The 244,093-nt window shown below is 47.0% G+C and overlaps 6 protein-coding genes and 1 long non-coding RNA gene across 18 annotated transcripts; 3 read left to right on the forward strand and 4 right to left on the reverse strand.

Moving 5' to 3' along the window:
• Positions 1-9,046: 9,046 nt before the first annotated feature.
• CCHCR1 (coiled-coil alpha-helical rod protein 1) lies at positions 9,047-29,853 on the reverse strand. 7 transcript variants are annotated; one of them, XM_048482727.1, is made up of 18 exons: positions 29,740-29,853; positions 26,934-27,020; positions 25,866-26,097; positions 24,323-24,833; positions 23,616-23,758; positions 23,383-23,503; positions 23,190-23,300; positions 21,012-21,161; positions 20,505-20,615; positions 20,090-20,196; positions 18,681-18,793; positions 16,576-16,654; positions 15,043-15,173; positions 13,893-14,102; positions 12,452-12,553; positions 10,063-10,214; positions 9,879-9,990; positions 9,047-9,266 (listed from the first exon to the last, which is right to left on the reverse strand). In XM_048482727.1, exons 2-18 carry the CDS (start codon positions 27,001-27,003, stop codon positions 9,154-9,156), a joined length of 2,568 nt encoding a protein of 855 aa, XP_048338684.1. In that variant the 5' UTR covers positions 27,004-27,020; positions 29,740-29,853; the 3' UTR covers positions 9,047-9,153. The 7 variants fall into 7 exon arrangements, with proteins under 7 accessions (XP_048338684.1, XP_048338690.1, XP_048338691.1 ...); XM_048482733.1 differs by lacking the exon at positions 29,740-29,853 and adding an exon at positions 27,989-28,016; XM_048482734.1 differs by lacking the exon at positions 29,740-29,853 and adding an exon at positions 27,945-27,964.
• Positions 29,854-32,738: 2,885 nt separating this feature from the next.
• LOC125425168 (oocyte zinc finger protein XlCOF6-like) lies at positions 32,739-40,107 on the forward strand. Its single transcript, XM_048482714.1, has 9 exons — positions 32,739-32,787; positions 33,292-33,406; positions 34,635-34,705; positions 34,918-35,044; positions 36,314-36,436; positions 37,631-38,047; positions 38,237-38,965; positions 39,134-39,563; positions 39,638-40,107. Exons 2-9 carry the CDS (start codon positions 33,298-33,300, stop codon positions 39,780-39,782), a joined length of 2,151 nt encoding a protein of 716 aa, XP_048338671.1. The 5' UTR covers positions 32,739-32,787; positions 33,292-33,297; the 3' UTR covers positions 39,783-40,107.
• Positions 40,108-40,365: 258 nt separating this feature from the next.
• On the reverse strand, positions 40,366-57,069 carry LOC125425170. The gene is made up of 3 exons (XR_007243324.1): positions 57,058-57,069; positions 46,256-46,263; positions 40,366-40,473 (listed from the first exon to the last, which is right to left on the reverse strand). It is a non-coding gene; the product is annotated as an uncharacterized LOC125425170 (long non-coding RNA).
• On the forward strand, positions 48,204-88,334 carry CCDC158 (coiled-coil domain containing 158). 4 transcript variants are annotated; one of them, XR_007243322.1, is made up of 22 exons: positions 48,204-48,208; positions 49,320-49,558; positions 50,059-50,168; positions 51,471-51,798; positions 55,216-55,292; positions 57,496-57,606; positions 59,084-59,198; positions 60,257-60,376; positions 62,656-62,853; positions 63,716-64,198; positions 64,768-64,957; positions 67,623-67,775; positions 68,853-68,965; positions 72,236-72,394; positions 73,253-73,345; positions 73,627-73,749; positions 74,860-75,023; positions 76,198-76,251; positions 77,707-77,766; positions 83,735-83,802; positions 83,910-84,116; positions 84,270-84,409. XR_007243322.1 is itself a non-coding variant. In XM_048482711.1 (22 exons), exons 2-22 carry the CDS (start codon positions 49,337-49,339, stop codon positions 88,219-88,221), a joined length of 3,222 nt encoding a protein of 1,073 aa, XP_048338668.1. In that variant the 5' UTR covers positions 48,204-48,208; positions 49,320-49,336; the 3' UTR covers positions 88,222-88,334. The 4 variants fall into 4 exon arrangements, 2 of the variants coding, with proteins under 2 accessions (XP_048338668.1, XP_048338669.1); XR_007243323.1 differs by having other exon boundaries at positions 83,910-84,106; positions 84,270-84,301; XM_048482711.1 differs by lacking the exon at positions 83,910-84,116 and adding an exon at positions 88,145-88,334 and having other exon boundaries at positions 84,270-84,473.
• A 5,795-nt stretch (positions 88,335-94,129) lies between these two features.
• Positions 94,130-101,426, reverse strand: STBD1 (starch binding domain 1). Of its 3 annotated transcripts, none has more exons than XM_048482717.1 (3): positions 101,120-101,426; positions 94,759-95,549; positions 94,130-94,554 (listed from the first exon to the last, which is right to left on the reverse strand). In XM_048482717.1, exons 1-2 carry the CDS (start codon positions 101,286-101,288, stop codon positions 94,780-94,782), a joined length of 939 nt encoding a protein of 312 aa, XP_048338674.1. In that variant the 5' UTR covers positions 101,289-101,426; the 3' UTR covers positions 94,130-94,554; positions 94,759-94,779. The 3 variants fall into 3 exon arrangements, with proteins under 3 accessions (XP_048338674.1, XP_048338673.1, XP_048338672.1); XM_048482716.1 differs by having other exon boundaries at positions 94,130-94,551; positions 94,756-95,549; XM_048482715.1 differs by having other exon boundaries at positions 94,130-95,549; positions 101,120-101,424.
• An 8,848-nt stretch (positions 101,427-110,274) lies between these two features.
• LOC125425178 (protein FAM47A-like) lies at positions 110,275-153,932 on the reverse strand. Its single transcript, XM_048482726.1, has 8 exons — positions 153,869-153,932; positions 144,118-144,502; positions 140,626-140,777; positions 137,290-137,443; positions 130,955-131,131; positions 125,810-125,956; positions 121,066-121,146; positions 110,275-110,437 (listed from the first exon to the last, which is right to left on the reverse strand). The coding sequence occupies exons 1-8, from the start codon at positions 153,883-153,885 to the stop codon at positions 110,312-110,314; spliced, it is 1,239 nt and encodes a 412-aa protein (XP_048338683.1). The 5' UTR covers positions 153,886-153,932; the 3' UTR covers positions 110,275-110,311.
• Positions 153,933-180,150: 26,218 nt separating this feature from the next.
• Positions 180,151-232,963, forward strand: SCARB2 (scavenger receptor class B member 2). Its single transcript, XM_048482718.1, has 12 exons — positions 180,151-180,443; positions 202,613-202,770; positions 203,873-204,020; positions 210,843-211,031; positions 211,671-211,762; positions 214,597-214,716; positions 217,557-217,735; positions 217,982-218,100; positions 219,497-219,570; positions 221,441-221,492; positions 224,364-224,522; positions 230,966-232,963. Exons 1-12 carry the CDS (start codon positions 180,327-180,329, stop codon positions 231,005-231,007), a joined length of 1,449 nt encoding a protein of 482 aa, XP_048338675.1. The 5' UTR covers positions 180,151-180,326; the 3' UTR covers positions 231,008-232,963.
• Positions 232,964-244,093: the final 11,130 nt, after the last annotated feature.

The raw sequence follows: 244,093 nt of genomic DNA on the forward strand, positions 1-244,093 counted from the left end.
CCCCCCCCACCCCCCCCCCCCCCCACCCCCCCCCCCCCCCACCCCCCCCCCCCCCCACCCCCCCCCCCCCCCACCCCCCCCCCCCCCCACCCCCCCCCCCCCCCACCCCCCCCCCCCCCCACCCCCCCCCCCCCCCACCCCCCCCCCCCCCCACCCCCCCCCCCCCCCACCCCCCCCCCCCCCCACCCCCCCCCCCCCCCACCCCCCCCCCCCCCCACCCCCCCCCCCCCCCACCCCCCCCCCCCCCCACCCCCCCCCCCCCCCACCCCCCCCCCCCCCCACCCCCCCCCCCCCCCACCCCCCCCCCCCCCCACCCCCCCCCCCCCCCACCCCCCCCCCCCCCCACCCCCCCCCCCCCCCACCCCCCCCCCCCCCCACCCCCCCCCCCCCCCACCCCCCCCCCCCCCCACCCCCCCCCCCCCCCACCCCCCCCCCCCCCCACCCCCCCCCCCCCCCACCCCCCCCCCCCCCCACCCCCCCCCCCCCCCACCCCCCCCCCCCCCCACCCCCCCCCCCCCCCACCCCCCCCCCCCCCCACCCCCCCCCCCCCCCACCCCCCCCCCCCCCCACCCCCCCCCCCCCCCACCCCCCCCCCCCCCCACCCCCCCCCCCCCCCACCCCCCCCCCCCCCCACCCCCCCCCCCCCCCACCCCCCCCCCCCCCCACCCCCCCCCCCCCCCACCCCCCCCCCCCCCCACCCCCCCCCCCCCCCACCCCCCCCCCCCCCCACCCCCCCCCCCCCCCACCCCCCCCCCCCCCCACCCCCCCCCCCCCCCACCCCCCCCCCCCCCCACCCCCCCCCCCCCCCACCCCCCCCCCCCCCCACCCCCCCCCCCCCCCACCCCCCCCCCCCCCCACCCCCCCCCCCCCCCACCCCCCCCCCCCCCCACCCCCCCCCCCCCCCACCCCCCCCCCCCCCCACCCCCCCCCCCCCCCACCCCCCCCCCCCCCCACCCCCCCCCCCCCCCACCCCCCCCCCCCCCCACCCCCCCCCCCCCCCACCCCCCCCCCCCCCCACCCCCCCCCCCCCCCACCCCCCCCCCCCCCCACCCCCCCCCCCCCCCACCCCCCCCCCCCCCCACCCCCCCCCCCCCCCACCCCCCCCCCCCCCCACCCCCCCCCCCCCCCACCCCCCCCCCCCCCCACCCCCCCCCCCCCCCACCCCCCCCCCCCCCCACCCCCCCCCCCCCCCACCCCCCCCCCCCCCCACCCCCCCCCCCCCCCACCCCCCCCCCCCCCCACCCCCCCCCCCCCCCACCCCCCCCCCCCCCCACCCCCCCCCCCCCCCACCCCCCCCCCCCCCCACCCCCCCCCCCCCCCACCCCCCCCCCCCCCCACCCCCCCCCCCCCCCACCCCCCCCCCCCCCCACCCCCCCCCCCCCCCACCCCCCCCCCCCCCCACCCCCCCCCCCCCCCACCCCCCCCCCCCCCCACCCCCCCCCCCCCCCACCCCCCCCCCCCCCCACCCCCCCCCCCCCCCACCCCCCCCCCCCCCCACCCCCCCCCCCCCCCACCCCCCCCCCCCCCCACCCCCCCCCCCCCCCACCCCCCCCCCCCCCCACCCCCCCCCCCCCCCACCCCCCCCCCCCCCCACCCCCCCCCCCCCCCACCCCCCCCCCCCCCCACCCCCCCCCCCCCCCACCCCCCCCCCCCCCCACCCCCCCCCCCCCCCACCCCCCCCCCCCCCCACCCCCCCCCCCCCCCACCCCCCCCCCCCCCCACCCCCCCCCCCCCCCACCCCCCCCCCCCCCCACCCCCCCCCCCCCCCACCCCCCCCCCCCCCCACCCCCCCCCCCCCCCACCCCCCCCCCCCCCCACCCCCCCCCCCCCCCACCCCCCCCCCCCCCCACCCCCCCCCCCCCCCACCCCCCCCCCCCCCCACCCCCCCCCCCCCCCACCCCCCCCCCCCCCCACCCCCCCCCCCCCCCACCCCCCCCCCCCCCCACCCCCCCCCCCCCCCACCCCCCCCCCCCCCCACCCCCCCCCCCCCCCACCCCCCCCCCCCCCCACCCCCCCCCCCCCCCACCCCCCCCCCCCCCCACCCCCCCCCCCCCCCACCCCCCCCCCCCCCCACCCCCCCCCCCCCCCACCCCCCCCCCCCCCCACCCCCCCCCCCCCCCACCCCCCCCCCCCCCCACCCCCCCCCCCCCCCACCCCCCCCCCCCCCCACCCCCCCCCCCCCCCACCCCCCCCCCCCCCCACCCCCCCCCCCCCCCACCCCCCCCCCCCCCCACCCCCCCCCCCCCCCACCCCCCCCCCCCCCCACCCCCCCCCCCCCCCACCCCCCCCCCCCCCCACCCCCCCCCCCCCCCACCCCCCCCCCCCCCCACCCCCCCCCCCCCCCACCCCCCCCCCCCCCCACCCCCCCCCCCCCCCACCCCCCCCCCCCCCCACCCCCCCCCCCCCCCACCCCCCCCCCCCCCCACCCCCCCCCCCCCCCACCCCCCCCCCCCCCCACCCCCCCCCCCCCCCACCCCCCCCCCCCCCCACCCCCCCCCCCCCCCACCCCCCCCCCCCCCCACCCCCCCCCCCCCCCACCCCCCCCCCCCCCCACCCCCCCCCCCCCCCACCCCCCCCCCCCCCCACCCCCCCCCCCCCCCACCCCCCCCCCCCCCCACCCCCCCCCCCCCCCACCCCCCCCCCCCCCCACCCCCCCCCCCCCCCACCCCCCCCCCCCCCCACCCCCCCCCCCCCCCACCCCCCCCCCCCCCCACCCCCCCCCCCCCCCACCCCCCCCCCCCCCCACCCCCCCCCCCCCCCACCCCCCCCCCCCCCCACCCCCCCCCCCCCCCACCCCCCCCCCCCCCCACCCCCCCCCCCCCCCACCCCCCCCCCCCCCCACCCCCCCCCCCCCCCACCCCCCCCCCCCCCCACCCCCCCCCCCCCCCACCCCCCCCCCCCCCCACCCCCCCCCCCCCCCACCCCCCCCCCCCCCCACCCCCCCCCCCCCCCACCCCCCCCCCCCCCCACCCCCCCCCCCCCCCACCCCCCCCCCCCCCCACCCCCCCCCCCCCCCACCCCCCCCCCCCCCCACCCCCCCCCCCCCCCACCCCCCCCCCCCCCCACCCCCCCCCCCCCCCACCCCCCCCCCCCCCCACCCCCCCCCCCCCCCACCCCCCCCCCCCCCCACCCCCCCCCCCCCCCACCCCCCCCCCCCCCCACCCCCCCCCCCCCCCACCCCCCCCCCCCCCCACCCCCCCCCCCCCCCACCCCCCCCCCCCCCCACCCCCCCCCCCCCCCACCCCCCCCCCCCCCCACCCCCCCCCCCCCCCACCCCCCCCCCCCCCCACCCCCCCCCCCCCCCACCATCCGGGCTGTATGGCCGTGTTCTAGCAGCATTCTCTCCTGATGTTTCGCCTGCATCTGTGGCTGGCATCTTCAGAGGATCCTCTGAAGATGCCAGCCACAGATGCAGGCGAAACGTCAGGAGAGAATGCTGCTAAAACACTGCCATACAGCCCGGAAACCACACAGCACCCCAGTGATTCCGGCCGTGAAAGCCTTCGACAATACATGTTCCTGATTTCTCCCATTCCGTGGAGATCTTTGCAACTTTGTAAGGCTCTCTTGGTCTCTCCTGTTGGACCTCTGCTGCACAGACTCTAACTTTCAGCTTCTCATTCACCATGATCAGGTAATATTGTTATCTCTAGCCCTTATCCTCCATTCTTAGTTTTGTTTGTGTGCATGTGCTTCAACTTGAGGAATCAGCTCTCAGCTGCTTAGTGGAGATTCTTCAAAGTTTATTCTTTAGTATTCTGTTTTTTATCTAATAAAGTTACAATTGTAATATCTTTCTCTTTATGTTTTATGTGGGGTTCCCCTACAGACATCTACTCTGGTATTTACAGAGTACAATATCCTGCTTTATTCCACTCTGGAATGATTTAAAAGTTAATTTCCCTACTCTGGGTTCATTTTGGGGTAATACACAGAGTGTGGAAAAAGATTCAGTCCAAGTGGCAGTAGTGAGTGGCATTTAAGAACTCAGGGAGGAAAAACCTTTTGAATGTTCAGAGTGTGGAAAGGAATTCATTGTGGCATCTTAGAACCCACACAGGGGAAAAACTTTTTGACTGCTCAGAGTATGGAAAGAGATTCAGTCAGTTGTTCCTGTTGTTCCTATTTTGTTGTTCTTTTTGTATTTCTACACACTGATGATTGTAAGAGTTCTTTTTATTTCTATGTGCCCATAGCTGGAATCCTGTATTTAGGTTTCTAATTCTACTTCTTTCATCTTTTACTTTTGCTTCTCGTTTATCTTTAGCAGTTAGTTTCCTCAGTAAGCAATCAAGGTTTTTAATTTCTTTTGGCTATGTGAATAGTCTTTGTGAATAAATGGCAGTATATTTCAGGATAGGGGAGATAGTCTGGATAAACTGGAACAGCTAGATTGATTAGGCTCCTGACCTACTTCCTCAAACTCAAGCATCAAAATTTTGGCATGGAACCTCGCTGGTTGAAACTCAAAAAATGGAGACAGTGATCTAACAGACTATCTAGTTAGATTTGATTGCATACTACTCCAAGAAACATGGGCAGTAGAAGCTCCAAAACTAAAGGGTTATCTCTCCTTTCATTTACCAGGCTTTAAGGCCACGAGTATGTGTTAAAGATACTCTGTCCCGTGCTAAGTTCTTTAGGGGACTACCCATTCCACTGTCATGCTTCAAACACACAGGCTCCAGAGCACATCTCATCTTCTTCTGAGGATTATGCGGTAAAAGGTGGTCAGTAATTGCATGCACACAGTCAGATGTGTTGGAAGGCCGGAATCAATGGGTTGTTGTGGGTTTTCCAGACTGCGTGGCCGTGGTCTGGTAGTTTTTGCTCCTAACATTTTGTCCACATCTGTAGCTGGCATCACCTCTTGTTACGTTGGGAATTGGTCAGTGCTTTTATTAACATGCACTCTTGAGAGAGGTTGAGTTTGCAGTTTGGGCTTATTTTGATTCAGTAATGGCCATTGTGAAGCAAGTGATGCTGTAGGAAAGTGAAAGGGGGAAAACCAGAGGTGGGATCCAGCAGGTTCTCACAGGTTCCCGAGAGTAGGTTACTAATTATTTGTGTGTGCCGAGAGGGGGTTACTAATTGGTGATTTTGCCACGTGATTTTTGCCTTAGTTATGCCCCTCCTCTCAGCAGTAGTGCGCAGAACTTGAAGCAGTCTAGCAGGAGGTGCACTGGCGTGCGTGGCAGCCTGCGCCTGCGTGCATTCATTTCCCGCCCAAGGACCGGCGCAGTGGCTGCATCCTTGCCACAGCCCCGCCCAGGAATGCCCCGCCCCCAGAATGCCCGCCCATGCCCCCGTCGTGCCCCGCCCAGCCCCATTGGTGCTACGCCACAGTTTGAATCCCACCACCGTGGGAACCTGTTACTAAAATTTTTCGATCCCACCACTGGGGAAAACCCTCCTTCCCTCCCAAAGATGAAGCAACATGACAGAACGCGCCATCAGCAACAAATCTTATTTTCCCCTTCCTCCGCTACAGGAGTCTTTGGTTATTATATCCATCAATCTTCTCGCTGGAGAGTTCCCTTGAGAACAATACATAGCTTATTTTTGATTTCAGAAAAGCACCGTCTGTTGCGAGTGGTTGCTGGAAATAGCAAAAGCAGATGAGCACTTACTTGGGTGCCCAAGAGTCATCCCCTGGAGGATCAGCAGCTATGACATTTTGAAGCAGGGCTTTTTTGAGTGTATTGTTTGCTCTGCCTTGGAAAGTGATGCAGCGGTCCAAAATTCCTGGGGCAGGGGCTGGAGGGCTAAAAATTGTATTTCTACCCTCTTCTTCTGCCTGGCCTAAGGCTATAGGCTGTGGTAATTGGATGCATCTTGCAAGCAAAAACCTCAATGCTGTGAGGAAGAGAAAAGTTCCTTTAGAGAAGGGGCTAGTACGTGCATGACACTAACCAGGTAGATAAACCCCCCCCCCCCCCCGTTTTTGCAGGTGAGAGAAGAAGAAGAGTTTGGATTTATATCCCCCCTTTCTCTCCTGCAGGAGACTCAAAGGAGCTGACAATCTCCTTGCCCTTCCCCCCTCACAACAAACACCCTGTGAGGTATGTGGGGCTGAGAGAGCTCCCAGAAGCTGTGACTAGCCCAAGGTCATCCAGCTAGCGTGTGTGGGAGTGTACAGGCTAATTTGAATCCCCCAGATAAGCCTCCACAGCTCAGGCGGCAGAGCGGGGAATCAAACCTGGTTCCTCCAGATTAGATACACGAGCTCTTAACCTCCTATGCCACTGCTGCTCCTGCTGCTCTCGCTTGGAGGAAAGATTCTCATTGTATTGTGTATGGGGGTGGGGGGAGCTCCCTCAGTTGTTTGCAGTGGGCCTCTGGAAGACTTGCCAAGAGACAAGAAGACTTCTCCTTAGTGATAATTCTGTTGCTATTCCTTGCTTTAGGGCAGGGGTCCCCAAACTACGGCCCGGGGGCCAAATGTGGCCCCCTGAAGGCATTTATCCGGCCCGCCAGGCATGGCGGTGATGGCTCCATTCATGTGCAGTGGGGGCTCGAGGGAGAGGAGGAACCGGCCCCAACAGCTGTTGATTGCAATTACATGATGGCACCCCCAAATCTCCATGAATTTTCTGACCCAGAGTTGGAAACCTTACACAGCGCCTTCTGGCAGCCCTTCCCTCTTGGCTACTCCATGTGTTTCTCTCGGGCTTTCTGTTCCGCCGGACTCCCATTGGCATCAGCCAGGTTGGTGAATGGCTCGCTGGCTGGTCGGGAGGGAAAAGAACCCAGGAAGATACCTGATCCTGGGTTAGATGGAATGCTTCATTGGGAAAGTTCTGCTTTTTTTTTTTACAGGGGACGGTATTCCACAGCCTCCCCAACAATATTTGGAGCCCACCCTGTACTTGACATACTTTGGTCACTGTTCTAAAAATAGACCATGACAGAAAGGCTGAAAGGTGAAATCAAACATTTTACAATCATTTGTGCATAGGAATTTGTTCATAGTTTTTTTTAGTCCGGCCCTCCAACAGTCTGAGGGACAGCGTACTGGCCCCCTGTTTAAAAAGTTTTGGGACCCCTGCTTTAGGGGGAAACATATGAAAGTATGGGGCAGTGGGTAAGCTTATATATGTATTTGTACGTTTCCATCTCCAATCACAGGCTGAAAAGTTCTGGCAAGAATCTGTAGGGGGAAAAACACCCCTGGCAGATCACTTGCGGGGCGAGCATACGTACTTGGCAGCCAACATTCTTAACTGCTTTAGAAAGTCAGTGGCACAGCAATTGCAAAGGCGGATCTGGCAACTTGCTTGTATTTGGACTCTGCCAGAAGAATGACACATAGTCTGGGTTAATTTCATGGCCTGTCAACCGGACTTGTCTGTACACCAGAGGACAGAGTCAACAAATAGCTCCCTATGACGGTCTCTGGTCCATGAAATCTAATGCTGCAATAAACAAACCTGCCCTTAAGGTGCTCTGAGTGTCTGCTGTTGTACTGGAAGTGATCCTTATTTGTGCATCTGCCCCAGGGTGATTTTTACATAAGGAGGGGGTGAGAGAGAGGGCTTGCCCCCTAACTTTTCCTGTCAAGCATCCTACTTGTCCCAGAAGTGAGCCAGTCTGGGAGAAAAATGTCTGGGGTGGGGAGAATCTAATTGGGACCCAATACAGGTCTCACCCAGACAATTATTAAAACCTAAAGGCATCCAGGAAGTGTGGTTGAGTGGATAGAGAGGGATAACGGACAGTTTGGTGTTGGGAAAGCTTCGGAGACCAGTGAATCCAATTGGAAAAGCTCCTGAGACCAGTGAATCCATCAGAACCTAGCCCTTATGTGTGCGCGGGAGATGGGGCACAATTTCACTGCTTGCCCCGGACACCATTTTCCTGACTTGGTCCCTTTGTGCACCCCCTGAATGTGAAAACCATGAAGGCCAGAACATGCATCAGACAGATGGCACCAAACAGCCCAAAATCTATGGTTTTCTCACTTCAATGGAACATCCAAATAAATAGGTGGTCTTAGCGCCCTACACTGATTTTTTTTAAAGCGCAAGCCTATACCTCAAAGGTTCCCAACTTGTGGCTGGGAAAATCCTTAAGATCTGTGAGTACAGATTGGTGAGGACAGGGTTAAGGATGCAGAAGAACCACAGTGGTCTATATTGCTGGGGTCTATCTTCCAAAACGGACAGTTTCCCCAGGAGAGCTGATCCCTGTATTTGTTTAGCCCCGCCCCCAATAAATGTGAACCTACATTCAGATTAATGTATGTTTACACAGCAGGCACCTGTCACTTCAACAGAGCTTACTTTGGGGTAAACAAGCACTGGATCTTATCCCAAATACAAATCTGTCATTCTACTAAACCCAGGTTCCTGCTTTTATACACACACAAGGATAATAGTTTGTTTGAACAGACATGGAATTTTGGAATTCTAAGAACACTTTCCTGGAACTAAGCCCAATTGAATAAAGTGGGACTTACTTCAGAGAAGGCCTCCTTGGGCCTGCTCCCACACCTACCAAGATTGCCCTTCACAATTTAAGCATCACACTCCTAATGGGACATGGTATACACCAGGGGTCTGAAACCTGTGGCGCTCCAGATGTTCATGGACTACAATTCCCATCAGCCCCTGACAGCATAGCCAATTCATGGACTACAATTCCCATCAGCCCCTGACAGCATGGCCAATTCATGGACTACAATTTCCATCAGCCCCTGACAGCATGGCCAATTGGCCATGCTGGCAGAGGCTGATGGGATTTGCAGACCATGAACTTCTGGAGAGCCGCAGGTTGCAGCCCTCTGGTATACACACAGCTTCCCTGCACTCAATCATTCTTCCTCCAGTGTCTAATAGAAATATATACGAGTGTGTTTGTGGGAGAGAGAGACGCAGCAGCCATGGCAGGTGGGAGGGTGCCCAACACTGTTACATTAAGCACATCTGAATGTCATGTGAAGAGACTGCACAGCAAAGGAATGAAACGTCAGGAGGTCGAGACAGCCTCCAAGATCTGAAGTCCTAACGATTTAAAAAGCCGAACCCTTCCAAGAAAAGGTCTGTGGGCCTATTAAAATAATATTTATTACAAAGTACTAATCTTCTATTCAGCCCCAAATGCATACATCTCATCTCCCTCTCCCCGCAGCAAACTCTTCGGTGAGAAAGGCAACTAGGCGTCTCCATCACTGCTTCCATCCTCATCCAACTTTTCTTCTGCTGCCTCCTCATCCAAGATGGCAGCACTCAGGACCTGTAGATCGCTCAGCACAGCCGAGAGGGACTCTGACAGGAAGGAGAGAAAGCAGTGAAACATCATGGGGTGAGAGAGCAGAGGAAGAGGTCCATGATAAAAAGAAGGTGTTTTGCTTGGAGACTATTTCAGGGATGAGGGGAAGTAGACAGCACCTACGGATCTGGAAAGGTCAGAACACAAAACATACCAGCTAAACTGTCAACTATGACAGAGCTAAAAGGACACGGTCTGCATGGCAGGGAATTCAAGCAGCACGGAATTCTGGAAAGGCAATACAATAAAAAAGTAGAGACCTGAAATGGGGGTTTTTCAGTTGTGATTCCGGTACTGTGGAACGATGTCCCCCCCGGAGGTGTGCGAAGCATCTTCTTTATATGCATTTAGAAAACTAGCAAATACGCAACTATTTTCCTTGGCCTTTGGCTGAAGAGATGGCTTCCCCCGTCTGCTAATATGAATTTTAAATAGGTTTTTAATGAATTTTCATAAGCGCTATAATTTTTTAGAGGTTTTCTGGATTTCAAATGAGTTTCATTGTTATATTCAGTAACTGTTTTTAGGTTTATTGTTATTTTATGACCTTTATCGTGTCGTGACCAACCCTGAGACCTTCAGGTACAGGACGGGCGAAACATAAATACCTTTAGATGGAGTTTGAGCTGCTCCCTTCTCAGTCAGTTCTGCTGACGCTTGGACTGCTGCCCGCCTATTCTGCCGACACTGGGTCAGCATCCCTTCCTGTCGTAAAGTGGCCTGCAGGAAGGAGGAGGCAGCTGTTGATACAGTTAGCAAAGGGGCAGCCACACCCCTACCCAGTTACCATACCATCAGCAAGTTCTTGTCCCTCTCGAGCTCCCGCAGACGTGCTTCAAGGCGGGCCGTTTCCTGTTGCGTGGCAGCATCTTGCAGCTTGGCCATCTCTTCACGGCGGGCTTTGTCCCTTGCTGCCTGTCGCTCAACCTGGCGTAGGGCAACCACTGCAGAGAAAGAGAGGGAGAGATTATTATTATTATTATTATTATTATTATTATTATTATTATTATTATTATTATTATTATTATTATTATTATTATTATTATTATTATTATTATAGATTTCCCAGCTGCCAGATCTTTAGCTGGTTGTTGGCCTTCATTACAATTCGAGCCTCACCCAGAAGCCTAGGAAGTTGTAATGTATCGGCGTATTATTTGTGTTGGATCCTAGCAGGGCTGCCTTCTGAATTTGACCAATGTTAATTTTATCAATTCGAAGATGTTTCAAGTGCTGCCCTAGTGTTTTCGGGATGGTGCCCAGCATGCCGATTACCACTGGGATGACCTCAGCTGGTTTACATTACCATAGGCGGCTGAAGCTTTCGATTTTCAAATCGCGGTATCCTGAAGTGACCTTCATAGTGTTCTTTTTCAAATGAAGCCCTGCTGTCACCGGGAACTGCTATGTCTATGATGCTCCCTTTCTTGTCCTCGATCACGGTGATGTCTGGTGTATTGTGTTTCAACACTTTGTCTGTTTGGATTCGAAAGTCCCACAGGATCTTGACCTTCTCATTTTCCATTACTACTACTATTACTATTATTATTATTTATTAAATTTAATAGACTGCCCTACCCCCGAAGGGCTCAGGGTGGTGTACAATAAAACCCAACAACAAACAGTAGAAACATAATATAACAATATAAATCAGAAGGTATGTTAAAATCCATTAAAATCAGTAGCAGCATCATAACTCGCATAAACCTGTTTTTTCAGAGGTGGCATCCAAACCCCAACACTCTGCTCCATACCCCTCCAGGAGAGGATCGCAGATCGCCGCTGATTATATGCCCAGATGATACACAGGGCATCAGAAGGGGGCAGACGATTCGCGGCCAGCCTCCCCAAAGGTCCAGTGGAACAACTCAGTTTTACAGGCCCTGCGAAACCCACCAAGGTCCTGCAGGGCCCTAACAGCTGGAGGAAGAGCGTTCCACCAGGTGGGGTGGATGGCAGATTGCCAGGTGAACAGTAGTAAGACAAACAGCAGAACTGGAAACAGTTGCCATCTGAGGTTCGACCCTTGGTCCATCTAGCTTTGTGCAAACTATTCTAATTAGTGGCAGCTCTTCAACGTCCCAGGCAGGAGTCCAGCCCAGCTCTGGTACTAAAGATGTGAAGATGGGGCAATTCACTGCTCGCTCGCCCACCTACCTATTCATAGTCCTTTGGGACTATTTTCTGCTGGATAAGCATGCACTTCCACTGCATTATTACTAACCACACTTACATCTTTCTGTGGAAAAGGGTATAGTATAGAGTTCAGAGGTTTGCAGTTTCCTCTTTAGTATTGTCTATGTTGGCAATTTTGCTTATGGAAAGCTGACAGCACTCCTGAGTGTGTCTACTTGGAAATTGTTGGGAGTGAGCGATTCAGCCTGCCTGGCCATTAGGGGGCACTAAATCACTAAGTTGCATGTGTTTTCTTGTTCCTCTCTTTGTCTGAACTTGGGGGCTGCCCTCTGGTGTCTCCTCCTCCTCTCTCAGTAGCAATTGCTTCTCTTCCAACATGGACTGCAATGGAGGCAGATGTTTCTGGAGGTCTCTCATGTAGAGTCAATATCTCATACATGCACTTACATGACGCTGAAATAGCTGGGAATTTCTGATAAGGAAAGGTATTCTTCAGATTAGGTTTCTACCTTTCTATCAATTGGAAGTTGAATGTGAACACTATCTACTTGAATAAATGTTTTACTTTTTGCCATGTACTTCTTAGGAGGACTGATTTACTGCGCTCAATTTCACACTTTTCAGACAAAGCAAAACATTGCTATATTAACTGGATATACCCAATAGAAACAAGTCTCGTTTTATTCCCCAGTGCTGACTCCAGGTAAGCACAGCATAGAAATCAAATAGATAAGCATATACTGCATGTATGTCAGTTTCCTCCAAAGTTTCTTCTCCCCATCCTACTATTTCAACATTTCCAGAAATCTTACATCCCTTCCTGCCACCTGAGATCCTTCAACTGTAAGTCATAGAACTCCGGTGGAGATCCTCTGTCTACAAAGCACATGCCCTACCTTCAGGTGGACGGGGACAGAGGCGTCAGCCAGTGTGCCTTGGACCATGTTCATTATTTATTACATTTTAATCACAGTGGAGAAAGTTCCTTGTAAGCTTTCTGCCTCGGGTAACAAAAACAGGCTTAGACCATCACTCTGCTGCTCACCCGCCTTTGTATGCTCCCTCTGTGCTTCATTCAGCTTTTTTCCCATTTCCGACAGATCCTGGCGCAGCTGAGTTTCCACTTCCACCACCTTCTCCTGCAGGGCTGAGAGAAGAAGGCTCTAGTCATGGCTAAGGAAAGAACATTCCCCTCCTCACACACACACACACCCCCACACACACACATGCGAAAACATATTCTTACACCTCGTACATCAGAGTGCAACAGCAGCAACCCAGATACCAAATCTTAAGAACATAAGAACTAACCTGCTGGATCAGACCAGAGTCCATCTAATCCAGCTCTCTGCTTCTTGCAGTGGCCCACCACGTGCCTTTGGGAGCTCACGTGCAGGAGGTGAAAGCAATGGCCTTCTGCTGCTGCTGCTGCTCCCGATCACCTGGTCTGCTAAGGCATTTGCAATCTCAGATCAAGGAGGATCAAGATTGGTAGCCATCGATCGACTTCTCCTCCATAAATCTGTCCAAGCCCCTTTTAAAGCTATCCAGGTTAGTGGCCATCACCACCTCCTGTGGCAGCATATTCCAAACACCAATCACACGTTGCGTGAAGAAGTGTTTCCTTTTATTAGTCCTAATTCTTCCCCCCAGCAGTTTCAATGAATGCCCCCTGGTTCTAGTATTGTGAGAAAGAGAGAAAAATTTATCTCCGTCAACATTTTCTACCCCATGCATAATTTTATAGACTTCAATCATATTCCCGCTCAGACGTCTGCTATCTTGCCTGCTATATGTATCCTTAGACCATGCTCAACTGCACCCCACCTTGAACTCTGGGGCTGGAGTGCAGCTAAGGGGAAGGTGGCGCCATTTTATGAAATTACACCCCTGGGTGGAGAACTGAAGCAGCTGTCTCCCCCAAGTATCTTCATGGGCACAGAGGAAGTACTCAACTCCTTGTGCGAAATGGGGACAAAGTTCAACCCAAAACTGCCTTGCTTTGCTATTCACTGGCTCTTTTTTGGTTGAGACAATAACATTTTTTTAAAAGAAGTCATGTGAACTCCTACCTCCCTCCTAATCAAGAAAGAAGATCCAGAATTCAAAGCTAGGACCTTATACCAGAAACAAGAGTTCAAACAATGAAACGAACAGGCCCTGAACTGAAAATCAGACAAATACCCTAACAGTTACCTTTTTTCAGCCTTTTGTATCTGCCAAAGTCAGCTTTGGCTTCTGAAAGCTTATCCCCTGGAAAATGCTGTTGGTCTTTAAGGCTTTGCTGGATTTGGATTTTGTCCTATTATTACATTCAACTGATTTGAAACTTTTCCCTCCTTGTATGCATGGGCGGGTGAAGCAGACTCAGGCCATATGGCGTAACTCCCTGACTCTCTCATGTGGGAAGTCAAGACGCTTTGGGCTGACAAAGGCAATGGAGAATGCTCTCAGTTCTACCATTTTCAGGGACAAAATGTGCGCACCTTTCTCATATTCCTCTCGTAACTGCCCCAGCTCCTGCCTGGAGCTCTCTGCAGCCTCCTCGGCCTTCCTCAGGTTGCTGCGTGCTTCCTCCAGCTGCCTCTCCAGGGCCTCCTGCTGTTGCCTCAGGGACTGCTCCATCACCACTTTTGCCTCTAGTACCCCCTGCAGGTGCTGTACCGTCTCCCTCATTTCCATGAGATCAGACTCGGCTGTAGAATGGAAAGGGTCCAGGAAAGACACAGAGACAGTGTTTATAAAAGGAAAGAGGACCTCCCACCCTTCCTCCACCCACACACACCACAATACAACTGTCCTGGGCTCCCAAAGCACTTAAGACTCTTTCTACACCTGGCTTCAAGGAGAGTGAGAGGCTTGGAGATAGTCTCATTGAAAGTGATAAGCCTGCTTCCGTGCTGTGCTGCTTCTGACCACAGGGAAGAGTTCATACAGCTAAAGCAGTGGTTCTCAACCTTCCTAATGCCGCGACCCTTTAATACAGCTCCTCATGTTGTGGTGACCCCCAACCCTAACATTTATCCATTTTACAGATGGAGAACACTGAGGCAGAGGTGCACTCTGATCTGGAGGAACCGGGTTTGATTCCCCGCTCTGCCGCTTGAGTTGTGGAGGCTTATCTGGGGAATTCAGATTAGCTTGGGCACTCCCACACACACCAGCTGGGTGACCTTGGGCTAGTCACAGTTCTTCTGAGCTCTCTCAGCCCCACCCACCTCACAGGGTGTTTGTTGTGAGGGGGGAAGGGCAAGGAGATTGTAAGTCCCTTTGAGTCTCCTACAGGAGAGAAAGGAGGGATATAAATCCAAACTCTCTTCTTCTTCTTAGGCGACCCCTGTGAAAGGATCGTTCGACCCGCAAGGGGTCCCGACCCCCAGGTTGAGAACCATTGAGCTAAAGGCTTCTCTAAGTAGAGAAAACAGGTACGCCAGTTAAAAGGCTATGCTATTTATTTACACACTTTCCATTCACTTTTCTCCTGAGAAAAAAGGAAGCCAAACTGGGCTCAGAACCTTTTTCTCTGACACGCCAGATTTCTAAGGATAGGCCCCTTTTCAGCCATGCAATTCCCTGCAGCTTGGAGCTCTTTGGCTCGGACACAACACCTGCGAGAACGAGGCCCGCGCCAGTCACCTTTGTCCTGCACTTCAGCCAGCTTCTTTTCAATAAGTTGCGCCCCCCGTTTAAGCTCCGTTGAGAGCCGGTCCCGTTCCTCGTGCAGCATCTGTAACTCAGTCTGCATGTCTTCGTAAGGTGGATGAAGTCTGAGGGGGAAACCACCACAAGAGGTCAGAAATCCAGCACGCAACCCTGTCCATAGTGGTTTGGTGGTACAGTTTTCAGATGGCGAAGGATTGGTGACCCCCAACCATAAAATTGGTATATATAAAATATAAAAAGACCATTTTCCGATGGTCTTAGGAGAACCCATGAAAGGGTCATTTGACCCCCAAAGGGGTCGCAACCCCCAGGTTGAGAACCACCGCTCTGGGCTGTTGTCTGTCTTTCTCCCAATACAACCCGCAGAGGGTGAAACACTCTACTGGAAACATCCTGCTGGAGATCCCTGGCCCTAGAAGGGTCCAGCTGCCCTCAACCAGGACCTGAGCCTTTCTAGTGGACCTCTGTCAAATGAGCCCTGGGCCCTGCAGGATCTGGTTCAACACTGCTGGGCCTGTAAGACAAAGATGTTCTGCCGGGTCTATGGTTGAGGCAGAAACAGTTAGACCATGGCCGGTCTTCCTACTGATTGACTTAATTATTTGATTCTGCACTTGTTTGCAGTCTGGCTTCTCGTTATACAATTACGTTTCTCCCTCCTGGGCTGGCCACCGTGGGAACTAGAATCTTAACGTAACAAATGTAGTGCCGAATGAGAATTTGAGTGAGGGGATTGTAAAATAATTTACGTATTTTAATTGCTGATATTTTCTGTATTGTTAGACAAGCCCAACCTAGGTCAAGGAGGGTGAGATAGATCGATAAATAAATAAATATTATAGGCATATCGGATTACACAATAATAGAACAAAGGAAGAGAAAGCTTTTCAAATTTATGGTCAGAGTGGCCCATGCAGTAATAGCATTGGGGTGGGAAGACAAAAAATATGGACAATGCAGAAATGGTTGGAATATATATGGGAGCAAATACAACTAGACATTTTCGACATAATGTCAAGAAATCAAATATGGCAAGAAAAACAAAAAGATATGAAGTGGATTTAAATGGAATTCAAAGACTGGCTAAGCGAAATTGGAATTATAGAAGAAAAATGGACAAGAAGATTGAAAAGAATGGACCTGCTGCTGCGCATCTAAAGAAAAGAAGAAGGGGGGGAGGGAAAAAAGGGGGGGAAGGATATGGAGGATGAATACAAAATATACAAATCTGTAATAATTCTGAAATATCAATTAAAAATATTTTTTAAAAGATAAATACATAAATATTATTATTATCATATTTATAAACCTCTCTCTCCCTATTAGGGGGGCTCAGCTGGGTTCCTTTATATAAAATGGAAATCCCAATAATCCATACTTCCCATTGTCCTTGTGGAGACACATTAGTTGGACACAAGGCGTTTTGCCCATTGAAATATCAGTCACAAACAGCTTCTGGACTGTGCTGCCTTTCATCCTGCTTCGAAGTGAGGCCTTCAAACTCACCTGTCCTGGTCTGGTCCAGGAGGGCCAAGTTTCTCTCCTTGCTGAAGCTTAGCTAGTGCTATTTTCTGGCACACCAGCCCTACGAGAAAGATTTTTCTGTTATCCACTGGCAATATAACTATCTTGTTCATACAGATGTAACTCACTTTAGGAATTGACTATATACACAAAGATGTTCTCTTCTGCTGCAAAGCATAAGCATAAGCATTTATTGTCATTGTGCACGCACAACGAAAATTTACAGCAGCATTTCTCGATGCATACAATTTCAAACTCATACATCATCCTCACTTTCCCCTTCCTCCACCCATCACTACACAGCCCCAAACACATCAACACGAAGCCCCAGAGTTCAGCATCGCCACAGCTCTAGAGTAGAAGCTGTCTCTAAGCCTCTTTGTCCTAGTTTTGATAGACCTGTATCGTCTGCCGGATGGTAACAGTTCAAAAAGAGAGTGTGCTGGATGAGACGGGTCTCTCAGAATATTTTGGGCTTTCTTTAGGCTTCGGGAATTATAGAGTTCTTCCAAGGAGGGGAGAGGGTAGCTGATAATCCTCTGTGCAGTAGTGATCACCCTTTGGAGCGTCTTCCTATCCGCCACTGTGCAACTGGAGAACCATACACAGATGCAGTAGGTTAAGACACTCTCTATAGCACAGCGGTAAAAGGACACCAGGAGTTTTCCATTCAGTTGTTGTTTCCTTAACAGTCTTTGCAAAGATACAAACAAGTACTGACAATGACTCAACCATGCCCAGGGGTGGAAGATACATGCTGTGGACCACAACTCTGGATGCATGCGTGCCTGTGACTGTGTGGCAGGGCACAGAATCAAACCATGTCAAAACCAAAAAATAAAGAACCTCAGCTTCTGTTAAAAACACAAAAATACAAGTATCTAGTCCAGGGGTCTGCAACCTACGGCTCTCCAGATGTTCATGAACTACAATTCCCATCAGTCCCTGCCAGCATGTTGGCAGGGGCTGATGGGAATTGTAGTTCACGAATATCTGGAGAGCTGCAGGTTGCAGACCACTGATCTAGTCTTAACGGCCATACAGAGAGAATAAGTCTAAAATATGAACCATTTTAACGGAGATCACAGAAGAGCACTTTTTTTGGACATAGCAGAACAGTGTATTCACTTAGCCCAAAGATCACACCTCCCCCTCGGAGAGGTCGGGTTGGTTTGCAGAATGCCAGCTGTGCCGGACAGAACATTTTGATGTTAACTGAGGTCTGTCCAGCAGTCATGAAAATGAACTTGTTTTTCATTGTCATCAACTGAACACCTCATTGGGACCAAGTTGTTTTTAAATGTCCCTGTCTGCTAAATTTGCAGCGTAGCTGTAAAATTCTATATGCAACAAAAAACTAAAATATTTTAAAAGCTAGCATCCCTGGCCAGGACAACCTTCATAAGGTAATACCTGCACACATTCACACCTTGAGAGCAGAACACTGTACAAAGAGCCAAGATGTTGCTAAAATTGCAAAAAATTATTTGATTGGCTACAGGGAAGAAACTGCATCTGGTTTGGGAGAAGGCTAGATAAGAATGTTGTGTCAGGGTATAGTAAGGAGATGCCATCCTAGCAGCACCATCCTAAACTTACTGTTGACTTCTACTGACTTCTACTCGGTTCAACAAAAAGAACAAAATGCAGTCCTTAGGCAAATGTGCAGGAGCGTTCCTGCTGCTGCAAAAAGTTGGTGTCAAAGAATCGTATTTAAGTGCTGTCTGTGTCAATACCATTATTGTCTGCGGAAAACAAAATGACAGGTGCAACTTTATAAAAAGGGAAGTCTTGCTAATAGCTGGTCGGGGCACTATAAATTATCTTTTGACAAATATCTATGTTTACCTGTGGAGGCAATAATTATTTTGACACATTTTGGCACTTATGATTCTCTGACACGAGCAGATAATCAGAACTGGGGGATGGCAGGCACTAGGAGCCATTGGAGTATTCAACGTAAATAAGATCCAGGAAGGTGGCGGATTTATCCACACATCTCCTTAGTTCTTTATGTTGACAATAGTATAGAAAGGGATAACTCTGCTTAGGATGGCTCTAGGAAGTGCGTAGCCGCTCCCCGTCACCTTGGATGGTGTCAACCCTCTTGGCTGCGAAGGAGATTCTGTTTCCCAATCCCAGAAGGCGTGACAAGACAGCTTTCCAGGCCTTTTCCTGGTCCGTCAGCTGTTGGTGGAGTCTGTGGAGCCAAAGACACAGAGTCTCAGTGTTCAAATGGAAGAACAAACAGTGCTGTTGTGAAGGCTGATCAAAAGAAAGCCTACATATGTCCTGGTTCGACCTCTGCGTTCAGCAGAGGCCAATTTACTGGAGATCCCTGGCCCCTCAATGACGCAGCTGGCCTTCACTCGGGCCAGGGCCTTTACGGCTCTACACTCTTCCACCAGCTGTCCGGGCCCTGCGGGACCTTGGAGAACTCCACAGGGCCTGTAAATCCGAGTTGTTCCACCGGGCCTTTGGAGAGACCGGCCGCTGAGGGTCCCCCCCCCCCCCCAGCTTTACATGGGTCCCTAACATCATCGGGACCTATTATTCTTTTCTGGGAGGGTTGTATACGGGTTTCGTGGGACACTGTTTTAGGACGTAACTGTTTTAGGACATAACGTCCTAGGCTTGTTTTAAATAATTGTTTTAAATTGTATGCATGTTTTTATATGTGATATTTTATATTGTACACCGCCCTGAGCCCTTCGGGGATAGGGCAGTATATTAAATCAAATAAATAATAAATAATAATATAATAATACATAAAAGAGAGAATGTGAAGATAAAAATAAGCCTGATTTCAAAACTGATTTCAAAGTTTTGCGACATCCCCATTCCCTATTAACATAATTTCATCTATTTTCTGGATTTTCCAGATCAAAAAGTCACAAATAGCAGGCAGAAATGGCCTACTTTGCCATTTAGATATCACCCCACAAGCTTCAAGACAACACTTGAAGTAAGCCTGCCTGCCCCTTTGTTACCTGCGAAGAAGACTGATACCAGAATGTGGGATTCTGACAATTAATCTTCTTTCAAAGCTTCTCTTCTGTCCCGTCAGAATTTAACTGCCTGGAATATATTCCAGGAAGTTACCCATTTTGACCCTGGCTCCCGCTTGGTGAGACCAGGGCCCTACGGAACCTGTTGCTGTTCTGAAGGGCCTATAAGACAGAAATGTTCTGCCAGGCCTACGGTTGAAGGCAGCAACAGCATCACATCATAGCTGGCCTTCCCTTCCCCCCTCCTCCTTCTCATTGCTTCCACTCTTCCTTTCATTAATTCCCCCTTAGTTAGTGAGGAACTGGTTTCATAGCGTCTTAAAGACGTGGGTCTTAAAGAAGAACTTAAAAAAGGAACGGGGAAAGCTCTTCTGTACATCAGAACATCATGGCCGAATAGTAGCCAATAGAATAATGACTAACGAGTGACTGAGTGAAGAGGTGGATTCTGCGGGTCCCACCTTTCTTACTTTGTTCCTCCCCGTTACCTGCTGACCACCTCCACCAAGCCCTGAAGGGCATTTTCACCAGCCTCAGCCCTCTGCTGGAGTTTCTGTGCCAGTTCTTTATAGTGTGATGCGTCTGTCATAAGAGTCTGCAAGGAATGAGAAAGTGATAAGATAGTCCGCAACGTCCCTTCCTGGATGAGACAGATCTTAAACATGCTCTCCAGTGGTCTGACCCAGTTCCTAGAGTCAGAGGTCACATAAGAGAAAGATCCTACATTCTGCGGCAAAAGTCTATTTTATGCAGCAGCCATGAAGTGCCTCTTCCGAGTCTAGCAACACATTTATACTAGGGAATTTCGGAGTGTGTGTGTTGGGGAGGAGGACAGCACTCTCCAGCCCCATCTCACAAGGTTTACTTTACCTCCACGTTGTGAGGAGCTTATGAGAACATCACCTTGTTCCTCACTCTTTCCATATCAGCTTCTGCTGTCCTGTCTTCAAGGCTGTGAAGCAGCACAGTCACCTTCTGGTCTTTGGATTCTACATCGTCCTCAAGTTCTTTTACCTATTAACAGGAAAGCGAAGCACTGAGTTCCAGTTTCCCTTGTGCACTAACCCTTGGGATCTCTTTCCATTCAACATTTCACAAGGGTCTCCAGATTCTTGTGAGCTGCTTTAGCCTCCTCTTGCACAACCCAGGACTCCTGGTTCCCAACTTCTCATTCCATGTTTTTTAAAAAAACATGTTTTGGGGTGTTCAGCTTATCTTTAGAACATCACTCCTCTATCTGAGCACATGCCTTAGCAGACCAGATGCTCAGGAGCAGCAGCAGCAGCAGGCCACTGCTTTCACATCCGGCACGTGAGCTCCCAAAGGCACCTGGTGGGCCACTGCGAGTAGTAGAGTGCTGGACTAGATGGACTCTGGTCTGATCCAGCAGGCTAGTTCTTATGTTCTTACCTTCCTCTGTAGCAACCTAGTGGTGTCCACATGGCAAAGCTCCTGACATTTCAGCTGCACCAAGAGCGAAAAGACTTTTTCCCGCCACCGGCTCAGTAGGCACTGAAGTTTCTGAGATGATTCAGTTTGAAGAGGATCCTTGAGGGGGGCCTGAGAGGGTTCAAGAACATTACACCAAAATCATTATGCCTTTTTGGGAGCCATCAAGTCAACTGATGGTGACCTCTATGGGTTTTCAAGGTAAGAGATGTGTTCAGAGGTGGTTTGCCATTGCCTGCTACTACATAGGAGCCCTAGACTTCCTTGGTGGTCTCCCATCCAAGTACTAATTACTAACCCTGCTAAGCTTCTGAAATCTGGTGATCTTGGGCTAACCTGGGCTATCCCGGTCACGGCATGATGCCTAGCTCTCCTAAAAATATAGAGTTGAAGCTTTAATCCTGACTTTCGACTGTTACACATTTCAGAATGCAGGTGAGACCATGTTTTCTGAATACATAAGATTATTTGTGGCTATAGAGGAGACTGGGAAGCAAGAACTCCCGGGGTCCATAAGAAGGGAGGGGGGGAGTTTATTGCTGAAGATGCAAGCTGTCATAGAGCCTTGATCTGAAGTGATACTGTCTAGACAAAGATTTATTACCCAATATATTATTTCTGAGAACTAGGGCCTATACCAGTGATGGTGAACCTTTTCGAGGCTGAGTGCCCAAATTGGAACCCAAAACCCACTTATTCATCGCAAAGTGCCAACGTGGCAATTTAACCTGAATAACTCCCTTGAGCAGGGGCCAGCCTGCTGTAGCCTCTAGCAAGTCACACATGCGCCGCTCTGCGCCTCTCTAGCATCTCTGCCACCTCCCCCCCACCCCCCCGGCAGCAGTCACCTGGAGCACAGGCACCAGGCCTGTCAGCCGAGTCCTCCCTGCTCGCTGAGGTGAACACACATCAAGTTCAGTGGCCCAGGCCAACCTAGATGTGTGTGTGGGGGGGCAATTCCCCCCCACATGACAAACTTTGTGCTTGCATGCACATAGAGGGGGTTCTGAGTGCCACCTCTGGCATCCATGCCATAGGTTTGCCACCACTGGCCTACACTAAAGCACAGCATTACATCATTACCCTGTGGCACTCTGGGAATTGTAGTTCTGCTAAAGAACATTGTCCGCAAAGAAGGCCTGGGGTTTAAAAAACTGTTCAGGCTTGTCGTGTAGACACGCCCTCAGAGATACCGTCTGTTCCAGTTCTCCTTACACAAGAATTGCAGAAAAGAAAGTTATTGCCATTATTAGGTATTAGAATTAACCTTCCAAATAGAGTTCAGAAACAGTGTTGGATCTAAACTGCAACACTGTAATAAGCTTAACAGTTAGCGGAGTGGCGGGGAGATTGTGGTTGCAATCCTACACTCGCTTGCCAGTGAGACCTGGACCCTGTGGGATTTGGAGCAGTTCCGCAGGGCCTGCTAGGACAGAGCTGTTCCGCCAGGCATATGGTTGAGGCAGCAGTGGTTTCCATCAACATGGCATCCCCCACTCCTCCCTTCCCCGCCCCCCCTCCAGTTAGAGTAACTTGATGAACATCATCGCTATCAGGATTTTAGATCTGGCTTTAATAGTATAAGCTTTGATGATTTTAGAACTGTTAAATTGTGGTTATATATTTCACACTTGTTGGAAGCTGCTCTGAGCCCTCCTGGGGATGGGCGGTATACAAAACCAATGAATGAAATCAATCAATCCTAGTGGACTGAATAGGATTCACTTTGGAGTAGACCTACTTAGGATTTCTGTTTTAAACCTAATAAGGGCTAACACACCCAACACTCGAATTCTGGAACTGGAATTTTTGAGTTATTTGGCCCTGACTCCTCCCCAATTTTTTTTTCGAGGGGGCGGGAATGGAAAAGCGACACATACCTATGTTGTCTACTGGAACTTCAGACAGGGGGTGTTTGATCAAGGAAGTAGATGGGATAAATAACCAACCCCTCCCCCCCCCCCCACACACACTTTTAAGGCCAAAACATTAATGTTATCTAGGCACCCAGCTACCCTGTAGTTTTACCCCCAGGAAGATTTTTTTTCAGTAGGATTTGTGACCAATCAGATTAACTACTGCCCACTAATTTTGTATGGAAAGAAAACAGCACCCTCCCGGGTGTCCAAATATTACTACCTTCCTGGCAAGCTCTGTCTCCTGTAGCGTCAGGATATCGCTGAGGGAAGCCAGGCGAACCTGTTGGAGCTCAGCTGTTGTTTTCAGGGCCTCCTTTTCCTCTTCCAGGTGCTGAGGCAGGAGAGAAAGGGTGTCACTGAAGAGCATGAACTCTCCTGCTTGGAGTTTGTGGGAATCCTTTTCGAGAACTCACATGCACTCTGCTGATCAGCTGCTCCTGCTCTGGACAGGGCTTCCTCGACTCCTGCTCTCCAACGTAGGTCTTCAGCTGCATCAGCAAAGCATTCTGGGAAGCCAGCTCTGCCCTGGAACCACTGGAGGAGAGAAACATGAGGCTGTCTTTAGGACAACCTGAGAAATAACCCAAATGGGACCCTGGTGGTAGTGGGGGGGGGGGGGGGAAGAGAGAATAGGAATGGATTGTACCTAAGCTCATTCTGGATAACATCTCTCTCCTCTCGCAGTTGGGTAGCTTCCTTCTGCTGTGCTTCCAGATCCTTCTGGAGTGCTTGTGCTTGATGTTTCAATGAAGACACTTCTGCATTGTGGCCTTCAGAGAGTCTAGACAACTGTGGAAAGAAAGAAATTCTAAAATCTAGATACTTAGGCTCATTTCGCACATGCAGAATAATGCACTTTCAAACTGCTTTCAGTGCTCTTTGAAGCTGTGCGGAATGGCAAAATCCACTTGCAAACAGTTGTGAAAGTGGTTTGAAAATGCATTATTTTGCGTGTGTGGAAGGGGTCTTAGTCTCCCCAGTTCCTATCTAATGAACCACACAAGCTCTAGAAGTGGCATAGTGGTTAAGAGCAGGAGAACTCTAATCTCGTGAGCTGGGTATGATTCCCCACTCCTCCATACAAGTGGTGGACTCTTATCTGGTGAGCTAGATTTGCTTCCACACTCCTACATTCCTGCTGGGTGACCTTGGGCTAGTCACAATTCTAGTGGAACTCTCTCAGCCTCACCTACCTCACAAGGTGTGCGTTGTGGGGAGAGGAAGGGGAAGGAGTTTTAAGCTCCTTTGAGTCTCCTTACAGGGTGGGGGTGTATAAATCCAAAGTCCTCTTCTTCTATTGGCACCCTCCCAGAAAAATCTCATCTCCCAGCATGCTCTTCTTTCAGCACTTACCTCAGCTTCATGTTCCTTGAGCACAGTCTGTAGGCACTCTTGGGCTCTCTCCTCCTGCCTTTTACGCTCAGCTTCTGCCTCTTCAAGCACCCTCTGCAACTCTCCCTGTGCCAATCCAATTTCACGAGTGCATCTCTCCTTGACCAATTCAAGTTCTTCTCTCAAGCCATCGGCTTCTAGGCCAGTCTGGCTCCTCAGTTGGTCTAGTTTTTCCTTCAGGGCCTCAAGGTCCAGTTTCCTGCTCCTGCTGACTTCCTCCAGCTCTGCCTTCAAGGCCGCAGACTCCATCTGGCTTTGCCTTCGGAGCTCTGCCAGTTCCCCTTGGAGGTGGGACAGAGTATTTTCCCGACTGGCTGCTGTTACCTCGTGTTGAAGCGACGCAACTCGCAGGGCAGCAAGTTCAGCCTCCAGCCTCTGGATCTCATGGAGCTGGTGAGAGATGATCTCAGCCTGGTGGGACATGGCCAGAGCATGACGCATGTTTGGGGGCTCAGCTTCTCTGTCCAGGGACCTGGGATGTAGCAAAGCAAATCATGTCACAAAGTCCTCCCTCCTGCAGGGGGCACCTTTCCAGAACCTTCTAGCTTGGGAGCATAAGGAATGGATTTCAGTTCACTTCCCCCACAAAGGGTCACTAATGGAAGAACTATGCCTCAATGAAGCATCAGTGCCTCAGGACAGTCATCCATCTGAACTTCACCAGGCAAACACAGATGAAAATAGGGTTGCCGACTCTGGCTTGGGAAAATTCTGGGAGATTTTGTGATGCAGTCCAAAGAGGCCCGCCACTTTCTCCAGGGAAACTGATCTCTGCAGTCTGGAGATAAACTGTTATTCCAAGAGATCTGTAGGCCCAGATGGAGATTAGCAATCCTAGACAAAACATCTCTTTCTAGCATAAGAACAAGCCAGCTGGATCAGACCAGAGTCCATCTAGTCCAGCTCTCTGCTACTTGCAGTGGCCCACCAGGTGCCTTGGGGAGCTCACATGTAGGATGTGAAAGCAATGGCCTTCTGCGGCTGTTGCTCCCGATCACCTGGTCTGTTGAGGCATTTGCAATCTCAGATCAAGGAGGATCAAGATTGGTAGCCATAAATCGACTTCTCCTCCATAAATCTGTCCAAGCCCCTTTTAAAGCTATCCAGGTTAGTGGCCATCACCACCTCCTGTGGCAGCATATTCCAAACACCAATCATGTGTTGCGTGAAGAAGTGTTTCCTTTTATTAGTCCTAATTCTTCCCCCCAGCATTTTCAATGGATGCCCCCTGGTTCTAGTATTGTGAGAAAGAGAGAAAAATTTCTCTCTGTCAACATTTTCTACCCCATGCATAATTTTGTAGACTTCAATCATATCCGTTAGGGGTGGTGCTGACCGACTCTGGAAATGTGATGGCGGGATCAGTCCCTTAGGGCCTTGGGAAGAAGCAACACTGAATTCCATTTTTTGCTTTCACTCGAGAATCAGAGGGTAATTCTACGCCACTTCCTAATCCAGGGTCAGTTATATCAGATAACAATACATGAGACAGAATGCCTTTCACCTGGTTCTGGATCCTGCGTCTTCTGTGTGGTCTGCGACCCTGCCCCCACTGGCCACATCTCCTGTTGGGGCCCTTCTACAAAGTTCATCCTTCAGTCTCTGATTTTCTTGCCTGAGTTCAAGGGCCTCCCAATTAGGTAAAGTAGCAGCACTCAAGGGTGCTGCAGCAGGAGCAGTTAGGGGTGGTGCTGACCGACTCTGGAAATGTGATGGCGGGATCAGTCCCTTAGGGCCTTGGGAAGAAGCAGAAACAGATAACTAGAGACACAGCATGGTATAGAAGTTCAGAACTCTCTCCGCCCATGCAGAGGCAGGCAATGGCAACCCACCTCTGAACGTCTCTTGCCTTGAAAAACAGCATTTTACATACACACTTACTATGTGTACATAGTGAAAAACAGACATGGTAGGCCTGCATTCATATCCTTCTCTTGAGTTTTACAGGACCCTGTCTAGTACATTTTATGTCTGGTGGAAACTCCTCCTTGGAGTGTTTTCCCATTTGTAGCAAATACCAGCTTGCCCACCTTCCAATTTAGCTGCCATTGCTGTGACCACCAAAGGCTACTGTCAACTTCATTTCAATCCACCTCTAGTGGAAAAGGTTCCTTTCCCCCCAATAAACTCCTCCTTCCATTTCTCTCATTCTTCCCTTATGTCTTTTCATAAACAGGATCAAAGGGCCATAACATACACTAAAATACACATGTATAAAATTCAAATACTATCAATAAAAGGACTATTCACAATAGAAGTAGTTGCCAATTTCCCTAATTTTGCCAACACAGTACAGCTGAGGAATCCCATCCTGAGAGCCCTGAAGGATAAGGATTTATCTTCCTATTTATGCAGTACACTCTAAAGCAGTGGTTCTCAACCTGGGGATCTGGACCCCTTTGGGGGTCGAACGACCCTTTCACAGGGGTCGCCTAAGACTCTCTGCATCAGTGTTCTCCATCTGTAAAATGGATAAATGTTAGGGTTGAGAACCACTGCTTTCTGAGTAGCTCACTATAAACATGAACAAATCCCTATACATGGGAACAAGATCATAAACCTGCTCTTTTACCACCGGGTCTTGGAGCTCTGAAGGCAGCAGGAGGGTCCAGCTGTCTGCTCAAATATCTTCTTCTGTCCATGGTTTCAAGTCCCAGTTCTGAGAAATACACAGAAAAGGTCACATCAGTGAGATGTACACATTCACATTGCCTTGTTTTGGAATACACTTTGGTATGAAAGAACATGTGAGAAATGGGAACAAGTGCGCACTACGTTTTGGGTTATTTGGCTGAATTGTCCTAGAAAACCATACTGTGATTGTCATTCTCGAGTGGCTGTCAATGATCCATGGAATATTTGTGCACTACGCAAAACACTGGAAGCCAGGTACTTTCACTGATCTTTCAAACTTCCACAGAGGTCTATCATGAAAGGCCTTTCCAACAGAATGTCTTAAAAATCCCATACACTGTTGATTCACCCTTTCAATGCTCCCTTATTACTGAACAACATTTATATATTTTAGCCTTCTGTGAATCGTGCTTTCCCTTTAAACCGTATCCAGTTAAAATAATTTTGACTCTCCAAAGCTTAAACCTTGATAATTGTGTTGATCTTTAAGGGGTAATTGGACCCCGATTGCGCTGTTCTACACACCAATATAGCTACCCTCTGAAACTCTCAGTGCACCTCAGAATCCTCCCTGCTTTTTCGTCTGCCTTTCACCAGAAGCCCTGGTTTTAACAGCTGCTTGGAAGATGAAACTTCTAATCTGATCTCAGCAACCATGTAAGAAACATCTCTTGGATATCAGCTGCTTTTCACACAGCTAATGCGTGACAAGGAAGGATAATACCTAGACTCGCAGCAACTTCTGTTTCCTCGTCATTGGCTGTTCCCCGGATCGAACTTTCACTTCATTGGTTGACTTCTAGGTCCGCATTTCCTACCAACCGCTTCTCCCCAAGATCCCTCCTCTCTTTTCTTCTCATTGGTTGCCCTCCCCCGCCCCGGAATTCGCCTTCCCCTTATTGGTTGCCTGTGCAGACTACTTAGAAGCACAAAGAGTGCCGCCCCCCACCTCCGAACCTCCAACCAACGACCGCTCGCATTCTATCCACGAACCTCACTCCACAGTGCTCATGCGCACATCGTCCCCGCGTCCATAAAGGCCGCCTTTCAGATGACGATTAACAGGCACGCCTCCATTGGTACACAGGGCCAATCAGAATCTCACCAGGTGGAGTTTAAAGCGCATAAATTAAGATCGTCGCAAACAGACGCCAGCGGACTGCTTGTTGGTAGATTATCCAATCAGAGAGCGCCCCCAGACCGCGCGACGTTCTTTCCCTATTTCAAAACACTCAGCGAAGGAACCCTTAATGAAGCGGGGTGTGGAGATCTGCAATCTTCGCTTTCGCAATTAGCCAATCAGATACGAGCAGAAGTCCCTCGCGCTCATGAATGGGGCCTCTCAGTGTTGCAAAACTCTTTCCAGCGGTTGCTTTCCCTTTTTTAAAGGGAGATGTAGCGTATTCCCCGTTTTTAGAGGCATCCTGATGGATGGCAAGAATGTTGCCATTTGGTGAACCACAGTCAGATTGATTTCTGCAAGCCCCACCCCCCACCCCCCAAAAAACAGAACCAAATTTCAGGAGTTTCCGAAGAAGCATACGATAGTCTTTTTTTTTTCAATTTTTTGATCTATTTTTTAACGTCCCTTGAAATTATCCGCGTAGCTCATAGCTAATAGTGCAGCCCTCAGATTGCTTTTCCTGGGAGTAAGCTCTCTTGAGCGACTCTCTGGGGACCTGATCCTGAGGCATCAATTGTGACAACTTCCATAGGATTTTGAACTGAGCCGTTTAGGATTGAGCTGTTAAATCACCTGGCCGAGCACAAAAGGAGATTCCAGCCCAGCCAGGCAAAAATCATTTCTGTATGTACATTGCATTATCAAGATTTGAAAATCATCATTGTCTTGGGACAAGTGAATTAGCCTTCTGGGTGTAAAAGTGGATTGACGGTACCTATATAGTGCACCCAACCCCATAATAATATTTTGAATAGGGTGAATTTACAAATTTAAGGCAGCAACTCCAAGGCCCTTTCCGCACACGCAAAATAATGCGTTTTCAAACCACTTTCACAACTGTTTGCAAGTGGATTTTGCCATTCTGCACAGCTTCAAAGAGCACTGAAAGCAGTTTGAAAGTGCATTATTCTGCATGTGCGGAATGAGCCCATGTTCCTAGCCGCATTGTAGCGTCACCGCTGTCTCTTTGCTCTGCTGGGTGTGGCTGGAGCCGTGGGCACCGCAGCTCCCCCCTCTTGCTGGCCCTCATGATTTCATTTTATTAAATTTGCGCCCCGCCCTCTCTGACCAAGGTTAGACTCAGGACGGCGCACATTTTTTTCTATTGAACGGCCCTTCCTGCCCTTTCTCTGCTCCCTGGTGCTGTTCTCAGTCGTCCTCACAAACAGCCCACAAAGAACTGGCAGGCAACACGCATTGGATGGAGTGTTTGAGAACAGGTTTATTTCTGTCCACACCACCTTTAAAAGCCCAAGAGGCCAAACAATCAAATGCAATGGACTGGGGATTTTGGCCAGGTGGCGGCTGATGACCACGTCTGAGAGCTTCTCTGGAAAACTTGCAGCATCAGACTCCGGGGAGGTTTCATTTGGAACGTATTCCCCCTCCCATATAGAAGACCTCTTTGTCCCTTCGGAGCTCTGTTCGCCCTCCGCTCGGGGCTTCGCCCTCCTGGAGGAAGGGATCTCCTGTCTGCAGACTCGGCTGACGAACCCCGCCACCCCCATTTGGGCACGCATTGAATACCCAGAGTAAAAGACTGGGGGTCCCAGCCGCTTACTTGCTCCTTGGGAGGTTGCAAAGAGTGGGGTCGCTGCATTGGAACCACAATGGAGGGGCAATACTTCCAGGGACCTGTCCCTGCCCCCGCTCCCAAACAGGAAAGCCAGAGAGCTCGGACTCCTAGCGAGGCCGCCAGGGAAGGGGGCGGGGAAGCTATTGCCTTCCTCACCCACGTGGGAAAAGTAGCCTTTGCAACGGCCTCGGAGTGAGTGAAGGGGGCTTTGGGGCGGGGAGGCAAAACTGGGAAGTGTGGGGTGTGCGGAAGGGAGGCCCTGATCCAGGCGAGACGACCCACTGCAAAGCCTAGGGGGCTGCTCCCTCTGGTGCCCCGCTTTCCCTCCGCACAAAGTTTCACAAGGGAGGGGGGGATAAGATGCAGACTCTTCCCTGCACTGAGCGATTGAGATTTGCGGGGGGGGGGCGGGGGGCTGGACGAGTCCTCGGTGGGGTAGGGGCTATGAATGGGGAAAAGAAGGGCGAAGAGGGGGCTGTATTGGGGAGGGGGCCTTGTTGAGGGACAGACCCCCGGCGGGTTTGCTCTCAGGGGCAAGAGGCTGGCTCCAGAGGAGGAATCTGGACGGGGGAGCATATGCCCACCCCCAAAGGAGCAAGTAAGCGACTGGGACCCCCAGTCTTTTTCTCCGGGTATTCAATGCGTGCGCAGGGGGGGGGGGGGCATTCGTCAGCCGAGTCTGCAAACAGGAGATCCCTTCATCCAGGAGGGCGAAGCCCCGAGTGGAATGCAAAGAGATCCAAAGGGACAAAGGGGGCTTATGTATGGGAGGGACACAATGCCTCTGGGGTCAGAATCCTCACATTGGGGGTGTGAGTATGGGGTGAAATGTAGGGCCGGGATCTAGACAGAATCCCATGGAAAGGGAGAGCAGTGTTGGGAGACGAGCCCCTTCCCCAGTTCACACTGTCCTCCTTATGCCAGAAAGACCCTCTTTGTGCAAAGCCCCCAAAGGAAAGAGAGTTGGGGAATTAAGATCTCTAAGAGAGGAATAGGAAAAGGAAAGGGATTTTTGGCCTCTTTAGACAGGAGGGGGTTGGTGGGTCTGAGGGTTGAGGTAGCCCTTCTGACTACCCAGACAGCCAGAGACCCACACCCTTGTAACCCTTCCCAGGTCTCAACAAAAAGCCAACCCTGAGAGGCTATACACTCGCAAGGTGAGCCCCCAAAATAAGTGGATTTGGTAGCTGTAGCCAACTTGGGCCAAAACACTGGATTCAGATTGAAGAAGAAGAAGAGTTTGGATTTATATCCCCCCTTTCTCTCCTGCAGGAGACTCAAAGGGGCTGACAATCTCCTTTCCCTTCCCCCCTCACAACAAACACCCTGTGAGGTGGGTGGGGCTGAGAGAGCTCCGAGAAGCTGTGACTAGCCCAAGGTCACCCAGCTGGCGTGTGTGGGAGTGCACAGGCTAATCTGAATTCCCCAGATAAGCCTCCACAGCTCAGGCGGCGGAGCTGGGAATCAAACCCGGTTCCTCCAGATTAGATACACGAGCTCTTAACCTCCTACGCCACTGCTGCTCCTGAACTCTAGAAATCACCCAAGTATAATGCAAGTGGTTTATTAAAAGGATGCTCAGGAACGGAGCCAACTCCCCTCCACCTTAAGAAGCCCCCCAGTGAACCTGTACTTTATGTGTGTAGGGGGGGTAGACAAGTGGGCTGGCTTCTGCTTGGGGAGAGGCAGGCAAGGCAGCATTTCACAGGGCCAGGGATCAGGTAACGCTAGGTGGGGTGTGTCTCCCCTTCCCCAGATGTTTCCAGTCTCACCCAGTCATTCTTTCCCTGTCTCTCATCTGGCCCCTCCCTCCCTCCCTCCCTCCCTCCCTCCCAGCAAATGCAAAGCCTGTTTTTCAAGGGGAGGCGTTTCTGCATTGCACCCACAATGGAGTTGCAACAGTTCCAGGGACCCTGGCCCCCCCACTCTGCCTTCCCCCCCCCCCACAGGAAAACAAAATTCGAAATCCTAGCAAGGCCGTCAGGATGGGGTGGGACTCCCCGATGGGAAAGCGGCCTTTGCAGCTCCTTCTAATTATACAGTCTTGTTGTTTTAATTTATCTGTTGTTATTAACTGCTGTTGTGTTTTAATGGGTTAAGTTTTTATGCTATATTAAATTGCTGTTGTTTTAATGGGTTACGTTTTTATGCTGTATTAAATTGCTGTTGGAAACAGCCATGTTGTGAGCCACCTCGAGCCCTTCGGGAATGAGGAGGCCTATAAATTTTAATAATAATAATAATAATAATAATAATAATAATAATAATAATAATAATAGAGTAAAGGGAATAATAGAGTAAAGGGAATAATAATAATAATAGAGTAAAGGGAACTTTGGGGGCAAGCTGAGAAATGTGGGCTGTGTTGAAGAGAGGCCCCAATCCAGGCGAAATGACCCACTGCAAAGCCTGGGGGGCTGCTCCCTCTGGCGCTTCCCTTTCCCTCTGCACAAGGTTTGCATGGGGGCGGTGCAGGGATGAGATGCAGACTCTTCCCTGCACTGAGTGATTGATATTTGCAGGTTGGGAGGGAGGAAGCAATGGAGAGGGGGCTATGAATGGGGAAAAGAAGGGTGAAGAGGTGGCATCTTTTCAATGTTGCAGGTGACCCAATAGGAAGGGAAGGAGATGGAGGAGCAGGACACTGAAGGACCCGAACCCAGCAGGAGAGCAGGAAAAGGCCCCCATCCCATCCAAGCTGGCAGTGGGGCTGCGCCAGAGCTCTGGAATCAGGAGCCCCCGATGTCAGACGTGTTTTGCCGACGCTTCCGGCAGTTCCGCTACCAAGATGCCAGTGGGCCCCGAGAGGTCTGCAGCCAGCTCCATGGACTTTGCACCCACTGGCTGAAGCCAGAGCGGCACTCCAAGAAGCAGATCCTGGACCTGGTGATCCTGGAGCAGTTCCTGACCATCCTGCCCCAGGAAATGCAGTGCTGGGTCAGAGGATGTGGGCCGGAGACCAGTTCCCAAGCGGTGGCCCTGGCTGAAGGTTTCCTCCTGAATCAGGCAGAGGAGAAGAGGCAGGCAGAACAGGTGAGGGCTTTTCCTTCCAGGTATGTCCAATTCAAGCAATGATACTAGATCTTCTAAAGCAGTGGTTCTCAACCTGGGGGTCGGGACCCCTTTGGGGGTCGAACAACCCTTTCACAGGGGTCGCCTAAGACTCTCTGCATCAGTGTTCTCTACACTACCTGTGAGGGAGGGAAATGTGGAAAATGGATAAATGTTAGGGTTGGGGGTCACCACAACATGAGGAGCTGTATTAAAGGGTCGCGGCATTAGGAAGGTTGAGAACCACTGTTCTAAGGCTTCCCTGCCTGATATTTGCCCAAGTGTTAATCATCCAAAAGGGAGGGTTTAACGACTTGCTTCACCAGCCACTTCTCCTAGGGAATTTCCTATCTTTCCAGAGAACTCCCCAGAGTTGAAAAATAGCCCTGTAGATCTTCTGATAGAAAGGTGCAGAGTCTGGAGGTGGGGCGGGATTCATTCCTTGGTCTCTTCCATTCCACCTCTTACCCATCTCTCTTGATATAGTTTCAGATGTGGGGTCCATCCAGGAAGGTGGCAGCAAAGTTCTCTCAGATGGAAGGAGGTCTCGTGGAGGAAGGGGCGCCGGCCCAGCAGCCTACCCAAGATGCCCTCTCACATGGTAAGGACTCCCTGTGCCTGGATGGGATTGGGACACCCAGTTCATTTGATGGGTGGAGATCGAATGCTTCTTCATCCAACTTACGGCAGCCAGTCTTCAGTAGTTGCAGTCTTCCTCCTTTTTCCATTAGGGGGACTCCAGGTCACTCAAAAGAAAAGGCAGACAATTGTCACCCAAGCTCTTCAATTTTGTCACTAAACAAAGCCTGCCTGTTCTGATCACAGCTCTGAAAACCAATGGCTAGAAGCTGGGAATGGGGTGGGGGGAGAATGTGTTTGGAGGGGGAGGGGGGGAGGAGGAGGAGTTTGGATTTATATCCCCCCTTTCTCTCCTGCAGGAGACTCAAAGGGGTTTACAATCTCTTTGCCCTTCCCCCCTCACAACAAACACCCTGTGAGGTAGGTGGGGCTGAGAGAGCTCCGAGAAGCTGTGACTAGCCCAAGGTCACCCAGCTGGCGCAGGGAGTGTACAGGCTAATCTGAATTCCCCAGATAAGCCTCCACAGCTCAAGTGGCAGAGCTGGGAATCAAACCCGGTTCCTCCAGATCAGAGTGCACCTGCTCTTAGTCACTGCTCTTAGCCACTGCGCCACTGCTGCTCCTGCTACGCCACATGCTTATGCTAATCATGTAGGAAACAGCACTGGATGAGTGATATTAGGCTTAAGGGAGGGTTGATGGGATGCCCTGTTAAAGTTGCCTCTGGCTGAAAATGCAGATGTGATATTAGTGGATCAGTACATGCTATGGACGCTCATTGCTATTACCCTCATTTTCCCAGTGCACTCAATTCAGGTCTGGCATTTGGCCTGATGTGACAATTAAGTTCCACACAGCATAATTTTGGTCCCTGTCTTTTTCTTTCACCAGTCTAGACACAAGGACGTGTGTGAGGGCCATCTGGTGGGAGAATAGCATGTCTGGGTTTTTGGTCTAATCCAACAGAGATGCCATCACATTTTTCAGCTCCACTGTTCACAAAACAAGTTTCACGTATAAGCCTGAAATGTGTCAGTGGCAATTCCAGCCCTCCGAGGCTCATGGGTCCCTTTTGCTTCTCTTCCGCCTCTCCCACTGCTTACTAGAAAGGATTACGGTTCTTTTTGAGTGTACGTAGGGAAAGGTTCCACAGCCCAGGGAATGGGAGTGCATAAAGCATGATTCTTGCAAGCAAACAGAATAGGAAGCGGAGACTAATACTCTTTTTTCCACATTTCCCTCCCTCACAGGTAGTGTAGAGACCGGGTTGATTCGTCCTCTTTGGGGAGTTGTGGAAACACCTGCTGCACTTCCAATCCAGGTAGGGGGGGGGGAGCAGGGGACATCATGGGCCCTGCCCCCTTTCTCAGGTGGGCATTTATCCTGCAGTTGATGCTGAGGGAAGGGGCTCTGAACGCCACTCCTTATACACCAGCCGAACTCTCCATCCTGAACCCTCTCAGAATACCCCTTTCCAGCCTGCTGTCTCTGCCCGGCATGACCTCTGACAAGGAAATTTGCTTTCTCTTTCAGTCTCTGGTGTCCTTCGAGGAGGTGGCCGTGTATTTCAGTGAGGCGGAGTGGGCACTGCTTTGTCCAGACCAAAGAGCTCTCTATGGGGATGTCATGCTGGAGAACTACAAGAGTGTGGTCTCTCTGGGTAAGGAACTTCCATAGATGCCAGAGGTACACATTTCTGCCTTTGAGTTGAGCTATGCCTCAAAATCCTGAGCAGCAGTACTTTGTGTTGAGGCCTGTTCCACTACTTGCTGGCTTGCGGAGGCCTTGAGGTGGCAGAGAAAGCGATACTCAGCGTGGCTGGGTAGAGTGACCCATGCTACCTGGTTTGGTCAGGGCCACTGAGCCAGAGGGGCTGTCCTGACCTGAGGCAAGTGTGGGACTGAGAGGCCTTCACAGTTTCTGGAAGGGGCCACTTCCTAATTCCTCAGTTGACAACCATTAGAACGTACTCGTCCTCCAGATGGGATTACTGTGATCCCCTCTGACTGTGATCTAGAGAGACAGCATGGTGTAGTGTTTGAGAGTGGTGGAATGTGATCTGAAGGAAAGGGTCTGATTACTCCTTCACATGAAGCCTGCTGGAGGATCTTGACCAGTCACCTCACTCAAAACTCTGTGAGTAACAATTGCAACCAGTTGGAAATCTGATAAAGGTCTTCCAGTAGAAAGTTGGGAAGATAAAATTAGAGAATATGCTACTTTGGCTAAATTAACCAGTCTTGTATATCAACATTCAAAACACGCATTCGATAATGGGGTCTTTATTTTTTATACGAATCCAAATTGATTATGTAAAAACAAGGTAACTCAAGGACTGAAAACTGGTAACGACCAAGATATAATAACTGGACTAGTAAAAATGCTTTGGAGCTGGTAAAAAAATGACAAAGTTTCTAAGACCTCATAAGGTCTCTCTAGGAATCTGAAAATGTAATATTTGGGTCCATTATGTAACATGTACTTATTTATTTATTTATTATGAGATTTATAAGCCGCCTCACCTCCAAAGGGCTCGAGGTAATAGTGAGTAGATGTTTCTTAAAGTAATAGTGAGTAGATGTTTCTTATATTGTAATTTCAGTTACTTTCCAATACTTTTTCTTTTTTTCTGATCTGTTTAATATATTTTGAAAAATAATAAAATTATTTTAAATGAATAAAAAAAGAACTCCCTGAGCCCCACCTATCTCACAAGGTGTCTTTTCTGGGGAAAGGAAGGGAAGGCAATTGGAAGCTGCTTTGATACTCCTTGAAGGTAGAGAAAAAGTGGGATATAGAATACAACTCTTCTTGTTACAGTGGTTAAGATTGTGGGTTTTGATCTTGATCTGGTTTCAGACTTTTCTCTTCTTTCGATTTCTGTTTTCCCCATATAAGAACCATCGCTTTCTCTCTTTCTGTGCCAAAGGAGGCAGGAACATAGGAGAGACAATGACGGAGACAGACAAAGGCCATACATCTGAGGAAAGGCTGGAGAGTTTCTCAAGAGGCCCTGAAGACAGTGTTTCCTTCCCAGATGAGCTGGCTGCAAGTGAGGATCCTTTGTGGTTATGTCAAGGGAATAATCAAGGAATACTCTTGAAGGATTTCTGTGTCACTTCTTTGCAAGTCTTAGTTTGGCAGAATCACAAAGCATTCTGGGAAAGAAGGGAGGGAGACCTTCTGGGACCTGAAGTCTGGGATGCTCTGAAACTCCTTCTGGGGCTCTTGTGGGGCTGCTGCACAATTAAATATGGGATATTCCAGGGAATGGTGGGAGGTCACTTAACAAAAGCTAAGCTGGAGGAGGTCCAAGGCCCTTTCCTACAACTGTCACTAAGATGCCTCTGAGCCTTACCTGCACTCCTCACAACTGACACTTTGGGTCTACTTTGAAGTGTTTAATTCACTCTGTGAAGTTCTGGCTTCTCCCTCCCTACAGCAAACACTGAAAAGTAGCTCTTCATGGCCATCATCACAACTAGAAGGATCCTCACCATGTAGTTGCAGGACTGGAGATCATGGTCACTTCTTGAGGAGAGCCAGCATGGTGTAGTGGTTAAGAGCAGTGGAGTCAAATCTGGAGAGAGGGGTTTGAGTCCCTGGTCCTTCAAGTGAAACCTGCTGGATGACCTTGGGCCTGTCACAATTCTCTCAGAACTCTCTCAGCCCCACCTACCTCACAATGTGCCTGTTGTGGGGAGGGAATGTAATTTAAAAGTTGTAACTTGTAAGTGATTTGTAATGTAAGTTGCTTTGGGGCTCTTTAGGGCAGAGAAAAGCCTTTTTTCTCCCTTATTCTCTTTGGCCCCTTCCGCACACGCAAAATAATGCGTTTTCAAACCACTTTCACAACTGTTTGCCAGTGGGTTTTGCCATTCCGCACAGCTTCAAAGAGCACTGAAAACAGTTTGAAAGTGCGTTATTCTGCATGTGCGGAATGAGCCTTTGATTTAATCTACGGTAGAAGAGACTGAAAAGAGCTACGTGACTAGTCAGAATTATGTGAGGGAGGAACAATTCTTTATCACTTTGCTCCCTTAAAGTACATATGGGGAGTTTAGGGAGGTATAGACAGCATATAAAAACCATAGACCTGTTGGGCCAGGCGGGAGATAAGCTATGACCAGCAGCTCAATTGAGGGGAAAGAAGGTCTGATTAAGTGAAAGGTTCACCCCTTAGGAGTGTCTGAAGGGTGGCTTGGTTTCTTGTCTAGGTATTGACTGGAGCTCTTTCTTTCAACAGGAAATGTAAAGGAGCTAGTTGGGGGATTCCAGCAATTCTCCGTAGAACAAACCACGAATGAAGATGCCAAAGAAAGGTTTGCGGACAGAGACGAAGAACAGAAGCAGGAGGGAAGCCATGCGGACAAGACAAGGGATGAGCCCATTCCATCTGAAGGAGGAGACTTCTTTGAAATTCCAGTACGAGAAATAAGATCAATCAAAACAAGAAGGAATGAATGCCTCCGTGCTAAGCACAAAATCTGCTCCAGGCAAAACGAAAATGAAAGTGTGGCCTTTGGAAAGACTTTCAGTAAGAACATCACTTATATTTCTTTGAGGCCAATTCCCTCAGGAGAGAAACCTTATAGTTGCATGAAATGTGGAAAGACCTTCAGTCAGAAACCAGCCCTTTCTTCACATCAAAGAATCCACTCAGGTGAGGAGGTATACGTATCATTAAATTGCAAAATAAGTCTTTCTGATGTAGCAGACTTGAATGTCTTCTTAAAGTGTATATTAATGTCCCTTTTAAATGCTGTTAAATTGTTTTATGTGTGGATGGAGCTTCAAGGAAAGATCAGATCTCCCTGTATGGATGCTAACCAGATCTCTCTTTTTATTCCAGCAGGGGATGAGCAGTGGAATGAGGATGTTGAGAAAGTGCATAAGCTATTGCCAGAGAAAGATCTGATCCACACAGAAGAAGAAGCATATAAGTGCTTCGAGTGTAAAATAAACTTCTCAGATCATAGCCAATATGAGATCCATTTGCAAACGCATAGTGGAAAGAAGGCCCATCAATGCTTGGAGTGTGGCAAAACTTTCCTTTGCAGATCAGAGCTACTTGGGCATCAACGAAAACATGAAGGAGAGAAACCTTATAGCCACTCAGACTGTAACAAGAGCTTCTCACAAAAATTAGATCTTCTCCAACACCAAAGGACTCGTTCAGGAGAGAAGCCATTAATGTGGTTAGAGAAGAGAATGTCCCTCTCTAGTAAAAGAAAATGTAATATACATATTTCAAAGCATATTATGATGAGGCCATATGAATGCTTTCATTGCGGAAAGTTTTTCAGCTTCAGATCAAGGCTCATTGCCCACCAGAGATCCCACACAGGGGAGAAACCTTTTGAATGCTTTGAGTGTGCAAAGAGATTCAGTCACAATGGCACACTTCGAAGGCATCAGAGAACTCACACAATGGAAAAACTGTTTGAATGCTTTGAGTGTGGAAAGAGATTCAGCTGGAGTGGCAGACTTGAAGAGCACCAAAGAACTCACACCAAGGAGAGACCTTTTGAATGCTCAGAGTGTGGAAAGAGATTCAGTCAGAGTGGCAATCTTCAACAGCATAAAAAAATTCACACAAAGGAGAGACCTTTTGAATGCTCAATATGTGGAAAGAGATTCAGTCGCAGTAGCAACCTTCAGCAGCATCAAAGAACTCACACAAAGGAGAGACCTTTTGAATGCTCAGAGTGTGGAAAGAGATTCAAACATAATAGCTCTCTTCAAACACATCTAACAACTCACACAAAGGAGAGACCTTTTGAATGCTCCGAGTGTGGAAAGAGATTCAACCGGAATGGCAATCTTCAAGAGCACCAAAGGACTCACACCAAGGAGAGACCTTTTGAATGCTCAGAGTGTGGAAAGAGATTCAGTCTGAGTGGCAATCTTCAACAGCATCAAAAAATTCACACAAAGGAGAGACCTTTTGAATGCTCAATATGCGGAAAGAGATTCAGTCGCAGTAGCAACCTTCAGCAGCATCAAAGAACTCACACAAAGGAGAGACCTTTTGAATGCTCAGAGTGTGGAAAGAAATTCAGTCACAATGGCACACTTCGAAGGCATCAAAAAGTTCACCCAAAGGAGAGACCTTTTGAATGTTCAGAGTGTGGAAAGAGATTCAGTCGCAGTAGCAGTCTTCAACGGCATCGAAGAACTCACCAACGAGAGACCTTTTGAATGCTCAAAGTGTGGAAAGGGATGCAATTGCAGTCTTCGGCAGCATCAAATATCACACACAGGAGAGACCTTTTGAATGCTCAGAGTGTGGAAAGAGATTCAGTTGGATTGGCAGTCTTCAACAGCGTCAAAGAATTCACACAGGAGAGAGACCTTTTGAATGCTCAAGAGTGTGGAAAGAGATTCACCGAGAATAGCACTCTTCAGCATCAACAGAAAACTCACACAAAGGAGAGACCTTTTGAATGCACACATTGTGGAAAGACATTCAGTCAGTCACTGGTTTTATCTTTAACTGGTTTTATTATTGCATGGTATTCATGATAATTTTATCGTTTAACTGTGTTGTTCATGGCCCTGAGCCCACCGGGGCATTTTATAAATCTAATAAATGAAGGTGCATCAACAACCATATTTCCACTTAAAAAGTGCTTTTTCAAAGCAATACAAGACCATTTCCAGCTTATGGGCCATCACCTCTGAGCCATCAAAGCAGCCAAACCTCCGGTTGACTCATGCTTTGTAAACTTCCCCATCTTGGAAAGTCAGGGAAGTCAAGAAGTTTGCTCTAAAGCTAAACTTCCCACTTCTAGCCTCCTGGGCTTCTCAAAAAGGGTTCTAGTCCAAGCATCCATCTCCCTGTAAGGTAGGCAGGTAGTGTGACAAATGGGTGTGTCAAGTTAGAGCACTGGAGAGCTTAAGTTCAAAGAGTTATTTCAGGCATGAGCCCAACACAAAACAAACACTTAATCCAGGCAAAAAAACCAAAATTTACTAGTCCCATTTTAGGACACTAGGTAAAGACCTTCTCTGGCCACAATACAAATAGCAGACCCAGCTGACAGTTCCATAGCAGCAGTTTTCTGGTCAGGTTCATCAGCTGCGCTCCTTTGTACACAGCATCTGTGTACACACCGAATCTGCAGCACTTTGCCAACCCTCATGTTGTGGCCACATGCAGGTCTGAAATGAACAAAAATGATCCAGGTTCTTTGCCTTTCTCTCAAGTTCCTTAAATAGTCTTTGTTACACAGGCTTATCATTAATAATCTTAAAAGAGTGGCAAGATCAGGACATCCTGAAGTGACAACTGAAGAAGACCTCTTAGCATTGTCCACCAGACAATCACCATGTCAGACAACAGATCTAATGCCAGGCTTGGAGTCAAACCTCCCAGAAAAGGCGCAGGGACAGGTTCTTGTGTTACTTCAACACCTCCCCAAAGTATTCTTCTCTCAACCAGGACATGCAGTGGTCCTAATGCACACCATTCCTACAGTACCCAGGAAAGGATCATGCAGGCCAATCATGAGGAAACAATGGGAGGCAGTAGCTAGGAAGGTGAGGGACGTGTCACACTTGGGTTGTAATTGAACCATCCTTTAGTGCAGTGCATAGAGCCCATAGTCAATTCCGTGAAGATGGAATATCAGGAGCAAATGGAAATCAAGATCAGAAGAGCTAGCTGCATCCAAGACCAATAGAAATCCCACCAAGTCAACAGGAAACGGACATCCTGCAGTTTCTATAGTGGGGCTTCCAAAATACTAGAAGGCAAATCAGGGCTTCCCCGTCCCCAAATTAAACTTTGGAGGTATCCTTCACCCCAAGAAGCAATTAATCCTGCTCAAAGGATCTGAGCCCACATGTCTCTGTTGAACCCAATGCCCCGGCAACCAGCAGAAACGGTGTGGGCAGGAACATGGGGGGGAGAAGTTGTGTTCTTGGTTGTGGCTACATCACTTCCAGTAATAACCCATGGGATGCATTCTTGGGAAAGCTCTGCAGCTACTCCCATTTATGATGTCAAAAAATATTGAGCCAGGAATAGTTATAGCCAAGATAGTGAGAAATATAACCTGCTGCAGTCATTTCGGATTTCAGAACAAGGGCAGTTCAGCCTGTGAGATATTTAATTATATAAGAGCTGCCAAGTCACATCCTAGCAAAGGACTTTGAAGGCAACAACAACAAGAAGTCTTTATTGGCATTTAAAGGTTAAAAAAGGAAGGCCCGCAACACACAAAAACTATAGAAATATAGGGTGTATGTACACATTTTTTTAAAAAAAAGGCTATTACACTTTCATTATTTCTAAAAGAAAATTTGCAACAATCTCACAGAATAGTAAATAGAATAGCTTTGAAGCAAGTGAGAAGCAGAAGCGGAGATCATTGCCTTCCTCTGCAAGATCTTCCTCGATGGACTCTCACTTTACAGAGTTTTAAGGAAATCCTTCTAAAAAGTAGGGATAGGAATTCTTCTCTCACAGACAGTGTTAAATTCTCCTCCTGACAAGTGAATGGTTCCTCTCTGACACTGATGCTCAGGAAGTTCCTCCAGTTCTCTCCACTCGGTTCAGAAGATGAACTAGCCATGGGATGAGAAACTGGGCTAGGAATTCTCTCCCCAAAAGACATTTAATCTCTTTGGCTATTACTGTGGTACAAATGGTATTTGTTTTAAATTGTAACACAGAAAGCCAGGTAACAATGTCTGCTTTGGATTGTAATGCATGATGGTGTCTGTGTTAAATTGTAAAGAAGAATGCCAGGGGCCTTATGTCAGGATTGACAGCTGAGGAATGCTGCCACAGTGTTGGGTGTTTTTTTTTAATCACCCAGACAGGTAAGCTATGTCTTTGAAAGATATAACTGTTGTTCTTTGTTTTATTCAGAACAATCAACTGTTTAATGAGAAACTATTCTGCCTAGCTATAAGGTAACCAATCAGGTTAGCTCAGGGGTCTGCAACCTGCGGCTCTCCAGATATTCATGGACTACAATTCCCATCAGCCCCGCCACCATGGCCAACATCTGGAGAGCCGCAGGTTGCAGACCCCTGGGTTAGCTGGAGAGCGTCTGGAGAGCCGCAGGTTGCAGACCCCAGGGTTAGCTGGAGAGCTTCTGGAGAGCCGCAGGTTGCAGACCCCAGGGTTAGCTGGAGAGCATCTGGAGAGCCGCAGGTTGAAGACCCCAGGGTTAGCTGGAGAGCGTCTGGAGAGCCGCAGGTTGCAGACCCCAGGGTTAGCTGGAGAGCATCTGGAGAGCCGCAGGTTGAAGGCCCCTGGGTTAGCTGGAGAGCGTCTGGAGAGCCGCAGGTTGCAGACCCCAGGGTTAGCTGAAGAGCGTCTGGAGAGCTGCAGGTTGTGGACCCCTGGGTTAGCTGGAAAGACCCCTGAGTTAGCTGCTTCTTTTTAGATAGTAGACCAAACATATAAAGATATGTCTTTGTTCTTCCCCTCTCGGGGCCCACACATGCCTATTCCGGTGTGTATCCCACTTTTTATTGCAATAAATACGTTGGCTAAATGAGACCAATTATTTGTTTAGACTGATTTGTCTACCAGTATATTCCCATGTTCTGTCCCGCCTACCCCTCTGGTCTGCACAGAGATGCTAAAGCCTGTCCAATCTCTCTGCATCTCAAGAGTGCAGCTCCTGGCATTTCTGCAGTCAGGAGCCCCAAAGGCCCTCTTGGCTCCTCCCACTCCCAGCTGTCACTCACACCCTCCTCAGGTCCCCCCAGGCAGGTGCCTCCACCTCCACCTGCTGCTCAGGTCAGCCACGGAAGTACATCATGTAGGACGCCACCTGTGCTGTTCAACGGGGACCTATAGTTTTAACTGTGTGCTTTAATCTATATTACATATTGTAAGATATATATTGTTGGAAGCTGCCCTGAGCCTGCCGTGGCTGGGAAAGGGCAGGGTATAAATAAAACAAGATCCAAAATGTGTCCCTTTGTAGGCGCAGAAGAAAGAGAAAGGAGATAGAAGCAGAAAGTACGAGCAAGTGGTAGAAAGTAAGAGCAAGAGAGAGAGAAAAAGAGGGTTTTAAATTCAGCCAGAAAGGTTATGTCTTCCTTCCTTCCATTATTTTTCCTATAATGGAAAGATGGCAACCATAAAACTGCTGACCAAAGAAATCATGCAGGCCTCAAACCTATCTTTTTCTATTGCTAAGTTAGCCTAATAACTCCAAAAATGTCCCATTGTTCACAGTTATACAAAATGTGCAAACTAAACTGTTTTTAAGATCCTGTTGTACCCAAGAGATACCTTAAAAGTTGCCTTTTCCTGAGAACAATAGGAAGGCCTATGAGAAAGCTCAGGCTCTTTGTCTGAGAAATAGGGCAACTTGAAACACACATGATAAGAGGAACACGGGTTTTTGGTTCATCTAACATCAAAGAGTGAAATGTTGACATCTTCCAATGGGGATTATGGACAACCCCAAAGTGCTGTGGGAACAGGGAAAAGCCTCCACCTTTTGTATGATTGATTGATGATGTGGGCATTTTGGGGTGCATTCTTTGCTGCCATTTTGATATAGCTTGTCATTAATACTATAAAAGTGAGAACACACCGCCATTTTGGTGTGGCTCCCCTGATATTGTCTTGCCTGCAGTTGGCTGAATAAAGATCTCTCTGATTTTATTCTGTATCGGCTTGAGCTTATTTAGTTTAACTCGTTACTCCATTGTAACACCTTTGGACCCCTGAGGAGAACATTGTCCAGCAGACAGCTGACAGCATTCTCGGCTATTTCCAAGCCCTTTCTGACCTTTTCTCTCCCAGCCAACTGTCCATCCTTAACTGCCCAAGTTCTAACCGCCACTCTCAGAATCTTATTCGAACTCCCTGTCAATCACAGGGGTTCCTCGACCAGGACAACTCCCTGGGATGCAGCTGTCCATTAAATGGGGGTTTGGGCAACAGAGATGCACAGCAGTGATGAGAGAGGCAACAGCAGAATACAAGGAACGTATGGCCAGACACATAAGGGGAAATAATAATCATAATAACAAGGATTTCAAATGGGAATATCTCTTGACGGAAATATACAGCTTAGTGTTGGAAGGCAGGACTGGAAGGCAGCCAATGTAACACAGAAATTTGAAAAAGGAATCCAGGGGAACTGCAGACCAGTCAGTCTCACACCTGTTCTTGGTAAGATGATGGAAACTGTCGTGAAAAAGAGGCTTTTCAAGCACCTATACAAAAAGCAGCCTACTGAGGAAGAATCAGCATGGCTATTCTGTAAAGGAGCAGCAGTGGCATAAGAGGTTAAGAGCTCGTGTATCTAATCTGGAGGAACCGGGTTTGATTCCCAGCTCTGCCGCCTGAGCCGTGGAGGCTTATCTGGGGAATTCAGATTAGCCTGTGCACTCCCACACACGCCAGCTGGGTGACCTTGGGCTAGTCACAGCTTCTCGGAGCTCTCTCAGCCCCACCCACCTCACAGGGTGTTTGTTGTGAGGGGGGAAGGGCAAGGAGATTGTAAGCCCCTTTGAGTCTCCTGCAGGAGAGAAAGGGGGGATAAAAATCCAAACTCTTCTTCTTCTTCTTATCTTACAAACCATGCGGGTTCCCTGAGAAGGTGGATAAGGGAGATCCGATAGTCGTCGTATTCCTGGACTTCCCGAAGGCCATTGATAAAGTCCCACACGAAAGGCTCCTGGGAAAGATAGGCAGCCATGGGATAGAAGAGTAGGGCCTTTTATGGACTGGAAACTGGTTAAGCGCAGGAAGCTGAGAGCTGGAGTTAACTGACAGTTTTCACAGTGGGGAGAAATGAGCAGTGGGGTTCCATAGGGTTTGTACTTGGACCAGGGCTGTTTAACCTGTATTCCTCCTGCCAGCAGGGGCTGCTGTGGTTTCTCCGGGTTCCTGCTCAGGTGTCACCATTGCTGTCCTTCGCTTTTCAGGTGAGCCGAGGGAAGAACTTAAAGAGGAGCATCCATAGCAGGTGGGGCAGGCCTTGGGTGGATCAAAAGCAGGCATTTCCACGTAGGCCTAGGCCTAGTCGCTCTCCCATTTCTGTCTCCCAGGCCTAACTGATGAACACACCACCTTTCAGCCCCAGCCTCCCTGTTCCCAAGTAATCTTATGTGGCCTCTCTTAGGATTGTGGCCTCTTGGAATATGTGGCCTCTTAGAATCGTGGCCTCTTTTTAATTTTATTCTGGGGCATTACAGCCCTGCCCGGTAGTCAAGCGACTGCCTTGGCCACAAAGCTTCCCTTATTTTAAAGTATTTGGTGCGGCAACCTGGTGTTTCACTCCATCTGAGCCTGGTTAAGGCAGCTGACGGGGCTGGAGAAAAAGGCCCCATCCCTTTAATGCAGGGGTCTTCAAACTATGGCCCTCCAGATGTTCATGAACTACAATTCCCATCAGTCCTGCCACTTAGCCTTGCTGGCAGGGGCTGATGGGAATTGTAGTCCATGAATTTCCTGGAGGAACCATAGTTTGAACTGAACCCTGCCTTAATCGGATGCTGTTATTTTTATGTGAGTGTGTGAAGAAGCGCCGTCCAGATTACGCCTCCCACTCATGGCTACCCTAATTTATTGGGTGATGTTATTTACCTCCATTCTATACTGCCAAACACTTCAGCTGTCTGTTTCCGCACATCAAACCGCTATTTGTTTGTTTGTTATTTAAACATTTACATCCTGCCTTTCCTCTTGGTTCAAGGCAACTTGCAATGATAGTTAAAACATCCCCACCTTTAGTTAAAAATAAAATAAGAAGCAAACTGCAATTTGCAGGTTGGCATTTAGCATAATAAGTATGATGGGCTGCAGGTAATCTGGCTAAAGTATCATATCGATGAAATATGCCTGACTTCCTTTAGTCTACATTTATTATTTTTATTTGCTTACAACATTCTCCCCTTTTTCCATTTGAATCTCACAACAACCCTGTGAGACAGGTTAGGGTTTGTGACTTTCCACTGGCTGTTGGCTTTTCTGATAATATTTGTATATGTGGAGCAAATTGATACTTGGAAGTTCTGCTTTGGAAACTCATAAATGGTAGTCTGTGTTGTAACGTTCCTGTTTCCTTAGGATCTACATAAGTGCTGTACATCAGGGATTTTTGAATATTGACAAGAGCTCGTCTTTTTCTAAGCTAACCGTAAACCCCTCTAATTTTTTTTAATTGAGCAAATCACTTTTAAAGTATAATATGATTTATTTAATTACTTGTGTGTTACTACTTGTAAGCAGCATGTACATTCCCTAAAGAAACAAATATCAGCTTATCAAGTGCAGTGCATGGTGGTTTGGATCAGAATGAAGATCTGGCGGTGTTTGAGTTGTGGATTTGCAAATCTGGAGAGCGGACATGAGTGCATGGCTGGACGTTTAGTTATTTTGGTTTCATTTGTTTGTTCTGATTATATCTGATAGAACGCTTATGTAACTACCTCTCTGATATTGTAACAGTGTCACACAATTCTAAGTGGAATGGACTTAGAAAGGTGTAAGCCTATTTATACTGCACTGAGAAGGAGCGATGCTAAACAGGGCTACTCAGAAGTTATTCAGTGGGATGAACTCCCAGGAAATTGTCTTCAGGAAGAGTCCAGATGCAATAAATTCTAAGAATCATTTTCTGGTAAAACTTGCCTATTTTACTTGTTGTTTACTGATAGGCTATGGCTTTAGAGTTTTGTTCTTATGATCAGAAATTTGGATTATTTTACCTTTTAAAAGGCAGCAGTAGAAATCAGTAGCATCACATTTAACAGATGTGGATCTAATATAAACTTAACCTCGTCACAACCATAATATAATTCCTAGTGATGCAGCTTTTGTGACATTTATTTGTTCCAGTGTGAACAAGCTAATTCTTGTTTTTTGTAGGTTGTGCAAAATGAGTAAGAATCTTCAAGAGCTGAGGTAAGACCAAAGTTTATGCAATAACAGAAATGCCAGTAACAGACTGCAGATGATATTTTGACCATAGAAATGTCCCCGAGGCTTCATCATTTAGCCTTTATTTGGCATAAACAGTATAAAATCACATCTAAATCGCATCAAAATACAAACTTGCAACATATAACAAATGAAGTTGATTCATGCCTACTGTTGCTTATGGGATATTTCCAGCAGAAAGTTATGAGCCATTTTACAGAATGTAACATCAGAGGTATTTAATAAGGGCAATAGTCTGCTTAGTTCATCCATTTCGCTAGGTATCATAGAAAACAACCTAGAGTATTATTTGACTCTAATACTTGCCGATTTAGGACAGCTGGGAATAATTGGTGAGTTAATGTTTCTAATTGATTTGCACCACATGAACACACCCTTTTGCACATTTCTAGATTGTTATATCTACCTCGTAGTATGGCAGAAGGGAAAACATTGAAGCGAGCGAGGGTCCCCGAGGCATGGTTTTTATGAGAAAATTCAATATTAGTCAATTATTTTCCTCCAATATCATTTCTGTTAACAAGAGAATTCAATATTAGTGAAATATTATTTTCCGCCACTATTAGTTCTGTTAAGACAAGAAAAACTATGGAAGAGTCAGCGCATGTGTTAAGTATATGTGGTGACATTTTCCCTTTATCTCTTTTGCTTGTACTACACAATTAGCAACATGATCACAATGAAGACACTAGACTTACGCTGTGTATGACTTTGTGGAATTGATTCATCAGTGATGTAGGACAATCTTCTTCATATATATTCCTTGATTTCACAGGGAAGCGCTGGAAAGGCAAACCAAAGAGACCTTGAAACTGCAGGAAGAAGCAACCAAGTTCTCAGTAGAGTCTATCTCACGTCGAGAAGAAGGTTCTTCTCCAAACTTTATGACACATTCTAGTATGTATATTTGTATGTGCATGTAAAAAGAATCACTTTTTTTTAGAACATCCCAGATCTGCATTTCTGCTCATGATTTTGATTGGTTTTCTGTCCCTCCAGGTTATCAGGGGAAGTGGCAAGGTTCTTCTAGAAGGGGCCTATGGAATAATTTAACTTGGTCAAGAAGGTATCACAGCAGAAAGTCTATCTGAGTGGTCCCCAACCTAAACATCCTTTTCCCCTCTGCATGTCGCTCTTTTACGCACAGGCTTAAGGTTTCATATCACACTTACGATGCCTCTGTGGTGAATGAGAGAGCTAAGGATGGAAGGAGCAGAGCTTTAACTATATTTTTATATGTGAGCAAGTCCCTATTTCAGCAGATAAATTTTATTCTAATACATCTAAAAAACAAGTACAGAACTGGACGTAGAACAATTCTCCTTAAGACAAAAGAGCTCTGACTGACTTACAAATGATCCTCAGAGCTTTTTTGTCTCAAGGATATTTTTGCAGTAAGAGAGAGCTTTGCAGAGACAAAAAGAAATCTGATGTGGTAATTGCTCTATGTTTGATTCTGTATTTGTTTTTTAGATATATTTAAATACAATTTCTAGCCCTAACCCTACATCAGGGGTAGGGAACCGTTAACACTCAAAGAGCCATTTGGACCCGTTTTCCATGGGAAAAGAAAACACTTGGAGCCGCAAATAATTTTTGACATTTAAAATAAAGATAACACTGTATATATTGGGTTTCTCATTCTGAGAAGTGCATGGATGCGTCCGCCCTGCTGCTTGCAGGGAGGGCAAGGATGGGGCCAGCGGCTCATCCTCAGGAAAGCGCCCGCCTGGCTCCAATGGGGCTCCAATGGGCTCCAATGACCTTGGACAATCACACTGCCTCAGAACCACCTACTGTACAGGGTTGTTGTCAGTGTAAAATGGTGGTGAGCGAAACGATGTAAACTACTTTGGGTCACCAGTTGGGAGCAAATGGGGTACAAACTAATTAAATATACGTTGCTCTCAATTTGCATAGCTATGTAGGAGACCCCCCACATTTGAACCATGGCATCTGTCTGAGCTCTTCTTGGGGTCATTTTAAAAATTCTGTCCTGTTTTATTAGGTGCTTCTGCCCTGTTAATGGGCAGCCCAAAGCGACCGACTTCCAGTGTACACAGCACAGTGATGGCAAATACTTCCTGCACCATCACTCCCAGTAGCCCACCCAAGATTTCGCCCTCTAGACGTGAAGGAGAAGTCGGGAGCCCGAGGAGGAGCAGCACCTCTAGGAAACAGCACACTGATAACATATTGGAAGAATATGCTCAGCAAGTCAGGGATCTGCAGAAGAAGCTAAACGAAGTGAGTGTTAAATGTTGTCCTTGCTGTGGGGTGGTAACTGCCATTTTAACTCCAGTGAGGGGATGTTACAGCCCGTACCGTGCGTTCTCTGGATGAAAGGAAGAAAAATGATCCAGATTGTTTGCCAAAGTAGTCTGCATTCTGTGCAGATCAAAACTCAGATCGGTTACTGGTGTAAATGAGTACAAATGAAGGGATTCTTCTTGATATGCACACTATGCTTTGCTTCCTGTAGTCATGGGGAAGAGGAGGGGATTCCACCCTCTGCCTTTGTAGGTTTCATCCGAAATGGCCCATCCATTGACCGGCCTCCACAGTTAATTGGCTACCGTCCTTCAGGCCAGGCAGTGTCTCCTGCATTGCTCTGCCTGCTGGATGTTTGAATGGGCAGAGAGCCACTGAAGAGCGACAAAAGAGCCGCATGCTGTGGAACCACAGGTTGAAGACCTCCAGTGGAGGAGAAATAGGACTCTTTCATGATTTTCTTTTATCTTCTGCAGGCTACAGAGCAGCACGAGCAACAGAAGCTCACTTTAAGGGAAACGGTCATCGAGTTGCAGACAAGTCTTCGGGAGGCGAAGAGGGAGAAAGACTCCCTTTCTGACCTCAGGTGACCCTCCTCATACTGGGCGTCTAAAGGTCCAACACCTGTTGTTCTTACTGCAGAATGGGGGGAGTTTGACAAATTCTAACTGCTGCACACCCCTCAGTGCAGATTAGTTATTTTTTTCAGTCTAAATTGTTATGCAGCTTCCGTGGCTTTCCCGGAGCAGTGGGGTCTGCTCCTGTTTAGAAGGGCCCACTGGAAATGGGGTCGCCAACCTCCAGGTGGGCTCTGGAGTTCTCCCAAAACCACAACAGATCTCCAGGTGAAAGAGGTAGGTCAGTTCCCCTGGGAAAATGGTTGCTTTGGAGGGTAGGTGCCATGGAGTCATGACCCTTGAAGGTTGGGTTGCCAGCTCTGGGTTGGGAACTACCTGGAAATTCTGGTGGCGGAGCCTGGGGAGGGGCAGGGCCTTGGGAAGGGGAGGGACTTCAGCAGTGTACAATGTGACAGAGGCCATTGTCCGAAGCAGCCATTTTTTCCAGGGGAACAGATCTTGGTTGTCTGCAGATCAGCTGAAATAGTGGGAGATCTCCAGGTTCCACCTGGAGGTTGGCAACACAATGTAAAGGTCCCTCCCCAAACCCTGGCCTCCCCAAGCTCCAACTGCCAAATCTCCAGGAATTTCCTAACTGGGAGTTGGCAACCCTAACTGAAACTTGCAGCATTAGCATAACGCCATCTGATTTACAGATCCAGCGGTTGAGCAAAGAAAGGTAAACAAACACCCAGACAGATGGTGCTTAACCTTGAGAGCTGCATGCATCCTCCCCTGTCTCCATCACCAGAAAACCCCCTGCAAAAAGACCCACCTGGCTCCTTGGGTGAGGACAAGTTGGAGAGATTGAACCTGGGAAAGGGCCTTCTCAGTCATGGCACCAAACTTCTCAAACTCTGTCCAGACAGGTTCATCTGTGTCCTTCTATTGCTATCCTCTGCCAGTGGGTGAAGGCTTCTTGTGTTTCATCTGACATTGCTTGAGTGACCAATGTTTTAATTTCTGTGTCTGTGTGGATTACACACAGTCAACAAAATGGGACATTCAATAACCAATGCATTAGGATTTTAGAAGTCTGGATCCACCATTTATTTTAACTCTTATTTGTTTTAGTTATTTGTGTTGGGCGGGTTTTGATTCTAACACTTTTAAAATGTGATGTTATCATGAATGCTTTAACTTGTTAGCTGTCTTGGTGGCCCTTATGAGGGCAGAAAGGCAGGATAGAAATTTTGTAGGTAAATATAACAGCTGCTCAGTTCCTCCAGACTTCAGCATCTGATTAGGATTATTTCTTTCCTGGTAAACAGAAGAAGAGAATCCCAAACCACTGAGGATGTCTGTGCCCAGCTGCGATCCACGATCAAAGAGCTGGAAACAGCCAATCACCTTCAGGAGGAGATGCTGAAGGAAGCCAACAGCCAAACTGAGCATCTGAAGTCGATGCTACAGGCTCATGAGGATGTGCTCCAGGAACTCCGGAATAGCCTGGTAGAATATGAACAGAACTCCGGCAAGAAGGCCTATGAACAGGAGAGCATCTCCAGTCTCCACTTCCGCAACCTTCCTGCAGCTGTTATTAAAATCCTACGAGATCTCCAGGCGGAGCTGACGCACGTCAAAGGGAAGATTGCCCCAGTAAGTGCCTTTCAGCTAATTTAAAGTGCTGTTTGTCTTGCTTGAGGCCAATGCCAGCACCTGTAGTCACCTGTGCAGGTAGTGCTGCTCCAGCAGTTGCCTCAACAAAGAGTGCCTTGCGGAGCTTCTTCATTGCACCACGTCAGCCAGAGATTGGGGTGATGGAAGGTGGCTGAGGATCAATTATCTGCATAGGCGGGGGGGGGGGGGAGTTGCAGCCCTCCCCCTCCTCTCCACTATTCTAGTCTTTGTCTTCCCTTTTGTTCCAGGGTCCCACTGTATTCCCTTCCGCATTGTTCCCCAGGGCCAAACTCTGACTAACTAACACAGGGAAGTTAAGTGCCCAGCTCCCTGTCTTGCACTGTAACCTAATAGACCCTGAAAGCTTTTTAAGAACACTGCCCCAAGAAAACTAAGGTTTTGCTTTGTCAAAATTCACCTAATCTAACTTTGCTTCAAAGTGCAGTTTTCCTTTTTGTTGGTTTAACAACAATTACCTAGTGGCTTCCTACTCTAGACCCTGTCTAAGGTTAACCTGCAACTATCCTGGAGATGAAATGTCAAAACTTTTTAACAGTAAAAAGTAACTGCAGTAAAAATTTGTCCTGTCTCCTCTACTGCAAGCTTCCCGAATCCAGACAAAGGAATTGAGAAGAACTCCTCTGCAAAATCAAGATACAGTCTGAACTGATGAATTATCTATCTATCTATCTATCTATCTATCTATCTATCTATCTATCTATCTATCTATCTATCTATCTATCTATCTATCTATCTATCTATTTATTTATCTATCTATCTATCTATCTATCTATCTATCTATCTATCTATCTATCTATCTATCTATCTATCTATCTATCTATCTATCTATCTATCTATCTATCTATCTATCTATCTATCTATCTATCTATCTATCATCTACCCTGTTCCCCCGAAAATAAGACATTCCCTGAAAATAAGATGTAGTAGAGGTTTTGCCAAAGTGCTAAATATAAAGCATCCCCCAAAAGTAAGATGTAGCAAAGTTTTTGTTTGGAAGCATGCCCGTTGACCAGAGCATGTAGCTGTAGAGCGGAAAAATAAGACATCCCCTGAAAATAAGACATAGAGCATCTTTGGGAGCAAAAATTAATATAAGACACTGTCTTATTTTCGGGGAAACACGGTATCATCTATCATCTATCACTCACTCACTCACTCACTCACTCACTCACTCACTCACTCACTCACTCACTCACTCACTCACTCACTCACTCACTCACTCACTCACTCACTCACTCACTCACTCACTCACTCACTTATTAAGCTTGTATACCGCCCTCCCCCGGAGGGCAGTTGTTATGAAGCTCAGAGCAGTCACTGAAAAGGTTTACTGTATGCTAATTAACTATTTGGCAAAAAGGATCCTTGACTCTTCCTACACCTAATTAGGAAGGAACTAAAGCCTGACACTTGAGTTAAAATTTGAGGGCTTTTAAACCAGTTCTTAAAGACCTACTGGACTTGAAACAAACTGCTCTTCGGCAGACCAGTGCATCTACTCTCCTGAATAAACTATTATGTACTGTTGACTGGACTCACAGTTGTAGAAGCCGTTATGGTGGCAGACCCTGTATGTCTGAATTCAGGCTTAGTAGCTGCTGAAGGGAATGGGGGAAGGTAGGATTAGCCCCATGTAACTTTTATGATACAAACACACTCTGTCTGAAGATAGTAACATAGTTTGCTTCCCGTGGGTGCCCAAAGCTTGGCTGGTGTCCTCTCTTCTTTCAGCCACCCAGGACTATGGAAACTGAGGTCTCGCACTTAATCTTATGTAGATGGGATTCTCTCACTGGCGTAATGCCCATTGGGCAAGGTGGGCAGCTGCCCAGGGCATCACCTTGTGCGGGGGGGGCATCAAAATGCTGGGTTCGTTATTGGGTATTTTAGTGGTTTTCCCATTTTGGCCTGCAGGGGGCTCCAGTAAGCTTAGGGCTAGTGGCACCAATTTCAGCGTGATCATCAGGAGACTGTCCCATGCTACTCCCCCCCTGTCAGGTGAGCTGCACCAGGGAGTCCAAAGTTATGGACTCCCAAAGGGGGTGCCCCTATCCCCCCATTGTTTCCAATGGGAGTTAATAGGAGATGGGGGCTACAGTTTTGAGGGTCCATAACTTTGGCCCCCCTGAACCAAACTGCACCAAACTTGGGGGGGTATCATTAGGACAGTCTCCTGATGAGACCCTTCGAGTTTTGAGGCTGTGCCGTCAGAAATGTTCCTCAGTTTGCAACCCTCATTGACAGCAATTAGTAAACTCAATGGGATCCACGAGCTTGGGCAAATTTCTAGGATGTTCCTTGGCAGGGGGTGCATTTTTGGATGTATCGGCACCAAAAAATTTCAGGGTATCATCTGGAGATGATGGCACTCTCCTGTTTGGTGCAGTCTGGGGGTTCAGGTGTGCCAAAGTTATGGGCCCCCAAAGGGTAGCCCCCATCCCCTTAGCACTGATAGGGGGATGGGGCCCCCCCTTTGAGGGTCCATAACTTTGGACCCCCTAAACCAAACTGCACTAGTAAACTTTGGGGGGTACCCATAAGGACAGTTTCCAGATGATACCCCAAAATTTTGTTGCCGATACATTCAAAAATGCGCTTCCTGGAGGAACATCCCAGAAATTTGCCCAAGAATCTTTGTTTTGCATTGGGTTTTCTGTATTGCTGTCCATGGGGTTGCAGGTTGGGGGGGGGGGGGACATTTCTGAAGGCACAGTCTCAAAACTTTCAGGGTCTCAATAGGAGACTGCCCTGATGATACCTCTTGTATTTGGTGCAGTTTGGTTCAGGGGGGCCAAAGTTATGGACCCTCAAAACTGTAGCCCCCATCTCCTATTAGCTCCCATTGGAAACAATGGGGGATGGGCACCCCCTTTGGGAGTCCATAACTTTGTACTCTCTGTACCACACCTCATCAAAACTGGGGAGTAGCATAATGACAGTTTCCTGATGATATGCTGAAAATTGTGGTGCTGATATGTCTAAAAATGCACCTCCCCTGCAGGCATCGATGTCCTGGTACAGAAAAAATGGTCGTGGTGGAGTGGTTGCAACATGGGGGGGGGTATCCTAACTCCGGTTTTGCCCAGGGCTACAGTTTGCCCAGGGCTGCCTCGTTACGCCCCTGGATTCTCTGGAATACCCAACAAGCACTGACAGCAGTGCAAGCATAATGAGAAAACCAGTCCTGGCTGAGATACCTTTGCTGGTGTGAAGGAGTAATGATCTACAGCCTTAGCTGTTCCACCTTGCTGTATTCATGCCCAGGCTCCATAAACGGGCATCAAAATCATCTTCATTTTTGAGCAACAATCTTGTGATACTTACATCTAGCAGTAATTGCTTGCCTGGCTGTAAAGTGTAATAATTTGTTAACAGCTGGAAGAACAGCTGGAAGCGATGAAGAAAGAGTCAGAGTCCAACACGCAAATGCTGCTTCAGCAGAATCAAGACAGGTACATTTCTTGTTTTCTCACTGTAAAGAATTGGGTGTGTTGCGCAAATAACATGTATTGATATAGACTATTACTGGTAGAACTAGTGTGGTGTTTTGGTTAGCAGTGGTCGACTCTAATCTGGTGAAACTGGTTTGTTTCCCCACTCCTACACATGAAGCCTGTTGGGTGAACTCAGGCTAGTCACAGTTCTTTTAGAACTCTCTCAGCCTACCTACCTCACAAGGTGCTTGTTGTGGGGAGAGGGAGGGAATGTTATTGTAAACCACTTTGAGATGCCTTTCAGTAGAGAAAAGCAGGGTGTAAAAGCCAACTCTTCTACTTCTTGTATGTTGTGCTTTTGTTTACCAGAAATGTGGTTGGAAGGTGCTGCCAAGTCATAGCTCACTTACCACCCTACATGGCTTTCAAGGCAAATGACATTTAAAGGTGGTTTGCCATTGCCTGCCTCTGTATTGGCTGAGAGAGTTCTGAGAGAATATCTTGGACATGATAAATTGTCATCTATGATCAATCAAAAATCTATCGATAAATATTTAAAAGATTGGGATCCACTGCTGAAATACATGACAAAAGAGAAAAATGATGATGTAGTTCCAAGTTTATGTCAAAGTTAAAGTGTATATAAGTATAATAAGAAATTTGTCTTTCAGCTTTGAATGAAGTAAAGAAAAATGGTTATACAAAATTGGGAATTAATTTGAGATTTAAGTTAAAGATTGTAACAATGAGGAAGCAAAATACGTTAATATCTGTTACATTAGAACATGGATGAAATGAAAACTATGTAATTTATGTTTTTTATGTTTTTATAATTTTGAAACTAATAAAGATTTATACTGAAAAAAGAGAGAGAGAGTTCTGAAAGAACTGAGACTGGCTCAAAGTCACCCAGTAGGCTTTTCATGGAGCTGCGGGGATTAGAGTCTGCTGTTCTTGACCACTGTACCATGCTCGCTGTGGCAGAAATAATCTACATAAAAACTTTTTCTTAAATTTACCCCACCGCCACCACTTACACTCACGCGCACACATGAACCTCCTCATCCACTCCAGTCATTGTCGGAGGCCCTGCTTTGGTTGCTTCCGCCATCTGAGGCTAGACAGGTGGCAACCTGAGAAATTGTCTTCTCGGTTGTGGGGCCAAACTTCGACACTCCCTCCTGAGACAGATTCATTCGTTTTCTGCCAATGGATGACGGCTTTTGTTTGTTTGTTTCATTTGGTATAACCCAAGAGCCGTGATAGGGTCTCCACACTGGTCTCTGTGTTATATGTTATGTCTGAATATGTTTTTATTATTATTTTGTGTGTATTTTATTATCTTAAGTACTGCTTTAATGCTGAAGTATTTACGTGTTTATTGCCTCGGAAATGTTCAGGATATGGCAGAGAGGAGGAGAGTTGCTTGCTAAATCTTCAATTTTTCTCCTTTTCTTTCCTTGTTTATATCGGCATTTTTCATATCTACTGCTTGGAGTGCCCCGTCCTTTCTGCTGATGTTGGTGACTTTGTCATAAGAACGATACCAGAGGCCATGGGCCACATAATATCAGTTGTTGGGGAGCCCAGGCAGTAGAATGCTGCTGCCGTCAGCCAACTTCGTGGGCTTCCTTGAAGCAGCTAGTTGGCCACTGAGTGGAACAGAATGCTGGACTTGGAGGGTTTTTGGTCTGATCCAGCAGAGCTCTTCCTATGTTCTGATGACAGGTGGAGTAGTGTCAAGCAAATATGGAGCACCCATTAATCTTTCAACTTTGGCTACTGCCAGGAGTTTGCTACAGGGTGCCAGGACTTGGCGCTTCCTGCCCCTGTCATCACCATGGCAACCATAAGTGCTACTATGAGTGACTGCTGCATTAGCATGTGACCAAATTTTAAATGCTGTTTCTATGAACTTGGGCAAATCAGAAGAAGCAGAGCATGAAGGGATGAGTTCGTTCTCAACTCTCGTGATCCTTTCTTAAACGCCCAGGGTAACGGCAATCACCACTGTGGAGTCAGATTGGCCAGAGATCCTGGAGGTTTTTGCCTTCTCCTGGGCACAAAGCAGAGATCATTGGGGGAGTGGGGAAGGTGAATTTCCTGTGTTGTGCAGTGGGTTGGACTAGATGACCCTTAAGATCCCTTCCAGCCCTATGTTTGTATGTTTAAACCAGTTTTTTGATGTTTTACTATCATTTGTCTCTCTCTTTTAAAAAAGCCTTGAAAGACTGATAAGTGATCACCAAACGGAGCTGGAGGTGCTGAACGAAAAAGCGAACGCTGCGCACAGTCATGCTTCTAATATCCAAAGCCATTTGGAAATAATTCAGTAGGTTTCTTGAGAATACGGTTCTAAGGCCTCACTGCAAGGAGCCTAAAGCAAACAGCTCCTCATATCTATTCTGTCAATAATTCTGTCTGCCTTTGCTGTCTTGCTAAATCAGCCTCATTAAGTGAATAACGTTTGGAGTGAGAAGTAAGAAATGAATGTGGTATGGGAGGGGCCATGAGTCTGTGTCAGAGCCTCTGCTTTGCACGCATAGGGTCCCAGGTTCAATCCCAGACATTTCCATTTAAAAAAGGATCAGATAGCAGGTGGCATAAAATGAATGGATTCTCCTCCGTTCACAGAGAGCGGCTGCCCATCAGTATAGACCCTTCAGGGCTTGATAAACCAGGACTGTGACTCAGCCTCTCTCTCTCTCTCTCTCCCTCTCTCTCTCTCTCTCTCTGTGTGTGTGTGTGTGTGTGTGTGTGTGTGTGTGTGTGTGTGTGTGTGTGTGTGTGTGTGTGTGTGTGTGTGTGTGTGTGTGTGTGTGTGTCAGTCATAGCAGGCCAAAACTCAGCAACCCTATGCCAAATTTGGAGATTTGTGCACAAGAAAATCAGGTACTGGAACTGGAAATGATTGTAATTATGATCATATATTTTATATATTTCTATTTCTGGCCTACTCCATACCAAAGGCTCTAGGGCAGTGGTGGCGAACCTATGGCACGGGTGCCAGAGGTGGCACTCAGATCCCTCTCTGTGGGCACGCATGCACAGAGTTCGTCATGTGGGGGCATGATAGGTAACCCTGTTAAATGCTGTTAAACCCCACTGATTTTCATGCAAAGAACTAAAGCGCAATCCTTTACCTGGGAGTAAGCTCGGTTGCTGGCAATAGGACTTGCATCTGAGTAAATCGTCCTAGGGTCGTGATTCATCCATTGGAAGAGTTGCATGGTTGCTTCAAAGCAAAGCCACTGACTACCACCAAGCTTACTCCCAAGTAATGCATGCCTTGGAGCCAACCGTTTTTTCTAAACTAAAACCTTAGTATTCGGGTTAAATTGCCGTGTTGGCACTTTGCGATAAATAAGTGGGTTTTGGGTTGCAGTTTGGGCACTTGGTCTCGAAAAGGTTTGCCATCACTGCTCTAGGGGTAATCTCTGATTTAAAGCACCTGGAGATCTCCTGCTATTACAGTGGATCTCCAGACAACCATGATCAGTTCCCCTGGAGAAAATGGCTGCTTGCTAGTGTGGAATCTATGGGATTATAACATGCCGAGGTCCCTCCCCAACCCACGCCCTCCCCAGATTCCACCATCAAAATGTCCAGGTGTTTCCCAACCCAAAGCTGGCAACCCCAGTCTCAGGGGTCTAAACTTGATCTGACCGCATCCTTGAGTCCGACTTAGCCTCTGAGATCTGACTAGATCAGAGAATATCATGCCCCCTTCCCTCCCCTGAATGACATGTTATCCTTCCCTTTTAAAAACCCGGTTGTTCCTTGTCTTTTCCTTCCATTTCCCCTCTTAGTGATCAAGCAAGAAACCAGAGTTCACTGTACATGAGACAGATCAATCAGCTGGAAGCCACAATTTCTCAGCTGAGTTCTGAGCTTCGAGAATCAAGGAGAATGTATGAAGACAAGGTGAGTGCAGAATGTGGGTGGGGACATCTAAGATGGAACTGTGTGAGTGTTGTATATTCTTTTTGATCCAAGTCCTCGGTGGTCTTGGAGGGTGGGCCCTTGTTCAGGCACAGAATGGCGTTTGCTCTAACCCAAGGGTCCCCAACCTTTTTGAGCACGTGGTCACCTTTGTGGAATTCTGACGCAGTGTGGTGGGCACAACCATAAAATGGTTGCCATGGCTTACCTTCAGTCACACAGCAAAGAGTCTTGTGCTATGGTGGCAGCTCCTGCCAAAGTAAAGTTTCTACAGACTGCACAGACAGTCCACTCTCTGGTCACCAATCAGAAGCGTTGCTGGGCAAAAACCTCATCTAGCCCTGCTTGTTTTCTAAGAGCGCTTGGGGGCCCCAGGAAAGTTGTCAGTCGGCCCCGTGGCATTCATGGAGGGCGGCAAACTCCCATTTGGAGGACTCCCTGCTCTCACAAGTGCAAAATGGGAGTCCTCCTTTTCCCACTCATTCCTCTTTCTGGGATGTCTTGAGAGAGGTTACCTTTCAGGGTTTAAAACTGATGGATATTTAATTGCTGGTTCCTTTTAGGCTACACAGCCTTTCCAAAAGCCTCTTTTAATGGGTGGGCTCAGAAAAACAACAGCTATGCTGATAACTTGTACTGCAACCGGAATAAATTAGAAAAAATCCTGCACAGCTTCTCTTATTTGAGATTTGATTCATCATCAGGGTGGGGAAGGGCTAGACAGGCTGGGATGCTGGAGTATCCTCCCCCTTTCCTCTAGCTCCTGAGTAGTTGGCAGACTTTCCCACCCCTTCTCCAGCACAGTCTTGATGCCCCGGGGCCTATACACTTTTATGTGTGTGTGGGCGGGGAGGGCGGGGGAGAAGGTTCTATTTTGCTTCTTGCAGAAAATCAAAGCCAGGAAACTGGAACCCCATACCACATCCTTCAATTTTTTTTGTAATGCCTTAGAAATTGAGCTGTAGAGCCCTGCCGCTCCCAGTAGAAAGGCTGCTGAGAGCCCAGACTTTTTGGCAAATGTATGTTTATCAATATCTTAGATTGAAGATCTGGAAAAACAGCTCCTTCTGGCTCATTCTGAGATGTCCGAGGCTCAAAGCAAAAGAGATCAGTCCAAGCATGATACAGGAAGTCTGGATGACCAGGTTCAGCAGTTAATGGTAGGAAGCAGATAGAGGGGTGGTTGAAATGTACACGTTGCTTTCAGGTTTTCAGAGCTCTTTAAAGTAACCCTTATAGCATGTTTGAATCCTTATAGTGCAGATGGGCAGGATGGGGAGTTGAGGCTGACCTGCTTGGGGGGCCATGTATTTATCTGATCGCTCATGGCTGAGATGAGATTTGAATGAGGCACTTCCTGGATAGCAGCTCCATCTGTTGTCCACAACATCTACTGTAGTTCAATCCAGATTTAAAAATTGGGGATTGCAGTTCAATACAGATTTAGAACTCAGAGATGGATCTTTTATATTGGGGGGGGGGAGCTAACAGAGAAATGAATACTATGTTGTTGAATACTGTGTTTAATTTGACCAGTTTTCTTATCTTTTTTTCAGTATGGCAAAATATTTAGGTAGGCATGCAGACTTCCTAAGCAAAAGGAAAGGCCGTGTATGTAATTGTAGGATGTATTAAAATCTGAGTTCAACTTGGCAGTTATATGGGGCTCCAAAATATTGAAAGACATAATTCTATTACCTTGGATGCCGAATAATATTTTCTTGTTCCATAGTTGTATGGAACATGCTAAAATCATTTTGAATATATGTATATGGAACAAAACAAAGAAGTTATTGCTTTCATGTCGAAACAGCAGTGTGAGATGGCAGTTATTTATTTTTCATGTTTTCAGGATATTTCTATTTCGTTTCTTCAGAGTTGAACTTGAGGCAGCTTGCTATTCAAAACCACAGTGGAAACACAAGCCTTTAAAAACTCAAACCATTGGACACAAGCAGCATAAATCTATTCACAAAACAAAACAGGAGGTTAAAAAACTTATATGATAAACTCCTGGATAAAAATAGGACTACCAATTTCCAGCCAGTGTCTGGAGTTCTAATGACAACTGTCTCTCCAGACTATAGAGATCAATTCCCTTGAAGGAAATGGCAGCTTTGGAAGGCAAACGCTATATGGCATCATGATCTCCGCTGAGCTGAAACCCATCTCCGAATCCTGCCTTCCCCAGGCTGTGTCCAAATCTCCAGAAATTTCCTAACCCAGATTTGCCAACCCTAGTTAAAAAGATGTGGCAAGCAGCACCCCCCCCCCCCCAGTGGTGGGATTCAAACAATTTAACCACTGGTTCTGGTGGTGGGATTCAAATAATTTAACAACTGGTTGTTTACAAGCACCATTTTAACAATCGAGTCCGCCGAAGTGGTGCGAACCTGCTGAATCCCCCCACTGCCCCCCCACCCCCTTCTGGTGTGCAAGCCAACTCTAAGCTAATATTCTCAGGGGCTGCCTTCCTTCCAGTTAACACCTTCTCTTTCTGCTTCGTTGTCCACATAAGGCTTGCTATTTGGAAAAGAAATGAAAGTATGGATCAGGAGCTACATATTGGGATAAAGAATAATCATTTTAGGTATCTGTCTAGCGTAGTTTGGAGAGGTATAGTAGAGAACACCTCTTGCCCTCATGATGATTAGACAAAGAAGCAGGAAGAGGGAGTTAGCTGGAAAGAAGAAAATCCACAAGAGTAGTGATCTTGTTAAAAACAAGGAAACAGGACCAGCGTAGACAATGGCCCCTTCCGCACATACAGATTAGTACACTTTCAATACACTTTCAATGCACTTTGCAGCTGGATTTTACTATGCAGAATAGCAAAATCCACTTTTAAACGATTGTGAAAGTGGATTGAAAGTGCATTGTTCTGCATGTGCGGAAGGGGCCAATATAAGGGTACAGACGAACCTGATCTAATATAAGGATACAGAAGAACTTGCCCCCCTAGGGTATTGGTGTGTTCTTCTGTACAAACAGACATTGTACAGTTCTTCACTTCCAACATTTAGAAGATGGCCTTGGGACTTTTGCTTTTGAGCCTGGGCCAGGTTTTAGGGGTCCATGGGCAAAGAGTACTTAGAGCCCACCCCTGCAACCCTCCCTGTTGCACCCCTCCTCATCCATCTACTCACATGTCTGTGTGTCCATCCATCACTGCCTACCAGTCCCTCCATCACTGCCTTCCATTCCCCATGAGCCTTCCCACCATCCATATTCTAGCCACATAATCCTTTATATGCACGAGGTACTTTTCAGCAAGAACATCCAGGTGGCAAATTAGTCCCATGTTGGTGTATGCTGATGACGACTCTGGTCCTGGCCTTCAGTTGCCTGTCAAATTTTAACAATCCCTCGTTGAAGATACATTTATTTTAATGCACTTTTAATGTTTTTTTTCTGGCTACAAGTACATATTGCCTTGCAGGCTGAGTTGCATAAGAAAGATGTGGAACTGAAACTGGAGAAGGAGCAAAACAAGCGGCTGTGGGATCGGGACACCGGCAGCAGCATCACTGTTGACCATTTGCGGAGAGAACTGGACAACAAGAACATGGAGCTGCAGCGCATGGAGTCCATTGTCAACTCCATGAAGATGGAGTATCAGGATCAAATGGAACGCCAGGTCAGGAGAACCGGCTGAAGCCGAGAGCAATAGAAATCATGCCAAGTCAACAGGAAATGGATATCCTGCAGGTTTCAGAGTGGGGCTTCCAAAATGCTAGAAGCCATATCAGGGTTCCCTCCCTGTCCCAATTAAACTTTGGAGGCATCCTTTCACTTTCCATTTTCTCTGCGGCAAGCAAATCCATTTATAGCACGATTTTAATTTTGCTTTGCTTCCAGAGTGGGACAGATTTGCCAGTGGGCACATCTTTGCCCTGAACCCCTTCCCTCCACACACAACCTGCCCACCCAGTCTTACCCTCCACTCCCTCGCACTGCTTTGCACGCTCCCCCCTCGCTCTCTTCCCTGTTGCCGACTACTTCCAGCTCCTTGTCCTGCCATATCACTTCTGTTGCCTGTGGCCTCCTTGCTCCTGCATATCTTTAGATCTTTTTTTTTAAAAAAAATAACTATATCAGTAGATTGATAAATTGGCAGTAATATTTTAAAAAGTAAAAATAAATTGACACTAATATTAAAAAAATGTAAAAATAATAATAATCTTGCTTTTTCCGTAAAAGCAAGACCTGCCGAGGAAGAGTCAGCATGGCTTTTGCAGAGGCAAGTCCTGCTTTACAAATTTACTAGAGTTCTTTGTGGGTGTAAACAGGCATGTGGATAAGGGGGAACCAGTGGACATTGTCTACTTAGATTTCCAAAAGACTTTCCTCACCAGAGACTACTGAGAAAACTTGAAGTGGCACCAGGCAGCGGGAGCCCTAGATGGGAGATCCTTTATACATAGGCCAGAGGGTTGGGAGGCCTAATATGAACCTACTGTGACAGTGTGAAAGTAATTGGAAAATAATTTTCACTTTAGATGTCTTTGGCTAAAGAGAAGAATGAAAGCCTTGAGAAGGTAGCTAGCATGACATCCCAGCAAGAGTCCACTAAAGAAATGCTCCGTAGAGTTGTCGAAGAGCTGACGGAAAAGAAGATAAACCTGGAGTCTGCAGAGAGGCAAGTGGCCGACCTGACGAAGTGTCTGCAAGAGAAAGAGAGAGTGATCAAGATGACCAACGATGAAATCCAGAAGCTCCAAGGACGGGTAGACAGCAACCAACGTGAGCTCCAGCAGCTGAAGAGCGAAGGTGATCACCTCCAGAGTGTGCAAGCCGATTGCGAGGCCTTTAAGATGCAGGCGAAAGAGAAAGAGAAGATAATCGAGATCCTGAGGAAGCAGATTGACAACATGACCCAAATGGTGGGCCAGCATGGACGGACTGCTGGTGCCATGGAGTCAGAAAAATCTCAGCTTTTGAAGGAAATCAATGACAAGAGACAGGAGCTCCAAGAACTTAAGGTTTGCATATTTTGAATTCCTGGCTGCTGGTGTAAGGCAGCTAATGGCCAGAGGGAAGCTGACTAACGTGAGTTCCTCCCCTGGCCATGCCCCCGGCCCTCCCCCACTACACCAGTGGTAGGGGCGCTGGGATGCTGGCACTGTGTACTTGCACCAGGGAGAGCCATGGTAGCCACATGCCAAAAAATTCACCCCTCTGCTGGGGTAAGTGCCCCAGGGAGGGTAAATCTGCTTATGTGGCCACACGCCACTCCTACAGGTCAGTTCGGCTCCTTCCCTTTGGATGGGGCTGTAAATCATCGCGCGGCCCATCAAGTAACATGTCTTTTCCCATTCTAATTTCTGCCATTTGTCGGTTGCTTTTGGCAAGAATAATTTCCAATTAATTATGTTCGGAGAAGCTGTGAAGTTCTTTTTTCTTTCAGGCCACGAATGACTTGACAACAGATACATGCGGTCAGACAATAGATATATGCTGAAAATGCCTGAATTAATTACAAGACATCCGGTTTTATTTCTGTGATATAAAATGCAAAGTACCAACGTGAGAATGGGTTTCCTTTTCGTAGCTTTCTCTGGACAAGAAAGACAGTTGGATTCGTGAACTAGAGGCCAGCCTGAGTGAGATGGAACTGGAAAAGGTTAAACTGGCAAACATGAACGCCGAGCGGCTTCGAAGCATGAAAGAGTTGATGCTGGAACGAGACAACCTAATGATTGAAGTAAAATCCAGCCGTCTTGAGCTGGCTGCACTTGCAGGTAAAGAGCAACAGATGGCCTGTTCTCCATCTTCTTGTTTGTCCTCACATTATTGACTTTCTTTATGACTTAAGGATGCCGGGCACCAGCTCAACGTCCCCAGGAGCTTTAGAGGCATGGCAAGGTTATGGAAATGATGTTGGGCTATGTACAAATGTCATGTATGGGCAAAGATTTGGACGTGATGTCCGCTTGTCAGTGGATTCTCTGAAAGCTGGGGTACCACCATCGAGTTTCTGGAGAGTCATCTGACATCATATCCAGGTTTTTACCCAGATGGGATGTCAGTGTCTACCGTGTTTCCCCGAATATAAGACAGTGTCTTATATTAATTTTTGCTCCCAAAGATGTGCTATGTCTTATTTTCAGGGGATGTCTTATTTTTCTGTGTTCTGTTCGTCAGGCATGCTTCCAAACAAAAAAACTTTGCTACGTCTTACTTCCGGGGGATGCCTTCTATTTCGCACTTCAGCAAAACCTCTACTACGTCTTATTTTTAGGGGATGTCTTATATTCGGGGAAACAGGGTAGCTAGATGTCATTTCTTCCCCCTGCTATTTCTCCTGGCAGCCTGAAGTGGAGGTGGGTGGAAAGGCTGTTCTGTGGCAGATTGCACACCAGTAGCAGACATCCGAAATCCCTTCTACGGTCCCTCTCATCTGTTTCTATGGATGGATGGATGGATGGATGGATGGATGGATGGATGGATGGATGGATGGATGGATGGATGGATGGATGGATGGATGGATGGATGGATGGATGGATGGATGGATGGATGGATGGATGGATGGATGGATGGATGGATGGATGGATGGATGGATGGATGGATGGATGGATGGATGGATGGATCCATCCATCCATCCATCCATCCATCCATCCATCCATCCATCCATCCATCCATCCATCCATCCATCCATCCATCCATCCATCCATCCATCCATCCATCCATCCATACATCCATACATCCATACATCCATACATGCATGTTAGAAAATTATATTGCTTTTTCTTCAGATTTGATTTCTGTCTTCATTTTTCTGTGCTCATTGTGATGGACCAGGATTCCAGTTGGCATAGGCACAGCCCTAACTACCACTGGGTTAACTGAGCTGCGGCCACCATCTTTATGCTCAAGTTAGTTCTGTCTTTCCTGGGCAGACAAAAGTGTTAAAAGGGTTTGGTATACTTTCTTAGGAAGGTGATTCTTCTGGTTTTAGCTTGCTCAGCCTCTACTGGCCTGTAGTCTTTATGGACCTCCTCAATCTCTCTCCCTTGAGCCTTGTGGTATCATGAATGAATAGCCTGTCATGTTGGAAGAAGATGTCTGTTGTGGAGAGAGGAAGGGAAAGGAGTTTGTAAGCCACCTTGAGTCGCCTTCCAGGAGAGAAAGGTGGGGTATAAATCCAAACTCTTCTTCTTCTTCTTTTTGAAGTTATGCCATAGAGTCCATTTCCAGAGCAGTCATTTTCTCCAGGTGAACTGATCTCTGTTGCCTGGAGGTAAGTTGTAATCCCAAGAGATCTCCAGCCACTATTTCAGTGATGGTGAACCTTTTCGAGACCGAGTGCCCAAACTGCAACCCAAATCCCACTTATTTATCACAAAGTGCCAACACAGCAATTTAACCTGAATACTGAGGTTTTAGTTTAGAAAAAACAGTTGACTCCAAGGCATGCATTACTGGGAGTAAGCTTGGTGGTAGTCGGTGGCTTTGCTTTGAAGCCAACCCGTGCAACACTTGAATGGGTGAATCACTGCAATTCTAGGAGGGTTTAGAAGCAAGTCTCCATTACTCACAACTGAGCTTACTCCCCAGGTAAAGGATTGGCGCTTTAGTTCTTCCCTTTGAAAATCAGTGGGTTTAACAGCACTTAACTTTATGGGTCACCTACACATTGTGCCCAGTGGCTCCGGTCGGGGCCTAGATGTGTGTGTGTGGGCGCATTCAAAAACAACAACAACCCATGATGAACTTCTGTGCATGCTGCGCTGCTTACAGAGAGGGTTTCTGAGTGCCACCTCTGGCACCCGTGCCATAGGTTCACCACCACTGCATTATTTACAGTTGGCAACCCTATCTACAGAGGTGGGATCCAGCAGGTTCTCACAGGTTCCTGAGAGTAGGTTACTAATTATTTGTGTGTGCCGAGAGGGGGTTACTAATTGGTGATTTTGCCGCGATTTTGTGATTTTTGCCTTTAGTTGGCGCCCTCCTCTCTCAGCAGTAGCGCCGCAGAACTTGAAGCAGTCCTAGCAGGAGGAGGTGCACCGTGCAGGCGTGGCAGCCTGGCGCTTCGCGCAGGCATTCGCTTCTCGGCCTGCTAAGGACTCCAGGCATGAGCGGCTGTATCACTTTTGCCACAGCTCCATCGCCTACAATCCCCACCTCGAGATGCTCGGCCCCGCCTGGCCAGGTTCCCCTCGCGCCCAGCCCCATTGGCGCTACGCCACAGTTTGAATCCCACCACCATGGGAACCTGTTACTGTTATCTACCTTATTCTCAGTACTACTCTATCTTAGTGCTCTGCTTTTGGTGCTCCGGGTACCGCTGCCTCCCCAACTGGGTCATGAGAGATACGTATTGACAGCATGCTATTTATACCAAAGGCATGTAATATTCAGCCCATGGCTGAAGGAGTTAATTCTGTGTCTGACACCTTGCAGAGCAGTCTGATGTTGCGAATAATGATTACCGAATAAAAACTGAAGAGCTGGAAACCACCGTGACCAAGCTGAAAGTGCAATTGAAATCTGCACAGATTGAACTGGAGCAAACCAGATCCACATTAAAGACTATGGAAGGGTCCGATGGCCACGGTAATCCCATGAGCATTCGTTTTGGTAGAGGCTGAGTTTGTTTGCCCGAGGAGATTGCATATGTTGGGTTTTTTTTTAAAAAAAAACGTAGTTCTTTTCTAATTTTCTTATGGGAACATACCATAGAGAATTCTGAATTAGACCTCAGTGTTCCATTTAAAGTCAAAATGTTGCTGGGACTGAATGTGTTTGGGGGCACATTGGCATTCTTTCTACAGCACCTTTCTGTAACCAGAGGAAGCAGAACAAATCGTAAGTGAAAATTCAGCAGATATGATTCATTTCCCTAATTTATGCAGGCTAAGAATTAAGGATGTAGGAAAGGGGACCCAATAGTACAAGGCTCTTGAATAGCAGGGCTGGGAAAGTCCCGGACCTTGGAGAGCCACAGCCAGTCACAGAAGAGAATACTAGGCTAAATGGACCAATGGTCTAACTCGATATAAGGCAGCCTCATAGGTTACTAGTTTTTCATGTCACTAAATTTTATTTTTTTAAAATAATAGGTTGCTGCATTTTTAATGCTTTGCAGCAATCTACTTTGTCTTTGGTAGGAGAAAAACTGATTTTAAAAGACTTATATTAATATTTTTAGGAATGAGTATACTTAGTCCTGACAGTAGGATGCATCTGTAGAAAATGCAGGTGTTCTAAATAGAATCCGTGCCAGATATAGCAAGTCTTGTTTCTTGTCTGCATCTTTCCTGTTGGCTCACTGAATAGATGCATTTATCCATGGATGCAAAAAGGTTGCCAAAGTCCCATGGTTAGAAAATGGAAACGGCAAAACCTCGCCTTATTCAGTTACAGATCTCCAGTGGGTTTTCTCCAAAATTTCATAGGGCTGCAGTAGAACAGCTACATGAAGGTCTAGTAGCGCTTTAGAGACCAGCAAGATTTTCAGGGCATGAGTTTTCGAGAGTCAAATTTCCCTTTGTCAGATATGCTTTGACTTTCAAAGACTCCTAGCCTGGAAATTTTGTTGGTCTCTAAAGTGCTACCAGGCTCAAATCTAGTTGTTCTTATGAAAACAAGATGCCAGTAACACATGGGGAATTGTGTCTTTTTTTTTTACAGCCATGAAGGTTGCCATGGGGATGCAGAAGCAAATCACAGCCAAGCGAGGACAGATAGACACTTTGCACAGCAAGATTAAGTTCTTGGAGGAAGCAATGACCAACGCGACTAAGGTCAAAATGGCTAAAATGCTCGGTTCAGATCCATTTTCCGTGGAGATTTTGCTCCAGTTTGGATGCCAAACGGGATTTTTTTCCAGCATCCGCATGATATCAACCCTTGTTTGCTGTCCTTCTTTTCCCCTGCTTTGCTTCAGTCTTTCAAAAGTTGGTTTGATATGGTGTTTTGGGAAAGATCGCAGTAAGTTTTGTTTGCACAGCATGTGGACAGGAAAGCATGCATTTTTGAAGGCCACCGTTCCTCCCCTACCCTGGCGCTGTATGTTTTTTATGTTTTGTACATATTTTAACTCTGTTTTGAATACATTTTAACTTTGTTTTTAATTGTTTTAATGGTGTGCTTTTTGAAGGGGGGCTGATTTTAATGGTTTTAAAACATTGTATATAAAAAGCAGTCACCATTTCATTCAGAGTTCCCCAAAAGTCTGCTGGTGGTATGGGGAATAGTGGTTGTGGAGGGGTCTGTCAGGGGAAATTGTGAGTGAAACATGCTGTGTGGATGTTGTGTGTGCAAACGCCTCAACAGGAGTTCTGTGAAGAATGGTGAAAGTAACCTTAATTATTAAGAAGGAGAGGAAGAAGAAGAAGAAGAGGAAGAAGAAGAGGAAGAAGAAGAGGAAGAAGAAGAAGAAGAAGAAGAGGAAGAAGAAGAAGAAGAAGAAGAAGAAGAAGAAGAAGAAGAAGAAGAAGAAGAAGAAGAAGAAGAAGAAGAAGAGGAGGAGGAGGAGGAGGAGGAGGAGGAGGAGGAGGAGGAGTTTGGATTTATATCCCCCTTTTCTCTCCTATAGAAGACTCAAAGGGGTTTACAATCTCCTTGCCCTTCCCCCCTCACAACAAACACCCTGTGAGGTAGGTGGGGCTGAGAGAGCTCCGAGAAGCTGTGACTAGCCCAAGGTCACCCAGCTGGCGTGTGTGGGAGTGCACAGGCTAATCTGAATTCCCCAGATAAGCCTCCACAACTCAGGCGGCAGAGCTGGGAATCAAACCCGGTTCCTCCAGATCAGAGTGCACCTGCTCTTAGCCACTACGCCACTGCTGCTCCTGTCCTAATTGTCATGGATTGCAAATCCCATCATCTCCTGTCCTAATTGTCCTAATTGAAGAAGCAAGCCTTTATTGGCATAGACAGCAGTAAAACAATAATAAAAACAGATTAAAAAGCATATACAACATAGGATATACATGTTAGGACAAAGGAAATCTACTGGCATTTAGTAATTTCCAGGAGAAAGTCTGCCACTATCATACAGAGAGAAGGATCAGGGTTGTCCAACAAGTAGTGTAATCTAAATAAATCGGGGAGGTCGGGTAAATGTAAGGGAGTGAGATTCACATACTTGGATCTGATTTCCTTGAATCTGAGACAGTGAAGTAATTGGTGGGCCAGAGATTCAACTGAGCCATCGTTACATGGGCACAATCTTTTAGCCTTTTCTTGCTTATTAAATCTGCCATGTAACAAAGGCAGAAGGCATAACATTGAACCTGGTGAGCATTATGGCTCTCCTTTGAACAGGGTTTATTAAACAATACAGGTAGTGTGCCAAGTGGCCCCGTTCAAATGGGAGAGAGAAATACAGGGGGGAGCACGTTTTCTTGGCTGCAGTGATTAAGGTGGAGAACTCTATCCAATCAACTATCCAATAGTTGACCTTTTAATTTCCTATAAGCTTCTGAATAGGACAAAGGGCAAAGTGAATCCACTGACAGTCCGATAGAGGCAATTTTTTCTTCAATTATGGAAAACCAGGGGTTGGAATGGGTGTCAGAGAGCAGACGGTGGACCAGGGAGTTACGGTCCGAGAGAAAATGAATTCGCAGCCAGAATCTAAAAGTCCTCAGCCAAGCGGCTGATTCCAAGGAGTTTTGACCTAACTCCAGACAGAGGGCTGCATAGGGCACGCAATTTGGGAATCCAGTTATCTTGTGAAAAAATTTGGATTGAAGAGAATTCAAGGAGTAGTTAATAGCTTGAATCCAAATTGGGACTCCGTAAGCAATCTCGAGGCGACTTTGGCATTGAAAAATTTGACGGCAGGAGGGATAAAGGAGTGGCCACTGCTGTAAATTGTCCTAATTGTCCTAACATCTCCTGTCCTAATTGTCATGGATGCCTCAGGCTGGCCTGATTTCATCAGATCTCAGAAGACAAGTAGGATGCACCCTGGTTAATATTAATACTTGAGTAGGAGACCATCAAGGAATACCAGGGTCACTTTGCAGAAAAAGGCAGTGGCAAACCATGTCTGTCAGCCTCTTGCCTTGGAAACCTTACTTGGGTTGCCATAAGTCGCTGTGATTTGACGGCACTTTACACACACACACAATGGAACAGTGGGCGTGGAAGGAGGATTGTTGAGGTAAATCCATCTCCAGCATGTGCTGGGTGAACTGATTATTTTTTGAGAGCTGCAGGGTGGCAACCAGGGAGTTTTTCTGTAGATGAAGAAAAGGTGGAGAGATCCTTGTTCACCACCAGAAAAGGCTACGACTGGGAATCATGGAATCTGCATGGATGTGAGACAGGAGCTGAATTACAGAGGGAGGAATAGGAGGGAAAGTGGGATTTAAGCCATCAAATGGAGGCTTATCTGGGGAATTCAGATTAGCCTGTGCACTCCAACACACGCCAGCTGGGTGACCTTGGGCTAGTCCAGTGGTTCTCAACCTTCCAAATGCCGCGACCTTTTAATATAGTTCCTAATGTTGTGGTGACCCCCAACCCTAACTTTTATCCATTTTACAGATGGAGAACACTGATGCAGAGAGTCTTAGGCAACCCTTGTGAAAGGGTCCTTTGACCCCCAAAGGGGTCCTGACCCCCAGGTTGAGAACCACTGGGCTAGTCACAGTTCTTCTGAGCTCTCTCAGCCCCACCTACCTCACAGGGTGTTTGTTGTATGGGGGCAGGGAGGAAAAGGAGAATGTAAGCCCCTTTGAGTCTCCTTACAGGAGAGAAAGAGGGGATATAAATCCAACTCTTCTTCTTCTAGAACAGTGACCAATTGGTCATGCTGGCAGGGGCTGATGGGATTTGTAGTCCATGAACATCTGGAGGGCCGCAGGTTGCAGACCCCTGTTCTAAAACCACCAGACCATGGCCACACAGCCAGGAAAACTCATAATAACCATACATAATATGCCAGCTGAATTGTATATTTTTTCTTGGGGAACTGGGTCATCATCAAAAGTTATTTTTTGTGCAGCTTCTTCAGAAACTGTTTAATGATTTATGTTCTTTGCATTCTGCCTTCATCTGCGTAGGAGAAATATTACCTGAAAGAAGAGAGAAACAAGTTGAGCCAGGAGCTGAGCTGTCTGGCTTCTTTAAACAACAAAATGATGGTAGAACTGGAGATTCTGCGATCCCAGGACAAACGCATGAAAGAGAAACTGGCTACCATGGAGACAGCCCTCGATAAGGTAATAGTTAAAATCAATCATTTTGAACTGCTGGTAGACACACGAACCGATCCAATGCCGTCATGAAAAAAACTTTCATCTGCTTCCTAAAGATCAAGATTGAGGCTGTCAAGTGAAGTTTTTCCATAACTGTGGGACTGCCACTGAAACGGCCATCTCTCATGGACCCAACAAACGAGCTTCTTTGGTTGATGGACCTGTCAAGAGGGTCTCTCCCCATGGTTTTTCCCTCCAGGCAGCAACATTCGGGGAAAGACAGTAGTTCAGATACACTGGTCTGAAGCCATGGAATTCTTTTGAAGTCAAGACCAACACCTTGAATTGTGCTTGGGAGAAGATTGAAAGTCAGCATAATTGCTGTAAGATTGGGGACACCCGATCCTGCTAACTGACCAGCTTCCTAGCTACAGCCTTCTGCCTTAGCTGAATTCTCCAATCGATTTTCAAGGGAGGCTCCAAGTAAAACCACATTGTAGTAGTCTAGTCTAGCAGCAACTAATGCATGGACCACTGTGGCACAGTCAGATTGAGCCAGGAACGGGTGCAACTGGCATACCAGATGAAGCTGGACAAAACCACTGCAACCACCTGGTTTTCTAAGGTGATCGGTGTGTCAAGCAGCACTCCTAAGATGCGAACCTAGCTTTCCAAGGGAATATTGACCCCACCCAAGACAGAAGATATCTCAGGTCCCTGATCTGCTTTTCTGCTAACCCAGAGCAGGATTAAATTTCATAGGTTTCCCAAAAGTTTCCTTTTACCATGAAACTCTACATCTACATCTCCTAAATATTGCTACTGTAACTTAAAGTTCTGTTATGAAGGTTCCTCATCTCCAACATCCTTTCTTCCTTCCAGGCGTCTGTGCAGTTTGCAGAATGTCAATGCATCATGCAGCAGCAGGAGCAAGAAGTGATGCGCTTCAAACTTCAGCATGCTCTGGAAGTTCAAGTAAGTATTCTACTCCACTGAAGGGCACCAGAAGCACCCAGAGGTGCCGCTATGACTGGACCAAGTTCCTGGATCACAGCCTACAGAGGTGGTCCCAAAAGCTGTCTGTAGCTTTGCAATTGAAGTGTATGTTACCATCTAAGGGGGAGGAGGCAGAAGTCCATTAAGTCCAGAGTCTAAAATGATCTAACTATAGCAGTGGAAAGAGAGGGAAGGCACCATGGTGTAACCCAGTCTCATCAGAGATTTTCTTCCTCTGACTCCGTTTCCTTCTTCCGCAGGATCTGCAAGGGCCTGGCTACACACGGGGATCCTCTTCTATGAAAATGCACCATTCAGTCCTGCCTCATTCCCACCCGTGCAGCACTCCGTCCTCTCAACCCTTTGCTGGCCACATGTCTCTTGTAAGTATCTCTCTGGAGCCCACCTTGAATCCAGCCCACCTTGAATCCAGGGTGGCACAGAAGTGGCACTTTGCTGTGTGTATAAAGTAACATCAAGTCACAGGCAGAACATAAGAACATAAGAACAAGCCAGCTGGATCAGACCAAAGTCCATCTAGTCCAGCTCTCTGCTACTCGCAGTGGCCCACCAGGTGCCTTTGGGAGCTCACGTGCAGGATGTGAAAGCAATGGCCTTCTGCTGCTGCTGCTGCTGCTGCTCCCGAGCACCTGGTCTGCTAAGGCATTTGCAATCTGAGATCAAGGAGGATCAAGATTGGTAGCCATAAATCGACTTCTCCTCCATAAATCTGTCCAAGCCCCTTTTAAAGCTATCCAGGTTAGTGGCCATCACCACCTCCTGTGGCAGCATATTCCAAACACCAATCACACGCTGCGTGAAGAAGTGTTTCCTTTTATTAGTCCTAATTCTTCCCCCCAGCATTTTCAATGTATGCCCCCTGGTTCTAGTATTGTGAGAAAGAGAGAAAAATTTCTCTCTGTCAACATTTTCTACCCCATGCATAATTTTATAGACTTCAATCATATCCCCCCTCAGACGTCTCCTCTCCAAACTAAAGAGTCCCAAATGCTGCAGCCTCTCCTCATAAGGAAGGTGCTCCAGTCCCTCAATCATCCTCGGTGCCCTTCTCTGCACTTTTTCTATCTCTTCAATATCCTTTTTGAGATGTGGTGACCAGAACTGAACACAGTACTCCAAGTGTGGTCGCACCACTGCTTTATATAAGGGCATGACAATCTTTGCAGTTTTATTCTCAATTCCTTTCCTAATTATCCCCAGCATAGAGTTTGTATCTAGGGAAAATGTAGCCCAGTGCAAAATCTGAGTTTTCCGCCCCCCACCCCAACCGTGTATGGGCACTCACATAGGCAAGAATAGTGTTTCCTTTAATCCTCAGCTGAATTATTGTGTGTGTGTCTGTTTCCTGATACCTTCCAGGACCAATGCCGGGGGGAGATAATAAAACTCTTTGTGGTGGGGGATGCTTCAGAGTAGTCAGGGAAAGGCAAATTCACCTGTTCATTATTGTTAACATTTGTGCTTCCATCCAGATGTTGTCCAGGGCCAACACCACAAAGGAGAACCCGTTGCGTGATTTAAAGCAACTTCTCCAAGAACTGCGAACTACAATTGACGAAATTCCCTCTGTGATAACTCCCAGGAGAGAAAGCGACAGCGAGACTGACTCTCTGATGGAAACTGCCAGCAATACTCTGTAAGGGTGTGCAAAGAATTGGGGGATTTACATAGCAAAGTTGCACAGACATAGAAACATAATACCATGTGCAGTAAACAGGCTCCAAGGAAGTATATTACAAAAAAAAGTTTAAACCTTCATTTTTTGATGTCGATTGAGTTCATACCAGTGCTGCAGTCAAAAGGAGAGGGGGAAGCCTAAAGGCTAAAGGCTACTGTTCCCTATCACAAGTGGCCTGCTAGTCTGGCCGTGTGCCTCGGTCGTTCAAATGGCTTGGTTTCTGCAGGAGAGACCTGTAGATGCATCTTGCTCCTTGCAGGTCTGCCAGGAGAGCAGACAAAGAGGCACAGGAAGAGAAGAAGGGTTCAGATCCTGGGTTAGACAAAGAGAGGCATCCCATTCATTAAGAAAACAGCACACTGGGGAGTTGGCAGCACGGGCACAGACAGGTGGCAGGGGAGGGGTGTGAGTAGGGAGTCAGCAGCAGTGGGGCCCCATTGGATGTCCTCGGCCCAGGCAGCTGCCCCACTTCAGGGCATCCTGGCCCCAGACCTACTTTCCACCAATCCTCCTTTCCCAGACTCTGCTTTTTTGCCCTAATCGCTTTACAGGCCTCCCTATGTCCCTTTCCTAGCCGCCATGTTTTTCTACTTTACATCCCTGAAGTCTTTCTTGGTCCCTGATCCTCTCAACGCTCACTGTCCAAAGTGACCCGGCCAGAGAGAAAGAGATCCACGGAGCTAACGTCAGCTCGAGATTCCCCTCCATAACACTAGAGCCATTCAGGCCATGACTTGTTCATATTTGACCACTGTCACCAAAATCCCTGAGCGTGTTTCACTATAGTTAGGCATCTTTTCTAGCTAAAAACATGGCAACTTTTAAAAACTTGTTTTCAAATAGTTTGTCTTAAAACTCCATCACTCTTTGGGGTGGGTCCAGCTTGTCTCACCAAAAGATAACACCAGAATTGTCTATTAATCCACCATTTTGGACCTTCTTTGTTCTGGAATGCCCCGTACGGGTTCCAGTGCCTACCTCGTTCTGTCTCCAAGGCACGAGGACCCAAATGGAGCATTCAGGAACAAAGAAGGTCCAAGAAATTAATATAAAATTCTGTTTTTATCTTTTGGTGAGACAGAGCATAGAAATGTAAGGAAACTATTCGCAGTATGATCATTTTTTTCCTCAGAGACCTCTCCAGCAAAGAATGTATTAGCAGAAGACCACATGACTCTTTCAGCAGGTGAGAAAAATTCTACTGGGAGCTATAATTGTTCTTTGACAGTCAGAACTCTGGGTTGTGTGTGTTCTGCTAGTTGCACTTTTAGTAGAGTATGTATTTTACATATAAATTGTTTGAGTTTCAATAGTCGTTCAAACTGCTCTTCTAAGGTTGGCCAGCAGATGGCCCCTGGGCCTATGCAGTCCCTGCAAAATTCCCTCCATTCCCTCCCCGTGCATAAGAAAAGGTTTTTCACCCTCCTTCCCGTGTTGTTGGGGTCCCTCCCAGCAGCGTTGGAGAGCCTCCCTTGTCCCCAGGGCCAGTTGTGTGTCCTCCTGTCGGCCTCGGGCAGCTCAGCTCCTTCAGCAAGTGAGGGCCAAAGAGAACAGTATTTTTGCTAATGCATAGGCTTGCCAACCTCCAGGTGGGGCCTGGATCTCCCAGTATTAATATCGATCTCCAGGCAGCAGACATCAGTTCCCTTGGGGAGTGTAAAGGACTTGGAGGGTGGACTCTCAGGCATTACACCCCGAGGAAGTCCTTCCCCCGAACCTCGCCTCCCCCAGGCTCCACCCCACCAAATCTCAGGTCCAGGTTCCTGGATCCAAATGGCTTTTCCCACAACCAGACCGAAGCTGCAGGGAATTTCCCCTGTGGTCGCCCAATTCTGTTCTGGATCTCAGCAGGGTGGGGGGCTCCTGTCCCCTCCTGTGCCTTTTTCCTGAGCTTAAACAGCCCACCTGGGAAGTTATTTGCATAACTTTGGAGCTGCACGAGTACTCCATGCTCCAAAATTATTTATTTATTTATTTATTAGATTTAATATACCACCCTATCCCAACAGGGCTCAAATAGCTCTCCAGCCGGGCCGTTTCAGCTCAGGAAAGCAGTGTCAGGGGGAGGGGGAGGCAGCAGCCTCTCCCCCCCCCACCCCAGGGAAACCTAGCAATTCTGTTAAAATCCTCTTTTGTAGTTGGGCCCTGGTAGTGCAGTCTGATGCAGAGTTCCTCCAGTCCACTCCCATTGAGCATAGACTGGATTAAAGCTGTGTGGGATTCCCACTGTGACTCACTCAAGGGAGGACTCCTTGCTTGGGCGGAAAACAGTACCTATGTCCTGCAGCGCCTCCTGTCTGTGTAGTAATAGAAAGACGTTTCCTTGTGCACCAGATGGGGTTCCTGCCAGGGTAGAAGCTGTGTCTGTGTGTGAATGCCCACATGCAGCATCTTCCGTGGGCAACTAGCTTAAGAAGTGGGAGTATCTGGACCAAAAGAAAGGGGCAGGAGAGGTGCCCTGGCAGAGGCCCTCTGGGGCATGCACCCATTTTGCACAAAGGGATGGATGCTTCCCGGATCCATGCCGGGCGCTGCTTTATGCTCAGTCGCCACCACTGTTCTCCTGTTAGCTTTCTTTACGGGCAGGTTCCTTGTGCCAGTTTCCTCAACACCTTTCATGGTAATTGGCCTTTCCACACAGGGACATCCCAAGCAGAGATGTGCCTAGCGACTTCCTCCTGGGGCAGGATACTTTCAGCAGGTGAGAAGCAATTCCTTTGTGAAACAGTCTCCAAACCTTGTGAGTTTGTTGCTGCTTTTTTATCTTACACACACATTTTTAGAAAGGAAAAATATCTCCCAGAAGTATTAAAACATGTCACTACAGGGGAAGCAGAAGCAACAGTGTACCTTCAGTAGTACATTTAACATCTGCTTGGACCTTGTGTTCTTTAGTCACTTATCTGTTTTAGAAATGGTAGTATAACCCCTCTTTCTCTGCTGTAGGAGACTCAAAGGGGCTGACAATCTCCTCCCCACCCCCACCCCCCACCAACACCCTGTGAGGCGGGTGGGATTGAGAGAGCGCCAGAGAACTAGCCCAAGATCAACCAATTGGGGTGTGTTGGAGTGCACAGGCTAATTTGAATTCCCAAATAAGCCTCCACAGCTCTAGCGGCCGAGCAGGGAATCAAACCCGGTTCCTCCAGGTTAGAATACACCTGCTCTTAACCACTACGCCACTGCTGCTCCTCAGGCCTCAGACAGTCCTGCCTGCTCATCTGAAGTCTTTTTCTTCTTGCAAATCCTACAGTGAGCCCCTGTGATTAGGGCAAAGTTCTCCTCTTGCTGGCTTTTTACAGGTTGTGTTTGTATGCTGGAGTGCTACCAAAGAGCATAAAGATTCTGCTGCAAGCCAAACAGTCTTGTTGCATTCTTTAAAACAATCTCTTGGCAACAAAGACATCTTACAAATCAATTTTCCGGCCTTCCCACATGGCTCTGGGACAGCAGATTGACAGCTCCATTGTTGGCCTAGTGCACAGCGAAAGGACTAGGTGCCAACTCACCCTTGCTAGAAAGTTCAGGAGGTAACTGCTTGCAGTATAAGAAAATAAAAACACTCAGACAGTAGATTTCGTTCCAACAGGAATACTTTATCTTTTCTTTTTCAAAGGAACAAAATAACAATGTTTTTACTCATTTAACTATCCACTCTCTACTCTAACAACAATCTGAGCCCGAACCTGAAGGTGAAGGAGAGGTACTGAATTGGGTATGCAGTCTTCTTATATAGTTTTGTCCAGCAAATCATTAGCTAGATGATCTAATCATCCTGGCCTGTGACCTTTTCACTTCTGCTGACTGTTACATGCCAATCACTGCAGACCCAGACAGAGAGGCTCCGACCTTTACAATTCTGCTGACTGTTACATGCCAATCACTGCAGACCCAGACAGAGAGGCTCCGACCTTTACAATTCTGCTGACTGTTACATTCCAGTCATTCTAGACCAGCATATGACCACCTTGCAATTTTCAATATCCTGACACCCCTTCTCATATCTGGTTGGAATGTTGCCTCATTACATAATATTTACAAACAAAATAATTACAAACAAAAGTCATTCACATTATTTACACTCATTACATAGTTAGTACATAGTCAGTACACAGAGTTACTTATTTCACTCACTTTGTACAGAGTCCTTGCCAAATTGTACATCTGCTAAACCCAAACCAAACACCAAGTCATTATGTTTTTGTATTGGTAATGGCTTTGTTAAGATGTCGGCTATGTTTGTAGATAATTCACATTTCTGAAACGTAATTATATTTAAATGTATCAGTTGTTTTACATTTTGGAATTTCACAGCTACATGTTTAGTACGACTTTAAGGTTTTCGCTCTTCATGGCTATACATGTCTGTGAGTCTTCAAAACTGTTATAGGTTGTTCACATTTCACCCAGGTCTTTTAGCAGCTGCATAACCCATTGTAGCTCATTGCATGCCTCATTAAGAGCCGACATACTCTGCCTCAGCAGTTGAAGTGGCAACCGTTGTTTGTTTCCAGATCTCCAACAAATCGGATGGCTGCCATATTGCATATAATAACCACTCACTGACTTACATCCTGAGTCCTCTGCAAATGAGCTGTCCGCATACACCACTAAGTCCTTGTTGTTTTGGTTAGAAAAGTGTAAACCATAGTTAGCAGTTCCCTTCAAGTAACTTAATTACTTTTTAGCCCCTGCCAGTCTTTCTTTCTCAGTCGGTTTTGCAACTGTTCTACTTAACAACCCTACAGCAAAAGCTATGTCTGTTCGTGTCCACTTAGCAATGTGCACCAGGCTGCCAATTAAGGAACTATATAGGTCTTGCTTCAAATGCTTTGTTGTTATCTTGCTTACAAAAAATCAGCCACCATTGGGGTTTGTGCCACTTTGGCATCTTGCAGACCAGCTTTTTGTATGACACCCTCTATCTTTTGTTTTTGTGTCAGAAACACATCCCCTTCTTCAGATTTTACCGACTTGGATGCCCAGGTATTGATTTAGATACCCCAAGTCATTCAGCTAAAACTGTTTGCTCAACTCAGTGTAAAGTTGTTTGATTTTGGTTGTCTGTTTTTGCAACCACTTAGAGATCATCAACATAAATCATCAAAATGATACATCTATCACCAGTACCTCTGGGTATATATACAGGCATCGCCACACTTTGGTCAAATTTCATTTCACATAATGCTTTGTGTATGCACCTGTTCCAACATCTGGCTGACTGTTTCAGCCCGTACAAAGCTTTGTTGAGCTTATAAACTTTATCAACTTGTTCATGCTCATAACCTGGTGCTTGCTTCATGTATATGGTCTCTTGCAAATCTGCATTTAAATAAGCTGTTTCAAAATCAAAGTGCCTCATTTTAAAGTCTCTTTGCTCAGCCAGAGCAATCACTAATCTCATGGATTCTGCCTTTGCAGTGGGTGCATAAGTCTGATCATAACTGTCAAACTTTGTTTGAGAGAAGCCTTGTGCGACTAATCTTGCTTTATATTTGCAAGTCCCATCGGGCATAGGTTTACGCCTGTATACCCATCTTGCACCTATGATCAGACTTATCAGTAGGTTTATCAACAATGTTAAACACTTTTAAGTTCACCAAGGATTCAAACTCATTGTCCATAGCCTGATTCCATTTTTCCTGTTCCTCAGGTGGACATTTCAACATATCATGGAAACCTTATTGGTTCTGTCCCTAATTGGCACACTCTCTCACTTCTTGTACCATAAACCTTTTGGTGGTATGCCTTTATTTGCTCCTTTTCTGATTCATGCGTGGGTATAGCTATTTCTCCAGTTTGCTCAGCCCCTCCTCTCCCTGGCTTCCTTCCTGATCACTATCACTGTTCTGTTGCTGCTTAAGGCTCAGAGCAGATGTGTGACCTTGAACAGGAGTGGGGGTTGTGTGCCGTCACTAGGTACTGTGTCATGGCTTACTGGTGGTAAGAACACTTCAGAGTCTTGATGCACATGTTCCCAACCTGTATGCTTTTCAAAGTTGGCACTGGCGCGGAGATAGCAATTCTTCCATGACCCAATGAAAATCTATAGCCTTTGGTATTTCGCGATATCCTACAAAACGCAGTCTCTGCCATTTCTTTTGTCCTTTTTTTCGTTGCTGTCTGGGAATGAGGACGTTAGCAAACTCCCAAATATTCTAAGGTGTTTCAGGGAAGGCCTTTTGCCAAACATTCTGAAAATGGTGTTTCATTGATACTTGAACTCCACAACCGTTTTATTACATGTGTGGCAGCTAAGACAGCCTCTCCCCAGAAATGGAATGGAACCTTGGCATCATTTATCATGCAATCCCGCATTGTTTGAAGAATGCCTAGTCTCCTCTCAGCCAAGGCATTTTCAGCCGGGCTGAACGGATTTGTTCTCCTGTGGCTAATACCTTTCTGTGTCAGCCATGTTTGGAATTTGTTCCCCATGAACTCACCGCTTCTGTCAGATTGCAGGCAAGCTACCTTGTGAGGGAACCTCCTCGCTCAATCATTGAGACCCATTCCTTAAACCTTGTAAAGGCTTCATCCTTAGATTTCAACAGCAAGCAGTAAGAATATCTGCTATAATCATCAATCAGCAGAAATATATATCGTGGCACCCCCCTTCGCTTTGATTGAAAGGACCAGCTAAGTCTGCATGGACTAGTTCAAATGGTCTTTCCATTTGTCTGTAGCTCTTTTTGGGGATTGGATAGGATTTCACCTTAACCCCACTACCAACTGAACAGTATAGGAAGGCTTTGCACGGCTTTTACACTCAAATCACATACTTTTGCCAACTGCTTGATGGTGGCAAAACTTGCATGTCCTAGGACTCTGTGAAGATAGTGCACACAATCATCATGCATAGGCTTATTAGCTAGACTTGAAACATTCATTACATTTCATTTTGCCCTTTATCAGTCATAACATACATTTTGTCGCAGAGTGTACCTTTTGCGCACTCTATGTCATTCTGCCATACTGTACAACCCTGTCTATCAAATATAGTTTTGTACCCTTGTTCAGCTAAACTTGGGACGCTCAACAAACAAAAATCCAGTCCAGGAACACACAACACATTTTGCAACTTTTTACCTAGGCATGGTATGTAGGCAGTTCCTTGCAGCTGCATCAGCAGCTGGTGATCCATCGGCCAAGCTGACATGCTTCACACTTACCTTGGACTCCTCAGTCAATAGGTGATGAGCATTTACCACATGCTCTGAGCAGGCAGAGTCCAAGAGCCAGATGGGTTAAGGTTTCTCTGGACATCGGTTCTCAAGCGCAATGCCGCCAAGTAGTGCTCCTTCTTTCCTCTCTTCCCCTTGTCCTTTAGCTGGCCCCTTCTTCTCCCTTCTGTGGGCATTCTGGGAGAAGATGATTAGTAGAGCCACAACGGAAACAACGCCGAACTGCATATGACCTTGGACAGTTCAGGGAAAGCTGGGTTTCACTTTTGCCTCTGGAAACAGCAGGCTTCTCTCTGGCTGTGGCTTCAAGGCAAACCCCTCCTTGTTGCTGGAGCTCCAGCAGCTGTGCAGTCACATACTCTAGCGTCAAATCATCCTCCTGTATGCTCCCCACACTATAGCCAAAACTGTCCCAGCTGCTATCTAGGGAAGATAGTACAATATAGGCCCTATGCTGTTCAGTGAAAGTCATGCCTCTGTCTTCCAGCTCTAATTTAATAGTGTGCGCGAGCTGTTGGACATGGTTGGCCACATTTTCACCTCCTTTCAGCTCTTCAAATTGTATAAACGCCTGGTCAAGATTACCTTGGAACCAGCAGTCTGGCGCCTGGTACAGGTCCTTCAACACCTTCCAGCAGTCAGAAGCCTTCTCAGCAGCCCAGATAGATGAGCTGGGAGTTTTCCACAGCCAACATTATGGGACGCCTTTGCTCTGGCATCTGCCCTCTGCTCTGCTGCTGTGCCTGGCCCGGGTGGGGTCTCCGACTACAGCCCATAAATCTTCTTCACGCATGAGAAAGCTCTGCATTTTCACACTCCATGCTGAGTAGTTCCCTGCAGTCAGCCGCTCAAAAGGCAAACTGCACATGGTGGATGTCATCGTGTCACACTGCCTCGACACTCTCTAGCTTCAGTGGTTAGGATACTGGGCCCATAACCAAATTGTTGGCCTAGTGCACAGCGAAAGGACTAGGTGCCAACTCACCCTTGCTAGAAAGTTCAGGAGGTAACTGCTTGCAGTATAAGAAAATAAAAACACTCAGACAGTAGATTTCGTTCCAACAGGAATACTTTATCTTTTCTTTTTCAAAGGAACAAAATAACAATGTTTTTACTCATTTAACTATCCACTCTCTACTCTAACAACAATCTGAGCCCGAACCTGAAGGTGAAGGAGAGGTACTGAATTGGGTATGCAGTCTTCTTATATAGTTTTGTCCAGCAAATCATTAGCTAGATGATCTAATCATCCTGGCCTGTGACCTTTTCACTTCTGCTGACTGTTACATGCCAATCACTGCAGACCCAGACAGAGAGGCTCCGACCTTTACAATTCTGCTGACTGTTACATGCCAATCACTGCAGACCCAGACAGAGAGGCTCCGACCTTTACAATTCTGCTGACTGTTACATTCCAGTCATTCTAGACCAGCATATGACCACCTTGCAATTTTCAATATCCTGACATCCATTTCTTTCCACACACAGGGAACCTTCATTGTTGCACACTGCAGATCTTGAGGATCCAGACACTACTCTCTCTTTTCCATCCAGTGGTGAGTTTCCAATGGTTGCATTAAAGAATTGAGTATTTGGCGCATAGTATCCATATGGAGAAAGAAAAGAAAATTAACTTTGGTTTTTAAAATCTCCATTTGCTCAGTACCCAAAGTATCTGGCAAGACGTGTTCCTCACTCCTACCTTTCCTTGCTCATCTAAGAACTGATCTTCCTGTTGGATTTCCTGCCAGGCCAGCCTGATCTCAGGAGCCAAGTAGGATTTGGCCTGGTTAGTACTTGGGAGACCACCAAAGAAGTCCAGAGTTGCTATGAAGGGGCAGGACGACGTCACCTTACAAGGTCACCATAAGTAGGTTGTGATTTGACAGCATTTTCCACCACCGCCCCTCAGAGATTTCTAGGATTTCCTGGGTGAAGGGAATAATTACAGATACTCTTTGAAAACTTTATTAAACATTCTCTTTCAGTTTTTTAATGATCCTTTTTTATCGAATGTATTTAGTGACTCGTACGATCTTCACTTCCACTCCTCGGTATACTACTGCAAAGAAACTGTCTCCGGAGGAGCGGTTCAAAGTGAGGACCCCTATGCATATGTTGCGAACTGCTCCGCTGGATGACTTCAAGGCAGTTTCCGGTCCCCCGCTGGAACATCGTTCATGTCTGAAGAAGAGCAGCTCTCCAGAAGCCTCGACCTCCTGTAGAAGTAGGTGTCTTTTTCCTAGATGAGTCATGAGGAAAGTACCCATAAATCTCTGGGGAAGGACAGGTCTAGGCCTCTCTAGTGATCTACCCAGCCCGTTGGAGATGTCAGGAAGAGTTAGCCCATGTTGACTTCCAGCTGTGCCAGCCCTGGGTCATGAGAATCCTGTCACATACAGGACTTAATCCACAGCTTGTTTTTGCATTATCAATGCTCAAAAGTTTCATGGGACAACATACTGAAAGCTGAACCACATATGTTGTTCCTCATAACCAACAAACTGAGAGAATCTGCTTGGCCCAGAAGAGGCTGTTATGGCTATGTTGGCTGTGAAAACAGGTCCTTTCCCTGGAGTCAGTGTGGCCCACTAAAATTTGCACCGTTTTGGGACTCCTGTTATGATGCTGTAGGCTGACCGAGAACATTTCTCCTATAACCAGATTGTCCATGCGTCAAGATCAAATGACAAAGGCACCTTGATGGATGTTGTTATTCACTTACCTACAGGCGATGGAGGTCTTTCTTTTGGGCTGTGATAAGGTTTGCCATGGGTGTGGATCCAAATTAGATGTTTCTACAGGCACACAAGGAGTGCGATTTTCCCCACCTTCTGCCTTCTGTACTCATGTTCTTGAAGGAGATCCCCAGGAACAAGATTTCAGGAATCATTTTGGAGTGGGAAAATCACACTCTGTGAATGGAAATCCTTGCAAGCATGGAAACATTAGTCTGGATCTAGCACAGGGGTCTGCAACCTGCGGCTCTCCAGATGTTCATGGACTACAATTCCCATCAGCCCCTGTCAGCATGGCCAATTGGCCATGCTGGCAGGGACTGATGGGAATTGTAGTCCATGAACATCTGGAGAGCCGCAGGTTGCAGATCCCTGATCTAGCAGATGATCTCAGGACCCACTGGAACCTTGAAACCCCAAATGGCATCCACACATCCGCTCCAAAATTAACCTATTGGGATGTCACCATCTGTGAAATAAAGGCTGTCCTGAAGTTTTAAACTGAGCGGAATTCTAATTTACTCTGATTTAAAGACACAGTCCTCCAAAAAGATTTTCTACAAAATGAGCAGGAGCTAAATTGATTTTGTGTGGGTTGCAGCCCTTTTTATCTATCCTTTATTTTGTATGTTTTCCTGTTTGTAAATGTGCTGTGGCCTACACAAAGCACGGTAAGTTGCAAATTAAATTATTTTAACAATAATTCTGTTGTTGAGCCTATCGAAGCCATTTCTACGTCTTCTGCTGGTTTTTGCGGTACATGTGAAAAACAGCTTTCATATATATGAAAATCTTCGGATGATCTGGAAGAGGGCCTTGGTTGTAGCACCAAAATCTGGAACATCTCTTCTCTTGCCATTTTCTGCCAATTTGCACATGACTTTTACTTCTACCAGTGTGTTCATAGGTGTCCCTGGAGGGTGTACTTGCAATGCATTGTGCAGAACAAGTAGGGACAAGTTTGTCCTCTTTGGGGAAAAACATCCATCTCTTAGGGAGCTGGAATTGGTGATGACAAGTTTATTGATTGTCCTTGCAGTGGTGAGCCCATGACTGGGGCTGGGGCACATGTGAATAGACCCTTAGTACAGGAAATCTGGGGGAAGGTGTGTTTTGCACAAATGCGAAGTGACACATAACTAAGGTGACTATAGTTTCGGGTCAGCATGTCCAGCTACACAAACGGCAATTTGTATTGATCTGAACGTAACATCAGTATAGTCTTTTCTCCGTCAAAAACAAAATCTGGGAATTTTTTTCTGAACCATTACCATTTCCACTACCAGAGCCTGGAAGCAATATTTTAGATTTTGGATACAGGCCTTAGACTATGCTTGGATACATGAAGCTGTGTTTCTGTGAATTTACCGGTCAGGCGTCTGAATGCTGGCAATCTCCCTGTCTGCAAATCAGTGAGAAAAAGAAACGCACTCAGCTCTGCCCTTGACTTCTGACAGTTCCATTGACTGTCCTGTCCAGAGCTCCACAGGCCGGGGAACTCAGTGGAAGCACGTGCTGGAAAGCACAGAACAACCTAGGTACGCAGGCCTGATGGCACCCGTAATGGGAAGCGTCCTGAATTTTCCTGGGCTTTTGTGCATGTCTCTGCCTTTGTAGAAGCAGCTTTCCACAAATTCATTTCCTCTTTAGATGGATGCATGCAAGCATGTGTATTGAAAAGGGGTTGAACCAGTGCGTGCTTTATACCAGATTAACTCCTTTACAGAGCATAGTTTGGAAAGGGGGAAAATCATGTTGCAAACTCTGTGTGCACAGTTAAACGGGCTGATTTGAGCAGAAAGTGACTGGGAAGTTTAAAATGGCCTTTGGGCAAGGCAAATTGAGGCCCCTTCTGCACACACAGAATAATGCACTTTCACCATTGTTTGCAAGTGGATTTTGCTATTCATCACAGTGAAATTCGGTTGCCAAGTGGATTGAAAGTGCATTATTCTGCATGTGCGGAAGGGGCCTGAGTGGTGGTTGCAGTGCTATGAAACAGCATTGCGTGGAGTACTCAGCGGCACCCACAATCAGCACTGCTGCTCCATTGCTTCCTGCTGCCAGCTGTCAACAGTGCGGTAGGAGACTGTGGATGACCTGATACTAGTTGCCCTTGCCAGTGCAGAGTCTGAGCCAAGCAGCCCCTCTCTGGCAGAATTGCCAGGGCTCAGTTTTGTTTACTCCTGGCCCTCCAAGGCAGTGGCCCACTGCGCTATTTCCATCCCTGATTTGGAGGGCCAACGTTGTTCCTGGAGCTGCCCTTCCCAGAGGCAGAAGTCCTTCCTCACCATAGAAAGGCGAACACGCCATTGAAGCAATCCAAAAACCCAACTAGGTTTCCCATGCATCTTGCATAAGGCACTGATGCCTCCAAAACATATTCCCCGTGGCTCCTGTCCACTTCCCCTCTCCACTGCTTTGGCCTTTTAATAGTAGAGAAGGGCACTGTGAGAGGCTCAGAATTGGAGCCTGGATTGCTTAGCAGACCCAGGTCAGGGAGAGTGCTGGCGGGCGTGTATTGGGGAAGGGGGCCTTCAAGAGCCAGGGGCTAGGGCCAGCCTCACTGCCTGCCTTCTGGCCTGGAGGAAGACGGTGGCTGAGCATCTGCTCGGCATCTGGAAGGTCCCTGGCATTGCCAGCTAAACGGACCAGGCGGGAGGTGATGTGTAAGATCTCTAGGGGAGACCCCGGAGAGCTGCTGCCTGCAGTCTGAGTAGACCAGGGGTAGGGAACCTGTGGCTCTCCAAATGTTCAGGAACTACAATTCCCATCAGCCTCTGTCAGCATGGCCAATTGGCCATGCTGGTAGGGGCTGATGGGAATTGTAGTTCCTGAACATCTGGAGAGCCGCAGGTTCCCTACCCCTGGAGTAGACGGTAGTGACTGTGACAGATACATGTTCTGATTCAGTCTAAGGTTTCAGGTGTTCAAGACATGCTGCAGCAGACACAAGCGGCTGCCTCTCATCTCACAGGCAAGGAGCAAATGCAGCTCACCTGAGGATGGCAACAGCTAACAGCAGACTCTAAACAAAAGCCACTGAAAGAGGAAAGAGAGAGGCCGTGGCTTTAGTGTGTTTTGCTCTCCCCTCCTGCTCTGTGTGATTTAATGATCCACAGGGTTCAACCGACCTCTTTTCTTTCCTTGCTCCCTTCAGTAATGTCTTCAGTGATCAGAAGCCAGGAGAAGAAGATTGAGAAAGTAAAGGAGAAAGAGAAGAAGGTGCCCAAATGAAACGTGGTGGGGTTTAATCATTTTGATGTTGCCAGACTGCCCTTCATTGAACACGATGCTAAAAAAAAAAGCCTGTTTGTAGTTGAATAATAAAAGCTGATATAGTTTTGTGATTGGTCTCTGGGAATGGAATGAGCTGGTTTGGGTTGGCCTAAACTCGTTGAAATAGGAAGGGCTAGAAAACATAAGCAGAACAAAAGTCCTCCAAACAGATCTGAGTGAAAGTAACATGCCCCCGTTATCACAGATATTTGAAGAGGGCTCTGTTACAGAAATATCATGTTACATATTAATATACTGGAATAATTATTCTGATGTCCGTCTTGATACACGTGTAACACACCAGCCTTGTAGACTGTAGCACATGATGGAAACTGGACAGGATACACAATACAAAGTTGTCCCTGCCATTTCCCAGTCTCATAAATTTCAGTGGTGTGAGACTGAGGCAACGTACCTCCTTCCCCAAATCAGATGTAGCCACAGCTGACCAAGGCAGCAATGCAAATCACACAGTCCTTTTTCTATAGCTAAGCATGTTGAACATGCTGCACAGGTAGGTTACAGATTCATCTCTGTCACCGCACACAGCAGGAAAGGGAATCTATATTTCAAATGGGAAAGAGCTATGCAGTGTGTCAAGATACTGGCAGGTCTTAGTTATGGCTCCTTAATTTAAGAGTTCCATCCAATTTTCCCAGGATTATACCCAGTTGGGTGGGACGTGGTTGCCGGCACAAGGAACGCCTGTGGAGGTGGGCAGAAAACAGATTTTCCCTGCTTGATGTCCTATCTTGATTTGCACTGCTGCTACGTAAATCTGTTGCTAGGTAAAGCCTCAATGTGATGGTGGGAATGCATGCATGCAAAAACCACCCGGCTGAGCTGCATCACATGGTTATTTCCTATACTGCTGCTGCATGGCCTCTGGATCTATACATGCGGGAAGAAGCCATGCAGTCTGGTTGAGCCATGTGACAGCGGCTGCAGCATTTGACTGTGGAGGTCAGCAGCAGTCACACAGCGGTCATGATATGCGACGCAAAATGGCCATGCCGTGGTTGCCTTTCAGGATAGATTCTTTGCCTTGCCCTGTTCTCTGCATTCCCCCTCCCTTCTAAAACTCCCCCTTCTCTGTGCACGCATCTGCATTTCAAGTGCGCAGAGACTTTGGCCTCCCAGATGGTAGCTCAGCTGCTCTATCGCCTCCACCCAAATGTAAATACTGCTGGCTTTCAAAAGATAGTGCACAACGTTCAAGTACAGGCATGATTTTAAATTGCTAGATCCCCCACCAAACCAGGTAATGTTTCTTCTGCTTTGAGCTTTTAAATTAATTTGCCAGCTAATCAAAATATTTTTTAAAGGATTCTTCGAGTCAACACGAATGCCATGCCAAAAGTCAAAGCAGATTTGAAAAGTTGAGAGCTGATTGGGGCTTGCTGCCAATGTAAGCGCTGTGTGAGTGGCAGGAAGCGTGTTTGGGGTGTTTGAGCTACTTAGTAGAGAGGAATAACTTTGCCAAACTATCTTGATAGGGCGGCAAATTTCTCTGAGCATATCTTCTGCCTCCCCGCAGAATGTCTTCGCTGTAGCGCTTATCACAACCAAGGAAGCTGTTATAGCTATTTCCTGTACTGATTGGGGTTAGGGTAGAAGGACTTTTGAACTCTCTTAATTTCTTACCTGCTAGTAACTTAAAGGTTTCTTGGGTCTCTTCATTGGATACCATAAATTCTTTTTAGTTAGGCTACAGTTTTAGTTGGAAGGTTTTGATTGCTAATGTAGAACTCTTGATTTCCAGTCAAGCAACTCGTTTTAATCACATATTATTAGGAAAACCCTTGCTCCAATCACCTTGAAGGTCACTAGGTGACTTTGGGCTCTGTCAGTCTAGCCTGCCTCCCAAGGCAATCGTGAGAATAAAGTGGAGGCCAGAAACAGGTATACTGTCCTGAGCATCTGGGGCACCAGAGTTGGATACCCCTGGCATAGGATACCCCTGGCATAATGTACCAGCTACTAACTAGCCCTTTGCTGGGGTCACCATAAGACAGTTGTGTCTTGGCAGCACACAGTACCAGTGCATAATGTGCCCCTGAACTTTGACATAACAGAAAAGGCATGAAGGTTTCTTTCCACTTTTTCTCCATCAGGTATAATTTTGTAAAATTCTGACATCCTTCTGTCGCCTCTTTTTCTAAACTACCCCCCCCCCCCCCGCCCCGCCCCAGATATCTTGCTCCGTAGCACAGGCAATCTTACCCTGTGATCATTTTGGCTGCCCTCCTCTGTACACTTTCCATTCCTTTGTGCAGAGCTCCCTGAAGGGTGTAAAAATGCAATAGGTTACGTATTTTTACAGCTCCAGCTCTATAAATATCATCATAAAAACTAGTTCTAGGCCCAACCGTGACAATTTGAAAGAACTGTTTCTCAGCTCCTAAATGCTTTTCCTGGCGGAAGAGTCATATGCCCTTTTAGAGTAGTCCATGTGTCCCAGCTCTGTTTCTCTAAGCCAGTGGTTCTCAACCTTCCTAATGCCGTGACCCTTTAATACAGTTCCTCATGTTGTGGTGACCCCCAACCCTAACATTTCTCCATTTTACAGATGGAGAACACTGATGCAGAGAGTCTTAGGTGACCCCTGTGAAAGGGTCGTTCGACCCCCAAAGGGGTCGCGACCCATGGGTTGAGAACCACTGCTCTAAGCAGCCCCTGCAAGCTGGGAAGCTGATGGAAATAGCAACCCCGTCTCTAGCTTCTGGGTAATGAGATCTATATCGCCTCCAACAATTGAACAGTGCGTTTTAGGCATGACGTACAGAAAACAAAAGTTAAAAGAACAAACATGCCGAAGGTTTTTTGAATCCAGTTGCGTACAAGTCTCAGCCTGGCTCCTGCAGCGTTCAATACACCAACTCCCTCCTCTCTGGTAAAATATTACTAAACTGGGAGCCGAAGTCTTTGGGCATTTGCCAGGAAAGGCCAGCAGGGATGGGCAAGTTCCGTTTTAAGAATTTGAAAAGAAACCTGCTAGCCTGCATATTTGACTACACATAATCCACTTTGGTCCCCATAGTGGCGTTTGCAAGACCATCACACCATTGGAGAGTAAAAAATCAAAATGGAATTACTCTTGGAAGTTTGCCTGTCTCGGGTGCTTTGAAAAGGTGGCTTCTCAGCAAGAAGCGTTGCTGTTTCGAGGGGGAAGGCCCCTGTGATTCTGCTACAGCAATAGGATGACACAACCCCTTTAACTGTAAGAGCGTTGACCAGGCAAGCGAGCCTGTGGTTTTCTTTGGTGTGGTTTTCTCTGGCCCTTGAACTCCATGCTATTGACAAGGGATGGCTCAACTCACCCATTGAGCAAGGCTGCGGAATGTGGATTTTTCTTCGCGGTAAGCCGCGCACACAGCTGTCTACTAAACGCCGCTGTGCAAATTGAGATTACGCTCACAGCCACTATAACCGCGACAGTGAACTCTCCACAAGCAGCAAGCTATTCTAGTGACGGGTAAGTGGCTTTAGAAGGTGAACATCTGAATCAGCTAAATAACGCCGCTAATCCTCTCAGCCGGCCCTCCGACACACCTTTAAATCCTTCTGCAAACTTTAAAGCTTCTGTTAAGACTATGTGAACCCTTGGAACGCTTCACTTACTAATTGTGACAACCGATATATATTCACAGGCAGAAATACTCGCTTTAAAGCAGGAGTCCCGCAACAGCATCCTTTGTCTTTCGAGAGCGTAACTAGATTCAGCAACGAAGATAGCAGCAACTAAAGCTGATTATGCTCTTAACAGGGTAAACAGCTACAAGGGACACCGTGACAAAACACAGAATGTTCTATACTGATTGTGGACAGCCAATTAAGTAGATTGGGGGATATCATGCAGGAACCAGAAAGACGTGGTACTACTGGTAAAAAATGCTAAGAAGCAAGGATTCGAAAGAGCTATCGAGATGTTTTTACAAGTCTTGCAGCAATTCAGGAAAGGAGACGGAAGCATTTGTGACCTTCGAAACACTTGCCCTTCCTTTCAACTCGCCTCTAATTTCAGATTCCTTGCCATGATAGGAAGTCATGGATTCCTTGCCATGATAGGAAGTCATGGTAAACTTTTGTGCGCTGGCGAAACCATAAGGAAATTTCCCTCTCGGTGAACTTCCCGAAGGAACATGTTGCAGTTTTGCATGATAAACCCAAATTCTGTGGAAACACCCAGAGTATTTTCCCTCACCCCCTGTGCCATCTCGAACTCTGCAAGGCAGAGAAAGGACCAAGCCACCATCTGAAGATCATCCTTTCTGCATACAATGACAAAATTTGTCACTAGCAGCAGGCCATCCTCCAAAATCTACAACGTATTTTAGGGCTGCTGCTCACCTGTCATTATCTTAAGACTGGTGGCGAACCTTTGGCACTCCAGATGTTATGGACTACAATTCCCATGAGCCCCAATTGGCTGTGCTGGAAGGGGCTGATGGGAATTGTAGTCCATAACATCTTGAGTGCCACAGGTTCGCCACCACTGTCTTAAGACATTAATTCAAAATTAGCACAGGAGTATAAACCACTGCCATACAGCGGACTGTCTGGTTAATCCATGACCATCTCTGACTATTAGGGGCTCTCTCTAGGTTCTCACAGGAAATTTTCTCCTAACTCTACTGAGGGAATGAACTTGGGACCCTGTATACACCAGGCATGTCTTCCGCCAGATTAGCTTCCTCCCATCCATTTTAAGGGGGCACCACTTGGCTGAAGCACATAGCAGTTTGGGTGGGAAAAGCCATTGCACTGGTGCTGGCTGGAAGGACCAGGTCCCTACTGGCAATAGGGTCCAGAGAAAAATACTTCTGTGAGGCAGGCTTGCGTGAGTGCAATCCCAAATGCGAGGCTGCACTGAAGAAGGAAGATGAGCATAAGCTACTACCGTGTTCCCCCCAAAATAAGACAGGGTCTTATATTAATTTTTGCCCCAAAAGATGCGTTAGGGCTTATTTTCAGGGGATGTCTTACTTTTCCCCATGATTTTGCACCCCCTACGTGACCAGATCAGCTGCGCCGGGGAATCTGTAACTAGGGCTTATATTTCAAGCATCCTCCAAATTCCTGAAAAGTCATGCTAGGGCTTATTGTCAGGGTAGGTCTTATTTTCAGGGAAACAGGGTATTCAGAAAAACAGGCAATTGCTACGAGACAGAACAGTTTTAAAAAAAACAGAATGGTAAAGTGGCTATGGTCAGGTTAGGACCAAGGTTCAAACCCCCACTTAATTGTGTGATCTTGGGCCGGTCACTTACTTGCACAGACACTAACCTACCTTGCAGGGTTGTTGTGAAGATAAAATGGAGGGAACATTGCAAGCTGTTTGGAGTTCCCACTGGGGAGAAAACTAGGGTACGGAAAGCAATCTGTGCATTTTAGACCTAGCAATTTTTTTAAAACTGCCTTTCAGCGCCAACTGTCTCTCATTCTCAAGAACTTCAGCTCCAAAAGAGGTGAAGTTGCCTCTTATCCTTTCAACACGTAGCAGCAGAATCTGGATGCAGTTTCTCTTCTGCTGCGCAAGGCAGGAGTTCATACTCTGACATCATCTTATCTTAGGGGAAAACAAGCACTTGAAACATGCCACATAGATGATTCCAACTTCCACTGCTTCAGTACGCACAGGCCCTTCCTGTGTGCTCAGGACCCCAGTATGTGCGGAGCCTCAAGTTCAAGACGATCCTCCACCTTTAAATTCGTCCCTGTTTACCACCCCTTCCATGACTGTTTCACAAACAAGTGCATTGTGGAAATGGAGTCTATAAGAGTTTTTCACAGGAACAGATGGGAAAAAGTGATTCCAACCAACTAAAATATCCCTCACTTCAGTTCTCAAAATATAAAAGGAGGCTGGTCTAAAAGTAATCTTTATTGTTTCCTTTTTGCAGTTAACAATAAATTAAGAACATTTTAGCAGTCACCGTGCAGTTTAACTGCACCGTTTCTGCTCCGCAGATCTCACTCTCTCAAAAGTTTAGAGCTTAAGGTTTTATGCAGGGTGCTTTGAAGCACTGCTACTGGAGACCTTCGACGCTGGCTACTAGAAAGGCTTTGGTCTGACTTCATTTTGAATAGTCTTACATCTTAAAAGCCTATTCTAGCAGGAGGCTTTTCATCTAAGGCAGTTCTGGCAAGACATGCAGCATAGAGAATCGCTAAGACACAGTGAAGGGGGGTGGCGTGGTGACTCCTACTGGGAAATGGAATAGAACTGGAGCCTCTCTTGTACTGTCGAAGGCTTTCACGGCCGGATTAAACTGGTTGTGGTGGGTTTTCCGGGCTGAGTGGCCGTGGTCTGGTAGATCTTGTTCCTAATGTTTCTCCTGGCATCTTCAGAGGTGTATCACAGAGAGAAGTCTGTTTCACAGTGTCTGAGACACTGTCTGTTTCAGCCTCTGTTTCAGTCTTGGATTGCTTCAAGATCTACTAGACCACAGCCACACAGCCCGGAAAACCCACCACAACCAGTTGGAGGCTCTCTTGTTTGCCAAGAGCTCCTACTCAGTGAAACCCCCACCACTTATGGACCACCCGATCCTCGTGTTCCGTCATCAGGGTCCGGTTGTCACATTCTTCCCACCGCCTGACCTTTCCATTCTCCACTACGATGAACTTCCACTCGGCTCTGGTATCTACAGGCAAGACCACAGAGTCTGACCAAAACCCATCCTTATCACACCTGAGTGGAACATAGTGGTGCCACTGGCCAAGACATTCGTGGTCACCCGTGACAGCAAGCAGCTGTGTTTCTGAGTAAGTGATGTAGTGCACACGGAAAGTCACGTGGACAGTCTGAGGCATCGGAGACACGGCCGCGACACGCTTGGCTAGTTCCAGGTCCTTGCTGCTGGCGGCATCCTCAACGTTGCTGTTCCTGTTAGCGTCTCCCCACGCCGAACGCTCAGGGAGAATTTCCCACTCTTCATGATCAGGAGAGTTGTGGTAGAGCTGGCCTCCGCATCTCTCTTTGTGCTTATCACCAGGGCCATTTGCTTCGACTGAAATGCCTGCAGAACACGTTTCAGTTTCTTCGCTCTTCCATGATTCTGATGCAGCTGCAGGGAAATGAACTATTTCATTCCTTGAGTGGTCCATGCAGTTCATTAAGGGGGTGACAGGGATTTTGTCAACGGGCTCAGTTTCTGGAGTCTCTATGGGGCCATTGCGTTCTCCTGGAGAAGCCAAAAGGTTCTGCGCAGGCTCTTCGCAGACGGACACATCGTTTGGCTTGGTTTCAGACGCAAGACATTTGTAGCTTCCCTGAAGTGGTTCTAAGCAAACAGAATAACCACAGTTAGAAAATAAATGATTTTATCAGTTCTTGAAATTAAATTCTGTGCCTTAGTTCATGTGCTATAACAGCAGTCCCCACCCTTTAAAAAAATCTATGGACACTATAAAACAGAGTGGTTGGCGCAACTACAAAATGATCACATGGGAAGCGGAGCCAACCACACAGAGAAGAAGTCCAACTGCAGGGAACAAGAGGAGTAATTTCTAATAATATACTGGGAAACATGAGAGAGAATAAAACCCAACACTATAGTGGCAGCTGCCACCAAAACAATATTATTTTACTCTGCACAGCCAATCAGAAGCCCTGCTGAGCAGGAGTTGCATGTGATCCCCCCCACCTTTTCTAAAAGTACTTGGTAGTGCCAGGAAGTATGTAGGTGTGCACCACGGTGCCCACAGGTGCCATACTGGAGATCTTTCTACTATAGTAAGACATAAGAACATAAGAACTAGCCTGCTGGATCAGACCAGAGTCCATCTAGTCCAGCACTCTGCTACTCGCAGTGGCCCACCAAGTGCCTTTGGGAGCTCACATGCAGGATGTGAAAGCAATGGCCTTCTGCTGCTGCTGCTCCTGAGCACCTGGTCTGCTAAGGCATTTGCAATCTCAGATCAAAGAGGATCAAGATTGATAGCCATAAATCGACTTCTCCTCCATAAATCTGTCCAAGCCATTTTTAAAGCTATCCAGGTTAGTGGCCATCACCACCTCCTGTGGCAGCATATTCCAAAAACCAATCACACGTTGCGATAAGACCTTTAAAACACAACAGTGCTAGAACAGGAATAGCCTCTAATACCTAGTAGGTTGCTCTTGACAGCTACAGGCTAACTTCAGGGGCTGCATGATAGATCCAATTTAGTTATTTTTAAACTATTTTTTTACTAAACTTAACTAAAACTTAAATAAGGAATGACATTGGCTTCCAGATCTGAGGACTTGGATATCTCAAGTATTATGACCAAGAGATGATATAGGACCATAGAAGCATAGAGTTGGAAGAGGCCACAAGGGCCATCAAGTCTAACCCTCTGCAATGCAGGAACACACAATCAAAGCACTCTTGACAGATGGCCATCCAGCCTCTCTTTGAAAACCTCCAAAGGAGACTCTACCACACTCCGATGTAGTGAATTCCACAGTCGAAACATGTGGTTTTTGAAGTGTTTTTCTGCATTTCCTCAGGATAAGAAAAATGGTATGAACGGATGCAAGATGCCATTCATCAGTTCACCTGAAGACAACTTCCATTTACTCCTGGCAAGCTGCTTTACTGGTGATGGTAGAGAACGCCATCAAGTTGTAGCTGCCGTTTGTCCTTGACACTTGGTTTTTCAAGGCAAGTGATGTTGATGGGTAATTTGCCATCATCAGCCTCTGCCTAGCAGTCCTGGACATCCTCAGTAGTCTCCCATCCAAAGGCTAACCAGGACCAACTTTGCTTAGCTTCTGAGCTCTGGTGAGGTTGGGCTAATGTGGGCCATTTGGGACCATTTCTCATCTTACCACACCATGCCAGATTACATTTCTGCCTCCCCTGCCTAATCTGCACTTGGCACTCAGATTAAAATCCAACTATGCCGTTCTCAGGCTGTTTAAAACCACAAATCTGTCTTAAATCAGCTCCGCTCAACTGAAGCCAACTAGCACTGTTCGGTTACTTCAGTTCTGGCTTCCAAACAATGAATCATGCTTCGAGAACTCTAAACTGCCTCAACGGATTTGGGGCATGGCCAATTATACCTTTACACATGTGTCTCACCTGCTTATCGGGCTTCAACATTTTGAAACAGATATCTTTTAAAAATACGTGCGTTTAGATTAAATTTGGCTCATACAGCACTTCCTAAACAAACATTCATAATTACAATCTCTCCTGCCACACACCTGGGTTTTTACACCAATGACAAAAAATCCAGAAGCACTACTGAACTATTGGAAAAAGAATATAAAGCATACTCTATTGAATCCACAAAGGAATACCTAAGAGGCCACAAACAACTATTTGTAAATCTTCAATCAAGTCAGGTCACCTGAAAAGTAAACAAACCCTTACACATTTGGTTGGAAAGATAGAATTGCACTGAGCAAACACAGCCAGCTAAGAGAAAATGCGCTATTACAAGACAGGCTGCATCACTTTCATAGTTTTAATACAAAAAGTTACACCCGCATTCCAAATATGCCTCCACAACCTATGAGCATGTAAGAAAACGGATTATCTTTTTACCACCTTCTACATTTGATAGCTTTCAATTAGTTGCCCAAGGCAGTTTTCCTGCCTTGCAGATGAAAAGAGTTCATTACTGGATTCAGACCTGTTTGTACCAAGTTGCTAGAGTTTAGATCTGGGATGTCAAACATGTGGCCCGGGGGCTGGTTCCAGCTCCTGCAAAGAGTTTATCAGGCCTGTGAGCCAGATGAGGAATTCCCATTCCTTCTCCCAGTCTGGCCTGGGAGCATGTTTTAGTCTGGGCAGTCCAGGCTGGTCTGGGGCGAGCCTGCTGGGGGGTTGCCAGTTGAGGCAGCCACCCCCACCCTAATGGGCCCAGTCTGATCAAGTCATGTTTATGTCACATCTGGCCCTCATAACAAATGTGTTCCACAGCCCTGGTCTAGACTGTACTCAAAGCCGGCCAACAGATGAGGAGCTAAAGCCGAGTCAAAATTACTTGGCTGAGGCCTCAGAAAGAAGCCGGGGCAAAGAAAGCACAGCAAGAAATGTAGTTATTCATAGCATCTGAGCTCCGGAGAGAAAGAGCAACCTCTCTGCATATTGCTCACAGTTCTCCTTTCAACTTTTTCGTTGTTCTACAGAAGCCTGTAAGTTGACCATACCGGTAGCAGACCAAGAACAGGGAACACGAACCTCAAAAACAGTTACTCCTTCTGCAAAACAGTACAGTACCGTGTTTTCCCCGAATATAAGACAGTGTCTTATATTAAATTTTGCTCCCAAAGATGTGCTATGTCTTCTTTTCAGGAGATGTCTTATTTTTCTGTGTTCCTTTCGTCGGGCATGCTTCCAAACAAAAACTTTGCTACGTCTTCCTTCCGGGGGATGCCTTATATTTCGCACTTCAGCAAAACCTCGACTATGTCTTATTTTTAGGGGATGTCTTATATTCGGGGAAACAGGGTATTCACTCAAATGCAAGACTGAATATTCCCACAGATCTGCTCTCGAAAAAGGGGTGGGGTGTCTTCCATTTGAATACTTTACACTTAGGTCCAATAACGATTTTTGTGTGCATATAACATCTCTTTACATTTTTGTGTGCACATAACATCTCTTTACATTCAGCGTTGTCCTCCTTTTGAGTAAATATGATAATTAACCTTGCTATTTGCATGTTGCCTCCCTCACCCTAACTCCTCACACCAATTGTTTTTTGCTCACCCCAAGTTAGTAGCAGTACTGGTGCCCTTTTACTGCTTTGGGGCCCTGCTAACTTTACAACAGGGTTCTGGCCCTGCCCTGCCAGGCTTTGCCTAATGACTAGCATGCCATTCCCACATGAAAACTAAAAATAGCTCATGGCTTGAAGTGAACATTTGCATTGCCCTTAACTGTCTGGAACCTGACAAAAGCCAAGCCCTCATGCCGAAGAGAACTCCCACCAGACGGGATCTGGCCAGATGCAAAGGTCACAAACACTAATATACTTCTCATCCCTGCCCTTCTACAGCAACCGGAGCAATGCTGCAAAATTGCTTAACTAGCAAGCCGAAAGCCAAGAGAATCCAGCTCACTCCCTCAGGCACGGTGCTTTGATAATATCTCACTTTACTACGGGACAGTGCTGCGTGCGCATTTTTATATTATTCCCAGTTTTCCCCACTGGACTGTTTTGAGGGGTCAATGTGGAAGTTTTCTCTGCAGTAATTAATCCAATAGCACATTCACACATTACCTGAATTTAGGCAGGTCATGAGAAGGAGGCCAAGAAGGAACGAGTTAGCGCTCAGCTCTTGTGGCACTTTCTTACATTCCTATGGATTTGCCAATCACCACTTTGGGGTTAGGGAAGAATTTTCCTCCAGGCCAGAGATCCTGGAAGTTTTCTGCATTTCTCTGGGTACACAGTAGGGGTCACTGAGGGAGGTAGTTGTAAATTTCCTACATTGTGAAGGGGTTCAGCTAGATGACCCCTGAGGACCCTTCCACTCTATGTTTCTAGAAGATCATGTGGGCTTCTAGGGAGAGCTGTATAAACAAGTTCATGCCAACCAGCACCCCAAACTGGAAGAGATTTGCATCATAGCACCTAAAGTCCATAAGTGAAGTTCCTTTAAACCAAAGATTATGGAAAGAATATTATAATCTATGTCAGTCTTCCAGAAGGGAGAAAAGCAAGGTGCGTGCATCTAAATAAATGTATTTAGTTCATGGCAACCAGCACCCCAAACTGGAAGAGATTTGCATCATAGTACCTAAAGTCCATAAGTGAAGTTCCTTTAAACCAAAGATTATGGAAAGAATAATATTATAAGCTATGTCAGTCTTCCAGTAGGGAGAAAAAAAGGTGCATGCATCTAAATAAATGTATTTTGATTAGATATAGAGTAGACTGTATTGTTGTATTTTATAGCATGCATTTTTACTTAAGATATTTATTCAGAGCCAAGAGTGGATGAATTAGGAACATATGGCAGCATTTCAACAGAAGCCACAAGCTTTCACAAGAAGGCTAGACCAAGGGCCAGGTGCCCCCTTAAAGAGGTTCAAGGTTTTTTCAGGAAACTGCAACCCGAAACTTAACCAGTTGTATTTCTTCCCACTTAATGCAAAGAGTTTCTGCAGCCCTCCAGAAGGGGCATAGCGGTGAAAACGCAAAAAACTCAATTGCAACGGCATAGATGACCCTCCAAGTCCGTAGGAGCAAAACCCCACAGCCTTTCCACACACGAATGCCGCTTGTTTGGCAAAGGCATGAACAGTAAGGGCACGAGAGCTGTCCTAAAAACCAGAGGCAAGCAGCAAAGAGGGGAGAAAATTTAATAGACACACCAAAAATACACGAAGGAACTACGGGGAGAGGGGAAGCTATGTTCGGGAATGGGCAGAGAAGCAGTCTGCATGTGAGAAAGTGAGTCCCAATTTGGTACGGTTGCCAACCTCCTGGCAGAATTCCTCCCAGGATCACAACTGACCCCCAGACTATAGAGATCAGTTCCCCTGGAGACAAAGGCTGCTTTCGAGGGTGCCCTGGAATATGGCATTACCCTGCACGCCGCTTTGAGACTCCCGCCTGGTTGAGAAAAGCGGGGTATAAATCCGAACTGCACTCCCCCCAAGTCTCCAGGAACACCCCCACCCTGGAGGTGGCAACCCACACCACCCTTCCCAACCCCTGCCCTCCTCAGGGCCCATGCTCCCTCAGGTGGGAGCTGTCAACCTCAGCCCACCCCAAAGCCGCCCTGCTCCAGTTCCCGAGCCTCCCGGAACCTCCCGCCCTGGAGGTGCCAACCCCAAGCCCCGACCCAGCAGAGCTCCATCAGCGAGGCCTTTCCGTGAGGGCAGGCGGACGGCCCGGCCGCTACCTTCGCCCGGCGGCGAGCCCGACTTCGCGGGGGTGGCCGCCGCCGCCGCCGCCGCCGGGTCCTCCTCTCCGCCGCGTCTCCACAGCCAGGCGACGAAGGCGGCCACCAGGGCCACCAGCAAGGCCGACCACAGCCCCGGCACGGGCCCGCCCTCCTCGCCCGCCGCCATGGCCCGGGCTGCGCAGGCCGCCGGCGCTCGCGACCAGGGACCCGCCGGAGTGACCCGGCCCGCCTCCCCGGCGCGGCCTTATGGCGGCTCTGGAAAGGCACCTGCCCGCCCGGGGAGGAGCTCCGGCCCTGCCCCGCCCCGCGCCCTCCTTGCGACCCCCGGGAGCGGCGCCTCGGGCGGAGGAGGGCGCGCTGGATTCTGTCGAGGAAAGTTCGGACTCTTCTTTCCAGATCGCTCCAGACCCCAGCGCAGCTGACAGGGCTTCCTCCGCCTTTCCCTCTCTGCATTTGCAGTTTCAAAAGTATGCATACGGTTACTGATTTTGCATTACTGAATATGCATAAGAAACTGAATATGCATACGATTACTGTAAATGCATATGGGGTGTTTTTTTTTGGATTTATACCCCGTTTATGAGTTTTACCTTCTCACAATGTGACCAAATAGCATCAGTTTCATCATTTTAGCTTCTAGGAACAGTCCAGGCTTCTAAGCAAGCAGGCCTAATTCTGGCTGTAATGTCACGCTTACAGAGGTGGGATCCAGCAGGTTCTCACCAGTTCCGGAGAGTGGGTTACTAATTATTTGTGTGTCCCGAGAGGGGGTGACTAATTGGGTCTGCTTTTCCATTAGAAATTCCATTAGGTCCAAAAATCATCAAGTCCTGTTGTTTCCTATGTGGCTGGTCAGCGAAGGTAGAAAACGGGATCATTCTCCCTGTTGGGCTGCTTTAAAAACAGGTTTTAGAAATATGGTAAAGTTCCTTGTTTCAGGAAAGTATCCTTCTTTTGATTTCTAGAAACAAAATTAAGCATTTGGAAGTAGTAAGTATTTGACAGGCAGTCAATTAGAGGGGAAGAAGTTGTTTCCGTTGGCAGTAGACGATAGGACTTGTTATAATGAGTTTAAATTATGGACAGAAAGATACCAGCTGGAAATTAGGAACTTTTTTTTACAGTAAGAGGTTTTTTACAGTAACAGAGAAATTATTAATGCCCCGCCCCTGGAATGCCTGGCCACGCCCCCGTCGTGCCCCACCCAGCCCCATTGGCGCTACGCCACTGTTTGAATCCCATCACCATGGGAACCTGTTACTAAAAATTTTGGATCCCACCACTGGTCACGCTCATTTTCTCTTATAATATTATTCTTTCCATAATCTTTGGTTTAAAGGAACACCCCTTGCATACAGTGAGAATAAGTTCAAAATAAACATGCTTAAAAACAGGCTGTGTAAGTCCTTCTTGAAGCTTTCACCTCTTGTACCATGTCCTTATCAATGGGAAAGGCCATCCAAGGGATATCCAGATGGTATCTAACAGCTAATTCAGCAGTTTCTTTGCAAAAACACAAATTTTCCGAGCTTAGAAATGCAATTGCAGCAAATTGTAAAGAACAGATAATCAGATATTCCAGATAAGGCACATTCTTAGAAATGAGGGCACTACTTCGTGATATGAATTGAAGCAAATGAGAAGAAGATCAGGCAGAAGACCAAGATGCAAAAACTGCAGTGCTAAATTTATACTTTCTAGCGACAAATGCCTTGGGGGGGATTTTGCTGAGGAATTATAATTCCTCACGACTGGCAAAATAAAGGACTGCACAGACCATCTCTTTTAAAGTGGCGGTTATTACTAAAAAGAGGTGAATCCACTATAAACATGATCTAGCTTGCACATTGGCTTTATAGTCAACAGGTAGTAGTTACTTTTGACATGCTAGTCAGTGTGGGTCTTTTCACAATTTACAGCTTCCAGCTAACACTGCATCCAAGATACAGTACATGCATACCCAGAAGTCCCTTTAAGTTAAATAGCGCTTTTTTCTGGGTAAGCAAATCTTAGTGCTTTTGCTGTTATGTTATCATCAAGTATTCTAGCCTTCTCCCCTTTCTGGGGTTGTCATGGCAGGGACAAATATTCACTCAGCGCAAATATTCACTCACACACCACTTTGGGCTAATTCACATTGTTAAAACTTTTAGAGCTAAAAAAAAATCCCACATCTATTTTAACAAGTTTCTTTGTCAGCACAAAGATAGGAAATGGGAGAGATATTAATCCAACTCAAGCCTGAAGTATTTAAAGCTTCTGGTTAGCTGAGAGAATGTGATACCGTGGAAGGGGCAGAGACTTGAGGATGTCAAATTCCAGGTAATATCTCTTCCTGGGAAGAACAGGAAATTGTATTGTCAAAGGCTTTCACGGCCGGAATCACTGGGGTGCTGTGTGGTTTCCGGGTTGTATGGCCGTGTTCTAGCAGCATTCTCTCCTCTGAAGATGCCAGCCACAGATGCAGGCGAAACGTCAGGAGAGAATGCTGCTAGAACACGGCCATACAGCCCGGAAACCACACAGCACCCCAGAACAGGAAATTACCCACAAGATGTGGGCAGAGAGAGGTAATAAATTACCTCAAGCAAGGGGAATGAGGTCCATTTTACAAGGTCCATTTTGTCCAATTTAACCCAAAGGAAGAGGCTCTTACACTTGGACTCCATCTTGATAGCCAACATTGCCACATAAAAAAAACAAAACTGGCAGTTGAAAGACAGACTCCAAGGTAATGGAAAGTTTTTAGAATACTGTAGCTTTTAAGTTTAAAGAGCCTGTATTAGAGTAAGACCAGATAGGGGGTGGGTAGGGCTGAGCGACAAAGTGTATCTTTTCTTTTGAATGCTTTGCTCAATCCACTGCTGTGCAGAGTATGTGTGTGGCCTTTTTCAATAAATCCTTTGCTATTTTAAATGCTGGTGGTTGTACTCTGTAACAGTGGTGGGATCCAAAAATTTTAATAACAGGTTCCACAATTCTGACAATGAAACTTGTGAATTGGTAGCACGGTTTTTACTGGAGGTGATGCACAATCAATAATTTATATTCTATCTTAAACCTTTGTATTTGTGTACCTTTTATCTCAGGTTTTTTATTGTGTTATGATTATTGTTATGCCAAATAAAGGCTTATTATTATCATCATCATCATCATCATCATCATCATCATCATCATCATCATCATCATCATCATCATCATCATCATTATTATTATTATTGTTATTATTATTATTATAACAGGTTCTGATGATAGTGGGATTCAAACAGTGGCGCCGCCGCACACACGCACCTCCAGTCCCTATTGGGCAGGGAGGTTGCTTTAGTAACCCCTTCTCGGCACTCAGAAAAAATTAGTAACCACTTCTAGAGAAGTGGTGAGAACTGGTTGGATCCCACCTCTGCTCTGTAACCTTTAGACCTCTACTATGTGGACATGCTGCCTAAAACAGGTGTCAGGGGAAGAAAGGCAAATGGTTGCTACATCTTTATTTCCTCGGGAGAGCACAAGTGTGGTGAGAGGACCCCTTCCAAACAATCATTGGGTAATGGAAGAGGAGATAGAAAAAATGCAGAGAAGGGCAACAAGGATGATTGAGGGACTGGAGCACCTTCCCTATGAGGAGAGGCTGCAGCGTTTGGGACTCTTTAGTTTGGAGAGGAGACGGCTGAGGGGGGATATGATTGAAGTCTATAAAATGGGGTAGAAAATGTTGACAGAGAGAACTTTTTCTCTCTTTCTCACAATACTAGAACCAGGGGGCATTCATTGAAAATGCTGGGGGGAAGAATTAGGACTAATAAAAGGAAACACTTCTTCACGCAACGTGTGATTGGTATTTGGAATATGCTGCCACAGGAGGTGGTGATGACCAGTAACCTGGATAGCTTTAAAAGGGACTTGGGCAGATTGATGGAGGAGAAGTCGATCTCTGGCTACCAATCTTGATCCTCTTTGAACTGAGATTGCAAATGCCTTAACAGACCAGGTGCTCGGGAGCAGCAGCCGCAGAAGGCCATTGCTTTCACATCCTGCACGTGAGCTCCCAATTGCACCTGGTGGGCCACTGCGAGTAGCAGAGAGCTGGACTAGATGGACTCTGGTCTGATCCAGCTGGCTTGTTCTTATGTTCTTATCCAGGCTTTAGGATTCAGGAGCCTTCAAATGATAATGCAGAATGGAAGCTTGGAATGCTGACCCGCTTGACAGAAATTTCCAAAAATTGACCAGTTGATGGCAGTTTACTGAAGAAAAAGCACGAGAGCACCCCCCACCCCCCATGTAGAGTTGGGTGAACTTGGGAGAGTGGTTCATTGCTGTGTGGAGACTCAGGAATAACCACTGAGTGCTTAGATGCCTCAGAGGGCCAAAATGGAATGGGATTCACAAGTCAGCAGGACCATTCTGTGACATGTGGACACCTCCTAGTATCTAGTTTCAGGGGAAAGCTATGCAAGGCTGGGGAAATCATATCTCCTATCTTTTAGAAATTGAATGCAGTCATAGGGCTCCCTTAATTAGATCAAGGCTAGGGCACTGCAGAGTTGATTTACTCGCCCCTCCAAGATGTACCGCATGGAGAAAATAAAAGCATCATATAGGTTCTTGTATATTTCCCCCATTAGCAGCTGGAGGGATGGATTTAGATCAGGAAAATAGGACGAGTCTCTGTGACTTGCTAGATTTCAGTGCACATAAACTATTCTTAACAGCGAAGCATAAAAAAATGTGAGTAGGTTTCAGATACATCTCTGACAAGAAGTTCCTTTATGTATATAAATCATTATATCCCACGCAATAAAAATACTACTCCATCTTGCTCTGCAGTCAACAAAGATCTTTCCTTCCCTGTAAGCAGCTGCATTGTAATTTGATTCATTGCTGTGTAATAGGAGATGTGTCTGTTTCCAAATCCATCCGTATGTGTTAAATAGCAAATTTAAAAAAGGTTTACAAGCGGATTGAAAGTATTTAAGTGAATTTGCAAAAACACAACACATCGATACCTTAAAGACACAAAAGATCAGTCGATTTTGTTTGTCAACTCATGGTTTACAATTACAAATTCTAGAAGCAGCCTCAGCAAACAATGTAATTTTTGTCAGTCCAAAACCTTTCAGTGTCATTCAGGAAAAACTATCAATCCCACCCCATTCATCCCTCTCATCCTTTCTCAGCTGACAAAATGCTTAGTTCATGAAGACAGATACCAACTGGTGCAGCAGAATTATGATAAGTATGTATCTAAATGCTTTCCAACTGCTAGTCTGAAATTCTGGTTTCGTTTTTCCACTGTCCCACTTCTTAGATTACTTTTTAAAAACATCTGTTCTCTAGTTTTGATTTCCTAGCACCCTGCTGCCCGTCCTTGTTTGCGAGGCAGTCTGGACAAATTGATAATTTTGGCAGAGTGGATGGACAGTTCTTGGGAAGGTTATCAGATCCCATTAACACAAATTAGATTGACCAATTATGCTAATTTAATTGTATTGCCCATTTTGATTTTCCTCTTGGAATGGTGATGTCAGATACTAGGACGGGATTAAAAGATTATTCCGAGGAAAGATTAAGCTAACCTCCAAGGAAGTTAAGCATGAGGGTCTACAGTACAAACTTTGGAGATCTGCAGGAATTAAACACATCTACAGTGAGGCGCATACTCACTTATTCAAATGCTAGTAAAGGTGTCCAGACCCATTCCAGTCATACCTTTCATTTAAATCCCCTTTTTATCTTTGCCTAATCATGGTCATAATTTGAAATCTAAGACCCACTAATGAGATCTCATTCCTCGCTATCTCATTAAAAATGGGGATGGCTAATTGGATGTCTGTCTGAAGCTATTTCAAGTCGACAGAGTTCTTAATCTCCCCATGGCCATGTCACCCAGGGATTTTAAACGTTACAGGATATTAAATATACATTTCACAAACATCTCAGCATGCCAATTTCATCTTTAATGTCTCCTGCAGAAGCCTACTATGATGCAGAAACCCAAAAGAACAATGATTTTATACTGTATTATTCAAAGAAATGATTAACAACCAAGGGAAAATCAAATCATGGCAAGAAATGAACGAAGAAGGGAAAAGCGTTCCGTGGATGACATACTCCCAAATTGCTCCAAGATTAAGGAGAAATTTAAAGACAATAGAAGGAGTCTTAAGAGAAATGTCAGTATTTGAAAAAGAAATTGACCAACAAAAAGAAGAAGAAGAAGAAGAAGAAGAAGAAGAGGAGGAGGAGGAGGAGGAGGAGGAGGAGTTTGGATTTATATCCCCCCTTTCTCTCCTGCAGGAGACTCAAAGGGGTTTACAATCTCCTTGCCCTTCCCCCCTCACAACAAACACCCTGTGAGGTGGGTGGGGCTGAGAGAGCTCCGAGAAGCTGTGACTCGCCCAAGGTCACCCAGCTGGCATGTGTGGGAGTGCACAGGCTAATCTGAATTCCTCAGATAAGCCTCCACAGCTCAGGCGGCAGAGCTGGGAATCAAACCCGGTTCCTCCAGATGAGATACACGAGCTCTTAACCTCCTACACCACTGCTGCTCCTAGAACATTTAATGGGCAGAATCTACAAGTAATTACTTAAATGTGACTCAGAAACTGAACAAGTTAAGACTTACATAATAAAACGAATGCAAAATTTTCAAGATTTGACTGTCAACAGTGGGAAACATTACGAACAAAAAATATTAAATTTACCACTCGTCAACAGCTGAAAGAAAATTTGTATAAGGTGTTTTATAGATGGCATATTGGTGGCTCCTCACTTCAAACCCCAAGGTGACGAGGTCCAGAGGAATTATGGATATCCCACCGTGTCACTTACCTGGTGAGTCTGCTTCCATTGCAAAACCAGAACGGAATCTGCACGAAAACAGGACTAGATTATCTGTCCCCTGTAAAACCACAGGAAGCCTCCACCCAACTAAGCCCCTTGCTGAAGAATAGTGTTGGGCACCAAGTAGTAGTTCATTTAGGTTACCCAGATCCAGGAATGTCTTCTTCTCCAAGAGGTGTCTTACAACCACTTATTTCTTAACTTTCAGACCTATACCTTCCCAAGGAAGTGAAGTGATATAATGGCTAAGGCCCTTTCTGCACGGGCCAAAAACGGCGCCCTGGGGACGGCAAAAACGCCGTCCCCAGGGAGCCTTTCGCACAGGCGGTGCTGCTGAAATGCAGCAGCGCCGACCTGGCTCCCCTTCCCTTCCCCCAGGGCGGCGTCAGGCCGCCCTCAAAAACTCCCCTTCGAACTGCAGGTTTTTGAGTAAACAGCGTGTTCCCGGCGGCGCGGTGCGAACGGCACCGCTGGGAACACGCTGTTTACCCTGTCCTTCTCCCACTTAACTCGTCGCCGTCACCGCCCTGCTGGCCTCCTAAGACCCTCCCTCGCTGTCCTCCAACCGCTGGAGGTCGGAGGGCAGCGTGGGCGGGACTTAAGAGGCCAGCAGGGCGACGACGGCAACGAGGTAAGTGGGAGAGGGACGGGGAAGAGGCGGCTCCATGCGGAGCCGCCTCTCCTGCGCCGGCCTCTGCGGGGGCTGCTCGCATGCTCGCGTGCAAACAGCCCCCACCCTTCCACCGGCAGAATTCCTGCCGGTGTAAGGGCGCCCGGAGGCCCGTGCGGAAAGGGCCTAAGTGAAACATTACAATGGAACCCTCAAAGTTTATTAGCCAGTCTTTAATCTGGGTTTTGTCTTCATTTTTCCATTTCCTTACAAAAGTTGCATTCATCATAAGTGTGTGTGTAAAGTGCTGTCAAGTCACAGCCAACTTATAGCAAGCAACCCTGTAGGGTTTTCAAGGCAAGAGACAGACAGTGGTGGTTTGCCACTGCCTTCCTCTGCATAATGACCCTGGTATTCCTTCGTGGTTTACTGTTACCACCCAAGAAAATAGCCAAAATATTTTCTTGAGTCAAGTTACATGACTACACTGGCTCCATGTCAAAACGCAGAGGCTTGTGTGGTTCAGAAGCCTCCACGAGGCTCACAAAGAATGTATATGTGTGATTGTGCCAATGTTACATGATTTCCCTCTTGCCTTTGCCCCTTCTTTATAATGAAAGCCCCTTTTGTGTTGGATTTATGATTTGTCCGCTGTTTAAGGTTATATTTTAGCTAGGTTCTCCAGCTAGTTTAAGGTTTTGTTATTGTTAATTTAGGAGATTCTTGCCGGTAAGTATATATGTTTATTCCTTAAGGTTTCCCTAATGTTTAAGTTTAGAAATGTTATTTTTGATATTTGTGCTGTTAGTAAAAGCAGTAGCCTGTAGAAGCTGATATTAAGGGACAAGGAAGTCAGCCCTGGAATGCAGCTTAGACCAACACCCAGCCAACTCCTTAGCAAGGACAAAGACCCCCTTTGGATTTGCAAATTAAAATCTGATGGCAGCACCCAGAGGTCCCAGCCGTTGGAATACTGCAGGGACCACCATTGGACAATTTGAACTCTCCTTTGTTGCAGAAATGAGGCGCGGGAGCCTCATGACATAACTGAAGGAAACAGCCATCTGATAAAGTAGATAGCTGGGTGCGGTAGCGAGCCCACCCAGATTCTCTGAATGGACCTTATCCGTTCTCCCTTCAGCACCATTGCGAGATCTCACAGGAAGACGCTTGACAGCGGGATTTCGTGATCCCATTCACAAAAGTTGTAAGTGTATCTTCCTTTTGTATTGATGTTTCCTTATTGGTGTTTTGGTAAGGGACTTGCCCCCTTACCTCCCCTTTTTACCTGCCCCTTTGCTCCTTTGATGTTTGTGAATAAAAGTTCTTGCACTTGGTTGCAAGGGCACTATCCTCCTGCCCGAGCTGTGACAATCACTTCTGAATAAAATACTTGCTTTGAAGAACACTGGCTTCCTGCGCCTCAATACATTGCTGAGCTGAAATCACTTATTGTTACCCAAGCAGCAGTGGTAACAGTTTCCCTTTCAATACTAGCCAGGACTTACCCTGCTTAGCTTCTGAGATCTGATGCAATTGGACTAGCCTGGGCCATCCGTGTCAGGGCTTTCAAGATAATTAAGCATTCTTATTTATCTCCCTATCTAAAAAGCTATGTTTGCCTTCGCAATTTCTGATGAAGGGAAGGGGAAAAATACAGACACAGCCTTAGTAATCTCACTATGTGCAAATTTGTGGTTTTAATGAAGGAAAAATATTGTAGATCAAATCCAATATTAAAAGAATGAGGAAGATGCTCTTTTATAGTCAACAGTCCTCTGTTTATGGACAGAAAACCTCTTCAAGGGAGATCCACCTTTCATCCTTTCACTTGGAGACTTGGGCAGCATCTGCAAAAGAAACTGAACCAAGCAAACAAATGTTAAACCATCACAAATAGGCAAGGTGATCAGCTACAAGGAGACTTGAATTTTCTCACAGTAAATCACATTTCTTTCACAATAACCCTTGTTTGCGGGCTATACCAAACATGATATAAATGTGTTTGTGTGTGGGGGGGGGGGAGATGAGAAATCCTGCTGCACTAATGCAGACACAGCTTTTGTGGATAGATGGGCAGAAAACTGAAGCCCAAGAGCCGTGTTGTCGAACTGTGACCTCAGAGGCCTTCTCTTACATTCCATTTCAAGTTATGGTAGTCTGGAGGAATTTGTTGTATCTTACTCTAAGGCCCGTTCCGCACAGGCCAATAAACATGGGTGCAAGATGGTAATAAAACCATTTTGGGAAGCGGGGATTTCGCACAGATTCCACCCCTAAAACAAGTCTACCCTGTGCTATTTTCCCTATCCCAGATTTTTTTTTTAGAATTGCGCTATTAGCGAGTCTTTTCAAAAATCCCAGGTTGCAGCTGCTCGTGAGCAAATGGCCGGGCAAGAGGCACTTTATTTGCCTGTGTTTTCGTTTTTTAAAAAAAAAATGTCATGGCTTATATCTGCATAGCTACCCAGGTGCAGATGATCATATTGTGAGACATCAGCATGGCTGCGGAGGTTCATTGGTGCATGCCTGCTTAGCTACGCATCGGTGGAAAGTAAATTTTAAAAAGACGCGTTTCCGTGCGAAGGGGCGACAGCAATCCAGATTGTTTTTGTGGGCTCCAATCGCTGCCTGCACGGATGCACGTGAACGCGAAAACAGGGAAATGGGTTCCTTTATTCCAACTGTAATCCATTATACATTTGCTGTGTGGAGGGGGCCTGAGACACAGACACGTCATATGGATGTAGCTCCTCTCGATTAAATTGCAATTTGCTTGTAAATAGTGGCCCTGGTCCTGCTCTGTGTGTGCACAGTCGGAACACCAAACACAGGGCCTAGTTAGAAAAATTGCAATCACACCAATCAACTGCTCAGTGAATCCACCACCTCCATCTCAAAAAGTTTGCTAAACCTATGGCTGATACAGCGGAACCTCCGTCCGAAAAGAATCGATGAAAACCGAAACCGATGAAAACCGAGGCAAACTTTTCCATAGGAATCAATGTAAATCCAATTAATCCGTTCTAGACACTCTAAAAAAATACCAAAAACACATTTTTGGTGAATAAACATAGTGTTTAATGCTGAAAACAGTAACAAACAATAACACTAGGACCAGCTTCAGAGCCAGTGGACCAATGTTGCACCAGAAAGCTGTCCAAAGAGGTCTGTTTCTGACGCCTCTTTGTCTGAAATGGGGCAAGACATTGTCATTAAACAAGTTGCAGACATGGCTGTAACAGCTTTGTCTGGGTGATTTTTCTCCACAAACCCCTGCACCTTACTGCAAATCAATGAAAACCGAGACAAATTTTTCACTGAAATATTCGATGAAAACTGAAACCGATGAAAACTAAAGGCAATGAAAACTGAGGTTCCACTGAACTCTCCTTAGGTTCTGGTGAGTATAAACCCAGAAGCTGTATCGTGGAAATGCATGTGGTTCTCATTGAATGTAGTGGTATAAAGTGTTGTCAAATGACAGCTGACTTACGGAGACCCCACAGGGTTTTCAGGACACTATATCCCTACACTATTGCACACCCAATTATTAATCCACAAACAAGCCTATTGCCCCATTCCCTAACATTGATTAATTGGTTCAGAATAAATCTGTTTAGGATCCTTCCCTCGCTGAGCAGCTACTAGTTTTAACTCATAAAGCCTATGCCAACATTTCTGGTGGAGCATACTGGATTTTTAACAACTGTTATTGTAAACTGCTTTGACCTATGAGGAAAGGTGGGAATACATGTTTAAATAAATAAATACCAGCCCACCGGATCTTTTTGGTCTTCAAGGGAGGTTATTCTCTAGGTCCTACATACCAACCAGAACTAGGAATGTGGCCTCCTCAGTCATGGCTCTTATCTAGCGGGATCCTTTTTCTAAAAAAGCAACCAGTTTATGAAAGTAGTCCAGCCAAACTTAAGCACATTTTAAAGTCTTTTGTTTCAGTGAGTGGTATTAAACACGCATCAGTGCTTAGCTTTCTCCCACTGAAATCAGTGGGACTTAAAAGTGCTTAACCTTTGCCTTATGAAATAATTAATAACTTTATTAAATGTCTGCAAGGCCTAAATTAAAAACAAAACATTTTACTTGTGTCCGGAAGCTTGAATGGAGCCTAGCTGGGGGGAAAGAGAACTAAAAACAAGTGCAGGGAGAGGACAGAATTGCCAAGTGGGGAAAGTATTAAACTGTAACAAAGAGAGTGTCTGATGACTGAACCTTGACTCATACCCCCAAAATCTTGTTGGTCCCGGGGGTGGTGGTGGTGGTGGTTACTGGGCTCAAATCCAGCTCTTCTACTACAGGCCGACAGCCGGAAACCTTTTTCTTGCAGTGATTCACTCTTGCCAATATGCTCACAGCCCTCCACAAGCTCAACAATGGTTCTCCCCAATTTCTGGATCTTAGGGAGGCTGGCTGTTATTTGTGGCAAGAAGGAGAAAATGAATAAAAAGGTCCAAAAGAAGGGTGGCAGGAAGACAAGAATCAGTGAATGAAACTCAGAAAAAGGGGATACAAGAGAAGAAGGCATCGTTTATATCAGTGGTTCCCAACTTGGGGTATGCATTTTAGCTCAAAACGTTTTATTTCCAATCTCAAAATATTTTATATGCATCCTGGATTTTAGCAATCCTTTTGTGAAAATTTTTTCAAAACATTTTCAGTTGCTGTATGTATCTCTTTAAAATGTTTTACAATCCTCCCTGAAGTCCCTGAACCTCTTCCTCTGTGCCATTTTCTGAGCTCACTCTGGGCCTTTCCCCACTTACCTTAAGCCCCGCACTACTTGAGCAGAGTAGCGCGGGGTCCCCCAGCACTCCCCACGACAGGGGCGGTGACAGCGCAGCCGCCCCGACGCTGCTGCTGCCGCGCCCCCTCAGCGCGCGGCATCCCAGGCGCTCTTCTTAAGGGCGCCTTTTGATGACCCCGTGCAGAGCGTGGGGTCGTGGGGACGCCCGGCTGCGCGCCTGGGATGCCGCGCGCTGAGAGCAGTCAGGTGATGGAAGAGAGTGGGGAAAGGCTCTCTGTTGTCTCGCCTGTTTACTTCTGTCTTTTTAAAACATTATTTTGGGGTGTGACATCTTCAAAGCTGTGAAGACACGACATATGGAGATTTGCAGCACGAGGCTTTAAAGCATCAAAGCTATGAATCCACGGAGAAACCAAAACAAAATGGTAGAATCATACAATGGTGGCCAAGAAGCATTTCGAGGGAGTGAGCACAGATTAATGGGAAGGAATTAAAACATTTTGCAAACGTTTTACAGTGACTTGTGAGGAAATGGCCACTGTTTTTATTCTATTGCTCACAAATTTTGCAATTCCTCTCTTTTATATTATTTGCAGGTGTTTTACTGTAACTGTTATATTGTATGCATTGTCCTGTTTTTAGTCCGTTGTTCTCTCATTTTGTAATCCAGTTTATTAAGTGTTGGTTGCATGTTTTACAGTTTTATTGCGTTATTTTAAACCCTGTAATCTGCTGGGTGATATTGGATTTTTACTAGATATGATTTACTTATTGATAGTCTTTGTACTTGTACTTCACTTTATTTGTATTTATTTATTATTGAATCTGTTATACCGCCCGCTCCCGAAGGGCTCTGGGCGGTGCACAGAAACACATACCGTGTTTCCCCAAAAATAAGACAGTGTCTTATATTAATTTTTGCTCCCAAAGATGCGCTATGTCTTATTTTCGGGGGGATGTCTGTGTTCTGTTCTTCGGGCATGCTTCCAAACAAAAACTTTGCTACGTCTTACTTTCGGGGGATGCCTTATATTTCGCACTTCAGCAAAACCTCTACTACGTCTTATTTTCAGGCGATGTCTTATATTCGGGGAAACAGGGGTACATTGTTTTACATTGTTTATAGTCCACCTTTCTCACTGAGACTTGAGTATACAGCGCAAGTCAATGCAGTTGACAGCAAAGGATATCAAATAAGCAATGTAACATGATTAGGAAATGAAAATTAAAACCAAGTAAAAATTGGGAAAGTTTTAACAGTTTTAAGAAGACGATTTTTGGTTTGTTTGTGGGAGAAATATTATGATATGCCACTTTCTCCATACGCAGCCTGAAAAGGTAGAGTCAAAGCTAAGCTTCACCTTCAGTTCCACAACTTGGAAAACTTCGTGGAAAAACAAAGATGCTACAGTGAGATGAGAGTGAAAGGGAACAAATTTATGCAGACATCACACACATTTGAGAAATGTCTAAATCAGTTTATTTGTGTTGCCACTGACGAAGAAAATGGTCGGGGTTTTTTACTCCAAAATATAGTTGAGGAAACCAAAGGGTCTTGAACTCCTTTACTTTGTAATCCACTAGCTTCTTACTAATGTCCTCTGCAGCCAGTTGCCACTTTAGTTTAGCACTCTTCTTCTTGGGAGTTTTTGATTTCCTTCTTTGACTATCAGTTTTGCCACTGGAATCATCTTTGTCCTATCATGTATAAATGTACATTAATATTGTCAGAGGTACAGGGAGTGGGAAGGAATAAGGCTGCTTCCAATGGCAACAGTGTCCCTTCTACGGTGCAATCCTAAACGGGGTCACCTCCTTCTAAGTCCACTGAAGTCCATTGAAGGGTGTAATTCTGCTTAGGAATGCAATTTGTTGCTTCTCTCCCAGTTGTAAGCTGTAATTCCATACTGGTGCATCATTTTCCACCCTGGACAGGACACAGCCTGAGCTGTGGCCCCTTCCGCACAGGCAGAATAATGCACTTTCAATCCACTTTCAGTGCACTTTGCAGCTGGATTTTACTGTGCGGAATAGCAAAATTGACTTGCCAACAATTGTGAAAGTGGGCTGAAAGTTCATTATTCCACATGTGCGGAAGGGGCCTCACGAAACTCATTTTAAATCAGGCCTCTGCTCCAGTCACTTGCCGCTAATCCAGTGAAGGAGATCCAGGCAAAATCTCATTAAAATGTATGCACATCAGAATGTGACTACCGTCTATGATACTGCATGGCTTTCAGGAGGATGTGCACTCGGATGTACATCCAGTTCACAGTCTGATGCAACTGCACAGACTAAAATCCTTTCTCCCTGAACCACTAAAGCTGGATTGGGGATACCATCATCTCCTGACCTGGAGGAATCCTAGACATCGGCCTTCCCGACTATATGGTGCTCATCTACCGCTGTGAAGAACTTATTGGGGGTGGTGGGGGTGGTAAGGGAGACTATCAAGGCTAGCTTTATTATTGGATGGCCACAGGATATCATTTTGGCATCTGTACTGCAGCAGCGGTAGATGAGAGAGACGTTCCTTTCCGGAACAATTCTGCCTTCATGGAGAGAAGGGTGGAACCATTGCCCACTGTAGGGATGAGCCCCGCTAACCCAGCAGAGCCTCAGAAAGAGCGCAGGAATGCCTGTGCCATCTGTGCCCTTCTGGGTGCACACGCTCACCTGTCCCCAGGCCCCCGTGAGTCATAGGTCATGAGATGCCTGACTCACCGTCACAAGACATCCCAGACAAAGGGACAAAGGGGCGCATACCCCCAGGTATGGATTAGGCCCAGACAGGAACGTTTCCTCTCTCACGTAGGCAACCCCATGAGTCATGTACTGTACAGTATTCTCCCGCTCTCCCGCCTCCGTCCCGCCTCTTGTGAAACCCTAATAAAAGGTGCCAGGGACCAGACCACAGCAGAGTTGCCAGATCCACGGATCACGCTTCCTGCCTTTGGCTCTCTCCACCGGATGATATCGCTGCATCTCGCCTCTTCCTCGCGACCCTCGAGGGCCGACTTCACCCACTTTTATGCAAAACTGCGTGGCAAAGGCCTTTCTAAAAGAGGTTCTGTGCCTTGAACAGTGGCACAAGCACGCAGAACGAGCGCTGGCACAGTGTAGACGAAACGTTGCTCCCCGATTCCTTTTGACATATATTTTTCTATTATTATTTTACAAAATGTAGTTTGTTGGACTTGTGATTTGAAGGGAGGGAGAGTGCTGTGGAGAAAGAGAGGTCAGGAAACCCTCTTCCACTGGAAAATACTATCTCAATGGGGTTGCTATCCTCCAGGCAGGGACTAGAGATCTCGTAGGCCCCTTCCGCACATGCAGAACAATGCACTTCCAATCCACTTTCACAATGGCTTGCAAGTGGATTTTGCTGTTCCGCACAGGAAAATCCAGCTGCAAAGTGCATTGAAAGTGCATTATTCTGCACGTGCGGAAGGGGCCCCAGATTTACAACTGATCTCCAGAGTACAGTGATCAGTCCTCCCAGGGAAACCAGCTGCTTTGGAAAGCGGAACAAATGAATCGGTACAAATGAATTAAACAAACAAACAGCCTGAAATACTGCACGTGAGCGTGCTCTGTGACGAGCTTGAACACTTGGAATGTGCTACATAAGTGATAAACCCAACAGGAGAAGGTTTTCCTAGAATGGACCTGTAGCAGCAGAGAAAAAAAATTCCTGTTTGTTTCTGCCACTTATGCAGCTGCTAAAACCACAGAACCTCCCTCCGTGGCCCCTTCCGCACATGCAGAATTCAATCCACCTTCACCATTGTTTGAAAGTGGATTTTGCTACTCTGCACATAGGCCCCTTCCGCACAGGCAGAATAATGCACTTTCAATCCACTTTCAATGCACTTTGCAGCGGGATTTTGCTGTGTGAAATAGCCAAATCCACTTGCAAACAATTGTGAAAGTGGATTGAAAGTGCATTATTCTGCTTGTGCGGAATATTCCATAGTGCATTGAAAGTGGATTGAAAGTGCATTATTTCATAGTGCATTGAAAGTGGATTGAAAGTGCATTATTTTGTGTGTGCGGAAGGGGCAACTGCCCAATATTCTGCAGAAACATGGTTTTCTGCATGAACGATTGAAACAATACATTTTATCTTTTCTTATGGGATGGGATGCTGGCTCTGTCTGTCTCTTAATTAACATCTTGACCAGATTAGACACCTCTCCAGGGCTCCCCTTGTCTGAACTCGATGTCTTAAAACTGATTCAGAGCTTTATCCTCCTGGTACTGCTCATTTGCACTACAGGCGCCTATTCTCCGTTTGATTTTGCTTGTTAACTTCCCACGTGACCATAACAAAGATCTCAAAGGGATTCACAATAAAATATAACACAACTAAAAATACAACATACAATATTTTAAAAACAATGAAGTGCAGCGTACAATAAATGGCATAGCAAAAATACAATAACATACAAAGTGCAACATTAACAGCATCTCTAAAAGTACCTTGTGATCACTCTATAAAGGTATACAGGCAAGCATTAAACCCAAGGATGTGTCTGGTTTGAGATTCCTAATTCAGACATGAACACATGTGAAACTGGGGCGTCTCCTTCACACTGTTAGGACCTGCCTGTCCCACAAGGTCAGCCCCTTGGCCTCCGGGTCTCATACTTTTGGAGGTCTGACACATCACCTATCACCGGATCCTTTTGGCTGGAAATGCTGGGAACTGAACCGGGGACGTTCTGCGTGGCAAGCCGGGGCTCTCCCTTAGAGCTGTGGCACCTACTCAAATAGCAGTCTGGAATGCTAACAGTTTTTCAGTTCTTCTCTTGAAAGCCAGCAGAGGCAGTGACAGATGAATCGGCATAAGCATGAACTTTTCCAGTGGGGAAGACCGTCGTTGAGAAGGCTTCAGAACTTATGGTGCGCGTCTACTCCTGAAGTGAAAGTGGTGCTCTCAATGCACGGTGAGGGAGTGCCAGAGCACATACATAATGGCAAGCACTCTGGACTCTGACTTCTGTTGCTTCTTGCCATGGTGACCCTATGAATTAGTGTCCTCCAGCACGTCCTATAATTTAACAGCCTCGCTCAGGTCTTATCAACTGAAGGCCATGGCTTCCTTGGTTGAGTCACTCCATCTGACATTAGATCTTTCTCTTTTCCTGCTTTTCCTAGCATTATTGTCTTTTCCAGTGAGTCACCAGGACACTGTTGGCACCCACCACCAACCTTGTCCTTCTCCCACAGGGAAAGGGACTCCCATTCTGACCTGTAGAACAGGCAGGAGCACTCCAATGTTCGCCCAAATGGCTTGTAATTCAATGAGAGTTCAAAAGAAAGGGTGCTGCTGGTGTTGTGATAACCAGAGGCTCAGGGACATTTGGATGCCCGGTTATATGGGAAGAGGCCCGGCTTCAGATGAGCAGAACCCAGATCATATAGGGCTTCCAAGATCAAAGAAACACCTCAAATTAGGCCCAGGCTCAAGTAACTAATGTAGATGGTTTTGCATGACAGCTTAGAAACTTTCTTCTAAGGATGTCCACTTCCTAGTGGAACTTGGGGATCTCCTGGAATTACAGCTGATCTCCAGACTACTGAGATCAGTTCCCCCTATTTGCTTTGGAGAGTGGACTCTATGACATTGTCCCTGTGCTCTCCACACGTAACCTCAACATCTCCAGAAGTTTCCCAATCTGGAGCTGGCAGCCCAACCCCCATTCTTGTTGGTGGTCAGGAGGGACCTGACAATCCTAACTGGAGTACAGACAGGAGTCTCACTGCTACATTTCACAACAATTGAAACTTCCAAAATATCTTCACAAACAGTCCCTTGTAGAGTGTGTTACAGGAGTCCAGTCTGAAACTTAGCACTTAGCACTAGCGTCAACCGGCACAGTTGGCAGGCTCAATAAAATACCATCTTATGATCTAGGTGCAGGTGAAAGAAGGTGATATTAACAACGGCGTCAGCCTGTATATCTATCAGCAGGTCCTGAGTCCAAGAGCATCCCATCCTTTAACTTGATCTATCAAAGAAAATTTAACTCTACCTTAGGCTGGCAAGTCAATACCAGCTAAAAACTTTGGCTTCTCAAGTAGTATCACCTCCGTCTTACCTGTATTACATTTCAGTTTGTTCACCCTCATCCGCATGACTAAAGCTCTCACTCACATGACCAAAGGTCTTTATGACTGCATCCTGAGACTTAGAGAGACAGTGTGGTGTAGCTCGAATCCTATGTACAATCTCCATGTGACTAGAGATAATCTCTTCCGCCAGCACTTTTGTCACACTTGTATTTGCACAAGGCCTTGTGCAAAAGAAAGGGTGCTCAGTGGAAGAGCCTGGCTAGTGAACACAGTTCTGTCTTTATCCATCACTAATTTAGTCTATTTTAACGATGGAGCCTTTGTGGGTTGCTGTTGTTTTAATTGTATAGTTTGCTCCCGAACCTGATTTGTATTAGTTTTGTTGTACACCGCCCGGAGCCCCTCGGGGATAGGGCGGTATACAAATCTAAATAATAAATAAATAAATAATAAATATTTCTGCAGGATCGAGTAAAATCAGCTCAGTTAATAGCCAGATCAGAATCAACAAGAGTGCTAGGCCCAGAAACCATTACTTCCTGAACAGCCCTGAATAATTCTGCGGGATGTGACTAAAGGATGTGACTAAAGGCCAAAATACACCATACGAAATACACCATACGAAATCCACATGGCTGGAGAAGGCCAGCCTGGCTCATGGTTATTCATTCGAGAAGAACCCCACATCCAGCTCACAATTTCTCTGTCTGTAAATGGGGTATGGGAGAGAAATGGGGTATGGGAGAGAAAGAGACTTCTGCCTCCCCTCCCATGGTATTTTCTTCCACTGGAAACAGCACTTGGTTGGAAGCTTTTTGCCCCTTCCTCTGTCACTTCTTGTCCATCCCAGGGCATGGGAAGCACAGAGGATATATAACCAGTGGTGGGATCCAAAAAATTAATAACAGGTTCCCTCACCAGCCCCCCTCAGCAAAGGGGGCAGAGGCGTATCTAGGCTCAGCCCTGGGCAAAACCTGAGTTGGATGCCCCCCAGTAAGCCACCCCACCACTCTAATTCTCAAAATTTTTTTTGCACCAGGTCATTTCTAAATCATCATCACATTATAGAAAATGCCCCAGCTCACAAATCTGAACACAGCAATGGTGAAACACACAGGTTCTTTGATAGAGACTGGTGAGATAAAAGGTACGAAAGGCTGAGAATCAATGAATTGCAGTACCTGAAAGGGATTAACCCAATTCAGGGAGTTACATTATTAGTCGCAATTGCTATATGGAACCTTCACGTTCAAAGGCAGGATGCCTCTCGGGGAGGCGAGGGCGTGGTGATGGAAAGGCGGACCCAATTAGTAACCCCCTCTTGGCACACACAAATAATTAGTAACCCACTCTCGGGAACTGGTGAGAACCTGCTGGATCCCACCTCTGTATATAACCATGAGTCGGGTTGGGAATTCACATCTTGATACATGGATTTCAAATTGTGTATGGTCATCCTCAGCCCATATCATGGGAACAGAAAAGCGTAAGGCAAAGTCGCTGGTGTATTCACCTTAGATCGGGTGAATCAAAACTTGGACCATTCTTATCTTGAAGGATCACACTCCATGAAGCTACTCTGATTCCAGTAGTGATCCCCACCTTTGGACAATGCTGGCCAATGAAAATCAGCACAGATTCACTCACCACAGGTTTCCTATAGCCTTTCAATTCAAGGAATTCCTCAAAGGCATATATCCCGTAGAGTAGTTGCTTTTCCTTTTCCTCCTGCAACAGATTTAATCAAAGTCACGTGAAGGATACTCTTTAAAAGATTTTTTGTGGGATTGAGGTTTACCTATGGTGACCAGACGTCCTGCTTTTGGCGGGACAGTCCCGCCTTAAAACTATTTGTCCCGCGTCCCGTGGGTTTTTTGAACTGTCCAGGTTTTTGGAAGGCTGCCGCACTGCCTTCTGGGGCGCTCCCCGGTTTCCCGCCCTGTGACAGGGTGGGAAACGGGAGCGCCCCAGAAGGCAGTGCGCTTCTGCGGCTGTGCGTGCACCAGCCTGCCCGGGTCCCGGCTTACAAAGGTGACAATCTGGTCACCTTAGGTTTACCAGATGAGCTCACTAAAGAGCCACAGGTGCTTCTGGACAATACTCACCAAAATGGCATTTCAGTTGCCTTTCCCACACACATTTAACAGTTTGGTGGTGATTCCAGATTTGCGATTCCTGTCAACCACTTGGCTTCAGACACGTTGGCATTGTTTACACATTATATCAAGAGTTTACACATCAATCATACCAAGAGTGACACTCTGGTTGCCTTCAGATTCCCTACTTCAGTTGTCCTCACCCTTTGAAGGCAGGTTGGTGGCGACCTGAGAAAAAGTCTTGCTGGGGGTGGCCCCAAAATTTTTGAAGCTCCCTCTACTGGTGTCTTTTGCCAGCTGGCGGAAACATTTTTGTCTCATCTGGCATACCCCAAGAACTTTTACTGGCCTGCCTTCTGGTGTTGTTTGTTTATTAAATTGAATTATTTTATACTTTTAAATGTATTATTAATTCATTCAAATGTTTGATTTTTAAAAAAATGTTCACTGCCTTGTGGACCCTGATTGAAAGATGGCATCAAAATGTTTTGGAGAAATGACATAAATCGTGCCTGAAAGCCTAAGTTACCTTCAAATCAGTGGTCTTGCTCATCATTAGATATCATCTTTGGCAGAATCCTTTTCAACGTTGTCCTCCAGCCAACAAAATCCCAAAATGTACAATCCCGCCCCCTCCCATCAATGGACTATGAGAAAATCTTCCTCCCTTTTATTTCTGATGCCTACTACCCTGTTTCCCCGAATATAAGACATCCCCCCAAAATAAGACATAGTAGAGGTTTTGCTGAAGTGCAAAATATAAGGCATCCCCCGAATTGTAAGACATAGCAAAGTTTTTGTTTGGAAGCATGCCCGACGAACAGAACACAGAAAAAAATAAGACATCACCTGAAAATAAGACATAGCGCATCTTTGGGAGCAAAATTTAATATAAGACACTGTCTTATATTCGGGGAAACACGGTATCTCTCTAACCTCACTCACGTCCTTTCATTATCTCTGTCTAGTTCAAGAGTCTGCAACCTGCAGCTCTCCAGACAGTCATGGACTGCAATTCCCATCAGCCCCTATTGGCCATGCTGGCAGGGGCTGATGGGAATTGTAGTCCATGAACACCTGGAGGGCCGCAGGTTGCAGACCCCTGGTCTAGTTCAACAGCATCCCTCACATCAGAAAGCAGGGTAGGTCACTCCCCTTCCACAAAGAACATGCGAGTCACGTGCTTCACTCAGAGCTCATTGGTACGATTTCTCCGCACACACCTTAGTTCAAAACTTGCAGACTAAGAGCTTCCACACGAGCAGATACTATTATAGAGGAGCGCTCCATTCATACATCCTTAGGATGACAGAAGACAGGCAGTTGTGGCGACAGCAACTCTATGGCTGGTAATTACAGGTGGACTGGACTAGCTTTCTCAGAGAGAGCCATCGTGGCAGAGGCGTAGCTGGGCCAAACTGCGCCCGGTGCACATTCTACATTTTCTGCCCCCCATTGCCCTCCCGTGGCCCCGCTGTGGCGGCGCCCCCCTTCCCACACTTACCTTAATTCCTTTCCTTTCTCTAGAACTTTTTCAGGCTGCAAAAGGCCTGTTCACAGTAAAAACAGCCTGATGGGCACTATACTTCCCAGGAGACCTTGTGAGCCCCAAGGGAACTGTAGTTCCTCAGGCTGTTTTTACTGCAAACAGGCCTTTTGCAGCCTGAATAGGTTGTAGAAAAAGGAAAGGAACTAAGGTAAGTGTGGGAAGGGGGGTGGGGTGGGCACCGCTGGGGGGGAAAGGGGGAGGGGCCTTGGAGCGATTTTCTGTGCCCAGGCATGCGCCCGGTGCACGGCACACACCCCGTTCCCTTGTTGCTCCGCCGCTGCATCGTGGTGTAGTGATTAAAAGCAGGTGCACTCTAATTGGGAAACCCAGGTTTGATTCCCTGCTCTGCCTCTTGAGCTGTGGTGAACCAGATTAGCTTGTGCACTCCAACACATGCCAGCTGGGTGACCTTGGGCTAGTCACAGTTCTTCAGAGCTCTCTCAGCCCCACCTACCTCACAGGGTGCTTGCTGTGAGGGGGGGAGGGAAAGGAAATTGTCAGCCCCTTTGAGTCTCCTTCTTTCCCACCCCATTTCTCTCCCTCTCTCTGCTGACACTTGTGTTGCTTGAGGTGATAACAGCTGATTCACATATTCTTTGAGTCACCAAGGGCAAGATGGTATCTACAGGGGAGAATTGGGCTGGCCAAACCTTTTTGTCAAGGGTGCCATAAAATAAAAGTGTGGCAATGTCATTCCAAGTGTGAGAACATGAACTGAGGTGGTGACAGAGGAGGCTCTGCATTCAGAGGGCCAGAGGGAAGCTACTGTGAGCTGCTCCCGTTTTGCAGAGGAAGAGGATGGTGAGCTGTTACCTTGCTGCTCAAACTCACGGGAGCCAGACTATGGTGGTTTCTACACAGCCCAAATATAACAGGCCGAGGAAGCTATTTATCCCATTTTGGGGAAGAACTTTGCAAAGGGATCTTCTCTAAGAAGGGTTCAACCTGTTAAATTTCCTTTAGCCCGGGTTTTACAAAAATCGCTAAACTAGTGATCTTTTTGGAGCCACAGCAACACGGATTGTTTGCAATGGCTTCTTGGAGGGGTGAAATCTCCAGCGTGAAGGCAAACGGGGGAAACCAGGTTCATTAATAACATGTCATGCACATTGTTAGTGTGCTTTGAAGAAACCACCTAAATTGACTGAACTTTCCCAACTTTTGATGTGGCTTCATAATTATCCTCCCAGGTGCCTGTAGAGGGAGCTAGAGACCATGTTACTGGGGCAGATCTAGCAATTGCTTCTTTTCTAGCGTAACTCCATAACCCGGAAAACTAGAAAACTGATGGGGTGGTGGAGGTGAACCCCACAAAAGAAAACTGGTAACAGACAGACTCAGCTGCCTTCCACAGAAATATTTCTTAACTTGCTTATAAAAGTATTGCACTCCCATGGGCGATAGAGAACCTTTACAAACTATTATATATTATTGAAAGCTGCCTTGAGCTATGAGGAAAGACAGGATATACGTGTTTTAATTAATACATAAACATCTGGATACTGTCAAACTCTGGGACGCTTTAGTCTTTTTCTCACAGCACAGCTGTTCCAACCCTGCGATCGTTTTAGTTCAGTGATGGCGAACTTTTTTGAGACCGAGTGCCCAAACTGCAACCCAAAACCCACTTGTATTTACCGCATAGTGCCAACCCGGCAATTTAACCTGAATACCGAGGTTTTACTTTAGAAAAAAAACGGTTGGCTCCCTCTTCCTCCGCCCCACCCGCTCGAGCAGGGGCCAGCCTGCTCTAGCCTCCAGCAAGTCCTGCGTGCACCACTCCGTGCCTCTCTAGCATCTCTGCCTCCTCTGCACCCCGCCCCCCCTCAGGCAGCAGCCACCCGGAGCACAGGCACCAGGCCTGCCAGCCGAGTCCTCCCTACTCACTGCAGTGCGCGCACGTTGTGCTCAGTGGTCCAGGTCAGTCTAGATGTGTGTGTGTGTGGAGTGATTTTATTTATTTATTTATTTATTTATTTATTTTATTATTTGGATTTATAAACTGCCCAATCCCCGAGGGGCTCTGGGCAGTGTACAACACTATGTACGCAATATATAACAAGGGTCCCGATAAAGACCAAATACACTAAAATCCATTAAAACAATTAAAACCATTTAAAGAGCGGGCAGAAGCAATAACAATAATAACGATGGTGATGGCGTCCCGTAGCCCAATTCCTTTGACTGCCTTCAAAAAGGAGGGAGCGGCCAAACTCGTCCTTAAAATAACAATGAATATACAAATAGATTATAAAATAGTGGGCAAAAGCCCAAGGAGCAAAGCAAAGGTGGGGGTGGGGGGATGATGTGTGCACGTGTCCAAAGAGAGGGCTCCGAGTGCCACCTCTGGCACCCGTGCCGTAGGTTCGCCATCACTGTTTTAGTTGCTCCTTTCCACACCTTTTCTAACTCTGTAGTGTTCAGTTTGAGTTTGGGTGATGGGAATTGTACTCAGTTTTTCCAATGTGGCTGTGACAAAAATCTATGCCAGGGCATTACAATATGGGCCAGTTCATTCCAATTCCTTTCTTAATAATTTATTGCATAGAATTTGGCGTTTCCACCACCATCTCATACTGAGACAATATTCTTGATCTATCAATCCTGACCTCAAGATCCTTGGTGGCGGGACCGGCGGGAGGTTAGGGGGGGAGCTGTCAGTCATCACTACTTAAAACCCTGCTCTGGGAGACTTTTCATTCTCAGAAGAATTACACCACATAAGTACTATTACAGTTTTCTCTACCTTTTTGCCATACTTCCTGGCATTCAAAAACTTCTGCAGGATATCCGGAACGGCTGCCTTTTCTCTATGTGCCTGTTTTTCCCATGTTTTAGGAGGCAAGTACCATGATCCATATTTCATCTTCTCCCGCTTTAGTTCAGGAGGTGCCTGCCAAAAATAAGGGTTATTCACGTTTGCTCCGACAAAAAAACTTTCAGTCACTTCACAACGATGCCATCTGGTTGTTCAAATGATTTTGCGGGTTGCATTTCCATAATCCTTATGATTCCATAAGGTAGGTCAGCATTAAAAACCCTCTGTCTAGCAGAGATGATGCTCAGAGATAGTGGCTTGCCTATTGCCATGAAGGCAGTCATAACATGGATAACATGAGTCAAGGATCTGTTTCTACTACCTAACTCACACGCTGCATGTTAGCATAAGCATAAGCATAAGCATAAGCATAAGCATTTTATTGTCATTGTGCACGCACAACGAAATTTACAGCAGCATTCCTCGATGCACACAATTTCAGACTCACACATCATCCTCACTTTCCCTTCCTCCACCCATCCCTACACAGCCCCAAACACATCAATACGAAGCCGCAGAGTTTAGCATAGCCACAGCTCTGGAGTAGAAGCTGTCTCTAAGCCTCTTTGTCCTAGTTTTGAGGGCCCTGTATCGTCTGCCGGATGGTAACAGTTCAAAGAGGGAGTGTGCTGGATGAGACGGGTCCCTCAGAATATTTTGGGCAGTTGCATGTTCTGTGCAACTGTGAGTAACTATATCCTAGTGGCTTTTGCCCCCCGCCCCACAAAAAAAAGCTGCTTTAGAAGTGGATGGTTGGCTTTTTGTAGTGTTAGCAAAAACCTATGGTACACATTTTTAAAATAACTTATTTAACATAATCTATATCTGTAACGTTTTTCTCTTTCTCTATGTGATCCTGTTATGAGTAACCTGTCTGTCATGTTCTGAGATGACTTCTGTTATGCTGCCTCTTATTTTTGCTGGCCCCAAAGGCTCTTGGTGTAGAATGGGACGGCTTAGTAGTATTTGTTAGAATCTACCATAAAACGGAAAGAAACTATAACCTAGCTACACAAAAAGTGAAGCAACTTATAAAGAAGAAAAAGAGTTTGGATTTATACCCCGTCTTTCTCTCCTGCAAGGAGACTCAAGGTGGCTTACAAGCTCCTTTCCCCACAATAGATACCTTGTGAGGTTGGTGGGGTTGAGAGAGTTTCAAAGAACTGGGACTAGCCCAAGGTCACCCAGCAGGAATGTAGGAGTGCGGAAACACATCTGGTTCCCCAGATAAGCCTCTGCCACTCAGGTGGAGGAGTGGGGAATCAAACCCAGTTAAGAGTGGAGAACTGGGTTCGATTCCCCACTGCTCCACATGAATGGCAAACTCTTATCTGGTGGACTGGATTTGTTTTGTCACTTCTCCACATGCAGCCTGCTGGGTGACCTTGGGCTAGTCACAGTTCTTTCAGAACTCTCTCAGCCCCAGCTACCTCCCAAGGTATCTATTGTGGGGAGAGGAAGGGAAGGAATTTGTAAGCCACTTTGAGACTCCTTATGGTTGAGAAAAGCAGGGTATAAATCCAAACTCTTCCTCTTCTTCTAGGTTTCTTGGAAAACCTTTCCTAAATAGTTAAGACTTGGGTCCAGGCAAAATAGTTTCCAACTTGTTTTCCCACTGTGCCCAGAAATAAGGGAGATCATATATCCCAGTCTGTGATTGATGGAATTGTGCTGAGCAAGATAACTCAATGCTGACATGTGTTTTATTATGATTTGAATATGCTTAGACTCTACCGGTATTTTTGATTGTACCCATAATCTTTCACAAGCCATTCTGTTGAAATGAGCCACTGGCAACAGAACCCTGATTCCCCACACTGAGGCAACAACAGCGTCGAATTAGTTTGCATGCGTTCTTGTTACCGGCCTTCTTGAGATGGCTACAAATGATTGGAAGACTTCCCCTGCGTCATCTTCCTTAAACCCTCCAGAAATCATTCTTGTCTTGGTTCTGGTGGGTTTTCCGGGTTGTGTGGCCGTGGTCTGGTGGATCTTGTTCCTAACGTTTCGCCTGCATCTGTGGCTGGCATCTTCAGAGGTGTATCACAGAGGGAAGTCTCAGTGAAGTCTCACTTCTCTCTGTGATACACCTCCGAAGATGCCAGCCACAGATGCAGGCGAAATGTTAGGAACAAGATCCACCAGACCACGGCCACACAGCCCAGAAAACCCACCAGAACCAGTTGATTCCGGCCATGAAAGCCTTCGACAATACAGTCTTGTCTTGTTCTCAGGTAATAGAAGTTATAGTTGCTCAGAAAGGGAACAAGAAAGACCAGGCTTTTTGTCTGGGAAAAACAATAAATTTTGCTAGTTCCTTGGAAGTAGTGCCCTCCTGTATTCAAACACTATCTGAACTGACTTTGATTGTTTATGATTCTGGTGTGTCTATCATGTGTAATGCTGAAATAGTGTCCGCAGTCAAAAATAGATTTAACAAAAATTGTCAGCCCGTCACCTAAAGAGAGCTTCCCTATCGTTACCACGCAGGCTTGGCCATCAGTCACAAGACACGAAGTACCTTAAAGTGCCACATGAGGAAGACACAGAGAGTATTTGTTTATTGAAACTGCAATCCAGATTGAGGGTGGGAGTGCGAAGGTGACCAGGGACGGTGGGGCGAAGGTGGTGCCACACTGCTTCCACAGGGCAACGCTGACAGGAGGGTTTTCTGAAAACCACCTTGCCGCCTGATTTGCCCATTGATGAATGAGCTTACAGAGTACAAAAATGTGGCATAAGTTTGTAGGCCTGAAAGACAATGTTCATAGAATCATAATGTTGGAAGAGACCCCAAGGGCCATCGTCCAACCCTCAAGCTGGAACCAGTGGTGGGATCCAAAAATTTTAGTAACAGGTTCCCATAGTGGTGGGATTCAAACTGTGGCGTAGCGCCAATGGGGCTGGGCGGGGAACGACGGGGGCGTGGCCGGGCATTCCTGGGCGGGGCTGTGGCAAGGATGCAGCCGCTGCGCCAGTCCTTGGGCGGGAAACTGCCACGCATGCCGGTGCACCTCCTGCTAGACTGCTTCAAGTTCTGCGCGCTACTGCTGAGAGGAGGGGCGTAACTAAGGCCAAAATTACGTGGCAAAATCACCCATTAGTAACCCCCTCTCGGCACACACAAATAATTAGTAACCTACTCTCGGGAACCTGTGAGAACCTGCTGGATCCCACCTCTAGCTGGAACGCTGGTGGAAGCCAACTAATGGTGACTGGGAACACCCCCTTCCCTGCTGGTGTCCACTCAGATGCCAGCTTAGCTCTACAGATCCACAGTGGCTTCCATTTCTGGGTTTCATGGAGTTGGGGTGCAGCCAGACACCGATGCGTTTATTCCCTCCGCCCCTTACACCAGTGAAGGGGGCAAACACATTGGCTCAGTCCCCCACCACTTCCTATGGGCATTCAAGTCCTGCCGCGCCCCACCCCTCCCCTCCCCTCCCAATCTGGACTGGGCTACTTGCAATCTGCAAGGTGTTATTTATTTATTGCTCCAAGGTTCCTGTACAGTCTTGCAAACGCAACTGACTCCAGCTCAATGTTAATTGGCTTGTGTTGCGATAGCAGTTGAAGTTTCTGTGCCTCTCTGAGCTTTGTGGGCCGTGATTAAGTGAAGCAAGATGTTCTGAGCTTTGATGGCACCGTTATTACTCTCTGTTTCTGATCTAGTAAAAGAGATGCAAATGTGGGTGAATTTAACTTCTTTTGATACAACATGTAATTTCACTTGCACAGTTCCATCTCTGTGGGCACAATAAATCTCCTACCTCCCACCTCCCACCAAATCATTCAGGGGCTTCTGACTCAGTAGCATGTGCCCGAGCCGCCTGCCGCGGCATCCCACCCCCCTCCTGGACTCCCTGCAGGCCAGCTTCTGCTCTCCCCAGGCCCTGGGGAGATCAGGAGCCAGCCTCCAGGGATGCAAGGGGGCTCTGTGCTAGGAAGTGGCGGTGATCCGCCCTCCCAGGCTCCCTGCAATCTGGCTCCTGCCCTTCCCAGGGACTGGAGAGAGCAGGAGCTGGCTCCATGCTTTCAAAAGCTGGCCTACATGGAGGACTGGGAGGGGGGGCAGGGCCACACACATACACCCCCCCCCGAGCATGGGGAGCATGGGGGGAGGGGCTCCCCAAGAAGGAGTTGTCTCCAGGTGCCATTTCCCCCTGATATGCCTCTGCCAGCATGATATGCACCCAACCAGATGTACCAGCTAATAGCCTAGCTCCGTGGTGGCGAACCTTTGGCACTCCAGATGTTATGGACTACAATTCCCATCAGCCCCTGCCAGCATGGAGTGCCAAAGGTTTGCCACCACTGGCCTAGCTGCTATATGCTGCACCAGCTCCAGCTTCCGGATCGTCTTCAAGGGCAGTCCCACATACAGCGCATTACAGTAGACCAGAGGTCTTCAAACTATGGCCCTCCAGATGTTCAGGAACTACAATTCCCATCAGCCTCTGCCAGCATGGCCAAGTAGCAGGACTGATGGGAATTGTAGTTCCTGAACATCTGGAACGCCATAGTTTGAAGACCCCTGCAGTAGACAAATCAAGAGGTTACCAGAGCGTGTAGCACCGTGGCCTTGTAAGGAAAAGTTCCTTTCTCACAGTCCTTCCCTGCCATTAAATTTTCAGCTGTGTCTTCATTACAACTGGCCCCCTTCTGTCCATACTTAGGACGATCCAGTGTCCTGCATATACTGGCCTCTTCCTTTTAAGAAGTTCTTGGAATGGTACAGGCTTGGGAATCGCTACATCTCTAAAGAAGCATTGCTACCCTAATGCTGTAGTTCGCGAGAGGGGAAAGGGATGAGCCGATACTTGCCTCAAAACATTTTAAATGAGCCGTGCGGCAAAGCCCACCATCAGTCTAAACCGAGCTGCTTTTTTTCATTCAGTGTAAGGTGGTAGTTGAGTTAAATGAACTCTGGATTTGTATAGGTGGCCAGCAGCACGCAGTGTTTCCACCAGCTCGAGGGGACTCTCTTTGCGTCAGGAACTAGCAGACCGAGTTTTTAATTTATTACATCCATTTTCACTACTTTCTGCTTTGCTTTGTTCCGCCCGCACTTACTTTGACGGAGCTTTTGCCAACTTTCAGGGGCGGAGGTTTCCCCAGGCACTGCTTCAGTTCTGCCGGCACGTGATACAGCTCCACAAATCTAATGGGTGTTGTCGTCACAGGTTTGGTTTCATACCTGGTGTCAAAGAGTTTCAGGAGGGTGGCTTCTTCAATGTTATATTCACCTCCCTGGAAATAAAGGCCAAAAGGGCAATTTAACGAGGCCACTGCCCAGCACTATCCGAGGAAAGAGACAGAAAAAGTGCAGAGAAGGGCAATGAGGATGATTGAGGGACTGGAGCACCTTCCTTATGAGGAGAGGCTGCAGCGTTTGGGACTCTTTAGTTTGGAGAGCAGACGTCTGGGGGGGTGGGGATATAATTCAAGTCTATAAAATTATGCATGGGGTAGAAAATGTTGAAAGAGAGAAATTTTTCTCTCTTTCTCACAATACTAGAACCAGGGGGCATTCATTGAAAATGCTGGGGGGAAGAATTAGGACTAATAAAAGGAAACACTTCTTCACGCAACGTGTGATTGGTGTTTGGAATATGCTGCCACAGGAGGTGGTGATGGCCACTAACCTGGATACTTTAAAAAGGGCTTGGACAGATTTTGGAGAAGTTGATCTATGGCTACCAATCTTGATCCTCCTTGATCTGAGATTGCAAATGCCTTATCAGACCAGGTACTCGGGAGCAGTAGCAGCAGCAGAAGGCCATTGCTTTCACATCCTGCATGTGAGCTCCCAAAGGCACCTGGTGGGCCACTGCGAGTAGCAGAGTGCTGGACTAGATGGACTCTGGTCTGATCCAGCTGGCTTGTTCTTATGTTCTTATGTTCTTATGAAGTTGTGTTTTGGGAACTAGCCTTAAACAGCATGCTTAGGAAGGGAGTGAAGGAGGACAGCCAATTCCAGGGGAGATGAAGCCTGAGGAAGGTGGGTTTGGGGGATGAGAGGGAATTCATTGGGGTACAATCCTATGGGCTATTCCAAAGCGGTCATTTTCTCCAGGTGAATTGATCTCTGTTGACTGGAGATCGACTGTAACAGCAGGAGATCGACTCCAGCCACCACCTGGAGGTTGGCAATCCTGTTGGTATTTGGCAAGTGCCAGCCACACAATTCAGTCATGAAAGAGTTAATGCTGTGCATGCTAATTAGATCATGAGGTCAGAGGTGAGCGGCCAGTCAATTGATCAGGTACCGGTCAGAGGAGCCCGGCACTGAGAGAAGTGTAACTGATCCAAGATCACCCAGTAGGTTTCATGTGGGGGAGTGGGGAATCGAAACTGGTTCTCCAGATTAAAAAAACCACTACCCCCACACTGGCTCTCCTGTACCTCTGCAAATTACCTCAAATGTTACTTCACGCATACTACCTGGGAGCAATTCCACACATCACAGAGGACTATAGAAGCAGCTTAACAACATTTTATTATTGTGTATAACCTACTTTGTGGAAGAGCTAGATTTGATCCCAGTAGCACGTTAGAGACCCAGCAAGATTTGGGAGGTATAAGATTTTGAGAGTCAATACTCAGTTTATCAGATACTAAGGAGCTATGGTTCTCCAAAGCTTATATTCTTGAAAAAATGTTGGTTTCTAGGCCCTTTCCCCACTTCTACCTTTAAGCTGCCGCCACTTCTCCAAGAAGTAGCGTGTAATCCCATCTGCACTCCTGTCGCCAGGGGCAACAGAGTTAAAGCTGCCCTGACACTGCTCTCTCTTGCACCCTCTCAGCGCGCTGCATCCCTTGCCCTGGGCTTTAAAACGGTGTCTTTGATTTACCCTTCAAGCGCAGAGCTGCTGGGTCGGGATGCCTGACGCGCTACCAGGGATGCCGCGACGCCAGAGCAGAGCTTGTTTATGACGGCGGCAGCAGGAGAAGTGGGGAAAGGCCCTAAGATGCTACTGGACTCAAATCCAACCATTCCAGCTTGTAACTTGGACTCTTGAAAGATTATTCCCTTAAAATCCTGTTAGTCTCTAAGGCCCTTTCCGCACGGGCCAAAAACAGCGCCCTGGGGACAGCAAAAACGCCGTCCCCAGGGAGCAGTTCACAGGGGGGGGGGCGCTGTTTCCCAACCTCGCTCCCCGAGAGAGGTTTTTGGGAAACAGCGGCTTCCAACGGCTGGAAGGCACCATCCTTTCCCCTGAAATCCTTATTCTTCGATTCTGCCTTCCCCCGCGGTAACCGTCCCGCAACATCGCTGAGGCCTGGGGACACGCCTCTGCCCCTGCAACTCCTGGAGCAGTCGCGACAGGGCAGGGGGGCGGTCCCTCTGGCGCTGCTGGTGACGCCAGCCGGACAGTCACAGGGAAGCGGTCGATTGGGCTTAACGGCATGAAGCGCCGGGCGCCAGGCTCTCCGGGAGCTTTCCAGGACCGCTCATGCCAACGGGTCCCTGGTGGTTAGCAGTCAAGGCCCCTGTAATGCACTCCAACTCCCCAGCGTGGCCGTGCGGAAACGGCCTAAGTTGCTAGTAGGCTCAAATCTAGTTCGTCTACACAGCCTACCAACATGACTGTCTACCTTCTGAAACTGTGCAATCTTTCTGTATCAAAAGGCAGGGCAGAAATAAAGTAAAGAGTCTTACTGGATGAGAAAATCCCACATCTTCTAATCCCCCTTCTAGGATTTGTTGAAGGCAAAGCATTTATCCCATCCATTTCCCTGATTACTATTCTGTAGCCAGCTTCGGGAGACCACCAAAGAAGTCCAGGGTTGCAACTCAGAGGGAGGCAGTGTCAAGCCACCTCTGAACATCTCTTGCCTTGAAAACTTTCTGGGGTCACTATAAGTCACCCGTGACTTAATGGCGGTTTCCTCCACCACCAAAACTTCAAAGCTTGAAACTGGGGTAAAAGGCATGTGAATCATATTGCAGCCTTCCCACAGATGCTGAATCAACAACGTTTTCGAGAAGAGCTTTCTCGGTTCCTTTTTCTGCCCCAACCACCAGAAGTGAAGAATCCATGTCAAAGTTCACAAGTGCGAACCTCCTTCTGGCCTGACGGTTGACTGACTACGCAATCCCACACCTACCTACCCACATGAAAACACGTGGTGCTAAACATAAGAAGCGTGGTGTAACATACAAGTCAGATTGTAGTTAACGAGTCAGTGAGATCCAGACTGCACTTCAGTGGGTCAAAGGTTGCAGAGATTCTGAGCAAAGAGTTGGTGGGAATAAAAACAAATAGTTGAGTATCACTACTTCTCTAAATGCTGCCTTGTGAAGCAAGTAAAAAAAACTGGAGGGTGAAGTGATAGAGAAGCTCTGAAAAGAGATGGAATTGTGGTGGATGGGAAGAACAGCTTTGTGGTGTAGTGGTTAAGAACAGGTGGATTCTAATCTGGAGAACCGGGTTTGATTCCCCACTCCTCCACCTGAGTGGTAGAGGCTTATCTGGTGAATCACATGTGTTTCCGCACTCCTACATTCCTGCTGGATGACCTTGGGCTAGTCACAGTTCTCTCCAAACTCTCCAGCCTCACCTACCTCTCAAGGTGTCTGTTGCAAGGAGAGGAAGGGAAAGGAGTTTGAAAGCTACCTTAAGTCTCCTTACAGGAGAGGAAGGGGGGCGGATATAAATCCAAACTCTTCTTCTTCTTTGGAGAGGGCTATTCTCACTCTGCAGCCCAACCTAGTCATTATATTGAGCAGATGGCTGCAACAGTCTAGTTTGCACTTGCATGTATGCCCTTGTGGATTGCTCAGTGCTCAGCAAACAGCAGCTAATATAGGGACTGAAATGGTATGTGATAAGTTTACTGACCTCTGAGTGGGGCCTCTTGAAATCTCAGCTGATCTCCAGACCGGAGAGGTCACTCGCCCTTGAGGAAATGGCATCTTTGGAGGGCGGACTTTTTGTGACATCACATCCGTGCTGGTCTCCCCTCCTCCCCAAATTTAGCCTTTCCCAGGCACTGACCACTAAATTTCCCGGTAGACTTGGCAATGAACGTGAGCTGGCGTGAACATTCTATCAGTGGAGGTCAATATTGCAGTCGCCTGGCCACGATATTACGCAGGCATGAATTCACCCAGCAAAAGAGTGGTACTAGAGATAGGTCTTTCTAGCACGTGTACCCGCCACACCTCAAGCCTCCTAAAATGCTCAGGGCAGTTTCCCATAGTTGTCCTGCAATCCTTCTTTCCTGTTACACATCTACATTTTTTTTTTGCTATGCTAGTATTGTTGTATAATGTTATGGTGCTGTTATGATTTTCTACTCATGGGCTCATTCCGCACATGCAGAATAATGCACTTTCAAACTGCTTTCAGTGCTCTTTGAAGCTGTGCGGAATAGCAACATCCACTTGCAAACAGTTGTGAAAGTGGTTTGAAAACGCATTATTTTGCGTGTGTGGAAGGGGCCATGGTTTTTTTGGTGGATTAAGCGATGTTATGGTATTATTGGCGTTTCATCAAGGGAATAGCCATGTATTTTGTGAATTAGCTTGCTGTGCTGATGTTGTTATATTGCTGGTATATTGTTGTTATATTGCTGCTATGTAATGTCAATGCTATATTGTTATATTGATGATGGTTTGGTTATTGATACTGTTATTGAATGTGTTATATTACTGATATATATTTTTGTTGTGAACCGCCCTGAGCCCTTCGGGGGAGGGCGGTATATAAATTAAAGGTCTGTCTGTCTGTCTGTCTGTCTCCCCATTTTTCCACTGCTTCTGCAGTGGAACGTTATTGATGAACCATATGTTGAATCTCAGCAATGGTGGCTAAGAGTGGATTATGCAACAGGAGGTAATATTCTTCTCTGCAACAAGACAGAGGAGTAACCTACAAATCACCATTCTCTGCCCAAAGAACTCCATCCTGAAACAGTTGTGTTAGAATTCGTGGGGAGGTTTGTTGCCATCTCCAAAGGGCGGAAGAAGTTCCTGATTATTAGAGATGTTTGCTGGCTTTGCAAACCGAAGGGGGAATTGCCAAGTAATGCTACTGTGAATGTAGGTTTCGTGATTATGTTTTAATTGTGGATAATCAAATCTCACCCTTTGTTTCTCCAATGTCATGGCCCTCAAAGGGTTTTTTAAAATAACTTCATGTGGTCTTGCAAGCCTACTAAATGCATCTGACAAAGTAGGCTCTAGCATTTACACATTACAAAGTCCTCAGGTCTTCTGCATGCCTGACACAGGTCCTGTTGATACATCGACTCTGGGAGTTGCATGCTCAAAACTTAATTTCCCAAACACGGAACTGATACATTACTTGAATTATGATAGATAAGAATAGCTTTATATAACTTAGGCCCCTTCCGCACACGCAAAATAATGCGTTTTCAAACCACGTTCACAACTGTTTGCAAGTGGATTTTGCCATTCCGCACAGCTTCAAAGAGCACTGAAAGCAGTTTGAAAGTGCATTATTCTGCATGTGCGGAATTAGCCTTAGAAAATTATAAAAGACTCTCTCTCTGTCTACATGTGTGTGTGTGTGTGTGTGTGTGAGAGAGAGAGAGAGAGACACACACACAGAGACAGAGACAGAGACAGAGACAGAGACAGAGAGTATATGTGTATATATGTGCTCAGGGAGCAGGTGCTCGGGAGCAGCAGCAGCAGCAGAAGGCCATTGCTTTCACATCCTGCATGTGAGCTCCCAAAGACATCTAGTTGGTCACTGCGAGTAGCAGAGTGCTGGACTAGATAGACTCTGGTCTGATCTAGCAGGCTCTTTATGTTCTTGTGTGTATAAGTTTTGTCATTTTTATGCATGAAGGTTTATTCAGTTGTATATTGTTATTTTTATAATTATATTATTTTTTCCTTTCTTTAAATATAAAATTAATAAAATACACGTTAAAGAAAAAGAGAGAGACCAAACTCTGTTCCTTTGTATCTGACCAAGAGCTTTGACTCTCAAAATCTTATACCCTGAAGATCTTGTTGGCCTCTAAGATGCTACTGGGCTTGAATCTAGGTCAGTGGTGGTGAACCTTTGGCACTCCAGATGTTATGGACTACAATTCCCATCAGCCCCTGCCAGCGTGTCCAATTGGCCATGCTGGCAGGGGCTGATGGGAATTGTAGTCCATAACATCTGGAGTGCCAAAGGTTCGCCACCACGGATCTAGGTGTTCTACCGCAGCACAGCTAAAACTAACTGGTAAGAAACAAAAAAACAGTGGGGACAACAGGTGCTTCAAGTTTCCTCCCAGCATCCTTTGTGGTACTGCGCTTTCCTCCCTTGCAGTTATTCCAACTGGATCTGCCTTTTAGTCACGGAATGTGAGCTTGGCGGTTTTGCTGTACCCATATCGACAGCTGATTTCTGCAGTCTGCTGTGAGAAATCTCTCTGCTTACCATACCATTGACCCAGTCACAGAACTCCTTGGTGATCTGCTTTATGTTCTCATCCAAGGGAGGAATGTAGTCTATTTTGGATGCATCTTCTCTGGCGGTCGACTCTTTTTTATGAGGCCATGTGTAAAGATTCCTGCTTGGGGGCTTCAAGTCCCTGCAATACAAAACCATCAAATATTTTTGATGCTTTATCACAACAGTGATGGATGAACTCTGATTTGACTGGCCCAGGCAGGTGTGATCTCATGAAATCTCTGCCTCTCGCACTGCCAAGCTGAGTTACTCCCCATTTGCTACTTTAAAAATATATTCTAACTGTGAACCTCGCTAACAGAAGACCCTGGATTTGAAACCTCCGAGGAAGACATGGGTTGCAGGCAATGGCAAACCACCTCTATTCACCTGTAGCCTTGAAAACTTTATGGGGCTGCTAAAAGTCAACTGCAACTTGATGGCCCTTCCACCACCATGATGGACAATAATACCTCCAGGTTTCACACCATCCATGTAAGCTGATGTGCCAAGTCCCTGTGTTACACAGACCAAAAAGATCTGATCTGATTAAGAAGTGTCAGACCATCTCAGTCCTTATCCTGTGATTTATTGTGACAGCTGTGCAGTCCATATGGTCTGCTAGTCAACCAACTGTCCTGCCCTTTGGCCATCGCTCAGTGTTAGTGTAACCCCCATGCTCAGAATGGGTTGACCCAGAAAGTGGTGGAGACCAAAGCAGCAGAAGGCTGCAGAGCTCATGTAGTTTGGAGGAGACAAGGCTACCAGACTCGGACCTTGGTTGGTATAAGCCCTTAACACCTTGTTAAGGTAACTGCAATGTTGTTGGGAACTACTGGGAAGGTAGTTGTTTATTTTTGCTATGTTGTAAATGTTGGAGTTTATTGTTTCAGGGTTTTTTGTGTTTGTAATGGGCGAGAGTTCTCCTGGAAACCTTCATCATGTTGAATCCTGTTCACCAAGCCCTTGGAGTCATCAGGAGCCAATCCACTTGCAAAGAAGAATTGGATTTGGCAATATCAGAAGACTGTAACTAGAAGGACTTGAAATGAAACCTGAACAGGACCTTGAAGAGTGATGTTAAATGTTGATGTTATATGTTGAGAAAATAAACCATTTTTTTAATTTGTTGTTGCAAACTCATTCCAAGTTCTGCCCCACAGAACCCACAGATAGAGGTTATATTAGCACTTGGGATGGATCTTCACCTAATACTCCTCAAATTTCATGTCCAGAATCCGCTATCAGGATCTGCTATCTGAGTTCTTATCCTACAACAGGATCCTTCCTCCCCTATGGTTGCCAGCCTCCAGGTGGGGCCTGGAGGTCTCCACAGTCGATCTCCAGACTCCAGGAATTACAGCTGCTCTGTTCCCTTGCAGACAATGGCTGCTTTGGAGGGAAGATTATGCAGCTGGCCTCCACTCGGGCCAGGGCCTTCACGGCTCTGGCGCCGGCCTGGTGGAACACTCTCCCTCCAGCTGTCCGGGCCCTGCAGGACCTTGGAGAGTTCCGCAGGGCTTGCAAGACTGAGTTGTTCCACCGGGCCTTTGGAGAGACAGGCCGCTGAGGGTGCCCCTTCCTCCCCCCCCCCTCTTTACCCCCATGGGCCCTAGTACCATCAGGACCCATTATTTTGCATTAGGAGGGTTTCGTAAGGGCGCAGGCGATGTTTTAAGATATGACTGTTGTTTTAATTATATGTATGTTTTTAGCTGATGTTTTATCTGTACACCGCCCTGAGCCCTTCGGGGATAGGGCGGTATACTAAATTTAATAAACAACAACAACAACAACAACAACAACAACAATATTATTATTTTGGCCCTTTCTACACAGATCACCTAATGTTCATTACACGTTTTCAGCTCCCACCATTTTTGCACTCATCCCCTCAGAACCATTCATGGCCACCCTTAGGTGTTTCCCTCCTTTTTTGAGATATTTGTTGAATCAGTGTTTCAATTATTCTCGCTGCCATTCTCTATAGCATGTAGATTTCTCTATAGCATGTAGGTTTTACCTCACAATAAATCCCCCACCCCACCCCAGAAACGGTGAAAATAAACAGGCGAGGGGGGAATGGAGTGAGCTCAGCTATGTGATAAAATGGCGCCAAAGAGAACGTTGGGGACAGCACAGAGAAAACATCATAAATAGATCGCCCAGCAAGTGAAGACATTTTGAAAATGTTTCAGACCAAGAAGAAGAAGAAGAAGAAGAGTTTGGATTTATATCCCCCCTTTCTCTCCTGCAGGAGACTCAAAGGGGCTGACAATCTCCTTGCCCTTCCCCCCTCACAACAAACACCCTGTGAGGTAGGTGGGGCTGAGAGAGCTCTGAGAAACTGTGACTAGCCCAAGGTCCCCCAGCTGGCGTGTGTGGGAGTGCACAGACTAATCTGAATTCCTCAGATAAGCCTCCACAACTCAAGCGGCAGAGCTGGGAATCAAACCCGGTTCCTCCAGATCAGAGTGCACCTGCTCTTAGCCACTGCTCTTAGCCACTACGCCACTGCAGGGGTTTGGAGACCATGCCCTACGAGGAAAGGCTGAAGGGCTTGAGAATGTTCAGTGCGGAAAAGAGGAGGTTGGCGGGGAACACGATGGCTCTCTTTAGATATTTTAAAAGGCTATAACAGGAGGGGCAGGGTGCTGTTTCAGTTGGCAGCAGAGGTTAGGAATCACAAGAAGGGGGATTAATTATGAGTGGAAAAGTAACAGTGGGACATAAGTAGAGGTGGGATCCAGCAGGTTCTCACAGGTTTCCGAGAGCAGGTTACTAATTATTTGTGTGTGCCGAGAGAGGGTTACTAATTGGTGATTTTGCCACGTGATTTTTGCCTTAGTTACGCCCCTCCTCTCAGCAGTAGCACGCAGAACTTGAAGCAGTCTAGCAGGAGGTGCACCGGCGTGCGTGGCAGCCTGCGCCTGCGTGCATTCGTTTCCCGCCCAAAGACTGGCGCAGCGGCTGCGTCCTTGCCACAGCCCCGCCCAGGAATGCCCCACCCTGTCGTTCCCCGCCCAGCCCCATTGGCACTACGCCACAGTTTGAATCCCACCACCATGGGAACCTGTTACTAAAATTTTTGGATCCCACCACTGGACATAAGGGGAAAAAATTACAGTAAGAAGAGCAGTGGAATGGACTGCCTAGGGAGGTGGTGAGCTCCTCCGCTCTGACAATCTTCAAGCAGGATCAACACTTGCCAAGGATGCTCCATAATTGAGCAGTGGGTTGGACTAGATGGCCCGTTTGGCCCCTTCCAACTCTATCATTCCACCATTCTGCATTACAGCATGTCATTCACATTCCAGCACTCACTGGGTAGTGGAGGTACGCCTCACATCTGTTTTTATTACATGCTCCATCTGATACGAAAGAGTTGGCAGAATCCCTTTGGATTTGGATTCGTCAAGTAACCTTCTGTTGTGGTACATCTCGGTGTCCAGGTATTTCATAACATCACGAAAAAGCTAAAAATAAAACAAATACCAAATGCCACATCTGAAATACTGTGCCAATAGATATCCCCCTCTACCCCAGTAACATGCCTTATCTTCTACTATAGGATACATCTGGTTCACCTCATCTTTAATGAAAAACAGTGTGGTGTAGCGTGTTGCACTAAGATCTGGAAGACTCAGGTTCGAATTCCTACTCTGCCATGGAAGCTTGCTGGGTGACCTTGGACCAATCTCATACTTTCAGTCTAATTTACTTTATAGGGTTGTTGTGAGGATAAAATAAAAGCAAGAAGAATGATGTAACCTGCTTTGGGTCTCAGCTGGGAGAAAAGCAGGGCATACATGAAGAAGAAGAAGAAGAAGAAGAAGAAGAAGAAGAAGAAGAAGAAGAAGAAGAAGAAGAAGAAGAAGAAGAAGAAGAAGAAGAAGAAGAAGAAGAGGAGGAGGAGGAGGAGGAGGAGGAGGAGGAGGAGGAGGAGTTTGGATATCCCCCCTTTCTCTCCTGCAGGAGACTCAAAGGGGCTTACAATCTCCTTGCCCTTCCCCCCTCACAACAAACACCCTGTGAGGTAGGTGGGGCTGAGAGAGCTCCGAGAAGCTGTGACTAACCCAAGGTCACCCAGCTGGCGTGTGTGGGAGTGTACAGGCTAATCTGAATTCCCCAGAGAAGCCTCCACAGCTCAGGCGGCAGAGCTGGGAATCAAACCCGGTTCCTCCAGATTAGATATACGAGCTCTTAACCTCCTACGCGACTGCTGCTCACTGCTGAACTAAATACATAAGTAAGAAATAATTAAGCGAACTTTAAAAATGGGATGGTAAATTTTACTGAAGATCACAAACCATGTGGCCAGTGTGGTGTGACAGGCAACATGGCGTAGGGTTTAGAATATTGGACTGGGATCCAGGAGACCCAAGTGCAAATCTTCACTCTCCCATTGAAGCTTGCAGTTTAACCTACCTCACAGGGATGTTGTGAGGTTATAATGGAAGACAGGAGAATCCCTGTGCTGCCAAGTAATTTGCCGGGTGACTCTGGGCTGCTCCAAGTCAGCTGTGACTTGATGGAACTTTCCAGCACCACCACAAGAGAACTATCGCTGAAACAGTTCCTTTGTCAGCTAATTTACTCACAATCACATGAACAATGCTGAAAAACTTGTTTTAGTTCTAGCAAGCTCAGCCCTCGGACTTTCAATACACAATAGTCTGAGACCCTAGATTGTTCAGTGCCAAGGTCTTGTGACCAATCCTTGCAAAAGACATCTAGTTTAAAATTAAGGTATTAGTTTAAAACCTGCTCATTGTAAGCTAGATTAGTTTAAAACCTGCTCATTGTACTCTAGATGTCCTCTGCAAGTTTTGCTTGTAGATACCTAAGATCTGAGTTACCTAGCATGTCAGATGGACAGCGAACATTTTAAACCCGATGCACAGGGTACATTTTAAAGACTTATGGACCATAAGTTATGGTTTAGCTGCAAAGTATTGAACTAAGAAGTATCACGCTATCTTTGCCTCTGTGGCCTGAAGGTGTAGAAGAACACTTTGAATGTAAAGACCGGCATTGGTTGCTCCATAAGTTCATTACATTCAAACTGGGGAGGAACAGGGACATAAGAACAAGCCAGCTGGATCAGACCAGAGTCCATCTAGTCCAGCTCTCTGCTACTCGCAGTGGCCCACCAGGTGCCATTGGGAGCTCACATGCAGGATGTGAAAGCAATGGCCTTCTGCGGCTTTTGCTCCCGAGCACCTGGATGCAAATGTTAAGGCATTTGCAATCTCAGATCAAAGAGGATCAAGATTGGTAGCCATAAATCGACTTCTCCTAAATAAATCTGTCCAAGCCCCTTTTAAAGCTATCCAGGTGAGTGGCCATCACCACCTCCTGTGGCAGCATATTCCAAACACCAATCACACGTTGCGTGAAGAAGTGTTTCCTTTTATTAGTCCTAATTCTTCCCCCCAGCATTTTCAATGAATGCCCCCTGGTTCTAGTATTGTGAGAAAGAGAGAAAAATTTATCTCTGTCAACATTTTCTACCCCATGCATAATTTTATAGACTTCAATTATATCCCCACCCCCCCCCAGACGTCTGCTCTCCAAACTAAAGAGTCCCAAACGCTGCAGCCTCTCCACATAAGGAAGGTGCTCCAATCCCTCAATCATCCTCGTTGCCCTTCTCTGCACTTTTTCTATCTCTTCAATATCCTTTTTGAGATGTGGCAACCATTTCTGAGATGGACCATTTTTGAGATGGACGTCCCAAGCATTCCCCCTCTACTCGAATCAAGCTGATTACAATATGTACCTTTATATTCTTTACAAGCATTCTTTACAACACCCTTCCCACCTTCTGACTGGAATAGAGATTCAGATCTCTCTTTCTATTCCATCTAATGAAGGGAACTTTGGCTCTTGAAAGTTTATACCCTGAAAATCTTGTTAGCCTGCCTCTAAGTTGCTGCTGGATTGGAATCTAAATGTTCTACTACAGACCTACATGGCTATCCTGGCTTTCTTGGTTATACTTTGGTCAAATGCGGCAGCCAAGAAAGCTAATGCGATTCTAGGCTGTATCAATAGGAGTATGTTTTTGCACTTCTCCATTCTGCATTGGCTAGACCTCACCTGGAATATTGTGTACACTTCTGAGCACCACAATTCAAGAAGGATATTGACAAGCTGGAACGGGTCCAGAGGAGGGCAACCAAAATGGTCAAAGGTCTGGAATCCATGCCCTATAACCGTGGTGGCAAACCTTTGGCACCAATTGGCCATGCTGGCAGGGGCTGATGGGAATTGTAGTCCATAACATCTTGAGTGCCAAAGGTTCGCCACCACTGCCCTATGAGGAGAGACTGAGGGAGCTGGGTATGCTAAGTTTGGTGAAGAGAAGGTTAAGAGTTGACATGATAGCTAAGCTTAGTTATTTGAAGGGATGTCATGTTGGTGAGGGAGCAAGCTTGTTTTCTGCTGTTCCAGAGACTAGGACCAGGAGCAATGGGTTCAAGATGAAGGAAAAGAGATTCCACCTAAACATCAGGAAAAACTTCCTGACAGTAAGAGCTGTTCGACAGTGGAATGCACTACCTCGGGGTGTGGTGGAGTCTCCTTCTTTGGAGGTTTTTAAACAGAGGCTGGCTGGCCATCTGTCAGGAGTGCGTTGATTATGTGTTCCTGCATTGCAGGGAGCTGGACTTGATGGCCCTGGGGGTCTCTTCCAACTCTATGATTCTATGAAATAATTAGGACAGAGAATGGGAAATTCAAGATCAAGCAGAAGGAACTCAATCCCTTTCCTCCTTATGAATTCAGGCAGTGATTTAGGTGTTTTGTGTTTACCTCTGGAGACACACTTTCCTCCAAATGAGGATAAAGCACTAATGGGTGTTCAGCCAAGCAGCGCTCAGTCTGTGCGATATAATCCCTCTTGGTTTTCTGAGATGCAGTGAGCTTTGAAAAACTGATGTCCTTTTTGCTATGCAATTCCCGGGGCGTATATGGAACGGTCTGCAAAGCGTCTGGTTCCTTGTAACGTAGAATGACCGGCAGAGGTCCCTTTTCGCCACGGATGATGATGTTGTCAGAAATCAGAGGACAACCATGCCTGAAGTCATCCAGGCCGCTTTTCAAAAATCGCCACCGCTGCGTGTTGAGGGCATCGGAATACCTCTCTTTCTTACTGCTGTGTTCCCGGAAACATTTTGAAGACAGTCTCTCCTTATACCTAAAATCAAACACTCACAGTTAATACATGAAACAAGAATGTTAAAAGTCTCCAGAAAGCCCATTTCTCCCAGAGTACTCCATCATCCTGCCGCCATCAGCATTGATACAACTGAAACAATCAAATCTATCGTCGAAGGCTTTCACGGCTGGAATCGCAGGGTGCTGTATCAGGTGTTCGGGCTGCTCTGACGGTCAATGTTTAGTCTCTGACGTTTTCGCCTGCATCTGTGGCTGGCATCTTCAGAGGAAGATGCCAGCCACAGATGCAGGCGAAACGTCAGGAGAGAATGCTGCTAGAACACGGCCGTACAGCCCGGAAACCGCACAGCACCCAATCAAATCTATCGATTGCATTCTTAAATGACTTTGAAGTGACTCAGTGGTCCTTACCGCACAGCAGAAATAAAACATCCTGCAGATGTTTTGAAAAGATCTGTTTTGACTTTTTGTGTTCCCACAGCGCAGAGAACATGAGCGTTGCCAGCCAAAATGGTTCTTTTTTTTCTCACCTGCTGGTCAACAGAGCTGGTCCATATTCTCACCTGTTGGTCAATTTCAGAGTTGTGCCTGCCATTTTGTGGGCTGCTGCAGAGACTCCCCTGCCTCCTCCATTTGGTGAATGTTTTCCATGGAGGTTTCCTCTGCTTGCAGCTCATCTGCACGCGATCTCCATGTAAAAAGTAGATAAATAAAATCGGTTTTGTCCTGGCGATCCGGTGCATGTGTCGTTTTCCCTTTGTTTGTTTTGGGGGGGGGGGGGTCTCCACAAAACTACAACACAAACGTGTGCATATTGCAGCTTCTCTAATCATGATGTCATAGCTTCGCAGACTTGCCTGTTGTGACTCAGTCCAGCATGTGGGGGAACCCCTCGACGGAGAATTCAGATGGGGAAGAGGGCACAGCTTTGGCCCTGGAGTCCCAGGTAATCCCTTCAGACTCTGAGCGTGAGCCTCCTGCAGTAGGCCCAGAGGCTCAGGCAAAACCTTGGGGCTTTCCCCACTTACCTTCTGCTGCTTGCTACTCCGGGAAAGTAGCGCGGGGTCCAGCGGCGCTCCCCACTTGCAAGGGCAGCAACCACGCAGCCGCCCCGACGCTGCCGCTCTTGCACCACCTCAGCGCGCGACATTCCTGGCACTGAAGAAACGGCACCTTTTGATGACCCCGCGAGGAGCGCGGGGTCGTGGGGAACCCCAAGAGCGCGCCAGGAATGACGCACGCTGAGGGGGCGTGAGAGGGGCACGCAGCAGAAAGTGCGTGGGGAAAGCCTCCTTCAGTAGTCTCTGCAGGACCAGGTCCAGAGGTTCCGACAAAGCAAGCAGGCTGGGAGCCACAGTCAGGCCTCACCTCCGAGATTCTCCAGCCTGCTGACACCAAACCAGGGGAGGCCCTGCCAGCCCTCTTGTCCATTTGGTCTCCAGAGCCCCAGGAGTGTTGCCGGAGGAAGCTGCATGCCAGTTTTCAGGGAAGAAGACACAGCATCAGACTGTCAGCTCTGGGACAAGCTCGGCTTGATGAGAAGTCTTTACAAGAGCCAGACTGCAGTTACACAACTGCATGAAGGGATTGCACTGGTGGGCGGGGTATCTGCTATAAAAAGGGGTTTGTAGTCAAGTAACGTTGTGCATAGACTTGCAAGCCAATCTTTATGTTTCGCGTGCCTGAACCTGGTTTTGATCTTTCTTTGGACTCTGGACTCAGTTCTGTTTCACCTGTTCTGCAGTGGTGGGATCCAAAAATTTTAATAACAGGTTCCGATGGTGGTGGGATTCAAACAGTGGCGCCGCCGCACACACGCACCTCCAGTCCCTATTGGGCAAGGAGGTTGCTTTCGTGACCCCTTCTCGGCACTCAGAAAAAATTAGTAATCACTTCTAGAGAAGTGGTGAGAACTGGTTGGACCCCACCTCTGCCTGTCTGTACTTGGTGCTTGATTCCATTAAACTACTGACCCAGCTGTGAGCTGCTTTTGACTCTGCTTGGTAAGGGACTGTCTATGGCAATCCTCCTCGCAACAAACAAGGAAAAACAACAAGTACGTGGCATCGCCAGGCAATATCCCAATACCTCCCCACCACCACAAACACAAGGAAATTGCCTGTAGCTCAAACCCCATTAAAAGCCCAGGCAAACAAAACAGCCTCCTAAAATGTTCTAAGGATGGTGGTCTCTTGACCTCCTCAGGAGCCCGTCTTTCATAGTGGGGAGCCACTGTCCAAAAAGGACATACTCTGGTAGATGCCTTATAAAAGGACATACTCTGGTATAACCTTATAAAAAGGTTAACTGTATGTAAACAAGTTGCTGAAGTCACTGTTTATGAGCTGACCTTTTGGTTAGCTATTGGTCAGTCAGTGAGATAGCCATTGCTTACATGTTAGTGAGCACGTGCATCTGAAGTTATAAAGTTCTGTTTCTTTGTTTGAGCACACCAGCACACCACCACGACTATGAGCACGAGACAGCAGAGAGGTACCAAGATGTAACCAAAGTACCATAATGCAGACAGACAGACAGACAGACAGACAGACAGACAGACAGACAGACAGACAGACCTTTAATTTATATACCGCCCTCCCCCAAAGGGCTCAGGGCGGTTCAGACAGACAGACAGACAGACCTTTAATTTATATACCGCCCTCCCCCGAAGGGCTCAGGGCGGTTCACAACAAAAATATATATCAGTAATATAACACATTCAATAACAGTATCAATAACCAAACCATCATCAATATAACAATATAGCATTGACATTACATAGCAGCAATATAACAACAATATACCAGCAATATAACAACATCAGCACAGCAAGCTAATTCACAAAATACATGGCTACGATAAACATAATACCATAACATCATAATCACAAAAACCATGGCCCCTTCCACACACGCAAAATAATGCGTTTTCAAACCACTTTCACAACTGTTTGCAAGTGGATGTTGCTATTCCGCACAGCTTCAAAGAGCACTGAAAGCAGTTTGAAAGTGCATTATTCTGCATGTGCGGAATGAGCCCATGAGTAGAAAATCATAACAGCACCATAACATTATACAACAATACTAGCATAGCAAAAAAAAAATGTAGATGTGTAACAGGAAAGAAAGGATTTCTTATTTTATCCAACAGGAGGTAATGAGATTTTTATTTAACAACTGCAATGAGAGGCCTGCAGATTTTTATTCTGGGCTGCCACCATGTGGATATTTTCCCTTTCAGATGAGGTAACCCGGGAAATTACAGGCCAGTCAGTTTGACATCTGTTCCTTGTAAATTAGTAGAATCTGTCATTAAAGATAAAATTATAAAACATGTACAAAAGCAAGACCTGCTGAGAAAGAGTCAGCATGGCTTTTGCAGAGGCAAATCCTGTCTTACAAACTTACTAGAGTTCTTTGAGGATGTAAACAGGCATGTGGATAAGGGGGAACCAGTGGACATTGTCTACTTGGATTTTCAAAAGGCTTTTGACAAAGTTCCTCACCAGAGACTATTGAGAAAACTCAGCAATGAAGGAATAAGAGGGGAAGTCCTCCTATGGATTAAAAACTGGTTGAGGAACAGGAAGCAAAGAGTGGGTGTAAATGGGAAATTCTCACAATGGAGAGATGTGGGGAGTGGTGTCCCCAAGGATCCCAGATTGGGACCAGTGCTCTTTAACCTATTCATAAAATGACCTGGAAGTAGGGGTGGGTAGCGTGGTGGCCAAGTTTTGCAGATGATACCAAATTATGTAGGGTGGTGAGAACCACAAGATTGCGAGGAGCTCAAAGCGGACCTTGATAAATTAGGTGAGTGGGCTAAGACATGGCAAATGCAGTTCCACCTCGCAAAATGCAAAGTGATCCACATAGGGGCAAAAAAATCCAAACTTCACATACACGCTTACAGGGGTCAGTGCTATCAGTCACAGACCAGGAAAGGGATTTGGGCTGCCTTAGTTGATAGTTCCATGGGAATGTCAATTCACTGTATGGCAGCTGTGAAAGGCAAACTCTATGCTGGGGAAAATTAGGAAAGGAATTGGTAACAAAACTGCAAAGATTGTCATGGCCTTATATAAAGCACTGGTGCGAATCAGCATCTTGGAGCACTGTGTTCAGTTCTGGTCGCCACATCTCAAAAAGGATATTGAAGAGATAGAAAAAGTGCAGAGAAGGGCAACGAGGATGATTGAGGGACTGGAGCACCTTCCTTATGAGGAAAGGCTGCAGCATTTGGGACTCTTTAGTTTGGAGAGGAGACGTCTGAGGGGGGATATGATTGAAGTCTATAAAATTATGCATGGGGTAGAAAATGTTGACAGAGAGAAATTTTCTCTCTTTCTCACAATACTAGAACCAGGGGGGCATTCATTGAAAATGCTGCGGGGAAGAATTAGGACTAATAAAAGGAAACACTTCTTCACGCAACGTGTGATTGGTGTTTGGAATATGCTGCCACAGGAGGTGGTGATGGCCACTAACCTGGATAGCTTTAAAAGGGGCTTGGACAGATTTACGGAGGAGAAGTCGATCTATGGCTACCAATCTTGATCCTCTTTGATCTGAGATTGCAAATGCCTTAACAGTCCAGGTGCTCGGGAACAACAGCCGCAGAAGGCCATTGCTTTCACCTCCTGCACGTGAGCTCCCAAAGGCATCTGGTGGGCCACTGCGAGTAGCAGAGAGCTGGACTAGATGGACTCTGGTCTGATCCAGCTGGCTTGTTCTTATGTTCTTATGTTCTTATGTAACAGCTATTTTAAGAAGCCATCAACTTGTATTCAGTATAGAAACTTAACTGATTTTGGACTAGGTTTCATGGTTTTACGTGCATATTTAATTTTACATATGTACGTTTATCATATGTTGTTAGCTGCCCTGAGTCCTTTTGAGGAAAGGGCAGGTATAAATCGAGTAAATAAACAAATAAGCAGCTCCAACCCACAACAAAAAGGCAGGGTATAAATATTGTAATAAATAAACATGTAACCCCCATGCTCAGAATGGGTTGACCCAGAAAGGGGTGGAGACTCAAAGCAGCAGAAGGCTGCAGAGCTCATGTAGTTTGGAGGAGACAAGGCTACCAGACTCGGACCTTGGTTTCTATAAGCCCTTAACACCTTGTTAAGGTAACTGCAATGTTGTTGGGAACTACTGGGAAGGTAGTTGTTTATTTTTGCTATGTTGTAAATGTTGGAGTTTATTGTTTCAGGGTTTCTTTTTGTGTTTGTAATGGGTGAGAGTTCTCCTGGAAACCTTCATCATGTTGAATCCTGTTCATCAAGCCCTTGGAGTCTTCAGGAGCCAACCCACTTGCAAAGAAGAATTGGACTTGGCTGTATCAGTAGACTATAAATATAAGGACTTGAAAATGCAACCTGAACATGACCTTGACGTGTGATGTTAAATGTTGATTTTTGATGTTATATGTTAAGAAAGTAAACCATTTTGTTTTTAAAATTTGTTGTTGCAAACTCATTCCAAGTTCTGCCCCACAGAACCCACAGTTAGAGGTTACAAACACACAATTTAGGTTTTTTGTTTTCCTTTTGTAATCAATGACTTTGCTTACAAACGAAGTTACATTTTATTGTCTAGGGTTTTCACAGCTGGTATCACTAGGATGATGTGGGGGTTTTTTTGGTTGTATGCCCGCGTTCCAGTGGTATTTTCTCCTGACCTTTCGGCTGCATCTGTGGCTGGCATCTTCAGAGGATAATTTTTCTTGTATATGAAATTACATTTTTTCTTTTATATGAAATTAGTGTCCCGGGGTGGTCATTCTGCTCCAGGAAAAGCATGAACACGCTAAGCAAGAGAGAAATTGAAGCTGGATTTGTCTGGGCTATAATTATGAAAATCAGTTTAGCTCCAAACATTTGGTCCCACTGTTGGTGTAAGTAGGGACACTAATTTCAGCTGGGTGTCTCCTGCCATTCTTTATTTGAAGAAACATTTTTGAAGAGCTGACACAAAGTAGTGGTTTGGTTTCAAGGAAAATTAAACTGGCATTATCAGACTTGGTGTCCTGCTTCTTGTGGCATAAACTAAAAGTTCTTATTTCTCTTCAAAGTAGAGTTGCCAACCACAGGTTGGGAAATTCCTGGGGATTTGGGGGTGGAGTCTGGGGAAGCAAGGGTTTGGAGAGGAGAAGGACATTAGTGGTGGAATCTATATATATAAAAAGCAAACAGTGACTTTGTTAGTCACGCCCTAACACCGAAACGGCTGGACGGATCGCCCCCAAATTTTCACATGACGTTCCTCCCTGTTGCGGGCAGGTAATGGGACCTTCAAATCGCCGAAAGTCCATACCTGAGCCAGGTAAAACGTCTTTTTCCTGGCGCACCAGGCCATGAAGCTGCCTCTGTTTAACTGTCACCCTTAGAATGTTCGTGCAGCCTGTCTGTCTGTGGCCTGAGGGCTTGGGATGAGGGGTTAGGATGTTCATGCAGATGGGCAGAGATGAGCAGTGAAAACAGTAAATAGGTAATACTGGTAGGTAATACGAGTAGAAGTGAAACATACACACTTTGCCGTGTGAGACGTCAGGTGGGGTTCCCCCCCCCCACACGCAGGTAACTTTCACTCTCTGTGCCTCACCCACTGCTAACACACAACACACATCCAGCTCATCCTCACACACCTCACTCTGCCCTCCCTCACATCCAACCACCACTTACCCACTTCCTCACCCATATTCACCACAGCTCTCTTTTACTAAAAGCGAGCTGGAGTTTGCCTTTTTCTTCTAAGAAAATCCACGGGGTGGGGGCGAACCAACACTACTGGCTCTGCTTCTTTTGCACATGGCCCTTTAAGAACCCAGGGAGCTGGCCTTGATCTGAGCGCCTCACCACCCTGCTCTGCTGCCTGACTGGGATAGCCTCCTTGCCCCAGTTCTGCCTTACCCAAGCCAGGACTATGCGTGTCAACCAGCCTCATGGACAGCGGGATTCACACTGTGGACAGTTCCGTTGTGGAATGGGAAGAGTTACCTTATACTAAAAAAACAAGACAGCACCATATAATAATGTGAATTGAAAAGGGAAAGAGGGATTCCATTTGACCACCCCAAAAGGCTATGCTGGGGATCATTGGACCTGCATGGACATCTGTGTGGGTTGCGGACTGTGATGAGAAGGACGATTGCCACAGCAACGCATGGCCGGGCCCCACTAGTAATGTCATAGAATCCACTTTTGAAAGCAGGCATTCTAGTGAGACAGATTGCTGTTTTAAAGATATAGTCTCCTGTGCGAGCACTGGGTCATTACTGAGCACTGGGTCACAGTGCGAGCACTGGGTCATTACTACGCATCACATGGTAGGCAGGCTATGTTTATAGGGTGGGGTGATTTGCCACTGGGTGCTCATTTTACCAACCTTGGAAGGATGGAAGGCTGAGTCAACCTTGAGCAGGGTATTTGATACTGGGCCTTTCCCCACTTTTCCGTCACAAGCCGCGCTTAATTCCCAGCCGCGGCATCCCGGCGCTACGGGTCATCAAAAGGCACCCTTTGCAAGAGCGCCAGGGATGCCTCGTGCTGAGGGGGCGCGACTGTGATGTGGGAGGTGCCAGCATCACACGTGATATCTCATTGCTCTAGGGATCACCAGAAACTATATGGTCTTTAAGGTTGCCAGCTCTGGGTAGGAAATACCAGGAGATTTTCGGGGGGGGGGGGGGGGCCTGGAGAAGGGACCTCAACAGGGTACAATACAAAAACAACCATTTTCTTCCAGGGATATCGATCTCTGTCCTCGAGACATCAATTGTAATAGTGCAGCGATGGCGAACGTTTTCGAGACCGAGTGCCCAAATTGCAACCCAAAACCCACTTATTTATTGCAAAGTGCCAACACGGTAATTTAACCTGAATACTGAGGTTTTCGTTTAGAAAAAATGGTTGGCTCCGAGGCGTGCGTTACTCCGGAGTAAGCTTGGAGGTGGTCGATGGCTTTGCTTTGAAGCAACCGTGCAACTCTTCCAACGGGTGAGTCACAACCCTAGGAGGGTTTACTCAGAAGCAAGCCCCATTGCCAGCAACCGAGCTTTCTCCCAGGTAAAGGATCGTGCTTTAGTTCTTCGCATGAAAATCAGTGGGGTTTAACAGCGCTTAACAGGGTTGCCTACACTGCTTCCCCAAAACTAGGTCTTAGGTCTGATGCTAATAATCGAGCCCAGCGGCCCAGGCCAGTCTAGATGTGGGGGGGCACTCTGTGTGTGCCCACAGAGAGGGCTCTGAGTGCCACCTCTGGCACCCGTGCCATAGGTTCGCCATCACTGTAATAGTGGGAGATCTCCCTGGATGTTGGCAACCTTTTTTTCCCCTGGAAGTGGTGACAAACTGGCTTTTCTTTTAATTATGGCTGTTTCCCCACTTTGGTCGTTTCCCCTTTGCTGCGCGCTACTCTCAGCGCGCGTCATTTCTGGGGCGTGCCTGGGCTTCCCCACAACCCCATGCTCTGCGCGGGGTCCTCAAAAGGCGCCGTTTTGAAGAGCGCCAGGAATGACGCGAACGGAGAGGGCGCGAGAGCGGCAGCTTCGGGGCGGCTGCGCTGTCGCCGCCCCTCTTGTGGGGAGTGCCGGGGAACCCCGTGCTACTCTCCTCAAGTAGCGCGAGGCTTAAGGTAAGTGGGGAAAGGCCCACTGACTTCCATCAGGACCGAACTCTGGTCGTGAACAGAGCTTTTGATTGAAATACTGCCACTTAAACAGCTGCTTCAGATCTGTTTGCTAGCGGGGACTGGATCATTCCCAGCCAGCAAGACCCCAGAAGAAGAAACTGCCTGTAATACTTCAGGAAATAAAGTACCTTTCAAAGTAACCTGAAATTTAGGTTGCCATATGTGTCCTGCTTTCGCCAGCAACATGTAATCATAGGGCCTTTCCCCACTCACCTTATGCTGCGTGCTATTCTCCTCAAGTAGAGCAGGGTCCCGCAGCAAAGGGGAAATGACCAAAGTGGGGAAACAGCCATAATTAAAAGAAAAGCCAGTTCGTCACCACTTCCAGGGGTAAAAAAGGTTGCCAACATCCAGGGAGATCTCCCACTATTACAATTGATGTCTCGAGGACAGAGATCGATATCCCTGGAAGAAAATGGTTGTTTTTGTATTGTACCCTGTTGAGGTCCCTTCTCCAGGCTCCCCCCCCCTCCCCGAAAATCTCCTGGTATTTCCTACCCAGAGCTGGCAACCTTAAAGACCATATAGTTTCTGGTGATCCCTAGAGCAATGAGATATCACGCGTGATGCCGGCACCTCCCACATCACAGCCCTCTGAGCTCCTGGCGGTTGCCAACACGTCTTGGCGAGCCTTCCTGAAACAGCTGCCATTCTGCAAATTAAACAACCATTTCTTTCACCTCACTCACCATGGGGCCGGGCTCATCCTGACTAGCGCGAGGTCTGAATCTCATTACTACTGGCCAAACCAGGGTCTCATTTGCTTGTCCTCTGAAGAAATGCTGGAGGAGGGACAGCTGTCTGCTTTCCAACTTGCAGCATCTTATTCAAATGTGCCATTCATTCGTCCTCACACTGGGAACCTCCTGGTTGCTAGGAGCCTGGTTGCTAGGAGACTGTGGGCAGGCCATGGCAACAGCTGAGTGGACAAACTCAGACCTACATTCCCTGGATGAGAATAGAAATGAATGGCCTCCCCTCAATTTTTCTCTGCAAAGTTTAATGTTGTATACTGACTGGATATTATTTATGTATTCGTCTACTATTTTTGTTTCCCCACAGGGACCCAAGGCAACTCCCCTCTTCTATTTTAGAACACACAACAACAGTCCTATGAGGAAGGCCTGGGTTCAGTGAAAGTGATGCTGAGTTTCATCCAAAACCTGATGTGAAAAGGCCCTAAATCTTTTGTTGTGAGAGTTGACTGTTATGAAAGAAGAATAGTTACTTTCATCTGATATTATGTTCAGTGCCTTCTAAAGTAGAATTCCACTGATGGAAACTGTTCACAACTTTAAAAATATACCAGTTGTGAGCTATGAATAGGATGTACAGCTATATATATACTTTGCACATGAACCTAAACTAATGTAAAGTGATACTGTAGGCGCAGAAGATAGAAAGCAGAAAGAGGGAAAAAGAATGTAGACAGAAGGAAAAAAAGAGAAAGAGAAAGAGAAAAGGGTTTTGGATTTAACAAAAAGGCTATTTCTTCTTTCCCTCCATTATTTTTCCTATAATGGAGAGATGGCAACCATAATGCAGCTGACTTGACCAAAGAAATCATGCAGGCCTTAAACCTATTCTTTTCTATTGCTAACATAGCTTAATAGCTCCAAAAATGTCCCATTGTTCACAGTTATACAAAATGTGCAAACTAAACTGTTTTTGAGATCCTGTTGTACCCAAAAGATACCTTAAAAGTTGCCCTCTTCATGAGAACAATAGGAAAGCTTATGAGAAAGTTCAGGCTCCTTGTCTGAGAAATAGGGCAACTTGAAACATACATGATAAGAGGAACAAGGGTTTTTGGTTCATGTAACGTCAAAGAGTGAAATAATGACATCTTCCAATAAGGATCTTGGACAACCCCAAAGGGCTGTGGGAACGGGAAATCTCCACCTTTTGTGTGATTGATTGATGATGTTGGCATTTTGGGGTGTAATCTTTGCTGCCATTTTGATATTGCTTGTCATTAATACTATAAAAGTGAGAACACACCGCCATTTTAGTGTGGCTCCCCTGATATTGTCTTTGCCCGCAGTTGGCCGAATAAAGATCTCCGATTTTATTCTGTGTCGGCTTGAGCTTCTTTGAGCTTCTTTATTTTAATTCATTACTCTGTTGTAACAATACCTGACCTGGATGGACCAAGCTAACCCAATCTTGTCAGATCTTGGCAGCCAAAAAGTGTTGGTCCCTACCAGAGTAGTAATTGCACAGGAGACTACTAAGGAAGTCCAGGGTTGTTATGCAGAGGCAGCCAAAGGCAAACCACCTCTGAACGTCTCTTGCCTAAAAACTCCACATGGTCACCCTAAATCAGCTGTGAATGAATCCCATCACCAGTATTAATTAGGAGACACTTTTCATTAAATCCTAAGAGTATTTTCTGGGGAGAAAGTGTTACCGCGCTGCTCAGGGTAACACTTTCCTTGCTCTAGAGTATCCCGCTCTCGGAAGCGCCCAGGAACCCAAGCAAGACCCGACAAGGCTCGGATATATATAAAAGAGATTTATTGAGATGCTGACCTAAGTGTCAGCACCTCCCTTCCGCACAAACACTGCGCTGCCTAGCAGCCTTACAATCCCTTAAGTACACTTTCTCCCGTCGGGAGCCCGGGAGAAACAAAGACAGCCCACCACCGTTCAAAACAACCAATCATTCATTTGCAACATGCAGGAACCAATCAGTGTCCGATATGCATCCTCTTCTCAAGTTTCGCGCCAGAGCAGGGCTTTAGGTATGGCATGACGTGTCCACTGGCGGGGGACACACAAAGGTTTTCTCCAGGTGTCCGGGGTCAGGAAGCAAAGAGCGATGACGTGAGTCCCCTTATCTGCCTGCTGACGAGGTTAGGCAGGGCAAGGCGCTTCGGCTGAGGTTTCCCTTTGTCCGTGTGCATCAGGGGACTTTACACGTGAATGGGATAAGTCCGGGTGGGGCAGAGATGGCTCTCTGCCCTGGGCCAAGGAGGTTCCATACAAGCACAAATACAGGGATGCTTACAAATCCTATTTCTACCTAATTCTAATCAGTTCCTACCTAAACAAATACAAGACAGAAATAAACTTTCCAATCGTTTTTAGTTCAGACATAGTCCAGGAGCGGGATTCTCTCCTGGCTCCGCTATCATTTCCCCCCTTTCTGGGCTTTCATGCCATGGCCTCATGGCATGGATGCCCAGACAAATGAATCACCTGGGAATATGGGGGAGGGGGCTCTGGATGCACCGTGTAATCCAGTGGGGTGAGGAGCATAATGGGCTCCTCACCAATAGCGGGACGGGCGGGGTCCTTCCGACAACAAGCAATACATAAATGCGGGAAAAGCCGGACACAACAACATACGAGTAAACATACAATCAGGATTTGGAAACCCAGAATTACCAAGGGTCGCAACCAGGAGATATCGGGCAACCACCCAAAAGGAATCCCAGAAGGAGGACCATTGACGGGCGCTCTAAGGGGTGAACAAGGTCCTGCAGCTCAGCCACATTGGTGGTGATATTGCCGCCCAGATCAATGTAGAAACAGCAATGCTCACCCAGCATGGCACAAGTCCCCTCTGTTGGCAGTGAGGATGTCCAGCCAGCGCAGGTTCTGCAAGACCATGTCGACCACCGATTGTATTGCCCGTCTGCAGGTCCACACCGAGGCGGTGGCTTGCAAACCAAAATCCACTATGGCGGAGAGGTTCTTAACAGCATCCTCTAGTTCATACACGCTTCAATCTGGGGAAGATTGTACCGAAGGAAGGTATCGAACCAGGGATGCTGTTCGCCCACTAGAGGGTTCTCAACTGCTCTGGGGTGTCTGCTGCCTAGATTCAGCACGGGATGACCTCGTAACGACTTGTACTGCTGAAGTTCGAGGACGGCGGAACCGAATGAACAAAGTCCCCGCCAATCATGGTGGATTACCTTTCTCCCCACCGCCCCACACACAAAGTACAGGCCTTGCTCACTCAACAACAATGCCCTAGACTGGGATGGGTAGGCTGATTCCAAAAACTTACAGTTAGGTGATTCCAAAACATTCCCCTTCTCAGTTTTAACACAAAGTTGCAAAACGGCTAGCCACGGTAGAATGGAGGTGGCGGCTTCCTCCCATGTGTTGTTTACAAACCTCCACACGTGACCCAAAGCACCTGCCTCATGCACTGGTATTCTTAAAGAAGTGTGTGTGAATCCATCAGGGATAAGTAGCTTTAGGGGACTTGCCGGGCCAACGAGAGGTACCAGGACGGACCCTCCCTCCGGATCCACCCCTTCGCTAAAAGTTATTACTGCCGCGACAACTGCTGAGAGGGAGGGTCCCATAATCCCACTTCCCCGCTGCCTTGTGGATGCACAAGGGAAAATGACCCACATGTTCTGCAAACACCGAGGTGGAAAAGACCTCCCTCCCCTTAGATCCCATCCGAGACACATGAGATAAATCCCAAGTTTTGGGCACGCTCACCCATTCCAGTTGCGGGTTCTTGTCACAGGCCAATGAAGCAGGTTAACAGTCTCTGATGATGACGTGGAAATCGGACCACCAGTTAAGGGTGTGCCACTTGCTTGTAATGTGCCCAGGTCCCAGTATAAGCATTCTGAGTCTTGTAGCAGAGCCAGCAGTCGGACATGTTTCCCACATTGGCAAGGAACTGGAGAGGCATGCTAAGAGTGGTGGTCTAGAACAGCATAAGTCCCTGTCGGGGAGACGAGTGAGACGGCGAGAATGGCGAAAACCCATGAGGAGCTGTCAACTGTCTCCCCCCTTCGCATAAATAAGGGCCCCCGGGTGTTGCACCTTCTCGGAGCATTTGGGCTAGGGTGGCGGGTAGCCTCACCGGGCGGCATCTCACCTCCCAATCCCCGACCTGAACCCAGGAGAGTCTTGTTCTTCTTCTCCCTCTCCCCGGTTGCACTAGGCAAGCCTGGGACTCTGGTCCCCATTGGGCCAGGGCGATCGGCATCCTCACGGAAACCACGAGGAAAGCTAGACATGTGTCCTGGTTGGAAAGCTCGAAAACAGTAGTACGAAAATGCGGGCAGAGTCCAGAGTAGTACGCCGAGGCATCCAATGCTCTCCAGTAGCCTACCAGCCCGAAGCAACTAGGACTGGGTAGAGGGAACATCTGAGGTGGGATCAGTCGCGGTCTTCGTTGCCCTCCGCTCCGCTCCCGTCAGCTTCAACCACAGACCCGGGGGCCTCAGCAACCTGGCGGCGGAAACGTAGGCAGAGTCCTGGGCCTTGCTCCGAAATCCAAAGATCCGCCGGATCAGCGGCTCGGTCTTTCCTTCGCTCCTCAAGAGCAGGGGGCGCTGCCTGCTTTAGGCGGCTATAGTGAATCCAGGGCTTGACTCCGTGGAGTTTTGCTGAAGAGTAGGCTGTGAGCAGCACCTGGTAGGGGCCCACACTGGTTTAATGGGACCTTCTTCCAGGACTTGAGGTGGTGAGACCCAGTCCCTAGGGTTGAATGGATGTGGGGCGGGCTGAGTCCGGGCTTCAGCTCATTAAGGTCTCGATGTAAGGCGGAGACTGTGGCTGCCAAGCGACACAGAAATTTCGCAGTCAGCGTGTTTCCGACCTCCCCCGCATCCTCTAGTCCTGGCCTGGTCAAGGGATAGGGGCGGCCAAACAGGGCTTCAAAGGGGCTAACCTTGAGGCGGCCCCGGGGGGTCGTCCGAACGCGGAGCAACGCTAGGGGGAGTGCCTGTGGCCATTTTAGGGAGGTCTCCTCTACAATTTTCGTCAAAGCTACCTTCAGGGAACGGTTCATCCGTTCCACGATCCCGCTGGACTGGGGGCGCCAGGAGCTATGCATCTTCCAGGGGATATTCAGGGCCCGTGCCAGCTCCTGCATGGTCTGAGAGGCGAAATGGGCGCCATTGTCGGAATCTATGCCCTCCCACGGGAAACCGAATACCGGAAGGATGTCGTTAAGGAGGACCTTTACCACCTCCTTAGTTTGGGAAGTGCGGCAGGGGAAAGCTAGGGGCCATCCGGTCATGGTGTCTACGAATACCAACAGGTATCGATATCCCATAGCTGGTGGGAGCTCTGAGAAATCGCATTGCCAGCTCGCTCCCGGGTGGCTTCCCCTAAACACCACTTCGCTGCCAGGCTGTTCCCCTGATCTAATTCACACACGCTTCGACAGTTAATACAGTTCTTGACAATGGCTTCTGCTTGCATGCGCACTTCCAATAAAATACGTGTCGAACCAATTGGCTAACCCCTCCCTCCCCACGTGAGTGCCTTCATGTAGTGCTTTCAGCACCAAGAACACCATCCCTCCCGGGACATAAACCTTCCCTGGCAGTCGATTCACCATCCCCCCTCAAGGCGCTGCATCCCTCCAAGAAACCGGTCTTCTGTCTGGGTATAAACCGGGTCAAGATCCGGCATGACCACAGCCGGGGCAAGCGGGGCGGACGGGCCATCCAGAAGGGAGCAGGGAGGAGCGGGTGTAAGAGGGGGACTCTGCGCTCGCTCCAGGGCATCAGAAAAGGGCTGGGCAATTTGCAAGGGGGCCACAGGTCATGGAGGTGCCCGCAGGGCACCCAGGCACCCCTGGTGTACGAGGGGGCGCTGAGGGCCCGGCAGTCTGGTGGAACCAGGGTGGGTTGGAGAGCTCCCCAGCACTCACCATGGGGGCGTAGGAGGCAGGGGAGGGGGTTCGGAAACGGGAGGCAGGGTTTCCTCCTCGGCGGGCTGGGTGAAGATTCATGCGGAGACGGTAAGACTCCACTCGAGCCTGCTAAGCTGGACTGTAGTAGGGAACGCGCTAAACATGCAGGGGCGCCTCTCAACCCGGGCAGGGAGAGCTGGCAGTTCACTCAAGCCCAAAGGTCCCAGAGCCTGCCTGCTGCCTCGCCCCAGGTCCTGGACGCTCGCTGGAAGCTGGGGCTCCTGCCTCCCGTGAAAGGGACCCGGGCTGGCCTAGCTGAGAGCCCAGGCCCGGAACTGGGGGTCAAAGTAGGGGGACTGAGGCCTGAAAACCGGGGCTGAGGCCCGTCGGTAATCGCTCCCACGCTGTTGAGGCTGGTGGCCCTCCGACTCCACCCTGGCAGCACACCGCGCCAGTGGCCATGTTGGCTGGAACTGCATTGATCTCTATCCAAAGGGGCGTTGCGTGGAGCTGGTGGCGGGCTGCGGGAGAGTCCCTGGTAACCCGAGTTCCCACCAAAACCTCGATTCCCACCCGCGGTGGCCCGTAGGGCACCCACTACTTCCCTCAACGAACTCTGAATCTGCTCCAAGGCCGGGTTGTTGAAGCATATGGGGAGTCCTGGGAACCTTCCCATAGGACGATTCAAAGCCAGGGTCCCCGTTAGTGCCCACGTTGCCTGCAAGGCTCCCACTCAGCTGGCGGTGGCTTTATTCTCCTTCGCCTCTCCTCGCGATTCTGCTGCGCCATCTCTTCTCGCTCAAAATACACAGTATTGGCCGCTTTTAGGAGATCAGCCGGATCCTTAAGGGTATTATCCGGGATCCGATTCAACTCTTTCTAATATCCGGCACTCCCTCTCCGATGCAGAACACGCTTATTGATTAGGGGCGGTAAACAGGGTCAGCGGGATCCACCCGTCCATTTACGCATACTCAGAACGCAATGCCGCTCCATAAAGGCGCGGTGACTCATCCTTATTCTGAGCTAGCTGGTGGGGTTTGGACAGATCATGGCGCGTAATGCATTTCGAGACCCGAGATTATAAAGTCGATAGTTCCCCACTTATCCCGGCCTGCCTCTCTGTTCACATCCCACCCTGGCTCTAACTCGGGAACACCTCAGCCAACGGGCGGGTGCGCTCCTTCCTGATGGTCATCTACATATTGGGTGGCTTCGATTCTGGCTGCCTGCATAACCAAAACCCGCCTCCTCCCCCCGGTCAAAAGGAGTCGTAGCAGTTGTTGAATGTCCGCAAAGTGGGCAAGTGAGTCGCAAAAATGGATTCTACCAGTTGGGTCATAGCTAAGGGATCAGCGGGTGTAATGGAGTGACCTCTCCTTCCACTATACAGGTCCGAGGCAGTAAAAGGAACATGGACATAAGGGAGCTGGCCGCCGGTTGGGGCTGTCATTCCCATCTGAGTAACGGATGGGAACAAAACCCGCCGCTGACGCCGGGCCTGCACCCTTGATGTAACTCCCCACCTGAGACGGTCGGGAGGGGTGCATGCTCCCTAGCCGTAGCAGCTGCCATTCTCTGAGCTCTCTCAGACGGCGTGGATCGGGAAAGACGGGGTCTCGGCTCATCTCGTGGAGAGGGAGGCACCTGACCGTGGGAAGACCAGGTTGAGCGAGACCGGGGAACTCCTGAGGGCAGACTGCATGCTATGAACTGGGGAGGCCACGCCGCCCAGCATCTGGAGCCAAATGCGGTGTGTGCTGGGGTCCCGTGGAGTGAAGTCCCGAGGAGCCTGAATTCAATTGGGGATGAGGGGCCAGACTCCCCTCTGGGGAAGGCTGGGTTGAGTCATGTGAGCTGTGGGAGCCAAAGAGGGGCCATCCCCATCTGAGGAGGGGCGGAGGGCACCACCCTCGAGGCGCGCTATCACAAGATTCGAGGAAGCGGCCTGCTGTCCAGATGCTGGAGGGCTTCCGCTTCTAGCCACACCGGGTGGGGTTGAGGCTATGCTTCGCGCTTACTTGGAAATCTAATAGATCATCTGGGGAGGGGGCAGGATATCCACGGGCCCCTAAACCTACTGACTCCGGGTGGACGCCTGGCTCCACCACTAACATACAATCTTGGTTCCTGAACACAGGCATAACTCTTGGGGTTTCTGTAAACCTCCATAAAGGTCCTTCCAGTGCCTTAGCTTGTTTCTTTAACCCAGTACCTTAGGACCTGATACAAATTCTGGAGGACTGGCCAGCTAACGGTCTGCTATTGCCCAAGAGCCATGGACAATTGTAATTGGTCCATTCGGCTCTACACTACGACACTCCAACTTCTTAGACACCGGGGCTTCTGCGGCCTGAGCTTATCCCAGTTATACAGGACGAAGCCAACGGGTGGATTCGGAGAGACTTGGGGCTTCCATCCTTAGACCCACAGGCTCCCATTTTCTAACCAACTCTGCTCGCTAATCTCTGACCTGGGCTTCTGTTCCCCGCCCTCCCGGACCAAAAACCCATTTGCCAAATTCCTGGGCCTAAGGACACGCTTGGGTTTAAAACCTGGCCTGGGTTCTTCTTGTCCTTCCCGGACTAACCCTTAACGCCGGTGTCCTCCTCGCTCCTTCTTTATGGCCCCATGGAAAATCCTCTCTCTCTGGGATCTCCCTGCCTCTCCTCGCAGAGGTCCGGCTCCCACCTGTCCTGCAGAGGGCGCCCACAACCTCCCACCAAACAAGACCTCCGATCTTCAATCCACTGCAACCAGCGCCGCCGTTTCTCCTGAACTACTACACTCCGCCAGTCGGGTCGGGTTCTCGAGCACACTGCTCCTCCCGTAGGTTCACAGAAAATCCCGACGAGCTCCCAACTGTTACCGCTGCTCAGGGTAACACTTTCCTTGCTCTAGAGTATCCCGCTTCGGCAGCCTTCCAGGAACCTGGGCAAGACCCTCGGCTAGCGTCGATATATAAAGAGATTTATTGAGATGCTGACCTACGCCAGCACCTCTCCCTTCCAGACAAACACTGCGCTGCCTAGCAGCCTTACAATCCCCTTGGTACACTTTCTCCGCCGAGCCCGGGAGAACCAAAGACAGCCCACCACCATTCAAAACAACTAATCATTCATTTGCAACATGCAGGAACCAATCAGTGTCCGATATGCATCCTCTCAAGTTTCCTCAAGGCCAGAGCAGGAGGCAGATGACGTGGTTCACTGGCGGGGGACACACAAAGGTTTTCTCCAGGTGTCCGGGGTCAGGAAGCAAAGAGCGCATGACGGAGTCCCCTTATCTGCCTGTTGACGAGGTTAGGCAGGGCAAGGCGCTTCGGCTGAGGTATCCCTTTGTCCGTGTGCATCAGGGGACTTTACACGTGAATGGGATAAGTCCGGGTGGGGCAGAGATGGCTCTCTGCCCTGGGCCAAGGAGGTTCCATACAAGCACAAATACAGGGAAACTTACAAATCCTATTTCTACCTAATACAAATCAGTTCCTACCTAAACAAATACAAGACAGAAATACATTTTCCAATCGTTTTTAGTTCAGACATAGTCCAGGAGCGGGATTCTCTCCTGGCTCCGCTATCAAAAGCTCAATTACATAGATGTGAGTAGGATTCTGAGCAGACCTACCTAAGATTCTTCCCTGAGGTGTCTGAATATTGAGAGCTCTCATGCTCAAGCAGTCTACATCCAAAGATGACTAGATGTTCCATTTTAAATTCCAACCTGTTTCAGATCTGGTCTGCTGACAAGGATCAGCCATTTGCCCTTTTTCATAACTAAGGAAGTACCAGAGATTCAACCGATTGTCCTTTTTTCGCAGCTGATTAAACAACCTGAGAAATCCTGCGGACTCGCTGGAAACTGTCCAGAGGTTTTCTCAGGGCCCTCCAGAAACTCTTCCAAGGTCAAAAGATCAAACTATTTCATCAGCTCTTATTATCTTTCAAGGGACGCCATTCATATGAAAGGATAAGAATGTGGGACCAGCCAGGACTGGAGTAGAAATGTGATCTCTTAATGTGCTTGTTGTGAATAATTTAGCCCTCAGGAGAGAACTGCTTTCACAAATGGCATTTCTCCACCTGAATGTTTCCACCCTGAAGCCAAGGCAGTAACACTTAATATAAGGCAGCCCAGTAACCCAGTTTGCTCACACCCGGCGTATGTGAAATAGAATATAAATTCCTTTGTCTCGTGCTAGCACTTTACAAGATGCAGCTGACCCATTCTAATAGGATATGTAGTTTAATATGACTCATAGCTCAAGCCCAGGGATTTCCTTTTCTGGAAAACAGGAGGAAATTATAGTTAATATACAATTATAGCAAGACGGCTGACAAATTAAAACACACATGATGTGATTACACTATAAAAACATTGAAATCAATCCCCTATACACTATAAAAACATTAAAATCAATACAAATCATTAAAACAATTAAAAGCAGATTTGAAATATATACAAAAACATAAAAACAGCAGTTGAAACATTGGTCAGGAAGGAGCTATAACTGAAAGGACACCAAACAAAGCAAAGAAGTCTTCACACACTGGCAGAAGATAGAAACGGAAGGGGATAGATGTATTTCCCTGGAGAGAGCATTCCAGAGCTTTGGTGCCATGACTGAGAAGGCCCTCCCCATGGTTGCCACTTGCCTACTCCTAGAAGGCGGGGGCATCTGAATCAGGCCCTCTGAAGACAACCATAGTAGTTGGGTGCGTTCACAAAGGAATAGGCAGTCCTTGAGGTTTTATAGTGAAAATGCACCTGTGAGTGCAGGGGTGCGTCAGCGGACCCAGTAGAGCCTCAGAAAGTACACAGGAATGCCTGTGCCATCTGTGCCCTCCTGGGCTTCCACGTACGCACATCACGAGATCCCCGACTCACAGGTCACCAGATACCTGAGTCATGGGTCACAAGACCCCCAGATGTGGAATTGAACCAGACGGGGATGTTTCCTCCTGCACGTATACTGCCCCCGCAGGCCATGAATTGCGCAACTTTCTCCCGCTCTCCCGCCTTCCCCAAACCCTAATAAAAGGTGCCAGGGACCGCGGTACGGCAGATTAGCCAGATCCACGGATCGTGCTAGCCCGACGCTGGCTTCTCTCCACCGGATGATATCGCTGCGTCTCGTCTCTTCATTGCGTCGCCGTACCGACTTTATGCAAGCATGTATAGAATGCTATTCTTCTCCAGTGATTACCCAACAACCATCATCTATAGATCTCTTGGGTAGCTAACACCTGAAGGTGTTCTTCATTTGGGAAGAATGACTTCTTACTTTGACCTGACTGTTTGGATCCACGCACAGTGACTAGACTACTGTAATGCACTGTATGTTGGCCTCCCCTCAAAATTAATTCAGACACCCCAGTTAGTGCAGAATGTGGCAATTTGTTATTGGGAGCTAGATAGAGCAGGAGCACGTTCTGATGTCATTCCAATGGTGGCCATCAGTTACCAGGATAAATTGAAAGTATTGGTTGTCCCATACTGAAACAAGAGATTATCTCTTGCACTAAACACTTTCAAAGGTTTTGCCTGTGCAAACTGTTTAGCAGCAGTTTTCCAAGATTTATCTATTAAAGGGAAATTAACAACCTTTAATTCTGATAATACAAAAAGAGTAAGGGGTGAGTTCAGTTCTCTGAACTATTAACCAACAAATCTGACAGAACACTTGTAGAAATGTGTGTCTTTTCATGAGATAACAACAGAAGCAAGACAAAAAAAATGTGACGATAAATACTAAAGTGGTGTTGTGGGTTTTCCAGGCTGTGTCGTCATGGTCTGGTAGGTTTTGCTCCTAACATTTCACCATGCTGACCAAATGTCAGTAGCAAAAACTACCAGACTACAGCCACTCAGCCTGGAAAGCCCACAACTATCAGTTGATTCCAGCAGTGAAAGCCTTTGACAAAACATAAATGCTACAGTTATCAAAGTTCCTAGCATTGCTTGATCATATTATAGCAAGCAATCGTTTTAAAAGGAACTCTAGTTTCAGTTTGTTGTCTCACTGCTTTTAGAGATTTTCTAAAGCCCAAGTAACCCACCAAGAAATCTCACGTTCTTCATCTGATACTTCCATTCACAGAAATCTGATCTGCTTGTCACAGAAGTGCATATTTATAGAAAAATATCAATTTTATCAATCTTATCTTTCTCTTTCTCTATCATCATCACCTCATTATTATCTAGATAACCGATTGGTTCATATGAGACAATCAACATAAGTGCAAATAACCCAATCAGCATGAGTAACATCTGATATCGCAAGATAAGAAAGTCTATCTCAACTCTTAACCTCTATTACAAAACAATTAATCTAATCTTTCTGTAACTTTGCATTTACTGTCTAAGATGAAAATAACATTAAGCAAAGTTCATTGACAGTTGGAAAGTGCTTAAAGTCTCAGCATGAAAAATCAGCAAGAAAAGATTAGTAATATCATAGTTACCACCACTCTGCGTTCAGCAGAGGCAAATTTACTGGTAGTTCTCCGCCCCTCAATGATGCGGCTAGCCTCTACCTGGGCCAGGGCCTTTACGGCACTGGCCCCTGCCTGGTGGAACACTCTTTCTCCAGCTGTTAGGGCAGGACCTGCAAAACTGAGTTGCTCCACTGGGCTTTTGGGGAGGTTGGCCATGGATTTCCTGCCGCCCTCTTGATGCCCCCTATACCATATATTATGTACCATCTTCAGCATTGCCAGTCCCCTCCCGGCCTTGGGATTGGATGCTGCTATCAAATTATGAACAAAGTGTTGGCACATAATACACTGAATATCACAGTGATCGAGGACAACAAAGTGACCATAATCAACATAGCAATACCTGGTGACAGCAAAGTCATTGAAAAAGAACATGAGAAGATCACTAAATACCACAATGTGAAAATTGAGCTTCAGCGTCTATGGCACAAACCAGCTGAGGTTGTCCCAGTGGTCATCAGCACCCTGGGCGCCATTCCGAAAACACTAGGGCAGCACTTGAAACATCTTCAAATCGACAAAATCAATATCTGTCAGATTTAAAGGGCAGCCCTGCTGGGATCCACACATATACTACGCTGGTATATTACAACGTCCTAAGCCCTGGGGGAGACTCAACTTGTAATGAAAGGCCAACAACCAGCTAAAGAACTGGCTCCTGTGATATTAAACAAAATTAAATTATAATTATAATTATAATATGCCGATACATTACAACTTCCTAGGCTTCTGGGTGAGGCTCGAATTGTAATGAAGGCCAACAACCAGCTAAAGATCTGGCAGCTGTGAAATCTACAACAACAACAACAGGTGGAAAAACACTATTAACACCATTAACACCAAGGCTGCTATGCGATACATTGCTGGAATTATTAAGTGGACACAAGGTGAACTGTATAGTTTGGATTGACGAACAAGAAAACTCATGACTATTCACTATGCATTACAGCCTTATGGTGACATTGATAGATTACATCTACCCCATAGAACTGGAGGCAGAGAATTATTGCAAGTCAAACGAACTGTAGAAGAAGAAAGAACATACCTTAACTGATTGTATATAAAAGAACAGGTGCTGATGCATGTTAACAACCAGAACTTATTGAATGCACCAAAATCAAAATGTGAGTAGCAGAATGAAGTAATAGAAACCACGAACAAAAAGCTGGCAAAGAAAAGTACTGCGTGGCCAATTTTTGGAAAAGATCAAAAGGAAAGCAGACACAAATAAAACCTGGTAATGGCTTATAACTGGAACAGTGAAGAAAGAAACTGAGGGTTGGATTTTAGCTGCTCAAGAACGAGCTATTAGAACAAATGCAATTAAAGCCAAAATTGAAAAGTGAGCAACTGATTCAAAACGTAGATTGTGCAAAGAAGAAACAGTGGACCACTTTCTAAGCACATGCATAAACCTATTATAAACGGCTTAACAGTTGCTAAAATGATTGTGGAATTTGCCAAATGGGAGAAATTGGTGGGAACACCATGTTGAAAAAGTGGTCAAAAATGAGCAGGTCAAAAATATTGCAGGACTTCTGAATACAAACAGATAAGGTATTGGTGAATAACACCAGACATCGGAGGAGGAGGAGGAGGAGGAGAGGGAGAAGAAGGAGAAGAAGGAGGAGAAGGAGAAGGAGAAGGAGAAGAAGAAGAAGAAGAAGAAGAAGAAGAAGAAGAAGAAGAAGAAGAAGAAGAAGAAGAAGAAGAAGAAGAAGAAGAAGAAGAAGAAGAAGAAGAAGAAGAAGAAGAAGAAGAAGAAGTGTGGACAATTGATGTAGCAATGCCTAATGACAGCAGGGTGGAAAAAAGAAACCTGGAAAAGATGACAAAATGCCAAGGTCTTAGAACGGAAGTCAAAAGATTACGGCACAAACCAGTAGTTTTGGTGCCACTGGATACAATACCCAAAAACCTTGAATGGCACTTTAACCATCCACACTGTGATAAAAGTCGCTATCTGTGTTTACCCATGTTGCTTATTTATGATGTTATGATTTTGATGGGGTTTTTTTTGCTGTTAATGACGTTATATTATTATGTTGTTATGTTATTATTGATGTCTGTTGCTATTCGTGATGCTAGGCTTATTGATGTTTTGTTGCTTTGATATTATGATTATTGATGTTTTGCTGTTTGTGTGGTTGTTGTTTGCTGCCCTGAGTCCTATCGGGGAGGGCAGGATATAAATCGAATAATAAATAAATAAATAAATAAATAAATAAATAAATAAAATCCCCATCTATCAAACACAAAAGGCCACATTGCTTGGATCCGCACATATGCAACGCTGATACATTTGTCGGGGAAGAAAAATAAATATGGTGTGCATCTTGTGCGCAGATCAGCATGATCTAAATGACAGCACCTGTCATACAGAGACAGTTGGCAGAACCTGATGCAACTGTACCAAACCAGTTTGATCCAGTCCATTGACCTTCACAGTGATTGGTCAGTGATAGTATATAGGCAGAGCATATTCATTGTACATTGTCCGTTCAGGTTTCTTAGCTGCTGCGAAGCATGCTGCCAGTTTGTTCATTGATTCACTGTATATAACCTGCACCAAAAAGATAAAAACCTTCTGTGAAGTGAAACAGCTGTGTGGTGTGGAGTTGTTCTTGTGCTGTGCCAAGCCGTTTACAGCAGCGCTTATCCTACTCTGGTAACGCATCTTTCTGCTGTTAAGCCGCCTACTCTGTCAACATTATGACATCCTAGGTTATTGGGAAGAACTCGACGCGTATGTCCATGCAGCCGAAGATCTGGCAACTGTGATTTCGTCAAATAATAATAATCGAAATTATGCATCCAAAAGACCTAATTTGAGTGACTGAGTCGGCTAAATTGTACACAGAAACAAATCTTTTATATTACTTAATCTGCCATTATCACTATTTTGCTTGTTACTGGAAAGGCAAACTGTTCTTCAGACCAGTGAAGTGCTGTTTACAAATGTTGTTAAGTTTTTTTTGTGCTTCTGAAAATTTCAGCAGGCATCGCATATCTTCAAGAACTCTGGTAACGCATATCTTCAAGAACTCTGGTAACGCAGCGGCTCGGTTGCTCACAGGGGGCGCCTTCCGAGACCATATACAACCTGTGTTGCGCCGTCTGCACTGGCTCCCAGTTGAATTCCGAATCGTCTTCAAGGTGTGGGTTCTGACCTTTAAGGCCTTACGCGGCCTGGGACCCTCGTACCTTCGGGACCGCATTACCCCATATGTCCCAGCTCGGCCTCTGCGTTCGGCAGAGGCCAATTTACTGGAGATCCCTGGCCCCTCAATGATGCGGCTGGCCTCCACTCGGGCCAGGGCCTTAACGGCTCTGGCCCCTGCCTGGTGGAACACTCTCCCACCAGCTGTCCGGGCCCTGCGGGACCTTGGGGATTTCCGCAGGGCCTGTAAGACCGAGTTGTTCCACCGGGCTTTTAGAGAAGCCAGCCGCTGAGTGCCCCCTCCCTTCCCCTAGGTTGGAATCCCAATGCCAACGGGATCCATTATTAAGATCTATGGTTCCCTTATACCACCGGGACCATTACCCCCTCTTGCTAAAGGGACTAGGTCTAGATAGGACGCCATCTTGATATATTATAATTGCTGTTTTTATTATAACTTATGGACGCTTATGATGTTTTATGTGATTTTATGATGTACACCGCCCAGAGCCCTTCGGGGATTGGGCGGTATATTAAATCAAATAAATAATAATAAAATAATAATAACTGTAAAGGTTAGACGTTTTGCTTTTTGAGCTGGGTTTTTCGGAAAGCTCAGTCCCATGCCCAGCCCCACATTTTTCTTGGCACTGCTTTTGCCTGGGGACTTACATGGTTGTCATCCTGCAGGTGGCCTTGATATTCTGGAATTATAAATGATCTCCAGATGAGACAGATCAATTCATCTGGGAAAAATGGCTGCTTTGGGGGGCGGAGTCTATAGCTTTATACCCTTCTAGGTCCCTAACCTTCTTAAATCCCTGGGCTCCAGCCTCAAATTTCCAGGGGTTTCCAACATGGAGTAGGCAGCTCTCGTTTCCTAACACTCAGCTCTGACAAAGTAGGTTCAGCAACCTACGCTGAAATACTCCTTATCTCATCAGCGAACAGGTTCTACCAAGTTTGCACAATGTTGCACTAGAGCTGCCTCATTGGCAGGGAGAAATTGGCTGCAGGTATAACAGGAAATTGCAGACGGGATGGAGAAGATCCTTTTTAAAATGCATCGAAAGGATTTTTAATTTTGCAACCCCGGATTACCGACTCATCACTTTAAAAACTGGGTGCTTGAAACTGCACTTCGTGCAAGTGGTTCTTGCTTCCAATAAGAGTGCTAAAGAAGAGAAGGGGGTTAGTATTATCATCACCACATGGCAGGTGCCAAAAACCATGAAGCTGCCTTGAACGGAATTAAACCATCTGTCCATCAAAGTCAGGATTGTCTGCTCTGACTGGCAGCCACTTTACAGGATCTCTTTAACATCCTTCTAGCCCAGGGGTCTGCAACCTGCAGATCTCCAGATGTTCGTGAACTGCAATTCCCATCAGCCCCTGCCAGCGTGGCTGACATGTCATGCGTAGATACCCTTTTCTTTGCCTGCACATCTTGAATGAAGCAGCCATAGATATATCTGTAATCAATCGCCAGGGCTAATTCAGTCATGGTGGTTCCTGTGCCCTATCTTGTTGCATTCCAACTGATCCCTATTCCTTCAAGATCGAATAGATCTGCCAGAAGGCTTGCTTTTGCAAAATAATGCTCAATATATTCATCCAGTCCTATAAACCAATGGCACTTTCCACACGGCCATGCGGACGCCCTCACACCGGCAGGGATTCTGCTGGTGCAAGGGTGGGGGCCGTTCTCACAGAAGCGTGCGAACGGCCCCCGCAGAGGCCGATGCAGGAGAGGTGGCTCCACATGAAGCCGCCTCTTCCCTGTCCCTCTCCCACTCACCTCGTCGCCGTCATCGCCCTGCTGGCCTCCGTAGACCCGCCCACACTGCCCTCCGACCTCCAGGGGTCGGAGGACAGCGAGGGAGGGTCTTCGGAGGCCAGCAGGGCGACAATGGCGACGAGGTGAGTGGGAGAGGGACGGGGACAACAGCGCATTCCCAGCAGTGCCGTTCGCACCGCGCCGCCGGGAATGCGCTGTTGTGCCAAAAACCTCCCTCCAGGAGGGAGGATTTTGGAAGCGGCCTGAGGCCGCCCTGGGGGAGGGGGAAGGGAGCTAGGTCGGCGCTGCTGCGTTTTGGCAGTGCTGCCTGTGCGAACGGCTCCCTGGGGATGGCGTTTTTGCCGTCCCCAGGGCGTCGTTATTGGCCTGTGCGGAAAGGGCCAATGATTTATAAGCCCGAAGTTGATGACTTCAGCGTGGAGTTGGTGAAATAGTACGTTGAGAATTGTAGTTCACGAACATCTGGAGAGCCGCAGGTTGCAGACCCCTGTTCTAGCCAGAGATGTTAGGGACTGAATATGAGGCCAACAGGTGCTCTACCACTAAGCCCCTTCCCAAAATAAAGTTTCGATGCTTTCCACTAATGAACACATGAAGATGCCTTATACTAAACAAAGTAATCACCAAAGGTGGCCTGGGCCTCCACAGATAGGGGGGACTCCAAGGTCACACCCAGGCTCTTTACAATGTGGCTGCATGTAGTGCTGTATCTATAGACATCAAGACCACGACCTCCTCCATCCCAAAGATCAAATCCAGCGTGTGGCCTGCTTGGTGGGTGTGGCTCATCTCAATCAAAGAGAGTCCCAGCGCTGCCATGGATGACACCTGGAGTGATGGGACCGAATCCACATGTGAAGTCACTAGGGTGACGCAAGGCCCACTCAGAAACTACCTCTAGTGGTTTCAGCAGGTGACCGGCACCCCAGCAGGATCGCCAAACTCTGTAAGGCGTTCCACAACAGATGCACACATTGGCATGGGGAATACTCTGAAAGAGAAAGTCTCCCAGATAAACATTGCCTAGGCTGACCAGACATCCCGCTTTTGGCGGGACAGTCCCGCCTTCAAACAATTTGCCCCGCGTCCCGCGGGTTATTTCAATTGTCCCAATTTTTGGAAGGCTGCCGCACTGCCTTCTGGGGCGCAAGGCAGTACGGCAGCCTCCCGAGCATGCAGCCGCAGGAGCACAGCCTTCTGGGGCGCTGCCGAAACGGGAGCGCCCCAGAAGGCAGTGCGCTCCTGCGGCTGTGTGTGCGGCCGCCCGCCTACTCGCCCATCCCGGTTCACAAAGGTGACCATCTGGTCACCTTAACATTGCCCCCACCCACCCACCTGGCCCTTTGTCCCGGGTGGGTCTAACGCTTAATGGGTGGACCAGGTCTAGTTACATTTTCTTCTACGATAATTTAACAAGACCATTTTCTTTTCCAAATCCTGTTGCTGTTGTGGTTGATTGAATGGGAGAGAGCTACTGTTAACCCTTCCCTCTTTTTTACAATACTGAAAAATCCCCCTGCCCCAAGCCGCCTGTACTCATACTAGGTAAATCGTAAGGCTGCCTGTAAAAATTTTCCTGTTGAGTATCTAGGGCAGTGGTGGGATCCAAAAATTTTAGTAACAGGTTCCCTCGCCAGCCCCCCCCCCCTCAGCAAAGGGGGCAGAGGCGTACCTAGGCAAACCTGAGCCCTGGACAAAACCTGAGTTGGATGCCCCCCCCCATGGGCAGCCACCCCACCACGACCCCCCCAAATTTTTTGCACCAGGTCATTTCTAAATCATCATCACATTATAGAAAATGCCCCAACTCACAAATCTGAACACAGCAATGGTGAAACAATTGTCCCGTTTGATAGGTTCTTTGATAGAGACTGGTGAGATAAAAGGTACGAAAGGCTGAGAATCAATGAATTGCAGTACCTGGAAGGGATGAACCCAGTTCAGGGAGTTACATTATTAGTCGCAATGGCTATATGGAACCTTCATGTTCAAAGGCAGTGTGCCTCTCGGGGAGGCGAGGGCGTGGAGATGGAAAAGCGGACCCAATTAGTAACCCACTCTTGGCACCACACAAATAATTAGTAACCCACTCTCGGGAACTGGTGAGAACCTGCTGGATCCCACCTCTGATCTAGGGTTGCCCAGGTCCCCCAGTGGGAGTGGGAGATAGGGTTGCCAGATCCAGGCAAACTCCTGGAGGTTTGCTGGTGCCGCCCGGGGAGGACAGGGAACTCAGTGGGCCACAGTTGTTCGTATTTTGCAAGAGTCTGTATCACTTCAGACAAGAAAGTAACTTCAGACAGGAAAGTCTTCAGACATGTTAATTAGATGCTGAGGTCACAGTTTTATGACCTACTCTATTGATTAAGCTATTGGTCAGTTTGCCTGGCATTGCTAACATGCCATTGGTCATGTAGACAGAAAGCCGATAGAGTCACAGTCACACGTGACCACGAGGTAACAAACATGTAACTAAGTATAGTACCAGCATAGAAGGGTGTTCTTATTTTCTTTCCATGTAACCCTCCCTAATAGTTAGTAAAATTCATTCATATGAAACAGCAACTATGTATTGGTCTCTTTTATGCTACTCTGCTAATATATTCAATTTATGCCAGTGGTGGCGAACCTATGGCATGGGTGCCAAAGGTGGCACTCAGAGCCCTCTCTGTGGGCATGGCGCAAACAGAGTCGCGCCCCCCCCCCCAACATATCTAGGCTGGCCTGGGCTGCTGGGCTCGATTATTAGCATTAAACGGAAGACCTAGTTTTGGGGAAGCAGTGTAGGTAACCCTGTTCAGCGCTGTTAAACTCCACTGATTTTCATGCAAAGAACTAAAGCGCAATCCTTTACCTGGGAGTAAGCTCGGTTGCTGGCAATGGGGCTTGCTTGCCTAGGGTCGTGATTCACCCATTCGAAGCGTTGCATGGTTGCTTCACCAAGCTTACTCCCAAGTAATGTGCGCCTCAGAGCCAACCGTTTTTTTCTAAACTAAAACCTCAGTATTCAGGTTAAATTGCCATGTTGGCACTTTGCAATAAATAAGTGGGATTTGGGTTGCAGTTTGGGCACTCGGTCTTGAAAAGGCTCACCATCACTGATTTATGCCAACAACAGTGCCATAGAGTCCACCCTCCAAAGCAGCCATTTTCTCCAGGAGAACAGATCTCTGTAGTCTGGAAGTGAGTTCTAATTCTGGGGGATCCCCAGGCCCTGGCATTCCTATTACTGAGCAAAAACAGTCTTGGGGTGCTGTGTGGTTTCCGGGCTGTATGGCCGTGTTCTAGCAGCATTCTCTCCTGACGTTTCGCCTGCTCAGATCCTCTGAAGATGCCAGCCACAGATGCAGGCGAAACGTCAGGAGAGAATGCTGCTAGAACACGGCCATACAGCCCGGAAACCGCACAGCACCCCAGTGATTCCGGCCGTGAAAGCCTTCGACAAAAACAGCCTTAGCACAGAATGGAAGTTTGAGAACAGAAATCAAGAGTGTCAGTTCCTGCTAGAGGAATTCCTGGAGATTTGCAGGATGACGTCTGGGGAAAGCAGAGTTTGGGGAAGGAATTCAAGGGGGCAGGGTGCCATTGGGTCTGCCCTTGGAAGCTGTAATCTTCTCCAGGGAAACTAATTTCTGTAGCCAAGATCAATTGGAGAACTCCAGACATCGCCAGGAGAATGGGAAACTTGCTTCAGTTGTGGGTGTGAGGTTCTCACCCATATACGAAAGTGATTTTCCCAGTCTAGGGCATGTCGTTCCTGTACTTTTCTCTCTCCGTCTGCAAAAAATAACAATAAGGTTGCAACCCTGTGCAGAATTACTTGTAAGTTTAATTGGACTCACTGGGATTGAAATGTGGTTAAGTATTTCACAAGTACATTGCATGACGGAACTTGACGCTAAAAATATACTGGGTGGGTGATTTTTATTTTTAAAGGGAAGGCCTTTGACTTTTGGTTTTGCCGCAAAAGGCATTATCTGCTGGTGGAAACCATGTGCTGTTGTAGAGCAAAGTTGAACCCCAAAATGTTAGGGCTAGGGTCAAAGAATAAGGTCGCCAATGTATTGTCGAAGGCTTTCACGGCCGGAATCACTGGGGTGCTGTGTGGTTTCCGGGCTGTATGGCCGTGTTCTAGCAGCATTCTCTCCTGATGTTTTCGCCTGCATCTGTGGCTGGCATGATCCTCTGAAGATGCTGCTAGGACACGGCCATACAGCCTGGAAACCACACAGCACCGAAATAAGGTAGCCACATTGGGCACTTTCGACATGTATACTGAGAACTGTCTCAAAGTTATGTTTCTGACCTTCTCAAGTGCTCCACGCAAAGTACAAATTAGCGCAGTGTTGCTGAGGTAGACTCTTTGCTTGGGGGCCCTTGAAAATGGCCGTTCTTATCGCACTCTGCAGCCAGTCCTTTCTAAGGAGGGCATAGAGGCCAAATACCCTCCCCTGATGTTGCCTGCTAGCACTGGGGTTTAGTGCTCTGAATATGGAAGCAAAAACTAGGGATGCCAACCTCCAGGTGAGGCCTGGAGTTCTCCCAGAATTATATCTTATTTCCAGACTACAGGGATTGCCATCTCAGATTGCAAATGCCTTCGCAGACCAGGTGCTCGGGAGCAGCAGCAGCAGCAGAAGGCCACTGCTTTCACATCCTGCAGGTGAGCTCCCAAAGGCACCTGGTGGGCCACTGCGAGTAGCAGAATGCTGGACTAGATGGACTCTGGTCTGGTCCAGCTGGCTTGTTCTTATGATGTTCTTATGTTCTTAGGGATCAGTTGCTCTGGAGAAAATGGCAGTTTTGGTGGTGGATTCTTGGGCACTGTAACCTGATACTCTCCTACTCAAAACTCTGTCCGTGTTTAGAGACACTTTATATTATTTTCTGTTCTTCCAAACAAGGCTAATATGAGGCGTACTTCAGATTAAACCCTGAGGGTTTTTTAAAAAGTAAAATTTGAAAGAAATTCGAGTTTTTGTAGAAAAGAATAAAAACTGCAATGTTGGCAGATTGATCTGCAAATACAGCAGTTAAAACCTGCAATTAAACACCAGAATGTTCACCTGTGGCAGGGACTCAGGGCTGTCAACTCTGGATTCTGGAGATTTGGGGAGGGAGCCCTCCAAGTCAGCTGTTTTTCTGCAAGGAAACGGATCTCTGTCGTCGGGAGATCAGTTATGATCTCCAGTTATGATCTCCTGGAGACTGGCCATCCCACAATGGAAGGGTGCATGTGGGTAGAGAGAAAGGTCAGCAATGCCCTTGCAGAACTGGGACAAACCCGACCAATGCTCAGTCTTGGAAATAAACATGACAAAAGATCCCGAATAAACCAGAAGACAACGGCCAGCTTCAAGTTCCTCGCTACCAGAGGTCATCTGACAGCAGGACATTTCCCGGAAATTGGGCAGCTCACGAGAAGGTGGACAGAAGGGACGATCAGGAAGAAAAGGAGTTAGAAGAAGAAGAAGAAGAAGAAGAAGAAGAAGAAGAAGAAGAAGAAGAAGAAGAAGAAGAAGAAGAAGAAGAAGAAGAAGAAGAAGAAGAAGAAGAAGAAGAAGAAGAAGAAGAAGAGGAGGAGGAGGAGGAGGAGGAGGAGGAGGAGGAGTTTGGATTTATATCCCCCCTTTCTCTCCTGCAGAAGACTCAAAGGGGCTGACAATCTCCTTGCCCTTCCCCCCTCACAACAAACACCCTGTGAGGTAGCTGGGGCTGAGAGAGAGCTCCGAGAAGCTGTGACTAGCCCAAGGTCACCCAGCTGGCATGTGTGGGAGTGTACAGGCTAATCTGAATTCCCCAGATAAGCCTCCACAGCTCAGGCGGCAGAGCGGGGAATCAAATCCAGTTCAGATTAGATACATGAACTCTTAACCTCCTACGCTACTGCTGCTCCTTTGGATTTATATCCACTTTTCTCAACTGTGAGGAATCTCAAAGCTGCTCACAAACAACTTCCCTTCCTCTCCCCACCTTGTGAAGTAGCAGGAATGAAAGAATTCTGAGAGAACTGTGACTAGCCAAGGTCCTCGAGTCACAGCATCATAAAGTTGGAAGAGGCCACAAGAACCACCAAGCTCCTGCCACTCCAGACTGATGGCCACCCAGCCTCTGTTGACAAATCTGCAAAGGTCACCCAGCAGGTGCTAGCTGACCATCGGGAGAGCACTGGAGTGTCACTCCAGTGTGTTACAGTAGCTACAGGAGCTGGACTCTCTGATCCAGTTCTCCAGATCAGAGTCCACCACTCGTAGCCACTACACCACACTGGAGTGACACCAGCGCTTGGTGCCAGTGTCCCTTTCTCCCATGCCCAGGGTCATAGAGTCATAGAGCTAGAAGAGACCACAAGGGCCATCAAGTCTAACATGCTGCCACGCAGGAACACACAATCAAAGCATTCCTGACATATGTTCATTCAGCCTCTCTTTAAAAACCTCCAAAGAAGGACTCTCCGAGGGAGTGAATTCCACCATTGAACAGCCCTGACACACAGTCAAAAAGTTCTTCCTGATGTTTAGGTGGAATCAGGTGGGATCCAACCAGTTCTCACCACTTCTCTAGAAGTGGTTACTAATTTTTTTCTGAGTGCTCTTGGTGTAGGCTGACTTTAATAAAGCTACTTCCCTGCCCAATAGGGACTGGAGGTGTGTGTATGTGGCGGCACCACAGTTTGAATCCCACCACCATCGGAACCTGTTATTAAAATTTCTGGATCCCACCACTGGGTGGAATCTCTTTTCCGCACCTTGAATCCATGACTCCTGGTCCTAGTCTCTGGAGCAGCAGAAAACAAGCTTGCTCCCTCTTTGACATGGCATCCCTTCAAATATTTAAACATGGCTATCATGTCCCCTCCCTTAACCTTCACTTCTCAGACTAACTTATCCAAGAGCTCCCAAAGCCTCTCTTGTGGTGGGCAGGATTCCAGATCCTTTACCGCTTTGGTTGCAATCTGCCCAGCTATTTAATATCCCTTCTTAAATTATGTTTCAGAACTGGGAGCAGGCACAGTACTCTAGGTGAGGTCTGACCAATGCAGAGTAGAGTGCTAAGAACATAAGAAATAGCCTGCTGGATCAGACCAGAGTCCATCTATTCCAGCACTCTGCTACTCCCACTGGCCCACCAGGTGCAGAGGTGGGATCCAGCAGGTTCTCACCAGTTCCCGAGAGTGGGTTACTACTATTTATTGTGTGCTTCTAGAGGGGTTACCAATTGGGTCCGCTTTTTTCCATCTCCCGCACTCGCCTCTCGGTAGTATACTGCCTTAGAAATTCATATAGCAATTAAGTGCATCAATAATGTAACTCCCTGAACTGGGTTAATCCTTCAGGTACTGCAATTCATTGATTCTCACCCTTTCGTACCTTTTATCTCACCAGTCTCTATCAAAGAACCTGTGTGTTTCACCATTGCTGTGTTCAGATTTGTGAGTTGGGGCATTTTCTATAATGTGATGATGATTTAGAAATGACCTGGTGCAAAAAAATTTTTTGGGGTTGTGGTGGGGTGGCTCCCGGGGGGGGGGGGGGGGCTTCCAACTCAGGTTTTGCCCAGGGCTCAGGTTTGCCTAGGTACGCTTCTGCCCCATTTGCTGAGGGGGGGGGGCTGGTGAGGGAACCTGTTACTAAAATTTTTTGGATCCCACCACTGACCAGGTGCCTTTGGGAGATCACATGCAGGATGTGAAAGCAATGGCCTTCTGCTGCTGCTGCTCCTGAGCACCTGGTCTGCTAAGGCATTTGCAATCTGAGATCAAGGAGGATCAAGATTGGTAGCCATAGATCGACTTCTCCTCCATATAAATCTGTCCAAGCCCTTTTTAAAGCTATCCGGTTAGTGGCCATAACCACCTCCTGTGGCAGCATATTCCAAACACCAATCACATGTTGTGTGAAGAAGTGTTTCCTTTTATTAGTCCTAATTCTTCCCCCCAGCATTTTCAATGAATGCCCCTGAGTTTCTAGTGTAAGATTGTGGAGAAAGAGAGAACAATTCTCTCTGTCAACATTTTCTACCCCATTACGCATAACTCTTTATAGATCAATCATATCCTCCCCGAGACTCCTCTCCAAACTAAAGAGTCCCAAACGGCTGCAGCCTCTCCTCAAGGAAGGTGCTCCAATCCCTCAATCATCCTTTGTTGCCCTTCTCTGCATCTTTTCTATCTCTTCAATATCCTTTTTGAGATGTGGGTGACCAGAACTGGTTCCACAGTACTCCAAAGTGCGCGTCAGCACCATGGCTTTATATAAGGGCATGGCAATCCTTGCAGTTTTATTATCAAGCCTCTCTTTGTAGGGCAGGGATTCCAGTCCTTTTACCTTGTGAAGTAGTAGGAATGAAAGAATTCTGAGAGAACTGTGACTAGCCAAGGTCCTAGAGTCCGTTTTGGCTGCACCCGTTCCAGCTTGTTAATCTCCTTCTTAAATTGTGGTGCCCAGAACTGAGCACAGTCCTCTAGGTGAGGTCTGACCAATGCAGAGTAGAGTGGTAAGATTCCTTCCCTCGATCTAGCCTCTACACTCTTATTGATGCATCCCAGAACTGCATCGGCTTTCTCGGCTGCCCTGCCTCATGCCAGTTGCCAGTTTGGGTCAGGAAGGAATGTGGAAATCTGCCTTCCTGTGGGCACAGGACAGAGGTGGCCGGGGCACTGGGGCGGGGAGAAGGAAGGTAGTTGCGAGTGTCCTCCTGCCTTGTGCAGGTGGGTGGATGCATGGCCTGCAGCTGCCTCCCAGCTGACCAAGGCGAGCTGTTGAGCTCAGCCCAAGCAGGCGCGTCGCAGCGCTGCGCCTTCGCCTTGGCCCCGGGGCGGGCTGCCTGCCTGCTGTTTCCGGGTCGGCCCCGCTCGCCGTCGCCGCAGCCTCCCCGCGCCCGGCCCTTGCAAGCCAGCAGCCGGCCTTCCCTCCGGAGCCAATCCGCTTTCCCTCCGCCCCCTTTGGCGGAGCGAGCAGGAGGCGTCGCGCCGGCCTGTGCAGGGAGGCGCCCGGGCCGGCCTTTGGGGAGGACGCGTCTGGCGCGGGCAGGAGCGCGCACCGGCCTGGCTCTCCCTGCAAAGACGGCCATGAAGAAGCTCTGCCTGGGCACGGTCGGCGTGCTGGCCGTGGCCCTCCTGATCGCCAGCATCGCCTTGCTAGCGGCTCGGGTCTTGGAGAAAGCCGTGGATCGCCAGGTGCAAGAGGTGAGCGGCGGCCAGGAGGGCGCGGGGTTGGGTGTTTTGGGCAGGTGCGGGCGGTTGTGCCTTCTTTCCACCTGAGCTGACACCTGCCCAGCGCCCTCGGGGGACGGATGGAGTCTGCCAGGGCGCTGCCTCCCTAGGGGGGAAAAATGGGTCATGTTGGAAAAGCCTTCCTCTCCGTGGATTCGCTTGCTGCGTTTGGACGACTCTTCTCTGGGCAAACGGGTATCTGGCGACCCGCCCTCATTGTAATACCCCACAGTGGACGATGGCGTCTATTGCAGGCGAAGGATCGGCTCTTTGGGGCTGGATGTGGAAAGTTCACTGGGAATCAGGCACCTCGCCCCCCGCTTTCCCATCACTAACGCGCCTTGCCTACCCGCTGCCAAAACAGGGTGGCGTTCTTGTGTTGTTGTGCAAACTGGATTGCGCCAGAAAAGTCAGCCCAGCTGTCAAGTGTCATCTTTGAGCCTGTGCCTCTCTACCAGTTCTTTCCCGGTTTCGCAGGGGCGCAACGAGGCAAACTGTAGCCCTGGGCAAAACCTGAGTTGGATGCCCCCCACCCCATGGGTGGCCACTCCACCACGACCAAAATGTTTTGCACCAGGACCCTGGTGCCTGCAGGGGGTGCATTTTTAGACATATCAGCACCAAAATTTCAGCTTATCATCAGGAGACTGTCCTTATGCTACCCCCCAGGTTTGGTGCACTTTGGTTCAGGAGGGCCAAAGTTATGGACCCTCAAAACTGTAGCCCCCCATCTCCTATTAGCTCCCATTGGAAACAGTGGGGGATGGGGGCACCCCTTTTGGGAGTCCATCACTTTGGACTCCCTGAACCAAACCTCACCAAACTTGGAGGGTAGCATAAGGACAGTCTTCTGATGATACGCTGAAATTGTGGTGCTGCTAGCCTAAAAAGTGCGCCCCCTGCAGGCCAAAAATGGAAAACCACTAAAAATACCCAAAACCCAACCCTGCATTTTGATGCCCCCCGCAAGGTGGTGCCCTGGACAGATGCCCATCTTGCCCAATGGGCATTACGCCCCTGCGGTTTAGCTGCAAGCAGAAATTCGTGGGTGAGGCTGATGCCCTATTGCTTTCGGATTCGGCCTGGAAAAGTAATCCCTTGATCTGGCAGAAGTCGATTGCTTATTTGCGGTGTAAAATACCCTTAACGTTTTGGGTCGTTGTGGTTCATGACGTGGTAATGCACTTAATGTATACTTTTAATAACATAATTTGCATTTTACCACTTTTTATATGCCATTAAAGGTATTGTATTTGTATTTGATTTGTATTTGTATACTTTTAATGCAGTGATAATTATACAGCCCTGCCTTACAAGGCTGTTGTAAGAGATTCTGATTCAGGGCCTTGAAAACTCTGTGAATGTTTAGGGCGGGAGTGTCCAACTCTGGCGCCCCAGATGTTCATGGACTACGATTCCCAGCAGCCAATTGGCCATGCTGGCAGGGACTGATGGGAATCGTAGTCCATGAACATCTGGGGCGCCAGAGTTGGACACCCTTGGTTTAGGGAAAAGCAGGATGTGTATGTCAAGTATTGTTGTGGGGTTAGCAGTGGGCTTTTATGCTGAAGTTCTGGACAAAATTGTGCATTTTTGTGTATTCCTGTGTCAGGGCTCATAGCCTGCCATTGAGTGTTAGGGTAACCTGTGGGTATTTCTTTCTATCTATCTATCTATCTATCATCTATCTATCTATCTATCTATCTATCTATCTATCTATCTATCTATCTATCTATCTATCTATCTATCTATCTATCTATCTATCTATCTATCTATCTATCTATCTATCTATCTATCTATCTATCTATCTATCTATCTATCTATCTATCTATCTATCTATCTATCTATCAGTCTTATAGACCGCCCAACCCCCGAAGGGCTCTGGGCGGTGAACAGTATAAAATTACAATTACATAATGGACTTTAAATAATTTAAGTTAAAATGCAGCAATTAATAAACAACAATGCCCGCAACAATTCCTATTAAACTCTCCCAGAAGGGGAGAAAAAGAATGGGGCCCATAGATGGTAATGGGCCCGAGGTACAGGAGGAGGCAGGGGCACTCATATCAGTGGCTGGACACTCCAAAGGCCCGGCGGAACAACTCCGTCTTACAGGCCCTGCGGAACTCACCAAGATCCCGCAGGGCCCGGACAGCTGGAGGAAGAGTGTTCCACCAGGCAGGGGCCAGGGCTGCAAAAGTCCTGGCCCGCGTGGAGGCCAGCCGCATCATTGAGGGGCCAGGGACTACCAGCAAGTATTGTGGACCATGGAGAAGAGAAGGAAAGAGTGTGAAAGCCCGAGAGAAAGGTAGTGAGAGAGTGACTACTACCCGCTTGCCAGATGTTGGTTTGGTGATAAGATGCTGTGATTATCTGAGCTGGGCCATAGGAAGGGAGTCTTCCATTTTGCATTTCTTGGAAGGAGTTTAATATTTGCAGTTCTTTGCAGATCTTTTCCTGGATCTCTCCCTCCTGCCCTTGGGCTCCAGTGCTTCCCTTCAATTACAACTCGGTTGATGCTTGTTGTAAATTGAGGCATATAAGCTTGATCTGGAATCATGGCACTACATGAAGCGTAGCGCAACCGCACCAAGAACTGCTTTGGGTTGCATTTCCATTTCCCGTCCTGCAAAAAAGTGCTTTAAAGCAGCAGGACTTTGTGTGTATATGCGGGAGTGGCCTTCAACTTGGTGGGGCGCGATTGTAAATCAATGAATAGAATTCAGCTGCCCATCGCTTCCCCTGTTAGTGAAGTGGGTGTTGTGTGTTTAGATGCAATCGTGCCACGATCAGCCCCAGGAGAAAGTGACAATGCACGCTAGATTTTGGATGAGTGAGATAAGAAACAGAGTCTTGTACTTTGTAAACAAAATTGAAACACACAAACTGGGGAAAAAACTATAAAGTCAGCAACAAATGAAAAATTTGATTGATGGCTGCACATCAGAAAGGAAGATGCTTTATATCTGAAGGAAATGATAACATTTATTTATCTGAAGGGGAGAATTTGAAATGTTTTGCTAACAGGTGGAATATATATATCTTCTTGATTTGGGCTGATGCTACAATGATGTAACCTTTGGCACGCCAGATGTTATGGACTACAAGGAGCAGCAGTGGCGTAGGAGGTTAAGAGCTCGTGTATCTAATCTGGAGGAACTGGGTTTGATTCCCAGCTCTGCCGCTTGAGCTGTGGAGGCTTATCTGGGGAATTCAGATTAGCCTGTACACTCCCACACACGCCAGCTGGGTGACCTTGGGCTAGTCACTGCTTCTTGGAGCTCTCGGAGCCCCACCTACCTCACAGGGTGTCTGTTGTGAGGGGGGAAGGGCAAGGAGATTATAAGCCCCTTTGAGTCTCCTGCAGGAGAGAAAGGGGGGATATAAATCAAATCCCCTCCTCTCCACCGGAAGGGCAAGGAGATTATAAGCCCCTTTGAGTCTCCTGCAGGAGAGAAAGGGGGGATATAAATCCAAACTCCTCCTCCTCCTCCTCCTCCTCCTCTTCTTCTTCTCCTCCTCCTCTTCTTCTTCTCTTCTTCTTCTTCTTCTTCTTCTTCTTCTTCTTCTTCTTCTTCTTCTTCTTCTTCTTCTTCTTCTTCTTCTTCTTCTTCTTCTTCTTCTTCTTCTTCTTCTTCTTCTTCTTCTTCTTCTTCTTCTTCTTCTTCTTCTTCTTCTTCTTCTTGTACAACTTTTGTATTCATGTTTTTTGTGAGTAGCCCCTGGATCTTCGTGTTCCCAATCTGTATATGTTTTCTATGTAGTCGAACATGTTTTTCTTTGCAATTGTATACATTTTTTCAAAATACATGTTATATATTTCTTTTTTATTGGTAGTGGTTAAATCGCCCCCCCCCCTTTTGTGCTGCTGCATTTTTTGGCAGGCTGATTCAATATAGAAAAAGAAGTGTTTGGATTTACCCACCTTTCTCTCCTGTGAGGAGACTCAAGGTGGCTTATAAGCTCCTTTCCCTTCCTCTCCCCACAACAGACACCTGGTAAGGTAGGTGGGGCCAAGAAAGTTTTGAGTGAACCGTAACTAGCCCAAAGTCACCCAGCAGGCTTCATGTGGAGGAGTGCGGAAATGCATCTGGTTCACCAGATAAGCCTCTGCCACTCAGGTGGAAGAGTGGGGAATCAAACCTGGTCCTCCAGATTACAATCCACCTGCTCTTAATCATTACACCATGTTGGCTCTCTTATGTAAAAGACAGCAGCATATATTCACGAGAGAAGTTCCACGTAGCCACCTTGAAATTACATGCAGTGCAATTACATGCAGTGTTTTTTATTAGAACAAATTAAAATGGCACAGACCTGCAGCCCTTCAGGGGAGGGCGGTATACAAATCGAATCATACAGTACAATACAACTTCCCAGTTCTCCAAAATTCTTCATCAGGACCAATATTTGAAACAAAAAGAGGGGATATGTTAGTTTGAGTGATCCTGAGACCTCTTACCTGTTTATGTTTGGAGACTCATATAAACATAGCATGGCAGTGTTGATATCAGGATATGCATTCATTTGTGTGCATATGGAAGGAGAACGAAAATGGCTCATGGTGGAGGAGATTACGCTGTTTGTGAATTGCTGCTGATTGTATAAGATTACAACAGGTTGTTTTATATACAGCCACAAAGGCACGTATAGGGACGCAGCTGTAAATATTGGGGCCGAAAGAAGATGGAAATGGATGAGCTGTGAGATTTCCCCACGAAGTTAAAATGAAAACAAGATAGTTTCTGTGGCCAACCACAGCTGGCAGATGTGCCCGAGGAACAGCCAGTCAAAATAAAAAATTCAGTGGAGAAGGCTGGGTGAAATTATTTGTAGTTGCACATATTCTGCTCTGGGATTCTTGAAGGAAAGGTGGAGTAAAATGTGACACCAATTTGCCTAGGTAGGTCAGACAAATTAAAGTGTGCAAAGGGTTATTAGGTTAGAAGAGCGGTGAGGGCCCATCATACAGCAGAGTCTATCCGGCTTGTGTGTGCTGCTAAGAAACAAAGTTACACACGGAGCTTCTTTATCTTTGCACAGCTGCGTGTTTGCAAAGTTCCATAAAGTCACAGACAGTTTATGATGACTCTATGGAGTTTTCAGAACAAGAGACTAACAGAGTGGTTTGCTTTTGCCTTCTCCCATCCAAGTACTAGCCAGGAACTAACCCTTCTTAGCTTCTGAGATCTGATGAGATCAGGCGAGTCTGGGTCATACAGGTCAGGATTATAGTGTAGACTAACTAGTTAGGATAGATAGAGACAGTAGTGGGATTCAAAGAATTTAACAACCGGTTCCAGTGGTGGGATTCAAATAATTTAACTGCTGGCTGTTTACAAGCACCATTTCAACAACCGGTTCTGCCGAAGTTGTTCGAACCGGCTGAATCCCACCACTGGATAGAGATGGAGGAGGCCTGTCCTGGCCTCATGGTAGCAAAATGAGAAGAATGTGGAGAGATGTCAGCCAGAAGGAAGAAAGACTCCATGTGGGAAGAGGTCTACATGTGAAATCATAACAGTAGAAAGGAAAGATGCTGAGATCCAGACTTATCTGCCTGACTCTTTATAACCCCCCTCTGATGTCTGATGCTAAGAGGCTGCAGAGTCCTTCACTTCCAAAAGAATGAACCTATGAACTGGCTTTATGGCATGCCCAACCATTGATCTGTTTAGCTTGGTGTTGTCTGAGTCCAACCCTTGAGCAAAGAAAAGCCTTTCCCATTCTCTGAAAATCCTTAACTGGAGATGCCAGACATGGAATCTGAGACCTTCGACATGAAGAACCGGTGCTCTACCACTGACCAAAATCTCCACATGCTCCAAAGTTATATGTTGGGGGTTGGAAGTTTTTCAAGGAGAACGTATTGTCGAAGGCTTTCACGGCCGGAATCACTGGGGTGCTGTGTGGTTTCCGGGCTGTATGGCCGTGTTCTAGCAGCATTCTCTCCTGACATTTCGCCTGCATCTATGGCTGGCATCTTCAGAGGATCTGAAGAGGATTTTCAAGGAGAGCTGGATTCACAAGCCCCGTCAAATGTCAAGGATAAATGTTTTGCCTTCTGGTTGTCAGTCTCCATCCTTCATTATTTATTTATGATCGTTGGAAGTTTTCTTGGAGCCGACAGTTTGTCATCAAGGGGGGGCGAGAGGGAGAAGTCGAAAAAATCAGCATCGAAAGGACAGATAAGCAGAGAGGTTTCTATTGTTTTTGTCTAATGTTTAGTCCACATTTCATATGAGGGAACTCAGCATGACATGCATGGTTCTCTTCTCCTTGAGTTTATTTCTTAACAAGGTAGGTGGGGAAGACTGAGACAAAGAGTAACCAATCCACAATTATCCAGTAAGTTTCAGGACAGCGTGAGGTTTTGAACCTGCGCTTTCCTAGTCCTAGCTTGATGTTCTAATTGCGGCACCATGCTGACTAAATAGTTCTTTCTGGTGGTTCTTTCTGCTTCTTCTCAGCCCACTTCAGTCTCCAGAACTTATTAGCACATCATGTTCTCAATAATTGCAACTGCTTGATCTTAATGAGTTGTGTGTAGATTGCAGATTGAATTCCTGCTTACATTGCATGGCCTCATTTCCATTTTTTTAAACAATGTGACTGTCAGCATGTCTGGTGAGCGGCAATAAATGATTCACAATGCAGAGACCTGTGTCGTACTTTTTTTTGTCATTCACATGGTTTGTGAGCCTTGACCTGGATATCCCCGGCTAGCTGGATTTCCTCAGATCTCGGAAGCTCAGCAGGGTTTACCCTTGTAAGTATTTGGATGGGGAAACTGGAAGGAATACCAGGGTCGTGACATGGAGTCAGGCAGTGTCAAACTACCTCTGAACATCTCTTGCTTTGAAAACCCCACCGGGGTCACCATAAGTCAGATATGACTTGACTGCCAAAAAAAAGTTAGTTGACTAGGAGCAGAAGTAATGGGTTCAAGGTGAAGGAAAAGAGATCCCACCTAAACTTCCTGACTGTCAGGGCTGTTCGACAGTGGAATACACTGCCTAGGAGTGTGGTGGAGTCTCCTTCTTTGGAGGTTTTCAAAGAGAGGCTGGATCTTTAAGAGAGGGAGCTGGACTTGATAGCCCTTGGGGTCTCTTCCAGCTCTATGATTCTGTGATTCTAAGTTCCAGGATGCAGGTTCGTGGGTTAACTTAGTAGCAGGTACATTGCCCGGCCGGTTTACGCTTGCAGTTAAATAACTGACAATAAAATAACGGAGGGAGAGGGCAAAATACAGATTTTTACTTTTTTTGGTCATCAAGTCACAGCTGACTTACAACGACCCTGTAGGGCAGTGATGGCGAACCTTTTCGAGACTGAGTGCCCAAATGGCAACCCAAAACCCACTTATTTATCGCAAAGTGTTAACCTGAATACTGAGGTTTTAGTTTAGAAAAAAACGTGCATTACTCGGGAGTAAGCTTGGTGGTGGTCAGTGGCTTTGCTTTGAAGCAACCGTGCAACTCTTCCAATGGGTGACTCACGACTGTAAGGATCTCAGTCGTTCTTGTTTCCCTTACAGCCAAACCTGGCCTTGACGGAGATTCTTTTGGCGGTCGTGGGACCTGTACCAACCTTGTGAGAATGCTTATCTCGCTTTCGCATAGTAGAATTCCGTTCTCATGAGAACGGAGCCGGGGGGATGGGTTAGTCAGCATTATAACCTGTTGTTTGAGCGGGGTTGCTCATTCCTGCCATGTCGTGTGTGTGTTTTCCAGGATGTCTGAATAGCGGACTTATAATCAAAAGCCTTTTTTATTTCTGCTCTTTGGAATTCCCTTACATTATGGCAGGAAACTAACCATTTTTCTCTCTCTTGACTGTGTTTGGATCTCTGGTGTTCTAACATGCAGAGATTGAGTACTCTTGACCATGTGGAGAGCCGCGGTAGCCCCATAGAGGGTTTTGAGCCTTCCCTTCCAGACTCCGAGGATCAGGGGATGATCCGATTCGCTAGTGACTCTCTCCCGACCTCGGTCAGTTCGAGTCCTGCCTCTCTTCCCTTGGAGACGCATGCGACATGGATTTCCAGATCGTGTGGAGATGCATGAGACTTTTAGAGGGGCTATCTATGGATCGGCGCCTGTTGACGGTTCATTTCCACCCGAGCAACGTGTGGATTACAAAACCCAGATGCAGCCAGTCCCTGAGGAGTTTGGATTATCTACCATTCATGCTGACACCCAAGAATCATTGAAAGGTTCCTGGACAAATACTTGATGATATTCCCAAAGATCAGCAGTGCTTGCTTACGGGCTGATCCCAAAGTTACAGGCGAAGCAGGGGCGATGGCGAGGAGTTGGTCGATGATCGGAAGAGGGTTCCACACACCACTGCCGGCAGTTCCAAACCCAGGAAGCCCGAGCGAGCAAAATGGGTGAAATCCATTATGGAGCAGTTGGAGGCGTGGAGGGAAAAACCATCAGGAGGAACTGGATCCGATCCCGAATGGTTACCTATGCCCTCCCGAAGAAAATTGGGACGATGCGGTGGCTATGCTAAGGAGACTTCAGGCTTACCTAGAGGCCTTGGCCCGAACTGGTGGAAGAGGCCGAAAGTCTGGCGGGACCGTGAAGAGCAACGCGAAGGAAATCCAAATGGAGTTGGACCGCGTGAAAGAGAAAGCGTTGCGTCCAACAGGTATCAACAGAATCCTGGCGATTCATGACAAAGTACTGGATCCAGTCCAAAACTGGATTTACAAGCATGGTGCGAAAGCATCACAAAGCCATCCAAACCCAGAATGAATTGACTTTAGCCCGCTCAACGAGACGAAAGAGCCAAATTGGATCAAGAGAGGGGCAGCTTTGCAGCGCGCAAGATGCCTTTAACTGCGCTAGCGAAGAGGGAATGGCTGAACGGGGCAAACTCCCACGACGGCAACGCGGAGACGTTGGTTAAGAGCTCCAGTTGGTGCCACCTTCACCCCGCGCAGCCCCCCTCCCCACGGGCTTGCTGGCGCCCTCGGCCCGGTTCAACCTTTCAACTTAGGGCACCCCTCAACCCCTGCTCCTCCAGCTTCACACTATCCAAGTACAACAACCAGGTTACATGCAGCAGCAACGCCCCAACATGCACCTAGGCGATTGAAAGAGGGTTCTACAGACCCCATCCCAGCTACGTTTGATGGCACAGCATCTAAACTTCCCTTGCTTTATCCTGCAACTGATGCCCATATGCAAAAGAATTTCATGATCTATATTGTTCTGAGCAGCGAAAAAATACGAGACATTGGGTGGTGTTGGATGGTAGCCGCTGAATGGTTTGTTACTCTTATGAATTGCAGGGCCGATACCCGCGGTAGCTGGCTTCCTCAGCGTTAGCATTGGTTCAAAGATCCCAATGCGGCGGTACATCCGTGGTAGAAACCATCCAACAGGGCAACCGCTCTTTGCTGATTTTGCCCGTAATTCCGGCGCAATGACCAGTAAAGCTTCCACCCGGACTGGCCCGGCGCATGAAATCACGGTATTTTTTGAAGCTATGGATATTAAACCCATTGAAACAGTGATCCTTGACCGGATCCATGGCAGCTTACCCGGATTGGATCGAGCTTTCGGCTCACAGGTGGCTACCCGTCTTACTATGCCAGCTGGAGGCCATGCGCCCGAAACCAGCCAACAGGCTGGCGCTAGAAACCAAGCCCGGCCGTGGCGGCGGGGTCCACGCCAGAACGCCCGTGCCGTTTGGGATTGTGCCTTTACTGCGGAGGTCCTGGTCACCTGGCTGCTAACTGCCCGAAGGAAGCAGAAGCCTCCCTCCCGGGGCCCAGCACTCCTTCTGCCAAGCCTCCACGCAAATCCAGCCTGCCAACTCAAGGATGCGTCCATTACTTTTGATGAGGATGTCGAAGAGGATGAAACTGCGCTTAGTCTTTCAGCGACGCCCGTGGATGTAATCCTTCCCTGATCCGGTGAGTGAAGGCAGCATACATTACTATTTTGACTTCCTTAGCCAACCCCAGTAAACGTTACCGATTTTTGGCCTCTACTTGTGACTCAGGTTGCTCCCACTGTCTTATGGAGACCGCAGGTGGCCGAGGAACTTCGGTTTTAGACCGAGTTCCCTTGGGTAGAAGCCCATTCCTTTCACCCAAATGGGACGGTGAAGCCCACTGGGTGGTGAGGGTCCGCCCGGTTCAAAACCAACCGGTACTTCTCCGTTTTAGCGATCATTGGGAAAGATTAGTTTCATTTCTTGCTCCAGTCGCCAAAGCACTCCATTGTATTAGGTATGCCATGGCTACTTTTACGAACCGAACCTTTCAGTTTGGAAGGAATGAATCCTTCAATTCTCAGATCCCCCCTGCGGAGATCACTTGGATGGGGGGGAAGATCCATCGGTGGGGAGAGGGGGAAACAAACGCGGTCGCTACAGCTTTCAATGTACTATGTCGGCTCCCCTTGCTGTAGAAATCCCAAAGGCGATATCAAGACCCTATCCAGGGTTTCCAGGGAACAGAGTGCGAATTCAGCTTCCCCATAGAGATACCGTTACAGTAAGATCCTGCTACAACCCGAACCCAATTACCTAAAGAATTTGGGATCTATCGCATGAGTCCTGCACCGAGGGAAAAAGGGAGCTCAGCTACTTCTTAGGTAAAATTTAACCCGATGGATTCATAACGCAGTGAGCCACAAAGACACCACCATGCCGCCCCTGTTTTATTCGCTAAGATTTAGAAAAGCCGGTTCATTAAGACTTTGTAAACTGTGATTATACGTGGACTAAATGCTGTTTCCATCTCCAACAAATATCCTTTGCCATTAATAAAAGACCTCTTGGATACCCTAGGCAAAGGTCGGATTTTACCAAATTGGATTTCGGCGGGAAGCTTATTATATGGGTATCGCACATGTGAAGGAAGTCTGAACATTTAAACAGCATTTAATACCAAATCCGGGCAATATGAATGACTAATATGCCCTTGGATTGGCTGGGGCTAGGGGCCTTCGTAGCCCTCATAAGCGAAATACATGATTTGTTGTACAAGGGGTAGTCATTATATTTGGATGATGTTTGAATTTACTCCACAGACCCTGGAAGGCAGGCTTTAGTCCGGAAGTTTACAACGTTTACTTGATAACTCCTGCTTTGCCAAGTTGTCAAAGTGCTGTTTCCACCAATCCCCTCCATAGACTACCTGGGCTATAGAATATCCTCTATTGGTCTAGAAATGGACCCGGCTAAAGTGGCGCCAGTGGTTGACTGGCCTGCCTACCAATAGAGAGGAATTGCAATCTTTTTGGGCACCTTTAACTTCTATAAATTGACTTCATTCCTCATTTTGCAAACTTGCCTTACAGCTCCACTGATCTTTTACGCTAAGGAAAGGGCCCAAGCTGACCAAGCCGGAGCCGCCCTCCTAGTGCAGGAGTACCAATTAAGCGTTCCAGCAATGAAAACAGCTTTTCTACTACTGAGCCAATTCTGGCCACATCCGACCCTAGGCTTCCATCGTTCATGTGGATGTTTGGACAAAGCTGGCTACTCCCCTCTTGCAGAAAAATAGAACAATAGAATTGGTACCGTGTGCTTATTTATCCAAAATTTTCTGGTCGAACTAAACTGGACTGTTGGAGATAAAACCGCTGCCATCAAACTGCGTTGAGCACTTGGCCATTGGTTTAGAAGGAGCCAAGCACCCCTTTCAAGTCTGGTCAGATCATAAAAATTTGGCTGCTTTCCACACCCCTCAAAATGTCCGCTAGAAAGCAATTACGTTGGGCTGATTTTTCTCGCTTTTCCTTCACGGTCCACTTTTTCCCTGGTAAAAAAAGCAATAAGCTGGCTGATGCATTATTACACCTCCCGAGGAGGCGCATCCCAGGATATTCCGCACCGTTCTCTCTCCCTCCCAGCTGGGATTGGCTGTCCGCCGCTCACAATCCTCCTCGTCCACCCCCCCCCCCCCCTCATGCATCCCAGCCATCATCTCCCCTTCCTCCAAGAACTCAAGGCGGGATTACGCGGTACCAGCGGAGGAAAAGTGCACAGCTACGCTTGGAGGATGGTGTCTGGAAAAGTGTTGATCGTTCCTCCTCCCCTTAACCAAGTTCTTCCAAACGGCGCTGATGCACCGTCAGGCTGGAGCACTTGGTTGTGAAAACCCTTCATCTAGCCGCCGCCAGTTTTGAGGTGGCTCTATGTACCAGGGCGTTGGAGTCTTACATTAAAGGGTGTTCGGTAATGCGGAGGCCAAGTCCAATACCGAGGGAAGCCTCATGGATTACTGGAAACCCTCTCCCACGTTGCCTCCAGACCCACAGCAGGTTATTTCAATGGATTTTATCACTGGCTTGCGGACAGTCAGGGAACACTGTTTTGTGGGTGGTGGTGGATCTCTTCTCAAACAAGCATTTCATTCCCTTGCACCCACCATACCTTCCAGCTCCCAAACTAGCCCGGTTGTTTAAATTTCAACACATCTACCATACCATTCCTCTCACAGAAGGTGGTAGCCGGATAAATGGCCCCAATTAGTTTCGGTTTTGGAAGGCTTTCCTGGAGTTATTGGGAACCACACCAGCAGTCGCCGCCCCCTACCGCGTTCAAAGTGACAGGCAAAAGTGAGCGGACGAACAGAACACTAGGCAATATTTGCGTTGTTATACAAACTACCATCAGGACAACTGGTGTGAATTGCTTCCCCTTAAGCAGGTATGCTTACAATATTGCAATTCCTTGGCAATTACGCGAAAACCCATTTAGAGTAGTCTCTGAGTGATCCTTCCCGCGTTACCCCAGCTGGGAGGTATTACAGCCACAAATTCAATCAATGGTTACAATGCTAGCTGAAGGCTGGAAAACAGTTCAGTCTACCTTAAAACAGGCTCGAGCCCAAAAGTTTCGAACAGATAAACACTGCTCCAAATTTCCCTTACGTGTTGGGCTTGGGTTTATTTGTCCACTAAAAACCCTTCAGACGTGCACAAATATTCAAAACTTATGCAAAATTGTGGGTCCCTTTGGGATTACAAAAGTGATCAATGATGTTACTGCTACCGCTTAGATCTACCTAATTCACTTTAAATTAACATTCATCCCGTCTTTCATTCCAACTTGCTCGAGGCTCCCGCTTCCAGATGCCTGGCGACCCTCCGGGGCCCATGAAGTTATAATTGATGGACACAAGCATTATGAAATAGATGCTATCCTGGACTCGCTTCTTCATAAGCGTCTACAATATCTGGTGTCATGGGTTGGCTATTCTTCTGGCCATAATCAATGGGTGTATAAGGAGAATATCAGCGCCCCTCTTTAATTGCTGCATTTCACCAAGCTTTTCAGGACAAACCCGGGGAGGGAAATTAGGAGATTTCTTTTAGGAGCAGAGTGTAGGATCTCGAGTCGTTCTTGTTTCCCTTACAGCCAAACCTGGCCTTGGCGGAGTTATTCTTTTGGCCAGGCGTCCGACTGGGATACCTGTACTTGTGAGAATGCTTATCGCTTTTGCATAGTAAATTCCGTTCTCATGAGAGCGGGGCAGGGGGGATGGGTTAGTCAGCATTATAACCTGTTGTTTGAGCGGGGTTGCTCATTCCTGCCATGTCGTGTGTGTGCGCTTTCCAGGATGTCTGAATAAACGGACTTATAATCAAAAGCCTTTTTATTTCTGCTCTTTGGAATTCCTTACAACGACCCTAGGAGGGTTTACTCAGAAGCAAGCCCCATTGCCAGCAACCGAGTTTACTCCCAGGTAAAGGATCGCGCTTTAGTTCTTCACATGAAGTGGGGGTTAACAGCGCTTAACATGATTACCTACACTCCTTCCCCAAAACTAGGTCTTAGGTTTAATGCTAATAATCGAGCCCAATGGCCCAGGCCAGCCTAGATATGTGTGTGTGTGTGGGGGGGGGGGGTTGACTGTTCGCATGTGCCCACAGAGAGGGCTTTGAGTGCCACCTATGGCACCTATGCCATAGGTTCACCACCACTGCTGTAGGGTTTTCAGGGCACGGGGCAAACGAAGTTGCCTCTGTATAGCAACCAGGAAGTCCTTGGTGGAATCCCATCTGAGTACTAACCAGGGCTGACCCTGCTTAGTTTCCAAGAGTTGATGAGATCTGTCTATCCTGGGCTATTCAGGTCAGGCAGGAAATACAGATACTGCTGTTAAAAACAAAACCTGGAAGTCTAAAAGAAACCCAATGATGTGTAATATAGCGGACAAGATGACCAAATTATTAAAAGCGACCTTGGCTGCATTCTGTCCCCATCCCTGTTGAATAAAAGGCTTGTGTTTAAAAACAGAGCGGGATAGGTGAGCTTCCTAGGTGGGTGGGGAGTTTCATGAAGAGGTCATGGCTACTAAGAAGGCCCCATCCCTTGTGCTATGTCACCATCTTCAAGCTAGTCTGCCCTCATCTTGAGCATCGAGAGACAGTGTTATTGTTTATAGTTTGTTTGCTGCCCTGAGCCCTCTGGGGGAGGGCAGGATATAAATTAAATGTGAAATGAAATGAAAGAGTGGTATAGTGGTTAAGAGCAGGTGGATTCTAATCTGGAGAACCGGGTTTGATCTCCCACTCCTCCACCTGAGTGGCGGAGGCTTATCTGGTGAACTAGATGAGTTTCCATACTCCTACATTCCTGCTAGGTGACCTTGGGCTAGTCACAGTTCTCTCAGAACTCTCTCAGCCCCACCTACCTCCCAAGGTGTCTGTTGTGGGGAGAGGAAAGAAAAGGAGCTTGTAAGCCACCTTGAATCTCCTTACAGGAGAGAAAAGTGGGGTAGAAATCCAAACACTTCTTCCTCTTCTTCTTCTTACTGGTGTGGGGAGTGGCAGGGGGGCAGATTGCTGACCAGATTCATATTTATTTTAACATGTATTGATGTTTGTTCTTTTAATTTTCTTTTAATTTTGTTTGTTCTTTTTAAGTTTGTTTGTTCTTTTAATTTTAATGTTTATTCCTTTATCTGGCTTTCATGTGGTTGTTACCTGCCTTGGGTCCTTAGATGCTCAGGGGAAAGGTGGACATGTACATATTTTAAGCAACTCCATGAGAAGGCCACATATACCAAGGCCAGTATTTACGATGGGAATCTATTCTAACATTACAGAAGGATTTTTTTAGAGAAAGATCATTATACTCTTTCTGGATTAACTTGTCCACCATGAAAGCTTTAATCAAAAACTTTAAAGAGTTTAAACATGCTGAATGCAGCTTAAAGGTATCCAGTGGTAAAAACATACACATTAGAGCACAGGTGTCAAACTCGCGGCCCTCCAAATGTTATGGACTACAGTTCCCATCATCCCCTGCCAGCATGCTTGTTATGGACTAGATGTTATGGACTACAGTTGTTATGGACTGCAGATGTTATGGACTACAGATGTTATGGACTACAGTTCCCATCATCCCCTGCCAGCATGCTTGTTATGGACTAGATGTTATGGACTACAGTTGTTATGGACTGCAGATGTTATGGACTACAGTTCCCATCATCCCCTGCCAGCATGCTGGCAGGGGATGATGAAGAGTGAATCCACTTAACATCTGGAGAATATGATTTTATTAGAGCTGTGAGGTGCAGAGCCTTTACCACTCAAGGGCCATTTGGACCCGTTTTCCCACGGCCCGAATCTATTGAGCGGAGGGGTTGCACGGCCAATTCATCCCATAACATCTGGAGTGCAAGGTTTGCCACCACTGCTCTACCGCGGAGCCGCCTCCAGTTTAGCCCCTCACTCACCTTTCGTCAGCTGCTTTGGAGGGCTGGAGGACGCCTGCCCTCAGAAGCTTCTAGGCCACGTGGAGCTACAGCATAAGCCTGAAAGAGCCGCATGTGGCTCCGGAGCCTCTGGTTGCAGACCCCTGCATTAGAGATTCAAAGACCGATCTTCAGCACAGGACACCAGCTTCAAAACTGGTTGCCCAAACGAGCCCTACCTTGCACTTCCTCCTAAAACTTAACAAACGAGGAGGATCTTTTGACCTTCATGAGGAGGCCGCACTAAAGCGTCATGCTGAGGCTGTTCTCTTTGACGGACACACGGAAAGCTGCCTTCAAGTGACTCAAACCCTTGGTCCATCGCAGTCAGTACTGTCTACTCCGACTGGCCATAGCATTCCTGGGTCTGAGGCAGAGATCTTTCACATCACTGCTTCCAGATTCTTTAACTGGAGATGCCAGAGATGAACCTGGAACTTTCTACCCGTTAAGCAGAAGTTCTGCTACTGAGTCACAGCCCCTGCCCATGACGGGATGTTCATCAGAAACTGTTGGACAGAGCACCATTCTGTGCAGGTTGAAACAAAGAGAAACGGTCCTTCAAGTCTGGGGACGCCAGGACTTTAAAGGTAAACCCTGGCGCCTGAAACTGAACGAGGAAACACATCAGCATCCAGAGATGTTTCCGAACAGGCTTTACTTGTTCCCATTGGCTACCCTGGAGGTGGTGATGGCCACTAACCTGGATAGCTTTAAAAAGGGCTTGGACAGATTTATGGAGGAGAAGTCGATCTATGGCAGGAGTAGGGAACCTGCGGCTCTCCAGATGTTCAGGAACTACAATTACCATCAGCCCCTACCAGCGCCCAGTGGCCAGCACGATGAAAACTGATGGGAGTGTAATTCCTAATCTGGAAACGCAGGAATCTATAATGGCTACCAATCTTGATCCTCCTTGATCTCAGATTGCAAATGCCTTAGCAGACCAGGTGTTCAGGAGCAGCAGCAGCAGAAGGCCATTGCTTTCACATCCTGCACGTGAGCTCCCAAAGGCACCTGGTGGGCCACTGCGAGTAGCAGAGTGCTGGACTAGATGGACTCTGGTCTGATCCAGCAGGCTAGTTCTTATGTTCTTATGTACCCTTTCTCAAAATCTAAGCTGCTGCATTTTGGATTGGTTGTAGTTTCTGGGTTGTCCAAGGACAGACCATGTAGAGCATATTACAGCAATCCAATCTTTATATTACAGTGGTGTGACTACAATTTTCCTGTCCAAAATAGTTGAAAAAAAAACCCACTACTACACTAATCTGCTTCTCTGACAATTGAATTGGCTCTAAAAGCACTCCTAGACTCTTGAGTTGATTAGTACCAAACTTACTTCATCTCTCCAGGTACATCCTGAGAGTGGGCCTGCCGGACTTGCAGTTCTGAAGGTCACTACGTATGAACTGCCCTTAGTAGGTCACTGAAATTAAGAGCAATAAGATCAGGGTGTGTTTTTGGTGAACCGAATAAATGCTTCTTTGGTTGAGAGAATTTTCCTGAAACTATGTCAGGAAGCATTGTCATTATTTAAGAAAGAAATTGGTTTCCAATTGGCCACTCATTAGAAGGAGGAGGAAAGGAGGAGAAGGAGTTTGGATTTATATCCCCCTTTCTCTCCTGTAAGGAGACTCAAAGGGGTTTACAATCTCTCTCCCCCCCCCAACAAACACCCTGTGAGATGGATGGGGCTGAGAGAGCTCTGAAGAGGTGTGACTAGCCCAAAGTCACCCAGCTGGCATGTGTTGGAGAGCACAGGCTACTCTAGTTCCCTAGATAAGCCTCCACAGCTCAAGTGGCAGTTCTCCAGATTAGAGTGTGCTTGCTCTTAACCACCAATCCTCTGCTACTCCTTCAGAGTGTAATATGTGAACCCGCTCATGTTTCAGGTCTCTTATTGTTTTATCATTTTTTCCTACTACAGTTTCATCTTTTAGAACATCTCTCAAAGTAGCACTGGTGCATGACAGAAGAATGTTAATTACACCAATAAAATAGAACTAAAGTCAGTCTCTAGGGCAGAATGTTCCATAATTAATACATCAGAAGATGGCCTCCTAACCTGATAATTTAATGAAAACCTGAAACATACATAAGAGTTGATGAAGCAGAAATATATGAGCAGAGATAGTAGCTCCATTCAGCTTCTGGGTCAGTGATGATTGAATCTGTGACTGAATACTCGGTGATGACTGAATCTATGCATACTCGGAAACATTGAATGCAGATCAAATGTGTATTGCTTTGAGGAGGTGATAAAGGTATGAGTTCATGCATGTCCGTCTGATTACTTTATAAGCTCTTGATTTGGCACACTGCTGGAAGTATTGAAATTGTCACTGGAAAAGTCAAGTAGAAAGATCGGATACTTTCAGACTGAATCAAACTACAATAGCAAAGGTGGTCTAATAAAGTTGTCTGACAATATCTTCAGTAAATGAAGTTATGAGCCTTCAACAATAAAATGAAGTTATAAGTCTTTGACAATGAAATGAAGTTATCATTGCGAAAAGAGGCATTAATGAATAGCATCTAGGTCGTGGTAGACTTTAGTGCAGAGGTGGCGAACCTATGGCACGGGTGCCAGAGGTGGCACTCAGAGCCCTTTCTGTGGGCACATGTGCACAGAGTTCATCATGTGGGGAGGGGGCAGAAAATCACCCCCACTCACACACATCTAGGCTGGCCTGGGCAGTCTTTACCTGGGAGTAAGCTCGGTTGCTGGCAATGGGGCTTGCTTCTGAGTAAACCCTCCTAGGGTCGTGATTCACCCATTCAAAAGCGTTGCATGGTTGCTTCACCAAGCTTACTCCCGAGTAACATGCGCCTTGGAGCCAACCGTTTTGTCTAAACTAAAACCTCAGTATGCAGGTTAAATTGCCGTGTTGGCACTTTGTGATAAATAAGTGGGTTTTGGGTTGCAGTTTGGGCACTCGGTCTCGAAAAGGTTTGCCATCACTGCTTTAGTGGATAAAGCTCTGTATTCTAATGGATTTGGTGGTGGTGAGGCCTTGAGCAGTGATTGGCTGAAATGACCTGATGTCATTGAGAAGATGAGATGGGCAGAAGGATCTTGAGCTGCTATGGTAGTGGTGAATGAGGCTGGATGAGCCAAAGGACCTAGAAAAGGCAGGAAGCATCAGGCCAAAGGAAAAAGCAGAAGATTATTGGGAGATGAGGAGGCTGGTGGGAATAGGAGGGAAAGAAGTAGTGGGAGAGGGGGAGAAAAATATTTCCAGAGACCTCTGCACTACAGAAATTGAAGTGAAGAGCAATTGAAAATAAAAGTGAACCAGAAGTTGGCAGGCAAACAATGTTTTGGGTCCTAAATGTGGTAAATGCAAACTATACTTTGTTATAATAATTGGCTATGTTGGGTTTTCTGGACTTTGTTGCTGTGATCTGGTAGTTTTTGCTGGTAGGGTTTTGCCCAGATCTATTGCTGGCCATCTTCAGTGGTATATCATAGTGAGATGTGTTTCCTTTGTGACATGCCTCTGAAGATGCCAACCATAGATGCGGGTGAAATGTTAGGAGCAAAAATTACCAGACCATAGCCGTACCACCTGGAAAACCCACAACAGCCGGTTTCTCATTCAGGTTTGCTTGCGAGTAGCCATTGGATCCTCCCGTTCCTAATCTATATATTTTTTCTATGTAATTTTACCTGTTTTTTTAATGCAATTGTATATGTTTTTCAAAATATACGTTATATGAAACAAAAAACCCATTTCATCAAAGCTTCTGTTTTTATTCTTTTAGCCCTAAAAAAAAAATCAAGACAAACAATTGCAAATACAAAACAGTTTTCTAAAATGGAAGATAATTATCCAGTACTATTTCAAGTGCCCCAAGATTCTGTTGGTTTGGGGAACATACTGAGTTTCCTATTCTGGTCTGCTGGCCAATTGGAATCTTTGTCTTGTTAATTCAGGACAAACTTTAATTTTCCTGTTGATGATGATGTTGGAATTGACCCAGTATTACAGAAACCAGGTCAGGTTAGGTATGACTTGAAAGTGCATTCTCTTGTGATTATAATAATTTGTGAATATAAAACTATAATAAACTAGAATGAAACTCAGTAAATTCCCATTCCACAGGCAAGTTTGTGATGAAGTGTCAAAGGAAGTGCCATTTTACTCAGAAATATGTCGAGAATAGGAATTTCTGCAATAAGGCAAAAACAGCTAGTTCCTCCTTCCTCCTCCGTCCAAATTCTCTGCTTGGACAGTATGGTTGATCAATTTAGGTATAAACTATGGTTTGCAGCACACTTTTCTCTGAGGCTCATTCCGCACATGCAGAATAATGCACTTTCAAACTGCTTTCAGTGCTCTTTGAAGCTGTGCAGAATGGCAAAACCCACTTGCAAACAGTTGTGAAAGTGGTTTGAAAATGCATTGTTTTGTGTGTGCGGAAGGGGCCTGAGCATCCAAAGGTATAAGTGGCAAACTATGGTTTAGAACTTCTTATCTGTGCACATTTTTAGCACCCCAACCACTGAGCTACCGTGTTTCCCCAAAAATAAGACAGTGTCTTATATTAATTTTTGCTCCCAAAGATGCACCATGTCTTATTTTCAGGGGATGGCTTATTTGTCTGTGTTCTGTTTGTCGGGCATGCTTCCAAACAAAACCTTTGCTACGTCTTACTTTCGGGGCTTATATGTCGCACTTCAGCAAAACCTCTGCTACGTCTTATTTTCAGGGGATGTCTTATATTCGGGGAAACAGGGTATGTGTCCTTGGGACCGAGACTTCTGGAAGTACAGCAAAGACTTTAACAAGCCAAGGATTAATACAAATTGTGGTTCACAAACTCACCTAAAGCTGTAGTTTCCTGTTCTGGTCTGCTGGTCAATTGGAATCTTTGTCTTGTCAATTCAGGACAAACTTTAATTTTCCTGATAATGTTGATGATGATGTTGGAATTGACCCAGTATTACAGAAACCAGGTCAGGTTAGGTATGACTTGAAAGTGCCTTCTCTTGTGATTATAATAATTTGTGAATATAAAAACATAATAAACTAGAATGAAACTCAGTAATTATGTTTAAACATTTTTATGATCATTATTATTTCTGTTGCTTCTGCTAATCATAGCAAGGACTGTACCAGGAGGCTTTATTTACAGTAATGTATCCAAATGAACACTCAGTTCTAGCCACTGGATACCTTATGGACATGGATTAGTCACGAGATGTTCAAGCAGGAAATTTTGAACTATATAATGTCATACTTCTGATGAAGCAGAAAGCAAACAATACAATGAAGAAAAATATCGCATAATAATTCTTAGGATTCTTACAAAGCAGAAAAAGTTATGCAACCATATTGGTCCACGGCAAGTCCAAAGCGAAGAACCAAATGTTTGCAAGGACCACCCAAGTTGGCACAAAACTTTGTGCAAGCTTTCGAGCTCACCAGAACTCTTCATCGGGCTGAATGTTAGGTTTTGTAATATCCTATCCAGTGAAGAGTTTTTGAGAGTTCAAAAAGTTTGCAAAATGTTTTGTGGCAATTCTTTTGGTCCTCATGAAAGGAACTTCACAGATTATCTTGTTTTTAGTCCTTATGAAGCTCCAATCCTTCTGAACAGCTTCCAAATGCGATCTTTTGGTACGCTGTGATATTTGATTCTGTTTCAGTAATGGAGAGCTTAAACATAGCAATGGATTTATGTTGATACTTATCGTTGTGGTACAGAATCATATGGTATGGGTTTCCACAATATGTGGTTTGTTGTTGTTGTTGTTGTTGTTGTTGTCGTTGTTGTTGTTGTTATTATTATTATTTAGGCTTGATAGACCGCCCAACCCCCAAAGGGTTCTGGGCGGTGTACAATGAGACATAAAACAAATACAATATAGAATCTCATAAATACAATAGCGATAAAACATTAAAATACATTATAGCAGCAATTCCAAAAATTACAGATAAAAATACATGCACAGATGCATGCACAGATGGCGGCCAACCCAAAGGCCAGGAGGGCCAGCATTGCCCCAAAAAGATGTTCATGGACTACAATTCCCAATTCCCATGCTGGCAGGGGCTGATGGGAATTGTAGTCCATGAACATCTGGAGAGCCGCAGGTTGCAGACCCTTTTGGTATACCATTCAGATTGTGAAGGGGGATTATGATGTTAAGTACTGTTTCATGTGAAAAGTCTATGTGGAAAATTAGAAAAAGGAAGAGAAGAGTTCTACAAAATCTTTCTCCTTGCATGCTATTTTGCATGGTGTGTGAAGTTTCTGGGGGCTTTTAGATCTGACTTTTCTGGGAGCTTTTGCATCACGTGATTCCATCACTCAGAAGGATCGGCTGTCTCCATATGCGAAGTTGTGTTCTGTGTCTGTCTTGAATGTATCTGAATGTCCTTCCTTTTTTTTCCTTTAGGAAATGATTTTGAGGAATGGTTCTGACACTTTAAAAGTATGGGAGGAACCTCCACCGCCCGTGTACATGCAGTTCTTTTTTTTTAACGTGTCCAATCCTGAAGAAATTCTCAATGGTGAGACTCCCTGGGTGACAGAAATTGGACCGTACACCTACAGGTAATTTTTAATTGTTTCAAACAACAATTATGAAGATAATGCTGAGAGTCCAAAACCACTCCTTTTTTTTGGTGGGAGGGGACCCAACATTCTTACATGTATGAACAGATAATGTTAGGGGGTTAACCCCCCTCTCCCAAAATAATACTAGAAGTAACATCTGTTGTGTTAAGAAATAAAGACCGCTAAGATCTGGTGGCCATTTGGGGGGATTGTTAGGCATCCATGATGGTATTGCTGAACTTCTGGCTTCAAACAAAGACTCGAAGAGACTCGGAGAGGGAGAGGAGTAAAAGATGGAAAGGGCCATGTAGTACTGCGGGGTCCTCAGCCTTTTTGAGCCTGCAAGCACCTCTGGCATTCTGACACAGGATGGATGAGTACAACCACCAAATGGGTTGCTGCAGGAGATTGAACCAGTGATAAAATAGCTGCCACAAGAGGCAGAGCCAACCACAAAACATCTGGGAGGGAGGTCATGCATAACTTTAATAGGTACTCTTCAGTATTTCAGACAGAAGCTAGGTGCTCTTCAGACAGAAGCTCTGTTTAACAGGATGCTTGTTATAAGGGACATACATTTAAAAATATTCTTTTGCCTACACTTACCTTCACTACATGAATGAAGGTGAGATCTCTGTGCTCTACTGAAGCAACTTTTTAGAAAGTATGAATTCTCAACCAGATCTCCAGTGGCCAATCAGAAGTCCTGCTGGACAGAAACCCCACTTGGTCACTCCCACTTTCTAAAAACGCATGGAGGGTGCCAGGAAAGGTGCTGGTGGACACCACGTTCGGGACTCCTGGAATACTGTCTGTTGTTCTGTAGTGCTGTATAGTGTTAAATACTAAACATAATAGCCAGTAGTAATTTACCTGAGATTCCTGTGTTGGATGGGTGGGGGAGTAGTATGGAGTTGCTTTGCAAAAGGGTCTTGAAAGGCACAGTTAAGTTTCAATGCAGGTCCAATTTCAGAAAGGTTTAGAACCCCCTTGATTAGGCATTACAAAGATGATAATTGTTTTTAAAATAAAGAACTGGATTTGACATTTGCTTTATGTGTGTAAAGGTTTTGAAGACTCTCTTTGTGTCTTTTTCCAGGGAAGAGAGACCCAGAGTGAATGTTCACATTTTAGACAATGGCACAAGAATATCTTTTCTCAGCCCCAAGACTTATATCTTCATCCCAGAGAAGTCAGTGGGAAACTCGGAAGTTGATCTGATCCGGACTGTAAACTTGCCTGCAGTGGTGAGTCTGGGTTTTATATGCTTTGAGAAGCAGTCTGGCCCTAGGATCGGAAAGAAGAAGAAGAAGAGTTTTGGATTTATATCCCCCCTTTCTCTCCTGCAGGAGACTCAAAGGGGCTTACAATCTCCTTGCCAGATAAGCCTCCACAGCTCAGGCGGCAGAGCTGGGAATCAAACCCAGTTCCTCCAGATCAGATACATGAGCTCTTAACCTCCTACGCCACTGCTGCTTTGTGGGCTTTGTGCTGTTAGGCAAACCAGTCTTTGGTTGCATTACCTGTAAAATGGGTACAATCTCTCAGGCTACCCTGATCTCATCAGATCTGGGCTGTTAAGCAGGGTCAGCCCTGGTTGATAATTGGATGGGAGACCACCAAGGAACGCTGGGGTTGCTGTTCAGAGGAAGGCAACAGCAAACCACCTCTTTGAGTCTCTTGCCTTGAAAACCCTGCAGGATTGCCATAAGTTGACTGCACTTTGCATACACACCCAGTGCCTCTCCAACGGCATGCTTGAGGGAACTCACCAAGTTAAAAATGAAAAAGCAATAAGATCATGCAAACAACATCATACATTGTACTGTCGAAGGCTTTCACGGCCGGAATCACTGGGGTGCTGTGTGGTTTCCGGGCTGTGTGGCCGTGTTCTAGCAGCATTCTCTCCTGACGTTTCGCCTGCATCTGTGGCTGGCATCTTCAGAGGATCCTCTGAAGATGCCAATACGAATTAGAAACAATGCCACTAATCTGACCATACAACCAATCTAGCCTAAAATATCGCCACATTTTTCAGTGTTCAAACAAATCATAAAAACCTTTAGAGCCTGGGTGGCAAGTCTGTGATAGGCCGATATTTCTTTCCACCCCTCATTTATTGCAGGCATAGTGACATTCTCTGTCCAATTTGGTCTACACCTTCCCTTCAGAAAGCTTTCTTATGTAAGAATCCATCATATGTAAAAAAAAGTTACCTTTCTTCTGCCAACTTTGCCAATATTTCCCTTATTTCTTTTTTCTGTATATAAGAAGAAGAAGAGTTTGGGTTTATATCCCCCTTTCTCTCCTGCAGGAGACTCAAAGGGGCTTACAATCTCCTTGCCCTCCCCCCTCGGCCGACACCCTGTGAGGTGGGTTGGGGAGCTGAAGAGAGGCATGAAGCTGTGACTAGCCAAAGGTCACTTGGCTAGGCGTGTGTGGGGAGTGCACAGGCTAATCCTGAATTCCCCAGATAAGCCTCCACAGCTCAGGTGGCAGAGCTGGGAATCAAACCCTGTTCCTCCAGATTAGATACATGAGCTCTTAACCTCCTACGCCACTGCTGCTCCAATATAAGTTAATTTATACAAGCATGATACACAGTTGACCCACAATTTTGTTATATTGGGCGGGGGGGAGGGCTTGGTTCAATTTTTTTCTTAGCTGTGCATCTTATTTGGGGATAAAAATGTTATTGGGTTTTCTCAGATAGGAAACTTGAGGAGAGAAAAGTTTGGAGAAGTAGCTGGATCTCTATACAAAATATCTTACTTTTCCTTCTTCTGTCATCTCTGTATTCAGATCCATTTTTACGGTTTTGCAAATACAAGTTTATTTCCATTTTAGTGTTCAATAGTGTTCAATGTTAGGGATCCACATATTCTGACTTAGCGCAGTTAGGGATAGGAAGGCGTCTACGGGGGAATGGAAAATTGGAGGAAATCTTTCCCCTAGTGTTTCCGAGGGAAAAAAAAAAAAAATGGGGCAATTCACAAGAGAAGAGAGTTCTAAAAAAAAATTTTTTATAGCAAAATGTTTCTCTTTGGAATGAGGGAAATACTTTTAATCAAAATGCATATAAAACAATCCACAACATTGGCAGTAGAAAGTGCTGAGAAGTTGCTTTCAAATTTTGGCAACCACCTAGGGTTTTCCCATTTACATACACAAAAACCCTGAAGCAATACATTCTAAAATTTACAATATAGCAAAATAAGCCTCCTTCCTTCCCACTAGTTCCCAAATAGCATTGCATGCAGTTACCTTAAACAAGGTGTTAAGGGCCCAATAAAATCAATCAAGGTCCCAGCCTGGTAGCCTTGCTTCCTCCAACCTCAGGAGTTCTGTAGCCTTCTGCTTCTTTTCAGACTCCACCCCTTTCTGGGTCAACCCATTCTGAGCATGGAGGTTACATGTCCACTGCGCTGGAGGCGTTACTGTACTGCACCGGCAGATTTGCCTTCCCTGGGGCATTTGTCCCAACGGAGCGGTGGATCTACTGGTGGGCTGCTGCCATGTCCCTTCGTGGTAGTTGAATGCAGCATGGAGTGCCCCATCACTATTCCTGTAACCCCACCACCAGTATTGTGAGTAGAGGCTCTGGAATCTGGAGGCATCACCACGAAGGAACTGAGCTAGCGAGAATTCCTGGTAGAGATGTGAAGACCTAGGAAAACATTTTAACAATCAGGAAGAAAAGTGGGAAATTCCTGTTTGCTGGCTTATTTATTTATTTTCTTGGGACTTTCCAAGGATATTGAGGGTCACACTATTCTAGAATTGGTGAAATGTTTTTCAAGATAACCTTGCCTGATGGAAGTCCTACTACCCTTCTTCCCCGAATATAAGACATCCCCGGAAAATAAGAGGTTTTGCTGAAGTGCGAGATATAAGGCATCCCCCAAAAGTAAGACGTAGCAAAGTTTTTGTTTGGAAGCATGCCCGACGAACAGAACACAGAAAAATAAGACATCCCCTGAAAATAAGACATAGCACATCTTTGGGAGCAAAAATTAATATAAAACACTGTCTTATTTTCGGGGAAACACGGTATGACTATCAAATTACCATCTTTTCTTTCCAAATAAGACACTTTCTCTTGTTTCCCAGAAATATTTTCTAATCTCTGCTTTTATGTTTTCTTACCCCAGATGGCAAAAGTTAAGATACATGTGTTTAGGTAGCATAGGGTTTTTGCCACGTTCCCTAAGTGCTGGGCATGTTTGTAGTTTTGCTCATAAAAAAAAATCTTGGTGTGTAATTTTTTTACTAGAGAATTAACTACATCATAAATTTTAGATCCTTACTCAGTTTTTAATTTTACGGGTTGTTAAGCATGCCGTTCTGTAAATCTCCCTGAGCCAGTTCTGGGAGGGGAGATTAAGAAATTTGAGAAAATAAATAAATAAATAAACCCACAATAGACTTACGCCCAGTGGTGGGATCCAAACATTTTAGTAACAGGTTCCCTCGCCAGCCCCCCCCCCCTCAGCAAAGGGGGCAGAGGCGTACCTAGGCAAACCTGAGCCCTGGGCAAAACCTGAGTTGGGTGCCCCCCCCATGGGCAGCCACCCTACCAATACCCCCCAATTTTTTTTGCACTAGGTCATTTCTAAATCATCATCACATTATAGAAAATGCCCCAACTCACAAATCTGAACACAGCAATGGTGAAACACACAGGTTCTTTGATAGAGACTGGCGAGATAAAAGGCACGAAAGGCTGAGAATCACTGAAATGCAGTACCTGGAAGGGATTAACCCAGTTCAGGGAGTGACAGTATTAGTCGCAATTGCTATATGGAACCTTCACGTTCAAAGGCACTTTGCCTCTTGGGGAGGCGAGGGCGTGGAGACGGGAAAGCAGACCCAATTAGTAACCCCCTCTCGGCACTCACAAATAATTAGTAACCCACTCTCGGGAACTGGTGAGAACCTGCTGGATCCCACCTCTGCTTACGCCTTTCTGAGCCCATTGAAGCAGCTTTAGAAGGCTGAAGCTACTGTAAGGCATTAAAAGTACCGTCATAAGCAGAACTGCACCCTCTTAAGCACATTGGTTTCAGTGGATTTAGAAGAAAGGTGTAACTCTGTTTAGGAGAGTGCATTAATTTCATAAAAATGCCAAGTACTGTAATTTTATATGCCACGTTATACATGATGCGATTCACCCTATTTACTTGAAAGGAAGCCAGTAATATAAAGTGACTCCTTTAGAAAACGTTACTCAAAAACTATTATTGGGCATAATTGTAAATTATATGGAAATATAACATGTCCCCCTCTTTTGAAGGGGGATTGCACACTTTTGGGGAAAAAAACCTACTCTTATATTTGAATAAGTACTGGATGTTGTTGAAGCAGTTTTTAAAAAGTGTAGGTTTGGTGGGTAAGGAAGGCATAAATATCAGTCCCCCACATTTTCATTTTTCCCCATGGCTTCAAAACTGATAAAATGTTATGTCTCTTAAGTTCAGTAGTGAACTTTGTTTTGTAATAGTTGCTTACATTAGGTTTTCCTTCTTTGTGTCCTATGGAAGCCCCCCCAGTACCTGTGACTTTAGGGACCCCCAACCTTTTCGAGCTTGTGGATACTTGAAATTCTGACATGAGGATAGAGTGCTAAGTGTAACCGCAAAATGACCGCTTCAGGGGAAAGGCACACATATACACGCAGAGGAAGCCCAAATGCGGAGGACAAGGAAGTAATTTTTTTAAAAAACGTGGAAAGAGGAAATAGAATAAAATCCAGCATTGTGCTGTCGAGGCGTCATTTTACTCTGCACACCTAATGCAATGTCCAGTGGGCAGTTAGAAGCCCTGTTTGACAGTCACCAAGAAAGATGTTAGTGAGCACCAAGGTCCATGCTGTGTTATCTGATGAAGGGAAATTTACAGGGGAAGCATGTAGACACTCTCTCTCTCTCTCTCTCTCTCTCTCTCTCTCTCTCTCTCTCTCTCACACACACACACACACACACACACACACACCTGCTAAGCTGAGTGGATCTATTAGGCAAGTAATGGAAATATTGGCCTATCAATAGTTAAACTCCCATTTAAAAAATGATAACAATATAAACCAGCTTGCATACTAATAGTGCAGTAGGAAGAAATCCTGGTAATAGCTATGCAGTGTCAGATGTGGGTTCAGCAATCCTTCTTTCCTAGGAGTAAACCCCATTGAATGATATTGTACGTACTGACAAGTAGACCTGGCTTGGTGTTGCTCCCTAAGGGTGCTTTAAGGTTTGTGGCATCTTCAGGACTACCTGATATGTATTGTGGGTGAGATTTCGCTTTGTCAGATGCGTGGTGAAATGGCGTCTGCTTCTCTCCCTCTCCCTCCCTCCCTCCCTCTCCCTCTCTCTCTCCCTCCCTCCCTCGCTCCCCCTCTCTCCCTCTCCCTCTCCCTCTCCCTCTCTTACTGTCTCAGTTTCCACTTCTTGAAATAAATGTAACCCATCCCCAAGTTTTCCTGCCAGGCCAAGTTAATTGCAAGGATGAAACTTGTAAATATAATTGTGCACTCCTCAAGGCTGAGTTGCTTCGGTGGGTTTGAAATGCATCTCTTTTATTCTGCAGCTGTCAGGCTCCGCTAAAACCAGCCTCCGCTGAAACACCCTGTGGCTGCTGATCAGAAATCAGCTGACTCTACCAGCAATACTGGTGATGTCAATTGTTTGTATTTTGTCGGCGCAGTTCTCTGCAATAAATGTTAACTTTGTTCTCACTGAGTTGGGAGCCAGCCTAGTTGTAAAAGCAAACGCTCTGCCTGGGGCCGATAGAAGAGCCACAGGCCGTGCAGAAAATTCCAGGCGGGGTGAGCCCTGTCAGTCTATCACAGCGAAAACAGACGGCTGTCTTTGGGCACAACACGCATCTGGTGAAGGGGACTTCCTTCCATGAAAGCTTATGAGGAAAGCTTGCCGCTGTTTTTGTTTTCAAATGATTTCTATTTAATCACTAAGGAATTACAGGAAAGGAAAAGAAGAAGAAGAAGAAGAAGAAGAAGAAGAAGAAGAAGAAGAAGAAGAAGAAGAAGAAGAAGAAGAAGAAGAAGAAGAAGAAGAAGAAGAGTTTGGACTTATATCCCCCCTTTCTCTCCTGTAAGGAGACTCAAAGGGGCTTACAATCTCCTTGCCCTTCCCCCCTCACAACAAACACCCTGTGAGGTGGGTGGGGCTGAGAGAGCTCTGAGAAGCTGTGTGACTAGCTCCAAGGTCACCCAGCTGGCGGTGTGTGGGAGTGGAAGCTCAGGCTAATGCTTGAATTCCCAGAGAAGCCTGCCTCCTTCACATTAGCCTCAGGCGGCAGAGCTGGGAATCAAACCCGGTTCCTCCAGATTAGATACACGAGCTCTTAACCTCCTATGCCACTGCTGCTCCAAAGAGAGTTAAAAGAATTTTTTAAAAGGAACAATAAAGAAAAGGAAAAAAGGAAGAGTTGTTTTATGTATTGTCGTTGTTTTTGCTTTAAACTGTTTTCTGTTCTGTTTTGTGATTGGCTCTCATGCCACTCATTTATTTTCCTCGTAAAGAGGTAAAAAAAAAACATTATAAAAACACAAGAGCTATTTTATTTGCCGGTATGAGAACTTCAGGAATCAAGACCTAGCCTGTTCGGATTTGGTGGAGTTAGTCATGCTTTTGGGATTACGGATTCAAAGTTCATGATCCGCTTTGCACATTGCGCAAACGTTTGGTGAGGGGGACGTTAGAGCACACGCTTGGCGGATTATGTGTCCCAGGAACAATCTCTAGCTTTTTAAGTCAAAAAGTACATCTGGTAAAATCTTGGAGTAACAGTGACCAACTTGTGGGCTAGATGGGCCAGTACTCTGAGCCATTAAGATGCAGATACTTCATTTAAAGGTAAAGTAGTCCCCAGTGCGAGCACCTGGTCATTACTGATCCATGGAGTGACATCACGTCACAACATTTACTAGGCAGACCTTGTTTATGGGGTGGTTCGCCATTTACCTTTTCCAGTCATCTACCCATTACCCCCTCAAGCTGGGTACCCATTCTTCATATCCATATATATTCATTCCTCCCTCTCCACACTAGGTTGCAATGGAAATGACTACAACAACTGGCATGCATCTTCCTGTAGAGTTTCTGCTCCTCCTGTACAAAGAAGAGATGTTCTCGATACACACTGTCCACGAATGGCTATGGGGCTACAAAGACAAATTCCTCCATGCTATGCACAAAATAAATCCTACTGTTGATGAAGAATTTGGCTTTTTTAGTAAGGTAAGCTTTCTGTTTATATTGAACATATTTCCTGTTCAAAGGTTCTTTGGAACTAGGGGGGCGTCCCCCCATAAACCTCTGCCTGCCTACGGCCCAGTTCATATAACCAGAAGTGGCATCACAGAATATTCTAGCAGTCCCTCAAATCTCTATGGTTTTATGGCTGCTAGAACATGGTGGCGATGCCTAACTGGAAATGATGTCATGGAAGTGCTGTGCACTACCTGGCTCTGCCCCTAAAGCTCTGGAAGTTGGGGTGGAACTCAAAAGGTTGCCAACTATTCTGTGATATTTTTACTTGTCCTCCTAAAAATTATTATATGACTTTAAAAAAAATTGGTGGACCTACAACCTCAATTTATTCAGTGTGGTTGAATGAATAAGAGTCAAAGACAATGGCTTGAGACTCAGTCTGCATGTGGAGTGGCCTATAGGTCTCAAATCAGCCTTTTCCCCACACTCGGGCTTTGAGCCACGCCGCTAATTTTCCTGCAACCCTGCATTTCCCAGTCACCCACAAGCCTCAGAAAAATTGGACGGAAAAGCAGGAACCAATCACTGATGGGGAGGCTGACAAAAAGGATATAATATACTGCACAATAAAGGGAGGATGTTCACTCTCCTCTTCCTTCTTCTTAGATGAACGGGACGGACGACGGAGAATACGTTGTTCTAAGTGGAGAACAGAGCTATAAGAACTTCACAAGGATTGTTGAATGGAGAGGAAAAGAGTAATTAGAACGTTTTCTCTGTGTGTCTCTTTGCGTGTGTGCGTGTGTTAATCCGCGCTTCATAATGCGTGTTTCCCAAAATTCTTACCATTTCAACACAATGCAAAATGGAAGTGTTCTGGGAATGTTGTTGTGCAGCTAACCTACCGATTTATTTATTAAAATGTTCATATCCTGCCTTTCCTCATGGTTTGAACAAACTTACAATAATAGTTTAAAACATTTTCAAGCCAAAAATAAAATAGCAAACCCCAGATCCCCCCCAACCCGCAACCCCACACCTTAAAAGGCTCCTGCCATTCAAACCCCCTCAAAAGCCCTGGCAAATAGCCAGTCCATGCCACAACTTCTGATGATCCCCAAGGAGGGACCCCCCCCCCCTTTCCTTCTTCAGGAAGTCTATTCCACAGAGCTGGAACCATAACGGGAAATGCCTGGGTTGGTTGATGCCAGATGGACCAATCTAAGTTATGGGGTAGCTAACACATGGCTACTGTCAACTGTCGTTATCACGCAGGGATATATGGATGGAGATGGTTCTTAAAAACCTCTTTAAACATATGCACCCTACAGTGGATCCTGCATTTATTGACAGGCTGTGTTTCAGGTGTGAATAAGGGCTTGAAAGGACTACAGAAGAGATGGGTTTGTGGAAGGACGGGTTTGAAGGAAGAGGGGCAGCAGTGGCGTAGGAGGTTAAGAGCTCGTCTATCTAATCTGGAGGAACCGGGTTTGATTCCCAGCTCTGCCACCTGAGCTGTGGAGGCTTATCTGGGGAATTCAGATTAGCCTGTACACTTCCACACACGCCAGCTGAGTGACCTTGGGCTAGTCACAGCTTCTCGGAGTTCTCTCAGCCCCACCTACCTCACAGGGTGTTTGTTGTGAGGGGGGAAGGGCAAGGAGATTGTCAGCCCCTTTGAGTCTCCTTACAGGAGAGAAAGGGGGAATATAAATCCAAACTCCTCCTCCTCCTCCTCCTCCTCCTCCTCTTCTTCTTCCTCTTCTTCCTCTTCTTCCTCTTCCTCTTCCTCTTCCTCCTCCCTTTCTTCTGCTTCTTCTAAGAGGAGGAATCATGTCAGTCTTCCAAAGAGCAGTTGCAGGTGTGTGGGCAGGAAGAACAACTGGCCATAGTTGTTTAACCAGAAATTGGTTAAGGTAATCTAGGACGCTAAGGGCAAAGAGATGAAGGTTACATAGATAAGTTAGAGGGTGGATCAAGCTGAGAAAAGCTTTACAGGAAAGGGCAAGGAATTTGTACTGGATATGGAAGGGGACTGGAACCCATTGGAGGTGTAGAATGCCTCAGGTGCTGGATGGAAGGGGGCTGCTACCATTGGGCCCAGCAAGCGGGCTTCCCCCAAGCATCTCACAAGTCATCGTTAGAAAGAAGATTCTGGACTACTGGTCTGATCAAGCAGGACTGCTCTTGTATTCTTATGTGTGGTTCTGCCTACATCTCTCAGTCCGGTCCAGACCCTCCATGGGGCATAAGGAAGAAGGGAAGCAGTATAAGTGTGACAATTCCTTTCTTGACCCTGAAGGAACCTCTTATGATTTTGAGGAACCAGGTTTGTTTAGAACTGTTAACCTTCCCCTCAGTTACAGGATGTTCTTAGGGTCGCAAGCGTAAAGTCTTCGTGTTCACTGCCGTGAGGTAAATTTCGTGGTGATCAAGAAGATCTCAGAGACAGATAACAACAGGTTATTTTTTTAAAGAACTGACCAGCAGCAGAGGTTTCTAGGATGTCAGTGGAGAAAGCTGGCCACGGCTCATAAATTTAATCTAGTTATGACTTCAGGCTGGTTTGAACTCTCTTTAATGCTTTCAGATACAAACAGGCTTTCTCTGACAAGCCATCAGGTTGGATCCTTCCACACACACACAGGATTCCACCCACACCAGCCTACCCTTTCCCAAGGGTCAAGCTAAATGTTGTGAGGTCTGCTCATCAACAGAAAAGAGGTAGAGTTAAACCACTCTGCCACACTACTACACATAAAATCACCTGCTCCCTTGCTGAGACGATTCCCTTTTATTATTTATTTATTTATTATTGGGTTTTGTATACCGCCCTACCCCCGAAGGGTGAACAACATAAATCACATGTATACAATTGTATACAATTGTATACATGTATACAATATACAATTGTATACAATTGTATACATGTATACATGTATACAATAACCCTTAAATACATTAAAACAATTTAAAACGCAGCGATCAGTAACAAACAATGTCCGCAATAACCCTCATTAAAACCCTCCCGAAAGGGGGAAGAAAACGGGTCCCATAGATGGCGAGAGACCCAGAAAGATGAAAAAGAAGAGGAGGAGGGGGCACCTATCAGCGACTGGACACTCCAAAAGCCCGGCGGAACAACTCCGTCTTGCAGGCCCTGCGGAACTCACCAAGATCCCGCAGGGCCCGGACAGCTGGAGGAAGAGTGTTCCACCAGCCAGGGGCCAGGGCTGTAAAGGCCCTGGCCCGCGTGGAGGCCAGCCACATCATTGAGGGGCCAGGGACTACCAGCAGATTGGCCTCTGCTGAGCGCAGAGGCCTAGTAGGGACAGATGGGGTAATGCGGTCCCGAAGGTACGAGGGTCCCAGGCCATTCCCTCTCCCTCCAGCAGCTCTCAAACTCCTCTGGAAGAAAATTGGTTGCTGGAGCTGCACTCTCATGGGCTCAGGTGGAAAACACCTGAGTGGCTTCTTTCCCCTTTAGGGGCAGGACAACCTCTTGTCCATCACAGTTAGCCACAATCTCTTTCATGTTTGGTTGCTGCAAATCATAGTTCCCACCTTTCACCCTAATCTCCATTTGTTGCAGGAAATTAGACTGGTGGACGTCACCAACAAGTAATATGATAAACGGAACTGATGGCTCTTCTTTTCACCCACTGTTAGACCCAGAGGAATCGATCTATATTTTTGCCTCAGACTTCTGCAGGTAAGAATGGACAGCCTCTGAGGGAGGGACCCAACTTTAGCAGAGTGAGCCAGTTGAATAATGTATTCCTTCTGTGCATTCTGATGGACTACACTCGCTTACAGTTCTTTGTGGCCTGCTTGAACTTGCAGTATTGCATTTTTTGTAGCCTTCGTAATCTTGATCGTGGCTCTGAGAAAAATGTTGAGATTTGGCATGTATGAATTTTGGTTTCGCAAAATCCTCAACTGTTTCAAGCTGATGTGCCTTTTCTCCACAAGAGGCTTATGTTTTGATAATAGAGCTGTAGATCACCTGTCTCTTCTATCCTGCCTTTCCGGTTTGTTTTCATTACTTACTGTAGGGTTTTTGTCAGGACAGTCAGCCCAGCCCGAAATTTCAATGAATTAGTGCTTCTTGAGAAACTGTTAAAGTAGCGATACTCATTTGTACCGCGTCATATACTGTTCAGTGATTATTTCAATGATACAGCAACTCAAATTGTAGTTTGAATTGTTATATTTTATTGATGATGTCTTTATGGTGGCTTTTTTATTGTTTTTAACTTATATAAGCTGCTCAAAGACACTAGTGTGAAGCGGGGTTTAAATACTTACAAATAAAATAAACAAATTAGTCTCCACAGATAGCCACATTAGCATTTTTCAAAACCAAACAGGAATCCTGTCATAATGTTAATACCACGAGTCCCCGCTGTGGTGCCCGTGGCATCCACTGTCAACTCTCCTAGTGCCATCAAGTGTTTTTAGAAGGTGGCGGAGCTAGGCATCAAGTCCTCTGGTTGGCCATTAGAGATTTGATTGACTGCCGATTTTTAAAAATGTCATTTTGCCCGCACCTGCTGCAACAGCACAAGGATCTTCACTATGCCACTGAGGGGAAGCTGTAGCAGGTGTTTTATGGCACCCTCTGCCTCCTGTGGCAGCCATTTTGTTGGCCTCACCTGCCCCACTGTGTCCGAATTCCAAAGGCGCCGACAGACTAGCCCATTTCTACACTTGTGTAACTTTGTTAGACTAGAGCTGGCTTTATTGGATACGATAAAGAGGACTGTAATCCACAAAAACGAGTATAACAATACCGTGCCAGAGTGAGTGGTATAGTGGGTAAAGTGTCATTTTAGGATCTGGAAGAACCAGTTTCAAAACTGTGGAGTCTGCTGGATGACCTTGGGCCATTCCCTCTTTCTCAACCCTACCTATCTCACCGATAAGATCCATGTAGGCCACCCCAAGTTCCTTGGAGGAAGGGTGGAATAAAAATGTACAAAAAACATTTGTATTAGTTTTTAGTGTGCCACAAGACTCCGGTATATCCTGTATTTACTTAAATGCTAGACTGAAGTTATTTTCAGATGTACTGTCAGAAAAAAAAGACGAGGTTGTTGTCATTCAAAGATGTCTTCCTTTAGAGTAAATTCAGTATCAAAGCCAGTTACTAGGTTTCATCTCACTTGAATGTTGAATATCACATCAAGTAGAATTCTTGTGTTTATTTCACCTTATCACCTTGTGGTTTTTTCCCTGGCTCTTTTTGAGTTTTACAACTAAAAATTGACAACAATTTGATATGAGAATTATTATTGATTGTCATTGTCGTCGTGAAAAATGTCAGTTTCTTGATCGTTTCTGAGGAAGCTAATTATGTTGGCATAAGACTGAACTTGTTTCAATAATTTTGTTAGTATTATTTAATTTTTTTATTCTTTATTTTGCAAATTGTTTTATAAGTCAATAATTTTTTTAAAAAAAGAAGTAGAATTGTAGTTGGGGATGTGTGGAAAAATGGTCACTCAATTTGCAGTGACTCTCATTGATTGTCAGTCTGGGACATAGTCGAGAAGGGGAAAATCAGACTGTTTCAGAAATGAGGACCATTATTTTCATTTCTAGCCTGCCTTCCTCACTGAGACCCAAGGCAGATCAAAAAGCATGAATCAGGAAATTGGGATCGGCAGAGTCAAACATAGCTTCCACCCATTTATTATTTTCATATACCTTGCTTCATTTTTTTTTCTTCGGGCTGCTTGTCTTTAGAATGCCCATGGTCTCCACTAATTTCTTAACCTGTTTGGTTTCCTCTTGTTAAAGCTTATATTCCAATAAAATCTCATGAAGTTATATAACCTGGTGTCCAAAATCCTTTTTTCCTGGCAGTGCTGTTCTCTGCATAAGATCAATTTATTGTCCGAGGCTTTCAATCAGCTGGCTGTCCTGGGTTTTCCAGGCTGTGTGGCCGTGGTCTGCTGATTTGAGCTCCTAACGTTTCGCTCCCATCTGTGGCGGGCATCTTCAGGGGCAAATTGTGTGATGCCGACCACAGATATTAGGTGCTCAAACCATCTGCCACACAGCTCAGAAAACCCAAGACAGCCAGTTGAAAGTGTAGGTTTCTCCTGGGAAAGTTAGCAGGTTAACATGCTGCATCATGGCTACCAATTTATGGCTACCAATCTTGATCCTCCTTGATCTGAGATTGCAAATGCCTTAACAGACCAGGTGATCGGGAGCAACAGCCGCAGAAGGCCATTGCGTTCACATCCTACATGTGAGCTCCCAAAGGCACCTGGTGGGCCACTGCGAGTAGCAGAGAGCTGGACTAGATGGACTTTGGTCTGATCCAGCTGGCTTGTTCTTATGTTCTTATGGCAAAGCCCCTCTGATGGATGAGTGCAGTGTTGTTCAGTGAGCAGAGTAGAAGTCCTTCCTCCACACACCCTGGTCAATCCTGCTCCCACCCCCAGTGTTGGATGTATAAGCGTTTCAGTAGTTTTGACAGAATATGCTACATGCTTATTTTCATAAGATGGCAGACTTCAAATTCTCCACGTCTTTTTCCAGGTCTCTGGAACTCATCCATGAGACGTATGTTACAGTTAAGGGAATCCCAGCCTATCGGTATGTGCCTCCTGAATCCTTCTATACTTCTGGCGCGATTAATAAAAACAACGCTGGGTTTTGCGTTCCGGCAGGAAATTGCCCTGGGACAGGGCTCTTGAACGTCAGCACCTGCAGGCAAGGTATGTGAGCCGCAAAGTGATGAGTCGAGAGCAGAAACATACATTTGCCAGTTCTGTCATTACATGCACTGTGAGAGACTGGAAACTGCTGTTTTAGGAGGTCTGTTCTGAATTTTCATTTAGCTGATCTAATGTTGTAATTTGTACATAAATTCTAGTGGATCATCTTGGCCACTGAGTTGTGTCTCTGTTTGTACTCAGTCTGGGCGATTTTTTTTGCAGTTATTATTATTGTTGTTATTGTAGGTGCACCAATATTAATATCATCTCCACACTTCTACCAGTCAGATGAGAAGTATATCAAAGACATTAATGGCATGTATCCAAGTAAAGAGGACCACCAGACATTTCTGGACATAAATCCTGTAAGCATCTACCCTCATACTGTCTGTCTCTCAAAGAAAGAGTTTGGTGTCCCCAGCACTATTTTTTAATGTGGAACCATTTGAGACTTTGGCTTTATTTCCTTCAGATATCAATATAGTTATCTCAGCATGGTTTGGTCATTAAAAACAGGCATGTTCATAGACTTCTTTCTTTCCCTACTCTACTTCCCTATTGGAAGGGCTGCAACTCAGTACTGGAGCATCTTCTTGGAATTCAGAAAGTCCCATAGCATCTCCAGTTAAAAAAGGACCAGACATTATGTGATGCGAAAGACCCTTGAGTGAAACAGTTCTCAACTTGGGCCGTGATTACACCATGATTTTCTAAATGCCTCATGTAGGAAAATCATGTTGTAATCATGGTCCGAGTTGAAAACTGTTTGAATGCACGGGATTAGAGGTATTCTTAGGAAAATTTTAACATATTACCACGAGCCAATGAAGATTCTTCAAGAGATCATGCTTAAAATTGGTGGCTCATTGCTGCCTCAATTTGCCTTGTGATGATTCAGAGAAGTGAAAGGAGGTTTAACCCTCCAGTCTCTTCCTGGTTTTGCTAACCAGGTTCCCTGTTTTGTAATCAGCATGTGGAAGATGTGAAGGGGTTACTCTGCTTGGCATGTGAAAGGTCAAAGGTTTAATCCCCAGCATCTCCAGTTAAAAGGAAGAGGTAGTAAGTGATGTGAAAACCCTTAGCCCATGATCCTTGAGATACTCTGCCAACCTAGACAGCACTTACCTTGACAGAGCAACCGTGTGATTGAGGATAAAGCAGCCGATGGACCCAAAAGTAAAGGAAGGAGTGATTACAAACATGGCCACCCCCTGCAATTTGTCAAGAGCGATTCTAGAATTTGAGAGATCCTGCCTTCTCCTGTTCTTTTGCCCTTCACGCCTTCGAGAGAAGATAACATGAAGGGGTTTAGTTGAACACAACACTTGTGTCTTTGTCTCAGTTTCTATAAGCCTGGAGATTTCCAGACTTTACCTTCCTCAGACATTTCTTTCCCATCATTTATAACACCATTACTGGGATGCCAAACAGTTGCTCATACTTGAATGACAGGTGGCTTGACTAATTCAATTAATTTGCATCAGGTTGGAAAAAAGCCTCCTTCGTGCTGCCGGGCATGTTGCTGTAGGTGTAACTCTTGGTTTAACAGCCAGAATATTCCCATCTGTCATCATTCAGGCTCTCAATTCTACGTTTATAAATGTTTGAGTACGCCCAGCCGAGTTCCATCCTTTCCCACTACTTTGGTTCCTGCCCAAAGGCAAAATCCATATTAAATGTGGGATTGCTTGTTTGTTTTTTTAAAATAACATCAAGAAAGGAATGTTCAAAATTATAAATCGCACATCCCTCGTTTCACAGATGACTGGAATTCTGGTGCGTGCGTGCAAACGCTTGCAGGTCAACATTTACGTCCGAAGTTTCCAAGATTTTATGTAAGTACTCGGTTGACATATCTTGTGTTTTCATGTTAATGTGCAGACTGAAGCCAAGGGAACCCGTTTCAACTGAACCCCTAAACAAGACTCCATTTGCCAAAAATCTAATGCGGTGCTTTTTATTTAATGACTATTGCATACATGTAAACGCGGAGGCAATATTCTCCCCAATTCCTCAGTAAGATGTGGTGGAGTCTCCTTGGGAGGTTTTTAAACAGAGGCTGAATGAACATATGTCTGGAGTGCTTTGATTGTGTGTTCCTGCATGGCAGGAGGTTGGACTTGATGGCCCTTGTCGTCTCTTCCAACTCTATGATTCTCTGTGAGCCTGAGAATGGCCTCTGGCATTGGGACCAGTGACTCCATAAGTATTAGGATGATGGATGGCGTCACCGCAAAATCTCTGGCTGTGGATTAGGATGAGCCTCTTACACTTCCATTCAATTACACCTTTCCAAGCCCATTGACTTCAAAACCTTAGCTGGGTGTAACTTTGCTTAGGGCGACACTGTTAAGACTGTTAGCCATGTTTTGAGAACTGCCTTTTTCTTCCTTCGGGATTATCATTTAAACAAAGATAGGCCCACTCAAACTCTGGAGATCACAGCAAGCCTGAACAGCTCTTGTCTGCTGAGCACAGCTCATGATATATATATATATATATATATATATTTTTAGTCTGCCAAGTGCTTTTTCTGCTATTCTTATATACCTGCATGCATCCCGAGAAAGAGAACCTTTGTTAACATTCTGAAACAAGACCACCCTCTCTCAGTTCCTTTTCTGTATGTGGAAGAGAGAGGAACTATGAAGCAAACTCTGAACTCTTTGGGATGACAGAATAAAAAATAGACAGTCACATCCACCTCACCATTGGTGTCACATGGGGGTGGAAAATTGCCCCCAGACCACCCTCACATAGGTGGGGTGTGGGCGGATCGGGGTGAAGTGTGGGTGGGGCATGGGTGGGCTGGGGCAGACCGATTATGCAGAACGTGTCCTGTGCGTGATGGCGGCGACTGTCCATCGCAGCAAGATTTCTTGTCTAGACCTATTTTCTGGAGTCCTACTTTCACTTTCTGTTCTCTCTATGGCTGGCAAAACCACTTCTAGTGTGACTTTTAATTTGCTTCTCTGCCACAACGGATTGGCTAGTGAGCACAGCTTTGTCCTGGACATCTTCCCTCTGCCTTCCCACTGCTGTCCACGCCTTCCCCCTAGCCCTTCTCGGCTACATGCTTCCATGTTGCCTGCTCCTTCCTGCTTCCCTAAATGCTCATAGTAATATGTCAGTATATCGATACAATAATAACAAAGAATTGACTTTTGCAAGGAACAGTAGAAGCAGGGTTGATTTCTGGCTCCATCCCACTTCTCCCACTCTACTTCTGCCCTCCCTGATGATCAGGAGTGCTTTTAAAAACTTTATTTCCAACAAGCCTGTATTTTAAAACAAGCCTCTTCTCTTCTCTTGCAGCAGCTGCATCAAGAGAGAGAGTGGAGGGGAACGGGAAGGGGAAGGGGAAGGGGAGAGAATATCAGCTCTAGTTTTGGGACCACTGAGTGTGATGAGATCTGTGCCTTTAAGGTTATTGATGGGTGGAATTAAGAGAACAGGAGAAATAGAGGCCCAATAGAGTTCAGCAGAGAAACTGCACTGCAGGCTGGGGGCTGCCTCTTCACATGTAAACAAAGAAATGTGAGGAAAGCCCACTGCAAGCCCACTGTGCAGTGAACAGCCCCAAGGTAAGTGTTCCATGTATAATGGGCCTCAGATTTGATCTGGTATCTGGTGGTAAAGATGGCATGTCTTGTATGAGATTGCTGTAAACACCAGTGCCTTGACCACTTTCTCATCTTCTTTTAGACAAACAGGCAGCATCAAGACACTGGTTTTCCCTGTGCTGTATTTAAATGAGGTAAGCATTACAAATAATAATACGTTCTTTGTTGATATGCACACATTTAGAATAGCGAAAATGTTCTTGTTTAAGATCCGCCCCTTCCTGTTGCAAATAGCTGGCTATCACTGTGGATGCTGGATTGGGCGGGGGAGTGCTTTATGTTGCATTAAGTTTCAGAATCTGGAGGGCTTGACATTACAGTCCATCTGAGTCCTGTAAAGCATACAAACTCTGGGATATCCTGATTGAAAGTTAGGCCAATTATATGCGGGCGTGCTAACTCGCAGTGAGCGTATGGTTCCTGTGTTGCAGAGATCGATCGATTGATTCAATTTGTATTCCGCGCTCCCCTGTACTGACGGCATTAGAGTTGCATCGCCATAGATCCTGGGGGCCCCACACAGTTTGCGAGAGCGGGGAAATGCAAGGTTTTATCTCACTGCCTAGTTTCCTGCCTTCTGGGTTTCTGCAATAGAAAGGCAACACGAGGGTTGCCTGTTTTGATTCTTTGACTGTAATATCTATATTGCTTATATCAACATGATTGAGGCTGCTTTTCATTGCTTTTGCATATTTAGGGAAAAGCCAGCCATGGATCCTTGAGAGGAGTGGGAGGGTTGGGACCGCCCCCGTCCCCAGGGTCCACAGCCATCTTTCCCCTAAAAATCCAAAGGCATTGAAAAGCAGCCCAACAATATCAATATAAACAATATTGCTATTATCTTTAAAGGGTAATATCTTGTCTTTTGAGTGGGGGGGGCAGGCAAGCATGACTGCAGCTGTGTGGCATACATACAGTGGGGCTCCTTCTCGTGTTTAAAGAGGGAAATTATATATAAAAATATTATTATTTCTATCACCTTCACAGTGGGGCCTCCTTGCATTTTGCAGTGGGGCCTCCTTGCTCCTTGCATATAAATTATATATATATATATATATTATTATACAATATATTAATTATTATATATAATAATATATATTAATTAATAATATATAATAATATATAATAACATATTATAATGTTTTAAGCCATTATACACACACACACACACACACAGACACACACATACATATACATACATATACATATATATATACATATACACACACATATATATACACACACACACACATATAAAAGGCTTTTTGGGAAAAACACAGACACAAATTGGCCTTGGTCTTGGTCTTGCCTGAGGCTATAACTACATTGGAATGTAGCTGATAAGAAAAGAAGAGAAGCAGAGAAACACTGATAAAAAAAAAACAGGGACAGGCTTGGTTGGTATGACAACTAGATCCTGGGAAGGGGCCGACTCAAGTATATGCCCAAATATAGAGAGCAAAGGTAGGCTATGGGAGGGGGGAAAGATTAAGAGCATAACAGGCAGTCTATACGTCTTCACAGCCTAGCCAATGAGAAAAGAAATAGGGGCCCTTTCCGCACGGGCCATTTACAGCGGCCCAGGGACGGCAAAAACAGCTGTCCTGTGCAGCCCTGAGGCGCCGCTTTCCACCTCCCTTCCCGAGGGAGGTTTTTGGAAAGCACCACCTTCCCATCGGCACTTTCCCGTCCTCCCCCCCTCACCTCGTCCTCCAGCGTTGGTCTGGAGGGTTGCTGAGACACGCCCACGCTGCCCTCTGACCCCTGGAGGTCTGGGGGGCAGCAGGGTGGGTCTCTGCAGCCCTCCAGACCGACGCTGGTGATGGGGGGTGGGCACAGAAGAGGCGACTCCGTGCGGAGCTGCCTCTTCTGTGCTGGCCTCTGCGGGGGCCGCTCACACGCTCCATGTGAACGGCCCCCTCCCCTCCACCGGCATAATTTCTGCCGGTGGAGAGGCGCCCTTGGGTGTGTATGCTCAGGAAAGGTATAAGTAATGTTTGCAAACAATAGAGCTCTGAGACTCCTTGAAGCGCACAGGAGATCTCCCAGAACTGCAGTTTTGAACATATAACTTCCCTTACTGGACAAGTAGCAGATCCCTGGGGCTATTTTTGGGTGGAGAAACAGTTTTGGGGGAAAGCTTACCTGCCCCCCCTCCCCCATGCCCTGTGGTCCCAATTCAAACTTCTGAGAGTCTAGAAAACTCACGTTCTACTTGACAGGGCCAAGAGCAGGCACAGGGCAGATCTGTGAACCGTGTACTTAACACACATGCTGAGTAAACCACAACCAATGTGCCTTGTGACTCACTGGTGTTTTCTGTATGAAACTACAAAATCCACTTGCAAACAATTGCCAGAATGGATTATTTGGTGTGTAAAGTGCTGTGTGCAGTTAGGCTAGGGGTAGGGAACCTGCGGCTCGAGAGCCGCATGCGGCTCTTCTGCCCTTGCACTGTGGCTCCACGAGCCGAGCCACCGGCCCCATCCTTGCCTGCCCTGCAGGTAGCAGGGCAGGCGCACCAACTGCCCACGGTCGGCTGGGCCACGCCGCGGGCTTCCCCTCTCGTCCGCCCCGTTGGAGTGGGGCGGGCACTTTCCTGGCGGCCGGCGAGGCTGAGCCGCTGGCTTCATCCTTGCCCACCCTGCAGGCAGCAGGGTGGGCGCATCCATGCGCTTCTCAGAATGAGTGGAGTAAAAGGTTAAAAAAACCCTATATATATAGCGTTATCTTTATTTTAAATGTCAAAAATTATTTGCGGCTCCAAGTGTTTTCTTTTCCTGTGGAAAATGGGTCCAAATGGCTCTTTGAGTGTTAAAGGTTCCCTACCCCTGAGTTAGGCCCTTATAAGAATCTCTGAATATACGCAATACATTTGAATAAACACAAAAGGGAGGTCCAAGTTCTAATAGCTTGAGAAATGTGGTGCTATTCCAAATAATATTTGGCTGGAGTGGAAAGAGGAAACAGTAATATTCTTTTGACCTTTGCCTTCACTCATTCAGAGCGTGTTGCTGGATGACGACTCTGCGGAGAAACTGAAAGCCGCTATGTTTGAATCGTCTTTGCTAACCAGCATCCCCTATGTCATCATGGTCTTGGGAGTTGTTTTTGGAATCGTGTTTGTTGTACTCGTCTGCAGGCCCCTCCGGCCGAAGGAAGAGGTAAGGAGCCGTTGGAAGACAATCTCTCCGTTCGATTTGCATTTCCCGTTTGCTTTTCAAAAAATTATATTTTTTTTGTCCTTTTTAAATTTGCTTTGGGGTTGATCTTGGGTGGTGTTTTTTTTTAAACTGTCATCCCAGTGTTTTGTGTTTCTGTTCATTTTATGCGTGTTTCTGCTTTGTTTCTTTCCCCCGTTTCTCTTCTTGAAATGTTCGTTCTAGGCCAGAGATGATTTAGTAGACACATCGTCGTAACTGCATCTCAGCAGAACTCTGGCTACTGGTTTAAGACACGTGGTAAGACACGCAAAGGCTATCTCTTTGCCGGTATTTTCACTGGCAGCAAAGAGAAGCAAACTCTGAAGAGAAGGGCCACGGGGCAGTGGCAGGGCATATGCTTTGCATGGTGGAAGACTCTCTGGTATAGCAGGATTGGGAAGACTTTTGCTTGCAACCTTACAGAACCGCTGCCAGTCATGGTAAGCGTAACTGGGCTAGGCAGACCCACGACGCAAGATAGTTCCCTGTATTTACAAGGTTCTTTCACTGCCATCATTTATTGAATTTGCACGGACATGGCAGAAGGAACTGTCCCATCATTGGACATCTGCTCAGAAACAGTACTTTTTCAGCCGTAACAGTTCATACACTAGCCCAGGGGTCGGCAACCTTTACCACCCAAAGAGCCATTTGGACCCGTTTTCCACGGCCCCGAAGATCTACCGAGCCGGAGAGGCGGCTCTGCATGGAGCTGCCTCTGGTTCGGCCCCTCCACTCACCTTTCCTTCCAGTGCTACTCTGGAGGGCTGGAGGGACACGGCCACACTACCCTCCGATGTCCAGGTTACGTGGAGCTGCAGTATAAGGCTGAAAGAGCCGCATGCAGCTCCGGAGCCGCAGGTTACAGACCTCTGCACTAGCCCAAGAGTCAAGTTAAGAGTATGCCTTTGGGAGCCAGCCTTAAGATTAAAAAACGCCCAGACTTGGACCAGATCGGCCCCCATTACGAAACAAAAAACTTTCATTGCCTTAAAATGGCGCGAGGAATCTGTACAGGCCTGCCCTAGGAAGGAAGGGGGAAACGATCCAGGTGCTCTAGAGGGAATATTCTGTCTCTTTTTGCTTGGACTTTTTTCCGCCTTTATGTGTGCTTTTCATTTTCTAAGCGGGTTGCTGCAACTGTCGGTCTCTGCCCTGTCATTTGTACTTGGTATTTTTGGTCAAGGTTTTGCCTGAAACCAGCAGTGAATATTGTCTTGCCGACCAGCAACAGGTTGCTCCATTGGGGTGCTTAGTGCTTTATATTTGCTGACCACTTTCCCAAGGACGTAGGTAAGGGGAGGGGTTTTCTCGGGTTCAACCCCCCCATTACATGTCCGAAGCTCCGCCCAGCCGTTTGTGGGTTTTTAAAACATTTTAGTGCTTTTTTGGTTTTTGGCCTGAAGGGGGCGCATTGTTTGGGCTAGCAGCACCAAACTTTCAGGGATTGTTTGGGGGACTCTCCTGATGATACTACCCAGGTTTGGTGAAGTTTGGTTCAGGGGGTCCAAAGCTATGGACTCCCAAAGGGGGTGCCCCCATCCTCCATTGTTTCCAATGGGAGGTAATAGGAGATGGGGCCACACATTTGAGGGTCCATAACTTTGGACCCCCTGAACCAAACTTCACCAAACCTGGGAGGTATCATCAGGAGAGTCTCTTACTGATACCCTAAAAGTTTGGTGCTGCTAGCTTAACAATTGCACCCCTGACAGTAGCCCCCCCCCCAATTTCCCCAGATTCTCCTTTTAAATCCACCCCCTTCGGCATGGATTTAAAGGGAGAATCTGAGGTCCTCAGTTTAGAAGAAGAAGAAGGGTTTGGATTTATATCTTCCCTTTCTCTCCTGTAGGAGACTCAAAGGGGTTTACAATCTCCTTGACCTTCCCCGCTCACAACAAACACCCTGTGAGGTGGGTGGGGCTGAGAGAGCTCCAAAAAGCTGTGACTAGCTCAAGGTCACCCAGCTGGCGTGTGTGGGAGTGCACAGGCTAATCTGAATTCCCCAGATAAGCCTCCACAGCTCAGGTGGCAGAGCTAGTAATCAAACCCAGTTCCTCCAGATTAGAATGCACCTGCTCTTAACCACTATACCACAATGAAAGTGATGCTGTTTCACGGTGGGTGATAATCCACCCCAAAACAGCATCACTTTCCATGTTGTTTAACTGGGGACCCCAGATTCTCCCTTTAAGGTGGATTTAAAAGGAGAATTTGGGCTCTCTAGTTTAAACACCATTGAAAGTGATGCTGTTTGGGGGTGGATTCCAGCATCACAGCGGCTGCCCGCGGGGGTGGGGGGGATGGGATGCAAAACTCAGATTTTGCACCGGGCTCCATTTTCCCTCTATGCCTCTGCCCAGAGGGGAGGGCAGAAGGAACTGCCAGCTGCCGGCTGGGAGCCTAGCTGGTGGGGGGCAGGGGAGGGAAGGGCAGGGGAGTCTGCCGTCCCCGGCTTTGGAGAGCTGCTTTTATAAGCGCTAGGCCAGGGGCGGGGCTTGGGGAGGCGTGGCCATGCCCTAGGGATGGGTGGGGTGTGGCCCCACCCCCAACCCCCCATAAAAAATCTATACCTACGTCCCTGACTTTCCCTGAATCGCTGTGCTTAAAGGCTGACTAATGTTCTGCATGGAACCAAATCTTGTGGCCCTGGTGATGGTCTGGCGAGTTTGGGGCTGCTGGTTTGTGGTGTAGGGACTCATTTTATGGAGCAGTTTCCTGGTGTAAAATGCTTTACAGGGTTTTTTAAAAATGTTTCTCATCATCAGCAGGGGCCTGAAGTAAGGTCCATCACTATTCCAGCCTTATAAACATGTCTTAAAAGACCATGATTTGCTGTTGTTCTCATCCAGAAATGCAGGCTGAGTTAGACCCAAGGAAACTGGAAAAGGCTTTGTTTCAGATTTCTTAAACAGATGACAAATCCTCTGTAAAATAAATCCCTTCCATGCAGAAAGCTAGCTCATCAGGGAAAAGGCTGGGCTCAAACTTCTCCTTCAGGGGCTAACTTTCTGCGGACAGGGCAAGGATCCCTGCATCTGAGTGGTCTGAGCAGCTTTGTGGCATGAATTATTTTTGCACAAGAGGATGAACAGGTTCCTTTCCCAGGAGCAGAACACAATAGGAGCCAAGAACCCTGTACAGAAGTAACCAATTCTGATACTTACTTTCCCACACACATGCTGATTGAGGTCAACTCGGAAAGCAATATCATGAGGGTGAACCATCATGAGCAAATCTGCAGTATAGACTTAACCCACTTGAATAGTTGTGTCCCCTTTCCGGGGAACTGTGAGAATTCTAGTTCCGGGAGACGTAAGTGGACCTAGGAATTTCTGTGAGAATTCTCAGCAGGACTCCTGGGTCCCCCCTGGTCCCCAGCGGTGAATGGGGAAGTAGGGGTGCCAGATCTAGGTTGGGAAACTAGTGGATTTGGGGGGATGAAGCTTGGGGAGGGAGGGATCTATAGTGCCATACAGCCCACCCTCCAAAGCATCCGTTTTGTCCAGGGAAACTGATTTCTGTCCCTTGGAGATGAGCTATATTTCCGGGGGGTCCCCAGGTCCCTCCTGGAGGCTGGCATCCCTAATTCCCAGTATCTTCACCACCCTGTAAGTCCCAAGATTCTTTGGGGGAAGCTGATACACATTTGCACACCACTCAGGCAATATCTACACGTGCAGCAGAATGAGGTGATAATGTGAGTGGAGTGTTGCAGTGACAGAATAGACCCATGCTGGCGAACCTTTGGCACTCCAGATGTTATGGACTACAATTCCCATCAGCCCCTGCCAGCATGGCAATTGGCCGTGCTGGCAGGGGATGATGGGAATTGTAGTCCATGACATCTCGAGTGCCAAATGTTCGCCACCACTGGACTAGACTCTTCTGCTTTAGACTGCAGGTGTGGAAATTCTGTATTTTTTTCCAAGGTTCCTGTATGGTCATAATTATTTATTTAGAATAAGCCACCTTTCTTCTTTACTGAGCTCACAGTGGCTTACAATATACCGTATATACTCATGTATAAGTCGAATTTTTCAGCACATTTTTAATGCTGAAAAAGCTCCCCTCGACTTATATGCGGGTCATTAAAATTTTGTGTGTGTTTTTACTTTGCCGGCCAGCAGGGGGCGCAGTTTTTATGCTAGCGGCACCAAAATTTCAGGGTACCCTCAGAAGACTCTCCTGATGATACCAGCCAAGTTTGGTAAAGTTTGGCTCAGGGGGTCCAAAGTTATGGACCCCCAAAGGAGGTGCCCCCATTCCCCATTGTTTTTTTTTCATCACTGGGAACTATCAATGAAAATAGATGGGGCTACCGCTTTTGAGGGGTCCATAACTTTGGACCCTCTGGAACCAAACTTTTCACCAAACCTGGCTGGTCTCATCCAGGGAGTCTCTTTATGTTACCAGCCAGGATTTGGTGAAGTTTGGTCAGGGGGGGATCCAATCAAAGATTAATTGACCCCAAAGGGGATGCCCCATCCCCATTGTTTACAATGGAAGCTAATAGTAGATTTCTTTTCCATTTTCTGATAACTATCCTCTTAAAATCTAAGATTGGGTTACATTTGGACATACGAATGATGATGAAGAATCCAGTTCTGAAGGATTCTTAACCTCTTGTGTTTTTTAGCAGTTTTGGTTGCTGGTTGAGCTAAAGGTTTTTTGTACCTCTTTTAAAGTTATTGTTAGATACCATATTGTTCTTGTTGACCCTCTTTTGCCACTTACAATTAAGCAATTACAGCTTTACTGTTTTTCTTTTTTTTGAAATAAATATTCAAAAACATTTAACCTTACTGATGCCCTACTCGAATTCGATGTAATTTTATTGGCCATCTATTTTTATTTTTTTAAGAAATTTACCAGCAGCTGCTGCGTTTCTACCACTCTTTCGACTTACTCCTTGGCGTGAGTCAATAAGTTTTCCCAGTTTTTTGTGGTAAAATTAGGTGCCTCGACTTATATGCGGGTCGACTTATACACAAGTATATACGGTAGATAAAATCCATCAAGTAAAATACATAAAAACCAAAATGTTAAATCACTGTTTAGAAGAAGAAGAGTTGAAGAGTTTAGATTTATACCCCACCTTTCTCTCCTGTAAGGAGACTCAAGGCAGCTTACAAACTCTTTCCCTTCCTCTCCCAACAACAGACACCTTTGAGGGTCCATAACTTTGGACCCCCTGAACCAAACTTCACCAAACCTGGGTGGTATCATCAGGAGAGTCTCCTAAAGATACCCCAAAAGTTAGGTGCTGCTAGCTTAACAATTGCACCCCTGACAGTAGCCCCCCCCAAAAAATTTCCCCAGATTCTCCTTTTAAATCCACCCCCTTCGGCATGGATTTAAAGGGAGAATCTGAGGTCCTCAGTTAGAGGAACAGGGGTAGGGAACCTGCGGCTCTCAGATGTTCAGGAACTACGAAGTCCACATCAAGCCCCTACCAGCATGGCCAATTGGCCATGCTGACAGGCAGATATGATGGTGAATTGCAATTCCTGAATTTATCCTGGAAAACCGCAGGTTCTCACCCTTGGTTTAGAAGAAGAAGAAGGGTTTGGATTTTATATCCTCCCTTTTCTCTCCTGTAAGAGAGACTCAAAGCGGGTTTACAATCTCCCATGTGACCCAGCTACGCTCACAACAAACACCCTGTGAGGTGGGTGGGGCTGAGAGAGTTCCAAAGAACTGTGACTAGCCCAAGGTTTCAGCAGGTTTCATGTGTAGCAGCAGGGAAACAAATCCAGTTCACCAGGTGAGAGTCCACCGCTCATGTGGCGGAATGGGGAATCAAACCTGGATCTCCAGATCAGAGTCCACCTGCTCTTAACCACCACACCATGCTGGCTCTCAATTTAAGACTGCTTGTAGCGCCATAAATGCACAGTCTGCTGAATAAACTTTGTCTTCAACTGCTGCCTAAAAATTGAGAGTGAATGAGCCGAACACACCACTCTGGGGAGGTTGTCCCATAACTGTGGGGCTGCCACTGAAAAGTCCCTTTCTCGTGTATCCCCAAACAAGCTTTTTTGATTGATGGCAAAGTCAGGAAGGGCCTCACCCGGTAATCTTAATTTCTGGGCAGGAACATAGAAAATTACCACATCATGGAAATTAGCACAGCCTGGAGAAAGCTAGGTTTGCTCCTGATGTGATGATTTATGTTCAGATAATTTTGACATGTGAGAGCATCGAGACTGTGGAGCCTCTACTCACATACCCCATGTGAAGAGTTGTGGCCCATTCAGTATCTTATTGCCATGTGTGTAGAAAGGGCCTTGTGTTCAAGTTTTTCAGCCTTCTGGATGGGAAATGGGACTGATCTCCCCTCTTCCCCCCGCCCCCCCAGCATTCTCGTCTGCTTACTTCTTGTCCTTTTTTTTCCATCGCAGGGTTCAGCAGACGAGAGAGCGCCCCTCATCAGGACTTCCTGACTCCCTTTCCTCTACCCCTTCTCACCGATGAACTATGCAAGCTGCTCTTAACAGTCACCGTGACACAGTGCTCTTCACTGTCCGTGCGTCTGCTCGAAAAACAAAAACCCCTCCCAAAAAACCGCTACACTAATATAATGTTAACGCTCTGCCTTTTAAAAGTTTTGGAATTCAGGGCAGTTGGGCTGATGTGTTGAGCGTGGGAGTTTCCATGTCACTGTTTTTTAAAAAGACTGGGTTAAAGAGGACTTCTCTGTTAAGAGTTTAGAATTTGTAAGGGGGGGCAGTCAGCAATTCCACTGGTGCAGCCCCATTGACTTTCTCAAGGCACTAGCAGTCTAGGTGGCTAGGCATTACAGCCTTCAATAGCAGGCCAGAGGAGGCTGTTCTAACTATCATGACCCCTTTTTTTATTTATTGGATTAACACAATGCAACTTCCTTTTCCTTGGAATCTGACTGCTTATTGACAGGGCATCCTGCTGTATCTATTCTCTTTACCCTTGTATGTTCAGGTGTTCCTCTGGGTGCGATACATTCAGAGCTCAATCTTGACCAGAAGAAAGGTACTGAGTTCCAGGGAACAGTGGAATGTCTGTTAGACTAGCTAAATCCTACAAGGCACCGGGATATCTCCAGTTCTGAAGATGCCGTAGACTTCAGAATAGACCCAATAACACTGTTGTGTCTTTGCACTTTGTACCCACTGGATGACTTTGGGAACACTTGCCAAACCTTCTATGGATGCATAACGTGTAAAAGATCGGGAGGCATGAGTCTGAAAAGCTTCCTTTGCCCAGAGTAGTAGAACTGGAAATAAGCAGATCCTGAATTCAACCACCGGTTTTTTAAAAGGACGCTTAGGATGCCAGATAACGCTACTGAGAATGCCAGTTCAGGTGGAACCTTTCGTGGGAACGTGTTCTAAAAACCAGTCTCGGTACGGAAAATGTTGCTGCAGTTCTAGCCCTCGGCCACTTTGGTAAGAAATATTAAGTATGTACATTTGAACGTGCGTCTGTAAATAACTTCAGTAACATACTGTCTTTCCATGGGATTCAACCTGCAAGCACTTGCCCTCCCATGATCTTTGGCATCTTCCTTTTGGCCTTATTGGCGAATCAGGCCTCTTCCACACATGCAAAATAATTACCGCATTTTTCAAACCCGGCTTTCTGGCTTTGTTTGCAAGTGGATTTTTCCATTCCGCACAGCTTCAAAGAGCACTGAAAGCAGTTTGTAAGTGCATTATTCTGCATGTGCGGAATGAGCCTCAGTCTATTTCACCACACCTAACAGTTAGGGGCTGGGGCTATAACTCAGGAGTGGAGCATCTCTTTTGCACGCAGAAACCTTCATGTTCAACCTGTGACACCTTCGATTAAAAGAACTTGGATAACAGGTGTTAGGAAAGACCTTTCTCTACCTGGGACCCTTGAGAGCCCACTGCCAGTCAGCGGAAACCACACTGAGTTTCATGAGCCAGTGGTCTCGCTCTCCATAAAGGCTCATTTCAGTTTGTGGCTACATCCTCAAAACAAACTTCTTGGAGGCGTTATCGACTGTGCACCTAGCTTTTAAAAACATGTTGCCAAGCATTTATCAGTAAACTTGAGGCATTAAACCAGTTATCAGTGGCATTTTCAGCTTAAAACTGGTTTTGGATTTACAGTATCACAAAATATCTGGGCTGGGGCAGGGAGGGGGTTTTATTGGCATAATGTGTATTTTTGTAGGTTCAGAGTGGCAGAGCATCATTTGAAACCATGGATTGCAGTATTACTGTGAGGAAAGGTGTCTCCGTGGTATGTCATTGGCGCAAAACGCCTTTTAAATATTATGCTATGTTATAGTACCTTTTGAAATTACTTCCCACAAGGAGATAATCATGTAGTAAATTTTCTAGATGTCAAACTTGCGGCCCTCCAGATGTTATGGACTGCAGTTCCCATCATCCCCTGCCAGCATGATGCTGGCAGGGGATGATGGGAACTGTAGTCCATAACATCTGGAGGGGCGCGAGTTTGACACCTGTGTTCTAGAAGGACTGAACTGGCCTATAGGATGCTCACCTGCCCTCAGGTAGTTTAAGCAACAGAGCACCTGAGCAATGCTTTAGGAAAGCAGCTAATTCCAAGACTGGCTGATTGCTGGCTTGAGATCTTGCCGTTTATCCCCTCTGTCTTTAATATAAGCATGCTTTTATTTGCATCCCAGAGAGGTCACCACAGCAATGGCAGTTTACAAGCACTTTTTGGTGTAATTGGTCCTGAGGGTCTGGTTTGTTCCCCTGGAGATCCAGCGTAGCCTTACACGAGCCTTCCATATGGGCGCTTGACTGGAAAGATGGGTTGATTTTCAAGGAAGCACAGCCTGTGATTACCAGTCTCCCTGAGAATCCCAAGGACTTCCTGGAACAAAGTTATAAAACCATCGCACTGAACAATTTTAAGTTTGAGTTGCACTAACTTAACTGGCGAGAGAGATAAGAAGTCTCTGGATACAGTTTGCTGTCTGTTCTGCTTCGGTGTAGCTCTGAAGTGCTCTACTACGTTGGACTTATTTTCATTCTCTTTTCAACTGCACACCCTGTAATTAGTATTCACGTAATGTTTTTTCTCTGTGTTTAGCCCTGTAACACAACAACTTCATAAAATTGGTAGCTGTCACCTCCATATGATTAGGAGCTAAGCTTGTGAGAGAGGGAATGCTTACTTAAAAGTCACACAGCAAATTCTTCACGGACCGTCCCATCCATAGTGAAAGCAGCGGGCTGTGGTGCCGATGTGGTGCTGCCCCGCTGCTCCCAAAGTTGCTTCCCCGTGGCATGGGAGGCTTGCAAAGTGTAACAGCCTCCCCACCAACAAGAAACGTCAGTGGGCCACAGTAGACTTACACCAGCCAAAAGACTTGCTTAAGTCTGGACTGCCAGCTCAACACCAGCAAAGGCTGAGAGGGAGGTGACTGTCGTTGGCTCCGCCCCCAGCCCACCCCCGCTACACCAGCGGTGGGGACGCTGGCGTGGTGTCCAGCGCCGCATTCCAGCACCTGGGGGGACAGCTGCTACACGGTGGCGGGATCACCACTCCCCTGGGGTAACTGCCCCAAGGAAGGTTAATCTGCCAGCTCTGGCCCTTTCCGCATGGGCCATAAACTTCTTAGCGCCCTGGGGATGGCGCAAAAGCTTCCGTCCCCAGGGGAGCTGCTTTGCATCGAGCGCAGCTGCTTTCCTGCGAAGCCACCATTTTCCAACATCGCTTCCCAAGCGAGGTTTACAGAAAATGCTGTGCGAACGGCAGCAGCTCGAAGGCGTCATCCCTCCCCCCTGTGACCAGTTGACCTACCGTCTCTGCAGCCGTCTGGTGTGTCGCTGAGGCCTGGGGACACGCCCCCCCTGCCCTGCAGTGCTCCGTGGCGCTGTCTTCCCGGTAGTTTCTGGGACGGGTTAGGTATGAGCGGTCCCGGAGAAACAGTCGGTGTCTTATGCGCATGGACCCAACTATCGATAACCACATCTTGGAAAGCGGCCTCTGTGCTCCCGTTAAAGAAGCTGGTGATTTGCCCTCCTTTGGGTAGGGCTCCAAGAATGCAGTCAAATGCATACTTACTAGTAAGTCTTATTAAACACAGTCAGACTGAACTCACGATAAACATGCACAGGTGTTGCAGGCCCTGGCTTATAGTGCCCACTCAGTGCATAGCGCACGATGCAAACAGAAGCCCTCTTTTTCGTTCTATTGACTGGAACATAAGGGACAATACAGAAAAGGGAAGGGAGGAACTGGGGCTCAGTAGCAGAACTCCTGCTTTGCATTCATGAAATCCCAGGTTCGATCCCCGGCATCTCCAGATAAAAGGACCAGGTAGGAGGTGATGCAATAGATCTGCAGGCAAGATCGTGGAGAGCTGCTGCCGAACTAAGCGGACTAAATGGACCCTAATGGGTCGATGTTCTGATTCAGTGTAAAGTAGCTTCATGCGTGACACTGGGTTGAATCCCACAGATCTGTTTCCTAACAGCAGCTATCGCCTGCCTTCCCCTGACACAAAAAACACCTCTTGTAGCAGTGGCGTAGGAGGTTAAGAGCTCGTGTATCTAATCTGGAGGAACCGGGTTTGATTCCCAGCTCTGCCGCCTGAGCTGTGGAGGCTTATCTGGGGAATTCAGATTAGCCTGTGCACTCCCACACATGCCAGCTGGGTGACCTTGGGCTCGTCACAGCTTCTCGAATCTCTCAGCTCCACACCTACCTCACAGGGTAAGTTTGTTGTGAGGGAAGAACTGCAAGGAGATTGTAAGCCTTTTTGAGTCTCCTGCAGGAGAGAAAGGGGGGATATAAATCCAAACTCCTCCTCCTCCTCCTCTCCTCCTCCTCCTCCTCCTCCTCCTCCTCCTCCTTTAGTAGAAGAATCCCTTGCATTGGGAAGAAGCCTTGTGCCAGAGAGGAAGGCAGAACTCCTAGTGGCCCAGATTCATGGGATCCAGCTCACTAATAGGTCTGTATTGTGCAGAAGTGCTAACTTGAGGGCATTTGGATGCAAGAAGGGAAATCTAGTGTCTGAACAGACCCTAATGAGTCAACTATTTTGAAATGCTGTTAACGTGTCCTTCCTGGGTCAATCTGGCCAGCTCTTTCAAAGCTGAGAGTGTACCCATTTGTCATACCTAGTACTTTGACTCTACCTTCGGTCATGTCTGCACTGAACAAAACTTGTCATCTCATTGATTTCTTGTCCGTGAATGTGGAATCTCAGATTAAACTACGTTTTTGTTTTATGGCCTTTTGTCTTCCTTCTTTTACCTTTTGTACCTAATATTTTTTTCCTAGGGGGTATAACATTTCTATTACACTCACTGTCCTTGTTTTTTTTTTTAAACCACGTGTTCCTGTTTTGATGCCTCTGGGGAAAGGGGACATATTGGTGCAAGTTGCAGATCTTGCCCGTAGTTTTTGACACAGCCCATATAAAGACGACCCTGACTTGGATTTCCCAGGCTAGCCTGATCTTATCAGATCTCCGAAGCTAAACAGGTTTGACCCTGGCATGTATTTAGATGGGAGACCTCTCTGAGGAATAACAGGATCATGATATGGATACAGGCAATAGCAGACCATGGTTTCTTATTTTGAAAACTGAGGTAACTGTAAGTCACATGTCACTTGATGGCAAATAAAAACAAAATTAAAATGCCTTGTATAGTCAGGTTAATTGGTAATTATATAGGTGAACAGCTAGATTCAAAGTCAGTAGCATCTTAGAGACGAACAAAATTTTCAGGATATGAGCTTTCAAGAGTCAACGCTTCCTTTACTAGATCTTTGACTGTTGAAGACTTTATACTGTCATACCCTGAACATTTTGTTGATCTCTGAGCTACTGGATTTGAATCTGGTTGTCCTTTTGCAGACCATAATGACTGATCCCTGGTGAGAGATTCAAACAAAGACCCATTTTTGAGAACACAGAAGTTGCACAACTGAGCACTAGCCGATAGTGGCAAACCTTTGGCACTCCAGATGTTATGGACTACAATTCCCATCTGCCCCTGCCAGCATGGCCAATTGGCCATGCTGGCGGAGGACTGATAAATTGTAGCCAATCCATAACATCTGGAATACCAAAGAGTTAACACCACTGAACTAGGCAATGACTTTTTCCTCCCCTAAGCGTGATGTGGCTTCCATTATCCAATAAGAGTCATTTGATAAGTAGGCTCAGGGGACAGTATATTGTGTGTTTCAACGCATTCTTCCCTTTGTTGGGTAAAAGCTTCCCCACCTCCAAAACCATGCTTAACATATTGGTCAGGAGTGCTGAACTGAGAGATTTGGGATCAGGAATTTGGCTCTTCTATGAAACTTGCTGGATAACTTTGAAACCAGTTATTCTCAGGTTCACATATCTTCACCAAGGATTGGCCGAGGAGTTAAAAAAATGGGGAGAGGGGAAGCAAAGTCTATTTTAAGCCCTGAGCCCTTTGTAGGAAAAGCAAATTTAAAGTACATATATTTACATTACAACAGGCCTTGAAGATCATGGACTGAAACATTCCCCCCCCACCCCCCCCCCCACCCCCACCCCCACCCCCCCCCACCCCCCCCCGGACACCCCCCCCCCCACCACCCCCCCCCCCCCCCCCCCCCCCCCCACCCCCCCCCCAGTGGCAAACCTTTGGCACTCCAGATGTTATGGACTACAATTCCCATCTGCCCCTGCCAGGGGGGAGGTGTGGCGATGTTCATCCGGGAGTCTATCGCCTTCAGGGCAGTCCCTGCCCCAATTGGCCATGCTGGCAGGGACTGATGGGAATTGTAGTCCATAACATCTGGAGTGCCAAAGGTTTGCCACCACTGCACTAGGCAATGACTTTTTCCTCCCCCTAAACGCTTGATGTGGCTTCCATTATCTGATAAGTCATTTGATAGTAGGCTCAGGGGACAGTATGTGTGTTTCACGCATTCTTCCCTTTGTTGGGTAAGCTTCCCCACCCCCAAAACCATGTAACATATTGGTCAGAGTGCTGAACTGAGAGATTTGGGATCAGAATTTGGCTCTTCCATGAAACTTGCTGGATAACTTTGAAACAGTTATTCTCAGGTTCACATATCTTACCAAGTTGTGAGGTTAAAAATGGGGAGGGAAAGCAAAGTATTTCGCCCTGAGCCCTTTGTAGGAAAAGCAAATTTAAAGTACATATATTTACATTACAACAGGCCTTGAGATCATGGACTGAAACATTCCCCCCCCCCCCCAATCCATCCCAGTGAATGTTTCAAGAGAACTTAAAGTGTTGTTTTGATTTGCCCTGAATAGAAGTTACTGCGTTACTTTTGTTCTTGGATATTGCTATGGACTAATGTGGCTGCCTCTGGCTTGGGAAATTCCTTGAGATTTGGAACTCTGCCTTGAAAGAGGGAAATGTTTAAAGGAAAGTGAGTTCAGCAGGGAAATTATGCTGTGGCTTCCTTCTGAAGCTACCCTTTTCTTCAGGTGTGTGTGTGTGGGGGGGGTCTGATCTCTAAGGTCTGGAGATCAACTGTGATTCTGGGAGAAATTCAGGTGCGATCTTGGGATTAGTAACCCTACAGGAAACGTCTGTCTCTTTTGGATACATAGATTTAGTTGGCAAAAAGTGCAGGATTCCTCAACTGGAGGCAAATTCCTTCAGGAAAGACTTTATTTATGGCAGGCGTCACCAACTTCCCTCTGTGATACACCTCTGAAGATGCCAGCCACGGTCGCCTTGAACGAAGTCTCGCCCCCAGGTTTCGCTTGTGTCCACCAGCCTCGAACACAGGGCCGGGGGGGGGAGGTGTGGCGATGTTCATCCGGGAGTCTATCGCCTTCAGGGCAGTCCCTGCCCCTCAAATTTCTGGGTTCGAGTGTGCCGGACTGGAGTGGCTGTCTCGGCGAGAGGCTGGCCGCTTCTCCTGGTGTACCGGGTCGCCTAGCGAATGATCAGACGGCCTCGCCGCAGCTGCTGGAGGCGGTGAAGGAGTGGATGTTTATTCTCCTAATTTATTGTCTTGGGGGATTTCAACGCCCATGTGGGACATTCGCTCATGCTCAGCGGTAGCGGACCTGGTGTCATCCATGGTGACGCTGGGACTCTCCCTATTACACACTGACGCTTACCTCATGAGGCCGGGTCACACTTTAGACCTGGTTTTTGGGGCAGGAGTGAATATGGCCGTATCCTCTGTTAGCAGAGTGCTCGGTCCTAATCTATTTTGCCCTGAGGGTCCGGGTGGATTTGCCGCGCCAATCCTGTCTAGGGCTAATGGACTTATTTATGTCCGCCTGCTGAGACTTATGGAACCAGATAGGTTCCTGAATGCTCTGCGGGACCCTGAGCCCCCTGGCGCTCTCGATGAGGCGGTGACAGACTGGAATTCCAGGCTCTGGATGCCATCGAGGAGATTGCTCCTGCTACTCTCTGGCGGCCCTCCTCGCTTACAGCAGGCCCCTTGGTATACCGAGGAGCTGCGCCAAATGAAGCGGAAACTCAGACGGGTTAGAGCCAGTGTGTGGAGGAAGCTCCTCGCGGACGGGACGCGAACAACTTATAGGACGCTTATGAAGGCCTATGAGTTGGCGCACACGGAGGGCTTAAGAATGGCTCCATTTCGGCCCTCCCTCAAGATCTGCTAGCTCCTCACCAGCACAACTTTTTCGGATCGCTCGCATCCCCTCACCCCTTTGGTGGAGGGGTCTACAAATTCTCAATTGGCAATTGGCTGTGAGGCATTTCAGAGCTTTTTTGTAGATAAAGTCGCATTCCTCCGGCCGGACCTTCCTCGCCACGCTTGATACAGTAACAGAACTCGAGGCTCCCTCACCGGCTTCAGGTCCTAGTCTGGACCGCTTTTCCCTACTCTGTGAGTCCGATGTTGACAGGGGCCCTAGCTGCTGTTAGACCTACTACCTGTCCTCTGGATCCGCGGCTACTCCTGGCTGATTAAAAGCTTGCCGGAGAGGAGTTACGACCCCACCTGTTGAATATAGTTAACTGCTCCCTTGAGCAAGGAGTATTTCCTCGGTGGGTTGGAAGGGAGGCAGTGGTCCTGGCCTAATTCTTGGGTGCCATCTCATCCTTAGATCCTGGAGATCTGGCACAATTATCGGCCCCGTTTCCAACTTGTCGTTCCTCGGGAAGGCTAATTGAGAGAGTGGTGTTGGAGCAGCTTCAGGGCTTTCTGGAGGACACACATCGGCACTCGATCCCTTCCAGTCCGGGCCGTGCTGGGCATGGGACGGAGACCGCTCTCATCGCCATCACAGATATGTTCAAGATGGCAGCTGGACCGAGGTAGGCGGATCGGCGCTGCTGGTATTGCTCGATCTTTTACAGCAGCGCTTTGATGTGGTCGGATCACTTACCTTTTGATCCAATCAGCCTGGCTGCCTCTGGAGTGCGAGGCACAGTTCTTCACCGGATTACCTCGCTTTCTCCAGGGTCGGGGCCAGCAGGTATGGTGCGGGGATGAGGCCTCCCACAGAGCCCCACCTCTAATTGTGGGGTTCCTCAGGAGGCCTTGCTTTCCCCGGCCTTATTTAACATCTACATGCGGCCCCTCAGCTCAGCTGGTGCGGAGTTTTGGGCCGGTCTGTCACCAATACTGGCGCGGATGACACCCAGCTCATTCTGTTGATGGAGGGGGGATCGACCTCCGCCTCTGCAGCCTCTACAGCACCAATCTGGAGTCGGTTGCTGGTTGGTTGAGACAGAGTAGGTTAAAGCTTAACCCAACGAAGACGGAGGTCCTTTGGCTGGGCCGGGGGGAGAGACCGAGGGAATTTCAGCCGGCCAAATCTGGAGGGGGTCATGCTGGGTCTCCAACATCTCTGGCTCAAGAGTTCTGGGGGGTCCGGCCTCTGGACTCTTCATTATCTATGGAGAACCAGGTGGCCCATGTTACCCAGGTTATGCGTTCTTCCACCTTCGCCAGGCACGGGCGGCTGGCTCCCTATCTCTCCCAGTCCCACCTGGCCACTGTGATCCATGCGACGGTCACCTCGAGGCTTGATTATTGTAACTCGCTTCACGCTGGCCTTCCCTTGCGACACCGATCCGGAAGCTGAAGCTGGTCCAGAATGCAGCGGCACGGCTTCTAACAGGTGGTGGTTATTCAGATCATATCACCCCTGTGTTGCGCCGCCTACACTGGCTTCCGGTGGAATTCCGGATTGTTTTCAAGGTGTTGGTATTAACCTTTAAGGCCTTACGCGGCCTGGGGCCTACATACCTGCGGGATCGCGATCACCCTTGGCGTCTCATTACAGGTCGCTGCGCTCGGCAACGGCAGATCTACTGGTGACCCCTGGTCTCAGAATGATACGGCACTCAACCCGGGCCAGAGCCTTTATGGCTTTGGCCCCTGCCTGGTGGAATGCCTTACCGCACTGTCTGGGCCCAGCGGGACCTTAATGAGTTCCGGCAGGGCCTGCAAGACGGAGCTTTTCCACCGGGCTTTCGGGGAGGCCGGCCGCGGGATCTACTGCCCCCTATCTAATACTGGAATTGAAATCAAAACCGAGACCGCCGTTCTATTCTATTAAAGCTGGGCCTGTCTTACTTATAAATTCCATCCCAGGCCCTACTTACTCCCTCCCCTTTTTCTTCTTTTAATGGCCTTCGGCGGGGCGCCTGTCTTAATTAATTTATGAACTGGGTTGCTTAACCTATAGTTCTGTAGTAAACTGCTGCTTAGTTCTTAGGTTTTAATGATTTTAGTATTTTATGTTGTTGATTGCTGTCTATGTAACAGCCATGTTGGAAGCCGCCTTGAGCCCTTCGGGGATAGGCGGCCTATAAGTTTAATAAAATAAAATAAAAAATAAAATAAGATGCAGGTGAAACGTTAGGAGCAAAATCTACCAGACCACGGACACACAGCCTGGAAAACCCACCACAACCAGTTGAATCTGGCCGTGAAAGCCTTCGACAACACATTATACAACTTCAAAGTGTGACCTCTATGCATCTCTGAAACACAAATAAGCATTTACAAATGGTGGGTGATAAGAAAGATCATAGATAAACAGATAAGTTTAAGTGAAAATTAAATGATACTGCTACAAGGTCATAATCATGTATGTTACCAACCACTAGGCAGGGCCCTGCAGTTTCCCCAGAATTACATCACAGTCTGTCTCCAGTCTGCGTATCTGTGCTATCAACTTGCAACCAACCTATCGTGATCCTAGCAAGGGGCTTTTAAGGCAATTGAGAAACTGAGTGAGTTTGTAGTCTTCCTTGGTGGTCTCTCATCCAGGTCCTGACCTTGCTTAGCTTTCAAGATCTGATGAGACTTAGCTGTACCATACTATTCTATCTCCCCAATCTCTAGACTACATTGATCAGTTTCTCTGCAGGAAATGGCAGCTTTGGGGGTAAGGTTGCCAACTCCAGGTTGGGAAATACCTGGAGATTTTGGGGGTGGAGCCTGTGGAAGGGTGGGGTCTCAGCAGGGTACAATGCCATGAAATCTACCCTCAAAAGCAGCCATTTTCTGCAGGGGATCTGATTCCTGTTGGTTGGAGATCAGCTGTAACAGCAGGATTGCTCCAAGCCCCAACTGACGGTTCCACTATTTGAATTAAGTGGGGATCCAGTAGAACCCAGCAGAAATTACACTGAAGAAGGCTCGCAGCAATTGCTGTCTACTTTCAAATGAAGTCTTGTTATAAGCAAATTGTGTCCAAAATTACAAACATTACAAAGTATCATAAGGGCCCTTTCCCCACTTACCGTTTGCGGTGCGCTACTCTCAGATCGAATCATTTCTGGCGCGGGGTCATGTTCCCCACTGCCCTGCGCTCTGAGCGGGGTCATCAAAAGGTGCGGTTTTTCAGCACCAGAAATGACACGCGCTGAGGGGATGTGAGAGCGGCAGAGTCGGGGCGGCTGCGTTGTCGCCGCCTGGACTCGTGGGGAGCGCCGCTGGACCCCGCGCTATTTGGGGAAAGTAGCAGGCAGCAAACAGTAAGTGGGGAAAGGGCCAAGGTGTCTGGAAAACAAACCCTAATCACAAACAGCTAAAAATCCTGTGCAATACAAAACATCCGCTAAACTAACTGGAACCTGGATGTGCACCGGTCTCAAACAAGCTTCACGGCTAGTGGAACATAAATGCTAGTGGAACATAAATGCTTTTATAAGTTTTAGTTTATTTATGATATTTTATGATTGTATCCATTATATGTTGTGCGCCGCCCAGAGCCCTTCGGGGATGGGGCGGGATAGAAATTTGAAGCATAAATAAATAAAATAAATAAATATGTCTGTGCTTCCAAAATGCAGAAAGGGTTGTTAGAACAGCAATTATTTGAAACAGTCAGGGATTGCTGCCAGCTGTGAAAACTCTGGTTGCTGCAAAATGTCCTTCATACCTTAGTGGATGTTTTGTACTGTGCAGGATTTTGATCTGTGTCTGTTTTTCAGAAACCTTGTGATGCTTTTGTATTTGGACACAATTTTACTTATAATAAGACTTCATCTGAAAGTAGACAGCAATTGCTACGAGCCTTCTTCAGTGTAATTTGTATTGGGTTCCGAACTGAAGGCTGGCAGTTCTATTTGGAGGCCCAGCTCTGTGCCATACCAGTTTAAATGAATCTGAAATCCTGCCCAGGGCACTGCCCCTAAACTCCAGGAATTCCCCAAGCCAGAGTTGTCAGCCCTAGCCTAATAAAGCATTCTGAAGCATTTCTTTGGACAGTTGGTAACTCTTGATAAATTACAGTGGAACCTCGGTTTTCGTTGGTAATCTGTCAGAAAAGAATCGATGAAAACCGAAACCGATGAAAACCGAGGCAAACTTTTCCATAGGAATCAATGTAAATCCAATTAATCCGTTCTAGGCAAAAAACATACCCAAAACACATTTTTGGTGAAAAAACATAGTGTTTAATGCTGAAAACAGTAACAAACAATAACACTATGACAAGCTTCAGAGCCAGTGGACTCAATGTCGCACTGGTGAAAGCTGCTGGGTCCAAAGAGGTCTGTTTCTGACGCCTCTTTAAGATTTCTCTGAAATGGGGCAAGACATTGTCATTAAACAAGTTGCAGACACGGCCTGCAACAGCTTTGCCGGGTGATTTTTCTCCACAAACCCCTGCACCTTACTACAAATTGATGAAAACCATGGCAAATTGATGAAAACCGAGACAAATTTTTCACTGAAAAAATCGATGAAAACGGAAGGCAACATGCTAAAATCGAGTCTTTATTTGGCCCCTTCCGCACATGCAGAATAATGCACTTTGACTCCACTTTCACAATTGTTTGCAAGGGGATTTTGCTATTCTGCACAATAAAATCCAGCTGCAAAGTGGATTCAACGTGGATTATTCTGCATGTGCGGAAGGGGCCAGTATTTGGATAAAACAGGGGAGGGGGGATAAACTGATTAGTGGTTTCGAAGGTTGTTAAAATATGGTCTAACAGAAAAAAGTGATGTTTTATCAGCAGTAAAGCACCAATTTTACTCTTGCTGTTAAAGAGCAAGTGGCAATTTTTAAAATGTTAATACTGAGAGTCCTTATGGGTTTTGTGTGTATGTGTGATTTTTCTTTGTCA

This window comes from Sphaerodactylus townsendi, unplaced genomic scaffold, assembly GCF_021028975.2.
Source record: "Sphaerodactylus townsendi isolate TG3544 unplaced genomic scaffold, MPM_Stown_v2.3 scaffold_20, whole genome shotgun sequence".
Taxonomy (NCBI): Eukaryota; Metazoa; Chordata; class Lepidosauria; order Squamata; family Sphaerodactylidae; genus Sphaerodactylus; species Sphaerodactylus townsendi.

Coding starts and splice junctions, on each gene's coding strand:
- CCHCR1 (XM_048482727.1), bottom strand. CDS start 27,003: ATGGACAGAAGAAGATATTTGAGCAGACAGCTGGACCCTCCTGCTGCC. Junction 26,098..26,933: donor CAGAGCTCCAAGACCCGGTG/GTAAAAGAGCAG, acceptor CTTCTTCCCAAG/GCCCTAAGGGACTGATCCCG. Junction 15,174..16,575: donor CCTGGACCAGACCAGGACAG/GTGAGTTTGAAG, acceptor TTTCCCCCTCAG/ACTTCATCCACCTTACGAAG.
- LOC125425168 (XM_048482714.1), top strand. CDS start 33,298: ATGTGGGGTCCATCCAGGAAGGTGGCAGCAAAGTTCTCTCAGATGGAA. Junction 36,437..37,630: donor CCCAGATGAGCTGGCTGCAA/GTGAGGATCCTT, acceptor TTCTTTCAACAG/GAAATGTAAAGGAGCTAGTT. Junction 38,048..38,236: donor ACATCAAAGAATCCACTCAG/GTGAGGAGGTAT, acceptor TTTTTATTCCAG/CAGGGGATGAGCAGTGGAAT.
- CCDC158 (XM_048482711.1), top strand. CDS start 49,337: ATGGGCAGCCCAAAGCGACCGACTTCCAGTGTACACAGCACAGTGATG. Junction 60,377..62,655: donor ACCAGGTTCAGCAGTTAATG/GTAGGAAGCAGA, acceptor ATTGCCTTGCAG/GCTGAGTTGCATAAGAAAGA. Junction 73,750..74,859: donor TTGCTGGCCACATGTCTCTT/GTAAGTATCTCT, acceptor GCTTCCATCCAG/ATGTTGTCCAGGGCCAACAC.
- STBD1 (XM_048482717.1), bottom strand. CDS start 101,288: ATGGCGGCGGGCGAGGAGGGCGGGCCCGTGCCGGGGCTGTGGTCGGCC. Junction 95,550..101,119: donor GGGCTCGCCGCCGGGCGAAG/GTAGCGGCCGGG, acceptor CTGTTTGCTTAG/AACCACTTCAGGGAAGCTAC.
- LOC125425178 (XM_048482726.1), bottom strand. Junction 125,957..130,954: donor TTGGCAAAAGCTCCGTCAAA/GTAAGTGCGGGC, acceptor TATTTTTGGCAG/GCACCTCCTGAACTAAAGCG. Junction 110,438..121,065: donor AAGGCTATAGGAAACCTGTG/GTGAGTGAATCT, acceptor TGCTTGGTTCAG/TTTCTTTTGCAGATGCTGCC.
- SCARB2 (XM_048482718.1), top strand. CDS start 180,327: ATGAAGAAGCTCTGCCTGGGCACGGTCGGCGTGCTGGCCGTGGCCCTC. Junction 202,771..203,872: donor ATTGGACCGTACACCTACAG/GTAATTTTTAAT, acceptor GTCTTTTTCCAG/GGAAGAGAGACCCAGAGTGA. Junction 219,571..221,440: donor CGAAGTTTCCAAGATTTTAT/GTAAGTACTCGG, acceptor ATCTTCTTTTAG/ACAAACAGGCAGCATCAAGA.